This window comes from Phacochoerus africanus, chromosome 7 (genome assembly GCF_016906955.1).
Source record: "Phacochoerus africanus isolate WHEZ1 chromosome 7, ROS_Pafr_v1, whole genome shotgun sequence".
NCBI lineage: Eukaryota > Metazoa > Chordata > Mammalia > Artiodactyla > Suidae > Phacochoerus > Phacochoerus africanus.
The window spans coordinates 102,960,381-103,248,738 of NC_062550.1; the positions used below are offsets into that span (position 1 = coordinate 102,960,381).

The following is a 288,358-nucleotide window of genomic DNA, read 5'->3' on the forward strand; positions in this document are numbered from 1 at the left end:
CCGAAGAGACGGAAAGGTTCCCCTGAGGGGAGCCGTCAGTATCAGCCCGACCCCCACGACATCCTGAGCACCTGCTGCCGCCTCCCCAAACTTCCCCTGGCTTCTCTTCCTTGTCCCTGAGCCCTTTTGCGCTGCATGTAACCAACCAAAGGCGGAGAGACCAGTGGGGTCACGGAGGCAGTTTTCACTTTAAATCAACGTTAAACTTGATTAGAACACAATAACAGATTTTTTTAATCATTATTATTATTTCTTGCTACACCGACAGCATAGGGGAGTTCCCGGGCCAAGGACTGAATGTGAGCCACAGCTGTGACCTACGCTGAAACGGCAGTAACGCTGGATCCTTAACCCACTGTGCCACGGCAGGAACTCCTAGATGTTTCAGATTAGACATTAGGTTGCATTTGTGACTTGAAGTGCCTGTAGGACTATTAACTAAATATAAATTGTAAAGTCATAGGCTGGGCCAAGACATTATCCAAATAGGGAAAAGCCCTCTGAGCAGGACGAAAAGGAGAGAAAGAGTCAAAAATGAGGTTATTTTGTCACTAAATCTGTGGCTCCTGATTAAGATCATTTAGGTAAAGAAGCTTGGATATAGTGTATTCATCAAGCTCTTAGTATTCTTTTTGCTTTGCTCTGAAAGCCTATTATCTGAAAAGTAAAAAAAAAAACTGAATGCAAGAGAATATTACGAAGTTTAAATATTTAAAATCTCTCACCCAACAGCATAATCAGAGAGCTATCACTAGGTCCAGTCGTCAGGCGGTCACTCCCTCATTAAAGGGACCATTAGGAACCTACAGGGGGGAGAAGCCTTGCTCTTCTCTCAGAGTCCACACACACTCATGTGATTTCTGCCCAGTTGTTTGTGTTTTACCCTCTAGAGGAACACAGACCATGTCCAGCTGAAATTCTGGCTTTCAGGCATTTCTTTCTCCCTCCCACATAATGTGAGAAGACACATCTTCCCGTCCTCTTTATTTTCGGCCCGGATGTTGCTGTCTCCTTGGGCTCTGTCTCATGCGAGGTTTCGCCCTTCTCATCTTGCTCTCCCTCCTCCACAACGGAACACAAGGCTCCAAGGTCACCTGAGGGCTCCGCTCCTCTAGCCGCTATATAACATGCATAGCAGGTTTATGGCCCTCTGAAACCTCTCGAATTAAGAGGAAATATTGCCACAAGTCAGGTCCTCCTTATCCTGTCCTCATGCAGTTGGTTATTAAAGAGTGAAGAAAACGATCCATCTTTGTCCCCCTCCATTCTGTGGGTTCCACCCTAGTGACCCATGCGTCTGCAGATCTTTGGACTCTCTTTTCTGATTCAGACTGCTTTTTTTCTCTTCCTCAGCTTTGGCCATTTGATAGTTTATAAGCATTCTTTTATGCACACTTAAGGCACTGACCAAAAAAAAAAAAAAACCTCAAGAGGATGCTTATTTGCCAATGGACAGCCTTGGTTGTGTAGGTCCTTGTGTGCCAAGTGTATTTCACGAGGGCATATGCTCTAAGGTGAAATTACGGGGTGGTCAAATATAAGCATTTTAATTTTTATTAGATGTTAAAAGTTATGCATTTTAAAGATAACTTAAATACAATTTGGTTATGATTAGCTTTCTTGATAGGAGGGTGTTGCTGCTTATGAAGTCACGGTTTACACATGGTTTACAGAGAGCAGGGCTGGGGGAGCCGAGGGCAGGGTCCAGACTCCCGTGGCGGCAGCAGTGGTGCTCTCCTTACTCTGGCTTGTGGCCTGATGCTCGCTCTGCTCTGACCTTGTTTTTGCCCACCTATTCTAAGCCCCGTTGTCTGACTTTCTGGTGCTTTGAGTGTAGCTAAACTTTGCTCATTTAACAAACTATTTCTGTACAGATCTAAGGCCAGAATTACGTCCCATTGTTTCTGGCTGAGAGGATACAGCAACTCTTTTCCTATTGCTACTTAAACACTCATTTCCGTTTCTGTCCCCAACCGTTTCAGAGAAAGATTTCACTCCTCTGTTAATATGCATATTTGTTCACATTTAGGCCCTTCTGCAAACTGAACAACTGCTATTCCAAGCGAAAGTCACTCAGGTTTTTTCCTTAGGAAGTCCAGGCTGCCTCCCCAGCTAGGAAATTAGCAGAATGGGGTTTCACAGCCTTCCCACGCCCTGTATTCCTTCTGCTCTTCTTTCTTTCTCTGCCTTTTGTTTCCTTTAGATTTTGTTTTCATGTTCATTTCTCACACAGGCAATAAAACAAAACCAAACCCAGAAAGGCAGAGGATATCAGTGGTAGCTAAAATTAGCAAATTTAGCAGCTATCAATACTTAGAGGAGAAAGCTGGATGAAAAGTACACTGTCGTTCTTTTTCTTTCTCAAGCAAACATCTTCAGCACCACGAATAAATAAGGCACAAAAGGAAAATAATAAGAGTTACTCCAGAAGAAAAAGAGGCCACATCAACAGGATCTTAGAGACCTCAGCGGAAAGGACCATGTTTCATATTTGTCCTGCATCCCCAACAAAGGGCTACTCCGAGAAATTCACAGTAGTAAAGCATGTGGTACCTTTAAGATGATACCCTATTCTTCCTAATTGATTCAAAGCATCATAGAAGTCTCGAGAACTGCAATGCCCCCAAATTGGTTTGTCATAAATCCAATTACAGTTTTGATACTATTTTTGCTGATTCTGTAAATTTGTCTGCTTGCTAAAATACATTTGTAAACCCAAAGTTAAAAAAAAATAAAATAATAAGAATTAATTGTATGCTTTTCTGCTGGCCTTAAGGTCCATTCTAGCTTTTAGTGTGCTTTGCGGATTTATACTCTGATTTACCCACTGATTGTATATCTTATAATTTGTTCCTCAAAGGACAATTTTTATTTCTTTTACTTGCTAGTTTTTAGGAAAAGGAATGTCATTTTTGGTACAAAGCCACATTTTAGGAGGACTATTTTACGTACAACATAAAAAAAAAACCAAAAACTGGTTGAATTGAAAGTCTCTCTAAAAATTCCGGTTACCAATTCTAGTGTGTGTGTGTGTGTGTGTGTGTGTGTGTGTGTGTGTGTGTGTGTGTGTGTGTGTGTGTGTGTGTGTGTGTGTGTGTGTGTGTGTGTGTGTGTGTGTGTGTGTGTGTGTGTGTGTGTGTGTGTGTGTGTGTGTGTGTGTGTGGAGGGTGAGGTTCCACACCAACAAGCAGTTCTCTGATAGCAGCTGTAAGTTCTCCGATAGCAGCTGTAAGCCCTACAGTTGGACTCACTTCTGACACTACCTAGAGGAGCGCTCGACACCCGCACGTGAAGGGCTCAGGCCCGGAAGAGCCCCTCCCCTACTTCAGAGGCCAATCGCAAGCCCAGGCTGTTACCTGTTCTTCTGACCAACCGCCTATCAACTGGAGGTTCCAAGGACCATGTCACAGAACTCAGAAAGACAATTTATTCACTAGGTTATTGGTTTGTCATAAAAAGGCATAACTCAGGACCAGCCAGGGAGAAGAGAGTGTAGGGCAAGATACAGAGAAATGGCGTGGCGCTCCCATGCCCTCTCAAGTGTGCCATTCTCTCCAAACCTCAAAGAGTTCACCAACGCAAAAGCTCTTCAAACCCCCATCCTTTTCAGTTTTTATGAAGGCTTTCTTACATATGCATGAATGATTAAATCATTGACCACTGGTGACTGATTCCAACTTCAGCCCCTCTCTTCTTCTCTGGGGGGTGGGTGGGATTGAAATTTCCAGCCCTCTAATCACTGGGTTGGTTCCCCTGGCAACCAGCACCATCCTTAAGGGCTTACCAAAGTCACCTTATTAACATCAACTCAGCTGTGGTTGAAAGGGGGTGGTTAGGAATATTGAGACGCCCTTATCACTCTTATCACTTAGGAAATTCAAAGGTTTTCGCAGCTGTGCCAGAAGCAGGGACAAAGACCAAACACAGATTTAATCACAATATCACATTCTCGTTATTTTCCAATAACATATACCTGAAAAGACTGCATATTACTGTTGTTAAATTGCAAAATGAAAAAAAAGAAAAAAAGATTATCTGCGATTAGAACCCCTGGTCCCTGCATCCTTGAAAGGCTTCTGAAAAAAGCATCTATCAGAATCACTGAGGGAGAGCCTCTGGCATCTAGTTCTCACAAACTCCCGAGTCACTTCAATGCACAGCCTCTGCTGAGAATTGGTGACCTGGAGAAGGTTAATCACATGGTGGTGGACTTACGAGCACTGCTGGCCTGGCATCCACGTTCTCCTCCTGGTGCAGCCATCCTGACTTCCTTCTGGGGAGCCACGCCCGCCACGCACAGCCAATAGTTCCAAAGGGGCCGACCCCTGGCTGCCTGCTCCAGGTGGAGACAAGTAACTCAGGCTCAGCCAATCCCCAGTGATGGGTTCAGTGATCGGCATCCGCCCCAAGCTAGTCCAGTGAGGCTCAACTGCAGCCCTTTGGTTAGAAGTGTGGTGTTCCACTCACATCATGCGTCAGAATCATGAGGATCAGCTAGGGATCTAGAATCACTAAGTTAGCCTGGCGGGGGGGCTGGGGGGTGTGAGGGGCAGGAGCACACACAACACACAGGCTGCTGCGCTGAGAATGACGTCAGCTGAGAGGAGAGCACAACAAGAGTGGGTGAGAGGAACCGAGAGAGGGTGAGAGAAGGATAGAGCAAGAGAGACTTACTTGAGCCCCTGAATCCATCTGGGTCTGAATTAGATCAACCCTAGGACTTCTCAGAGCCATGATGTGTCTCAGTCTGCTCACGCTGGCATAACGAAATACCATTCACTGTGTGACTGAAACAAGGGCAATTTGTTTCTGACTGTTGGGGCGGCTGGGGAGTCCAAAGTCAAGGTGCCCGCAAAGTAGGTTTCGCTAGGATTCCTGGTTTATACGCAGCCTCTGTGCTGTTGTATGTGTGCTGGGAGGGGGAGAATAAGAACAAGAGGGGGAGGGGGCGGGAGGGAGAAATGTCTCTGTGTCTCCTACTGGAAGGACCCTACTCCTACCCTTTGTGAGCTTAACTTTAATTACCTCCTCACAGGGCGTTTCTCCAAATACATGCACATTAGATATTAGGGCTTCCACCTATGAGCTTTGGGGGACAAAATTCAGTCCCCAGCATGATACAGTAAGTTCTTTCTCCATTTTTTCGGAAGAATTGGGTTGGAATTTTCAGTCACTTAACACAACTCTGTTATGCTATGTAGCCACTGCTGTGGACGGCAGCACATAACCCCCTCCCTCTCTGTCCCTAGGAGTCTGTCTGCCTTCCTAAGCAGACCAGGGCAGCAGGCAACAAAGCCTTTAGGGCTGAGACGTCCCTCCAGCGAGGTGGTTCAGAGCGTGGCCCCTGGAGCCTGACTGCCTGCGTCTGAATTCCAGCCCTGTCGTTCACTTAACCTCCTTCGGGGTGAACTCACCTGTAAATGGTAAGGACAAAGGCCCGTACCTCTGGAATTACCTTGAGCATGTGCTGCATTCATATTCGCAAAGTACCTAGAACAGAGCCTGGCACTGTGCGACAATAACAACTGTTAAATGCACGCGTAGATCTGAGCTTATTCTCTGCCTGGGCATTTTTTAGTGCCTGACTGCCGGTTACCTCAGTTTTCTGAGCTTCTTTTTTCTAGTGCAGAAAAAAGACGAACCGCTCCCCTCTGGGTGGTAACGCAACACAGCCATTTACCAGCACAGGTCCTGACCTGATAAACGGTAAGCGGTGTGGAAACCAACAGATAAACTGCAATGAGAAAAAGATGCCCTTTTTGTCTTGAAATCTGCACTTTGAACCTGAGTATATTTAATTCAGACCTCCTTCATAGACTTACTACACTCATCTCTTTTTCTCTCTTGATTTCAGAAAGCATCAGTTATCTAATGCTCACATGTAATCATATGGAAATGACAGATGTGCACAAATGAGACAGAATAATTTAGATGAGCATTTGGTAACAGTGCTGTCCACAATTCTTACAAAATCTGTCGCTGGAAAAATACCAGGACAAAGTGGAAGTCTTAACAGGAGCTATGTAACAAGCAATTATTTAGATAGGTCATCTTTCTAAGAAATTTTCTGTAATGGAACAAACCATAGGTTGCCTGTTAAAGTTATACTCTTTATATTAAAAATAAAGACCAGAAAAGAAGAAGAGGTTGGTTCTTTCTGACTTGTTTAGTCAAAGAAGCTATTTGTTTAAAGTCAGGGTTCTACCTGATTTTAGATGAGATTCATATCATGGAATTCCACGTCCAAAACTCTCCTGAACTGCTGATTTGAGTGAGGAAAAGAAGATGATAATTGTGTAATTGTGCAGCCTGAGTCACATTTTTTTTTTCCCAAAGTGGTTTCTCAAATCGTTTTCCGATTCACATTATAAATCAAATTCTTCCACTTTGTCCAAGTGGGTGAGTCTCAGAAGCAGGTCTCGCTTTCTTATCAGGGAAATGGATTTCCTGTCCCAAGCAGACGATGAAGGTTATTAGAGGTTTTGCTTTCAATTTGCACTTAAAAATGTTTCTGTTTTAAAATTTTTCCCATAAAAAGTCAAACAATAAAGATATGCTTAAAGAAAAGGTTAAATAATCTTTCCCCCTCCACGGCTCCCTCCACTCTTATCTGCCTAAAGTAACCAGTGTCATCAGCGTGTTTCCTTTTCAATGGAAGTGGAATCATACTGTACACGTTACAGTCTCTTCCTGTTATTTTTGGTATGTAATTAACCTCCCTCCTGCAGGGCAGTACATGTAGCTCAAACACATTCTTTACATAGTGGCATAAAATTTCAAGTAAGCATCACCAGATTTCACTCATCAAACCACCTAAGTTATTTTCAGGTTTTTTTTTTTTTTTTTTTTGGTCACTACAAAGAAGGGGTCAATAAACAGGCACATGTTCCTGCATTGACAAAAACAGGAGATGAGACTTCTCTAAGGGGAAGTTATTTTAGGGTAGTTTCAAGTTGATATTGCAACCCTCCAACCCAGGGGAAGAAATAATGACCTCTGTGGAGAGGGGACTTTGAAAATAAAAATAAAAGAATGTAAGGAATAATTTAAATAATTTAGGCCACAAGTTATCCCACTCGCTTTTGCAAATGTGGTGCTTGTCGTACCCAACCTTTGTAAGTCAGCTTTAGGTCTGAGGAGAGGCCCGTGACATCTCCGTGCTCACTGGGAGGCCTTGGGTAGTTTCTGAAGTGTGGTTCCTAAAGCCACCCTGCTAGGCAACACACCCATGTTGCCAGGAAAGATTCCGCTGCCCACCACCGGGAGGGTTTTCTTCAGTGAGTTTGGAGTGGGGGCCCCATAGCTTCACATTTCAACCCCAAATTCCCAGGTGGAATTCCTGGGTGAAATCACTGGAGTTTGTAAGCTTGGGACAAGGGTGGCTTTCCACTTGCTTTTTACGGCCCGTCAGCCAAGAATGGTTTTCACATTTTTAAACAGTTGAAAAACAGTCAAAAGAAGAATAGTTCATGATATGTGAAGATTACATGCCATTCAACTTTCAGTGTCCATAGAGAAAATGGTACTGGAACACAGCCACACCCATGCGTTCCCTACTGACGGCAGCTTCTGGGCTCCAACAGCAGAGTTGAGGAGTTGTCACAGAAACCATATGGCCACAAAGCCAACATGTTTACCATCCGGCCTTCTGTAGGAAACGTTTGCCAGCTCTACATGCTAGGGTCCCTGTCCCTTCTAAACGCATTTTCTTCACTGTATTGTTTGCCTCCTTCGATATGCAAATACACCACCAACCCCTAGAGCTGGTGCAGACCCAGGGAGGACAGAGCGGGGGGCAAAGGCCAGGGACCAGGATGAGCTGTACATCAGGAGGCAGCATGAGCCACAGATAATACATTACCTGTTGGCACGACCAGAAAGTGAAAACACCTGCAACGGCGAAGCCTCCCGTGGCTCCGTCTGCAGGGCTTCACCCACGCTGACCAGAAGGAACCCCGCAGCGACTCTAGGCCGGAGGCGTGATCCTCCTCCTCTCACCGCGGAGGACACTGCGCACGAAGAGGCTGGGCGACTCGCCTAAGCACACGTTATTGTAAGCAGCAGAGTGGGAGTCTGAACAGAGGCAGTCTAGCTGCAGGGTCCCGGCGAAAGCAAGAAGCCGTTAGGGCAAGCGACGTGGTAAAGGACACGTCAGGCCAAAAAACACTCTGCCTGGACTCACACCTCAATTCCAACTTGAGAGTCACGGTCTCGGGCCATTTACCCTCTGGTGAAGTTTCTTTCTTTTTTTTATTTTATTTATTTTTTTGGCTTTTTAGGTCACACCCACTGGCATATGGAGGCTCCCAGGCTAGGAGTCGAATCGGAGCTGTAGCCACCGGGCTACACCACAGCCACAGCAACGCCGGATCCTTAACCCACGGGGCGAGGCCAGGGATCGAACCGCATCCTCATGGATACTAGTTGGGTTTGTCAACCACTGAGCCATGATGGGAGCTCCTCCTCTGTGAAGATGGATCTCAGCTTTTTATCCAGAGTCGCAGGCTCCAACATCCTCAGGGCCACTTGGCACCAGCACCGAACCAGGAACGCGGCTCCTTTTCCTGCTGTGAAAAGCATGGTGGCAGCAGCGAGCAAGGCGTGATGGTAACTGGTAGTTACCAGGCAAGGAACTAATCCCGGGTGGTAGGGAGTGTGGACAGCTGGAGAGGACGTGCCCCGTGGAACAGGGGCCCGCGAGTCAGCTCCAGCTTATTACGGACATGTGGAAAGGAGGGCAATTCAGATTTCAGTCGTGTGAGCGTCCAATGCTTAAGAGTTCAGCAGTTAATTCAAATACTAAAAGCAAACAGAGAAAACACTGTCTGGGCCAAACACAATAAGACTTCAAGCCACCAGTGTGGGACCCATGCTTTAGTAATTTGCTCTTTGGGCTGAATCATCTTAATTCCACAACTTTCCAAACGGATCTCTAGGCCCAGAACTTTAATCAGATCACGGCTGCGCCTTGAACGGATGGCAAGCTTTGCCATCTCTGTAGCTGATGAGAACTACAAAGTGACTTCTGGGAGTCAGAGTCCCACCTGGCAGACAGTTGTGCCATGATCAGCCTAATGCCCTCCTCATGTACGTTACAGAAATGTCTGCTTTATATTAGACAGTTTTTACTGGGACTGGCAGCGCTGAAGAGTGCTGTTCCTTAATGGAAAAGCATATTTTCATAGCTTTTCCAGGAATATCTTGGTGCTTTTAATGGAACCATGATCCATTCCCTTGGTTAATCTTCAATCACACAATACTCATTTCATTGAATATAATGGCTCATGCAATTCACTAATGGTCTACAAATAAAAGACCATTTTAAAAATTTTGAAAGTGCTCTAGCGTAGAGCACACAACAAGGAAAAGAACAAAACAGAGAAATGACGGTTGTTCAGCTGAAGTGACAAAAATAATGCTCGGGGTTCTGTAAATGTGAGTGATAAATCACTGCAATAAAATAATTAAAAAACATTCGTCATTCTGACAATCTGAAATGGTATTTAAATTGTTCAGAAATCTTACTAAAAATCTACTTAAAGAACTTTCGGATCCCATAGGAAACAATTTTTAAAAATATTTTCCATGGGACTCTATACAGAAAAAATACTGCCTTACATGGAATTTCAAAAATCAATCAAAATTTATTGCTCAAATTTGACGTTTATATGTTCCGGTTGGAGTTCATGGACTCTGAACAAAGTAAGCATTATTTTGAATATTTTCACTTACTTTAAAATATAGTGTCATAAATAAAGCCAAGTTGTCTTCAGAGGCCTGCTGAGGAGTTTGGAGTGTGAAAAATATGGCACTTTTGGCACTCAAAAATGATTCGCAATTGAAAACTAAATGATTATACAGAAGCACAAACAGGACACTGAATTAAGAAATGTGAAATTACAAAACATCCATTAAAAAACTATCACAAAACACTTAGTACGATGTGGCACCCTGGATTAGATCATGAGACAAAAAGACATTAGTGGAAAACTACTGAAGTCTGCATAAAGTCTGGAGTTAATAGTGATGTACCAGTGTTGGCGTCTTGGTGCTGACAAATGCATGGGGTGCATGCGGGACGGGTCAGTGCGGAGGCAACTGGGTGAGGGGTATGTGGGAACTCTATTTTTGCAACTGTTATGTGAACCTGAAATTCCTCCAAAATAAAAAGCTTATTTGGAAGACCACAAAACAACGAGTAAGAGTACGAATCGCTGTCCTTGGAGCATAGAACAGAAGAGGAGAGGCGGATCAAATTTGCACGGCATCAGGGCCGTTTGCACCTGCCTGGGTGGGTGGTGTGTGTGCACATCAAGTGGCCAGGTGGGGACGTGACGACACCGGTAACCGACCTCCGTCTTTTCCGCAGGTGACAGCCTGCTGCTCCGAGTGTGAAAGGACAGAAATGAGGGTGGGCGGTGAGTTCCCAAACATTCGATTCATAAAACATGTGAATTATATTTCTATAAGCTTCAGCAAGTCCTATGTCAAAAAAGACAGGTCATCATAACTGGACAGCTTTCAACTTGGGCTATACTGTGTGTTTCTGACTTCTTAAAAACGGTTTTCTATCTCTTTGTGGTATCTTGAAATATACACCAATGAAAAGGATTCTAGTTTGTTTCCAGACTCTGTAAAACACACGTTCATACTCATTTCTCTCTCTTCACCAAAGAGGCTACCCTGCTATAGGTTTCCCTTTCACTGGACAGAGCAGAGGCATTAATGAGGTCGAGTCGATGTATATCAGCCTGTTAAAACAGCTTTCCTAGGTCTGCTTTGGGGCAGGTCTGCTTTGGGGCAGGCTGTGGTAGGTCATGGCAAGCCAACACTTTGAGTGCAACCACCGAAAAGGGGGATAAATAAAATGTTTTAAAAAAGTACACATTTTTAAAGATATCATAAGTAAGGAAAGAGCATAGATGAAAATTCCAGAGGAAGACAAACCACTTCCTGAAAGAGGCTGGCAGTTGTTGGCCATCCTTTCCCTGAGGGTTTGAGGATTGATCGTGGCTGAGGCAGAGGACTTCTGGGGAAAAGAGATCCCAGCAGATCTTTTAGCTTTCTTCCAGGGCTGGAGGAATCAAAAGAAAACACGAAGGGTCTCAGTGACAGACGGTAACAGTGAAACATTTGAAAAGCACAGTGAGCCTGGACTGTGCCAAATGGTGTTTTAATATGGTTGAGAGCTGAGGAATCAGGATGAGGACATATGGATCCAGCTGACTCAGATTCTAACAGAATCTGCTCCTGCCTCATCACCTCCTTTGACTCCAGCAGCCACTCATGGCCCCCTTCCACCTCTCCACCAGCACCAATTTCTGTGTCAAAGATTCCAGCAAATGGAAACCATCAAAAGATCACTGGGTTCAGCAGTGAGGGTATTGTGTGAACGAGGCAGAGCAAAGCTCCTTCCTGGAGACCAAAGGGATCTCGGAAGGAAGCCCAGGGTGAGCTCATCTACAGATTTACCTTTGGGTGCTTAGAAGTTCCATGGTCCGGGGGGCAGATGTGTGCCAGCTGTTGACTGTGACTCCCTCCCCCATGACATTAAGACCTGCTGACTGTGCTGGCTTCCAACCCTCTGAGATAAATAGGTATGACTTTTGTTCTCTTTCCGTAAAGATGAGTGGAGAACCCTGGCCCTGAGGGAGCCAGAATCTTTTCACTTTTATATAAAGCGCATCACAGAGTAACAGTAGCAGCTCTGTGCTGCAAATTGTGCATAGGTGATACAAAAGCAGTGCAGCAGTTAATGAGTTACACATGCAATCTTTTCTTGATGGATTGTCACAATTTTAAATTGTTTTTCAGCCCCACGATTCTTGGCATTATGCCAACGTGCATTGTACTAAGAAGCCGTGAAGGGAATGTCAAATTCTGGTTTCTCAGTGCACGTCATTTGTCACCATAAAAGAACAGCTTAAACCTGAGTCAGCAGAAGGATTTGTTTCTGGGCCTGTTAATTTTAGTGAAACTGAAGAATGAAAACTCCATGTCACGACCTTAGGAAATATTTTATCCCCTTTATTTCATCCTCACCTGGATGCACAAAATCAGCTGTATTTAACATTTGCGGTTTATTTATTGAAACAAAGCAGATACATGGTGCATGATTTAATCTCTAAACAACTTTAGTTTGGCCTACTTGTCATTCAAGGTGTGTGCTCAATTTAGAATGGCTTCCGCTCCGTTAATCCTCTTTCACGTGCTCAGTGATGAGATATTTAGACTGACATCAAGTTCTTGACACCGCCATAAAAAAAAGGAAACATTTACAGGAAATGCAAAGTGCAAAGAAGGCCTCAAAAAATCAGAAATGATCTTGAGAAACATTGCCCATATATGGGAAGGCAGGAGAGTAAATTATTTTTATTTCATTTTGTTGTGCTGGTTATGTATATGGAGTTCTCAGACATGAAAAGAAGCCATCTATTTTGAAAACAATCTGTCACAGTAGCCTAGTGGCATGTGCATCACACTGTTTCGTTTAATAACAGCCTCAGTTTGAATTTTGATACCCAGGAACTAACAGAAAATGGGGGCCATTTCAGGAGTGAATCCGTGGCAACTTTTTCTGGTTTCAAGGAAACATTTACTTTATATACTTTTCTTCTTATAAGAGACTCTAGTAGAGGAAAATGAAATACCAAACATCAATAAATGTTGTACTAGCAAGCACAATTTTTATCATTGGATGTACTACTATTTCGTATATATAAAACAGATGGTATGTAAGAATGTAATATACTTGAACATAAGCCCACTTAGATATTACTAGATTTATTAATTTTTACAGTGCCTTTTTTACATGGGTCAGCTGGAAAATCTAAACAGTGGTATATATTAAAAGTATAATATTAGCTGCAGATAATTCTTAGAATCAACTCCATCTTTTATGCCGGTTTACATTTCCCTGTTACTTCCTTTCGTAACACCCTGCTTATCTCCTTCATTTGATTTGTTAAATTATAATAACTAATTATGTGATGTCAGAGCGCCTTTCCTGCTGCATTCCTGGACTCCATGAGTGCTGGGACTGTATTTTCTTGTTCACGGAGCTATACTGAGTATTTAGTTCAGCCCTTACAACACAGGCCTGATCGAGAAAGACCTCTTTAATGAACAGAGGACAGGAGGAGCCTCGCCAGCAGTGGGCAAACTACGGCTTAACTCCAGCCTCCTGCCTGTTTTTCACAGCCTGCACGTTAAGCATGTTTTTTCCATTTTGAAAGAGATCCACTTTTCCAATAGTTAAATAAGTACCTGAATAGGAACCTCAGTTTTGCCTGCTGGCTCACAAAACTCTAAACTACTTACGATCCAGCCCTGTAAGAAAACAGCTTTCTGACCCTGGCCTGGACCAGCACCGCCCAACAGAATGGCTGTGATGAGAGGATGCCGCCTCTCTGCATGTCCAATGGGACAGCCGTGGACACCCGTGGCTGGTGAGCACAGGAACTATGTCTGGGATGAGCGAGGAAGTGAACTTTTACTTCATTTGAAATACTGAAGATAATCGCTCGTGGCCAGCAGCTAGTGTGTTTGATGGCAGCCGACCTAGAGATGCAACAGAATAAACCTCACGTAAACACGGCAAACAATGACTTGGAGATCAAGCATCTCTGTGGGGAAGTGGGGGGGGGGATATGTGCAAATTTAACAGTTTAGTTGGTCTTTCCGGCAAAAAAAAAAAAAAAAAGAATATAAAAATAACCTAAATTATCTACCACTAGTTCATTCAAACAACCAATGTTATGACCATACTTTGAAAAGGCATGAAGGTAAAAATGAAGTCATTTAAGTTGATAGTTACACAGAAACTCATTTAAAACACGTGGCAGTTCTTCATTCTGTGAACCGCGGATGAGAAAAGAACTCTTTCAGATACGGTAGACAATGTACTATTAAAAAACAAATGAGGGATATTGCTCTTATGAAGACTGTAAAGCTTTCCTTTGCCTTATTGAAGGACACACGACTTATTGGCAAAGAAGTTCTTTGAAATCATAGTCTTATCACAGCAAACTGTTCTATAGCACAGTAGGAAAACAGCAGCACCCGTAAACAAGTAAAAAACAGCGATATAGTCTGATGGGATCCTCAAACAGTTAGCCTTAAAGCAGGTATTCAAGCGGATTGAAAAGGAAAGGTTCGCATTGCAACACGAAGTCTCCGACACCCACGCTCACAAATTATTTCAAGTCTGTAAGCTGGGAAGCTCTTAGAAGGAAATCTGAATGATGTGCTCTTTAGAACTGAAATCGTTTGTTGCTATTTACAACGCTTCGGTTAGGTTTAAAAAATTAAAAACTGGAGTCATCTCCTTTCTCGCTTCTGTTGTTTCTGACATGTCTGTGTATGAAATAATATCTTCCTGAGTAAAACTACTTTGGCTGCCTCTCTTATTTCAAATGACTTGATCATTAGGGAAAAATCTGAAATCACAGTGGACAAATAATCCCTTCATGCTTTTCCTGGCTGGCAAGTAATTTGTCAAAACAATCCAATTTCCAAATAGCATACAAACTCAATAAGACACTGAGCCAATACATCTGTTCCCCTCTGCATTTAGAGTATGGACAAATGCCTTTCATTTTCGGTGGAGAAACTCTGAGATTGACTGCTTTAACATGACAATTTAGCTCGAGAATCAAAATATCGTTTATAATTTCTCTCTGATAAAATTTCAGAATTTTTTAAGTCAGGTTTTACTGAGGTACAATTCACAGGCCACAATATTCACCCCTCCCCTTATTTTTCGTTTAGGGCCGCAGCCGCAGCACATGGGAGTTGCAAGGCTAGGGTCAACTTGGAGCTACAGCTGCCAGCCTGTGCCGCAGCCACAACAACCCCGAATCTGAGCCGCGTATGCGACCCCACAGCACAGTTCCGGCAACTCAAGATCCTTAATCCACAAAGTGAGGCCAGAGAGCAAACCCACATCCTCCTGGATACTAGTCAGATTCACTTCCGCTGTGCCACAACGGGAACCCCTATTCACCCCTTTTAAATGTAGATTTTAATGCATTTTTACAAACACCCACTTCATCACCCCAGAAAGTTCCTTACGCCCCTTTGTAGGCAATCATCCCTTCACCCACAGCTCACTGGCTCACTGATCTGTTTTCTGTTTCTAGTTTTGACTTTTCTGGGATGTCATGTGAACGTCATATAAATACAGCACACAGTCTACTGTGTCTACCTTATTTCTCTTAGCCATTTACCGTAATGCTTTTGAAACTCGTTCTCATTGCTGCTGGCATCAGTAGTTCATTGCTGATTATTGCTGAGCAATATTCCACTGTGTGAATTATACCACAATGTTTTTATCTGTGACGCTGTTGATGGACTTTTGGCTACTATGAATAAAGCAACTGTTAACATTTGCTGTTATGGACCTACGATTTCATTCTTCTCGGGTAAACATCTAATGGGATTGTTGGGTCATATAACAAATATGTTTAACTTTATAAAAACCTGCCCAATTGTTCTCCGAAACAACTGTATCATTAGCACTTGCCAGCAGTCTTCGGAGTTGTGGTGGCTGTATATTATCTCCAACACTCAGTAGGATCAATCCTTTTAATTTCAGCCATTCTGATGGACGTGGGAAGGTCTCACTCCTCCAAATATGGAAGAACTGCTGTTCATAGTTGTTCCTGTAGGTGGTCTGTTTTCATGTGTCCACAGGGAGAGGAAACGTTTGCTGAACCCAGGGGATCCACAGATAGAATTCAGGGCATCCGTCATCTTGGACCTTGGAGAAAACGTCCGTCTTTATTTTCACTAACCTCTTAAAGAAATTCAGTGTTTCCTTCAGTTATGAATGCGGACAACAAACCTCAGTAGGCCTGGCAGTACCCGAACCTCTCGCCAGTAGAAGGTACGGATATTTTTATACCACATTACAGTTGTGGCTGATACTTTCAAATACTGCTCACAGTTACTGTGACTGCAAACTCACAGTCGTTTTCAGAACTGCTAACTGATCTCGTTATTCCAGGAGTAATAAAGAACATACATATTATTAAATTATCTGTTTTAAAAGCTCTGTTGTTAACTATCTCTATATGATTGGCTTCCTATGTCAAAATATGTACTTCTACTATCTATTAAAAAATAGCCTGAGAAGAGGGCCCACAGGCTTTTCCAGACTGGCAAAGGAGTACCTGGCACAAAAATGGGTAAGCTCTGTCCTCTAAATTACCATTTCACAGACCTACTGCTTAGGCTGCCCTTCAGCCTGGGAGGTCCTGTCGGTGTCTTTAATACTTCGGTTTAGAATATTGCAGTATTACCGGCTTTGGGTTATTTCATCTTATGCCACATATATGTTATATAATTACATTATGAATAAAAGTTCAATAAACCTTTATTAAAAACGTGAGATGGAACAGTGCTCCATATCAGAACCTAGAGATTCAAAGGTGTTTTTCATAGTTCCTGCTCTGAGACCCTTAGCCCCAGGAGTGCAGGCAGGGAAGGAAGCAGGCTTGGCAATGTCCTGCTCGCGTGCTCTCAGAAACACACAGGAAGTGACCCAGATGTCGTTCTTATTCCTCACTTGGGTGGTGGTGGGGGTGAGGGCAGAATACCAGCCAGTGCTTGTCCTAGGAACTGACAACATGAGGAAGCCTAGAGAAGACAGCATCAACCAGAATGGGAAGAGCCTTCACACACAGGACACCCGTACAAGCATGAAACTTACCTCTGCCTGGAGGCTTGGAGCTGAGGAACGGCCAAGGGAAGGCATATGCACTGCCTGCCTCCCAGTGCCCCCTGGACGTGTCCAGGAAGACAATCTTTCTCACAACACAGAAGTCAAGCGGTTTCCCACCCTTCATGGGAATATTCAGCTTGCAGTTACCGTTCCATTCTGGCAGGTGAAAGGTCCTTCTTTCAGGCCCTCTTCTGTCCCCCAGCAGATCTTAGGTGCAAGGCCCTTGGTTGACAGAGCCTTTCTGGAAGGGCCTCCCCACTTCCTGTGCCTTCCTGAGGGCCTCCCCCATCCAGGAGCTCTCTCAGGGAGCCTCCTTGGCTTCAGCCAGTGTCTTCACTCCTGGACTACTGCGTGGACATGACAACATGCTTAGACAGCATCTGCAAATGGGAGGGACACCTGGGGACAGATGCAGTCCCAATTTCTCCTTCAGCATTTCGGCTCAGGAGACCCAATCTAGAGGGCATGGGGTCTTCTCCCCTGAACAGAAAGGATTACGAAGAGACTTTCTGGTTAAACAGTCCCCGAGCACTTTCACAAGCCCGGCAGCAGCAGGGCTGCTCAGCCAAGTGGGGACTAACTGGCTCTCTGGCTCTGTTGGCAGTTGGGACAGAGCCCTTCCTGCCTGCATCTGCCAGGGCCCAGGGACTATGCCTTTTTATGGGCTCCAGTTTCACTTTGTTAACCAGGCTGTAAATGGAGCAAATTCCACCTACACCTCTCACCAAGACAGGGGTGCAGATGAAAATCTTCATGTTTTTGAGGGTTTCTATCTAGTTCAGGAAATTGCTCCATCTTGCTCAGTTATCCTCATGGGAAACAGGCTGCCTATCTTTGAAGGGGTCTCACTTCCAGCTGCAGAGGTGATATTATACTTTCTGAGGAAGAAGATGGTGCCCAGTCTTGGCCTCTGTGGGAGCTTTTTGCTTTTTTTGGGGGAGGGGGATATTTTAAATTAGGACCATGAAATTTCATGACTTCATTTACTGGGCATTATTCTTTGCTCTCAGAGGATAGGCTAGTTTATCGCCCCCTGGAGAAATCCTGTATTCATTTCCCTCCTTCCCTTTCCAGCATGTTCTGAATGCTTTGACTGCTAGGCACTGGACAGATAGTAAAAATGATGGATTTCCTGCCCTTCTAGGTCGAATAGAGGAATAGAAACATTTCAAAGCGAAGTGCAATAAAGTGGTATTGATGCTGTCGCAGTCATCTGTGCGGAGTATGGCTGGGACATAATAAAAGGATGGTGATTTAAATGAGGGGGCAGGCTCATAAATCCTGAAAGAAAACAGCAAAGTGTCGACAAGAAGAGAAAGGGATGTCAGCCTTCTCTGGGTGAGAGCAAAGTCCAGATGGAGGCAGCACCTGAGATGCTGTGAGAGTCACAGAAAGTCTGGGGTTGGATGGCGTGCAGAGAAAGCTCACGGGGATGAAACAGGCCGGGGAAGCACCATAGCGGATTTGGCTGCCATGCTAAACAGTTTGGATTTTCCTGTAAGAAAATGGGGAAACCACGCAAGAGTCCGTAGGGGTAGGAGACATGCCGAAGAAGCAAAAGCTTGAGTTTTGAGCAGTTATGAGGCTCTGATCTTACACTGTAGCAGCACGACTGGAGAGGAGGGGCAAAGAAGAGAAACGACGTAAGAGTCTGAATGAATATGACTTAAGGTTCAAGTGGATCAGAGCAGAGTGAAGTCTTGGGTGATTTTCGTCTTCAGCTGAAAGTTCCCTTCACTGAAAAGGAGCAATAGAGGAAGAGCAGGCTTGACAGCAAGTGTAATTTTGGGTATGCTGATTTTGAAGTGCTGGCCAAATGCCCATGGGGAGTGGCAGCGTCCACCAGGCAGATGAATGAACAGGTCTAGAACTCAGGAGAGAGATTCAGGAGAGCGAGCGAGCCTAGAAATTCAGATTGGGGCACTGGCAGATACAGACTTTTAGAGGCCATGGCCATGTCCCTTGGAAAGTGTGTAGGGTGAAAAAGTCCCAAGGACAGAGCCTTCAGTGGAAGAGGCTCATCACTGAAGGACAAATAGAGAAGAGTCCATTTGTGACAGTGGAAGAAGGAAAGTGCAGAAGGGGCTCTTTTGGCTTCTGGGAAGCGCGTCTTGGGAGGAGGGTGAGGGGTTCCCTCTCTCTCCCTGAGTCTCACGGCCTGTTTCTCGCTCTGTATTGGCTCTACCTCTTCGAACAACCTTTTTCTCTACTCCTTCAGTTTCGACTTGTGACGTGCTGGCTTCACGTGGCCAGACACCGTCTCTGTGGTCTCCTCACATACCATGACCTGCCAACTCCCACCCTGTACCGCGGCCTCCCTCAAAGTCTCAAGAAAGGGGGCATCCGGTAGGTCTAACTCCTCCTGCCGAACACGTCGCATCAAGGCTCTAGGCTGCCTTCTCGGGTGTGCACTCCCACCCCAGCACCCGTGGTCCTAAAACGCGGCCGCCTGCCTTCACGCCTTCGACAGGGGACGCGCACGAGGAGAAACCGCGTGGGCAGTTGGGTTGAATGCCATCCGTGGCTTAAAGAGAGTCGAGGGAAGGGGCTCCTCCACAACGGCAGACACCCTGGTATCGTCAAGTGTCCCGTGGATCTGGTGATTTGGATGCCAGCTGCTGGGGTGGTGGGAGGGATCTGGTTGCTGTGAGTTGCCAGTGAATGAGGGAAGGAATCGGAGACAGAGAGCTGTGGATTCCCTTAGTCGGGATTGTTACCTCAAACTTTTTAAGATTAAAAAAAGAAAAAGGAAGGGGTAACGTTGAGAGAGAACATGGAGTCTAGTTCCCCTTCTCAAACATATACGTTATCATTTTAGGTATCTGTCCTTGTTCTGTCCTAGAGCAGTGGGTTTGGACCTACGAGCACAGACAACAGAACTACCCTTAGAGAAAGGAGAAGGGGTGCCTTTCAGTGAGACTGGGGGAGTGAGGCAAAGAGGGCGAAGTGATGCGGGTAACTTGGAGGAAGGGGGAGAGGCTGGCAAAGGGCACCGAGGTCGGCTCTGCAGTCTTTCTTCCTCACTCCCTTCATCCCTGAGCGTGACCTGGTAGCCGAAAGCTCCTGTGGGCTGAGATCTCGCAAAGGGATCCCATGGAAAACCCCAGGCAGGGTAACTGTTCCGGTCCTTTAGGACGGAGCAGGCTCTGCTGTCGAGGGCAGCTCATGGGGAAGGCCAGGGTGCTGGGAGGCTTGCTTTATGGTATCGCTTCCTTGGGAGCGACCTCTGGGGCTGATCCCTTGGCAGTGGTTTCTGCCAGCCGCACCAGCATTCTGGGGCAGCCCACCTGGTTTGCACTCTGCCACTCAACCTAGCCATGGCCATGGTGTCATGGGCTACTTATAAAATATCACAAAACTCACTGACTCTCATTATATAAATTCTTTCAATGCCTTTCATTCTATAAGCACTCTCATTACATAAATAAGGGAACTGAGGCGTGGAGAGAGAAAGTGACTTGCACAGGGTCACACTGTGGCAAAACCAGGAAGAGAACCTCGGTTTCCCAACTAAGGCTCGATGTTCTTATTTCAGTGCCTCTAAAGGGTAGGTCGCATAATCTACCAATCAGATAGCACTGTCTTTTGCAAATGGCTAGAATAATAGATTGCATTTTCTCTCTCAGTTACAATACATGATCAGTAACCAAGTCATGATAGTTTTCCTGCCTTCAGTTTTTTCTTTTCCATTTCTACTTCCTCTGCCTTAATCAAGGCATCATCTCTTTTCACTTAGGCTTTTGGAGCAGGCTCCTAACTGTCCAGGCCTTCAGCTTGGTTCTCCTCCAATCCATCACGGAGCCCAGAGTCAGTGACTTTTCTAAAGTAAAAGTCAAGTCACACCACCCTCTCACTGCGCTCCCTCAGGGAACCTTTACGCCTCCAGAGGAAACAGGTCTCTTAAGCACGACATTCGAGGCTTCCACGTCCGGGACTCTGTCAACCTGTCTGGTCTTACCTCCACGCTGACCGTTCACATGAATCAGCCTTCAAGGCCCTAATGGCGTCGTGTTGGCTCAAATTTTGAAACCACTACTGCCAGTCCTTATTGAAAGGCTACTAGATACAAGGATCTCTATTACTCAATCTACTCCTTTCGCAGCTGCACGTGGTCAGTTACTGTCTCCCCCAGTTACAGGTGGGAACACTGAAGCACAGGTAAGGAACCTAACTAAGGTCACGTGGCTACTGAGGGACACAACTGGGACGTGAACTCCAACGGTCTTTCTCTAGAGTTTATTCTTCCACTTAAGTTTTTTAAAAAATATTTATTTGTTTATGACCTTTTTTGTCTTTTTAGGGCCACACCCACAGCACACGGAGGTGCCCAGGCTACGGGTCTAATCGGAGATGTAGCCACCAGCCGACAGCACAGCCACAGCCACGTGGGATCTGAGCTGCGTCTGCGACCTACACCACAGCTCAAGGCCATGCTGGATTCCTGACCCACTGGGCAAGGCCAGGGGCTGAACCCACATCCTCATGGATGCTAGCTGGGATAGTTAACCGCTGAACCACGACAGGGACTCCTTATATTTATTTTTTAAGATTTTTTTCTATTATAGTTGATTTACAACGTTCGGTCAATTTCTGCTGTACAGCGAAGTGACCCAAAATACATATACACATTCTTTTTCTCACATTAAAGAATTCATTCTTTTAACCACTTTTTGTAACACTACCATACAGCCCTTCTTTGAAAGACCCTTCTTTCTTCACTCAGCTTACCTCACACTTACTCCTCAAGCACTTACTCTGGCTTCTGCTTCCATCGGAATTCTGACAAATCTCTCACAAAAAATGCCAATGATGGACTCCTGCGGGAATTTTTCCATTCTCTTCTTACTTGATATTTTAAATGCCTTCCACCATTGGTTATTCCATAGGCCTTGAAATATCCTCTTCCTCGATAATCTTCCTGTTTTCTCTCTGGATGTGCTCTGTTGTTCATTCTTCTCCATAGAAACTTCATATTGGAGATTAAAGATTCAGTCCTAGCTTCCCCATTCTTTTCTCTTTTCCCCATTCTTTTCTCGTCCATGTTGTTTTGCACTGAATGATCTCATCCATGTTCAAGCTTCAGTTTCCATCGATATGTTGATAACCTGTCAGTTTGTATCCAAGCTTCCCTTTTGCTCTACAGACCCTTTTATACCAGGGCTTTTAGCACCACCTTTCACCTAGCCAAAGAACCTAGAAACCTTTACAGCCCATCAACCAAAGGGCACTGGGAACGAAACTGTAGTCCGGGTTACATTTCGTCTGTTTACTGCAGCCTGGGGAGTGCACTTGAGAACTGTGGGTTGTCTCGGTAAGAAAGGGCTTCTTAGAGGATTTAGGCTTGGAGTGCATGGTTGCAGAGAGAATTTAAAAGCATGAGGTCTAGTTTAGAATTGGAGGTTGTCAAAAAACTAGGAAAATTCAATAACTTGTCTTTTTTTTTTTGTTTAATAGAAGGCAGGAGAATTAAAGTGGGCTGAGAGCCGTCACTACTACAAAGTAGCAATTACAAGTTAGAAGAGAGATTTTCAGAATGGCCTTGGCTGTCTTATTCGAGACATGTCACTGAATGGCCTTCTCTGAATATTGTCATTTATTTTGATTGATTGTCATTTATTTTGAGTTTTAGCACCTCCAAATTTTAGATAATTTTGGGAACAGTGACTTGAACTCTTAGCTTTAATTTTCTAATATAAAAAATAAAGTAATTATTATTATTATTTTGGTCTTTTTGTCTTTTTAGGGCCGCACCCGTGGCATATGGAGGTTCCCAGGCTTGGGGTCCAATCAGAGCTGTAGCTGCTGGCCTTCAACGCAGCCACAGCAACTCAGGATCCAAGCCATGTCTGCGACTACACCACAGCTCACAGCTACGCAGGATCCTTAACCCACTGAGCGAGGCCAGGGATGGAACCCGCATCCTCATGGGTGCTCGTTGGGTTCGTTAACCACTGAGCCACGACAGGAACGCCTCTATTATTATTTTGAACAGAAAACTAAATATCATTTTACTTAAGGTTTTAGTTGTAAACATATTTTCCTTCATTTTAATAATGACATATTTTCTAAGAAAAAAACCAAATTACTATTCTAGCCATTTGCAAAAGACAGTTCTATCTGATTGGTAGATTATGAGACCTACCCTTTAGAGGCAGAACAACCAATAAATCATCAACTGCTTGAGGTCTGTAGGGTTACGCATCCACCAATCTCTTTTTATTTTATTTTTATTTTTTGCTTTTTAGGGCTGCACTCACGGCATATGGAAGTTCCCAGGTTAGGGGTGGAATTGGAGTTGCAGCTGCCAGCCTATGCCACAGCCACAGCCACGCAGGAGCCGAGCTACATGTGACCTACACCACAGCTCTTGGCAATGCCGGATACTCAATCCACTGAGTGAGGCCAGGGATCGAACCCACATCACCATGGCCACTAGTCGGATTTGTTGGTGCTGAGCCACAATGGGAACTCCTATTTACCAATAATTATCCTGACTTTCTCAAGAGGAAACTGAAAAAAACTGAAGACCAATGCAGAAGACCCTCAAATAATCAAGAGGGAAGGCAGTATCTGCAGTAAGAAGTTAGTCTTGAAGCAGATGCTCGCACTTGAATCTTGACTTTACCCTTCTGTAGCTCTTCCCTGTCTCCTCGGGCTTGGAGCGAGTTGCTTGGCCTCGCTGCACTTCAATTTTCCCTTTAAAAGTAGCAGAAATAACACAGTCCCTTCTTTCTAGGACTGTTGTAAGAATTAGATACACTAATAAATATAAAGTGCTCAGAACAGTACCTAGCACAGAGTAGGCACTCAATAAATGTTTAGTTGGCATTATTATTATAATCCATCATGTCATGTGGAGTTTAAAAAACCTTTTAACATTTGAGCAATTGCCAAGGACACTCTGTATAAATGCTATGTATATGTATAAGAGAAATATAAAGTTGGAGTCACCTCTAAAATTTTTTAAACAGATCTGGCCATTCAAGAATTCTTCTTCAGAGAGCGCTCTCAGATGCCAGCACACTTGAGAATAGTGAGTCTGGAATTATGTTAACATATTGGAACCTCCATGGAGACTGGGATGGTGAAAGAGCAATTTGAAGAGTAGACTTTCGAAATTGTCAAAGAAATTGATGAGGTACCCCTGCTTGCCAAGAAGGGGCTTATGCAATACCTCTGACTGCACGTAAGAGGAACTGTAGGAGGGGGCTTCGTGAAATCTATAACTGAAGTGGCTCCTTCTTCTCTTCCTGTCAAGCTGGCCATTCTGACATCTATTAACTAATACATGCCAGTGGGGTAAAGTTTTTTTTTGATTATGACATCTGGTTAAATTGGCCTCTGTGTCTGTCCATGATTTCAGTTAAACTACATGCTTTCAGCATTTACTAGACTGGAGGTGGTTTCTTTGGGACAGAGAAAAACAGAATTTGCAACAAAGATTAAACTGTAGGCTTTTAGGTTTTCTTAAAAAAATAATCATATGAGGCACACAGAAAAGCTCTTTGTATTTATTCTAGTCATTTGTGCATTTCTGGTGGGTACATTTGAATTTAATTTATTGGCACATTCATTTAGAAGACTTCAGTTACCTGAATTGATTTCTGTCTGGTCACCAGTAAATACCCTGCTTATGTTTCCTTGTATTTTAGGTACAAATATCTAGGCAGGAGACTGTTCATGGTTCATAGTTTACTGTTATGTAGCTGTCTGTGCTTATGTTTATCCACCAATGATTTCCCAAGCTGACATCTTTTATAAGAAGAACCAAATCCAAATATCCCATATATTTTGTTTTAAAATGGGAGATTTGGCCCTGGATTGAAAAAAGCAGAGTTCCTAAACAGTTAAGAGTATTATCAGCCTTTAACTACCAATTCTACTTCTGGGAATATATCCATAGAGAGCAAATGACTGAAGAAAAGAACAATGCCATATAGTCAGACTTTCACAGCAGTCTTCGGCATAACTGCAAGAGGTTAGAAAGAACCTAAAAGTTTAACAATAAAATCATGGGTAAATAGAGTGTATCTGTCATTAGAATGGACTTTTTTTTTTCCCCCCCTGCATCTGTAGCATGTGGAAATTTCCAGGCTGGGGACTGAACCCATGCCACAGCACTTACCTGAGCCACAGCAATGACAATGCTGGATCCTTAACCTGTTGAGCCACCAGGGAACTCCAGGATGAACTCTTAAGTCATTAAAAATGATCATGATGAAGGCAGTACAGAATCATGGGAAAATGTTCCTTATATAATGTTAAGTAAAAGAGGCAGAAAATAAAATAGTATGTTCATTTTTCACAGAACTAGAACAAATAATCCTAAAATCTTTATGGAATCATAAAAGACCCAGAATTGCAAAAGCAATCTGGAAGAAAGAGAACAAAGAAGGAGGCATAACTCTCCCAGGCTTCAGACAACACTACAAAGCTAGAGTAGTCAAAACTGTGTGTCACTGGCACAAAAATAGATACATGCATCAATGAAACAGAACAGAGAGCCCAGAAATAAGCCCATACACCTGCAGTCAACTAATCTTCAACAAAGGATACATACAACAGGAAAGAGTCTTTTCAGCAAGTGGTGGTGGGAAAATTGGACGGCTACATGTAAATCAGTGAAGTTAGAACACATCCTCTCACCATACACAAAAATTAACTCAGGATGGCTTAAAGACTTAAATATAAGACATGACACCATAAAACTCCTAGAAGAGATCATAGCCAAAACATTCTAATATAAATCGCACCAATGATTTCTTAGGTCAGTCTCCCAAGGTAATAGAAATAAAAACAAAAATAAACAAATGGGGCCTAACCAAACTTACAACTTCCTTTTGTACAGCAAAGGAAACCATAAACAAAACAAAAAGACAACCCACAGAATGGGAGAAAATGTTTGCAAATAATGCAACTGACTAGGGCTTAATTTCCAAAATATACAAATAGCTCATATGATTCAAAAACCAAACACCTCAATCAAAAAATGGGCAGAATACATAAATAGACATTTATCCAAAGAAATACAAATGGTCAATATGCACATGAAAAAATGCTCAACACCACTAATTATTGCAGAAATGCAAATCAAAACTACAGTGAAGCACCACCTCACACTGGTCAGAATGGCCACCTTCAAAAAGTCTAATAATAGAGTTCCCTTGTAGTTCAGGGGGCTAAGCATCTGGTGTTGTCTCTACTGTTGTGTAGGTTTGACCCCTGGCCTGGGAACTTCTGCATGCTGTGGGCATGGCCAAAACAAAAACAAACAACAAATAACAAAAAACCCAGCTTCCCCAAAGAGCCCCAAAATCTACAAATAACAAATGCTGGAGAGGATGTGGAGAAAGGGGACCCTCCCACATTGTTGGTGGGAACGCAAGTTGGTATAGCCACTATGGAAAACAGTATGGAGGTTCCTCAGAAAATTAAGGATAGAGTAACCATATGACCCTGTAATCTCGCTCCTGGGCATATATCCAGATAAAACGGTAATTCAAAAGACACATGCACCCCAATGCTTATTGCAGAACTATTTACAATAGCCAAGATATGGAAGCAGCCCAAAGGTCCATTGACAGAGGAATGGATAAGAAAGATGTGGATACACACACACACGCAATGGAATATTACTCGGTCACAAAAATGAAATAATGCCATTTGCAGCAAGATAGATGGACCTAGAGGTTATCATACTAAGTGAAGTTAAGTCAGACAAAGGCAAATATCATATGATATCACTTATATGTGGAATCTAAAATATGACACCTAAAATAAGTGAACCTATGTAAAAATAGAAACAGTTGCACAGAACAGACTTTTGGCTGCCAAGGGGGAGGGGGTTGGAGGGATGGAGTGGGAGGTCAGGGTTAGCAGATATAAGACATTATACACGGAGGGGATAAACAACAAGACCCCACTGCATAGCACGGAGAACTCTATTCAATGTCCTATGATAAACCCTAATGGAAAAGAATATTAAAAAAACAAATAAAATGGTATATTGACTATTACGGGAAATATAAACAGTGCATATGCATTTGGACCAACTGAAAATAACTACTTCATGGCAGGTACAGGAGTAATGTAAATATAGTTTCTTCATTTTAAAAGTAAAAACAGAGAAAGTAAAGAGGTTTAAATGGCATGATCATATTATTCAAGAGCTAAATTCCTCATTCATTTTTCATGGATTTATAAAAATGACAGCTTGTATGTTAAGGCAATTTGAGTTTTAGCCCAGGAAACTGACTTGTTTGCTTCAATAGATTCACTATATCTTGATTTTCTTAATAAATTCTGTGCAAATTCCAATGCCAACTGGTTTGCTATCTTTATTAATATTAAAAATCTCATGGGTGAAAGATACCGTACTCGGAGATTACCAGGAAAAGTACAACTTTCCTGGAGAGTCCATCAAAAGATATGAAGGCCTATTGGAGAGTCGTTCCTAATTTCTCTGTTTTTAAAAGTCAAACTTTTATGGTAGATATATAGATAATATAGAACACTTTCACATTCTTAAATTTTACTTCCAAATTAAATCTTTTACATTATAATGAAAAGACACAGCCACAGTCGCTTGTGAGAAATGGCTGCAAAAAACCCCACAACACAATCCCATTATTTATTAACAAGTCCTGTTGGAGGAACGCCTGTTAAAAAAAAATGTCAGCTGAAGGCAGAAGGGGATTTGTGAAATTCTGGTCTCCTCTGTATTTACTTTTTGGCAGTGACTGAGGACAAGGAGATCTAATCTTCTTAGATTAGACCTCTTGAATATGAACCAAGATGTGGTCCATTTAGGGGAAGGCTGTGAGTGAGAACCCTTGGGATTTGCATGCCTGCTCCCCGGCCTCAGAATGCAGCAGACACTATGGGGCCTGGCTGGGTCTTCTGTGTTCTTGGCCATAAAACTATCCCAGAGGAGCCTTAAAGAGGCTGTCTCCTCAAATGTTGAGCACTCGGGGATCTTCTTAAAACACCCATTCTGATTGAGTAGGTTTAGGGTAGGGACTGAGATCCTACATTTTTAAAAAGAGCTCAGGTGATGCTGATACTGTTGGTCCATGGAGTGCATTTTTCAGGAATGAGACTCTAAGCTCAGCTTACTTGAGGAAACGCAGGGAATTTCCTGCTTAATTTTTGCTTCCCATATTATTTCTATGCCTGAAAACTAATCTTTGGACAAGAAAGCATGCCACTGGCATGGACTTCAATGTAAGAAGGAGTGTTATTATATATTGGAATAATCTTTCAATTTTTATTTATCACTCTGGTGTCCAGAAAGATCAGGATTGGTAACTAAGAAATATACTCTGTAACTCATATGTTGAAGTTTTAAGTATTGCTGTATGTCTGTTTTGGAATACTGTTGCCCAAAGATTATGCTGTGTGGTGATCTGTTTGGTTAGCTATTTTTGAATTTTTTCTTTGCAATTTTCAAATTTCATTCACAGATCTCCTTATAAAACCCCCTCTCTGATTCTTCTGGTGGCCCTTGTATATATGATATGCAAAATATTAAATTATTTGGTATTAATAATTAGCAATTATCTTTAGGTTTATTTTTAGTAATTACCTTAAGATTTATTTTAAAATTAAAATTAAAGTTAATTTCATGGGCAGGAAGCCTCTTGGTTTTCACTGATCTTCTTAAGTTATAATTAACGACTATCATTACTGTTCAATTCTTTCAAAAGTGACCTCAGGCTGCAACTTTTAACTTTATTTTATTTTTTCCTTTTTTAGCCTCCCTGTGGCATATGGAGCTCCCAGGCCAAGGATGAGATCCAAGCCAAAGCTGCAATCTATGCAGCAGAGGTGGCAAGGCTGGATCCTCAACCCACTGTGCACAGCTGGGGATTGAACCTGCATCCCAGAGCTGCAGAGACACTGTTGCACCACAGTGGAAACTCCAACTTTTAACTTTAAATCGCAAATTTCTGATAACTTGGTATATGTTTACAAGACCATAAAAGCTAAGTATGAACCTATTACCAAAATTGTAAGAACAAAATACATTATTTGGAATGTCAATGGGATTCTTATCATCGAATCTTTTTTCTTAAGTCTATGAACAGTGAGCTGAAAGTTAAATGTGTACTTATGGAAAATACATTTACATGGTTTTTTGTTTAGTTCTGAGTATAGTTCTCCATCCCCAATTCTTTGGTCCACCCAAGTGTGGAGACCACAGAGCTAGACAAAAGGAGAGAACAAAAGGAAGTTTGTAAGCAGATATTGGGCACTGGAATCATTACGCTTTCCAGATAATAATTAAATCCCTAGAGCAAATGAAGAAGGGGTGAACTATTCTAAAGTATTACTGCTTGCTCCTTGAGTGTATACTACTGTTTTGATACTAATGATCTATATCCTTAATACATGTTATTGAATTAAGTTGTTCTGAGGACTGAGGTAAGTGTGAAAACACCCAGTTCATAGATGTTCAGTAAAGTTTCATTGGACTTTATATGTCTTACCTAATCAGAAACACATACCCCGTTGTCTTAAATGTTAGAAAGATTTGATCTTCTGTTTCTTATCTCTCCAAGACGGCATTTCTGTTTTGGCTATCCTGTCTTCCTTATGTTTTTGCATCTTGCAGATGAGTTAGAATCTAAAAATCAGGACATAAATTAACTGTGTATCTAAGGTAACTCCACTAGGCTATCATGACCTTCAAAAGCTCTGAAACATTGCTTTATTTACTTAACTAAACAAAACTCCAAGAGATAGAGAGTTTTAATTTTCAAAATAATAGAACAATAAGATCTTGGTTGAATTTACTATTGTTTCATTAATCTTAAAAGTAGGAGGTATGCTATTAACAAACAGCAGCAATTTTAAGGAAATCCTTTTTTCTCTAAGCATCTGCAACCAATTTGTTAGAATGAAAGCACATTACCAATAATCTCATTAACAAAAGTGGGTATTAAAATTGTGCTAGAGGTCTAAAATATGAAGCATATTTTAAGAGAATATGATTAGTTTATTTTCAAGATAAGTAACAGTATTTGCTATTAATAAAAGAAAGTTATCCAAAAAAATCGTTTACCATGCAAAAGCTTTCGGTTCTTACTGTAAATGCTAAACCTCAGAACTGCTAAATGCCATTCTTCAGTACAGTATAACCCGCTGTTATGGGACGGCTTCCTAACCATCGTGTAAGCTGGTAACATGAATGTAAATGCGGGCTCTTTAAAGGCATTGTTTAATACATTAAAAAAATGGTCAACATCCTGTACGTTAAAAGTGAACCCTCCTTTGCTTTCGATTTTTAGTTTCTGCCCTTTTGAGTTAAAGTGGAAATAGACCACTAACATTTTTTCTTTATGATTTAAAATCTGTCCCTTATGCCTTTATTCACAGGTTTACCTGCACAGTTATACTGTCTACTAAAACTAGAAATAGTCTGAAGTCACCAGAGCACCAGAAATGTCTGCTGTTATAATCAAATGGATCTGGAATTGTTTTACATTTCCCTTGAAACCCATTATTTGAGTACACTTTGCTTGATGGAAAACCACCATCAACTCTCTTCCTTAAAAGAGCTGTGGCAGTGTAGGAAGACTGGATTCTTTCCTGAGAGGGCAGCTAACACACAAGGCATGTGCATTTAGTTCAACACGATTAGCTGATGCACACCAAATCCCATGATGACTAAATGGAAAGCAACATGGTGAATTTTAGATTGGGGTTTGCATACTTTCTCTATTTTTCTAAAATTCAATATGTGCAATCGTAACTGAGTGCAAGGTAAAGATTTTTCCTCCTATGAGATTAAGTACATGCTACTTTGTTCTGCGCTGAAACGTGGTAACTCTTTTATTCTGGATTGTGCATTGGAAAATTCTAATGAAAACAGTACAATATTTAAAAAAGTCTTCCATTGATAGAACATCTGCAAACTTAATAAGGCCATCCATTGAGATAAATACATCAACTAATAACGCCCATACATGCAGCCGGTAGCCTCACTGGCCAAGTACAGACCATCTGGGGAGGTCTGGAGACTTTCAGTTCCTCTGGCCACATGTTCACCAGAGCACATTATTTCATATAGCAGATTACTTCTTAAACAGTGCTCCTCGATGAAAACAAGCCATTCTACCAGCCACATTTAAAAACAGTATCAAGGAAACTATAATTACGGGGAAGAACGGGACAAAAGTGAGTAGCCCAGCACACAGGTCACGGTAGGCACTGTGCGTTTATGTAGAGACTTTCTAGCTCTCCTCCAAATGTCACTGTCTAAATCTTAACTCTTCATAGCTTCTCGTATGTGCTTCAATGACTTGGTTATGAAGTCCTGAAGATTAGGAACTACCAATGCCTTTTAAATCCTTCTCCCAACCTTTGGTGTCTGGCATAGTCGTATCACATAGTTGTGAGCTAACAAGCATGGTAGACCGAATCATATGGAGCCTCCACAAAGCACTTTGAGACATTAGAAATTACTGTAAACAAGCTATAATGGAAAAAAATAGAAATCATTATAAAAAAATAAAAAAGAAATTAATAAAGGATTAACTGTAGATTCATTTTAACTGTTATATGATTATTCATGTTTTATTTTTCTTGAGGCAGTTTGGGCATATTGCATTTCCTTCAGAAAAATTTCCATTTTATACAAATGTTCAACTATATTGGCATAAAGTTGTTCATAATTCTTATTACTTTTCTAATTTTTGTGGGAATCTATAGTAATGTTTGCTTTTATATTCCTAACAGTGGTTATTTCAATGTCTTAATTTTTTAAATTGATTACTCTTGCCAGAGTTGTGTCAATTTTATTAGTTATCTAAGAATCAAATTTTAGAGGTGTTAATTGTCTCCCTGTGTGCTTTTCTTCCACTAACCACTCATCCTCAGATTTTTAGAATTTTTCTTTTCTAATATGTGGTCACAGCTATTTTTTTTATCATGGTTTAGCTCATCTCATAAGTTCTGATGTGCAACTTGTAATGAAAATTATAATTATGTATAAATTGAAAATTATAAATTTTCATTATAATTCCATTGTTTTCATTATTATTCAAAATATTTTCTCATTTTCACTGTGATTTCTTCTTTGACTTCAAAGTTATTTAGATGTATAATTCTTACAATGAAAGCATATGAGACCTTATCAAAATACCAATGGCATTTTTCACAGAACTAGAAAAAATTCTAAAATTTGTATGAAAATACAAGCTCCTAAATGGCCAAAACAATCTTGAGAAAGAACAAAACTGGAGGGATCATGCACCTTGATTTCAAATACTACAAAGCTACAGTAAGCAGAAGAGTTCTGCCATAAAAACAGATACACAAATCAATGGAACAGAACAGAAAAGCCCAGAAATGCCTACACTTACATAGGCAATTAATCTATGACAAAGGAGGTAAGAATATACAATGGGGAAGAGACTGTCTCTTCAAAAACCAGTGTTGGAACAGCAATATGCAAAAGAATCAAACTGGTCTACTCTCCCACACCATGCACAAAAAATTTGAAATGGATTAACAATGTAAAAAATACCTCGAGACAAATGATAATGAAGACACAACCACTCAGAATCTATGGGATGCCACAAACGCAGTGCTCAGAGGGAAATTCATAGCAATACAGGCCTTCCTCAAAAAAGAAGAAAAATCTCAGATCAACAACTTAACTCACCACCTAAATGAATTAGAAAAAGAACAACAAACAAAACCTAAAGTCAGCAGAAGGAAGGAAATCATAAAGATCACAGAAGAAATCAATAAAATAGAGATTAAAAAATAGAAAAAAATCAATAAAACCAAGAGCTGGTTCTTTGAAAAGGTAAACAAAATTGACAAACCTCTGGCTAGACTCACCAAGAAGAGGAGAGAAAAAACCCAAATAAACAAAATAAGAAAAGGGAGAAGTCACAACTGATACAACAGAAACACAAAAAACCATGAGAGAATACTATGAACAATTGTATGCTAACAAATTTGACAACCTAGAAGAAACAGACAACCTTCTAGAGACTTACAGCTTGCCAAAACTGAATCAAGAAGAAAGAGATCAACTGAACAGACTGATCATTAGAAATGAAATGGAATATGTTATAAAAACACTCCTTACAAATAAAAGTCCAGGACCAAATGGCTTCACAGGTGAATTCTACCAAACATACAAAGAGGAACTTATACCTATCCTCTTTAAATTTTTCAAAAGGTTGAAGAAGGAACATTCCCAAAGACATTCTAAGATGCCACCACCACCCTAATTCCAAAACTAAAGATACCACCAAAAAAGAAAACTATAGGTCAATATCTTTGATGAATATAGACGCAAAAATTCTCAACGAAATTTTAGCCAACCGAATCCAACAACATATAAAAAAGATCATAAACCATGACCAGGTGGGATTCATCCCAGGTTCACAAGGATGGGTCAACATGCAAATCAATCAACATCATAAACCACATTAACAAAAGAAAAGTCAAAAACCACATGATCATCTCAATAGATGCAGAAAAAGCACTTGACAAAGTCCAACATCCATTCATGATAAAAACTCTTACCAAAGTGGGTATAGAAGAAACATACCATAACATAATAAAAGCCATTTATGACACACCCACAGCAAATATAATACTCAATGGAGAAAAGTTGAAAGCCTTCCCGCTAAAATCTGGAATAAGACAAGGATGTCCACTCTCACCACTGTTATTGAACATAGTACTGGAAGTCCTAGACACAGCAATCAGACAAACAAAAGAAATAAAAGGCATCCAAATAGGAAGAGAAGAGGTAAAACTGTCACTGTACACAGATGACATACTATATATAGAAAGCCCTAAGGACTCAACCTAAAAAATACTCGAACTGATCAACAAATTCAACAAAGTAGCAGGATATAAGATTAACATTCAGAAATCAGTAACATTTCTGTATACTAACAATGAAATATTAGAAAAAAATACAAAAATACAATACCTTTTAAAATTGCACAACAAAAAATTAAATACCTGGGAATACACTTGACCAAGGAGGTGAAAGACCTATATGCCGAGAACTATAAGACATGCATCAAGGAAATTAAAGAAGATGTAAAGAAATGGAAAGATACTCCATGCTTCTGGACTGGAAAACTTAATATTGTAAAAATGGCCATACTACTCAAAGCAATCTACAGATTCAATGCAATCCCTATCAAATTACCCACGACATTTTTCACAGCACTAGAACAAACAATCCAAAAATTTATATGGAACCACAAAAGACCCAGAACTGCCAAAGCAATCCTGAGGGGCAAAAACTAAGCAGGAGGCATAACTCTCCCAGACTTCAGGCAATATTACAAAGCCACAGTCATCAAGACAGTGTGGTACTGGTACCAAAACAGACAGACAGACCAATGGAACAGAACAGAGAACCCAGAAATAAACCCAGACGCCTGTGGTCAATTAATCTTTGACAAAGGAGGCAAGAACATAAGATGGGAAAAAGACAGTCTTTTCAGCAAGGATTGCTGGGAAACCTGGACAGCTGCATGTAAATCAATGAAGCTAGAACACACCCTCACACCATGCACCAAAATAAACTCAAAATGGCTTAAAGACTTAAATACAAGACAAGACACCATCGAACTCCTGGAAGAGAACATAGGCAAACGATTCTCTGACATCAACCTTACAAATGTTTTCTCAGGTCAGTCTCCCAAAGCAACAGAAATAAGAGCAAAAATAAACCAATGGGATCTAATCTAACTGACAAGCTTCTGCATGGCAAAGGAAACCAAAAAGAAAACAAAAAAACAACTTACAGAATGGGAGAAAATAGTTTCAAATGATGCAACCAACAAGGGCTTAATCTCTAAAATATACGAGCAACTTATACATCTCAACAGCAAAAAAATCAACAACACAATGGAAAGACCTGAATAGACATTTCTCCAAGGAAGATATACAGATGGCCAACAAGCACATGAAAAAATACTCAACATCCCTGATTATCAGAGAAATACAAATCAATACTACCATGAGAACCACCTCACACCAGTCAGAATGGCCATCATTAATAAGTCTACAAATAACAAATGCTAGAGTGGGTGTGGAGAAAAGGGAACCCTCCTGCACTGTTGATGGGAATATAAGCTGGTACAACCACCATGGAGAACAGTATGGAGGTACATTAGAAAACTATACCTAGAACTACCATATGACCCATCAACCCCACTCTTGGGCATATACCCATGCAAAACCTTCCTTGAAAAAGACACTTGCACCCACATGTTCATTGCACAATAGCCAAGACATGGAAACAACCCAAATGTCCATCAATAGATGATTGGATTAGGAAGATGTGGTATATATGCACACTGGAATATACTCAGCCATAAAAAAGAACAAAATAATGCCATTTCCAGCAACATGAATGGAACTAGACTCTCATCCTGAGTGAAGTAACTCAGAAAGAGAAAGACAAATACCACATGATATCACTTATATCTGTAATCTAATATATGGCCCAAATGAACCTTTCCACAGAAAAGAAACTCATGGACTTGGAGACAGACTTGTGGTTGCCAAGGGGGAGGGGGAGGGAATGGAGTGGATTGGGAGCTTGGGGTTAACAGACGCAAACTATTGCCTTTGGAATGGATGAGCAATGAGATCCTGCTGTGTAGCACTGGGAACTATGTCTAGCCACTTATGATGGAGCATGATAATGGGGGAAAAAAGAATGTGTACATGTATGTGTAACTGGGTCTCCATGCTGTACAGTGGAAGAAAAATTGTACTGGGGAAATAACAATAAAAAAATAAATAAAATGTGAGAACTGAAGCCATAAAACTTCTAGGAGAAAATATAGGAAGTAAAAACTCTTTGGTACTGATTTTAGTAATACTTTTTGGGATATGTCTCCTCAGGCAAAGGAAATAAAAGCAAAAATGAACAAATGGGACTATATCAAATGAAAAGGCAGAGAAGGAAACTAACAACAAAATGAAAAAGTAACCTACTGAATGGGAGAAGATAACTGCAAGTGACAAATCCAATAAGGGGTTAATATCCAATATCCAATATCCAAAATGTACAAACAACTCATACATTTCAACATCAAAAAACCCAATCAAAAATGGGCAAAGGAACCGAATAGACATTTTTCCAAAGAAGACATGGTCAAAAGGCAGAGGAAAAGATGCTCAACATCACCCATCATAAGTGAGATGCAAATCAAACCCACAACGAGATATCACCTCCTCACAACCTGTCAGAATGGCTATCATCGAAAATAACACAAATAACAAATGCTGGTGAGGATGTGGCAAAAAGGGAACTCTTGTGCACTGTTGGTGGGAATGCAAATTGATCCATCCACTGTGGAAAACAGATGGAGGTTCCCTAAAAAATTAAAAGTAGTAGTAGGAACTACCATACGATCCAGCAATTCCACTCCTGAGTATTTATCTGAAGAAAACTAAAACACTAATTTGAAAAGACGTAGGCACCCTGTGTTAACTGCAGCATTATTTACAATAGCTAAGATATGGAAGTTAACCCAAGTGACCGTCAACAGATGAATGAATAGAGAAGATGTGACACATGGAGTTCCCACTGTGGCACAGCAGGATCAGTGGCATCGCTGCAGTTCTGGCAAGCAGGTTAGATCCCTGACCTGGCACAGTGGGTGAAAGGATCCAGTGTTCCCGGGCTCAGATCTGATCCCTGGCCTAGGAACTCCATATGCTGTGTGGCAGCCAAAAAAAAAAAAAAAAAAAGAGAGAGAGAGTGAAGATGTTTCTCTCTCTCTTTCTCAAACTCAAACACACACACACACACACACACACACACACACACACACTCTAGAATGTAACTTAGCCAGAAGAAAAGAATGAAATTTTCTTTAAGTGACAACATGGATGGATTTGGAGTATATTATGCTAAGTGCAGTTAGGTCAAAGATATATACTACATAATTTTACTTATATGTGTAATCTAAAATGCAAAACAAATGAAAAAATTAATCAGAAACAGATTTGTAGATACAGAGAACAAACAGGTGGATGCCAGAGAGGAGGGGCTTAGGGAAAGAAGAAGAGAGAAATAGGTGATGGATATTAAGAGGTACAAAATTCCAGATGCAAAGTAAAAGATGGTACGGGCATGAAATGCACGGTGTGGGGAATAAGTCAAGAATCACACGGTACCTTCCTATGGTGACAGACTGTAACTGGAGTTGTCACGGTGATCATCTTGAAATATATGGAAATATCTAATCAGCATGGTGTGTAATAGGAACTTCAACAGTACTGTAGGTAAACTATATTTTTTTATAATTTTATGATTTTAATTTTTTCCATTATAGTTGATTTACAGTGTTCTGTCAATTTCTACTGCATAGCAAAGTGACCCAGGCACGCACGCGCGCATGCGCGCGCGCACACACTCCCTCTCTTTTTCTCACATTATTTTCCATCATGTTCCATCACAAGTGACTGGATATAGTTCCCTGTGCTAGACAGAAGGATCTCGTTACTCATCCACTGCGAATGCAAGAGTTTCTATTTACTAATCCCAGATTCCAGTTCAGTTCCACTACCTCTCTCTCCCCCTTGGCAACCACAAGTCTGTTCTCCAAGGCTTTGAGTTTCTTTTAGGTAAACTATACTTTAAAAACAACAAACAAACTCATAGAAAAAGCGATCAGATTTGTGGTTACCAGAAGAGTGGGGTGGGGTGGGGGGAACTGGATGTCAAAAGGTACAAACTCCCAGTTATAAGTACTAAGGAATATTGTGTACAACATAAATATAACCAATACCGCTATTACGTTATATACAGAAGTTTTAAAGATAAAAGTTCTTATCACAAAGAAAATTTTTTTCTATTTAATTTTGTTATCTATATGAAATGCTATATATTCACTAAACTTACTGTGATAAACATTTCAGGATATAAGTCAAATCACTATGCTGTACCCCTTAAATAGTGCTGTATGCCAATTATATCTCATAAAAGTCAATAAAAAAACTATATGCATTATTTATATACATACATATGTAGACACCCCCCACAAATGGAATACTACTCAGCCATAAAAATGATTAAAATTTTGCCATTTGCAACAACATGGATAGACCTGGAGAGCACTATGCAACGTAAATAAGTAAGAGAGAAAAGACAAATACTGTATGTCATCACTTATATGTGGAATCTAAAAAATACAACAAACTAGTGAATATAGCAAAGAAGAAACATACACTTAGATACAGAGAACAAGCCAGTGGTTACCAGTGGGGGAGTGAAGAAAGAGGGAGCAGGATAGGGGTAGGGGATTAAGAGGTATAAACTACTATGTATAAAATAGGTAAGCTACAATGATATACAACACAGGAAACAAAGCCAATATTTTATAATAACCATACGTGGAGTCTAACCTCTAAAAATTGTGAATCACCATACTGTACACCTGAACCTTGTATAATATGTAAATCAACTATACCGCAATAAAAAATAATAAAAATGTGTATTAAAAAGAGCAGAAAATTAATCTCAGACATCTAGGGGAAAGTAAAACCTCATGCTTCATAAGAAAAAATAACTATGCATGATAAAGGAGGTGATGATAATAAATACATTATTAATAAATAATAATTGTTATGTACAGTAGCTAGAAACACAAATTAAAGAGCCAGTGAAGAAATTAATCTCCAGATGCATAGTCTGCATTTACACCTATAGATAACAGCCATCTCTGTTAGGATTAATCTAGAAATGAACATTAATCTTGAAATGACAGATGAATGTCAGCAAGCAAAATCACTGTGAAACAAACTGAGCATAATGTTCTTCATCCAAGAGTCAAATCCACTTTTAAATGTAGACAATTCCTCAGATACTGAGTGGGGAAAAATCCATTTGTAAGTTGTTTGATTAGAACTTAGAACACATTTTCTCCCCCTGTAAAATCCATGTTATAAACTTGGTTAAGTTCCAAGACACTTAAAAAACACAACTAGTGCTTTTATGCTGTGCACTATGTGCCAGGAATTAAATACTTTCCATTGAGAACTGCAACCCTCTGCATCAACGTGACAGAGCTACGGGGTCTAGAGCTGAGTCCACCTGCGTCAACACGACTTGTTTGTTTGTTACAAGAAAACCTTGCCCGGGAAAGATAAGATTGTGAAGCAATAGGTAACCTCATTGTTTGTTCCAGGAAAATCCCATATATTAATTTATCTCAGACAATCAATCTGCCCACCCTGGCAAAGAGTTCACATCAAGCAGCAGTTCACTTATCCCAACTTGCTTTGAGACCATACTGACGTCATGAACTTTCTCAAAAACCCAGCCTGTTCACCTTAAAACTGCTTGAGCCCAGACTCTCAAATCCTACAAATATGCTCACTTGACTTGCCCCTTTCCCCTCCAGAGACTTCAAGACTGACAAGGGGGCGTCCTCTATTACTGCAGAGAATTCTGACAAACTAAGTTGTGCTTTATTAGCAGAGTGTCTGGAGATATTCTGAGGGAGTTCAATAACATATTTATTCTTTTAATCCTCATGACAAACTTATCAGTAATTTTTTTTTTTTTGTATTTTCAGGGCCACACCTGTGGCATATGGATATTCCCAGACTAGGGGTCTAACTGGAGCTACAGCTGCCGGCCCACACCACGGCCAAGCAATGTGGGATCTGAGCTGCGTCTGAGACCTCTACCACAGCTCATGGGAACACTGGATCCTTAACCTACTGAGCAGGGCCAGGGAATGAACCTGCGTCCTCATGAATGCTAGTCAGATTCGTTTCCGCTGAGCCACAACAGGAACTCCGAGTGAATTCTATTCTTAACGCTATTTTCACAGATGAGAAAACCGAGACACACCGAATAAGTGACTTAGGCAAGGACACAAAACAACTTAACTCACACGCATCTAAACTAAAGTACTAATATCAACGAGTCCTCCTTCCCCCGAGTCTATAGATTTAAAGATACCTTAAAGAGTCCTATGCTTGACCCTCTCAGCCCTGTTTAATTAATAATTTTGTCTTCTTCACTGAACTGTGAACTCTTCGAGGACAGGGGTCTATCTTGTTTGTCTCCAGATCGCCAGTCCCCACCAAGCATAATCTCTGACTGATAGGCACGCAACAAATGTCTATCTAATAAATATTAAATAAAACCCTACTTTACAAATGAGGCTCTGAGATATTGACGCTTGCTTTAATTCGTCCAGAAAGTAACTGTCAGCAGTGGCATACCCGCCAAGGTGAAAGTCCCTGAGTTCTCAAAGAGAGTTTTTATGAGATGAAAGTCTATAAACACTGCAGTGGGGATACATGTGTATAAAGTGCTATCACAATATTATATTTCTTTGTTTTTTTGCTGAATGTTATTGTCTCAGTCTGATCACACAGGTCATCTCATGTTCATGGGACATGCTGGACTCTCACGTTTGTCTCCGAGTAATACAAAGTGGAAAGCCTTCAGTGGCAAATGCGATTTCTGACAATGTTTTAAAACACTGGGAAGTTACTATAAAGTTTCCTTGGGACTAAAACAGTTATAATTTACTTCTCTGTGCTAAACACAGCTTTACGCATATAAGGTTCTTTTTTGTCCCTTTATTGTAAGGAGAAATGAATGTTATATAAATATTTAAGCATCAGAAAAAAAAGTTTAAAATTTTACATAGAAGTTAAAATTAGGAGAGGAAAGAAAGTAGGCTGGAAAGGTTTGCTACTCATATAGCAAACAATATGAGGAAATGAAGCAGGATAAAATAAGCTACCTAAAGAGACACATCAAACAGATGCATATGTATGAATCCTATTTTGATCCTGAATTGAACCAATGGATACAAAAGACATTTTGAGCCAACCATGGAAATCTGAATGAGGACAAGTAATAGATTATTATGAAAAAAATTCTTTTTGTTTTTCCTTTTTGCTTTTTTGTGCTGCACTTGTGGCATATGGAATTTCCCAGGCTAGGGGTCAAATTGGAGCCACAGGTGCAGGCCACAGCCACAGCAGCATGAGATCTGAGCTGCGACTGAGACCTACACCACAGCTCAAGGCAACACTGGATCCTTAACACACTGAGCAAGGGCAGGGATTGAACCTGTGTCCTCATGGATACTAGTTGGGTTCATTACCACTGAGCCACGATGGGAATTCCTGGAAAAAATTCTTTAAAATATAGGGATACACACATATACACACACTAAAGTATTTATATGAAATAGCAAATTGCCTGAGATTTATTTTAAAATTCTCTAGGAAGGTGGGTATGGGTGGCAAGTGTGGGTGTGTGTGTGTGTGTGTGTGTGTGTGTGTGTACTGATGAAACGCAACTGGTAAAATGCTTATAATTACTGAGTTTGTGATGAGTTCTACGGGGATTTATTATACTCTTCTCTCCGCTTCCGGACACGTTTAAAAATTCCAGCATAAAAAAGCTTAAAAAATGGCGAACTTCCCCAGCACTGGACTAGCTGCACAAAGCACCCGAGCATCACATATGTCACCACCTATATCATCACTGGCTGCAAACTCAGTACCAAGACCCACAGCAAGAAATTATTCTCATCTGTGGATAGACTCTGACATGTAAGAAAGCAGTTGCTTTTTCTTCTGGGAGAGTTTTATGCAGTCTCAAGCTGAGAATCAAGGAAGCTATTTCCCAGCTGTCCATCTCTTCTGTGTGTATCAGAAACCTCAAGATTTCTGCTAATGAAAAGGAATCCGTGCCACACTGGGCAGAGTGCTGGCCTTCTCTTATTCACTCTTGCTTTGCTTAGATTGGCTTTTTACAGAGCACCAGATGATTCATTAAGTGCCAAACCATCTTTTATTTTAATGAGGTAAACAGCCTCAAGAATCCTCAAATGAATATCTCACTTCTAAGAGGCATATTCGTTTAAGGGTATAGACTATTTTCTCATGTAATTTAGGTTAAAGCACAGGATAAAATACGCTTTATATTAGACATAATGTTTTTTTCTGTCTGGCCTGCTTCCTGGGTATTTATTTAATAAAAATTTCCTGTGAAATGCAGAAGAAAATGCAAATGATCTATAGAACCAACTAATTTTACTATACCTATACCTCTATCTTTCATCTGCTTTTCAGTCAATAAAAAGTAAAAATATGATATGTAGCAAATATCAAGGGTCTCAGATACTGAACAGGAAACAAGGCTCAAATCACAATGTCCTATGAACGTACCAACTAAAAAGTGTAGGTCAATTCTTCTACAATATTTTCATGAGTTTTTATTTTATTAAACGTATCTTTGACAATGGAAAAACAAATTAAGGCATTCTGTTGTTGGCTATTATTTTGTTGTCTACTTAAAATAGATAGCAATGTTTTAAAAATATTTATATAACATGGCATTCATGTTTAGAAAAGCAAAATTAGCAATAGGCTCCCAAAAGAGATACATCTAATACCTTGCTTCATTTGAAGTCACTGTGGCTTCTTTAGTGCAATAAGAGCATAACATCTGGGAGACTTCACAGGATCAAACAACTTCACAAGTGCAGACCAGGCAATATCCTCCTGCAAAGTGGTAAGTGACTTAGACAGCTATTTGTTGAAGATATAAAAGAAAATTATTCTTTGTTGAATAACATTAACATACAGAATTTCACCTTCAGGAATTTATGTTGAGGAAATAATTAAAGCAGTACATAAGACAAACTACAAGGGTTCTCTTTTTGCTGCAACTGTGGAAAACTGGAAGTGGGCGGTAAAAACTGGGTATTACTTAAAATATTATATGATGAAACAATATTCAGTTTCTACAGAACATTTAATGAGAAGGAAAAATTCTAAATAAAACTGAAAACAATTAGATGCGAAACTGCATTTATAATTTGATTCCAGTTTTAATTAAAGTAGAAATAATGTGCTCATACATGTCCATGTAACATACATATATTAGAAGCTCTAGAACACATATCAATTAAGTAGCCATGATAGATAGACTATTGTTACTTTTAATTTTCTTTTTTATGTTCTTAAAAATTTTTAATATGTTTTATAATAGTAAAACATTATTTAAAATATTAACCAAATTAAAAATTTCTATCATTTCATTACCAATCTATTCATCTTGGTACATACTGTTTTGCCTACTTTAGGTCACTGGAAATTGTTTTGAAAAGGTAAATAATGAGTACAAATAGGCCTGATTCTGTCACTTACCAAGTAGAGAACCAAAAACTTTCTAATGATTTTGAGTTAGTTAGTAGCGTAGGAAAGTACATTATTATCTAAATATTCAAAAATTTTCTTTCTCCATAAAATGCCATTTATTAAAACCCATTTGTTGCCAAGTATTCTGCTGAGAAGAAGTAAAGCACTCAATATGATAAAACAAAATTATTAAAGTAAAGAGTTTATAGTGGAAACATACAGCTGAATCCACAAATGAGCTTAATTTAAATAGTTCAAAAATTTCATTTTTCACAGCTTAGAGCAGAATCTGAAAAACACACCTTCCCCAAAGATAACCAAAAGAAATCAATTTTTTTGATCATGTAACATAGATAAAAAAATAAAACTGTGAAAAAAACAGAAGAAATTATCACTGATCAGAAAAAAATTCAAGTACATACGTCCAAAACTTCAAAAGTGAATTAAAAGGTAATTCTTATAAAATGAAACATAAATGGTTCTTTTATGTCTGGCATTTATTAATTTTAGCTATACGGCATGTCATATATGATGGCTTGTGGTCACTGTCTACTGTATAGTAATTACCATATGATTAAAAGAATGTAGACTTTATTATAGCAGCTTTGCTGAAAACATCTGTTGTACATATGTTTTTGTTTCAAAAGAGATGGAAAGACCATTTACGCTTAGAAAATATAATGAGAAAAATTATCTTACTAGTTTTACGTGAAAGAAAGTTATCCTAGTTATAAGTAGGTCCATATTACTGGATTTAGTAAAGTCCTTTGTTATGTATTTAAAATGAACATAATTTACCTGTTCTTTCAGGTAGCAAAGTCGATCCAGAAGAATCAGTGTCTCTATACAAGGAGCCAGAACAACTTTCAACTAAGAAAAAGAATGAGATAGGGTGGTCGTACTTTAAAATAAACAAAAATACTAGCTTAACACTTAAGAAAATGTACCTACAGAAACTTGTATGAGGTCAAACCTCCTATCCCCATTGTACATCTTCAGAAAATGAATACTTCCGAGTTTAAGTTTTTCTTTAGTAGTAATTGGAAAAGAATGTCCTCTGAGTGACTTTGGGGTAGACTCCAAAAGCAATCATGCACATGCGACAGAAAGCTTTTAAAGGGATACTAAGAATGAAATCCATTAAAAGGAATGCCTCTGAAACAACTGCATTGAGACCAACACGTGTTCGAAGACCCCTAAAACTTTTCCCTGCATTTATAACACATTTTCAGAGAAATCTACCATGTGTTCTCTTTACTACATTACTAACACCTAATATGGTTCCGAAATAGGACGTGATCCAGAACGGTTCTTCTACATTAAGAGAAAAACAGCATAGATTGGTTGGCCCCACAATACAATTTAATAGGATCCTACTCAAGTCTAGCAACACACTCAATTTAATATGTTTAATTCTGAGATTTACCATATTAAAAGCCTCCAGCTCATTCATTCGAGGCTTATACTTCTCGTAGTAGTCCATTATAACTTTTTCTGGCAGCTTCAAGATAAAACAAGAACAGAACTAAATTTAACAACAGATTAAAAAGTATTTTTTTTCCTTAACAAACATAAAGTAAAACAACTGTAACACCTTAAAAGAACCTTAGGTATCTGAAGAGCTCTAAGGATATTCATGAAGCAAGTCAATATAACTAATTCTTTCATTTAAATCTTCTGTTACAACATAGGTTATTCAGCATATCATAAGTAAAATCACCAATAACATCCTTTTCATTTTGTTTGATTTCAACAAGTAGTGATGAAATATTGACCTTCACTGGTTTCAATGCTTGGGGTACATAGCAGGTAGGAGTTCAATAAGCATGCTTTGAATAAAATTAAAATATATCAAAAACCATATACCTTAGAGAAAAATTCAAAGGCAACAGGAACACAGTAAGGACATATATCCATATTTCAGGAAATTTCCTTTAACATTCATTAATAAAGCCATCCACAAGCATTAGTTTCTGCTTTTTTCTCTAAAACATGATACCCATTGGACGCTGAATCCTTGTGATCAGGAGGCCACTTTCTAGATCACTTATATGTTTCTGTTCCCAACAGCTGAGTTTCTGCTTTTACTGAGTTAACGCACTTGTTCCTCACCTTGCCATTCCAATTATGTTATTGTAATACGATACAAATAAATATTACATAACCAGTGAAATACAAATACAAAAGGGAAAGTTGTATCTCTATAAGTTCAATGCTTTTGTAAGAGGCTTGGTAAAGGAAAGTCACTAAAAGAAACTGCTGTCAAATGATATGTGGTCAAAACAAATGAAAGACTGAATAAAAACAGCCAAAAAACTGAAAAAAGTTGTATTCGGATTTCTTGGCAAGTGACTAAATATTTTTTCAAAGCTCCTATTTTTTATTAGCTGAAATTTCTTTTGAATTTAGAAAATTAAAAAAAGGGTAACAGTAAAAAAAAAGTAAGGCTTTGTCTCAATTTCTAGTATAGCCTAGAATACTATAAAAGTATTCTATTTTCTATAGGAAAAGATAGAAAGTATTCTACCAGAAAAGATTTCCCCATTGGTATAGAACCCAAGCAGATTATGGCCTTCTCTTCAACACTTTTTAATTTTGCCCAACTTTGAAATGAATGAGTACCTCCTGGACCAAATTTCTGCAGTAGAGTACACTGCACTAGATCTGGGCCTGCACTTCAGGCCAGCAAAAGACTCTCATCTCAAAAAATGTGTTGGGAGTTTCCGTCATGGCGCAGTGGAAACGAATCCGACTAGGAACCATGAGGGGGCAGGTTCAATCCCTGGCCTCACTCAGTGGGTTAGGGATCTGGCGTTGTCGTGAGCTGTGCTGTAGGTCGCAGACGTGGTTCGAATCTGGCGTGGCTGTGGCATAGGCTGGCGGCTACAGCTCCAATTGGACCCCTAGCCTGGGAACCTCCAAGTGCCATGGGTGTGGCCCTAAAAAGACAAAAAGACAAAAAAAAAGTGTTTGAATTATATTCTTTCATCTTTACTTCTGTTCTGTCACATGAGATCAGCAGTTACAGGACAACTGAGAACTCACAAACTTTTTCAAATCTGGCCTCATCAGCATATTGCTTCCTACAAACATGGATTTTCAATGTGATTCCTTGGGTTCTTCAATATCCTCCGTCTCTCCTTTATGCCACACCGAGAAGCATCACCCTTGTCATCAGCTGCATTTGTTCCAAACTAGGAACTGTGGACTCTGACCCTCAGGATATGGTATTTTAGAGAACTTTATTGTTGGTTTTGCTGATGATCTGAAACCCTGGGAAATTTCTTTTGGCATCTTCCTGCATGCTTCTTTACCTTCACTGTGTTTCATAATACACATGGTTTAAGATTTAATATGCTTTCTGATTTTGTCAAAAAAGAATTTGTATTTCTCCTTAATTTGCTGCTTTGGTGTGATTTTGAAGAGAAAAGGTGAGCACATCATTTTCAATTTCCTATTTAAAAAAAATAATGGAAGTTTTTTTCCTTTATTTTGAGTGAACCAAAGCTAGATACTATAGACTACGCATTATAGGTAGGTTTGATGCACAGACGTTAAGGTAGAACTACAAACGGTAAAACAAAGCTGTGTGTAAAAAACAAAGTAAAACAAATGGCCTTGTTCTTACACCAAAAGTTTGATGATTAAAATTATATTAGTAAGTTTCTAAGTGAAAAATTCAGGGTTGAAGATATGATTTCATGACTCAATCAACTTTTTCAATCAAACACTCAACTACCAGTCTCATGAGATTAGCTCAGAGATTCTATGGAAATCTTATGAAGACACTATCTTACTTAATTTTAATATCAACCTGTAACATATACACACTTACAGTCTCATTTTAGAGAGACATTATTGAGTGCGAGACCCAGTAAAATGCGAGACAGGACAAACATCCTAGAGATAAAGAAGGCATCAGAATCGAGGAAGTGCCTGGTGTGGGTCAAGCTCAGGCACAGACATACGTTGAAACTTACAAGCTGAAGTGCATATGGAATGGCATTGGGAGTTCTCGTCATGAATTCCCTTGCTCCCTCTTGCCCACCTTTTAGACTCTAGAAAAAGGGATTAATATTAGCTAAGCTGTGTAACAGGGTCCTAGCTTGGTGGACTGTGGTTTAGATATCCAGTCCTAAAGAGACACTGGCCACACATACCTGAAGTGAATTTCTTGTTCCCTCCCTTCCCATTTCGTTTGCTTAATGAACTTTTACGCATCCTTCAAGACCAAGCTAAGTTCTCAATGTCCTTTGTGAAATGTTCACAGGCAGAGTGAGTCAGTCACGCCCTTCCCTATGCCTCTACCATACTATCTATGTGTCTATAGCTGTAAGTTCATGCTATATTTACTTGGTTTTTCTTTCTCATGGGTTCATCTTAATTATCTTCGTAGCTCCAGAGTTTCTGCTGTTCTTGGCACATGGAAGATTTCTTCGAAATAAATGTCTGCTGATGAATATTTTTTTTGGTCTCCAAAGTTTTGCTTTTTGGCTGGCCTGTTTTGGAGCAAACCTAAGGATGTTTTTCTGAATTATCCTCTATCAACTTCCACAAAGGTTCTAGCTTAGTGATTTTCAACTTTGTCCATTCAACAGCACGTACTCCGCTCCCATCAAATCACCAGTTTTACTGTCTATTTCATTCTCACTAACCAAGATTAACACCTTCATTTACCTGAATATTCGTTATGTGTACATCACACACACACACACACACACGTGTGCACACAAGCTCTTGAATGTACGCTCCTTATATTTTCCTGTATCTTATGAACAAATACTCCAGTTCATTTTCTGTCTAGCAAATGACAGTTGTGCTGTTTTTAAAATCTGAACTTTAAAGATTTATGGATGTATGTACATGTATGTGCATGGATTCTTGTGTATATTGTAAATGCATGTGGAAGGAGAAAGAAAAGTAATACAAAAGGAAAAAAAAATGCTGTGGACCATGAAGAAAATGTGGAACCGTAAGGACAATTTTGGAGGTTTTCTAAAATTTGGTGAGGTACCAAAGTTTGGGACAGAAGATAAAACTGGAAAATAACTGTCTAAAGGCCTACACAAAGCTAATCACTAGGATTTTGTTATTTTAGACAAATGTAAAGTTCTATTAAAATATTTTACAAATATGTAACTGAGCTTTGTAAGAATTTTACTATAAAATTTCATTCTAAGAAGTCTATCTATCATAAATAGTGCACTTGCTGATTTAAGGCAGCTGATGTCCTGCCACAAGTTATTGTGTTCAGTGGCTTGGCTTTCCTGTGAAATCTAAACACTCTTCTTAAACAGAACTATGCTTTACGCAGGTGAAACACTATCACCCTGAAGTGGTTAAGGTCAGAGGTACATGAGATTAAAATTCAAGGAGGGGATCCTTGTCATAAAAAGTCTTCAAAACATAAGAACAAAATCACTGCTTCTCCTGCCTTTCCCGCTCTATGCCTCTTGGTGCAACAGGGCATTTTGAAATAACACGGATACGTATAACGAAATCACTTTGTTGCACGGCAGAAAGGATCACAACATTGCAAATCACCCACCCGTCAGTGAAAATTTTAAAGACGGAAACACCTACCATGGAGTTTATGATGGGAATGTCAATGGAATCCCTACAGTGACACATGCTTGAAGCTCTAGAGTGGGTCTTAGCCGGGGGTGATTTTGTCCCCCAGGGTATCTGGGGCAATGTCCAGAGATTTTCTTTTTCCATTTATTTACTTATTTTTGATTGTTACCACTCGGGTGCTCCTGCTGACACCTAGTGGGTAGAGGCCGAGGATGCTGCTAAATATCCTACAACACACAGGCTAGCCCTGCACAACAAAGAATTATCCAAATGTAAATTGGGCTGAGTTGGAGAAATCCTGTTCTAGGAGAAAATGCCCAAAGCTGTCATTCACAACTGACTACAGGACTGATGGATTAATATTTTAAGCTGTGTAGGAGCCACTTAAATATACAGCAGACGCAGTTCTGCTCTCCTTTGGAATGACCATGTCTGGCAACGATTTTTGTTTTTCCACATGTTTAACATGATTTCTTGTGACTAAAAAAGTATCAGAGCACGTTACGAGATTTTCTAGGCACTTCACTTGCTTACACAATTTTGAATAGGAAGAGATGTGCTTTGAGAAATCAGAAACACACTGTTGCATTCACGGAACTTTCAATTATATATAAAAGTTTCTTAATAAATAATTATAAATCTTTTTAAACCTTTTGGTACATATAATATTTTAAATTTAAGTAATTAGGATCTCATGTGAAAATTAATTTCATTTTTTAAATAAATCTAACCATAAATATCTTGCTACGGTGCTTGCGGTCAAAATCTTCACTTCAGCATGGATACTTCATGATGTGGGAGAATAACAGTAAGATTTTGTATTAGATCAGAAATGCAAATTCGGTTTTAATAGCTTATCCTGTTCCAAACACTCTGGCCTGACAGACACAACTCTCTCAGTTCCTCTCACTCAGCATTAAACAAACCAAAAAACCCCCTCAAAACACATACCTATCCGCTTCCTCTCACCAGAACCACCTTCCAAACGTCCTACTATGTTCTATACCTTCCAGCTTGGGCTTCTTGCTCCTTTTCTTTTCCTCATCCATTTTAACTGCTATGTTTGTTTTAATGAGTTTAAATGGTCTTAAAAGAAAAATCAGCAGGGCACTATTATTGCCTTTACTAATAAAGGATAATCATTCAGGACTGATTTTACATGGTGATACCTCTCTCTTTTAGTTTCTTCCTTTTGTGTTTAATTTCACTTCTCAGTACAGTGGAGGCTGACAGTGGAGGGTTTTTTTTTTTTTTTTTTTGACCATGTGGAAGCTCCGGGGCCAGTGATTGAACCTGTGCCACAGCAGTGGCTCAAGTCACAGAAGTGACAATTCCTGATCCTTCGTCGCTTCAAGATTCAGCTCTGTGGAAGCTCCCTTGTGGTCTAGTGGTTAGGATTCTGTACTTTCACCACTTTGGCCTGGGTTCATCAAGCCACTGCACACCATGGCCAAAATAAATAAAAAAGTAAATTTAAAAAAAAGTTCTAGCTCTGCCACTTGCTTGCTCTTTGACTCTGGGAAAATGACTTGTCGTTTTCTAGCCACTCTTCCTAGACCATTACATTGCGAATAATATTAGCATTTGTCACACGTGTTTAGCAAGGAGTAAATGAGATAATGCTATGATGTTCTTAGCATAACTATCCCATAGTAAGTGCTCAGCAAATGTTAGCTTTATTAATATCCTATAAGTAATATAACAAGTGTATTTAGAAACATTTGCTATAGTTATTATTAAAGACAAACCTGGGAAGAGAAGGCCATCAGGAAAAAATAAGTAATACTCTTTCTGGATTTTTACTGTTTGGCTTTTGGCAAAAGATAATATACTTTTAGTTTAAGTAAAAACTTAGCTCCATATTTGTAAAAAATTATGCTTAGGCTTGTGTTCTTGATATTAAATATGAGACGTGGAATTGGAACATGAAATAAATATATGCACAAATTAAAACTAACTGGAAGGAAGACCAGTCTGACTAAAATATTTTTTAAAAAAAACAAAAATAAAAATTAGGATAAATATCTATCTTTTTTTTTTTTTTTTAAACAGTGTCTAGCAGTTCCCGTCGTGGCGCAGTGGTTAACGAATCCGACTAGGAACCATGAGGTTGTGGGTTCGATCCCTGGCCTTGTTCAGTGGGTTAAGGATCTGGTGTTGCCGTGAGCTGTGGTGTATGTTGCAGACACAGCTCGGATCCTGTGTTGCTGTGCCTCTGACGTAGGCTAGTGACTACAGCTCCGATTAGACCTCCAGCCTGGGAACCTCCATGTGCCGCCGGAGCGGACCTAGAAAAGGCAAAAAAGACAAAACAAAACAAGTCACAGTGTCTATTCTTATATATGCAAGATTATGATTTTTATTTTGGTGACTAAATAAAAATATTTATAGGAGTCGTATCAATTGCATTATTATAAGTAGTACATATACTAAGATTAAAATAATAAAAACTAATATTATTTTGGGAGTTCCCTCCATGGTGCAGTGGGCTAGGAATCTGGAGGCATGGGTTTGCTCCCTGGCCTGGTGCAGTGGGTTAAAAGATCTGCTGTTGCCACAGTTGTGGCATAGGTTGCAGCTATGGCTTGGATTCAATCCCTTGCCCAGGAATTTCCATATGCTATGGGTGCAATCATAACCCCCCCCCCCAAGAAAAGAGCTAATATTAGTTAACACTGTGTACTAGCATTGTATTCATTGTTTTATGTATATTATCACATTTAATCTTTCTTAAATCCTATGAATTAGAAATGCTTGCTAAGAGCCATTTCATAGGGGAGGAAACTGATTAGTACCAGTCTAGTTGTTTTAAGTAATAAAGCAACTGAGGAGTAAGTTGATAATTGTTACAATAAATACCCTTTAGCTTTGATATAACTTAACCATATCTGTAATTCTTCTCTTTCAAGAAATACATTTAATTCTTAACCACCTATTTTTTTCTTTATTTCAATTTATAATTGATTCAAAATACCAAAGTGGTCTAGGTTCAACTTAATATGTCAGTTAACTCATTCGAATCATGTTGAGAGTTATTTTTTTCCTCAATGTTAAATATTTACTACCACCAGTCCATCAACTTATTACCTTGCACCTCCCATGACGTTACCACTTTTCAGGATTCTCCAATGGAAAGGCTTTTTGAATTTAAGATTTTTTAATTTTACTTAGTTATAAATAACTACACAATGTTCAAATAAACATAGTTTAAAATTAAAACCACTGTCTCCTGCTTCCCTTACAATCCCCATTTGTTTCGCCATCTTTCTTTTTAAGTCAATTGTGATTGGAGTATTGGCACATTTTTACCTGAGTACCCCTAAAAGGGAATGACTCTGGAGATGTGCGGCAGCCAAACGACCCACAGTGACGGGAAGGGTATGTTTGGTTCCAATCCAACTTGGGTGTTTTTCACAAATAAGAGAAAAGCAGACGGCAATAATCTTGTATTATTTCAGTTCATAACCCCACAGAAGTTCTGTTTCTTTTAAACAATGCATAATCACATACCTACCTTGGACTCATCTAATCCAAGCTTCTTTAGAGACTTTCTGACATAATCCAGAAAAGAAGAGGATTTGGAATAAAGTTTACCAACGTGCCGATCACTGCGAAACAAAATTGAATCACTTTTTAGTTTTTCCAATTTAAATTAGATGATTTTAAACTCTATCATGAGATATTTTCAAATACCTTCTGTGAATACAGCACAAGCTCCTCATTTGATATAAAATGTGGTAATATTTTTGTGAACATTTAAAATTTACATATTATAAAAACACTCAGGATCTGCTTTAGAGAATTCCTTCAACATACAACAGTGGGAGACAATACTGAGAGAAAGAAGTTGTAAACTTACAGTATTAAAAGAGCCTCATTTTTAAAGGGAGCCATAGGTCTTTCAAAAGTGTCCACTGTGCTACAAAACATGTTTTAATTTTACTGGCTCAATATAACAGTGCACATTTCATGGCAACTCCTGCTAATAGTGCCAATATTCAACAGCTATACAAAAAGAACTCCCTTAATGCCAGACAGTGAGCAAAAAAAAAAAAAAGCACCATATGTTGCTGCGTTGGGTCTGAGTCAATCTCATTTATGCCCTGCAAATTTTCATTACAGTTTAAACAAAACATGAGATGGCTTCAAATTTAAATAATGCAATGCTGATCTACCACCTCTCGCGATTTTGGGTGTAATTTAGGTATATATGTAAAAATCAAGAGAATAAAACATTGACCACCTCGAAGTACCAAAACCAAAGAAGAAAAGCTCATTTATTTTTGGCAGTATAAGTATTAATCTCTATGTTTAATTAGACATGAAGCTCTATCGATTCTTCCATTGAAATATACCTCAAATATATAATTCAGCCCCATTTCTAAACGGCCACTTCAATGACATTATTATTACTTCATGATCTCATCATCACAGTTACTTCCTATTGAAAGCTGACGTTTGTCCCTTCATTCCCGCCTACATTGTCATTCTATTTTCTCAGAGGAGCGTTTTTACTTGCCACCCCCTGATCAAAAAACTGCTTTGAAATAATAGGTGTTTGAACAGGTATAGGTTCCAGGAAGGAGAAATGGTACCATTTATAAGTTTTTGAGTAATTCTCAGATCCTACACATACTTAGATAGAACAGATATCATAACAGATACGCACATCTTATTATCACAGTATATAGAATTGATAAACTGCGTAGTGAGAAAAAGATGTTACTTAATATTAACTTCCTGCTCCTCATCTTAAAAATGTTTTCGAACTTTGATTTTTCAAAAAAATGTTTCTTTTCTTTTCTTGTTTTTTTTTTTTTTTTGTCTTTTTAGGGCTGCACCCACGGCATATGGAGCTTCCCAAGCTAGTGGTCAAACTGGAGCTGTCACCGCTGGTCTACACCACAGCCAGGGCAATGCCAGATCCGAGCTGCACCTGTGACCTACACCATGGCTCACAGCAACACCAGATCCTAACTCACTGAGCGGGGCCAGGGATTGAACCTGTGTCCTTATGGTTACTAGCCAGATTCATTTCCACTGAGCCACGATGGGGAACTCATGATTTTTTTTTTTTTAAATCCAAAGGGACAAGCAATTCTTACCCATGAGATAGTGATTTTGGTTCTTATTTTATACTATCCATCACTGCTTAACGGATTAACTTGAGAGAAAACAGCACAGTAGGAAAGAGTGTAGATTCTAGATGATTCTATCACCTGCTAGCTCCTTGTTTATGAAAGTGGGATATTAATAGCACCTATGTCACACAGGCACTGTGAGGATGTAACTAGGTTATGCATGTAAGGTGCTCAGAACTGTGCCATAATGTGAGCAGTTTTGGTTACTATCACAATTTTTTTTTTTTAAAGTCATAACTAACTAGAATTAGTCTGGATTCTCCTCCAATTACAAAGTTAAGAGAACCAGAGTAAGATGCTCACAGGTAAGTGCTAACCATGGCAAACTGAAGAGATGATATAATGCAAATGTACGTCATATCCATCTGTTTCCTGGGTTTTCTATTTCGGATTGCTTGAAAATGAGAGAAACGTGTTAAATATTAATTTACCCTCCTCTTACTTTTCCTTTTCAGAATATAATACCCTTACACTGCTAGGAAATCTCACAACATGACCATAGGTTATAAGATTACTTTTAGTGTATTAAGCAATAATTTGCTGCATAAGCCTTTTCCCTTTAAATCCTTTGTTGATGCGTACTATTTCTGACCTGCTCTTAGCAGTCGCAGGTAAGGGATAAAAATATGATCCAAATGGAACTAGAAACAGGAGTACTTAACCACGTTATTTCTCTTTAAATTCCTCCAGTGCTTCCCGTGACTCTTAGAATTAAGATCTAAACATACAAGATGCTAGAAAATAAATCTTGTACTTGGTCCTTTCTGACAACCTCTCTTGGGACCCTGCTCTCCAGTCACAGGGTTAGTCTGTCCACTTTCTTGAACACATCATGCTTTTGCCCCCAAACACTAGGTGTGCTACACGTCGCTCTTGATTTTTCTGCCTAAGGAATCCCAAATTCATTCTTTCAGATCCTATCCTAAATGTTATTCCTTTAAGAAAGTCGTCTCTGGATTTCTAGATGAAGTTATTAGGCTCTTGACATGAGAACTTCTCCTTCATGTGTTTACTCTTTTCTCGTTTATCTGAGTGTCCGTCTCTATTTCAAGTCAGTGGACTCCAAAGAGGAGTGAACATACCTGAAGGGAAAGAGAGCATCAGACTTTTTATTTATATTTACATCTTTACCTTTTTAATTTCAATTTTTCAACTTATTTACAAATCTACACAAAAGGAGTTCCTTTCGTGGCTCAGAAGTTAATGATCCTGACTAAGATCCATGAGGCTTCGGGTTCGATCCCTGGCCTCGCTCAGTGGGTTAAGGATTCGACATTGCTGTGAGCTGTGGTGTAGGTCATAGATGCAGCTCAGATCCTGAGTTGCTGTGGCTGTGGTGTAGGCTGGCAGCTGCAGCTCTGATTTGACCCCTAGCCTGAGAACTTCCATATGCTATAGGTGTGGCCCCAAAAGAAAAACAAATATATGTATATATAGAGAGAGACAGGAGAGAGAGAGAGAGACAGAGAACTACTGAACAAATATATAAGGAAACAAAACATAGTAACAGTTAATATGTCATGTTTACGACGTGCCAGAGACTCTGAAATCCTTTGCTGTATTCACTTACTCATTTAATCCTTACAACAACTTGGTGTAGCAGGTCCCATTATCATCCCTGTTTTAAGGATGGTGAAACTTAAGAACAGAGAGGTTAAATAAACTGCTCAAAGTTTGAATCTAAGAAGTCTCCCTTCAGAGTACGGGGTATTAACTGACATTAAAGATTAGCTCCAGCATAGTACTTGAATAGGAATCATACTCAGTTCCGTTAAACTGCAGGTGAAGAATGTCTATCTGCTTTTATAGGCAGACAGAAGCAGGCAGATTCCACGACATCCTATTAAGAGTGTGTGTGTTCATATTCTCACAGAAAATCTATGCAGGCCCTCCTACTGCATCCAAAAAGAAGGGAGTTTTAGTGCTTTGGTGCAACTACGTGATACAAAATAATTATAAAAATTAAAAAACTACACTCAAAATGGTATCACATGGTAGGGGATTTTTTTTCTTTCCAAATAATTTACTGCTAGACATACTACTTAAACTTACCAGCAGTTAGGGCTGGTCAGAAGTATTTGGCACTCATGCTAATTAGATAATTCATCCATTCATTCTGCAAACATTTCTTGAAATGGTGTATATGCATGTTAGTACAGTGGCTAGCACAGATTCTGAACTCAAGATGGAAATGAGTTTGAATCCTTACTCTACCACTTATTTATCACTTAAAACCTCCCTTTGCCTCTCGTTGTTCAATGGTAAAAGGCTGAACATAAAATAAGAGAGACTATGTGTAAAAGAATGAAATTAGAACATCCTTTAATACCATCCCCCAAAATAAACTCAAAATGGATAAGAAACCTAAATGTAAGACCGGATACTATAAAACTCGTAGAGGAAAACACAGGCAGAGCACCCTTGGACATATACTGCAGCAATACTTCCTTGGATCCACCTCCCAGAGTGATGAAAATAAAAATAAACATAAACAAATGGGACCTAATCAAACTTACAAGCTTTTCCACAGCAAAGGAAACCGTAAACCAAACAAAAAGACACCTGCAGAATGGAAGAAAATATTTGCAAACAAAGCAACTAACAAGAGATTAACCTTCAAAATACACAAACAGCTCATGCAGCTCAAGATAAAAAAAAAACCAAACAATCCAATCAAAACATGGGTAGAATATCTAAACAGACATTCCTCCAAAGAAGACATACGATTGGCCAAAAAGCATATGAAAACTTACTCAACATCACGAATTATTAAACAAATGCAAATCAAACTACAATGATGTATCACCTCACACTGGTCAGGACGGCCACGACCAGAAAGTCTACCCACAGTAAATGCGGGCGAGGGTGTGGAGAAGAGGAACCCTCCTACAATGCTGGCATGATGTGCGTTGGTACAACTATGGAGAACAGTACTGAGCTGCCTTAAGAAACGAAATGCAGAGCTACCATATGATCCAGCAATCCCACTCCTGGGCTATATCCAGACAAAACTGTACTTTGAAAAGATACATGCACCTCAATGTTCACTGCAGCACTATTTAAAACAGCCAAGACTTGGAAGCAACCTAAGTGTCCAGTGACAAGAGGAATGGATAAGGAAGATGTGGTACATATATACAATGGGCTACTGCTCAGCCATAAAAAAGAATGAAACAATACCATTTGCAGCAACACTGATGGACCTAGAGATAATCACACTAAGTGAAGTAAATCAGACAGGGAAAGACAAACATCGTTATGATATTCCCATATGTGGAATTCACTCATATGTGGAGTATAAATTAACTTACTAACAAAACAGAAACAGACGTTGAAAACAGACTTACGGCTACCAAAGGGGAAAGGTGGGACTGACATATACACACTGCTATATATAAAACAGTTAAATCAGCAAGGACCTAATACACAGTACAGGGAATTCTACTGAGTATTCTGTAATAACCTACATGGGAAAAGAATCTGAAGAGTTTAGATATATACACACATATCTGAATCGTTCTGCTGTACACCTGAGACTAAGGCAGCACTGTAAATCAACTATACTCTAAAATAAAAATTAAATCTAAAAAAAGAGTCCATGTACTGTGCCTGGCTCAATGTCTGACAAACAGTGAAGAGGGGTTATTCTCCTATTATTGTGTTGGGTTCTAGGGATAGAATCACCCCCAGTTTATAAAAAATATTTCATAGTTTATAAAAGACGATAGGTGAACAAAGCTTATAGTCCAATGTCACAAGCACAAAACGGTGAGCAGAGCGCAGCATAGAGAAGGGAGGGCTTTAGCTACTGCGAATGACTAGGGAAGCATTTCTAAAGGAGCAATTAAGTTTCAAAATGTTCCATTTTCCAACCGTACTGTGCACAGCAATATTGATAAAATAAAGGAGTATATATTAACATACTAAAATGGTGCTAACAAGTAAAATTTAGAAATAGGTTACAGCAATTCCCCTGCCCCCTTTAGGGATTCCAAAGAGGTATTTGAAAGTTTACAATAGTCCATACGATATGAAAGGATAATTGTGTAAGAAATGTAAGGAATAAGGCCTTTCCTAAAATTTAGTAAATTTATTTGGTTCTATGTAAGACTGTATTTGAAGTGAGTGCTATTGTTAAAAAAGTCTGAATAAAACTAGTTTTTTTGTTTTTTTGTTTTGTTTTGTTTTGTCTTTCTGCCTTTTCTAGGGCTGCTCGGCATATGGAGGTTCCCAGGTTAGGGATCTAATCAGAGATGTAGCCGCCGGCTGACGCCAGAGCCACAGCAACACAAGATCCGAGCCGCATCTGCGACCTACACCACAGCTCACAGCAATGCTGGCTCCTTAACCCACTGAGCAAGGCCAGGGATCAAACCCGCAACCTCATGGTTCCTAGTCGGATTCGTTAACCACTGAGCCATGACGGGAACTCCACAACTAGTTTTATACTTTCATAGGGATGGGAGGGAAGGGAAGAACCATTAATTCCATTTACATCTAAGAAAAAAAGTATATTTTACAGAAAACAGAATGTGAATTTAAATGTTACAGCCAAAGCAACAGAAGATTCAGTATTCAGGCTTTTAGGACTTTTGGAGGTAAAGGTTACTTTTGCAGGACACAGCACTCATCTCTCAAGTCTGGGGGTCTTACACATCAACCTTCTTAAAAATAACATCTGCAAAGAGAGTTTATGATGCAGAATGCAATCTGCTCTTTTGCAGCTGCAAGAAAAAGACAGTATTTTGTTGATCAGCCTTTAGAGGGGTCTATTGTTTTAAGGATAAGTACTGCAATTCTAGCAACTAAGAAACAAGAGAAAAAAGAGGGAGGCACAAGAAAAATCTCAAAACTTACCATACAGAAAGTAACAGGGCAGAAGTGGATGGCCACCATGTGGAATACAGGGCAATCTCATTTTTAATTTTAATTTTTAGTAAGTGTCAATTGCCTTTTTCTCATTATTTAACACTAGAGATTTGGAGTCCGCCTTTTATAATTATATATTATAACATCATAGAATCACTTAAGTCTTAATCTTTGTTGAAGTGTGTGAAGATAGAACTCCTTCTGTTAATTAGTTACTGTAATTAATATAGTTAATATAACTGTTTTCTGTAAGGAAACACCTGAGATCAGGGATCTGGATGCCGTCTCTTCCCACCTCCTCTTATGTATCTTCACCTTCTCTTTCCTCACTGAGTCTTTAATTTTATCACAGGAAAATGCTCAAATTTCTCTGTCTGAATAAAGGAAGCTAGCAAACCGAGACTCCCCCAGCCCCACCCCAAGCAAAACCTTCCTCTCATCCTACATATGAAGACTATCTCCTACATGATGGGTGTCACAGGACCAAATGATGAATTCTGTAAGCATTTAATTTATGTGAATTCAATAATATATCTTGGTATGTCATTAAAATACGTAGAATAGCTTATATTTGTACTTCATACTATAGAGGCAAACAATATGCACTTACACATTTTATACATTTAATTACTGTCCTGGGTTATATATCAAAATCCATAATACAGTACTTTATATAGGATTTTCAAGGGTAAACTGAACTGTACATGACTTGTTATGTTCCACTGTATGTGACGCATTTTCTATGCAAATTTCCTTACTCATTAGGCCGTGAGTCCCTTCTTTACGTGGCCCAGAAAGCATGAGAAGCCATGTCAAACTCTGGGTAGCTGGGCTGTGACAAGGCTCCTGGACTAGTTCCCAACACCGCTGACCACCCTCCTGAGAAAGAGCAGTGGTATTATCCTTCGGCTCCTCCAGGAAATGTCCAGTAGTTACCTGTTTAATATGTCTCTGCCACTCCACTGCGACCGAGGTCCTTGACGGCAGGATCCATGGATTATTTGACAAACTAATCTGCAAGGCCTAGAAGAGTGCCTCAGATCACAGACAGCACTGCTTAACATGAGGCAGACTGTTCAGTGAACATGACTGACAGCAGGAAAAGAGCAAGAGTCTGGCTACAATCTAGTTTTGCCTCCTTGGCAATAAGAATTCTTTCCTTCTTTTTTTTTTTTTAAGGGCTGTACCTGAGGCATATGGAAGTTCCTGGGCTAGGGATTGATTCAGAGCTGCAGCTCACGGCAACGCCGGATCCTTAACCCACCGAGCAAGTCCCGGGATCGAACCTGCATCCTCATGGATGCTAGCTGGGTTCTTAACCCACTGGTCCATGATCGGAACTCTAGAACTCTTTCTCATACAGATCTCAAGAATACTCAAGAATACTCTCTGAAATGGTATTGTACTAGGAAAAGAACAATTGGACTAGGAGTCAGAAGATCTAAATTCCAGCTTCCATAAACAAATCACCTCTCAGGGCTCCAAGAGAAAACTGAAGTGCAATGGAGGCGACACACACTCTGTGGCGCAACAGAGAGACGTAAATGAGGTAACACGCATGGACGATGACGGTCAACTGCAGAGTCCACAGAAATGTTAGGTCCACGGATATTTATTCTACTTTATAAAATTACAATTATAATTTTGGTAACATAACTGTGTTGGTACTTACTTTTTATTTTTTTTCTTATTAGCGCTGCACACATGGCATATGGAAGTTTCCAGGCTAGGGGTCAAACTGGAGCTGCAGCTGCCGGCCTACACCACAGCCACAGCAATGCCAGATCCAAGCCACATGTGCAGCCTACACCGCAGCTTGTGATAAAGCCAGATCCTTAACCCACTGAGCAAGGGCAGGGATCAAACCCACATCCTCACGTGCTGGGTTCTTAACCCACTGAGCCACAACGGGAACTCCAGTATTTACTTGTTAAATAAGTACTTTGAGTTGTTAAAAGTTCTGGTTTTACTTGCTGCTCATACAAGAGGTTTCATTCACTGCTTGACCACTTGCCATGGAATGTGATAAGTTAACTGGAGTAACTTAAAACAGTGGTCTTCACGTGGTGGTAGATGAGGAATTGACAAAGACTTTCAAAGGGGTATACAGTTGGGGATGATTTTTAAGCAATCAGTTACCACCTATACTTTCTTACACCTACTTCTCTTAAATTCACCTATTTGGGAAAACATCTACGGTCTGTTCTCCTACATTCCCTTTCACCAACAGCCCTCCTCTGGCTTTAGCTTGGCAAAGCAAAGGCACACCTCTTGCCCATATTACTATGTTGCACTGCCATGAAATGAAAGATCCTCCGAAGCATCAAAGACAGAGACAAATAATTCCCTTACTAGAGGCATTATAAAGGCCACCCCCATTGTCTCAACGGGAGATGCATTTCAATAAAGTTTTACTCTTCGTGTTTAATAATTTAAAATAAAAACTTGAAATGTATATTGTTTACACATACAAGTATTCCTGTAATAATAACATGATGCAGAATCATCTCTTTTTTTAACATTTAGAGCTTTACTGCTATAGGAAATTCTGTCATCAAGTGGCCATGATATAAGAGTGAAAAGAGAGCAAAGGCCAGTCACCAGAAGGAAAAGGATATTGCACCACGTTCTCATTTTGGATTTAAAGCATGACTAGACTTACTATATATAACAGAAAATATTACTAGTCCAGAAAATACTTCATAGTATTTTATACTTGACTGTCAACAATATATGTGATATTAAACAAAATAATCACAAGAATCTTATTTTGCTATTGTCATTTTTTTTTGGAGTAAGACAAATAATCATATTAATCACAATGAGATCACAGGACGAGTTAGAATAATTATTTCCATGATTTTTCTGTGTTTTTAAGAGTGTGCCTCCATAAAACACTTGGTGCTACAAATATCAATTATGTGTATATACAGTTTTGAGAGAAAAAAGGTTGTATTAACAAATAAACACTGATTTCAACAAAGTTGAACAGATTTTTTTTTTAATCTTTTTGCCTTTTTCTAGGGCTGCTCCCACGGCATATGGAGTTCCCAGGCTAGGGGTCTAATCAGAGCCGTAACCACCAGCCTACGCCAGAGCCACAGCAACACAGGATCTGAGCTGCATCTGGAACCTACCACAGCTCATGACAACGCCGGATCCTTAACCCACTGAGCAAGGCCAGGGATCGAACCTGCAACCTCATGGTTCCTAGTCGTATTCCTTAACCTCTGAGCCACGACGGGAACTCCAGACTTCTTTTAACAGTAATAGCAATCACTTACTATGTTCCAGGCATTCTTTCAGGCACTTTATATATATGTTAACTTACTCTTCCCAACATCCCTTTGAGGTAGGTACTAGTATCTACCTCAATTTACAGATGGGAAAACTGAAGCAAAAAATAGGTTAAGGAATGTGCCCAAGATCACTGTTACTGTCCAGTGAGGACTGGACTTAAAACCAGACAGCAGAGATGCTGTGCTTATGCACTTAACCATTACACTCCGCCAACTCTCACCAAACTACTGGTGCTCTTTAAAATAGGAATGTGGGAGTTCCCGTCGTGGCGCAGTGGTTAACGAATCCGACTAGGAACCATGAGGTTGCGGGTTCGGTCCCTGCCCTTGCTCAGTGGGTTAACGATCCGGCGTTGCCCTGAGCTGTGGTGTAGGTTGCAGACGCGGCTCGGATCCCGCGTTGCTGTGGCTCTGGCGTAGGCCGGTGGCTACAGCTCCCATTCAACCCCTAGCCTGGGAACCTCCATATGCTGCGGGAGCGGCCCAAGAAATAGCAGCAACAACAACAACAAAAAAGACAAAAGACAAAAAAAATTTAAAAATAAAAATAAAAAATAAAATAGGAATGTGCACTGGGAATCTTACAGAGGGGGACAGTGCATGAAGCATTTTCTTGATTAAGAAATTCTTTTTTCTCAAAGTTGTGTTAGAGAGTCTTTGCTCTTCAGCACAACAATCTGGACAGCACTTCTGTAGAATAATCAGACTGATTTATCTTTCTTCAAAGGCATTTCTAAAATACTCTGGAGCCGGCTTACTTGGTTTGTGGCTTGTAGTGAATGAAACTAACCAAACAAACCCGATTAGAACTAGAGAATGGCTACAAACAGGTAAGTAAAACAGGTAGAGTATTAAGCACAGCAACAAGAGCTGATAGCAAGCTGACGAGAGAGAAGAGCAAGCAGACAAGAATGTCAGAGGAGAGTGGGGGAGGCCAGCCCAGAGATGATGATTCTGCGTAAAGAGCCAAAGAGAATGAGCCACGGCCACGGGGACATCCGGGGAGGTGCACTCCAGGCAGAGGAGACACTATGTACAAAGGCCCTGAGGCAGAAAGAAGGGTTCCTGGCATTTCTAAGAAATAGCAAGGAAAGATGAGCAGACACAAATAATTGAGAAAATAGCAGAAATAAGATCAGAGAGATAATGAGTAGCTACAGCATAAAAGGCTTTGTAGGTCACAGTGAAAATATCAGCTTTACCTTTAAGTGAATAAGAAACCATGGCAAGACTGGAAGCAAAATCTCACATAAAAATATTAATAGGATCGCTCTGGTTATCGTGCAGAGAAGAGACTCTAGGGGGCAAAAGCAGAAGCAGCAGGGAGGTTACCACCTGCTCTAATCCAGATGAGAGATGATGGCCTGGATCATCATCGACGACGGTCATCCAGCCACAATGGTGGACCAGGGTGGTGGCCCTAGGGATGCTAAGAAGGGGCAGCACTTCAGATATCTTTAATGAGAGAGACCACAAAACTGCTGAAGGATGGGATCCAGGCAGTGTGAGAAAGAGAGGCATCAAGGTTGCCTCCCGGATTCCTGGCCTGAGCAACTGGAAGAATAAGGCTGTCATTAGCAGGACTACAGACGTGAGATTCGTCAGCATGGAGACGGCACTGAAAGCCATGAGACATGAAGACATCACCTACGTGGTAGGAATAGATAGAAAAAAGCACGTCAACAATGAGAGGTCTGAAACAGGAAGAGGAATCAGCAAAATAATCTGAAAAAAAAAAAAGAATGAAAAGGGTATCTTAAGAGGGAGTTGCCCTACATATGGGAGAAAAAAGTGGTTTCAGTAAAAAAATGGGAAATTGTGTGGAAATACTGATGGCAGGCTAAGTAAGATGAGGACTGAGAACTGACCAGGGAATTTAGCCACATGGAGACATGACTGCCCCTGAAAAGGCAGTGTGACAGTGACGGAAGTAAAGCCTGATTGGAATTCAAGTGACAATGGGAAAGCAACTGGCAGCGCTTTCAACAAGTTTTTCCAATAAAGGAAAGAACAGATAGAGGATGGTAGTTGGAGGGGAAAGTCCGTCTATTTTCAGAATCTGTGCTCTTAACCACTAATGATATGTGACTTCATTTAATAACGCTAAAAACTGGCCGTCGGGGCTCACTAGGTGGCAGAGGAGCAGACACAAAGAATTAACTGTATATTTAGATCCAAAAAGAGCAGCGAATCACAGATTAAGCACTCCGGGAGAAGAGAGTGAGGAGAAGAAAAAGATACCAGAGATGTCCTCGAAGCTGGGTTTTAAAGGAAACCTACAATTTCACTTGCCAGAGCGCAGGGGGCAAAGGATGGCAGACATAAGGAGGCCAGTGTTTCAGGTAGGCAGAGGAGCTCCAAGGAAGCAAACAAGGTGCAAAATTAATTGCATGGGAAATGGGCCATCTAGTGCACCAAGGAGTGTGCATGGGCCGCTGTCCGGGGTCCGAGAAGGAAGAACGGAGAGATGAATTAGGTTGGAAAGGGCATTCCTGACACCTTAGGGATGGCCTTGTGCACCATAATAACGATATTTTAGTTTCTGAGTACAAAGTAGAGGAATTATCAAACATTTTGAAGTTAGAAAAGTGACATGACTTTTTCTGAAAGATAACGGTGGACTTAAAGAACAGATTAAAAGGGGGCCCTCTGTCAGAATAAAGCATGGTTAGCATGCTAAAAAGGCATCAGTATTCTTCCTTTTAATAAAAGTGAATGCACTGGATCTACTTAAAATTCTACTCGAGTGAACACACCACCACCCACATGCTTTCCGCAAAATCAATTGTAAGAACATGGTTTACTTGTAGCATTTTCCAAAGAAGCAACATGAGTGTAGGAAATTTGGGGAAAAAGTGAAGTAGACATATACTAAATAAGAATAAGCATAAGAAGGACAGAAAGTATCAAAATTCAGTTTCTCCATGACCACAAAATATTTGTGAAATTACTTATCTGTGCCTTTTATATGTTAATACATATTGAAAGACTTAAAGGGTCTTTTAAATCTTTCTTTAAGACAACATAAAATTTTGCTGAAAATGGCAACCACTTAAGGAAGTTCCAAAAATGTTCAGAATGCTCGTCAATTTAAAAAGATACAGACTTGTTCATTTTAATTTGACCACACACTGTGGACTAAATAATTAGCTTAAATTTTGTGAGCCAGTTTGCATGAGCTGTCCTTTCCGGTACCTATTTACTGCAAAATCAAAATGAAAATTAAACTAATTCATAATTACATCATCAAAAATTATGTGTTTTCTTAGAGAACAGACTTGTGGTTACCGAGGGGGTGTGGAAAAGGAGTGGGAGGGCCTGGGAATTTGGAGTTAGGAGATGCAAGCTAATACATGTAGAATGGAAAAACAATAAGGTCCTATTGTACAGCACAAGGAACTATATCCAATCTCCCGGGACAGACCATGATAGAAAATAATATAAAGGAAGAAAGTGTGTGTGTGTGTGTGTGTGTGTGTGTGTGTGTGTGTGTATGACTGAGTCACTTTGTTGTACAGGAGAAATTGGCAAAACATTGTAAATCAAATGTAATTTAAAAAAAAAGAGTTCCCGTCATGACTCAGTGGCTAATCAATCTGACTAGCATCCATGAGGATGCAGGTTGGATCCCTGGACTCGCTCAGTGGGTTAAGGATCTGGCGTTGCCATGAGCTGTGGTGTAGGTCGCAGAGGTGGCTCGGATCCAGTGTTGCTGAGGCTGTGGCGTAGGTTGGAAGGTGCAGCTCTGATTGGATCCCTAGCCTGGGAACTTCCATATGCCACGAGTGTGGCCCTAAAAAGCCAAAAAAATAGATAGAAAAAACCAAGAAGAAACAGAAGACTGACAGAAAAGACTATATATCTTTTGTATGCTGTTTCCAGTACTCACTGTGAAAGGCAATACTAAAGGAAGTAAATATACACATCAATCTCTCTGCTCCATCCCAAAATGTTTCAAAGGATTTTCATCCCATGAAATGTTTTCTTTGGCATTTTACTCCATTAGGATGTTTCCAGATAAGGACTAATTACAATATTTTAAAAATTACATAAATTATTGAATTCTAACATAAATGTTAAATGCTAAACCACGGTTATAATTAATAGAATAAAAATGCTATAATATTTAAGTCCACGAAAAAAGAAATCACAACATAACCACCGAGTAATACAGGCAAGCAGGAATACGGAGGGCTGGAGAGATTTGATTTTTTTTTTTTTTTGCTTTTTAGGGCGGCCCCTGTGGCATATGGAAGTTCCCAGGCTAGGGGTTGAATTGGAGCTGCAGCTGCCAGCCTACACCACAGCCACAGCAACTCAGGATCCGAGCTGTGTCTGCAACCTACACCACAGCTCACGGCAACACTAGATCCTTAACCCACTGAGCAAGGCCAGAGATTGAACTCACATCCCCAAGGATACCAGCTGTATTCGTTTCTGCTGAGCCAGTTTCTGCTGGGCCAGGACAGGAACTCCTCGGTTTGAATTTTTAAGTGAGAAGAAAGGTTCAAAAGAGAGATGATTTTAAGTGGTCATTAAGAGAAGAACAAACATATTAACAGATAGGTTTGAGGTCCTAAAGGCAGGCAGACAGTCAATATTTGTGGACATGAATGTGGATATTTTGCAACTTTTTCAACAAGGTTAGCGTCTTGGGGTGAGCTCAGGAAAAGGAGCTAGTTTTCAGGAAACCATGAGAAATGTGCTTTTCGACATTTTAGAGATTAACATATGGGAAAGAGAATGGAGACTGGGATACAGATTTGGGAATTGTCTATATAGAAATGACACTTGAAACCAATGCTATGTGTAGATATTTGTACGTCGTAATTTCTTTCTCTGAAAAAATGGATTATTTTTTCTTACAGAGAAATTATACTTAACCTGAACACTGCTTCTATCTCTGTCAGTAAGTGTGGATTCACCTTTTTTTTTTTTTTTTTGGTTTTTTAGGGCCACACCTGAGGCATATGGAGGTTTCCAGGCTAGGGGTCGAATCAGAGCTATAGCTGCCGGCCTATACCACAACCACAGCAACATCAGATCAGAGCCATGTCTGCAACCTACACCACAGGTCACGACAACGCCAGATTCTTAACCCACTGTGTGAGGTCAGGGATCAAACTCACAACCTCATGGTTCCTAGTCGGATTCGTTTCTGCTGTGCCATGACGGGAACTCCAGGATTCACTCTTGAGAACCTGAAAATTGCCTATTTTAATTTGAAGAATAATCCTATTATAACCACATGGCATCAGAAGATTAAAATTATAATTAGTAAGCAGACATTAATGAAAGCTGAAGGGATTTCAAATGTATGCCTGAGTAAAGGGGTTGTTGAACTAATATGACGAAAAATTCTCCTACTCCTTGCCTCTCTGTATAAGCAGCCATTATTTGGGAAAAAAGGAAACAAAATAAAACAAATGCAGGACTACATTCTACCAGCAGAGACATGAGTGGCCACAATGGCTGTTTTTAATTGATAGTACTGAGTTCAGTGGTTATGCTGCAGTGGTTGTGAAATATTTTAAATATAACTCCTGCTCATATTATAATCTTACATTCTCTGAATGTAAGATTTTAATACTCCTCAAATTCTAAAGTACATTTTATATGCATTGCTTTATTATCACAACAATCTTTTAGGACAAAAGGGAATCATTAGAACCACAGTTTAATAATGATCAACCTAAGATATAGTTGTTGCAAATTTCTGTGTTACTAACTCAAACTCAAAGCTTTTTTTTTACCAATAACAGTGATCCTGAAAAAATTCATCTGAAAACTAAACATCACTTAACTTATAATACAGGGTAAGTTACTCTTATTGAAATAAAATCCCCATACCATTTGGTGATGCCATAACAATCTTTAATAATATCCTGAAGAACGGCACGATAGAAGAGTGATTCAGTAGGCAGCTGAAAAAAAAAAAGTAGATATATATGAGCAAAGGAAACAAATAAAAAACAGAACTCAAAGCAATACCTGAGAGTCAGGATCATAAGTGCGTATCAGAAAACTGACTTTGCTGCTAAACACAGGGGATAACTTTATAACTTTTCTATTCTAAGTTAAAATGTACCCTGAGGCTACTTCTCAGTGAGAAAGTAATTCTGCAAGAAAACAGAAGAAACTATAAAAGAAGTCGTAGTGAAAGAGAAAGAAAAGGCATAATCAAAGAAAAATTAGCTAATGCCCCAAATGGACTGCTTATCAGTTAAAAATGTAGAAATAAAATTTCACAACCAATCAAGTCAGCTCTGTATAAGACAGCAGACAGGAAGGCTACATGCCGAGAGAAGAGAATGTGGGTCTGTCCTAACGGTGGTAGATTAGAGATAATATTAGGATTCACAGCCAGAGAGAGAAGGTACTAAGTAAGAACATACCAGAAATACGTCTGATGCCTAAAACATCTCAGCATTGGCTACTACAGATTTGAGAAAAAGAGTTTTGGAAAGGACATGAGATCAGAAACTAACATTTTGGTAAGGCATCATTTCGTGGGGAAAAAAGGGTAGGAAGTGTCTATGAAGTTGCAAAAGCTTTGGAAAGGAAAGGAAGAAGGGCCCTAAGGAAGTAGGATTGTTTCAAAGAGGTGGAAGTTTAAAGAGTACTTTACATAAAAGGAAGACTGCTTTACTGGGGCAATCTAAGAGAGAGCCTTACACTGAGAAATTATTTGAGAAGTGGCCAAACTCTGTCCACAGCCCTACAGACCTCTTCATATTGATAGTTTGGAAAAGTCCAACACAAAATACTCAGAAACAACAAAGGTGTTTCCATCACAGTTACTACTGGGGAAAAAAAAAAAAGAAGAAGAAGAAGAAGAATGAGCGAGTATGGAGGAGGTCAACAATAGGGAAAGCTGTCGAGAAATCAAATACGGTAAAAACCAAGAACGGTTCGATGACTGGTATTGTTTCAGAGACAGAGTTCAGTGGAAGGTGTGTATCCACTGATTTCTCCTGTTGTACCTTCTATTCTCTTTTGAGCCCCAAATCGTTATTTTCACATGTTTTCAACTAGAACATGTGTGGCTTCAGATGGAATTTAACAAAAAAATAAAATGAAATTATGCCTGCTGCTCAGGCAAAACATCTAGTACACCGCCCACTTCTAACATCAAGTGCCCACACTGTGAGCCCCAAGTGCTGAGACTACAAAAAGCCGGAACTGAGAGGTGAGGGTCAAGCACGATTTCTTGCCCCACGGCACTGTCTCCTTAAGTCCCTGGAGAATGTCTGCCTCAGAGGATCCTGCCAGTGTCTCTGAACACCACCACTACATCCTCTCCGGACGGTGGCAAGAGTGGGGCGGGGGCGTCCCGTAGGAAATGGTGTTAGGAATATCACAGTCCCCAACTCGACTCCTAAATAATTCACTGAAAGCAAACACATATGTATAGTTGAGTGCCTACACTAAAATTTATAACCTTCAAAAAGCATACTCTTCATCTATCTCTTTTCAAATAAAACTCATAGATTTGAGACAAAAAAATCTCTGATATCTAAATTTTCCTTTCCTGAAGATTTCTCCAAAACTTGTCGTGAACTGTTTCCCATCCCTGGATATATTTTCGATGTGACATTTTTTCATCTTGAGTAAGCCTTTCCTACAGAAGCCCAACTTTCTACTTTACCACCCATTCCCTGTTTTCTCCAAATCCTTTCAGTTCCCTCACAAAAATGGTGAGATACCTTTTCATATGTTAACACTTAGTCTTATATTGTTTTTTTTTTGAAATTCAAGGCATTTGTGGAAATAAATTATTACATGAAGTGAAATATTAGTATTATAAATGGCTTACGAAGTCCTTAACTTTTCATTTGATTAGCCGTAATAGAGACTTGAATTTTACAGAGATTTTATATGACACTCGTAAAAAATATTTTAGCTGTTATTTGAACTAAGAAAGTCTAGCTCTGAAGTCCCAGTACTAAGCCATGATGCTATCTTTTCTCTCTGACACTTAGGCAGGGACACGGTGTCATTAATGTTTTTTTTACTATATGCTTTCATTTAGGAAAGAAGAGAAGAGGCTTCTAAAAATAAAGCTCTCCTTCTCATGCCTTTGATAAAAAAACACATAAAATGGTATATAGATAATTTAGAAATAAATGTATATTTATACAGTTATTAAAAACTGGTGGTAGAAAGGCCCCCTCCAAAAGACCAAGAAATGTATTTTAAGTAAGAGAACATTCAAAAATGGAATGCACAGAGGAATACAAACAGGATAGAATAAATCATCATTCCCAAGTTACTGCGAGGAAATCAAGAGCTGCAGAGCTGCTTCCTAAGAGAAAGGAAGAGTTATGAAGTGCCGCTGAAAGTGCATTCCTAGAATAACCAGGAGTATCCATCCTGGCAAATACAGATGGGGCTAAGTGGGTAGGAAGTCAGCCTGTGCCCGACTACTCCAGGAATAAACTAGATGTGGCTCAGCGTTTACGTTCTTTCCTTCACAAGTGATAAGTTAACTTAACACTTGAAAGCATTTTAAAATGGGAGGGAGCAGAAAGAGGACACCCTTACAGCAAACATACCTGACATGCATTTTACAGGTCTAGTGGAAAGAGCACTAAATCAGAACTCTGCAATTAATTAAGTGAGCCAGAATATACCCTTAATCTGCTGCGGGTATCATGTTCCCATGTTAAGTTTGGGGAATACCCAACTCCTAAGATTGACTATAAACAAGAGCAAGCACTTGGGAAACTGAAAGACAAATGCCCTGGGGCATTATTATGATTAAGGCTCCTTCCTCTGCCAGCGGATGTGCACTGTGGTAGTTAAGCGCCTGGGCTCCAGAATCAGAGATTCAAATCTCAGAGTTCCCTACGTAACAGTGTCCTTGTGCGCATCGTGGGATGCTAGCGCCGACCTCACAGTCCGTGTAGACATGGCTTTGACGGATGAAGAGCATTCTGACCAGTACATTGGCAAGCAATGCGTTAAGCCTGGATATTATTTTTCATGATCATAATTATTAACCACCTACAATAGCCACAACAGGTGACATTTTATTTTTGAGCACTTACTATATGATAGAAGTGGTTTTAAGCATTTCACATCTTTCACTCATTTAATCCTCAAAAAACTCTATGAGCAAGGTATTACTGTTACTCTCATTATTACTGCTGTTGTTTTACTATTTGCATTTTACAGATAAGAAATTAAGATATGGAGAAATCATGACATATGTCCCAGGTCACTAAACCAGTAACTGACGAAGACAGGAGGCAAACAAGCAGCATGAGACTAAAGTCTACACACTTAAACATATACTCTAATGCCTTTAAAAAAATCACTTTTCATCAATTTTTAGATAGGCACAATGAATACTTACAAAAACCCACACAAAGTTCTTAGCATTGTGTCTGGCCCAGAGTAAGCATTCAGTAAACGATACTTGTTGCTACTATTATTTTTAAAAATTCAAATTGACATATTAATGTTCCCTGAAAAGAAGCAAAAGAGAGATTTCTAAAATTTAGGTCCAATAAGAAACTCTTGTGAAAAATTTTAAAAGAACTCTTAAAAAAACTTTAAAATTCCTAAATGTTTCATGAATCATAGCGGACAAGGAAACTACACAAATTTTTTTTTTTTTGTGCAAACCCATCTGTCTGTTGCAACTAATGACTAATGAAGTTAAAAAAAAAAAGAGTGAAAAAAAACTAACCCCCCCAAAAACCTAAATGTGTTTCAGACTACAATTAAAAAATAAATTGAATGCTATACCTCATTTACCTTTGCTTGAACTAAATCCATAAAAGCCTGACAGTCAGCAACAGCACTGTTTAGAAATATTTCTAAAGTGTTTAATATAATATGAAGAAATGAGACAGTAGTACAAGAGTATAATGTGGCGGTTTTCCTAAATGGTCAATTTACTTTTCCTGAAAGCTCCTATCTTTTTTCAAGTAAATGTACAGAAAATGTATAAATTTGAATATAAGTAGGTGACAAGAAGAGGTGATATTTACTAAAGTCCATCAGGTTTTAAGCTCATCGGCAGGTCAAGCATGACGAGCACTTAGAGAAAAACTATCGCGTTCATCAGCTGGATTAGAGCAAACGCTCTTACTTACCCCTTGGCCAACTGCAACCCGTTCCAGTGCCTTGAAGGAGAGGAAAAAAAAAAAAACAAAACAAACCACAGACAGCTGATATATTTAGTCTTATCTTATAAGACTTATAAACACACTTGTATGAGGGTTTGTAAAAGTGACATTTAAAAAGATTAACTGAGGGAGAACATATAAATTTATACACTTAAAAGTGTTAATCTCATTAAGGAATGTTAGCCGTACGCCAGATAACTTAGAGCTGATTTATGGATGTGCGTCATGTACCCAAACACACACACCCAACTGTATACACTCCTTGAATTTCAGAAGGGATTAGAAAACAGAAACAAAATAAAATGACATATTCTTGGCTCACTTTTATTGTAGCTAAGACAAATCAATTAAATCCAAAACTACTATATGTAAATATTTATATACTACTTTTAAATTTATTTTCTTCCATTTTTATAAACACATAATTTCATCTTTTATTAAACAAGATTATACTGAACAGATTACAGTTGAAATCTTAGTTTATAAAGTACACATATTTTTGGTCTGCATGGTCTGAAAATTCAAATCAAAATCACATATGATCAAGATGCCACAAGTGAAACACATATTTTTGCAATTTTATGTGTCGCTGGTTTTACACTTATATTTATTTAAAATTCAAAATACTTTAATAAAATATCTCCTAATATTTCTAATAAGCACTCATAACACAACATACATGAAAGATTTCTTATAACTTAAAAATGGAATAAAGCCTTCTGAAACTTCTGGATTTTTTAGAGACATATATTTCCATACTTACGCTGTTTTATAACTGAATTAGATTTTAATATTTTCACCAAAGTTTTATTTTAAAATTTTAATTAGAAAATATTTCAACAGTAGTCAGGACATGGCAACAACCAAATGTCCACCGATAGATGAATGGATTAAGATGATGTACAAATATACAATGGAATACTACTCAACCATAAAAAGGAATGAAATAATGCCATTTGCAGCAACATGGATACAACTAAAGATTATCATACTAAATCAAGTCAGTCAGAAAGAGAAGAACAAATACCATATGATATCACTAATACGTAGAATCTAAAATATGGCACAAATGAACCTATCTACAAAGCAGAAACAGACTTTGAGCCAGAGAGAGCACAACTGTGGTTTTCAAGGGGGAGGTGAGAGGGAGTGGGATGGACTGGAGTTAGGCTCAGTAGATGCAAACTATTACATTCAGGATGGATAAACAACGAGGTCCTATTGTATAGCACAGGAGACTATATTCAGTCTCTTGGGATAGACAGTGATGGAAGATAATATAAGAAAAGAAATGTACATATATGTATGACTGGGTCACTTTGTATACAGTGGAAATTGGCACAACATTGTAAATCAACTATACTTTAATTAAAAAGAAAAGAAAAGAAAATATATCCAAGTTCCTATCGTGGCTCAGCAGGTTAAGGACCCAACATAGTGTCTGTGAAATGGGGTTTGATCTCTGGCCTTGCTCAGTGAGTTAAGGATCTGGAGTTGCCACAAGCTGCAGTACAGGTCACAGATGTGGCTCAGATCCCAGCACAGCTGTGGCTGTGGCGTAGGCCAGCAGCTGCAGCTCCAATTCAATACCTAGGCTGGGAACTTCCATATGCCACTGGTGTGGCTTTAAAAAGAAATGAAAAAGAAAAAAAAAGAAAAAAAAAGAAAGAAAATATTTCAAACAAAGAAATTCGTAAAATATAACAGATCTGCATATACTTTCTACTCAAATTTAAAATACTTATACTTGTTTCAGATGGCTAGGTCTTCATAAACAGCATTTTTTAGGGGAGTTCCTATTTGTGGCTCAGTGGGTTACAAACCCAACTAGTATCCATGAGGCTGCAGGTGTGATCCCTGGCCTCACTCAGTGAGTTAAGGATCCAGCACTGCTGTGAGCTGTGGTGTAGGTCTCAGATGGGGCTTAGATTTGGTGTTGCTGTGGTTGTGCTGTCGGCCAGCAGCTGTGGCTCCGACTTGACCCCTAGCTTGGGAACTTCCATATGCCACAGGTGCAGCCCTAAAAAAATTTACCTTGGGAGTTCCCGTTGTGGCGCAGTGGTTAACGAATCCGACTGGGAACCATGAGGTTGCGGGTTCGGTCCCTGCCCTTGCTCAGTGGGTTAACGATCCGGTGTTGCCATTGCCGTGAGCTGTGGTGTAGGTTGCAGACGCGGCTCGGATCCTGCGTTGCTGTGGCTCTGGCGTAGGCCAGTGGCTACAGCTCCGATTCGACCCCTAGCCTGGGAACCTCCATATGCCGAGGGAGCGGCCCAAAGAAATAGCAAAAAGACAAAAAAAAAAAAAAGTACTTTGTTTTTAAGGTTTTACTGAAATACAGTTGATTTATGATGCTGTGTAAGTTTCAAGTGTACAGCAAAGTGACTGTGTTATACATACATACATATGTATATATATATATATATATATATATAGACATATTTTTTTTAGATTCCTTTCCATTATAGGTTATTACAGAATATTGAGTATCGTTCCCTATGCTGTATAGTGGGTCCTTGTAGACTATTTTGTAGGGTGTACATTTTAATTCCAAGCTCCTAATTTATTCCTCTCCCACCCTTTCTCCTTTGGCAACCCTAAGTTTCTTTCCTATGTCTGAGTCTATTTCTGTTTTGTAACATTTCTGTTTTCATTTGCATCATTTTTAGATCCCAAATAACTCTTTTTAGATACAGCTGCATCAAGTCACTTTAACACTGACAGATTACTTACAGACCGCCCTACGCGCAAACTTTGCAGATGCACAAGATCAGGACACTGTCATTCCCCCAACGTTACAAGCTGCTAGTCAGCAGGTGAGCAGGAACTAAAAACTTGTTTTTTGGTTCCCAATTTACTTTTCAGTCCCCCACATTGTGAAGATTTAGTGAGACAATGAGTCCCTGGTATAAAAGTCTGCTTCACAGAATTGTTTAAAGAAAAATATATAATTTTCCCATTGACTTCAAGGACGCCTTCAGGGAATATGCAGAGCCAGAGTGTTAGGGACAGAGACGACAGCAATTATATAATTTGCATATGAAATTAAATGGAAACAGGCCCCAAACAAGTATATTATTGAAGAAGACACTGAGTGTTCATTTACAGTACTTGTTGTACTCATTTCAGATTAAATTTTTGTGTTACCTGCTTTGCTAAAAAGTTGAATTCATAAAGAAACAACGGGGTCCAAATAAATTATTTGGTATCAATAAAAATATTAAGTACAAAGGACTACCTTAGGTATGTGCTGCTGCTGCTGAGTTTATTTTAGAAGTACAAATGATAAATGTTGCTGTCAAAATAGATGAGAAGTAGGTATAAGCAGTTTTTTTGCATATTTAATCGAAATATTTTGCAACTTTTTCAGGCTAAAAGTATGCCGACAAGATTGCACCAATGTAACTGTAAGTTATTTTTGCCTCCCAGGTAATACCCTTAACAATTTACCTGAAGTATCATCAGAAAGGTCTTTCTCTTTCTCAACCTCTTCAGCTTCAAATATTTGTGAAAAAGGTCAATTATGGAGCAAAAGGCAACAAAACAAGATGCAGTAAAAGAAATGTTCCTTAGATGCACTAAAATACTTGTTCCTTAGACTTTTCAAAATTATTCTAACAGCAAAAAAAGAAGCCATGAGCAAAGTCATGGAGAGAGCTAAGAAGAAAGGCAATCTGACATTGGTCAGGTAAAGTTAAATGCAGCATGACTAACAAATTCCCTATTTTGGAATTTATTTTTCAAAAAGTCTTCTTTTTGGTTTGTTGAATGTTTATTTTTTTAAATTGTTATTTCCCCAATATAATTTTTTTTCTACTGTACAGCATGGTGACCCAGTAACACAAAATGTACACATTCTATTTTCTCACATTCTCATGCGCCATCATAAGTGACTAGACATAGTTCCCAGTGCTACACAGCAGGATCTCATTGCTCATCCATTCCAAAGGCAATAGTCTACATTTATTAACCTCAAGCTCCCCATCCATCCCACTCCCTCCCCTTCCCTCTTGGCAACCACAAGTCTAATCTCCAAGTCCATGAGTTTCTTTTCTGTGGAAAAGCTCATTTGTACCGTATATTAGACTCCAGATATAAGTGATATCATATGGTATTTTTCTCTGACTTACTTCACTCAGTATGAGTCTCTAGTTTCATCCATGTTACTGCAAATGACATTATTTCATTCTTTTTTATGGCTGAGTAGTATTCCATTGTGTATATACACCACATCTTCCTAATCCAATCATCTGTTAATGGACATATGTTTCCATATCTTGGCTATTGTGAATAGTGCTGCAATGAACAGGCAGGTGCATGTGTCTTTTTTTTTTAAGGAAAGTTTTGTCCAGATATAGGCCCAGGAGTGGGATTGCTGAGTCATATGGTAGTTCTATGTATAGATTTCTAAGGTACCTCCATACTGTTCTCCATAGTGGTTGTATCAACTTTCATTCCCAACAACAGTGCAGGAGGGTTCCCTTTTCTCCACACCCCCTCCAGCATTTGTTATTTGTGGACTTATATGATGGCTGTTCTGACTGCTGTGAGGTGGTATCTCATGGTAGTTTTTTGTTTTTTTGTTTTTTTGTCTTTCTGCCTTTTTTTTTTTTTTTTTTTTTGCCATTTCTTGGGCCGCTCCCGTGGCATGTGGAGGTTCCCAGGCTAGGGGTCTAATTGGAGCTGTAGCCGCTGGCCTACACCACAGCAGCATGGGATCCAAGCCACATCAGCGACCTACACCACAGCTCTCGGCAACGCCGGATCGTTAACCCAGTGAGGAAGGCCAGGGATCAAATCTGCAATCTCATGGCTCCTAGTCGGATTCGTTAACCAATGAGCCACGACAAGAACTCCTCATAGTAGTTTTGATTTGCGTTTCTCTCATAATCACTGATGTTTAGCATTTTTTCATGTGATTTTGGCCATCTGTACATCTTCCTTGGAGAAACGTCTACTCAGATCTTTCACCCATTTTTCCACTGGGTTGTTGGCTTTTTTGCTGTTGAGTTGTAGAAGTTGTTTGTATAGTCTAGAGATTAGGCCCTTGTCAGTTGCATCATTTGAAACTATTTTCTCCCATTCTGTAAGTTGTTTTTTCGTTTTCTTTTTGGTTTCCTTTGCCATGCAGAAGCTTGTCAGTTAGATTAGATCCCACTGGTTTATTTTTGCTCTTATTTCTGTTGCTTTGGGAGACTGACCTGAGAAAACATTTGTAAGGTTGATGTCAGAGAATCGTTTGCCTATGTTCTCTTCCAGGAGTTCGATGGTGTCTTGTCTTATGTTTAAGTCTTTAAGCCATTTTGAGTTTATTTTGGTGCATGGTATGAGGGTGTGTTCTAGCTTCATTGATTTACACGTAGCTGTGCAGGTTTCCCAGCAATTCTTGCTGAAAAGACTGTCTTTTTCTCATCTTATGTTCTTGCCTCCTTTGTCAAAGATTAACTAACCACAGGCATCTGGGTTTATTTCTGGGTTCTCTGCTCTGTTCCATTGGTCTGTCTGTCTGTTTTGGTACCAGTACCACACTGTTTTGATGACTGTGGCTTCGTAATATTGCCTGAAGTCTGGGAGAGTTATGCCTCCTGCTTGGTTTTTGTTCCTCAGGATTGCTTTGGCAGTTCTGGGTCTTTTGTGGTTCCATATAAACTTTTGCATTGTTTGTTCTAGTCTGTGAAAATAGGGATTGCATTGAATCTGTAGATTGCTTTGGGTAGTATGGCCATTTTTACAATACTAATTTTTCCCAACCAGGAGCATGGAATATCTTTTAATTTCCTTGATTATTTTTAGAGAAAACATTTTTCTCTTGTGGATATAATATACTTTTATATTTATAAGAGATATTAATAGTTTATTTTATTTTGGATAGTATCCATTTCCTCCATGTTGCTTCTTTTCTATTTATCTGATCTCTATTCTTTCATGTTAGACTGTCTTAGACAACTAGTGATTCTTGGCTATCTGTTGATAATTAAAATGTGGGTATGATAAACCTGATTTAAGCCTGTGCTTGAGGACTACTAATTAAGTGCCTCATCAAAAAGATCCTGTTTCACTGGGAAACTCCTAACGCCATCATCTTCAGTTTTTTCTTTTAGACTACTCCGATTCCCTAGAAAAGACTATTTCAATTTCTTGCCTAGGGGTATAAGCTAACAGCATTCTGGAAAACAAATCCTTCCAAGAATGACCTGCCATTCTAATAAGACTCTAAACAAGTATCATTTACAGATACAGTGAAAGAACAAGACACATTTCCAGAAAGGTATTTTAAAAGGACTTAAAAGAAGGAAATCATTATTGGAGCACAAACAGATTTCTAAGTTAATTCTTAGATATACTGTTGTGCTATTTTTATATTGCTGTGTTAGTGGCATAGAGATGACCACATGATGATTTATCTTGGGGTTAGATAAATTTTAAAAACTATTTTAAATTTATGATGACAAAAATCCATTTACACTGTTTTAACTTGCATCTGCTCCTTTTTATTTATTTATTTATTTATTTATTTATTTATTTATTTTTGGTGACTTATTCATCTTTTTTTTATAACGATTTTTATTTTTTCCATTATAGCTGGTTTACAGTGTCCTGTCAGTTTTCTACTGTACAGCGAGGTGATCCAGTTACACATACATGTATACATTCTTTTTTCTCACATTCTCATGCTCCATCATAAGTGACTAGACATAGTCCCAGTGCTACACAGCAGGATCTCATTGCTTATCCATTCCAATGGCAATAGTTTGTATCTATTAACCCCAAATTCCCGATCCATCCCACCCCCCCCCCCCCTTGGCAGCCACACGTCTGTTGTCCAAGTTCATTTGTGCCGTATATTAGATTCCAGATATAAGCCCTTTTTAAATAAACATAACACCATGTTCTAGGTCTAAGGACACTAGCCCAGTCAGGCACTTTAATAAAGGTTTCACTTACCTACATAGTTACTTCATATCCCAGGTAGCTTAATAATATTTTTCCCATTTTACAAAACATTAGGAGACCAAATGATCTGCTACAAACACACACAAATATGCCACGGGCTGTGAATAAAGCACTGAAGTAATTCTGTGTCTAAGACTTGGTTGTTGGTAGATTTTATATGATAATTAAAGTAATTATATATATGAAATTAAGTACTATAATAGAGAATTATGGTTTAACTATAAATCATTACCACACTCCATGTAGAATGAATAATGTTGGAAGGGCAAGCCATTTTTCCTCATAATTTGCAATACACAAAGCATTAATAATGACACTCTGCAAAATAAGGCATTTAATGCAGCCAAAAAAAAATAAATAAATTCTGTGACATCTGGATAAAGCTCTTAGTTCAGGAAAAAAAAAAAAAATCATACCAAACATGCTGACATTCTGGCATTACGGCCACAGCACCATCTCCCTTCCTTCAAATAGTGGCACATTGGAAATCCCCACTTTTCTTGGGTACATTCTGTAGATGGGAAAAAATATGGATTATTTAAATAATATTCTTCCTCTTTTAGTTAAAGTAAATAAGCTATTAGAGAAGCAAATCAGTCACTGAGAAAGTCAAACAGTAGTTAAACATGGAAGTGGTAATGTTTAACAGTTCATTCCAGGATGTTAATTGAAAGCATATTAATGTTATGAAAATGGTATTTTCTCAACAACAGCTGTTTTGTATTTAAGCTACAGGTCTAATATCAACCAATTTGCAAAAACTATTTCACAAAGATTTAGCAAAAGCAATTTAATATGGAAATACTTTTCATGTTCAGTGTAACTATAACAGATAAGTAATGAGATACTGGGCATTTATTGCTGACCTGACTTTCTAATAAAAGGATTCATTGAATGTGACATCTGGCAATTTATTAAGAACAAAATTAATTCACTCCTAAAAATGTTGAAGCATCAAATTTTTTTTTTTTCTAGCCACAATGCTCACTTTTCAGAAAAAGAACAGCTGTATGGGTTCTTCTTTTTTCACTATATTAACAGGCTATAATATTTTCAACTGTGATTCAGTATGGTTCAATTGCATTTATGGTTCAAGTAACAACAACAGCAAAATCAACATTCACTACTTAATCACACATATCTTCTGCCAACTCATTTACAGAGTTACATATGCAACTTGCTGATGTTTAAGCCCCTTGTGTACAATGATTAGTTACACAATGTTTTCGAAAAGGAAAGAAAAAAAACCAATTTCTAATTTAAATTAAGCCTAGAAAATAAGAGCTTAAGTTTTATCAAAACTATGACAATTAAAAGAAAACTGAGATAAATATAAATTTCCTATTAGGTTAAAAAGTAAAACAGAAGGTAGAAAACAAGAAAATGCTTTAAAAGAAAATACTGTTGAGGTAGATTCTACCAAGTCAACTTGTGCTATGAAAGGTCAGATGGTTTTTGATTAAAAGAGAGAAAATTTAAATTTCACGTAGATCATAAACGTGTGATAGTGATTTTTTCCAGGTATTAAGATTTATCATATTCCCCTCCTGATAATCAGATGGAAGATATGGACCATGCCCCAAGAATATAAATAATAATAATATTGGTATTTATAAAATAGTTAATATTGTTAGGCACTATTATAAGAGCTTTGAATGTATTAATTAGCTTTAAACGCTAATAAGAGCTTCAAATGTGTTAACTAGTCCCCACAGCAATTCTATGAAATAAGTATACTATTATTCTCATGTTTCAGAGAGAAAAACTGAGCACAGGGAGGTGAAGAAAACTGCCTAAGTTGCAAATCTAACACATGGCAGAGTTGGAATTTACGCCCAGGAAGACTGACTCCAGAGGCCATGCTCTCAGGCTATATAAACAATTTCACTTACAAGTGCACAGGACTCATGGAGCCCTTGAAGCCTGTTCAGGTCCTAGGGACCCTGGACTACTTCCTCTGTCAACTTCCAAGATGCCCTGAAACAGTGGTTTGAGTTTTACTGAAGGCTTTACGATTTAACTGAAACATGATTATTGCTAAATGAAAGGGTTACTCTAAGTAGTTTAATTTTTTTTCTTATAACTGAAGAGAAACACCTAAACTTTACTATAAGAGGTAAGGGGCTTGAGAGATGGGCTGTGCTATTTTATTGAGAGCGTTTAGGAAAAGCGCTAACCAATAAAACAACTAGTTCTTTTCCTTCCCCCATCCGGTCTCTCCTTCTTCCTTGTAGTAACAGAGAACTCAATTTTTAGCTGGCTATTCAACTGCTCAGATTAAAGACTGCAATCCCCAGACTCCCATACAGCCACCAGGACAGCCAGGAATTAAGTTTTGGCTAACTGGATGTAGGCAGAAATCGATGTGTACAAATACTCAAAGGGGTGGGTGGGTGGGATGCTCTTTCCCCAACACATTCCACCCCACTTCATCTCTCCCCTGTCTGGAATGTGGTCGTGTTGGCAAACCAACGAGTATTATATAAACAAGAGCAGCAGACAGAGGAGCAACAAAATAGAGGCATCTGGATTCTGGGAAGGCATTTTTGTGCAGAGTTCCCTTACTAGCTCTGCCTACCTCTGGACTGAAATAGAAATATCCATCTGTCTTGTTGAAGTCACTGTTACTTTGGGTTTGAATCTATTTTCTACCTAAATCTTTATCTTAATTGAATGCTTCCCAAACTGTTTCTGTAGCTTAGGATTCTGGAAATATGGCAAATTTTGTACATCACACTGGAATAAACAGATGATAACTGTGTTGAGTAACATAAAGGAAGCAGTATCCCAAGAACTTTCCATCAGGGCACACTAGTGGAATAATAGTTCTGTACTAATTAATACAGATGTCTTCTTTGAGGACATGGTATTTGAGCAGACTTAAAAGGGGAAGCAAGCCATGAAAGTATTGGGGGAAGACTTAATAAACAAGCAAACAAACAAAAGAACTTCCAATAGGATATAGTTAATCTCCAAAAACATAATACCAGAATATTTTACAACTTAAAATAATTAACTAGCAATTTGTCAGCTTCTAATATCTCAATCAAATACCTACAAAACAATCTTCTAACAGTGGAAAGAGGAGACGAAAGTCAACCTACTCCAGAACATGAAAGGAATCCTATTTAAGAAACAAGCAATGAGTTTGTAATGAAAAGTGTAATTAGTGCACCATCACTGCTCTGTAATTCACCTTATGCTGCCAGGAAAAAAGCAGGTTGACTTGCCTGAAAATAGATATTTCCTCCACTAACAATAATTTAAGAAAACTGATGCATAAAAATTGCTATTTAATATTAGATTGAAATGGGAAGAGTATTTCTGGAAAATATATTATAATGGAAGGGGTATATTATTTCCAGGAAAAAATCTAATAATATGAAATCCATGCCCCAGTCACTCTCAAATTCTTGACCCACAGAAACTATCAGATCATAAAAATTTCTTCTGTCTCTAAGCCATTCAGTTTTGTGGTGATTTCTCAAATAGCATTAGACGATAAATACAATCTTGAAACAGCAATGAGGAGGCTAATTACCTCATACGAAAGATGTGAGAGAGAAAAATACAGGCCTTGATGAGCATGGGAAGTGTGCTTTCTTAGGAAAGAGCTAAGTTTTGACTAGACAACACAGTAGAGGCATTTTCAGAGAACAGACTACAGATAGCGGCACTCAGAGCAATGCATGACTAATGACTGAATTCCAGACAAACTTGGAATTGCGGGAAGGTGGAAGACTAGGCAGAATAAAGGCCCTGTAGACATGCGACGAGAGTCGCGGAGGTCAGGACCGCTGTGGGAGGCCTGGGGCTCTGGTGAGGGCGGACGTGAACGGGGTCGAAGGCTTGAGGGGCTTGGTCTTTGCGGAGACGAGCGACGGAGATGAAGCTCTGGCTGTCCCGCTTGGAGGGGAGGGAATTGTTCAGGGGAACAGAGTTCTCGGCCTGTCGATTGGTTCCTGGCGATGAAAGGAAGATGCAGACAGGGACACACAGAGTTCCTGGGCTCCCTCTTGATTCCAAATGATAGCGTGTGTGGGAGCAGGAAAGGGGGCAGTCACCTACTCAGCACCCGGGGCTGTCGCTGGAGAAACGGAGGCGCGAGGAAGATGGTGCTGATGAGGGTGAAACTTGTGCTGATGAAGCTGATGGTGGTGGAGGCGGTTACTGCTTTTCTTAAGGCTCCTAAAGCTACTCCCTGCCCCAGAGTGAAGGCCCGCAGCAGGTGCTTGTAATCCGTGTGTAGGAAAGCCGCCTCTCCAGCGCTACACGACAGGGTGAAGGACAGCAGAAGGGCAGTCCTGTCCTATTCAAGGCACAAGGCTCCCCAAATCTCCGTCCAAAACATCTAAGAACTGTAACATATTAGGGCAGCTTACACAAACTGCCAGCCTCGGCTCAGGGCTGTGAAATCCCGTTAGAGACTTACTCCTCTGGACACCCACTGGTTGTGGAATCACCTTGAAGTTTTCTGAAGCTGCAGCAGTCTCCTCTTAACTGTTCTTAAGGCGTAATCTTCCCACTCCTCATGCCCCTTTTTTATACTTTCTTTGAATAAAGGAACATAAATGCCTTCAGGTGGTACCCAAGTAAGTGGCTAGGCAGAATACAATAGGAAGTAAAAATCTGTATGGTAATCAAGCATCACATTTACCTGATCTTGCTGCTTTCGCAAGTACCATGTGGGTAATAAGACTGCTTAAAATTAGTGTTAGACACTCCCTGCCAGTGAGTGCCAGTCTGCAACCCTTGCTCTGTCTACTCTACCCAAACTCTTGCCCTAGGCAATCTTAGCCATACCGCAAAAGATACTGATGATTCCTGTATTACTCTCCTAGGACTACCATGACGAATGGCCACACGATGGGTGGCTGAAATCAACCGAAATGTATTCTCTCACAGTTCCGGAGGTTGAAAGTCTGAGATCAAGGTCTCAGCTGTGTCAGGCTCACTCTGAACGCTCTAAGAAAGAATCTCTCCTTGCCTCCTCCTAGCTTCTGGCAGTTGCTAGCAACTTTTGCCTTACAGCTGCATCACTCCAGTTTCTGGGCCATTGTGTCTACTCCTTCAAATTTAATTCCCATGTTGTCTCCAGTCTCAGCTTCTTTCTGGATTTTGAGGTAAGAATTTTAAGCTATCTTCTGAACATTTCTAAAATTAAAATACGCAAAACTAAACCTCATTTCCCTAGCCCACAAATTTGACCTTCCCAGGTAGCGATATATCATTATGCAATCAGCCGTCCTAAAACCTCGCCACAGTCTTTGGCCTTCACCACCACCCTCAACCCCACCCAACTCACATTTCCCTACCACCGGTCATCATGTCAGTTGGTTTTTATCTCTGACAAGTCCTGGTAAATTGTTACCTCCTCCTATTGCTCTTTTCTAAAGTATCTTTACTTTGGACCTTTACAACCGTTTCCTAAATAGTCTCCCTGCCTCTGATCTAGCTCCATGCCAACCTACTTTCTATTATGCCAAATATTACTACTTCTCAGAAATGTAAATGAATAAATGCATCTCTTTTACATTAGACATTCAGAAATATTTTTATGGAAAAAAGTGTACTTTGCTTTCTATTGAATAATATTTAGAGACCTTAGTACAGCACTCATATCTCTCATAATCTGGCCTGAATTTGTTTTTTCAGCCATTTTTATTTTTAAAGAAAATTTATTATTTATTCTTACGATTCATTTTCCATATTTTCACCCTCTCCCCCAACTTACTGGCTGCCACATACTCACGGGAACTTGCCTTACTTAGAACACAGGTTCTGGCTCTGTGCCTCTTCTCCACAGACTTCTCAAGATGTCCTTCCCTGTCTCATTCCTCTTTCTAAATGAAGACCAAGTGTCACCTCTTTTAGAGGGTTTTCCTTTCTCCCTTCGTCCTGAAAAAGTACTCTCTCTCGTAGTTTGAATGGCATTTGGTTTATACATTCATCACTCAATACTTCTTTCATTCATTTTTCAGTAATTCACATTCATCGCTGATTAAGATCTATGGGCCATGAATATATTACTCTCAGACATGCATGAAAGTTCTATGTAATTGCTTCTCAATTCCTCACCAGATCATGAGCTCCCTATGGGGAAAGAGAGCAGCTCACTCATCCTACATCCTCTAGTTCCCACTACAGAACTTTGCTGAAATGAATCAAGAGAATTACAGTGGCGGATCAAGATTATCTACATGTCCTCATTCTGTGTTGAAAATACATGCTTTTAAAATTTCTTTAGACCTAAATGAAAAAATGACACAATTTTATTTAGGAAAAATAAGCAGGTATTATGCCATCACAGACATAAAATTTTATCAGCTAAGTTAACAATCTTGATGTATACTATCATACATAGAAGGTTTTAAAATATCTTACTTAAAACCACAACAACCATTACTGAAAGACAAAAAAAAAAAATGAAGTGATTTTTGAAAGATTTTGCTTTGATCTTCACATACATTACCTTCCTCTCCCTGTTTAATTTTTTTCCTGTTTATAGCCTGTTATAAGTGGACATCACATATCTACTTATTTATTTTTCCATTTTTTAATTTTTCTATTTTTCTCCTGTTACAAGTAGACATGGCATATCTACTTGTTTTTCTTTTCTTTATATTCTTATTAGAATATAAACTAATGAGGACAAAGGCTCTGTTTTATTCAATTTTGTAGCCCTGGTCCCTAGAATAGCAACTAGCATGTGTCAGGTACCAAAGAAATATTCCTTACACAAGAAAGGAAAAAAAAAAAAAAAACCAACAGCGAAATCTTTGAAATAAACCTAACTAAAACTAGGCAAGATTAACATAAATATCTGAAACAATCACCAAATAAAGAGATAAGTTATGTTACAAAGAGGAAAGACAGAAAGATATGATTTCTTTCCAAATGGTTTTTTTTTTTTTTTTAAGGCTAGGGGTTAAATCAGAGCTATAGATCACAGCCACAGCCACAGCCACAGCAATGTGAAATCAGAGCCTCATCTGCAACCTACACCACAGCTCATGGCAATGCCAGATCCCTGACCCACTGAGCTAGGCCAGGGATTGAACCTCATCTTCATGCATACTAGTAGGATTAGTTTCTGCTGCGCCACAACGGGAACTCCTCCATAATGCTCTTTAAGTTCAATGCATGTCAATTAAAATCCCAAAAGAGGAGTTCCCATCGTGGCTCAGCAGGTTATGAACCCGACTAGTATCCATGAGGATGCAGGTTGTATCCCTGGCCTCAAACAGTGGGTTAAGGACCCAGCATTGCCATGAGCTGTGGTGTAGGTTGGTCACAGACATGGCTCGGACCCTGTGTTGCTGTGGCTGTGGCATAGGCCAGCAGCTGTAGTTCTGATTCAACCCCTAGCTGGGAACTTCCATATGCCACAGGTGCAGCCCTAAAAAAAAAAAAAAAAATCCTGACAGTTTTTTTATGGATATTAACAATCTGACTCTAAAGCCCATTTGACACACAAATCATTGAAATCAGCTTTTACTATGAATCTGGACAGCAATGTTACTAAGATCCAAACATTATAAAGAAACAGATAATTTAAAAATTATTCTTTTTAAGCATAAAACATCTTGCAACTTTTCATATGAATTTACATTTTAAACCACATATACTTTAATTCCAAATAAAACATCTCATTTTCAAATTTTAAAATGGTTTCACGTTGTTAACATTAAGTAAGAATTTTTAATATTAATTATCTCCTTCCCTGAAAGATGGTCTATGCTTTTTACGTCCACACCAGAATTATTATAAAGAGCTCTAGCAAAATATGAAATAAAAGCCTTATTCCTATCTGGCATTGAAACAAGAGGGAAGGGGGCAGGAACAGCCTTTAAAAAAATGACATAGTCCTTGAGGATATGACAAAAACTGGTTAGAACCAACTAGGTCCAAGATGGCAGGCGATTCCGACTTCCAATGGACCTTGAACTTTGTTACACACTCACTGTCACACATTAGCTAAATGACACACCCGCTGACACCACGGCAGTTCCAAGACAAAGCATGACGGTCCTAAAAGTGGAGGGCGGCCCAATTCCTGGAAATCCCCACCCCTTCCCCCAAAAGAGAATAATTCTCCCAGTAATTACCCTATGAAATTACCTAGACCATAAAAAATCACCACCCTGTATGTCAGGGCCTCTCACCTTCTGGGATGTGGCCCACACTCTGTCAATAAATCTGCGTCTTGCTTCTTACTTTACCTCTCGCTGAATTCCTTCAGGGCTGAGACACAAAGAACTTCAACTTCAGTAAGTCCTCACACCAAGTCTGTGATTTTAATTGAAAGACAGCCCCAATCCGAGTTGAGCAGTTACAGCATTATTCACCATATTATACAGTTAATACTGAATGTCCTGGCTTCCACTGCTGAGCCCAGTCAGTAAGTGTGCTGCAGTCAGCAAGCCCTCCCTGAATGAAATCTCTCCTTTTAAAAATAAGTAAATAGATAAGTAAAACTTTTTTTTTTTTTTTTTGCTTTTTAGGGCTGCACCTGCAGCATATGCAGGTTCCTAGGCTAGGGGCTGAATCAGAGCTGCAGCTGCTGGTCTATGCCACAGCAATGTGGGATCAAGCCACATCTGTGACCTACACCATAGCTCACAGTAACACCGGATCCTTAACCCACTGAGAGAGGCCAAGGATCAAAAATTAGTCGAGTTCATTACTGCTGAGCCACAGCAGGCACTCCATGTAATACTCTTGTGAAAGAGAAAAATGCATGAGGTTAGCTAAGAAAATTTGGAAACACAAGAACTTTGGGGGACTTGTTCTACTGATTTCAAAAGTTCCAATAAACTATAGCAATTAAAACAGTATAGTATTATCACAGGAACCAACTGATTAAAGGAACAGAAGAGAATCTGAAAATATACTATCTGAGAAAGGAGTCATTTCTCATTGGTATGGGAAAAAAAAATTATAAATCAAATGTCAACCGATACAGGAGAAGCTAAGTAGAATATGACACAGCCATTCCAAGGACTATTTCGTTGTGTAGAAAGCATATCTAGCAAATCTACATATGCTAACTGTGAACTGAAGCTTGGCACTTGCCATCAGCCTCTACATGGAATAAAACATGAGCCACTGCAGCTGCTGACCTGCAGCGCCTGTGAGCAGAGCTCAGGCTGTAGACCAGGAGTGAGGCACTCTGTGCTCTGGGAAAACTGCAAGAGCAGGTCTTCAGATGGTTAGATATTTTTTTAGGAGATTTTCTGAGCCCAGTTCTTACATCTTCTCATATTTAGAAAAATACTAAAATCCTTGATGATGACGGATGTCTGTGACTAGTAGTAACCTTCACGGCAGCAAACTTGCGTAAAATCTGTGCATGGCCACAAGCACACCTCCCCCTTCACCTTCATGACTTATATCTAGATATACCCCCCCCCCCTTTCCTCTTTGGGGCAGTATTTCATAAAGCTCTGAAATACTGCTTCCTGGGCTGTAGTTAAGTGGACAAGGATGGTTCAACATATGCAAATCGACCAATGTGATATACCATATCAACAAAAACCAAAACCACATGATCATCTTAATAGATGCAGAAAAAAGCATGAGAAAATTCAATATCCATTCATGCTAAATACCCTCACCAAAGTGGGTACAGAGGGAATATAACTCAACATAATAAAAACTACTTATGACAAACCCACAACCAACATAATATTCAACAATGAAAAGCTGAAAGCGTTCCTGCTGAAATACAGAATAAGACAAGGATGTCCACTCTCACCAATTTTACTCAAGATAGTATTGGAAGTCCCAGACACAGAAATCAGACTAGAAAAAGAAATACAAAGTATTCAGATTGGAAGGAAAGAGGTAAAACTGTCATTATATGCAGATGACATGATACTCTACATAGAAAACCCTAAAGACTCCATATAAAAACTACTAAAACTGATAAGTGAATTCAGCAAGGTAGCAGGTTACAAGATTTATATTTCTTTTCTGTCATATTTCTTTACACTAACAATGAAATATCGAAAAATGAAAGTAAAAAACCAAGCCCTTTTAAAATCACACCACAAAAACAAAACAAAACTTAGGAATAAACTTGACCAAGGAGGTAAAATACTTACATGCTGAGAACTATAAATCATTGATAAAGAAAACTGAAGATGATTTAAAGAAACAAAAAGCTATCCCATGCTCTGAGACTGAAGAACTAATATTGTCAAAAAGACCACACTATCTGAAGTAATCTATGGCTTTAATGTGATCTCTATCAAATTACCCATGATAACTTTCAAAGAACTAGAACAAACAATCCTAAAATTTACATGGACGCACAGAAGACTCAGATTGCCAAAGCAATCCTGAGGAAAAAGGACAAAGCTGGAGGAATAACCCACCTAGATGTCAGATAATATAAAAAGGTACAGTAATCAAGTAATCAAAATAGCATAGCACTGGCACAAAAAGAGACTTACAGATCACTGAAACAGAACAGAGAGCCCAGAAATAAACCCATGATCAAATAAACACCTATAATCAATTAATCTTCAACAAGGGAGGCAAGAACATAAATGGACACAGGATGGTTTCTTTAGGAACCGGTGTTCAGAAAGCTGGACGGCCACATGTAGATCAATGAGTTAGAACACTACCCCACACCCTACACAAAAATAAACTTATATTTAAAGACAAATATAAGACATGACACCATAAAACTCCGCATTCTCTGACATAAATTGTAGTTTTCCTAGGTAAGCCTCCTAAGGCAAAAGAAATAAAAGGAAAAATAAACAATGGGCTCTAATGAAACTTATAAACTTTTGCATAGCAAATGAAATCATAAACAAAATGAGAAGATAATCTACAGACAGGGAGAAAATATTTGCAAATAATGCCACTAACAAGGGATTTTCAAAATATACCAAGAGCTCATACAGCTCAATTAAAAAAAAAACCCTCAATCAAAAAATAAACAGGAGAACTAAAAAGACATTTCTCCAAAGAAGACATCCAGATGGTCAAAAGGCACATGAAAAGATGCTCAACATGGCTAATTATTAGAGAAATATAAATCAAAACTACAATAAGGTATCACCTCATACCAGTCAGAATGGTCATCATCAAAAAGTCTACAAATAATAAACGCTGGAGAGAGTGTGGAGAAAAGGGAACCCCCCTCCACTGGTGATGAAATGTAAATTGGTGCAGCCACTATGAGACTTCACTGTGTAGGTTCCTTAAAAAGTTAAGACTAGAGCTACCATATAATCCAGAAATCCCACTCCTGGGCATATATCCAGAGAAAACAGTAATTTGAAAAGATTCATGAACTCCAAGGTTCATTGCAGAACTATTTACAACAGCCAAAACATGGAAGCAACCTAAGTGTCCATCCACAGACTAATGGATAAAGATGTAATACACACACACAGAGAAATATTACTCAGCCACAAAAAAAGAATGAAATAATGTAGCAACATGGATGGACCCAGAGAGTATTATTCTAAGTGAAGTAAATCAAAGACAAATATGGGAGTATTACATATATGGAGTCTAAAAAATGATACAAATTAACTTATTTACAAAATAGAAACAGACATACAGACATAGAAAACAAATTTATGGTTACCAAAGGGTAAAGGCAAGGGAGGGGGAGGGAGACATTAGGAGTTTAAGGACTGGCAGATACAGATTACTATACATAAAATAAATAAACAACAAGGTCCTACTGTATAGCACAGGGAACTATATTCAGTATTTTGCAATAACCTATAATGGAAAAGAATCTGAATACATATGTAACTGAATCACTTTGGTGTACAACACTGTAAGTCAAATATACTTCAATTAAAAACAAAACAAAACATGGAAACAACCCAAATGTCCATCAACAGATGATTGGATTAGGAAGAGGTGGTATATATACACAATGGAATACTACTCAGCCATAAAAAGAATGACATAACGCCATTTGCAGCAACATGGATGGAACTAGAGAATCTCATACTGAGTGAAATGAGTCAGAAAGACAAAGACAAATACCATATGATATCACTTATAACTGAAATCTAATATCCAGCACAAATGAACGTGTCCACAGAAAAGAAAATCATGGACTTGGAAAATAGACTTGGGGCTGCCTGATGGGAGAGGGAGGGAGTGGGAGGGATCGGGAGCTTGGGGTTATCAGATACAACTTAGAATAGATTTACAAGGAGATCCCGCCGAGTAGCAGTGAAAACTATGTCTAGATACTCAAGTTGCAACATGTAAGGATAACTTGATCCCCTTGCTGTACGGGGCGGGGAACAAAACCAAACAACAAAACCAATGTCCCTTCTGTCTCACTTATTTTTCCCAAAGTATCTACCAACATCTGATGGGCGCTCTCTCTCTCCACACACACACACAGATACACACACATATTATTTGCTATTATGCTGCTGTCTCTATCCACTAGGATTAAATGACAAGAGAGCAGTAACTTTTTCTTCCTTCCACCTCTCTACCTCCTAGAAAAGTAACTGGCACACTGTAAACATGTACTGAATATTTGCTATTAGAAGAGAAAAACAAATTAATGAATCATTACATTCAGAGTCATTTTAGAAAAAATTCTAAATATGAATACATAAATGTGTCTGTATATGTCCACGCATGGAAACATGGGATGGGAGTGCCCTTGCGGGTTGTGATGTTACACACTGCACATGCCCGTAGACTGTCAGAATTTTTTATTAATAAGTATACAGTTGTATATCACTTATTTTAAAAGCTAAATAAATAAATAAATGTTGCTTAACATTTTTAGTTTATTCACAGCTTAAAGTAACTTCTTAAAGTTTTTGTAAAAAAATAAAAATAAAAAATTTGTCAAGCCTGCAGCATGTGGAAGTTCCCAGGCTATGGATCCAAGGCGCACCACAGCAGCCGTTGCAGGACCTGAGCTGTCGCAAGGACTTTATTAAAGTTTATTTGTGTGTGTGACATACATCTGTGTTATTATTTCATAATGCTTTGTAGCAATAAAAATGAAATTTAGATTGATAGGTACCTTACAGTTTTTCACAAAATACTGGGCTTTTAAGGTTCAATTATACATCATTTACCAAGCCTTTTGTTTTTAAAGTTTAGTCTCTGTTCCATGTTATGCATTTCAAGGACTGACTGAGACTGCCTAAGCTTCCTTAACCTTGATCTTGATCGTGTGAACTGCCAAGGATATGTCACTTAATAGACACCCTCTGTCTCAAAAGACTTTATAAATGTTATATAACTGTGTCTTGATTTCTAATGGATTGAACAGTTTTTGGAGCTTTCTAAGATGCTCATCCCAACTTATAATCCTCAGTGTGGCTCAAGTATAATTTTCTGTTTCTTTCTTAGACTGACTAATTTTCGTTGACACTCTTCAGCATTAATGATGAATATAATAAAGAATAAATTCAAAGCAGTACAAATCAAAAGAGGAATAGCCAGATTTAATATGGGTATAAAATGATTTAATATGGGTATAAAAGTTTGCTAACTTAAAAATATAAAATTTATGTGTGGCTCTCAATAATGATACGAGTTATAAAGGAGGTACAAAGAAAGGTCCTAGAGTTTAAGAAAGGTTTAAAAAAATCACAGCAGAATAATAATATGTTCACATTAATTCATTCATCCCATAATATAAAGTGAGGCCCTTCCGGGTCCTTTGCCTTCATCAGAAAGTATCTCCAGTTTAAGTCACTGAGATATATACCCCATCACATGGTCTTCGGTGTCACAGAAGACTGTGAAGAGGACAGCTGGTTAGTCAATGATGAAAGAGTAACTGATAATTTCTCATTTGTTTCTCTCTAGATAATGCCAGGTTTAGCCCTATTTGCATCATCCTTTTTTCTGCCTCTCATTCCACTCATAGCTCCACCATATAATCAGTGTATTAATGCTTTACTTATCCGTTGGTTAAAGTGCAGCCGGAAATGTAATCTCAAAGGAACATGTCCATTACAGTATACACAGAAAACAAACACCCAGTTAAAAATGTATATAGTGCTTTAATGGTCATACCTACATTCAGACACTGTTTCTTAATGAATCAGTCTAGATACCACTGTCTTGGTATTTTTATGCATGGCTAGAAGAATGGCAAAGTTCAAGAACTGACTGTAGGAGTTCCCTTCTTGGCTCAGCGGTTAATGAACCTGACTAGGATCCATGAGGATGTGGGTTCAATCCCTGGTCTTGCTCAGTGGGTTAAGGATCTGGCATTGCTGTGAGCTGTGGTGTAGGTCGCAGATGCAGCTTGGATCCTGCATTGCTGTGGCTGTGGCCGGCAGCTGCAGCTCTGAATCGACTCCTAGCCTGAGAACCTCCATATGCCACAGGCATGGCCCTAAAAAGCAAAAAAAAAAAAAAAGAATTGACTGTAAACACTGTACTGGCCTGGCAAACACTGTGACAGCAGCTTCTCGCTGTGCATGACAGGTTTCCTCTGCTGCTCTTGACACACTACCTATATTTAAGATTTGACTTGGGTCTTTTTTTCCTTTTAAGGCCACACCTGCAGCATATGGAAATTCCTGGGTGAGGGTTGAGTCAGAGGTGCAGCTGCAGGACTGCACCACAGCCACAGCCACACCGAATCAGAGCAGCACCTGTGACCCATGTTGCGGCTTGAGGCAATGCCAGATCCTTAACCCACTGAGCAAGGCCAGGGATCGAACTTGCTTCCTCACAAAGTGTTCATGTCCGGTTCTTAACTCCCTGAGCCACAGTGGGAGCTCCTCAGCTTGGGTCTTGATAGAGGAGGTTTACACGAGACACATGGAATATGTGAAACACTGTCAATGAGGCCATCTTTACACTTACATTACCAGTCATGCTGTAACTTCATTCCTAGGGAAATTTTGCTCATTGTGCCAGACTAATGCTGACAGAAATTTAGACAATTTGCTTATAATTTACCATGTGAAAAAAGAAATGTGAGAACATGATATTTATAGCACAATATTTTTCAACACAATTTCCCATACAGTTTGCAAATTGAAGTTTGTATATAAAACTAGTAAAATGTAAACTAGTTTTTTAAACACTGCTTTATATTAGTTTGCTTGAAACGTTGATTTCTTATTTTTTTTTTTGCAACATGTACTATTTCTCTTTACTGCTTCTTTTAAGTGGACATGCTACTTTTCTGTTTTCATTTACCTGCATTCTTGACTTTTGTATTTACCACAGGCACAGGGATAATTTGTTTTTTTCTGAATAAATACAATCTGTATGAGCTTCTAAAACCACTTCCTATAAGTCATGCGAACTAACAAGGTGCAAATTAAAGAAAGGGGGAAAATGCATTAAAACTCCACATCTAACTATGTGCAGGCAGCAAGATGCCCCACGGCAAAAGCAAAATCGGTGTCAATACTGTAGAAAATGTACAACCGACTGGAGATCAGACACAGCTGTCCGTGTGAGGTAATCGTGCGTGTTCTGCCAAGTATGTCCAGAAATCTCTACAGTCACCCCACATTAACTGGCAATGATTTTCCTGAGGCGTGAGCCCAGCTCAACAGTGAGAAGTAATGTGATACAACAAAGGCTTTATAAACAGTTGAATCAACAAGGCTGACAGCAGAGTTTGCTTATCTGCTCTAAGATTGCAAGAGCAATACCTTCTCCAGGCAGAGATGATGCCTCATAATTACTGGTGGTAACTTCGTGAGTTTCTGAACAAGTTAATAAGGATAGTGAAGAAAATGAAAATTTAATATGCATCCAACTGGGAATTATTGAGAGATAATTTTACTTCCTAACATTTAACTTATTTCCGATAAACTTTGGGAATAATTATGATCATTGTTATGTTGACACAGATTTAAAAGTAAAACTGCACACTATCAGTCAAATGCAGAATCATAGCAGGAAAGCAATGTATCTGTTTATGCAAGCTCAATATAACTAAGAAGAAAAGATACTAAAACTGTAAATCTAAATGTTGTGATAAATATAGTGAGGTTCAGTTTAAATAAAAGATATGTTTTGGAAAGCTATATTCAAGTTACAAAATCATATCGTTACAGTCATAAGAGGCCTTCGAGGTGATCTAATTTAACGCCTCTCTTTTTACTAACTTACAAATGATCCACAAAAGCAAACTGATTTATCCATGTAGTAACCAGCATGGGTGGTTCTACATTTGATCATAAATTCCTGCGGCATGTGCTCAAATTTCCCAGTAAGACCCTCTGATAACAGATGCCACCTCATCTGACTGAACTTTGCCTCTTGAATACCCATGTGAGCAGCGAGCTGCCTCATTTGAGGTGAATGCTTCTATTGCATTCGTTTCCCAGCCTTGGGACCTTGATTGCTGGCTCCTCACTGTCCACAGTCCTGGTCCCAGAGAATCCCATGGTTGAAAATCCTAGGTCCTGACGTCTTACGCTGTTGCTCACGTGACTTCGCGTTTCCAAAATGGACTTCCCAGACGAGGCCCTTGCGGACGGACTCCTGCCTTTCTTTTCTGCCTTACATCACACTTCTCTACTTCTTACGAATCAGATCACCACCAGAGTATTCATCCATCTCCGGTGAGTGGCCTGCCATGCCTTAAGTTGACCCCCCTTGTTCCTTACCCTTGGAATGCTCCCTCCATAATTCTGTCTACCTAAATCCTTCCCCACAAAGCTCAATTCAAGTTACTGTATTTGGAAAGCCTTTCCTGGTCTCCTAACAGGAAATGACTTTTACCTTCTAGCTGGAATATTTCTTTTACCACTTAGGATCCTCTTCTTTACCTCTAAGAAATCACTTATAAATAATAATTTATAAGTCATATATATGTGTTATTCTTTTGTTTTGCTATTATTGTTGGCTTGTGGTAGATTTACAGTTGCATAAATGCAGTTATAGTCTCAAGGTAAAAGTTTCACACAAAGGAGAAGCATTCAGAACAAGAGCGTAGATTCACTTGCACTAGACAGGATACCACAAAAGATCTCAAAGCACAGTCCTGTAATAAGACAGAAGTCTTCCTCGTCATAGTTCGGAGAGCAGCAGGCAGTATAAAGTGTTATCCAGAGACCCACGTGGGTCAGGCTGCCTGCCAACCTTAAAGAGGTAGCTACCAGCTTTGGCATCCAGGTCATTACTATTCCGTAGCCAGCGGAAGGGTGAAAGCAAAGGGCGGGGGGTAGAGGGGCAAGCAGCTTACTTTCAAATAAGTTGACGATTAACTAACATACTCTACTGGCTTAAATTTTGTCACATGGGAGACAGGTACTCTTGCTGAGTGGCAGGATGATGTTTGATCTACTAAAACTAAGAGGAGTTAGATTACTGAAAGAAAGGACACTGGATATGACTGTATCCTGTTACATGTACATACTGTTAAATTACCCACACTCTTCATCACTCTTCCCCTGCTAGTGCCCTATTAATGCATTAATATTACACACGTGTGTACACCACACATACAGTGGTAGAGAATGCTAAATGCCTCCCTCATATCCAGTACTCTTCGTTATTCCTAGAATCTTGATTTCATTTGGAGCTGCAATGTGCCCATCTGGAAGGTTATATTTCCCAGCCTTCTAGAGATGGCCTATGAAGGAGAGAACGTTGTTAGGTAGAATTTCCAGGAAAGTTCTTTAAAGGATGCTGTCTCAGATCTTAAAAGTTCTACCATCTTCGTATTTCTTGACATTTGGACTAAAATGGCTAGAGCAGCAGCAGCCATTATGTAACCATAAGTGAAAGGTCAATAAAACTGCAGAGATTTGGCCCCCACACCCCTGAACTATATGAACCGATGTCAGCTAATACCTTACAGATTTTCTGGAAAATAAGGGAAAAGTAAATCCCATGTGATTATGCTACAGACAATTCCATTTCCATGCATTTAGATGTCTGTATTTATAAAACATTTCCAAAATATGATTATTCATACATGAAGGAATTTCAAATTGTTAAAACATGTTTAAAACCTGAACTGAAGCTTGGTTCTTCCTTAGTTTTTCCCATCATGTAAGCTGTACTATTACCTCCCTAGTGGCCCCAGTCAGAAACCTGCTAACAGTCCTTGACAATTCCTTCTCCTTTATCTCCCACTCCTCTAAAAAATCTTAAATGCTTCAATCTACTCTATTTCCACTACCGCTGCTCTAACTTTAGTCCTTAAGCTTGCGGTCTCAACTTAGGAAAAGCATGTCATGGGATTCACTCCTTCCTCTGTGTGTGCCTAAGAATAAGTTTTATCACTGAACCCCACTCCTTGCAGGGCTTTGAAACCAAAGCTCAAGCGTGTCATTGTACGTACTCTGAGTGGCTCCAGCATCTCCATCATCTCCGTGAACTCCTACCTTCTTCTGTATACTGACCTGACAAATACTATGTATCCTTCCAGTATTTCAATACTTTTAAGAAAAAGAAAATGAATTGTATTCAGTATTTTTACTTGAAAGGGGTAGTGGGGAGATGGATACCTAGCCAGACAGATTTTGTGACTGGGCTTTTGTGTTTTGTTTTTGTTTTCAAGTTTTGAAAAATTTGAAAATCAAATTCAGTAGATTTTATCAATAGAAATTCCAGAGTTCCTGTTGTGGCTCAGTGATAATGAATCCAACTAGTATCCATGAGGACGCGGGTTCGATCCCTGGCCTCACTCAGTGGGTTAAGGATCCAGGGCTGCCATGAGCTGTGGTGTAGGGTGCAGACGCAGCTTGGATCCCACGTTGCTGGGGCTGTGACACAGGCCAGCAACTATACCTCTAATTCAAACCCTAGCCTGGGAACTTCCAAATGCCATGGGTGCAGCCCTTAAAAAAGAAAAAAGGAAATTCCAAGGGCCTGAATTTGGGAAGAATTCCCCCCCACAAAGATTGGGATTTGCTTCTGCATGGAACTGGCTGAAGACTGCTTTGTCTCATTCAAGGTCATGGCTTAGTATGAACTCTTCAGGTCCAGCTCCTTCACCCTGTGCAGAAAGGGCCCAGTGTTAATCTCTGGATCCCAATGTGACTGGAATCTGCCTCAAGACAACACTGTCTACTGCCTTACAGTTCACAATTACCTGCTCTAGTTTCAACTCTTCTTCCTCTCTCTTCTCCCTCTCTCCTTTCAAATTTTTGGTTTTGATTTTTCTTGATCTATGGGCATTCCCCTTACTTTTGTAGACTCAGTAATGCTTAAAAAAACACATGTTCTGGAGTTCCTGTTGTGGCTCAGAGGGTTAAGAACCACAGTGTTGTCTGTGAGGGGTGGGTTCGATCCCTGATCTCACTCAGTGGGTTAAGGATGTGGCATTGCCATAAGCTCTGGCATAGACTGCAGATGCATCTTGGATCTGGTATTGCCATGACTGTGGCATAGGCCGCAGCTGCAGTTTTGATTCATCCACTGGCCCAGGAACTTCCATATGATGCGGGTGTGACTATAAAAAAAGAAGTTCTAATTTAGGTAGGATTTAGCTGATTATAGCAGAAGAGTTCCTCAGAAAAATCACACATGGCTAGAAAGAGAAGTCAAACACATGCTCTTTTGAAAAAAAGAAGCCACACTTTATTCCTCCACAGCTTCCAAACTTCTAGCATTAAGAGCTCAAAGCAAATAAACAGGTGTATTTAATAAAGTACCTATTATATGAGATGGAAAACATTATTAAATTTTTACTGAAAAGATAGCAATTGTATGCACTGCTGCAATGATGAGATTAATTCACTATTTATTAGACTAAAAAATTAGTTATACCTTTCTGTAAATAAAATATACTGGGTTTTTTTAAATTTTTTTTTCCGATATTAACTAGCCGATACTGTCTTAGAAGTTTTTAACCACATACTGAATAACCAAAAGATTCCAAAATAAAAGATATGCTTACTTTTAAAAATTAAAATTATGTTTTACATTTTTTTTTTTTTTTTGCTATTTCTTGGGCCACTCCCGTGGCATATGGAGGTTCCCAGGCTAGGGGTTGAATCGGAGCTGCAGCCACCGGCCTACAGCCTAGGTCAGAGCCACAGCAACGCGGGATCCGAGCCGCGTCTGCAACCTACACCACAGCTCACGGCAATGCCGGATCATTAACCCACTGAGCAAGGGCAGGGACCAAACCCGCAACCTCATGGTTCCTAGTCGGATTCGTTAACCACTGCGCCACGGCGGGAACTCCTATGTTTTACATTTTCAAACAATATGTTCAACATATTTTCTTTCAAGATAAGGTACCTTTATAATTAAAGCCATGAACTCATTGTTAACTGTCTAAGACAGTAAAGGTGACTCTATAAGAATCTAGCCTCCATCCTTAAAATTCCTACTGGTGACATAAATTGAGAAACACTTTACAGTAGAATAGGTATTATAGGCCCTTGACAAATTTCTATTTGAGACAGAAATGGCAGACCAGATTATCAGATGCCACTAAAAGATCTCCTTTGGTTAAAAAAAAAAAAGGAAATTGTGGGCTCAAGGGAGGATCACCTGACGCCCTGCACCACATTGAGGCCAGGGGTGAGTACGAAGGTAGGCCATCCATAGGCTTTCAGGGTTACACCGTTTATGTTTAACTCCTCAGACGTGTACTATTTGGAGGGTGCTATATGAGTCGACTTCCTGGCACTGGGTGGAAAGAGGTGGAGAGAGACCAAGCCCAAAGCCGTGCCTTCTAAGGGTTGCTCCTAGAAGGGGCTCCTACCAAGGCCAGGGAAGAAGCTCTATGAAACCACTGATGGGATTCTCTAGGGTCCCAGCTTATCTGCTCTTCCTGCACGCCTAGGCCTCAGATGTGACCACATAAACTTACAGGAAAAGTAAGTTACTTTCCACTCCTCGGCCGGGCCTGAACGACTCAGATATGGCACCAACATCAACTTCTGACAGAATACTCAGCAGGCAGATATGTTAGGGTGAACAAACACAAACAGAGGACCAGGTCCAGAGGCGGAGAAAATAGTGACATTTCTGTCTTGTGTTCAGTTTTAAGAGAAAAAAACAATTTCCTAGAAAACTCCCTAATATGCTCATCCTGCCTCATTGGTTAGAACTGGGTCTCATATCCATTCCTAAATAAATGGAATTACTGTAACTAATTTAGATTGAAGGTCATATTGTCCTTTTTTTTTTTTGTCTTTTTGTCTTTTGAGGGCCGCACTCAGGGCACATGGAGGGTCCCAGGCTAGGGGTCTCATCAGAGCTGTAGTGCTGGCCTCCGCCACAGCCACCGCAATGTGAGATCCAAGCCGTGTCCGCGACCTACACCGCAGCCCATGGCAACGCCAGATCCCCAACCCACTGGGTGTGGCCTGGGATCGAACCTGTATCCTCACGGATGCTAGTCAGATTCATTTCTGCTGAGCCACAGTGGAAACTCTGAAATTCACATATTTCTGAGGCCACAGAAGGGCTTAAACAAAACCATAGTTCAGTTAGAAAGGAAGAGAGGGATGTGGGCAGCAACCAGTCGTGTTCCCGCGGCAGGTTTCTACCTCTGCAGGAGAAACAACCACAAGAGACCAAAAGGAGGTCTCTCTTTAGGGGAAGAAACAGTATCAGTATTGCAGGTTAATTATGATAATAATCCTCAGTACTGAGACAAAACACTGGAACAAGCCAACCTTGGGAAAACACGTATTTACTCGATACAGCGCTGCCATAAAACTGTTTCTGGTACTTGATGCTCTCCCAGGAAGGACTGGCTCATAATGTACACATCTTTAAAAGCAGTCTGTAAAACATGCGGTAGAACGTGGGTATCCACCGTTGCCCAGAGAGTTTTAGCTGTTTTTCTAAAACTGACATTGATGGCAGACCACCTCTACGGGCCACCACAGCGTCCTGGGCAAACACGCTCACGTGAAACACATATTGTTTACACAGGACACATCACCGTGAAAAGTTGCAGTGTACATACCGGATTTTTCTACTGTACAATGTGGACTATTAATAACTCAAATTTACATCCCAGAGGCAACACTGCCCCACTTTAAAAACAGCTGCGCCAACAATCTGAGGGTTCTTGGCAGGTGTGTAAGATATGAAGGGAGAGACACATGACATCCTTGATCATTCAGAGATATAACCCATGGAACCTAGTGCTACATATACGACAGGAAGTACCCTAACCTTATGCGTGCAAACCCCGTGCCCTACAGGTTAGTTACTTGAATATGCTGACCACACTGGAGAGTGGTGGATTTCTATTTTAGTAAGGAATACAAGGACTATACAGTATACGCTGTATATGAAAACCAGGACTAAGTCTGTATTCCATCTTTCCCAATAGGCGCTGCTAAACAGTCAAGAACTGTCTGCTGTCGTCTGCCTCCCCCACCCTCTCTCTCACCACCCCAACCCTGGCTCATCAGCAAAGTTAAGCTATCAAAATTCTAGGGATGCTTATAATAATTATCTTGGACATTCCTTCTTGTTCTAGAGTTCTTCCCCTGGATTTTGTCTTGTTTCTAAACCTCAATTTTTTTGTGTATTTATGACCCAGTTTCCCGACCTGTTTGGTTTCCCCAGATTTTCACTCTGAGCTCTGTGCTTCAAGGACTTTTGGGGGAATTCATTACTCTGCACGCCAGACGTTGATATACCCTTCCGGACCCTTCGGGTTCAGCCTTTGGTTTGGATCTACAAACCGGCGCATGAGCAGAGTCCACCTACGTCTCTGCATGGGAGAGGTTAAAATGACTACAAATAATCCTGAATACATTTCTAACAGAACATCTTCTAAAATTCCGTATGTCTTCCTAGGAACCAGAGTAAACACTTGTTTTCAATGATGCTGTTTATCCGAATTGCCTATAGCACGTCTCAGAAATATTTATATTCAAGCAGTATTCTTAGAGACTCTAAGTGAGAAGGTCAGAAGCAGGCCTCAGACATCTAGTTACTGACAGCTGGTCAGCCAGACTTGAGAAAGGCTGTTATAACAATTGCAGGAGATGGTTCGTATCTTAGCTCTTTTACTACAGGCAAGATAAGGCAAGAAAAATGGAGATGAGGGTGTGGGAAAGAGACAAAGGAGTAAGTGACCTTTGCCATCTGGTTTTTGAGATGAGAAAATGTGCCAGTCCAAAGCTAATAATCGCAATGGCAACCTCAACCAAGGATGCTTTTATTATTCCTATCACTTATTTTTCTACATTTCCCCCTATTTTTTGGCCTCCCAACTCTTTCCATAACCTCCAAGGTATCTGACGGTACTCGTGTTGCTAACATCTCTACCTATTTCATCATACCACTCGTTTCTGTTTCTTCCTGTTTATTCTCTGCTTTCCTAACAAGCAAGACTCCCCAACCTCTGTTCTTTTCGGGTATTTATGAGGAAGTCAAGTAACACTAAGACAGTGGCATCTGCCACTTAAGCCTAGTATTGTTTACCTGATAATCCCTGATAATCTTAACTGACCCTCAATCATTAAGATACTTTGACAGCAAGGCCTTTCCAAGAATTAACTTTGCCTATAAGGAGAGAAAATGAGAGTTTATAGCTGCTAGTCACTTTTGTAACAAATCTTTCCAGCACTTTCTCTTGACTAAGTCCTGGGGCCAAAAACATCCTATAAAGGCAGGGAAAAAAGGCAACTGACACACACCATGTATTCAACACACACTGCACAAACACTGAGCTTCACGAACCATGCTTGAACAATGGGCTTAATTCTAAAGAAAAAAGAGTGAATAAAAACTAGTGAAGATACAAAAGTGAATAAAAATCTGAAGGTGTAAAAGTGAATATAAAAATACTCATAAATTTAAATACTCATCAATCTATGTAATCTTTCCATGGCAGAAGCAAAGAGGAAGAGGCTGAAGATGTGGATGCACTCATCTTCTTCTTCCTTCAGATTCTGCAGAGGCCTCTCTTTCGCACATGCCTTATTCAAAGATATTTCTCATTTCAGTTGGAACACATGGTCAATAAAAACTTGTAAAGAGTTTAATGAAATCATCTGTTACAAAAGGTACCTAAAGACTGATAGAAAATGGACTGATGGAAAATGGATCCGCAAGGAGAAACTGGTCACTCTCTTAATTTTTTTTCCTGCCCGTGCAAGCATCTTCTGCCAACTCCTTGCGGAAACTGAAGAACATCCATGAAGACATCTTTGGATGAAAAATGTACCAAGGTCATTTCCTGGTTGCCACAAAATAAGGACAGCCACTTACATGTGAGTTTCCTTTCACATTCAACAAAAGCCAGAGAATACATAAAATGATTCATAAGCCACAGGTACAATACAAGTTTTGATTTAAACGTAGTTGGAAAATAAACATCCAAACCAGCAGAATCAGCTCTGGGGAATCACTCCGGAGGGAGTCAGGTGTGCATGAGTGTGTGTGACAGAGAGTAAAGTGCACTGCCAAAAGAGAGGATCCCATCCCTGACGCGACACACAGAGATTAGGTCTAGGACCTGATAAGACAGCGCAGTGGCTGCAAGGGCCCAGCAGGGCCAGAGATGGCCGTCGTGAGAAGGCACCGCTTCAAGAGAAGGAAGAGGCCCTCTGGGGGCGGAAGGCATTTGAGGGGCAAGACGACAGAGTGAGAGAAGGAAACAGGCAGCTGAAATCAAAGATCTTACACTGTAAGAGAGGACCTTTGAACTGGAAGACACACCAAATCACTACCTGTTCCCAATGGAGCCAATTATTAAAAAAAAAAAAAAAATCCACGTCATTGTATCTACAAAACAAGCTCTTGAACTAAGAACGAAAACTTCCTTACGCAGAATTTTATGCTATTGCTCATCCAGGAAAACACTGTTAAACTATGATTTTAAAAGCTGTTAAACTATGATTACATTCAAGTTTTTTTATTCCTCCATTTTAGGAAAGATGCACAAAAAGGCTATAAAATAATATAAACACTTTAGAATAATTTTTGAGGTTCACTTTTGCCCATAAATTTTTACCTAGAAAATTTTGTACTCAGAGGAAAGTTGGAAATAATGGCACGACAAACATATATTCCCCATTTAAATTAACTTATTGTTACCTTTTTGCCAGTTTGCTTTCTTTCTCTCACTCTGTGTATCTCTACATACTCACAATTTTACTTCTGCATACCTTTTCTAAGAGTTTTTAAAATAAAAAAATTCAAATGCAATTAACTCTTTTTCCACAAAAGCCTTTGTCAGTTTTGAGGGTGACCTCTGTTTTATACCCAGCCAAATTTCAGTTTACAATCATAATTTTTTATCTCCCGGATGTGACTAAATAATTTAAATTTCACATCCATCTGGGTTTTAAAACTGAGAAAAAGAGCAAACAATGCTATCCATATTCATACACCTTCCACGGCATGGGGCACAGGATGTTGATACAGACTTTATAAAACGAATGGAAAAAAGAACCAAAAGACTAAATAACCATCTAATCTGAGCCAGTGGTTTTGAAACTATGTGTAACAGAGATATAGCATATAAAATGGATCAAAGAGGGGACTTTCAGGGCTGCTCTGGATGAAGGGTTGCAGGGGCTTAAGTCCCGGCAATGTACTCTGTACTCTGCTCCTTGGGAACCTTCTCCGTCCAGGAAGCACAGTTTGAATACTATTATTTTAATCCAATTGCAGAGTTTCCTGGCTTTTTAAAATCATAGTATTTTTGACCCTTTATAATACATTAAGAAACTGCTGTGGGGGAGAAATACCAATATTCCTTACAAAATGGAGAAGGCTTTGGAAATGAACGCAAACTGTGCCAACTTTAAATGACGAAATAATTAAGCTTTATTATCGCAGTAAATGCAGATCTTACAAATATTTTTAAACAGAATTTCTCTAAAACATATACCAGGAGTTCCTGTCATGGCTCAGTGGAAACCAATCTGCCCAGCATCCATGAGTACACAGGTTTGATCCTTGACCTTGCTAGGTGGGTCAGGGATCCAGCGTTGCAGTGAGCTATGGTGCAGGTCGCAGATGCAGCTCAGATCTGGCATTGCTGTGGCTGTGGTGTAGACCTGTGGCTACAGCTCCAATTGGACCCCTAGCCTGGGAACCTCCATATGCCGTGGGTGCGGCCCTAAAAAGCAAAATAAATAAATATATAAATAAAACATACACCACACAAAATTTTCACATACTTGCATTTTCAGCATTCAGTAAGACCATATTATAACCAAAAAGCTATAATAAAATACAAGTGATAGTGCATCAAATTTCATTTGATGTAACATTTCTAAAATTACAAGAATATCTGATATTATCTCACATGTTAATTCAAAATGACAATAATATCAACAACAAAAACACAGGAGAGCTATAAACCAGCCATTATGTTCAAATAAATCAAATTATGAGAGAGAAAGAACTTTGTACCTTTATGTGGGTTTTCAAACTCTTCAGATAAAAGGTGGTAGCAACAACCCACACTGCAAACTCCCTTGATTTCAGACTTGGCAGCAAATATTCGAAGAGTATTTGGAGCAAGATCACCACACGTATGGAGACCGACCATCAAACAATCCTGAGAAAAAACACATTTTGGAAATTAAGAGGAGAGTTAGAAAGCATTTCGGGTGAAGATTTAAAATGTTCATTTGAATACGTAGAGCTTTTTAAAATGATGAAATTCTACCGAGAAAACATTCTATCTTTTCTTGGCATAACAAATAATTATTTCCTTTATAGGCAAAATGTCTGTGATCTTTTATCAAAACTGACATACTTTTAAGTTGATTTTCTAGTGGTTTTGGTTACTTATCCACTTGAATTCTCTCTGGTCTCTTTTACAACCAATGTTTGTTTAAAAATTAGTCAAAATAAATGCTGGACCAATCAAATGTAGCATGCATTTCTAGGACAGACCTGTGATTTGAGACACATTCATATCCTACTAGTTAATTTTAAAAATTCATTTCTTCACAAATTACCCATCAAAACTTATTAAAAGAACATTGTCATAAAAAACAAGTTTTGCTAAGTTAGCATTTCTACTCCAACACCGAAAAGTTTACTTTATTCATTCATTCAATTAAACATGACAATAGTAAAGTCAATGTAAAAAGGTTTGCTCTAAATCTTGTAACGTGAATTTTATGTAAAATGTCTATGTTTCCCCTACTTATCCAAAGCCTAATTCAAGTGCACACACCTACGGGACGGGTACACGCACACACCCACAGAGTCTTGATCAAGGTGCCATTGAACCCTTCACTTTCTTAGTTTCCTCATCGGTAAAATGAGGCTAGTAATGCTATCTCACGTCAGTGGGTTGCTGCAAGACTCTAACAAGTTAGTAGTGGTAAATGACTTACTACCATCTCTGACACAGAATATAGTTCAGTAAATGTTTATTATTCCTATCATCATCATGTTATTATAAATTCAAGATAACAGACATCAAGTATATTTTTATAACTATCTTCAGAGCAAATACAATTGTTTCATTTATTTTGCCAAAAATGTTACTCAAGCCCAAATAATCTAAACATAGGTAGGGCTGAGGTGCAACCTTCCTAAGGAAAAAACCAGTGTCTTTAAGTTGCTTTGACCTGATAGACCACTCACTTGCTTCAATTACCGTTCTCTTCAAAACACAATTTCTGGAGCATGGTGCAACAACTATTTTGCTCTTCTCAATGATTAGATGGTTTGGATAGGTTTTATTTAAATGTTAGAAATAAAAAAGAACTCAGAGAGGAAAGGCTTATTGCTAATTAAGGGTGGATAACAGAGATATAAATCTCTTTCTTTAAGCTTAGCTTAGTTCTCCCTAAAGATAACACAAAAAACATTTTATCTCATTCTTCATTGTACTCCTTATACAAAATTAGTTAATAATATCAGCAGGTGACAAACAAAAACACACAATCAACATATTATCTTAACAGTAAACTATTTAAGTATGTTTGTGTTGTAGGGGAGGGGATGGGGGCATCAGTTAATTCCGGCTATTAGGTTGTTAATTCACTCAGGACCCAGGAAACAATCTTTTGGCATGTCTTTTATTAATCAAATTCTTGCAAGTTTGCTTACAGTTTTGATCATATACTTTCCAGAAGACTATGAAAAACATAAATATATGATAACATGCACTAAAAATGTATATATTTTGAAGTTGGGTTAAAGTAATTGGAATTACCTTAACAGAAGATTAAGGCATAACTTAATTACTGATTTCATATATAGGAAAAACAATTAATGAGGATTAACCAATTTCTCATAATTAGTAAAATCCAAAAATATTTGGGAAAAACAAAAATTCCCCATTCTAAATGACAAAATAACAAGTGCTGCTTAGCTACCAAACAAGGATTTAAATTTATAAAGAATTCTGGTATCTTTTTTATTCATTATTTAGGGAAGAATTTTCAAAAATTTAATAAGAGCAGAATATTCTAACTTCAAAGGCTGCCTTGTATTTTTAAAACAATGAGTTAGGCCAAATGATTTCTAGAAATTCCTCTACAATATTATTTAACATACAATGTTGCATTTGTTTAAGATACATTGTTTTTGTATTACATAATTTGACATGCTTGTAGTTCAAAAAAAGTTCAAAATTTTTATTCTTTTAATATTTTTGGCTGTGCCCATGGCATGTAAAAGTTCCCAGCCCAGAGATCGAACCTGTGCCAAAGCAGCAACCTCAGTTAACTACAGTGACAATAATAGATCTTGAACCCACAGCACCACAAGAGAACTCCAAGTTCAAAATTTTTAGAACACTCAGAAGCTACTCTTGCTGAAGAAGACTGCATATTTGGTTACCAGGCCTAATAGTACATATAATATTTCCCTATATATTTCAAACTTAAATAAAATGTAAGAGGTTTCTGGGACTGGAATTTTAATAATCCATAAATTGCGTGAGAATTTAGCTGACTAGCTTTTATTACTACTTCCGTCTGATTTAGAGTTAAAATTAGTAGAGGGCACGCCATTCTGGAAAACCATAATTGTTAGATTATCAGACTCTGTACCTTTGTCAGATTTTGATAGCTATGGAAATCACAAAAGCCTGAATATAATTTTATTTTCTAGGTCCTTTTGATAAGTATAACCAAATAAGATATACAAGTGAAGGAAGCTATTGTTAAAAACTCAATTCTGTCTTAGAGCCTTTATATAAATCAAATTAAGGAATTTAAAAATGAAATCACCTCCAGATCTTTAATAATATCATGTAGTTCTGAATCAGCAGTGATAAAAGATGTTAAAGGTGAATATACATTTGATTCATTTGACTTTGATGTCACTTTTCTTCTCTCTTTATTTGTTTCCAACATTTTCCTCTTGGGTGTTTGGGACGAAGTAGATTCTATGGCATTAATAGGTAAAAGATCTCTAACAGAAAAGGCATTCTCAAAATACAAGTTTTCTTCTCGATGTGAATGTACATGGAGGTTTTCCATTTGTTTTCTGATGCTGGAAATTACAGAGCCTGAAAAATCTGGCAAAAAATCTGAGGTTGACATTTTTTCTTGATTTGCAGTACTGCTGTTACCCACTCCCTCGGCATATGCATTACATTCAATTTCATCCTGCAGCTTCCTTTCTTTTGCTGTTTGCCATGCCAGGGCACTGACATCTAATTTTGACCGTCTATGATAGACTCTCCAATGTTTCTTCAGTTTCCTGTTTCTCTCCTCAGCTCCATGAGTATTGGTATTTGAGGAATCGATTCCATAAACTTTTAAGCCATACTTCAAAGACAAAAAGGAGCTTAGGTAGCCTTTTCCAGAGCCTAGGTCAATTATCTAAAGAAAAACAGAATGCATTAAAAGGATTTTAGCCAGTAATAGAAAGCATTCTCAATATTTTTTTTAAAACCCAGTAAATATATGGTTGTATAGTTTATATAACTTGCTATGCTTTTTTATTTTGTGATTACTATTAAAAACCAATAACTCTTACTGTTGATAGTCAACAGTTTAAGAGAAGTTCTACGCAGTGCAATTACAAACCAAGGAAAAGACGTAACAGACATAAATACTGGAAATGAAACATCTTTCTTCACAGATGACATGACTGCATTTGTAGAAAATTCTGAGGAATATATAAGAAAAGTTAACAGAACTAGTAAACAAATTTAGCAATGTTTCAAGATACAAGATCAACAGAAATTAATAACAAACTATCAGAACACACACAATATAACAGCAATTAGAAATAAAAATTATAAGTAATTGAATTAAAAAACATAAAAACAGAAATCTAGGAATAAAGTTAACAAAGGTTATACAAGACATATACCCTGAAAACTATAAAACATTGCATAGAAAAAATTTAAGAGCTAAATAAAGAGATACTATGTTCATAAAACAGCAGATTCAACATTAAGATGGCAGTTCTCCCAAATTAACGTATACATTCAATGTAATTCCCAATCAAAATTTTTAAAGAAATTGACATGAAGAGAATACAATTTATAAGAGAAGGAAAAATACCTTCAATTACCAAAACAATTTTTTTAAATTTTTATTTACATTTTTGCTTTTCAGGGCCATACCCATGGCATATGGAGGTTCCTAGGCTGGGGGTTGAATCAGAGCTGCAGCCACCAGCCTATGCCACAGCCACAGCAATGTGGGATCCAAGCTGCATCTGCAACCTACACCACAGCTCATAGCAACACCAGATCCTTAACCCACTAAGTGAGGCCAGGGACCAAAGCTGAGTCCTCATGGATACTACTCAGATTTGTTTCTGCTGAGCCACAACAGGAACTCCCCAAAACGATTCTGAAAAGAAAAAGTCTGAGAATTTTCACTGATTTAGGAATCAGTATAAAACTATAGTAATCGAAAGAGATATAAAAATCAATGGAAGAAACAGAGTTCAGAAATAGACCCATACTTATGTGGTCAACTAATTTTTGACAAAACAGTAAGGTAATGCAAAGGAGATAGTCTTTTCAACAAAACTGCAACTCCAGCAGTTCAGAGCTAAGACTCCAATAAATGATGTCTCCTAAGTAAGTGTCTAGCTTACAAGTAATCCCCTATGCCCCCTTTTTAGTGTTAATCTCTAGGCTAGATATTATGAGAAGCACAGAACTATCGTCTAACTAAAGATGCCACACCCGTATGCATGGATATAAGTGCTCTGTTCAGGAACTCTATGAATCAACGTCCTCATATTGAATCACCAGAGAAAGCAAAGCTCTCCATTCCTTTCCTTCTACAAAACACACTCCCTAATGCCAATTAAAGGCTCCCTGCTGGCAACCAATGAGCTGTTTGTAAGCACCAGCATATGTGTTCCCACCAATACAGATGTTTTCTTACCAGGAAGTAATGGAGTTTGTTCCGTAATCTGCTTGTAACTATTCCCCTTGTGAATGAGAAAAATTCTGGTTGCAAGTAACACAACATCGAGTTTTGAACAGTGAAGAAAATTCATCTGCTTAAAAAATCTGGCATAGAGTGGCTGAATCATTCAGAGGCTTACCCTTTGGGGCAACTTAATTGTAATCCCTCTGGTTGCAAGAAACTCTAAGATTTATGCCCTCATGATACCATATCTAAAAACCTTTCAATAATGGGCAAATTTTCCTAGAAAATCTATCAGCCAATTTGTAGCTTCTTGACCCAAATTGATTTTTATTCCTCCCCAAAGGGGCCTTTTAGTAACATACACAGTATTTGCAACAGAATGAAAAAACTCCGCAATTAAAGGTTACATAAATCAGGAGTTCCCCTAGTAGCTCAGTAGAAACAAATCTGACTAGCATCCGTAAGGACACAGGTTGGATCCCCGGCCTTGCTCAGTGGGTTAAGGATCCAGCATTGCTGTAAGCTGTGGTAAAGGTCGGAGATGCGGCTCGGATCCTGCATTGCTGCGGCTGTGGTGTAGGCCAACAGCTAGAGCTCCAATTCGACCCCTGGCCTGGGAACCTCCATATGCTGTTGCTGCGGCCCTAAAAATGACAAAACAAAAAAACAAAGAAAAACAAACAAACAAAACCGAAGGTTACATTAATCATACACATTTCTGCTCTCAAACTATCTGATCGAATAGCGAAATCTCTAACATTTTCATCTCCTACCCCTGCCAACATTCTTTCCCTTCAGTGGACTATTTTACAGGTTTGAAGATAGAGGAGTCTCCAGCGGGAGGTATCTTCCTCATCTCCTAATTCTGCTTTGGAGACTTTCTCACAGAAACACTGTTACACAGAGTGGTTACATTTCTTAACAGCAGGAGTAGGTACTAATACCTCAGACAGAAGGGTTACATTTTGTTGACTGACTTGGAGATTTAACTAACATTCTAGGCTAATGCTTTCAAATTTATAACTCCACTATGGAATTCTACCATGAATTTCACACACACATATCCAACAGTGTACCTAACATTTCCCCTTGAATGTCTTAAAAGCATCTCAAATTGAACATGTTCCGAACTAAGCTCCTGCTATTCTCTATGAAACTCACATCCTGGTGAGGGGAACAGGACTCCTTTCTCTCTCCCACAGCCTCCATCTGAACTGTGAGCAAATCCGCAGTCTTACCAACGGTGTTCATACTAACTGCGCCCTAAGTCTCCCCAATTATCTCACTGCTCCCACTTTCACCTCTGAGTCTGCTCTCAAGCAAGCAAAACAACGGCTTATCATGCCACCCCTCTTAATAAACTCTCATCACTTCCCTAACTTTATCTCCTACTACTAACCTCTGGTACTAAGTTTTTCACCTCAACTCTGGAAGCTCATGCTCAGGTACGAGGTAATTTCTAAGAAGAACCAGACCGAATGTCTACAAAGAATACAGTGAAGAGTGCAAAGATAATGGAAATATTTGTTTCATAACACTCAGCAGAGGAGAGTGATCCAGCGGCTCTGAAGGCTTCGCTTCTCATTCAGGACATAAGCCCAAATCGTTACGATGGCCTCGAAGACTCTACGACTTCATGACCTGCTTCTATCACCTACATCTCAGCTCCCACTACTCTGCCCTTGCTCTCTCCACTGGAGTTAATCTGGCTTCTTGGGTGTTTTACGAATACGCCAAGTAGATTCCCAACTTTAGGGCCAATGAAAATGATCTTCCCTCTAACAAGTTTTTCATCCAGATATTCTAATGGATTACTCTCAAGTCTGGAAGGAGGTCTTAATTCAAACGCTATCTTTACAGCGAGGTCTTAACTTACACCTCCTTTCCCAATAAGCTTTAATCTCTCATCTCTAAATCAGCTACTTCCTTGTTGTTTATTTTTTCTCTTTAAAGTATATTGACGTACATAATAAACTATACTTTTGATGATCTTATTATCTATCTTTCCTCATTAGGATAGAAACGCCATAAGGGCAAAGCAGTGTTTTGTTCACTCCTGTAGCTTCAGCATCTATAATGATACCTCATACATGGTAAGAGCTAAAGAAATATTGGATAAATGCATGCAAGTATGAATGGATGAGCATATTTTAGACATAAAAATCAAGAGGGTGTTCCCGTCGTAGCTCAGTGGGTAATGAACCCAACTAAGATCCATGAGGATATAGATTTGATCCCTGGCCTCACTCGGTGTGTTAAGGATCCGGCATTGCCGGGACTGTGGTGCAGCTCACAGACGCGGCTCTGATCTTGCCTTGCTGTGGCGTGGGCTAAGGCTGTAGCTCTTATTCGACCCCTAGCCTGGGAACTTCCATATGCCACAAGTGTGGCCCTAAAAAGCAAAAAAAAAAAAAAAAAAAAAATTAAGTAAGAAGGTAATGGGAATGAGAAGGGCAAAGGTTTTTGGTACATAAGGAGCAGCATGGTTGAAACAAAAATGAATTTTTTTTCTTCTCTTGTTCTCTATGGTCACTAGCAAAGTTAAGATTTCAGTATGAGTTTCCAACTATCCCCATGAAATCTTCATCTATTAAATCTGCATTTAAAAAATAAAAATAGGACATACATAGATTTTAAATTTAGCTACTGAGAATTGGATATTGCTATCAAGAAATTTCAAGAAAGACCCTATAAGCCTTTAATTCAGGGTATTTCATTCACTAGGAGCAATCTTCATTACTATGAAAAAAGTTCCTTTAGAACAGGTCTAACATGATTATCTTATGCTATTTCAAAATTTTTTTCTCTGCCCTTTAGAAATAAATCTTCTTGATTAATTTAGTTGTTTATTGTGTAATATTTCATATAAATAAAAAATAATATATGCAGTCAAAACATAAACTTAGGAGGCATGACAATAAACGGCCCTTAAAGATTTAAGTATAGGTGACTTATGTGGAAGGTTAAGAAAACAGTGACAGGGTAAAAACAAAGAGAAAAAAGAGAAGGAAGGCAGTCCAATAAAAGGTGCCTTCTTAAGCAAAACACTACTTTAAGACAATCTGGGTTTAACTGCACGGAAAACTGAGAGCCAGTGTAGAACACATACCTCAGAACCATCCTACTTGGAAGGTTTGGAAATTGATGTTATTTGTTTATGAACTTGTATTACTCGTTGATGCAAGGAGGAATTAGTCTTCAGACCTAGTATGAAGGCTTCGCTTTAACAGCCAGAGAAAACCCACAGAACTTAACAGGAAGAAAGAAGGCTGGCACACCACGAGATGGTAGAGCCCAAGGTACTTGCGTAAGGCATCCAGTAGCACTGCTACATCCGGGAACCCACCAGCCATCCTAAGAACTAGAATATTAGTATTTCCGCTGCTTATAACTGCATATCACATCTCCCTACTTCACCTGTCAAAGGTAGTAACTATTCTCAAATTATTGTTTATGATTCCCCTGCTTCTTTTTTTTTGTCTTTTTTTTTGCTATTTCTTGGGCCACTCCCGCGGCATATGGAGGTTCCCAGGCGAGGGGTCGAATCGGAGCTGTAGCCGCTGGCCTACACCAGGGCCACAGCAACGCAGGATCCGAGCCGCATCTGCGATCCACACCACAGCTCACGGCAACGCCGGATCCTTAACCCACTGAGCAAGGGCAGGGATCCTAGTCAGATTCGTTAACCACTGCGCCACGACGGGAACTCCCCCTGCTTCTTTAATATTTTTTGCATAGATTTTTTTGCTTAAAGAATATACTGTTATTTTGCTTAAGAGCTTTTTTAAAATGATACCATAAAACACGTTATCTTCTGTAAGTTACTTATTTTTCCCATTCGATTCTATGTTTCTAATGTTCACGCATGTGCTATGTAGGTTTTACTGCGTACTTGCCCTCTGCTCCAGCTGAGTAGTGCTGCCATGGTGAGCCTGTTACCGATCCTGATAGGGCCTGCTCAGGTATAACATACTGGAGAAAAAACTCAAACTACTGCCTTAGCGCTTACCTTTAGCCCCTGCCCTAGAGCTCTACGTTGCCGGAAGTGGTTCTGCCTGCCTGGCCCAAGTTCTGATAGTTTTCTAATCGCCCTCAAACTCTCCACAAGTCTGGGAGAACACAAGGAAAAGATTCTAACACCGAATAAAAACTGAAGCAGGGAAAATCCTCCATTACCTCCATAGATGTTCTTACAGGGATCAGAAAAATAACTTACTATTTTTGTAGGCCAGGAATAAGAAAAATAACTTCCTATTTTTATAGGCCAAGGCAGGCAATCACTGATTTTATTTTAACATCTGTTTTCAGAGATCACTGCCTTTCATGAAGGCTCTGTTTCACAACAGGAGTTCATTGTAATTCTGACACCGAAAGAATCCCAGCTCCAAACACAGTGTCGCTGTGTTACGAGCATTAGGCAGGTGCCAGCCCACAGCTTGGTAACCCAGGCCCTTGAGAAGACCTAGTGGCCAACAATTCTGCACAATGTCATCGTCCTAATGCCACCTCAAACTGGAGTCACCACGTAAGAAAAAGAGAATTCCCCTTAGCTTTCAACCACTCTGAAGAGAGTGAAATTTGTGGCAAACATTAACTGTCATAGTTCATCTTTAGTATAAATTTGTTAAAACTGCAGCATATTGGGAAATCAGAGTGCATATTTAAAGGATCAGATATGATGTGTCATCTCTCACATAAGCCATTACTTAATGACATTTTAAAGGCGAGGCAGTAATAGCAGAAAAGGAAATCTGAAGGATACAAAAAACAGCAATAATTTTAACACCTAAATATATAGGGAAATACTCTTACCTGCTTTACTCCATAGTAATCAGCAACACTGCTGATAAGCTCCGACATTGCCTGAACTTCATGAGACTTTTTCAAATTCATAAACTCATCTGGCTTCACATTTTTATCTTAACAAAAATAAAACAAAAATAAAATACGGCTATTAGAGAAACATAATTTAGTAAGAATCATCAGTTGACACTTACGTTTTCTGTAATTACCTATGAAAATAATATAGAGATCCTATTGTGGTATCTGTACGATAAATCTGTTAGTTTAGCTGCCATGAATCAAATTTGAAATAATAAAATGAAAAGACCCACAGAACACTATTAAAAATGTTTCCTGAAACCAATCAATTAACTACACAGGAAAAGACGGATAACTAGACTATGAGGAAGGAAGAAAACACAGAGATCTATAGCTAAGTTGTTCTGTCCGATACGGCACATGAGAAAACCCGCTCATTTAGAGTGAGTCTATCAGGGCTCATGATACAAGATCTAACAATAAATGAAGAACATGTTGCTTAAGGAAGTTCCCTTGTGGCTCTGCGGTAATGAACCCAACTAGTGTTCATGAGGACACAGGTTCGATCCCTGACCTCGCTCAGTGGGTTAAGGATCTGGAGTTGCTGTGAGGTATGACGTAGGTTTGTGTTGCTGTGGCTATGATGTAGGCTTGCAGCTGCAGTTCCAATTGGATGCTTAACCTGGGAACTTCCAGATGCTGCGAGTGCAGCCCTAATAAGCACAAAAAAAAAAAAAGGAAAAAAGAAGAAAAACATGTTGCTTAAAAAACAATATATTGCTTCTAAATGCCTAAAAAACATACACACACACACAAACACACTTACCAGTTCTCTGTTTTTGATTTCCTCGGAGGGCTATAAGCAACTGTTCTAAAGGAGTACATATTCCCAAGTTTTGTACAGAATAACATTTTGCAGCCAGAGCAAAGGCTTCCACACTAACCAGCTTCTGGGAAGTTTCACAAAATACTTTTGGAAAATCAGTACTATCTAAAAACATCAGGATTAAAAAGAGAAATGTTAGGAACAAAATAAATAATTTGTCTGATAAATGAAAAACACTGATCTTACAATAAATTACATTTTCATTTTGGTGTGAATTTTGACAATATTACTAATGGTTCCATTAAAGTTATTATTTAAACTATTAGGCATTTGTAACACCCACTATTCTCTTAATACATTATACAATTATATACTTAGATCCCAAATTAAAATTTGGCCTTTTTGTTGTTTCCAGAGCCAAAAAAGAAAGAAGTTTAAAACCCTGCTAAACTGTAATGTGGTCTTTAAATTTATGAATGGTCCTGGCTGAGGCACAGCTGTGAGTTTAAGGGAGGTCAGTTTATGCGATACGTTACCCCCTGTCCACACTGCATGCAGAACAAGAGCAATATCCCCAGTGGTATGTTATTATAAAACAGTTCTTGCATCATTTGGACCATGTAGAATTGTGTGGGGGTATGTATATGTGCTTCATGCACCATCAATATGAGTTCTAAAACTAATCAGGTTATGATTAGGTGAAAACGGTTCATTTTCCTCCAATGATCAGTTTTAAACCGGTGTCTAAGATTCACCCGGAAACTACTGGTAGTTGCAGAAGGCTCCCTCACTCAGGAGAGCACGCATGGTAAAGCTGCCACACCGTTCGCAACATCCAGCGGCCTCTGCACGAGGACCACCCCCCCTGCTGAACCCAGATGCGGCTACACCTCGCCAAGGTGAACTATGCCGGTTTCAGGCAGAAGTTTGAAGAATATCAAAAGATTCACAACATTTTCTTTCTCCGGAACTATAATCCCTGAAGCATGTGTCAGGTAGAGAACCTGCCTCAGCCTGAGTCCTCAAGGGATGACAGCAAAGATATCACTGCTGTCAAACTACAAGGAACATGCAGCACACATGAAGAGGACACACGGCTGCATAATCCTGCCTGTTCTAACAGATACACAGCAGTATACATTTACTTTTTTATTTTTTCAGTTTCATTTTCCTATAATCATTTTTTTTGTTTGTCTTTTTGCCTTTTTCTAGGGTCGCTCCTGCAGCATATGGAAGTTCCCAGGCTAGGGGTCTAATCAGAGCTGTAGCCACCGGCCTACACCACAGCCCCAGCAACGCGGGATCTGAGCTGCATCTGTGACCTACACCACAGCTCACAGCAACGCTGGATCCTTAACCCACTGAGCAAGGCCAGGGATCGAACCCGCAACCTCATGGTTCCTAGTAGGATTCGTTAACCACTGAGCTACGATGGGAACTCCCCCCTACAATCATTTTTGATGCATGTTTGTGAAAGTTAGAGGCATTCTAATTTGTATGTAGTGGATCAAAGAAACTCTTTGGATGGACTAGTCCGACTGAGTCCATTTACTTAAAGTTATTTTTAATAACTAAAAAAATACATCCAGTGGTTAAATAAAGTATTTAAAATGTTCACCTGACAAACGCATGGTGCAATTCAGGGAACAACTTTGATTCTACCAGAAAAAACATACCATATGTTATGAAGTCCATTCTAGCATAGCTGACCCTCCTAAGTTACCTATGACATAAAAAACCTTCCTAAACACAAAGAGTAATGATACTCCCTGGCAAAAATTATAAGCAAGAAAACTGATGAAGGCTTGTAGGATGCTAAATAAAAACTGCATGTTTAGGGAGTTTCCGTTGTAGCTCAGCAGAAACAAATTCAACTAGTGACCATGAGGTTGCGGGTTTGATCCCTGGCCTCACTCAGTGGGTTAAGGATCTGGTGTTGCCCTGAACTGTGGTGTAGGTTGCAAACATGGCTCAGATCCTGTGTTGCTGTGGCTGTGGAGAAGGCTGGCAGCTGTAGCTCTGATTCAACCCCTAGCCTGGAATATCCATATGCAGCGCATGCCTAAAAAAACAAAAACAAAAACAAAACAAAACAAACGTACATGTTTAGGATAGAATCTTTTGAAACCCAAAGCTATTAAGTTGATGGTAGTAATGTTTATCAAATCAATAAGAATAAAATCAGTAGATGCATCACCTCCATTTCTAAATCAACTAAATAGAAATGTAAACTATAAGATCACCACAGTGAATTTATTTCAGGTACATTTTATGTATTATATAAAGTTCTTTGGACCATTTACAAACTGAATTTACTAACACAGCCAAAGGTAATAAAATCCACATCAAAATATTTAGGCACGATACAGAGGGGGAAATTCAGTCAACTATTAAGTGAGACTCTCAGGTTTAAGTGCAGTCTCAACATCCCCAGCTTCCAAGGCAGTAATTTCTTAGAGTGTGATAGAATAAGAGTATTGCATCTCAGTGCAGAGGGACTATTATAGTAGTCGGTTATTGGACAATGTTGCCAACAGAAAGAAATGTGATGTTTCTGTTGGAGAAGTAAAGGTTCAAATCAATTTAACTATCCTATTGAAAATACTTGAAAAAAGTCCAACCTAAGCTGAATGAATGTTGTTAATTTGGTTTTAATTATAAGCCTCCTAGTAATTTCAGAAATTTGGAGATCTAAATTGCAAAGATATTATCTTTTTAACAATGCTTACTTTTACAAAAAGGATGGTGTTTTGATTCAGTCCATTAGTTTATGTCATTTAGGCCTACAGCAGTTTATTCAGAGAGTCTATAAAGGTGTAAAAAAATCTTTTTGAATTACAAAAATACAGTTTTGTACTTTGCGTTCAAATGATCCAGTTGGTACCTTGCATTACTTGTGATTTTTAGGGATTCAGAGACAGAGGGGTCAACAATCTTGCCTTTACTTTTCACTTGGAAACGTTACAGGGCAGGGCAATGGCATTTGCAGTCTTCACAGCGCGTCCCTAGGTCCTTGTATACTGAGTCTGGGTTTGGCAACCGGCAAAACAGAAACCACAGTGCTACTCAACTTATTTAGTTAATTCTTAGTTAGATTTTTTTACACAGGGAAAGCTTTAAGGTTGATGCCCATTGCACCTGCACATTATGTGGCTTGATTATTTTGTCAATATCTCCCTCTACTGGAAGTACCAGTTCTGCTTTATCACACACTTTTCTTTCTTTCTCTTATTTTTTGTACACCCTACACTACTTCAAGGAAGTTTCTTACAAGACAGGTTATGTGGGCATGAGGGAGCAAAGATAGCAAAGAAGCAAGGAAGACATTAATTCTACAAGTATGAGACCAGGATATCCCTAAGTATCTTTTTTTTTTTTTTAAACAGCAGAGGTCACTGTACAAGGACAGATAGAAAAGATACACATACACATATTGGCTTATGAAAATCTCAAGGGAGAGAAATGAATAATAACGTTTCAAAGCTAAAAACAGAACAGAATAAATGAATATATAAGATTTATATTTAATATAAACAAAGTTTCAAAACTAAATACTTGATATCTTACTTGAATATCTATCACTGTAAGGAAAACAGAGTCCTGTCGGGATTCACAATTATCTCATCACTATTGCTTCTAACATTTATTGCACATATACTATGTGTCAGGCACTGTGCCAAACAGCTTCCATTTAATGGACCAGTCGTATAAGCTAGTTGCATAGGGCTCCTATCCCCATTTAGAGAGAAACAAATCAAGAACTTAGAAAGGCTGCGATTCAGCCAAGTTCACACAAAGTATCGAGGCATGTGAACCAAGACTGTGTTCAGACCTTGCTTTTAATTCCCACATTTGATCAACATGCCACAGCAGTGAGTTCAGTGAGCAACAAATGAAATCAAGAAAGGCAGCAATTTTTAAAAAGTTCTAGGCAGATCTGACTGTCAGAATCAGGAGTAGCGAGAATTTCCTCTGGCAAAAATCAATATATGGTAATATCTTAACATAGTTCAAACTCACTTTATCTTCTTTCACTTGCCTCCCCTCAAAATCTCTCTCTTTATCAGAGTGAGTTTTGATAGTCTGAGAGAGAGGATGAGAAAAAGAATGTACATATTCCTATAACTGGGTCGCTATGGTGTCCAGCAGAAATTGACACAACACTGCAAATCAACCATACTCTAATACAAATAATTTTGTTTAAAAAAATCAAGAAATTAAAAGAGTAATTTCTACATATAAAACAACTGACTAGTCTGAAAAAGAAATTAAAAGTTTTTATAAGATAATACCTATTTCTAGGAACAAAGCAACCCTGCTGCCTCAGGCCCAGTTGAAAAGCAATAATGCCTTGCATATAGCCGGTATTCAGTAAGTAGGGAATAAACGAAGAAAGGAATGAATGGAAAGCAATTCCTCAATACGTTTACTAGGGTAGTGCGACCGGCTACACTGAGAGAAAAACTCTGTGGTTCTGGGACAGCAGTGATCACTGGGGCCGCGAGGACTTCGGCAGGACTGCCGAGCCAGTTACAAGAGCATAAACCTCAGCTCAGGCCTAGAGTTTACAATCATAATGTGAGGCAAAAGTAATTTAAAACATCTGGAATGCAATGCAAGATAAAAGGCAATTATGTGCTCAATTTTGACCTTCAGACTGTTATAGGGTTAGGGCAAAGGTCACAAGTGTTATTATCACACAGCCTAGAAATATTCTGTGGTGCAGAAGTTCAGGAAGAAATCAAAAGGGCCCTCTTTTGTTGGGGGGGCTGGTATGCAGCTGCAACATGCAGAAGTTCCTGAGCCAGAGACTGAACCTGCATCGCAGCAATGACAATGCCAGGTCCTTAACCTGCTGAGCCACCGGGGAACTCCAGCAGCACCCTTTTAACAACCATCTTCACGAGGCCACAGAAATGTTGTGGACTCACGTCTGCACGAAGGTCCTACAGGTGTCTCCAATTCAAAAGGCCCCAAACTGAACGGAACGTTCTCTTGCTCACCAAACCTTGCCCTTCTCCTACTTCCCATCCTGTTTAATGGAGTCATCAGTCACCCAGTGCTGAAGTTAAAAGACTCTACATTATCTTGAATACCACCTCAATCCACATATCCAGTCGCCCGTTAATCCCAGTGTAAAAATGTCTTTCACTTGGGAGCCGCCTCCTCGCCCCCATCACTGCCATGGTTCAAACTCTATTAAATAAAGTACCACCAGGGTTACCGCAATAGTTTCCACAGATGATTCGCATTCCTTATCAATACAACTCCCATAGCACAAAGCTCGATAAGTCTGGTTGAACTGAACTGAACATGTTTTCCATGTTTTCTTTTTTTTAATCATTTATTTTTACATATATATTTTTTCTACTGCACAGCATGGTGACCCAGTTACACATACATGCGTACATTCTTTTTTCTCACATTAAGTGTGCCATCATAAATGACTAGACAGGGTTCCCAGTGCTACACAGCGGGATCATGTTTTCTGAAACGGAAATTTATTTATATCCCATCCAAGTTTAATTATACAGCTGAAGGTTCTGGCTTCCACAACAGTTGTCTTTAGGCTTCAATCAAAAATTAAAGCCGTCCCAGAGTTCCCTGGTGGCTCAGTGGGTTAAGGATCCACAGTGGGTTAAAGATCCAGTGTTGTCACTGCTGTGGCTCAAACTGGATCCCTGACCTAGGAATTTCTACATGCCGTTGGAAACAGGCAAAATTTAAAAAAAAAATTAAAGCTGTCTTGTTGAACTATGAAAATTATAGATAGGATGTATTAAATTTTATGAATGTTTGAGATATATCCATAACCCTACACTCTATGTAAGGAAGAAAACAGAATATACACTAGTGCTTTTTTGAATAAAGCAATGTATATCACTCAATCATGTGCTAGGAAACTTTTGCATAAGCTCCAGCATAAGTTATGGTTGCATACGAAATGAAAGCAATATGTTATTTCAACACGTAAACCATGCTCTTAGAAAGGATGAGATACAGTTAGCAAAAACCTGATACGCCGATTCTTACTGTGCCAAAATTAACATCACACTGAATGTATACTGTACATGTAACCATTTCAAAAGCATGTTCACATTTAACCAAATTATTTACAAAAATGAAATTAAACATAAAAATAGGAGGATCTAACCACAGTATTACTACCCTAACAGATCCTTTCCATAGTTTAAGTTGAAGGAAAATAAAAATATCATAGAAAGAAGCAGCAGTTTAGAAAATTGATTTGGTATGTAAAAAAATAAACACCTTTGGGATACCTACTATGTGAAAGGTAATAACCGAACCTGAAAAAGCTAATTTGATCCATCTAGGAGACACGGTGTCGTGTCATTTACACAGCCTGTGGACAAATACTCAATGTGGATTCGAGAGGGCTCAAAACTCCCAGTTAGAATTCTTTTGGGATGCCACACGGGACACCTTACTTCGGCACTTGAACTTGTTTTTTCCTCTGATACCGTCTTCTCTCAGACATTTTCATGGTTCTCATTCTCATTTCCTTCAGGTCTTTACTCAAACATCATCATTTCAGTGCAAATCTCCCTGACAGTCCTATCTGAAACTACAACCCCACTCAGCTCTGATTCCTCACTGATTCGCTGTCAATTTTTTATAGCACTTATCACCATCTGGCATAGTAAGTACGATGCAAGAGGACACAGATTTTTACTCACTGCCACATCTCAAGAACCTAGAAAAATGGCTGTCATAGCAGGTACTCAATGAATGAACCAGTAAATGAATAAAGACTAGGTCTGAATTCTGGTTCTCAGGGTCTATGAGCAATCCATTTTTTTTCTCTCAGGGTTTAGGAGCAGTCCATTTTTCTGCTCTAGGACTTGATTTCTTTATAAAGAGGGGAAATAACAATTTTACAAAGTCTCAAGGAATATAAATACAGGAATACACCCACAGCATGCTAAAACAGAGCCTAGCACACAGTAGGCAACTCCCAAACCACAAAGTCCAAACTAAGTAACCCAGTGTCCTAGCAAACATGTGTGACTTTGTTAGAAAATGGGTAGAAAATATCCAAATATTTAGGCCTTGAAAACCACATAGGCTAAGAGAGAAGCAAGCAATGATGAGGACAAATCCTCAGTTTCTAAAGGCGGGGCTGCAGAAGAAAGGCAGTGTGAGGTCTGGAAACTGGCTGGATCTCCGGCACGAGAACGAAAGCATGACCGGGGACAGGGGAGCTGCAGCGGGAGACGAGACGTCGAAGTACGATGGCCAGCGCTGGTCCCACAGGGTAAGGAGGTCAGAGCAAGAGCTTTCTCCATGTTTCCGAGCCCGGGGGTGAGCACGTCCTAGAATCAGTGTGAAGGCTCAAGAGAGAATTTTACTACTGAGGCTATTTCTCACCGAATGTGATGTGAAATTTGGGAGACAAATGATAATCCTGACTATGCCTTAAAGACCTAAGATACAGAGTTTCAAATCGGCTTTATTACAGTGCTTTAATTTTCTGCCTGTCTCTATCTTCAGAAAATAAACAAAACCAAGAGATAGATTACTAGAAAGTCCATAACTTTAAATTCCACTTAAAACTAGAAGAATTAGTTAAATATTTGTAAACACTTTCTGAAAAATAAATTCAACTTCATAATCAGTATTGATTTTGTTAGCAAAATAGAAAATAAATTCTAGATTGTAAAGCTTTAAAAACTGATTTACAATTGTAAAGAGTACTTTTAAAAATGAACCTATTTGAGTGCAGTAAGAATCTATTTGCTCTTCTTCTGTTCCCACTACAGACATCTCGTTTCCCACTTCTGCTGTATTTTCTGTGGGCTGCACCAGAGTGCCTCGTGGCGGCAGTGATCTCTCACTGAGAAGACCACTATTTCCTTTCCTTACATGGACTGACTTGAGCCTAGGCTTCCGGGATTTCGAGAAGAAAAAGAATGTCCAGTTTGCTGTTTATTATTACTATTATTATTGGCCAAGCCTAGCACACGCAGAAGTGTCCAGGCCAGGGATCAAATCCACACCACAGCAGTGACAACGCCAGACCCTTGTCCCCTAGGCCATCAGGACTTCCAGTGTGTTTATTATTGAGGCAGGAAAAATAAGCGCTTCTTTGTCCCAGGTAAACAGTAATTGTAAGTATAATTAAATTACTAGCAAGGGACTTTGAGAGAGTAAAATTAAGTCATACTTCTCTTTTAAAACTGTATTTTCCCATTGTGTACTCATTAACTTGAGTTTAATTTCACCTGCTAGTCTATTCCAAACTCCATTACTTTTATTTCAACATCAACACAAAAGAGATGTGTCTATTCTACAGTCTCTTAACTGTAGTCAGTTATAATCATCTGCCGAGTAAAAGGAATGTGCAAAAGGAATCTGCATTAAATATACACTTTCTTGGGAGTCCCTGGTGTGGTGCAGAAGAAACGAATCCAACTAGGATTCCTGAGGATGCGGATTCAATCCTTGGCCTCACTCAGTGGGTTGGGGATCCCGTGTTGCCATGAGCTGTAGTGTGGGCTGCAGATGCAGCTCGGATCCCATGTTGCTGTATATATGAATATATATACTTTCTCTATCTAGTTTCTACTGTAGCTCCAGCAAATCTTGCTTAATTTTTGCAACTGATGTGTAGAATTCATAAAAGCCAGATCAATTTTATTCTCTGGGAGCCATTATTCAAGGTGGCTACTGTACAGAGAATAAACTAGGAAAATGCCCACGCACACTTCACATTTGCAATCATCACTGTTGTTTTAATGATCCCGTAAGAGGGAACAATTCAGTTTCAGCCACTGCCACTGGTGTGGCCTGAAGATACTGGCCTGAGACACTCTGCAGGCCAGTGTCTCAGACACTCCGACAAGGAGAGGAACTGTTCTGCAGCACTTCATAAAGGTTAATTAATGTTTGAAAATATATAAATGTATCATAATAAAGAACAACAAGTGAAAAGGGAAAAAAAAAGAATACGCACAAGTGTTGGTCTAAATCAAGATAAAGCTAAAGAGTTTTGTAATGCTAACAATGCTTTCAACCAGCGTTCTTGCTGTCTATGGCGTTTCATGCCTTTTTTAAAAAGAGTTACTACAGCAATCATTTGAATTAGCCTTTAAGGGGATTTGTGACCTAAGAGATTAAGAATCACTGTCTTTTACTGTTTCCTCACCTTTTACTTTGCCCAGTGTTAATATTATAACAGACAATCCAACTAAGTATTTTTCTTTTGGCTTCTAGAGATAATTTTAAATATTTAAAACAAATAATCTTCTTCATTGGTAGATAGCTATTAATTCTTAATATAAATTTCATATTTTTAAAATTAACCTAACTTTGAAAAGATAGTCCTTTTCTTTCTAGTTTTTACTATTAAACAGATCCTCTCTTACCTCTAGTGCTTTATGTTACTATTCTGAGTTTTTTAGATAATACCCATCTAACAATACAATCTAAACAATTTAAGGTACGAAAACATACAGATCAGTCTGTCCCATTTGACAAAATACACGTTAATAAAAATGAATGGTTTTAATAAATTTGCATGATCTAAATTTCAGCCTCTAATGAAGGCAAGATGATCACCTTTTTGCATAATTCCAGAAATATCCTAAGTGACACATACAACCACCTAATCCAAAAGAATGAACCACATAAGGTACTTTCTGACTAAAAATATACATTTAAAAGAAATTCACACCAGGTGAACAGGGAGATAAAAGGAAGATTGAAAAGAACAAACAGGGAGTTCCCGTCGTGGCCCAGTGGTTAACGAATCTGACTAGGAACCATGAGGTTGCAGGTTCAGTCCCTGCCCTTGCTCAGTGGGTTAACGATCCGGCGTTGCCGTGAGCTGTGGTGTAGGTTGCAGATGCGGCTCGGATCCTGCGTTGCTGTGGCTCTGGCGTAGGCCGGTGGCTACAGCTCCAATTCAACCCCTAGCCTGGGAACCTCCATATGCTGCGGGAGCGGCCCAAGAAATAGCAACAACAACAAAAGACAAAAGACAAAAAAAAAAAAAAAGAAAAAAAACCAAACAAACAGAAGTAGAAATAAATTACCCTGTTAAAGTCTGTGAGATTAAAAATGACCCTCCTGCTCCAAACAGAGAATTATGTTACAATAATTTAATAACAAAACTATACTTCCAAATCGGTCTTTGATAGAAAATTTTATAGTATATTAAGCAGTATTAAACATTTATAAATGGAGCTGTTGCAGACAAAAGATTCACTGTGCTTAAATAATGCTTTCATAATTAACAGATGCAAAAAGCAGTCAATTACAGATAATAATCTCTGACAAATAACTGTCGACAAAGATGGAGCCATCTGTGGTGGAAATCTGAATAAACTGTAAAAATGCTGTCACTTTTTAAATTAAAAAAATAGTTGTCATGGATTACTTCAATTCTAACTAAAATGACATAAAAATTCTTAGGAAACACATAGAGAAAAATAAAACAATAAATAAGAAACAGCTTGATGAGCAGGGGCAAGGAGAGGAACTGGTAGAATTAGAACTTGATTGTGAGAATTATAAAAATTAACCCAGGAAACAACAGAACAACTGAAATACATACTGCTGGACTTTTACATTTCAAATATAAACAATGTTGAAAATTTTATCTGAAAAATGAAATCACCTAGTTTTGGATAAATGCAGTGTCATATAGTTGGGAATCCAACATTTTTTTAAATATAAGAAAACCCAGGAGTTCCCGTCGTGGCACAGTGGTTAACGAATCTGACTAGGAACCATGAGGTGGCGGGTTCGGTCCCTGCCCTTGCTCAGTGGGTTAAGGATCTGGTGTTGCCATGAGCTGTGGTGTAGGTTGCAGACATGGCTCGGATCCCAGCATTGCTGTGGCTATGGTGTACAGCTACAGCTCCTATTCAACCCCTAGTCTGGGAACCTCCATATGCCAGCTGGTGCACCCCCTCCACCCCCCAAAAAAACAAAAGACAAAAAAAAAGAAAAAAGGAAAACCCATAAAGACTGAAAAGCATTTTCTTGGGAAATGTTCAGAATTACAGCACTTTTGTGTATCGCTTAATCTAAAACGGGTATTATAATTCTCAGACCACATCAAATGGCTAGAATTCTGCAAAAGCAAGAAATATTCCATCTTCCCATTCTGTTGTGTACTACATTTACTTTCTCTTTTATCTCCCTTACTGGAATGTGATTTTTTTGAAGACAGAGATTATGCCTCGTTCACCTCTGTATTCATCTACAACATCTAGCACAGTGTTATTCTAAGAAGATGCTAAGTGATTTTTGTAAAAATAAATCAGGGTACAAAAACAATCAGGCACCCAGAGGTCATGTAAGGTTTAGAGACTACTGACCTATTCTTAAGTCTGTCAATGACCACAGCAAATTCTGAGGAATACTGATCTTACAGAGGTCATGGAAGAGATGCTCAAGGATTACCTACGCCTTCCTCTCAACATCAGAAGGATGAAATTCATTTCAATCTCTTCTGGTCCTTGTAGAGCAGTGATAATCTATACTACTCAAAAAAAAAAAAAAGTGAGCTAATTCTAAAATTTTAAGGTGGAAAATGAGTGGCTGGGGGGCAATAAATATCCACCCTTAAGCGTCTTTACTTGGGCAAGCTCAAGCACGGTTTATCTAGAACTGAATGCTTTACTTCCCCAACCAGCTCCTCTGCGGATTTTCCTAATTTTGCTAATGATAGCACTCATTATTATTAAGATATTACCAAAATCAATCTCTTAGAATTATCTTTGATTCCTCCATTTCTCTAAACCCTATATTGCTAGCAGTGAATCTGTTAAAGCTATCACCTCCTTTGCATTTTCACTACCACCAGCTTGCCCCAGGCACATCCTTCGTCCTCAGGCTACCACTAAGGGATCCAGAACCAGTGTCCCGTGGACAGATAATTCCAAAGAGCTTAAGAGACTGGTCTTCCAGATATTGGCTGCAGTGTGTTTTCCTGACTTCATTTTTAGCTGTTGAGCTATGCCTACAACACTTTCTTTAATGCTCCTCACTGCCCGTGGTGTACAGGGTCCCACCTTCCCGCTCTCGCTTAGTCTGCTCCGTCTACCTGGAGCGCCACATCCTCCTTATCTAACTACATTAAATCCAACCCACGTTCAATAAGAGCCCACTACACATGGCATTCACTACATACCGGCCCCAGAATTCACAGGAGGAGAGTCAAAGGAAACTGTCGTTAGGACACAATATGCTAAGTGTTCTAATAAAGGAAGAAATAAAAGAATATACTAATAACTAGTTCTGCTATTTACTTAAGTTGACCTGGGCTTTGAAAGATGAGAAATAAATGAATGTCAACTACGTAGATAATGTGGAGGAGTTCCAGGCAAAGAACTTCATTAAAAACTAGGAGGGAAAATGCACGGCACATTCAAGCCGTAAGGCAGCCAAGGCACTGGGCGAGTGGGTGGAGGGAGAGTGGCAGCAGCGGGGCTGGTGAAAGCACGTCCTCAGGCTCCCTGCTTTCACCTCTGGTTCAGGATGTATCTTAAAAATCGAGAACAGACATCAAGTTATTCTTCACCATCAAAGGTGATCTGGAGTCGGATCGTGGAGGAAGTTCAATCATTTATTGACTTGGCTGACCCACTGATGAGTGGTTAGAGGGTTTTTCCCTTCAAGATGCAGGTTAACCCAGGCCTTCAGCACGATCCTGGCTTTAACAGTAGGGAAGCATAAACACTGGAGATAAAACCTCTAAATCATCCTATTTTGAGCACTAGAAGCAACTCGAGATACCTCTTAGGCAGATGACCCATAAATATTTTTGGTCCTCAGTCTCCTTTGAGAATGTGAAGCAAACTCTTAAAATCATTTTTAGGAGGTACAAGGAAACTGACTGAAGCCCACAAACCGAGAGCCATCATCTCCAGTGCTTTGGGGGCGTATTTTTCAGTTTGCGAGAAGGGAACTATGTACCTACAGAGATATGCAACCAAATTAGGCAAATTCCTGATTTGTTTCAAGAGAAGCTGCAAGTACAGATTAGTATGTGTTGGCTAATACATATGCAAATACTTACTGGCAATTCAAAAGGTGTTCATAAGCCACGTGAGAAGGGCTGGCTATTTTTCTGCCTCATTTATTGATGCGCACGCTAAGCATCTTCTTAGATGAGGAAACTGAGACACACAAATAAACGTCCTGTGCAAGATACACAGCTAATCAGAGTCAAAGATGAATTAGAACCAGGTCTTCCAACTCCTGGCCTACCCGAGGGTAGCAGAATATGGAAAGAAGGGCTAATGCTAACATTGTTTAAATGTCTACTCATTTATGTGCTAGGTTTTAACAGACACCTGACTTCAACCCTTTCAGACAGTAGTTATGGTTTCCATTGTTCAAGTGGAAACTGAGGCTCCAGAGCTTAACTAATCGACATGAGATTATTCAGCACAGAAGTATCTGAGCCAGGATTCAAAGCTACACACGACAATCACAAAGCCCACGACTTTACGCGCTGTCTCCTATTTCCCGACATTAATAGCCAAGGTTCCAGCTGGAGAGAAGACAGCAGATAACATCAGGAGGTGAAGAAATTTATTTTGTACGAAATGAAGACCTACTGATGGCTTATGAGCGAAGGAATGACAACACAGGAATGGAGAAGCAACTGAAGTACAGAGTCTGAAAGCAAGAACAACTTTAAGTTACTGCTAAAATTCTGACCCGAGATTTAAAAAGGAGGGAGCTGAACTATTATTATCCATGGAAATGGGAAGCCCTGATGCAAGAGGAATGAAGAAGAGATGGTAGATGATGACTCTAACATGAAGAAAATGAATATTTATAGGCGACCTTTTAAAACACTAAAGTGTGAGATGAGAAAGCAAAAATACACATAGACCCCAGCAGCCATGAGGTCATGTAGGCAAGTTTTTTGTTTTGTTTTTATTTCAGGGAAAGAATTGGACATTATGACAAAACCATGAAGACAGGTTCCCATAACAGCAAATTCACAGCAACATAATTTAAACAAACAGCATGAGTGTCTAAACAAACAGAAGACACTCAAATTTATTCTGATTGGCTAAATATAAATACAATTTCAGTATTATAAGGGAAAAGAGCCACAGATAAGAGGAATCTCCATGAACTCTGGTTTACTCGACTTCTTAATAATTGAATGACATGGGGTTGAAAAGAAGTTGGGAGGGGGTTAACCGCTAAAAACTAGAATATAAATTCAAGTTCTAAATGCCCTCATCTAGGAGTTCCTGTTGGGGCTCAGAAGAAATGAATCTGACTAGTATCCATGAGGAAGCAGGTTTGACCCCTGGCCCTGATCAGTGGGTTAAGCATCCGGCATTGCAATGAGCTGGGGTGCAGGTCGAAGATGCAGCTCGGATCTGGCATTGCTGTGGCTGTGGTGGAGGCCGGCAGCTAGAGCTCCGATTGGACCCCTAGCCTGGGATCCTCCATATGCTGAGGGTGCAGCCCTAAAAAGACTAGATAAATAATAAATAAATAAACGTCCTCATCTAAAAGGAACAATCAGAACGCACTTTCTACAAATCAAGTAAAAAAATGATGAAAAATTATCCTGGGTTCCCACAGATTTGTTCACCCCTACCTATAATTATAGGTATAGCATAGCAGCAACCTAGGAACTCAGCTGACACTTAATCTTTCTGTATTGTGAAATTACTTTCACACTTGCAGTCTCCTCAAAAGACCCGGAAAAATTTTAAGAGAGAAAACAGAGTTTAGGAAAAGACATGCGGAAAGCAAAAGAATAAAAGTTAAATACAACAGTAAAGCAGACGGCACTGACTGTTTCTCGGCTGTTCTCTTTCTATTTCCAACATGCTTTCTGGCTTCACGTGTTTCAAATTATATATGAGCTCAATTTCAATGCACTATAATCACCGCCATCATCACCTCCGGCGAAAAACAATAAGGATAATTTAAGACAAACAGCCATGAAATAATCTATTGCATCTTACTGTGTTGTACAATTAAAATGACAGCAAATTAATTATGCAGATAGATGCTCACCAAAAGGAACCAGTTCTAAACATTTACTCAGCACCCAATCCTGAGAAGGATCTTGGGAGCAACCATAACAGGAAACAGGAGAAGCAGCATATGACCTCAAGAGGCTGCAAGAAGAAAGTCAAGAGCGGCCCTGGAGGCTCAGGCAGAGTCTTAGGGCAGCCCTGGGCTTGGCAAAGTCACGGAGGATGGCTTTGCAGGCAAAGAAACAGGATTTCCTGGGAGCCAAAAAGGTTTTGCACAACAGATTCTAAGCAAAGTTATAAGAAATTGACTTTAAAATATGAATTTATTAATTTACACTGAGAAATATATTTATAACCATAACTGATATCATTCATTTGATAAGACATAGCCTCCTAATTTTAGAATTACAGCTAGAACAAATAAAGCCAGATATTCTCAAAGAAAGTTTTAATAAAGCTGAGTAGCTGGTTGAGGTGCCTGTTTAGTCTTGTTCTATTTCTGTGTCATAAAATATTTTGGCTAGCCTAACTCAAAATATCTTTTCTGTTTTGCCTTTTGGGAGATTCTTCTAGATCATGAAGGCTAATTAACTGCGGAGAACCAAAAGATGACTCACTTCAGAATGTTACAGATTCGTGTATGTAGTCATTACATCCTAAGGACACAGCCTGGGTCCCTTGAAGCGGGTGTAACAAAGTCTTCATCTCTGAGACTCAATATAGGAGACTTGTTTGGTTATCAGCAAGGTATTTAGAAGCTTTTACTACTTTTTTTTTCCCTGCAGATGGTTAATTTCACCTAAATATGTAATAAACTTTTAGAAATTTTTATTTGAAATGATGCCTGCCTTGATTTTTTCTCCAGATTCTTAGGGTATCTTGTAATAGCCAATGCACTGAATTTTCACATAGGGAAAGAATAGTTACTGGTTTCTGTCTCATTGAATTAAGTTAAATAACCCATTAGTTAGATTAAGTCATACAAGAACAACATTGATAAACCTGACACAGACAGAGATCACACCAGAAATGAGATGTCTAGTTCAGCACATTTCAATGGGCACCTTAAATAACACTCTTTAGCCGTCCACGGTTCCCTTTGCTCTTTAAGAACAAGTTACTCATCTAGATGCCAGAAACTGTTCAACATGCTAAAAACACCCAATGAAAAAGGTACACACTGTGCTTTTGTTTTTATAGTTTACGATCTAGTTGAAGATAGAGACAAGCCAGTGGACAGTGACAACAGTACGACAGGTGATAATACGGAGAGAAAGCAGGTTGTTACAGGAGCACACACGTTCCCAGAAGTCCTCGACAATTTATTTCTTCAGAGGGAAGACCTGATTAGTATCATCGCCACGACCACTCTCATCATGTAACAGCCACAATTTACACATCGCCCGTTCTAAAGGAGGAGCCACATCACATCACCTTTCAGCTTTACTACAACTTTGGAAGACAGGCCAGATGCTTTTGAAAAAGGAAAACAGCAGCAGCGGCAATCAGCTGTGATGGACAGCCAGCAGCTCACAGCTTCGAAGCTGGCGGCACTGGCACAGAGACCACACTCTCCTCCAGGAAACATGACAGCTCGTACAGTCCGCCACTATCTGACTGAAGTCTATGGCCATGTCAACTTCATAATCATGGAGCTCCCGTGGTGGCTCAGTGGTTAACGAATCCAACTAGGAACCACGAGGTTGTGGGTTCGATCCCTGGCCTCGCTCAGTGGGTTAAGGATCTGGCGTTGCCATGAGCTGGGGTGTAGGTCACAGATGCAGCTTGGATCCCACGTTGCTGTGGCTGTGGTGGAGGCCAGCGGCTTCAGCTCCGATTCGACCCCTAGCCTGGGAACCTCCATGTGCCGCAGGAGCGGCTCAAGAAATGGCAAAAAGACAAAAAAAGCAAAAGAAAAGAAAAGAAAGTTCATAATCATGACTGAGCACAGATAAAAACAAGAACACTGTACAAGACAGCAGCTTCCAAGGAAGCAGCCCCGTGGAGTTGCTCAAGCGGTGAGAACTGAGGCCCAGTGCCAACAGGTAGGACCAACTAGCCACCTAAGTGAGGGAGACGTGGTTCTCCGACCTCAATCGAGCCTTCAGCGATGGCAGCCCCAGCCAGCACCCCGCCTGCGAAACCAGGAGACCTCAAGCCAGACCCCTCAATTAATCTGCTCTGAATTCCTAACCCACAGAAACTGTTATATTCTGTTATTCAGCAACAATGTGTAACATAAAGTGTGATATTAATACAATTGTGTATCAATGAGTGTGTACCTTTCCAGTTAAAAGAAGTATGAGATTGTATAACTATCCATGAATACTGTTTCCCTTTAATTCTTAGACTATTTTCTTCTCTTTCTTTGAATATATTTATAACAGAGACTTAAATCCAACATCGGAGCCTAATTAGAATCAGCTATCAACTCATCCCCCCCACCCCAGGTCACTCTGTCTTTTAATTCTCTGAACACAGCTACATAAACGCAGCATCAGGGCTCCCTTGGAATCAGCTTCTCCAGCATGAGTCACATTTTCCTGTTTCTTTGTGCATTTAGTAGTCTTCAGGTGAAAAGCAGAACTGTGGATAATTTATTGTAGTGGATTTATTTCGTTTTTCTAAGGATTCTGTTGTTGTTCTACCAGGAAGTTAACTTGCTTGGGCTCAGACTGTGAATCTGTCTCCTCTTCAGCACACAGCAGCTGGTGTCTGCTCAGTGCGTGACTCTCTAGCCTGCCCCTGATGGGGTCCCGGAGCAGAGCGCAGTGGAGCAGGCAGATGAAGATCTGGGTAGATTTAATGGTCACCCTCTCTGGGATTACCTTTGTTTCCAAGGCTCCCCAGCCTAAAATTCCAGCTGCTCTGCCAGCCCTGAATTCTGCCCTTTGACACAGGAATTCAGTCAGGCTTCTGATTTTTCCCACCCAAGCTGGCACATTTTGGGGAGCACAGCGTGTCAAAGGTACAGCAAGTGTGCCTAACTCACCAAGAGGGCTTTCGAGGCTTCACCCTCCCCTAGTTTTGCCAGAGTTTTTGCTGGATTCTCTGGGTCTTGCGTGTGCATGTGCGTGTGGGTGGGTGTGGGTGTGGGTGGGCTTGTTTTCCTTAAGTTTCCACCTGCTCTCGTCCCTGACGACTGTCACGGACACCGGGAGCTGGGAAGAATGCTGTTCGCCAAGGCCTATGCGAGGGGGTCTGGAGCACCCCCAGGAAGAATATCCGTAACCTCCGGCTCTTACCGGATCAGTAGCAGTCTTTCAATAGCTTAACTCTTCTCATGTTTCTGCCTACCCTTGGCCATCTTCCGGAACCTTCCAAAAGTTGTTGCTAATCATCTGGCCAGTGCTTGTCACTGACATCTGCCGGAGGAACTGCCTGGCCTCTTCGAGCTACGATTCCCTGAAGTCTCCTCTGGACTGTTCTAAGAGCCTTCTGCGTTGTCTTCCTGCTGCCACCTTCAGCTCCTCCACCCTCCCCTTTTTCACTCCGAAACATAGCAATCACACCCCCTTACAAAGTCCGTGAAGAGCATCCGCTTCACTCAGGGCAAAGCCAAGTCCTCAGGATGACCTAGGAGTCCCACAGGAAGCTGTCCCAGGCCAGCTCTCAAGCCTCACTCGGATCGGACTCACCTGGACCCTCTGCGGGGCTCCCAACACACCCAGCTTGGTCCCGCTTGGTGCCTGCTGTCCACTCAGCCTGACACACTCTTCCCTCAAGTCATTTTTCACTTTCCATGCCCAGAACGTGTGTGTGTGTGTGTGTGTGTGTGTGTGTGTGTCTATACAGGCTTCCATGTGCCTATCTGCACTAAAATACAGGCTCCAGGGAGGCAGGGACTTTATTGTGTTCAGTACCGTAACTACAGGTAGAAGGCACTCCATAAACATTAGTTGAATGAGTGCGTGGGTTGAGTCTGTCTGCAAAGCCCACGGCATTAGTCTGCTTGAGAGGCCATCACACTGACTGGATGGCTTAAACAACAGAAATTTATCACAGTTCTGGAAGCTGGAAACCCAAGTTCAAAGTGCTGGCAGAACTGGTTCCTGCTGAAGCCTCTTTCCTTGGCTTGCAGACGGCTGCCTTCCCACTGTGTCCTCACGGTTTTTGTCGGTGGCCCCCTTCTGGTGTCTCTTCCCCTTCCTGCTGGATAAGGCTTTTACCCTTATGGCCCCATTTAAACTCAGTCACCTTCTTAAAAACTCTTCAAATACAGTCATTGCGGGTTAGGCTTCAAAATGATAAATTTGGGGGGGGGGGGACACAATTCAATCCACAACACCCAAAATTTATGCCCTTAAAATAGTTATTTTCAACATCTTTTCTTTTTATTTTGTAGAATTATGATTTTTCTCTTTAGTTCTTTTTAGATGAACAGAGGGAAAAAATCTTTCAGGACTCTGATGAGCCCAGAAATCACCTGGCAAGAGAAATTTACTGAAATGGCCCCACGGAGGATTGTCAGAAATAACATGGTCTCATAAAACACCCCATGACCATGCCAACCACCTGCTGGTGGACTTCCGCACACTGTGCGTTAACTCAGGGTAGCTCTGGGGACAGTTTACCGTGACTCCCCAGACACAGCCCGCAGAAAAGCATGCTTCCTGGGAGACCCAAACGGAGCTCCCTCTCCTCACTGCTCCTTGAACGCATGATGCCTGCTCCCACCGCAGGGCCTCTGTGCTCCCTGTTCCCACTATCTGGAGTGCGCTCCCTCCAGAGAGCTTTATGACCCAAGTCTCTTGTTATTTAATTTTTTTTTTGTCCAAAATTATCTCCATCAAAATTATCTCCATGCACAACTGCAAATATATCTCCCTATGTGTCCCTTATCCACACCTCCCTCTGCTACTCGATTTTACCCCACGCCACTTTTTAAAAACTATCTATCCCTTCCATCTAGAATGCAAGCAAGATGAAGGTAGGGGTTTTTATTTACTTTATTTACTATTTCCCTAGCTCCGAGGAAAGTGCTGGCACACAGCAGACAGACAGTGCTGGCAGACAGTAAGTGAATATTTGCTGAGTAAATGAATGAATGAATGAATTTCCCCAAGGTTACAGAGCTGGTAGAATTGGAACTTGTACCTTATTGAACTAAACGGTCTAAAAAATAGCTGCTAAAAATTATTGTACAGAGCAGCTAGCAATTCTTTCATAAGATAAACCTGGTCAAAAAGCAAAAAAATGCTCTTCTGTGACACAAACAACAGACCTCAGACAGTGATGGAAAAAATGCCCATCTTCACTTAAACAAAAGTTAATATTCCTTACAAGTATAAATTATAAAAATTTATTGTTTGATATTAGAGGGAGCTGACCATTTCTACAATTGAATATTTTGCATAAGAAAAATTAGCAGGGGAGTTCCTGTCGTGGCACAGTGGTTAACGAATCCGACTAGGAACCATGAGGTTGTGGGTTCGATCCCTGGCCTTGCTCAGTGGGTTAAGGAACTGGCGTTGTCGTGAACTGTGGTGTAGGTTGCAGATGCGGCTTGGATCCTGCGTTGCTGTGTCTCTGGTGTAGGCTGGTGGCTACAACTCCGATTAGACCCCTAGCCTGGGAACCTCCACATGCCGTGAGTGAGGCCCAATAAATGGCAAAAAGACAAAAAAAAAAGAAAAGAAAAATTAGCAGGTTGAGACATTTTAAGGAGAATAATTTGCACTAGATTCCATTACTGTTGAATAGACACAAAGTATGTTATAAGCGTTTCCCCAAAAGATGTATTTCATTTCTAGCCATGAGAACATATAAGTGGCATTCATTCATTTATTTTTTCGTCATAAACCTATCAACTACCTACTCTGACCAAACACTGTTCCCGGCACTAAAGATAGAGCAGGGAAAAGAACAATCTTATATTCTTGAAAGGGAAACAAAAGCAAACCAAAAACGAGGAATGTATTCAGATCGTGAAAATATTAGTTTGGGTAATAACCGTAGTTCATTCTTTGAAATTCAATCTTAAATAACTCAGAAGAATCTCTGTCACAGTGGTAAAGACCTTAGACTCTGTGGAGTCAGACGACCCAGGTTTGCATCTTCATTACAAGCTGTGCCCCTCAACTGGTGATTTCACAAATGGGGAAATGGAAACCCATTATGCAAGACTAATGTAAAGATTAAAAGAGAAAAAATGGAAACAACACACTGCAGGGAAAATAACAGATACCAATTAGCCGTATAATCATTATTACCATCAGGATAATGAAACAATCTAATTCTTCCACTGTATGAAGATTAGGCTAAACCCATAGGAAAATCTTGGGCTTCATCTTTAATTACCTTTTCTTTTTTTGGAAGCCAAGATGAGTCATTCAATAATTCATTCAACAGATATTCATGGACCATTTAATCATGCACACTAGGTATTTTATGAGGTGCTGAGGATACATCACTACAGGCATGATCTCTGCTCTTTTGGAGTTTAAGTTACCTCATTATCATAGATATTAGATTTTATGAGAGTAAACTGAAGAAACGCCTAACTTTTTAACAATAAACAGTGACATTCAAGAAACCAGTATTTACCAAGACCTATTATAAGACGCCCCTCCAGAAGTGCTTTGCATTTACAGAATGCTCAGTGAATAAAGTTCACCAGCAAGGGAAAAGTTGGGGCCACCTGCAGGCAAAATAGGTGAAATCCCAGGGATGTGTTGGGGTCCTCTCATCATGCTACTTTCAAAATGGAGTTGCCTTAATAAAATCTAAGTTTCTTAAGAACGGGAAATTCCAAAACCTACAAACATTCATGGTAAATAGTAGTAGGTATTTTATAAACAGTTTTCAAATGAGACAGTAAAGTCTAGGTCTTCACCACCATTCTGGCCCACGATCCTCTCATCTCTTTCTTGTACTTACTGAAAGAAAGAACCAGCCTCTCAGATACGCCGCGCTAGTCTGTTCTTCAAACTACTACCAGAGTGATCTTCTCAAATGTAAGTTAAATTAAGCCACTACATATATACATACATACATATATATACACATACATACATATATATATATATATATATATATTGCTTTTGCTTTTTAGGGCTGCACGTGTGGCACACGGAGGTTCCCAGGCTAGGTGTGAAATCGGAGCCACAGCTGCCGGCCTACATCACAGCCACAGCAACGCCCGATCCGAGCCAGGTCTGCGACCTACCCACAGCTCAGGGGAACACCGGATCCTTGACCCACCGAGCTAAGTCACTATATTGGCTGGACTGCTCAAAACGTTTCTCAGCACCCTTCAAACTCAGCATTCTTCCCAAGCCCGGAGAGGCCTGCGCGACCCGGGCCCCGCCTGCATCCCGGGCCCTGCCTGCATCCCCGACCGCGCCTCCCGCGGGGGCCCCTGGCTCCGGCCACGCGGGCTTCGGCAGCTCAGCCAGCCCGCTCTCTCCGGGGCCTGACGGCCCTTGCTGCTGCGCAGGGCAGGTCGAGGCTTTGCCCTCAGTTCACGACGAGCGACGTCACACACCTGCTCTCACAACTGACCGGTTTTATTTCTTCTTGGCCGTGATCACTGTTCGAAGTGATCCTCCTCACTGCATGTTTACCTTCCGCTCCGTTTTCACATGGAATTGCTAAGCATTATGCAACCTCTGCTCCCCTTGCTTCCCTCGGGTCAAAAAGCTATTGCTGAATTACTTAATGAAGACAGGTCCTTGCCCTCTTTTTTCTTTTTGAATTGGGGAAACGCACGAGCCTCCAAGAACGAGAGAGAGGTGCTGGAGGCGCCTCTCCTCCCCCGACGCCGCCGCCACGAAGCCGAGACGTCCCGCGCCTCCCCGCCCCGCCGCGCACCCGTTTCCGCTCGGCTTCCGCTAGGGGGCACGCTTCCCCGGGCGGGCGGGGGGGGACCTTCTCAGTGCCTCCCTGCCCGCCCCGCCCGCCCCCGCCCCCCACCCACCTGATCCTCCCTGGGCTTCCACCAGGAGGCGCGCCGCCGAGGGCTGGGCCTCCGCCTCCGCCGCCGACCTCTTCAGCACCGCCAGCACGGTCTCCGGAGGCAGGTCGACCAGTTGCTCCCACACCGACTCCGTGTAGAAGTCCACCGTATGTGCATTGGAAATGGACAGCGCTTCCCTCAGGAACCGCAGCAGCCCGTGCAACTTGGCACGCAGCGTGGGCAGGTCGGGGGTTACCGGGAGTGGGCAAGAAGCCGCCATGACGCACAGCCTCCCGGGCTATAGGTGGCGCAAACGTGGCCGCCAAGCGAGGGCTCAGGGGAAAGTAGCACAGGCCAGACAAGCTGAACTCCGATCTGGACGCTGCGTGGGCGATCGATTGCTTTTGCCTGATGACGTGTTTTGACTGCGTCCGCTGTGGTTTTCCGGCGCCGCAGTTGAAGTACAATGGCGCCGGTGAGGCCAACCCCGAGGTGGCGGACGGGGAGTTTTGGGACGCGTGGGGAAGGCTTTTCACGGGTCGGATTCACAAACAAGAATGTGAAACAGAAGAGATGGCGACCTAATCATCCTCAGGCCTTCGCAGGGAGCGTTCGCGAGGGTATGTATGTAAGAAAGCAGCTTTTTACAAATCCTCAGGCCTGCGAAATCTTAGGATACACGATCCCCCGAAGCTGGGACGTATGTAGGAATCAGACCCGGCCCTGCTCCGAGGAATCTGTTCTTAAACCCGCTCAAGGCATGGGTGTCTCAGAACTCTGAATAGGAAGCCTAGGCAGTATCGCTTATTCCAAGTTTTTAAATATCTCTCTCAGCTTAATGTCATTTTTGATAAGAGCTCTTCCTCTACATTTTCCCCGTGACACCAAAAGCAGAGCGCGTCTAGGGTGTTAGAGCGGAGGATTGTGTACGACAGCCGGAAATGTCCTGCGCCACACCCTTGCTGATTACAAATACCCCAGAGCTCTTCAGTCTTGTCTTTTTCTTACTCATTTTAGTTTGTACTTCTCATTTTGTCTCGCCGTCATTAAGTGGCCTTAAATCCCGTTGAGAACCTATAGGCCTTAAATAAGTCCAGTTTTCTGATAACTGCTAGCTGTTGAGAAAGTAAAAAACCGTCTTCCCTCATTTGTGTTGAATTACACAATGAAAATCAGTCGTATGGTAGTTTTTCTAAGATAAAATAATAGATGTAAGACTTTTTCCCCCTAGGTATTTATTGAAGACCTAGATTGTTTCAGATGAAATAAGGAATCTGATTTGTGAGTACAGTAAGTTGGAATTGTGCAACACTCTAGTTTTTCCTTCAGATGCTTACTTGAGTTCAGCACAACTACTGTCAGCCTCATCTTTTTGCGAAGGACCAGCATACTCTTCATTCCATTAGCTTAAACTTGTTTTCTTAAAATAACATTTTAAAGCAAAACATAATGTAAGTGTAGCATCTGAACATGATGATGTGAAAAGTTTTCATTGTAAATTAACAACGATATTTTTCATGTACCATATTTTCTGGTAAAGTAATTCATGACTGATCTTCTTCAACAGGACAAGGCTTTGCATTTCGAAGAAAACTAAAGATTCAGCAGAATTACAAGAAGTTGCTTTGGAGGAAAAAGGCAACTCAGACCTCACAAGACTCCCAGTTCACAGATAAATACCCTGATCATCTGAAACATCTCTATTTAGCTGAAGAGGAAAGACTCAGGAAGCAACTTAAAAAAGTTCACCCGTCTTTGTTAGAACGAGCTGACCAGCCTCCGTCGGAAGAACAGGTTGATCAGCCTTTGCCAGAAGAGCCGTGTAGCACTGACCAGGCCTTGTCTGAAGAACAGTGTAGCGTTGAGCAGCCTCAGCCAGAAGAACAGAGTAGCCTGAGAGTAAAGTATGTGTTAACCGTCTTTTGAAATTCTTCACTGTAGATGGAAGTAGCGTTTGACCAAAGAGGTCATGGGACAGTTTCTGCAGTAATTGGAATTTTTCTTCGGCATTTTAGAAATAATAGGGGATTATGTGAAAATATTTTCATGGAGGCTTTCTTGTTAGCTTAAATGACTGAATTAGGCCAGTTTAACCTAATAGAAGAAGTGACGGAATGGGACTTAAGAGTCCTGGGTTTTAGATTTTTCATGTACATTTAACTTCTTTTAACCATTGTTAACTCCTGTTACTAATTTATGTTTTTAAAAAATCTAGTTCTTGAGAGGTATGATAGTGTAGCACCTAACATAATGGACTCTGGACCTGGAGTTAATATGCTGGTGCCCAGTAGCTTCTTCTCTAAAACGGAAATACTAAGTGTGTAATTTAGAGCTGCCATGTTGGACAACCCCAGGACGGATGGTTTGCACAGACCGTGGTATTCCTGACCTGTGTCTCACGACACGGGGAAGACTAAATGGGTTCATTTATATATAGTACTTAAAGCTGGGTGATACGTAGGAAGTGCCATATGAGTGTTAACTGATACTACTGTTACTATTATTAATCTGTCCCCCCTCCTCCTGCCCCGAGAACATAGACTCGGTTGCAATTTAAAAACAAATGAAACAGGGGCTCCTGCTGTGGTGCAGTGGGTTAAGAATCTGACTGCAGCAGCTCAGGTCGCTATGGAGGCATGGGTTGGATCCCCAGCCTGGCACAGTGGCTTAAAGGATCTGGCATTGCCACCAGCTACAGTGTGGATTCAGTCCCTGGCCTTGGGAATGTCTGTATGCCATGAGTATGGCTATAAAAATATTATTTTAAAAATAAAAACACAATGAAATGGAATAGAGACAAATTGATCAAAGAACTTCTGAGGTTAAAGTTCATGCACACCTACAATATCCTTCATAATGTCCTTCAATTTAATGCCTTTTTTGGTCTGTCATTTCTGCCATTCATATGCTGGTCTCCTGTTTTTAAACATTTTAAGATCTCTCAGAGCTTTCTGTATTTTGCTAGGTTGAAGTATTTCTCCAAGACTCTCCATTTACCACTTTCTATATCTTGAAAGCTGTAACTGAATTTTTAATATCTTATTTGGCTATTTTGCTAATGAAATTAATGTCTTGTTTCTTTCAACTTTTCTTCCCCCTCTTCAATTGCATTAATGAGATTTGACTTTGTATAAGTACTATATTTGACATAATTGTGTCGTAATTTTGGTTGTATTATTTTTTAATACTGTTATTTGTCTTCCTTTATCTTACAAAGCTCCATTACTATTTCAAAGAAAAATAAAAAGAAAACATCAAATCAAAAAGCACAGGAAGAATATGAGCGGATACAAGCTAAGCGTGCTGCCAAGAAACAAGTAAGATCGATTTTTTAAATACCTAGAGTCATTTTTCTTTATCCTAAGTGTACATATGTGCTTTTCTTAATATGGGGCACATGATATGCTCTCTCTAAATATTTGTTAAGTAAATAAATGATCTGAGAAGAATTGGAGAATTTCAGCCTGAATGCTGAATATACCTGTTTATATTACCCTTGAGAGGTGACAGTAATAGTTTAAGAATAAGATTTTCAGGGTACTATATGTAGGTAAATAATATGAGCATATAGGACAATGTTTCTGAAGACTGGTCAAATAGTTGCACTTTTTAACAAGTGTCTCGAGATTCTGTATAATAAAATTTGAGAACTACTTATTTAAGAAAAACATAGAGGATTTTCATAAATTTACATCAAAGCAAGTAAAAGTCAGAGGGAGGTTTTAGAATATTTACTCTCAAGCATTGGTCTTGCCTATTAAAAAATTACTGCTCTTTGCTGTCATTCAGAAATCCAAAATTAGAAAGCGTTTTTCAAATTAGAACAAAATTTTTCGCAGCTTTAACAAAATTATTTTATCTGTGGTTAAGTCTTATTTCTTATATTGAAGATATATTAATCTATCACTTTGAAAAGGATAGCATGTCCATCAAATTACCCCAAAGATCGTGCTGACATATAATTTCTTTTGGGTCTTAGCTTTGTGATTTGTGTAATTAAGAAATCTGGAAGTTTAACATTTTAAAATTTGTATGATTAGGAAGGAGTTCTTTGGTGGCTTAGTGGTTAAATATTCAGTGTTGTCACTGCTGTGGTGCAGATTTGATCCCTGGCCCAGAAATTTCCACATGCCAGAGGTGCTGCCAAAATAAAATAATAAAATTTGAGTGATTATTCTTAAACTGATGGCAGACTAGGATGAAGCAAGAACATTTGTCCATGGAAAAACTTGACCTTTGTTTCACAGCTTTTTACAGTATGCTTTTTTTTTTTATATCCAAGCTCCTAATAGCTGCCACCTTACCATGTGAAGTAAGGACCATTATACTGTAAGATATCTAATATTTAAAAATTTTTCTTTTTAATTTTTAAAAAAAACATGCTATGGCTTTGTAATTACGAAAACTGGGTATCAGCCCTTCCTCTGTAAGACGAAGAGAAATCCCTGGCATGATGTTCTTAAGGGAGCTCCTGCGGTGGCTCAGCAGTAATGAACCTGACCAGGACCCATGAGGACATGGGCTGATCCTTGGCCCTGCTCAGTGGGTCGAGGATCCGGAGTTGCTGTGAGTTGCAGTGTAGGTCGCAGAGGCGTCTTGGGTCTGGCGTTTGCCGTGACTGTGGTGTAGGCTGGCAGCTGCAGCTCCAATTTGAACCCTAGCCTGGAAACATATGCAGAGCATGCAACCCTAAAAAGACCAAAAACAGAAAAAAAGTTCTTTAAAAATGGAGTATGCTGTTTGTGAAAGCATTTTGTTCATTATGTCACCACACGGATGTCAGGCTTTGTCATTAGCAGCTGTACGTGTTATAGGGAATGTTGAATAGCAGTGCACTTACTGCATTATTTAAGAACGTTTAACCTTTATATTTAAGAATATTGCATTTCAGATAGTGTTTTTGAATTATTTTTTCTTAAACTCAAATGAATTCGAGTCTTTGTCTTAGCAGATGAAATGAGCATAATAATTTTTAAATGATCCACATCACAGCACCTCATACAATGTGTTACATATACACTGTATGTAGTCAGTAAATGCTTCTTGAGTTAAATCTGTCGGATGGCAAACTTAAGAGAGTACCAGATACTCTGGGAATGATGTTAGTGTTACGTGGACTAGTTAACCTCTAAAGACACTTCTGACTTTCCAGTGGACCTCATTAAACGGTGAAATGATTAAATGTGTGTGCCTTCTCCCGTGCTCTTAATTTTATTTGTATGCAAATAATTAAAATTGTTTCCTAAGTTGACATTATTCTGTGTTATAGAATGCATCATAGTGCAAAGGCAAAGAGGCACTACTGCACTTAGGAGTAACACTTCCCATTGTGCAGCATGTAAGACAAACCAAGTGTTTGCATGGTGATAGCTATTTTAGCAGAATCATTGAATAATACCTACTGTTTGTTACTAATGAAAATTACATATGTTGATAATTTCAGGAATTTGAGAGGAGAAAACAAGAGAGAGAAGAAGCTCAAAGGCTCTATAAAAAGAAGAAAATGGAAGTGTTCAAAATATTGAGCAAAAAGACTAAGAAGGGCCAACCAAACTTGAATTTACAAATGGAGTATCTTCTTAAAAAAATACAGGAAAAACATTAAGTCAGACTTGTTGTCTGATTAGTCAAGGGTTAAAATATCTGCTGGCTATTGAGTTCTTTTGTATATGTCCTGTTCCTCCTAACAACTAAATTTGTCAACAGAAACTGGATTGCTAAGCTATACTAAATATAAAGTCTAAATATTTTTTGATTTTGTAAAAAAAAATTTTCTGTATATGCGCTATTTGATATGATTTGTTGATCCCTCCCTTCCTTTCTTCTTCCCTCCTTCCCTTCCTTGCACCCACAGCATATGAAGTTCCCAGGCTAGCGGTCAAATTGGAGCTACAGCTGCTGGCCTACACCACTGCCACAGCAGCGCCTGATCCAAGCCACGTCTGCGACCTGCACCACATCTCGCAGCAATGCCAGATCCTTAACCCACTGAACAGGGCAAGGACTCGAACCCACATCCTCATGAATACTAGTCAACTTCATTACTTCTGAGTCACAATGGGATCGCCTGATTTGTTTCTTATTTATTTGCCACTGAGGGAAGATTGTCCCGAAGAAGAGAAAGAACCTTTCATTTGAGCAACAGGTTCAAGTGTATTATACTTTTATATTATATGAAATTCAAATGAAACGAATTCTGACAATGAGGAAACTGAGCTTTCAACAAATCAGAGATATGTTTATATTTCAACTACTGTAACACACAGCAGTCAACTACAGAAAGATATAGTAATCAACTAAATGGTTTTGAAATTCACTTTAATGGTGAAGGATGCAGATACTTCCCTTTGGACTACATTATTTAAGTACATATTACAAGGGGATGGTCTTTCCAGAAACCAGAGAGCAGGCTACATGGGTGCAGAAACTGTCTTCTGCCCCCACCGTATTATAGTATGGTCTTTATAATGCAGAGTTTGATGTAGGAATTTAGAGAGTCATATTTGTAAACATTCCCTTAAGTAGAAGTACATAGTTTGCTAGTGTAATACTTTTTGAATGATGATGGCAGCTCAGCAGTGTCGTATCAGGAATTAAGATTTCCAGATCTGGTGGGACACTATCTTGTAAGGACACTCACTGGACCTATTACTGACCTGTTGGTACCTTTGTGAGCCAAGGGGAAGTACTGGGATTCTGCTTCTCCTGCCTCCTTGCAATCACTGCAAAATAATAAGAAAGGCTTGATTATCATTTTAAACGAGGACTGTATAATAATATTTGTAAAACATTGCATAGTAAAAGTTTTATAAATGGTAATAGGTGCTGCCCAATAATGTATTGTTTCAGGAAGCCCTCCCACTCTGCTGTTTACATTTAAAAGTGCAGCAGGATCAACAAATTCAGCAAAGTAGCAGGATATAAAATTAACATTCAGAAATCAGTCACATTTCTGTATACTAATAATGAAATATTAGAAAAGGAATACAGGAATTCCCGTCACGGCATAGCAGAAACGAATCCAACTAGGAACCAAGAGGTTGCAGGTTCGATCCCTGGCCTTGCTCAGTGGGTTAAGGATCCGCTGTTGCTGTGAGCTGTGGTGTAGGTCACAGATGCGGCTCAGATCTGGCATTGCTGCGGTTCTGGTGTAGGCCGGCAGCAGCCCTGATTAGACCCCTGACCTGGGAACCTCCATATGCCGCAGGTACAGGCAGCCCTTTTTTAAAAACACCAAAAAAAAAAAAAAAAAAAACCAAAAATACAGTACCTTTTAAAATTGCACCCAAAAAAATCAAATGTCTGGGAATAAACCTGACCAAGGAGGTGACAGACTTATATGATGAAAACTATGAAACATTAATCAAGGAAATTAAAGAGGATTCAAAGAATTGGAAAAATATTCCACATTCATGGGTTGGAAAAACTAATATTGTAAAAATGGCCATACTACCCAAAGCAATCTACACTCAATGCAGAAACCAAGCAGGAGGCATAACTCCCAGACTTCAGGCAATATTACAAAGCCACAGTAATCAAAACAGTGTGACATACAGACCAATGGAAAAGAATAGAGAACCCAGAAATAAACCCAGACACCTACAGTCAATTTATCTTCAACAAAGGAGTCAAGAACATAAAATGGGAAAAAGAGTCTATTCAGCAAGTGTTGGTGGGAAAACTGGAGAGTCGCGTGTAAAATAATGAAATGAACACACCCTCACACCGTGTGCAAAAATAAACTCAAAATGGCTTAATGACTTGAACATAAGACACCATCAAACTCCTAGAAGAGAACATGGGCAAAATATTCTCCGACATCAACCTTACAAATGTTTTCTCAGGCCAGTCTCCTGAGGCAACAGAAATAAAAATGAAAATAAACCAATGGGACTTAAACTGACAAGCTTTTGCACAGCAAAGGAAACCATAAAAAAAAAAAGGAAAAAAAAGAAAAAAAAAAGATGACCCATGGGATGCCAGAAAATAGTTTCAAATGATGCAGTGGACAAGGGCTTAATCTCCATAATATACAAACAACTTATACAACTTAACAGCAAAAAAGACAACAACCCAATTGAAAAATGTACAAAAGACCTGAATAGACATTTCTCTAAGGAAGATATACAGATGGCCAAAAGCACATGAAAAAATGCTCAACATCCCTTATTATTAGAGAAATGCACATCAAAACTACTTTGAGGTACCACTCACACCATTCAGAATGGCCATCTTAGCAAGTCCACAAATAACAAACGCTGATGAGGGTGTGGAGGAAAGGGAACCCTCCTACACTGTTGGTGGGAATGTAAACTGGTACAACCACTACGGAGTACAATATGTCGATACCTTATAAAACTATACATAGAACTACCATATGACCCAGCAATCCCACTCCTGGGCATATAGCTGGACAAAACTTTCCTTGAAAAACACACTTGCACTATTCACAACAGCCAAGACATGGAAACTACCTAAAGGTCCATCAACAGATGATTGGATTAGGAAGATGTGGTATATAGACACAATGGAATACTATTCAGCCATTAAAAAAAGAATGAAATAATGCCATTTGCAGCAACATGGATGGAACTAGAGACTCATACTGAGTGAAGTAAGTCAGAAAGAGAAAGACAAATACCATATGATATCGCTTATACCTGGAATCTAATATACTTCATAAATGAACCTTTCCATAGAAAAGAAAATCAGGGACTGGGAGAATAGACTTGTGGTTGCCAAGGGGGGAGGGGGGAGGGAGTGGGATGGTTGGGGAGCTTGGGGTTAACAGATGCAAACTATTGCCTCTGGAATGGAAAAGCAAGGAGATCCTGCTGTGTAGCATTGGGAACTCTATCTAGTCACTTATGATGGAGCATGATAATATGAAAAAAAGAACATATATATGTATGTGTGACCGGGTCATCTTGCTGTACAATAGAAAATTGACAGAACACTGTAAACCAGATATAATGGAAAAAAATAAAAATCATTTAAAGAAAAATAAAAGTGCAATAGGAGATGCTGAGGAAACATGACTATAAGAAGAGAGATTCTTTACTGCATAGAAAAACAATGCTTAGTAAATTGCAGTACATTATATTGATTTAAAATGAGCAACTTGTCCTAAATTTGGCTACATTGATGAAGATAGTATATTGTCAAACAATAGATATTTTAATACCTTATAATGATTTCACATGTGTTTTACTGCTACTTTATTCCTGTAAAACAAAACACACGAAGAGATCTGGTCTTTTTTAGAGATAAATAAAAATAAGTTAATTTTAACAACTTTCTGTTGAGCAGCTGTTCTATATCCAAGGTCCATGTTGAGCTGTTCTTTAAAAAAAAAAAAATTACTTCCTCCAGAGAACATATATGGCAGTAAATGCCAAATAACATCATAGAACAAAAAGTAAGCAGTAGACATCAGGTACAAAAGTTTCAGGAGTTCCTGTTGTAGCTCAGCAGGTTAAGGACCCAACATTGTCTCTGTGAGGGTGTGGATTCAATTCCTGACTTTGCTCAGTTGATTAAGGATGCGGCATTGTTGCAAGCTGTGGCAGAGATCACAGATGCAGCTCGGATCCTGTGTTGCCATGGCTGTGGCAGAGGCTGCAGCTGCAGCTCCAATTCAGCGCCTGGCCCAGGAACTTCCATGTGCCACAGGTGCAGCCATAAAAAGAAACAAGAAAACTTTCTTGGAGTTCCGGTCATGGCTCAATGGTTAACAAACCTGACTAGTATCCATGAGGACATGGGTTCCATCCCTGGCCTTGCTCAGTGGGTTAAGGATCTGGTGGTGTCATGAGCTGTGAAGAAGGTCACAGACATGGCTCGGATCCAGCATTGCTGTGGCTGTGGGGTAGGCCGGCAGCTGCAGCTCTAATTTGACCGCTAGCCTGGGAACCTCCATATGCCACAGGTGTGGCCCTAAAGAGACAAAACCAAAAACCAAAAACAAAAATAAAACTTTCAGATGTTACTATACCAGAGAAGTACCCACAGAGCCTCTAAGATACACCATCAAGGCCCCACCCTAAGATTTGTGTAATAGTGGTGGGCTCAGCAACAGATGTTTTAACAAGCAACTCATGATTCTGTTGTGGTTGGTCCTCAGACCACATTTTGCAAAACACTGGGCCAGGACCCTCAGTCTTCTGAGAGTTTCAATCTAATTGAAGACATCAGGGGAAGTTTCATGGATGAGGTGACACGAGGAAAAAACCTTCAAGGTTGAGAGGCGAATTAGAAGTAAATTGCAAAGGGAAGAAAACTTGGGATGTATTTAAACGTTTATCTAATGAAGTCTGAAAAATAGTTATAAGGTGTATGCACATTATCACCTCTATTACTGACCTTTCCTTCCGTGTGGAAGGGGGGCCCTCGGTCTCACATGCACGGTCTCCTTATTCTTACTTGTTCTGCCCAGAGAGGCAGTGACTTATGTCAATGACAGGCCCTGGCCTGCCTGCACAATGCATGTACCTAATTATTATTCTGATCCTGAAAATTGTAAAGAGGCTGTCCTGATAAAGACTAGAAGGGGGATGGAGGCGGCACAGGAGAGAGGCCTGTGTTTGGGGGAAAGTAATATCTCAGGCTCCAATCTGTGCTGCATGGATCAGTACCTTGAATAAAACAGGAATGAAGTTTGAGGGAGCATGGCACCCCAGTGGAGGAGCATTGGGGAGCCAGATCCTGTGGCTTCAGACTTCAGACGTGAAGTGTACACAGAGAGTTTTGATTTTGGCCGTTTGTAGAGGCTTCTACTGTACCATTAATTCGACTTGTATAAATGTTCAGTAGGCTTTTTATTGCTGTGGTTTTGGCAAAAGTCTTTAGGCCTTGAGGCACACGGCATTTTTGAGCTGAAGTTTAAAGCAGCTTTGTCCGTTTAAAATTGGTTATTTTTACAGAGGCCTGGTGTGATTCAGGGCCTTAAGGAGACGGGTACACGCCTCAACAAAGAAGCAGGGAGGGGAGCTGGACGGATAGAGATACAAGGTTTCAGCAAAGGCGCAGAACGTTACCGTGGGGCTCACCCGAACGTGGCCTCCTGGACAGCCTCAGCTGAGGCTGGCAAAGATGATGTTTACCGAGCTGCTCTGGCTGTGCTGCCTTGATAAAGGCACTGCTGTGTGCAGGTAGCCTCGGGGTGCAGGCTGTGGTAGTTTGACCTTGAACTACATTTAAATTCATACATGAGCATCGAAGCCTCATCAGAGGCTGCAGAGAGACCAGAAGGCGACTTCGTGTGAGGCAAGAGTTTGATGATAGGAAAAATATTTATAGGCAAGCGCTAAACATTATTGGCTCTATCAGTATTTGCTTTTTTAAACTTTAAGGAAGAGGTCTCCCATGCAATACAGAGCTCTGGAGAAGTCCATGGTTTAAATTGTTCATGCTAGTCATAAAATGCAGTGCAAAAGAGCAAGTTTTGAATAGAAGGCGGTTTGGATTGTACAGCTGGGAAAGACTAGGACCACAATGAGACCTGGTGGGGACCGCCCCACAGCAAATCTGTACTTTACAAGACAGCATGAGTATCTCAAATGCCACTCTCAAAGAGAAGATAGAGTATGCCATGCTAAATGCATGATGATAAACCCAGCTTCTTGCTGAACCGTTTCTTCCAAGTAAGTTTAAGTGTGCAGGGCATGGACCCCTGACAATGGGCATCAACTGGTTGGCGTTCTGATGAGGCTAAAGCCATCCCCAGGTATCCTCCTTTCTACAGACCTGTGAGTTTCTAGAGTCTCTGCTGTGTACTATCTTTGACAATAACAACTGTGGGTTCTGGGAACATAATTTTGTCCAGGATAAATGTTTGGTAAATGTGGTGGGTGTGAGGTAAATGTTATGATAACCTTGGATGTTCTATTAACTTCTGCACCTTTTAAAAACTGAGACACAACGTAGACTCGATATTGAATTAATTTAACTTCTGAAGAGCTGAATGAGCTACATCCTTTTCCAAGAAAAACACACAGGCTGCAGCTGCCGTCTGAATCCATCTAGGCATTAACATTTCTGGCTGTGAGTGAGCAAAGTAAGAAACTGGGAGGGACTTAAATTGTGTTGGATTTTTACGTTATAAGGGGAAGAGAATTAAATTCTGGGTTTTGAATTTTTTGCCTTGGACATTAAACTCAAAGCTAATTTAATATACAGACTTTCTTTTCCCCCTAGGAGTCTAAAGGGGAAATATTTACACTAAAATGTGGGACACCACCATTTTGCTGGCAGTTTAGCACTGGGCTCTCTTTAAGTATTTGGATAACCGCCATTGAGAACACCTTAGCTGAGTGGCCCACGGAACTGAGAGGGCACCTTACATCAGAGAAGCACATGACAGGGGCCTCTAGTGACCCTGGGTTTCACAAATAGATACTCTGAGGTATGATCGATTAAACACATTTAAAATGTATACATTGGTGAGTTTGGACACACGTATACACTCATGAAATCATTGTTACAATCACAAATCCATCACCGCTACCTCCAAAGTTTCCTCGTGGCCTTTGGTCATCAGTCCTTCCAGAGGCTCCCCAAACTGGTCCCTGCCAATAACTGACCTGCTTTCTGTTACTATAGATAGTTTCCATTTTCTTTTTTTTTCTTTCAAGATAGTTTGCATTATCAAAAATTGTATAAAACTGGAATCATATACTGTGTAGCTCTTCCATCTGGCTTCTTTCGATCAGACAAATTTGAGATTCATCAAGTTGTTGCATTTAGCAATAGTTCTTTTTTATTGCTAAGTGTTCTACTGTATGGACATATTGGCCTTAGTTTGTCTGTTTACCTGATTGACATTTGGTTTGCTTCCAGGTTGGAGCTCCCACAGATAAAGCTACCATGAGCATTCGTGGATAGGTCTTTGTGTGGGTGCCTGTTTTCAGAGTTCAATCACGTGGTAGGGATAGATTTAATGTTTGAGGAAATGTGACATTTGTAAAGAGATGGGGCACCTGCTAAAACTGAGGAAGGAGCTTATGAAGTCAAATTAGGGGTCCAACCATTTCACCATCTGTATTACACCTATTTGAACACAGGCCTTTCAGAGAATGCAAATGCTGCATTCTCTATTGTAAATCTCATCACATTTTCTCAACCTGTTCCTTGGAGTGCTAATGAAATAACTGAGGAGACTGATTCCAAAAGACATCGAAATCTATGCTCTCAATAGTCTTGCAAGTTTTACTCATTTCCATTGTGTGCCTCTGCTCCAGCAAGCTTTCTTGAGCCTTGCTCTGTAAGAGCAGCGTGAAGGTAAATGTTTGCCAGGCAGCACCTCATCAGAGCAACTCAAATAACAGCCATTCCTTCAGAGGTGGTGTCTGCTCTGGGTGTCCTGTTACATCAGATTCCTTCTTCTCTTTAGGCTAAAGACCCTAATGACATAAATTGAATATGAGAAATGGAACTTCTAAGATTGAAACGAACCTTTATAAACACCCCCCCAACACACACACATACTGAAATCATCCCAAGATCCATTTAAACTTGAAGAAATCTCAGGAATAAAACTCACTATTGAGTCTAAGGATGACCCCATCTCAATCCTTGCAGTACGCCTGCACAGCTAGGTAAGAAGCCAATCAGAAAAGGCCACCCTTATTTGTTAGGAAAAATCACAAGGTGAGAAACAGAACTATGATCTCTAGATTCCCAGTAGTTCCCAACACAAACATATCCTGTTCTCCATCCCCTAAAAAGTAAGTGTTTCACAGTGCTTAATGTATACGCATCTTTCCTTAGTAGACAAATAGATAAAGATAGTTAATATTTGCTAGTATGGTAGAAAAATTAACAGTATATCTAGAAGATTATTCTTCAGGGATCTACAGAATTTTCATATTCCTTCAACCTAAACAGGTCAACCTAAACAAAAGGATTTAGTTTTTCTTGGAGAGTCCATCCTTGCATAACAGATAGATTACTAAGCTCTCTTGATCTACGCAGTTTACAGGAAGATTGCCTAGAGCTCTTTCCAAGTTTAGATGAAGAGCTTTACAAACCCTGTAGAGAAACGATATACTTTTGTTAAGAAACTGTGCCAATGATTTGGGTCACAATCTGCCAACCATGGATGTTTACTGCCCCTGTCAGAACAGAGATGATTCCATTTCACCAAGGTTCTAAACTAAAAAACGAAAATATGTTTAGGATTGACTGGTTATTGTAAGCAATGAATACCCAACTGAAAAAAAAAAAGCTCTGTTCTCTCATGAGCTTATTTTAAAGGGAACAATTCCTGAGCCTCTTCCGTTAGAAGGAGAAGTGAAAGTGGCTTTCATCTCTTTAACTGCTTCTCCTCAACAATCTCCCACTCTGGGTACCCCTAACTGTGTCAATCCCTTCTCTTTTTTTGTCAACAAAGATCATACCTTAGACGTCTTAACTCACTGGAGCCTGCAGGTTGCCTCTCTTAGCCTATGCCTCAGTTGAGAAACTGAGGCATACTCTCTACGCCTGCATGAGGCAGCAGCAGCTGCCAAACTAGTTGAATTTTCTGCTAGTATGTTCTTTGCACCTTCCTGATTCTACGGTGTGCCCCTGCTGAACAATTCTCATTACTTTCAGCCAATAGTCAAGACTTCTCTATCAGAAACTTTTCCATTTATGAAGCCCTTTTATTATGTCTTTTACATACCACTATTTACATAACTCCAACCTTATTCTTGCAACTTGATGTCTTTTCAGGATGAAGGGAAACATGTGTCTTCAGCAAGTACTAAGGAAAGTATGCCCAGGACTGATCTTCTAAACTCCTTTTAGTTAATCTTAATATGTCCTATAGATGGATTTTAGTTTAGAAATTATAAAGGCACCCTCTTTTGTTGTGTCTACTGAAAGTGAAGCCATTAAGAGGCCCCATTACATAATATTCGATCTCCCCAGGTAGAAGAATTAATAGCTCTGACTGAAGCCTTTATCGTGGCAGAAGACAAAAGACATGCTTTTAAGATCATCCATTATTTTGAAATGTCATGAAACCTGAAGGATCTGCGACTTCAGGTATTTTGACTAATTGTGGGAACGACATCAATGATTCAGTGGAAGGGAAACTCACAAAGAAAAGCTGGTTATTAAAATAAAAGCACATCTTAGAGGCAGACCAAAAGCCAACAGCAGTGCCCTTGCAGGGCTACATGCGGAATTACCATCCTAGCTGTATAAGATGCTTCTCTTCCCACCAAGCTGATGTTCTTCCCCACCAATCTTTGGATGGGTAACTGTCTCCATTTCAGCCAGCTACAGGTGACTCGCAGCAATCAGATCAACCTTCTGAAGGACAGAGCTGACCATCATGGGGATGGCGGCTACATGTCTGAAGCCGAGGTGCTGGAAGGCCCATATTCCCTGGGAAGGCAAAGGCGAGATCTGCTCCAGGTCTCTCTTCTAACTCTAGTATTCCTTTGGCACGTGGCACCGTAACTCCAGTCTTCCCAGGCTGTCCTGTCCGTATGCTTGCCTTTGTTTCCAAATTCCTCTTATGACAAAAACAGCCGTTATATTGCATTCGGACTCACCCTAATTACTTTATTTTTCATGTGATTACCTTTCTGAAGCCCTCGCCTCCAAATAAAGTCACATTCTAATGTCCTGGTGTTTAGGGCACCAACTTCTTTTTTAGGGGACACAATTTAACTCATTACACACATTGACATGAAAATGCTTTTTGCATTACCTAACACAATCCACTTCTATTCCTACTATGGGTTCATGTGTCACAGTGCAAACAAACTACCAACCTAAATCAGTGGGTTTCCACTCATATAATACCTCAAACTGATGCTGAGTCAAAAAGTCTCTAGAAGCAATTCCAAGAAGCAGTCACTTTGCCCAAGAACTTTGAACCAAGGAGATGACAGTGGATATTCAGCCCATGCCTGAGATTGACAAAATAAGACACAGCTGAGTGAATTTCTCTAAAACAATCATTCCAGTTTTCAAATTATTGTTCTGGTATTCTTGATCAGCTAACGTACATACTGTGAGATCATCACTAGCATAATTGAGTTTAACCATATTCAGATCTTGGTATATTCCAAACCTATGGTTACAGTTAGCCTGTGCATTTGTAATAGCATTTAGGGCCAAAACGGTTGCGTATATGGGAACATCTTTTTTTTATACACAGGATATCTCCATTCTACCAGTATCTTGTAATTCCCGTTATTACGCGAGGCATCGGTGATTGTTCTTGTCCCCAGTGACCATGATCATGAGGGCTTGGGAAACCTTTCCTGTGCTTCTCTGTAAAGGCCCAGTTTACAGGATCAAACACTACACAGGTTATGAGGTCTAAGGGGGGCCAACTTTTGCTACAAATCAATTTCAGAGGCCAAAAACAATAATAGATAATGATCAACACAAGCGTGTTTCACTTTCAACGATGTTCAAGAAATTAAAAAAATAATATGAACACGATGGGAGGATACGCCACCAAGGGTCTTCTGGGTAGGTTTCCTAAGGTTTGATTTTGAGTAACTCCTTCTTCTCTATATTGGATTGGAGAAAATGTGGATTACTGCATGTTACCTGTTAACTGATTAGGCTTAGAAATTTAGCCTACCTTATGCTAACCTTACAGATTTTATGAAATGGATTAGTGAAGGCAAAGCAATAATCAGTTCATCATTGGCTGGAAGCGTTAGTTGATTCAAGGAGAATTTCTGCTTGTGGTTGTGTTTACTGTAATACAGCGCAGTTGTATAGGTTTCAGAAAGTTGTTATCTTAATGAACTCGTTCTATTTCTGAACCTCTCCTATACAGTGACCCTCAAAGAATGATTCTGTGCTAGAGTAGATGGAATTCCTTATGGTCAAACTTTCTCCTATAGGATAGAGGATAACCTCAAGAAGGGACTGATGAACTTTGACCTCTTGGGCACACTCCATGCCAAGCAGAGGCAGCCAAATTCCATAATCACAAATTGGGGAAACTCCATATAAAGCAAAGGTGCTTTGATAGTATAATCCTAAAACGGGCACCATACAACCCGTCTAACCAGCCCAGAGCTTACTCAACCCACAAATCCAGGTATAGCCATCCAATGGACATGAGTGAGGGACGTGTTCTCCCAGTGTGGAACAAAGATGGTTCACGATCCAGAGTTAGAGCAGACCAAACTCCATCTCTTCTCTCCCTAAACTTCCTTTTTTTTTTTTGTCTTTTTTGCTACTTCTTTGGGCTGCTCCCACGGCATATGGACGTTCCCAGCCTAGGGGTCGAATCGGAGCTGGAGCCACCAGCCTATGCCAGAGCCACAGCAACACGGGATCCGAGCCACGTCTGCAACCTACACCACAGCTCACGGCAACGTCGGATCGTTAACCCACAGAGCAAGGGCAGGAACCGAACCTGCAACCTCATGGTTCCTAGTCGGATTCGTTAACCACTGCGCCACGACGGGAACTCCCCTAAACTTCTTTTATAAGAGCCAACTACATTTGGTCTTTTTATTATTATGTATATCCACACTAAAATGATTTTATTATCATCTACTATTTTATTAGTATATATAGTACATGTAATATTAATACAACAGAATTAGAGAAACTAGTGGAAGAAGCTGGCTTGGGTTAAAACCTGTTGACCTTGTTTGATTTACATCTAAGTAGGCCACAAACTATTCACAGAAGAGGAAAAAGGTGAGTCTTTATACCATCCACTCTCTCTTGCCATCCTTAGGAGAAAGTCTTTTAGAAATTCTATGTGAGTTAGTTACCGTGGCAGTAGGTTCTGAAGATGGCTTTTTGAGCTTTTAAATGTAGATTAAGGCATTCCCATTGTGGTGCAGCAGAAACGAATCTGACTAGGAACCACGAGGTTGCAGGTTCGACCCCTGCCCTCGCTCAGTGGGTTAAGGATCCGGCGTCGCCGTGAGCTGTGGTGGAGGTTGGAGATGCGGCTCGGATCTGGCGCTGCTGTGGCTGTGACATAGATCAGCAGCTACATTTCCGATTGGACCCCTAGCCTGGGAGCTTCCACATGCCGCGGGTGCGGCCTTAAAAGACAAAAATAAATAAATGGAGATTAAAATCTGAATTTATTTTAAAAAGTAACATATTTTTGTGACCTGCATTTTATGCTTGTTTATTGAGAAGAGTACTTTGGATTTCTTTTTACCTAACCTGCATATAATTTGGTGTAATATCAATGTATCATCTTCAATTATAAACTTCACAATAACTTTCCTTTATTAACAAGTGATAAATTACTGCTAAATTCATCTATGACATCTTACCCTCAAACTGCTTTTCCAAGCAGATTTATTTATTACTTTATTAACAAATTAATAAAAAAATGAATCTAAATTTTGAATCAGAGAGGCTTACAATTTGAAGCAACCCATGCCTAGCCCTTTAGCCCTTTAAATTATTTTTTGAGATATATTCTGCAATATGAGTGAACACAATTTATAATTCTGGACATTTCTATACGCTTCTCAAGGTGTACACTCCATCATCAACCCTAAAGGCGTTCCCACATTCTTTAATAGGAATGTTTTTACACTAGCGGCCTGAGAAGTTAGCCACCCGCAGGAGGCATATAACAACCAACTTTTTTGTGTACATAAAGGTTTTAGCAATATTGGATTACGCATCATTCTCGAAATCAGAAACCACTAATCTGGTGGGAAAGAAGAGGATAACTTTTCGTTCTTGATTGAAATAATTGAAGCATTTACAGCATTGTCCTGTCCCGATAATGACTAAAGCTGGGAAACATTCATAATTTATGCAAAGTGTGATAGGAACAAATATGTTTGAATTATCAACTTATATATTTACAGTTTGACTAAGGATGAAATCTATACTTAGAGTTCTGATGACCAAATCTATATTTAGAGTTGTGTGCCACTTTTAAAAGAGCTATTAAAAAATGGAGAACCAGCTTAAATGTTCAATCTTGTGACACACCGCAGATGACAATTTTGAGTTTAGTTTCTGATGCTGTGAAAAGCGGACCAACTGCTTCAGGATTACAAATTGAAATAGGAATAAATAGTACTTTTAGGCCTTACTAAAAATGGCTCAGTTAACTGTGCTCATGTACATTTATTTCATTTAGATTTCATAGAAACAGAATTCTAAATAGAGTTTAGAATTAGGAACGGGAATGTATAAAGTAAAATACTGCTTAATTATTTATTCAAGGTCACACCACCATTTGGTTTCTAAGCTAGAAACAGAAACTCAATTTCCTAACACCACTCCAAGCTGCTATATGGATAACTCTAGAAATTCCATCTGTGAAATTTCAATCAAGACAGATATTTAAGCCCTTTTGAAAACTTTGCTTGCGCTGTAATTCCACATTTCAGACTGATTATTACATAGTAATCCATGCTGGGGTTTGGTGTTTTTATTTTTTTGGACAGTACATGCTGACACAGCTTTTTACTTCCCTCCGGAGTCACCACAACACACACATTCAAATAAAGTAATGCCGCAGCCTCCACTGAGTCTTCTGGGTTGACCAGTATAATCTCCTCTCTGCAAAATGATTTTTTTCTTTCTAACATTCCATATCTCTAACTTTGGATTTAGTAGAAAAGGACTGAATGATGAAAAAAGCATTTAAAACAATATGAAATGTTTATGTGGAATTTAATCACATTTATGCTACTTACACCTCTGTGACATTGCAAAATAACTTACTGCCTATGGCTCCGAGTTGACCTATCTGTAAAATGAGCATGATAATATATGTTCATAACTTATTTTCTAAAATCTTTGGGTCCAGTGTATTTCAAATTCAGAATGTTTTGGATTTTAGATGGTAACTCAATACAAACACTGTACATTTATGTAAAAGTCACAGCAGGGTCTCAAGCAGTACATTAAAATATGAAAATTGCCACAGCAAAATGAATATTCAAACTAAGAGATAATTCAAGAATATAAATAGCCTCATGTAAATTCAGGTCAGATTTCTGCCTGTGTGGGGGAAAAAGAAAAGCTTTTCTGAGACGTTAGCTTTTTAAAATTGTAGGTAAAATATCATGGACTTGAAATAATATGCAAATCATAAGGTAATTTAAATGGATGAATACGTTATTTCATGCAGAGCAATTAGACTGGTAACTAACATACAGTAAGTTACCTAATTATTTTATATATATATATATATATATATAATATATATGTATGCCATGCCCATGGCATGTGGAGGTTCCCTGGCCAGGGGTTGAACCCACACCAGCAGTGGCAATGCCAGATTCATAACCACTATGCCACCAGGGAACTCCTAATTATTGTTTAAATTTTTTGTATTTCTTTTTTTCTTTGAGATGTTACACACTGATGAAATCAACTTGTTCGAAATAAAATATGGTCAGTTGCCCAACACTATTCCAAGATCTTTACATACATAATCTCATTTAATCCCCTTAACAATCCTCTGATAAATACTATTATTGTTGCCATTTTCTACTGAGGAAATTATCATTCTTTGTAATATAATCCCCTAATTAAATTTAATGAATTAATTGATGTGCAAGCCCAGCTTTATATATGTCATGCAAAGAATTGCATTCACCCATATTAAATTCATCAAATTTTGCTCTATGTGAAAAAAAAAATTCAAAATTGCATTTCAGTTGATTCAAGCATGTTGTTTCCAAATAGTGATGATATCCATTACTTATTCGATGAAAGTTTCTTTTAATTCAATGACACATTTTACAATTACAAAGATGAAGAAAAGATATTCAAAAGTGATCAAACTCACATATAATGTATTTCCTCAAAAATTAGAGTTAAAGAATAACTATATTTATCTTTTCTTATTTTTCAATATGAAATTTATACATAAAAGATTTCCTTCAGCTATCTGGTAGCCAACAAATTTTTGTACAGGAGTAATTCTGCTAAATAATAACCCAAGTAGCAGTATATTTTAAAAATCTGTATGTAAATAAATATTTTCTCCTAAATATTAGAATCAGATGAAAATGCAGCTTTTTTATAAAGGAAAATTGTGTAAAGTCATGAACTACTAAGGCATGGGTATACATCTTCCAAGCACAAACTTTTATTTTCCAGTTACCATACCACCAACATATTTTTACATCATTATTTGATAAATCAATATATTAATGATTTAGAGTTGAATAATATTTAATATGATGTTGAGCCATAATCTGCTAGTTGCAAATGATTGACTTTTAGATTATGATTATCCTAAAAATAAACATATAATGAAATTTGTGTATATAAATCTTTAAACTTTTGAATAAGATTTCCTCTACAGATTTCTGTCTTATACAAAACATCTCTACAAATATTTGTTTCTATCATATTTCATATTAAACTAAGTATTTTGGAAACTTTAGCATTTAACTATCAACATAAATATGTATCAGGTGGATGGTGCAAAATATTCTCTTTCATGCTTTTAAAAAATCTCTTTTAGATGACATATTCTATTTCAGTAGAAATAAAATGTAGGAAAATAGTACTGAATATCTTCCAGATCTGAGAAAGAAACTATGTTTATTTTTTCCAACACCTTCTTACACACAGGTTTACTGAAAGATAAAAGTTCGTAATTATGTTACCATAAAGCTATAACAATTATCATCATTTTTAAAGAAAGGGTATTTTATTTTAATTAATTTGAAATGGTAGTTGGCACAAATGGGAGATAGAAAAAAAATCAATTCATGCAACTGACTCCAAAAATCATGAAAAAATAGGCTCCGAAAAATATGAAGCTCCAAATCTGTGCTCAGATGACATACTATACGTAGAAAATACTAAAGATGCCACCAGAAAACTACTAAAGCTCATCAATGAATTTGGTAAGTTGACACATACAAAATTAACATACAGAAATCTGTTGCATTTGTATACACTACCAACAAAATATCAAAAAGAGAAATTAAGGAAACAATCCCATTTACCATATCAAAAAGAGTAAAATACCTAGGAATAAAACTATCTGAGGCTGCAAAAGACATGTATTCCAAAAATCATTAACACACTGATAAAAAAAAATTGAAGACGACAAACAAACAGATGGAAAGATATACCACGTTCTCGACTGGAAGACTCACTATGGCTAAAACGACCATAATATCCAAGGCAACCTGCAGATTCAGTGCAATCCCTATCAAATTACCAATGGCGTTTCTCACAGAAATAGAAAATTTTTTTAAATTTTATGGAAAGATGAAAGGCCCCAAATAGCCAAAACAATCTTCAGAAAGAACAATGGAGCTGGAAAAATTAGGCTCCCTAACTTCAGAATATACTACAAAAGCAACAGTAATCCTAAGTAGACATTTCTCCAAAGAAGACATATGGATGGCCAACGGGCACATGAAAAATGCTCAACATCACTAATATCAGAGAAATGCAAATCAGAACTACAATGAGGTACTACCTCACACTGCTCAGAACGGCCATCATTAACAGGTCAACAAATGCTGGAGAGGGTGTGGACAAAAGGGTACCCTCCTTCACTGTTGGTGGGAATGTAAATTGGTACAACAACTATGGAAAGCAATGTGGTGGTACCTCAGACAACTAAATATAGAACTACCATATGATTCAGCAGTCCCACTCCTGGGCATATATCTGGACAAAATATTCATTCAAAAAGATACATGCACCCTTATGTTCACCATAGCGCTATTCACTATAGCTAAGACCTGGAAACAACCTAAATGTCCACTGACAGATGATGGTAAGATGTGGTACATATGGATGTATTCCTACTACTCAGCCATAAAAAAGACAAATTAATGCCATTTGCAGCAACATGCATGGAACCAGAGATTCTCATACTAAGTGAAGTAAGCCAGAAAGAGAAAGACAGATATCATATCATTTATTTGTGGCATCTAAAATACAATACTGATGATCCTATCTATAAAACAGAAATAAATCACAGCCAAGGAGAGCAGACTTGTGGTTCTGGGGGGAGGGGGGGAGCGGGAGTGGGATGGACGTGGAGTTTGGGGGTTTTGGATGCAAACTGTTACATTTGGAATGGTTGTGCAGTGGGGCCCTCCTGTACAGCACAGGGAGCTGTGTGTGATTGGGTCATTTTGCTGTACAACAGCAACTGAAGAACTTTTTAAATCAACTATACTTCAATAAAATAAAAAGAGGGTGGCACTACTATAAAAACAGAAATACAGACCAATGGAACAAGATAGAAAGCCCACAAATAAACCCACACACCTATAGTCAATTAATATAGAACAAAGGAGGCAAGAACATACAATTAGGAAAAGAAAATCTCTTAAATAAATTGTTCTGGGACAACTGAACAGCTACAGGTAAAAAAGTGAAATTAGAACATTCTCTGATACCATACACAAAAATAAACTCAAAACAGATTAAAGCTCTAAATGTAAGACTGCATACCATAAAGCTTCTAGAGGAAAACATAGGCAGAACACTCTTTGACAAAAATTGCAGCAATATTTTTGGATGCATTCCTTAGGGTAATGGAAAAAAAAAAGAAAAACTTTAAAAATGTGACCCAGTTGGACTTAAAAACTTTTGCACAGCAAAGGAAACCATCAACAAAAAGAAAAGACAACTTAAAAATCAGAGAAAATATTTGCAAACAATGTGACCAATAAGGGATTAATTTCTAAAATATACAAAGAGTTCATAGAGCTCAATATTAAAAAAAAAAACAATTAAAAAAAGTGGGTAAAGACCTAGAGAGACATTCCTCCGGAAAAGACATACAGATGGCCAAAGGCATATGAAGAGATACTCAGTATTACAAATCAGAGAAATGCAAATCAAAACTACATTGAGGTATTACCTTTCTTGGGTCAGAATGGCCATCATCAAAATGTCCACACACAATAAGTATTGGAAAGGATGTAGAGAAAAGGAAACTCTCCTACACCATTGACTGAAATATAAACTGATGCAGCCACTATGGAGAACAGCATGGAGTTTCATTAAAAAAACTGAAAATAGAGTTACCACATGATCCAGCAATTCCACTCCTGTGCATATATCTAAAGAAAATATACATGTACGCCAATATTCATGGCAGCATTATCTACAATAGCCAAGACATAGAAGCAACCGAAATGTCCATTGACAGGAATGGACAAACAAGTTTTAGTGTATACATAATTCAATGGAATATTACTCAGCCATAAAAATAATGAAATAATGCCATTTATAGCAACATGGATGGACCTAGAGATTATCACATTAAGTGAAATAAGTCAGACAGAGAAAGGCAAATATAATGATATCACTTACATGTGGAAACTAAAAAAAAAATACAAATAAAATTATTTACAAAATAGAAACAGATTCAATAAAAACAAACTTATGGTTACCAAAGGGGAAAGGGAGGAGGGATAAATTAGGAGCTGGAATTAACGTTACATAAAATGTATAATCAATAAGGACCTACTTAAGCCTACTTTCTTAAGCCTGATTTGTTTTTCCTCCTGTGCATATGATCAACGCAATGATTAATTTCAGAATAACAGAAAATCCAACTATCATCCCGAGATTCAGTGAATCCTTTTCTTGGAACACTTAACATTTGTTCTTTATTTCTAATAGATATGTCCTCTTTGAGCCAAAGCTAAAGAATTACTAAAGGCTACCTGGCCTGAAGAATCTGTTATGGACTAAGTAAGATCCATGACTTCAGCTTACATTTAATTTGCAAGCAATGTAGGAATCCACGCTTTATATCATAAATGTTACTACAACACAGGGAGGTGGCCAATGGTTATGTTTACCTCATATTTTGTAGTTAATATGGTTATATATCATTCCATATTATATTATAGTCAATATGAAATAAATAGGCAATAGAGCATAGGTAGGGAGAACTGTGGACATGTTTCACCCTGATAATTTAGAGCTAATGAATGGTGCAATAGTTGAGACAGGGAGACCTTTAGATACGTGGGCCCTCTTCATCGCATGTAATGCAGTTGAACATGCCTCCAGTAGTGCTGATCAAAATAAAGAACCAAGTCTAAGCATTCTCTGAATTGTGCCAAAATTTATAGTTCCCAGGTGGTAATACAGATTAGATTGGTCCTTTTTTTTTTTTTTTTGGTCTTTTTGTCTTTTCTAGGGCCACTCCCGCAGCATATGGGGATTCCCAGGCTAGAGGTCTATGCCAGAGCCACAGCAACACATGATTCAAGTTTTGTCTTCGATCTACACCACAGCACATGGCAGCACCCACTGGGAAAGGCCAGGGATCGAACCTTAAACCTCATAGTTCCTATTTGTTAACCACTGAGGCACGACTGGAACTCCTAGATTGGCCTTTAATATAAGGCATTTTGTCTTCTGAGATGAGAACATAAAATTTGCATTATCTAAAGTCACAGCATGAGACTGCTTAAACTCTGCAGCTGGATGTTTATAGCTGCTTCTCCCCTAAGTCTCTTTGTAGTGCTGTAATTGGATGTACTACATACTAAAATTCACATCTTTTTTGCTGATATGACATTAACGCATGTTCTCAGGTTAAGTGTTAACACTGTGATAATACAAATAATACAAAAATATAAAGGGCTCTGCTATTTCCATGTTTTCCTTTTGCTTTGAATGAAAGCAAATGTACTTCTCATTATGACAATGGATTTCTCCATGACCTACTTCCTTATTTCTTTCATGTCCTCTCCTGCTGCTCCTGTACATGCAATTAATGTTGTACTAAACTTCTGGTTCTGTAAGAAATGAACCATGAAGCCACACTAGGTAGGAACAATGTTGTGGGGAAGCAAAAATATTTTAGATGTAATTTTAGGAGGACTTGGCATTTAATTAATTCAAAGTGGGATCTAATAGAAAGTAGCCAATTTGGATGACTTACAAATTGGTATTTTGCGTGACATGGTAAAATGAAGTCCTAAGGGTGGGGGCCGGGGGGGGGGGAAGAACTTGAAAATGACATCATATCATATCCTGTGGTTTCCCTCCACCCTGCCTGTACTTGTGTAATAGTTTCATTTATGAACCTCTTCTGCAGTTTATGTCATCTGTTTCCCATCAGGGCCTTGACTGGTACAATAACTGGTACCTAAGGTGGCCTCAGGAAGCAGACCTTCACATTTGGGAAATGGGTTGCTCACATATTTTAGGAGAGCTGTGGAGAAGTGGACATGGGTAATCCAGGCACTGACATTATGAGCACTCAATTGATCACCGATGTTAGCATGTGATGACGTATGTTGCATTGGGAATGCAAGTGAGTGTAGAATTCAGCTGCTATGGCAAAAACAGTGACCATAAAATTTGTGGTGTCCCCTGGCTCCTTCTGATGACCCTAGAGAGTGTATATGTGGAAAATGAGCAATTGAAAACCAAAAATCTGGCATGGATCATTAGAAAGCTTACAAAGAAGTCTTGAAAGTGTCTCTTATTTCCTGCGGCCAGAGGGAAGACATGGATGAGAACCAAATCTCGAGTTACTTGTGAAGATTTCAGAGTTCTTACTCAAATTCTCAAGCCCACCAGGTCTCTTACACTGAGAGAGGACTACTGGTGGCAGAAAGGGTAGAGTTTTAAACTATAAGAAAGGGACATTTGAGCAATATGGGTGAAGCTGGGAACTTTGATGCTCTCCCCAGTTCACACAAATATAGTCAATTCACTCAAATATAAAATGCAGAGAAGAAAAAAAAAAAAAAACGCTTTTCTTTATAAAGGCTTTTTAAAGACTGCACTTGCCTCACAGACTAATTCCCCTCACAACACACCCACGCTGGCTTCTGGACCTAGCACAGATGAAAAGGACAAAGACTGCTCTAAGGGGAGACAGCCCACACACCTGAAGGATTTTAGGACCTCTCCAATCTCAATTAGCAAGAAATTAGAGAATGTGCGGGGAAGTGGGTTTTAAGGGATAAGACCAAGGAAGATAAAAGATAAGGCTTAATAGGGCTGAATTCATTGTCATGGATGCATTCACCCAGACTATGAAATTTAATATATTAGCTTAGGCATGTGAAAAGTCATTAAAAACCTGATGAGTTGGCTAACTGAAGCCTAGACTCATCAAAAAACCACATTTTATAATGTGGAAATGCCTGACATTCCCTGGTATATTCTTTTTTAAAAATTACTCAATGAATTTGTTACATTTATAGTTGTACAATGATCATCACAACCCAATTTTATAGCATTTCTATCCCAAACCCCCAGTGCATCCCCCACCCCCCAAACTGTCTCCTTTGGAAACCATACGTTTTTCAAAGTCTGAGTCAACATCTGTTCCGCAAAGAAGTTCACTGTGTCCTTTTTTTCAGATTCCACATGTCAGCGATAGCAATGTCCATGGACAGAGGGGTGGATGAAGATGTGGTCCATATACACAACGGAATATTACGCAGCCATTAAAAGGAATGAAATAATGGTATTTTTAGCAACATGGATGCACCGAGAAATTATCATGCTAAGTGAAGTCAGTCAGCCAATGAAACACCAATATCCCCACCTTCCCTAAAGGAAGACATTCAAAGGCTCAAAAAGGTAGCAACATTGGAATGAAACTGTTCAGTCCCTTCCTACCATATTTCAAGAGAGATGCTTAAGAATGCTTCCTTCATCAAAGCTCTAAGAAACATATTATTGAGGACGACTCCTGCCTGATAGGTGTGTTAATTTTGTTAACTGGTTGCTCAACACAACTACCTTAAAAATTAATTATCTCAAATTGCGACTAAAATAATTCCTCTTTCCTCAACTTCCTATCTATGTGAAGCAGGAATTCCTTTATACACTTCACATTGCAAAAAATTGGATGCAGAAGCGTATATGAGATCCCAACTGTCTTCTATTAAGTTTGAAAACAATAAAGATATTTGCAAAAAATATAAAGAAATGCCATTTTCTTACTATGTATTTATTTTAGAGAAGTTATTTTCACAAATTGCATTACTGAAGTTAATGTGTAAGTCTCTCTGATTTAATTTTAAATACACACATATTTTGAAATTGTGTGGTTTTAATTTAACAATAAAACTGTGATGTATATGTCTCTATATAGTAAAAGAGTTCTTTGCTTAATCAATTATAAGAGTTTAAAGGAAAGGGACTATGAGTCTTAAAAAAAGTTTGAGAACCAGTGCTTCAGATCATTCTTCTCCCAGAGAGTCAAATAGCTTCCTCTCTCAATCTTCCTTAGGTCTTTATTAAAAATCACCTACAATGATTATCAGATGTAAAATTGCTATCTTTTTCCTCCAAACATATATTCCCTCTCCTCCTTCTTTGCTTTAAAAAAATTATCATTAACTTACAAGTATCTTCTATTTTATTTCCTATGTGTCTCTTCAGGGGACTATGTTTCCTCAAGGCAGGGAACCTCTTACCACTGTATCTCTAATGTCTAGAAGAGAGCCTCGTGCATGGTCAACGTTTAGTAAGTATTTCAAATGCGTACTATCTTTTGAATAAATACTTTGCTGAATGAATCAGTGAATTTCAGTTATTATTTCCATAGATAGACCTCTCTGACTGCCCTCGTTAGCTACAGCACGGTTTCCAGGTTTGTGCCACAAACATATCAGAGCATATTTTTTTAAAGGCTGAGAATATTGTCATAAAATATCAAGCAAACGCCTGTAAAAATATATTCAATTAATTAATGAGGTGACTGGCAGGAAGGCTAAGCTTGTTCACAGGAACAGATGTTGTATTGTCATTGGAAAATACTGAATAAGCTTTCTGGTTAGATACAAAACTAGTTAATACTCTATATAGCAATAAACCCGTAATTGGAGGAATCGTATTTTCTACTGAAAGAAAACAGCAGACAGACGTACACAAGTTAACTTGTAATATCTGGTCTTTAGTTGATAGGAGATAATGACTTAAACAAACAGTAGAATTATTTATTACCCTGAATAAAGAATAAGCTATTCTTTGGATTTCTCTGTCAAACATTCCCATATGACATTGAAAGGATATATTGCTCTCTCATCATCTTACCTCCAAATTTTAGATAGTTTTTCTCAAACATCATCCTTTTATGATCCTAAGTACTCTCTTAAAGACTATGACTAACCACAACAATGGTTGGTGTCATTTTATTTTGATGTGATTACTTATAGAGGCTCACTGAGAAGTGCTAATAATGCAAGGCTCATAGAAAATTTAGGCTCGAAAATTAGCTTTTGTCTAGAAATCTCATAAAGAATATAGGATTCAACTGTTAAAATCTTCTTTATTTGCTCTTTTACTTCAAATCTAGAAAACCAAGCACAAAAATCTCTTTATAGGAGGTTTGAATAGATACGTCATCAGAAAAGACACAGAGACAGCAATAGGTACCTGAAAAGACGCCCAGTTTAATTAGTCATTAGGCAAATTAAAATCACACCTATTAGAATGGCTAAAATCCAAAAGGGAAAATGCCAAGGGCTGATGAAGAAAGATGTGGAGAAATTGGAACACACTGTCAAAAAACTTGAAAGGAGAGTTCCCATGGGGGCTCAGTGGAAACCAATCTGACTAGTATCCATGAGGATGCAGGTTCCTCCCTGGTCTGGCTCAGTGGGTTAAGGATATGGTGTTGCCTTGAGCTGTGATGTAGGTGGAAGATGCGGCTCGGATCCCGCGTTGCTGTGGCTCTGGCCTTGGCTGGCGGATACACCTCCGATTTGACCCCTAGCCTGGGAACCTTCATATGCCGCCAGGGCAGCTCTTAAAAAAAAAACAAAAACAAAACCAAAAATAAACCAAAACATGAAACACCTGAGATCTTTACCCTTCTTGAAAGCTAACAAATTAGCTTTCCACATTTTGTAGCTGCTGGGAGAAGACACAAGGCCCCTGACTCTGAGATAAAGGACAGTTTTAATACTTAAAACAGTAGCAGCAGCCAGAGAATTATTTTCATGCACGAGGTCTCCATGTCCTAAATGTCTAATGCCAGGTATATGCTGTGGGTGCAGTGGTTTGTTGTTTGTTTGTTTTTGCTGTTTACGGCTGCAACCGGGGCAATTGGAAGTTCCCGGGCTAGGAGTCGAATCAGAGCTACAACTGCCAGCCTACACCACAGCCACAGCAATGCAGGATCTGAGGCGCATTTGCAACCTACACCACCACTCACCACCAGATCCCAGATCCACTCATTGAGGCCGGGGATCGAACCCACATCCTCATGGATAATAGCTGGATTCATTTCCACTGCACCACAATGAGAGCTGCAGCAGTGGGTTTTTATCGCAGCTGAAGAGCCCTAGGCTTAGGGAATCTCAGTCTTCTGAATCTGTCCTGCTGACCTTGGCCCCAGGGGGAGATACTTATCTCTATTGCACTGGGTCCTAAGCAAATGTGTTCTTGGCTTTTTCAGGGCTTTTCTCCCTAAAAAGATACTTAAAAAGAGGTAGGTGGAGACAAATAATCAGTTAAATCCCTGCTCAAAAAACGTCTAGGAGCATGAAAGGCACGTGAACACTGTCTCCTAGTCCCGTCAAACATTGCTGATGAGGATGCGAAGTTGTACAGATATTTTGGAAACATTTGGCAGCTTTTTAAAAAGTTAAACATACACTTACCATACAATGTGGTGAGTCTATTCCAAGGTATCCACTTAAAAACAAACAAACAAAACTCCCCGCAAGCACACCATTGTGTCTACAGTTGCAGGTTTTAAACTTTCTTCTGCGCTGCCCCTTTGCCGTCTTACCTCGTTCAGGCTCGTCTGGCTGCGGCGCGCAGAAGATTCCAGCTACTGCCTCAGCACCAGGTTTAAGGCACTTATCCTGTTGATGGGTCTCAATCCGCCTCTGCTTCAGAATCATCTGAAGAGTTTTTAACACACACGAGCAGAGGAGAAGCACCCCTGGATGCTAAGATTTCGATTCACCCAGCGGAGCACACTACTCTTTTGTTTGTGTCTTCCCCAGTCGATTCTAACGCACAGCCAAAGTTGAGGAGAAAAGTACCGCACTACTTTTCTAGAAACATTTTGAAGCTATTTGGGAAGTCATTACTGCTGGCACCTGTGGTCACAGCGAGCTTCCAGTGCAATTCGTGGAAAGCAATTGAGGAGGTTTTCTCTCCCTAATCAGCAGAGTTGTTCTCAGCATGGAGCCGGGAGGTGGTGGTTCAACACCCCTTAGGGAGTTTTCTCAAATAGGCGTGCTTGGCTTGTCATCCTCATCCTTGCTCTACTTCATCTTGAAAATTCCCCTGCCCTTCTCACCTCTGCCTCCCAGACATCATGGACACACAGTGCTGGGTGGTTAGAATTCCTTTTACTTTTTTTCTGGGGGCGGGGGAAGGGGGAGAAAAACATAGAGGAATTAAGACAGAGCCGATAATTTAAATATGTAAAAAGTATAACTTTCGTCCTGCAAGATAAACATGAATACTTCATATTAATTCTTTCTTAAATTTTATCTTCTTTAACTTTTCAAGTTATGAGTGTATTGATAATTTTTTTTTTTTTTTAAGGACTGCACATGCAGCATATGGAAGGTCCTAGGCTAAGAGGTGAATTGGAGCCCAGCTGCAGTTGCCACAGCAAGGCAGGATCCAAGCCACATCTGCGACCTGCACCACGGCTCACAGCAACACCAGATCCATAACCCACTGAGTGAGGCCAAGGATTGAACCCGCAACCTCATGGATACTAATTGGATTTGTTTCCACTGAGCCTCAATGGGAACTCCCTGATAATCATTTTTAAATAATAAAAAATTTAGAGATGTATAAAGGAAAGGTTAATATTTGCCACCACCCTCTTTATTCCTAGCACTATGTAGCTGCTATAAAGGGGCTAGTTCTTTCTCTTCCACATGTCTTTTATGCTCACACAAACATTAAAAAAAAGTCATAGAGACTTTTGTTGTTACTGCTTTTCTTAAATTCATCTTAATGATTCACTATGATCAATACATATTTCTTTCATGTATATATATTCTTTTAAATAATTGCATAATAGAGTGACTGTACAAAATGTATTAATATACTTTATCTTTGATAGAAATTTGAATGGTCCCTGGTTTTTATCATTACAAATATATTACATTAAATGTCACTATCTCCATGGTCTTAGATGTTGGTACCTTGGTACTTTTATTTTTATTGGATAGACTCCCCCAAATGGGATTATTTCATCAAAAGGGGTGTGTGTGTGTGTGTGTTTGCGTATGTATGTGTATTTGATTTATAGATATTGCCAAATATTTTTAAAAGATTGCAGCAGCTTGTGCTGTAGATTACTGTATGTTAAAATTGTGCTAATTAGCACAAAACTCAAGATAAGTATCTTGGTAATGACCTGTAGCCCGCTCTGTGTATCTCCTTTTTCTCTTTATTATGTACGTCTCAGGTGTACAGCATCATAGATCAGCATATGCATACCTTACAGAGAGACCACCGCCACCAAGTCTCGTTACCATCCATCACCACGTGCTGACATCCTTTGCTCATCTCCAGTTCTCACCAGCCCCCTTTCCCTATGGTAACCATTAGCCTTTTCTCTGTATCTGTGAGTTTCTGTTTTAATTTTTTTTTAAAGATTCTGCATATGAATAATATTCCACATCAATTGTATTTGTCTTTCTCCGACTTATTTCCTTTAGCAAAATGCCCTCTAGATCCATCCCTGGGGTTGAAAATGGCAGAATTTCTTTCTTTCTTATGACTAAGGCGTATTAGATTGTATATATATGACATCTTCTTTATTCATTCGTCCGTGGACACTTGAGTTGTTTTCTTATTTTGGCTATTGTAAATGATGCTGCAATGAACATAAGGGGTTTGTATCTATTGACATGAATGGTTTTGCGTTCTTTGAATAAATAGCCAGAAGCAAAAGAGCTGGGTTGTAGGGTAGTTCTGTTCTTAGTTTTCGAGGAATCTCCACATTGTTTTCCACTGTGGCTGCAACAACTTACATTCCCACCAAAGATGTACGAGGGTTCCCTTTTCTCCGCATCCTCTCTTCACATTTATTATTCCTCATCTTTTCAACAAGTTATTCTAACAGGTATGAAGTTGCATTTCCATTTCCTTTTTTATTTTCCTTGGCTAATAAGTAGGATGAGCAGCTTTTTGTATGCTTATTGACTACTGGGTTTATTCTTTTATGAATTTCCTTAGTATAAAACTTTGCTTATTTTTGTATTAGGTTCTTTCTCTTTTTCGTACCAGTTTATAAATTAGGGAATGTGTTTTAGGGAATGTGTGTGTTTACCTACCATATCTGTTGCCGTATTTGCCTCCAATCACTTGGATTTTATTTATGTTTTCCTCTTTTGGCAATGTATGTGTACTTAACTATGACTACTTTTTCTCGAATGGCTTTCAAATCTCCTGTCTTGTTGAGGAAGATTTTTCCCATCTAGAGATAAGAAATTCTCAAAAATGTTATTCTAGTGTTTATATGGCCTTAGAATTTATATTTAAAGTTTCAAAATTTCATCTGGAATTTACCTTTTATAGAGTATGAGGAGAGATTTGTTTTCTTCCAGAAATGTGACTAATTATGTCAGCATACATGTTATCAAATTCCTCATGACCGCTTGATTAGATTATCATGTCTACCATTTATTAAATTCCTAATATACTTTTTTAGACTCTCTACTCTCTGCATTTTTTGTTTTTTCTTGGGCCCGCCTGTTTTGATTGCTGTGATCTCTGTATTCTTTCAATATTCACTTCTTATGACACTGAACTGTAATTTAAGTCTGAAAGGGGACAAATATGCTTATTTTTATTTGATTTATTATAGTTGAAATCATTATTTAACATTTAAATTGTTTCTATTTTTTTCTATGCTAGATTCCGTATAAAAATATGAATACTTTTTTTACTTTTTTTATTACTCAAATGAATTTATCACATCTGTAGTCATATAATGACCATAACAATCCAATTTAACGGATTTCCAAAAATATGAAAACCTTTTTAAACTACGTCTTAGAGCCAGCAGAGGGAGTACAGGAACTGTTTTGCTAGTGAGGAATTAAAAATCATTGAAACTTGTATTCTTTTACTGATTTAGGGGATAAGTTTAAGAATTGAAAATATTGAATCAAATATCTTTATTAGTAGAAGTTTATGCCTACATAATCAAAACTGGCCTAAATATTTATAGGCCCTCCATAAATCACATCATTTAGAAAATAAATTCTCTTTCGAACAGGGATAATTTTCAGCATAAATTTATATATACAATGCAGATAACATATAGCTGAAATAATGTATAGAGTATGGTAAATGTAATGCCAACTTATTTTTGAAAGTCAAACTCAGCAAACATTCAGAGAAAATGACTATAGAATAGTTAATACATTTTATTGTTTTGTCATTTATTTTGAATTACCTGAACACACTTCTCTAATTCTAGAATGTACACATGAAAGTTGAATGAATACGGCTTCTAAACATTTTTGATGTGTTTATTTCTTTAAAGTGTAAGAAATTAGAAAACACTACAAACACATAAGATGAAAGAGGGTTGCTAAGAAGGAAATTATAAATGGGCTAATTTATCTTGGACATTTTGAAAAAGCTGTGTTATTCCAATGGAAGTTTCTGTCTGCAGGCTGCTGCTCTTTGATATTTATAAATATCAGGATGATAGAGATGGCTATGAAGTAGAAAATGCTTCACTGAACCTCTCAGTAGCAGTAATTCAATCAAACAAAGGTTACAAAAGCCCCGTGGGCCACTTGTTATGTGAATAGCAGAGGGAGACCTGATTTTGTTTGTATCAAATATTTTTTAAGCCAGGAAGCTGGGTGTTACATTTAACGCTCTATCAGGGTAACTCTGTTACTCTGACTTTGATATACCCACTTCATTTTTGCTCCACATTTTCGTCTGTTTGTTGTCAGTATATATTATGTGCCTGTGTAATATATATATTTTATATTATATAAAACACATGCACAAAATGTATACACAGTATATATATTACATATGTACACATATTACATATATATTACACATATACCTGTACACACATATCCACATAAACATGTTTTACACAAGATATTAAAGTAAAAATAAAATTAAATATTTAAAAGTACAATGTTATAATAATTTTAAGATTTATTCTAAAACCGATATTTCTTGGAGTTCCTGTCATGGCGCAGCAGAAATGAATCCGACTAGGACCATGCGGTTATGGGTTCGATCCCTGGCCTCACTCAGTGGGTTAAATCCGGCGTTGCCTTGAGCTGTGGTCTAAGTCACAGACACGGCTCGGATCTGGTGTTGCTGTGGCTCTGGCGTAGGCCAGTGGCGACAGTTCTGACTGGACCCCAGCCTGAAGCTCCATATGCCACAGGTGCGGCCCTAAAAAGACAAAAAAAAAAAAAAAAAGAAAAGAAAAAAAATTGGGGGAATTCATTGCTTGTCTGTATTCCCAGTGGTGTCTAATCCGATGTAATTTTCAGACAAATGATATTTATCAAGAGGTTTAAAAAAAAATCCATGCACATTACTGGGTAATTGCTTGGTAATTCCATTGCTAGAAATTTATACTAAGGGCATATTCAGAAATTGACCTTCTACAATGATTTTTCCCTTTGCCTGGAACTCTTTCTGGGATAATTGTGTGGATCATCCTTTACTGCCTTCTCATCCATCATAACTAGTCAATAAGGGCTTCCCTAACCAATCTACTTAAATCATAAACCGTAAATCCTATCTTTCCATCCCCAATTCTCCACAGTCTGCTCTTTTTCTTTATTCCATTGCAAATAACATCTTCCAATACACGCTACAACTTATGTGATGATCATGTTTGCTCATGAGAAACTCAACAAGGAAAGAAATCTTTGTCATATTCCCTGATGACTTGGTCCTCCATTATCTGGAAGACTATCTGGCATATAGCAAGTGTTTAATAAATATCTGTTGAATGAATAAGTGAATGTCAAGGATGTTCATTCTAGTGTTATTTATAATAGCCAAAGTAAAAAAGGGGAAATTTTCCTCTGTATTTGGGAATAGTTAAATAAATCACCGTCTATCTATATGTGTATTAGTTTGCTAGGGCTGTTGAAACAGATTATTGCCAACTGGGTAGTTTAAAACAACAGAAATTTAGGAGTTCCCTAGTAGCTCACCAGGCTAGAGATCTGGTGTTGCCACTGCTCTGGCCTAGGTTACTGCTACAGTGAGGGTTCAGTCCCTGGTCTGGGAATTTTCTCAGGTTGTGGGCCTGGCCAAATTTTTCTTTTAAACCAACAGAAACTCATTCTCTCACAGTCCTAGAGGCCAGGGGTCTGAAATCAAGGTGTTGGCAGGATTCGTTCTTCTGGACACTCTGAAGGAAGCTCTGGTCCATGCCTCCTAACGTGTATCTGCTGGCAGTCCTTGGTCCATCCCTATGCCTCAATTTCACATTACCTCTCTGTGGCTCCTCTCCTGCTCTCTCATAAAGACACTCCTCATTGGATTTAGGGCTCACCATAATCGATGATGATTTCATCTCAAAATCCTTACATGCCTCTTCAAGAAATCTTTGCCCAAATAAGTTCACATTCATAGAGCTGAGAGGATATAGCTTTTCCTTGGGGGTGTGCGTACCATTCAACCCACTCTAATACACTACATTGCTAGAACGCTGTTAAGAATCTTAGTTTGGTTAATATTCAAAATCTTGAGATTGTTTATATGTAATGTATACTTAATAAATGATGCAAATTGTCTAAATATATGTTATCTATTTGTGCATAGGTATATGGCTACAGACACACACACTAAGTAAATAATCCTAATTTTATTTGTATTTGTGAATTAAAAATGTCCAGGAGGAAATATACCAAAAATGCTAAAGAGAGTTTAATGTTGGGATGCTGACTAATAGGAATACAAGTGGTTTATCTTTCTCGTCCTGATTTCCAGAGTTTTCCCAAGTTTTTACAAAGAAAATAGAATTTTAGGTTTTATATTTACAACTCTTTTATTAAGAGAAAAATGAAGAAACATTAAATAGGAACAGCCCTTATAAAGGATTTATTGGGAAAGTAAGAACAGTTAAGTTTTAAAACGACAGGGTGATTAATGACCAATTTTATATCAACACCATTAGCTTTGCTCTCATGAAATTTTTATGTCAATCTGCTCAGGAGGATGTGTAGTCATTTGTCCCTGGAGATTTTCTAGGAAATATGAGAGAGCAATTCTGCTGGGAAGTTTAGAAATTCACTTTTCTGAGAACAAGGGAGTGGGGCTTGTGTACTTCGGACTCTGCTTAGTCAGTCTCCACTGGCGTGATTGTCGGTTTCAGCATATTGCACTTTTGTATGATTCATCAAAGGCATGTTCATTAAGTAGGAAATTCTCCTCATCTTGACTCTTTTTGTTCTGCTTGTTTTAAAAATTTGACACTAGTATGTTCCCTTTTTGGATTCTGCCGTTTCCCCTTACCCTTAGTTAATTAATTAAGCAGGTGTTCATCAAGTGCTCCTTCAGTGCCAAGCTCTGCTGTGGGGAGTTGGCATTTGGGAGGCCATCGGTCCCGAGGTTGGGAGCAGGTGCTCACGCAGGACGTCTGTGACTGGGCTGTCTGAAGAACCACACCCCTGCGGACCCGCCTCCGACACCCATGTGGCCGTGGTCCCTGAGCACAATAGGCTCCACAGGGTCAGGCCTGTGTCAGGATTGCACGGGAGCCTTGGAAGGAATTTTCGAGAACACAGTTGTTAAAGAGATGCCTGGGGTCCTTTCCTCATTTACTTGCACCTGGAGGGACTAGTCTTGGTTTGCAACCTTGGAAATTTCCCAGGTGAAATCCGATTACCTTCTGGCCCAACGCACATGCAAAGAGTCAGCTCTTTGTTTTATTAAAAATGGTTTTTTAGTGAAGTAACCTTGGTGTATAACATTATCCGTGTCCACAACATCGTACTGCTATTTCTGTATACATCACCGTATATTCATCACCAAAATTTAGCTTCTACTCATCACCATACAATTGATCCCGTTTCGCCTCCAGCCTCCTTCCCGTCTGGGAACCACTACTCTGTAGTCTAGATCCACGTGTTTGTTTTTGTTTGGTTTGGTTTGTTCATTTATTTTGTGTTTCATATTCGACATGTGAGTGAGATCCTTTGACTTTCCCCATCTGACTTATTTCACTTTGTAGGCCCTCCAGGTCCACCCATATTGTTGGAAGTGGCAAGAGTTCCCCTTTTTTTCTGGCTGATTAGTATTCCATTGTGCCGGTATATAAATGTATGGGTGTGTGGGTGTAGATATGTGTATATATCTCCGTTCATCTGTCGATAAGGATTTGAATTGATAGGCGGCAGTTTGATAAGAAAGCAATGTCCTAAGAGGAGCAGTTCACCACAGCCACACGTCAGAATCTTAGAAGTTTCTACAGAGGCCTTAGCTGGATTCAGGCAGATACTTGGTTCCGATGGTCTAAACAACACATCGCTCTCTCAAGACCTGGCTCTTTAAAACTGCTCCCACTGTGGGGATGGTGTGCGGAATACACATTCCGAAAACAGGGGGGCGGTGGCCCAGTCCCTAGCGCCTGCTTGGGACTGGTCAGTGGTCACATCTGCTTAATGACCTTCTCCAACAACCAGGGCCCTAGTGTGACACAAAAGAAGACAAAACTGTGTAGAAGCGTGTTCTCCACAGTAATTGGCCGTATCTGCAGATAATGCTGAGAGGAGGTACAGAGAGAGAATTACACTAACAAACAGGAAACTATTCTGCATGTGATATTTTAATTCTCATTATGCTGTTTTATGAAATAGGTAATGTTTTGACAAGTGATATGTATATGAGAGATTTCTCTGAGAGATTTCCCTGACAATGAAGTCAAATATACTTTAAAAAAGATACTTTCATGTTCATTAATGACATTAATTAATTGAAGCAAGGAAGACTTTTTTTTTGGGGGCTTTTTAGGGCTACACCCATGGCATATGGAGGTTCCCAGGCTAGGGGTCAAATTGGAACTACAGCTGCTGGCCTACACCACCGCCACAGCAATGCCAGATCTGAGCCAGGTCTGCGACCTACACCACAGCCCATGGCAATGCCAGATCCTTAACCCACTGAGTGAGGCCAGGGATCGAACCTGCAACCTCATGGTTCCTAACCGGATTCGTTTCCACTGCGCCATGATGGGAACTCCCTGAAAGGAAGACTTGATTTACAAACCTTACTGATATTGTCAGAGGCAAAAATGAAAACATTTAAAAAAAATTTGCTAACTGTTCTGAGCGCTGTGGATATTAGCCAATATTAGGCCTTTTAGCACCAAGGTGAACACTTCCCTTCTGACTTTCATTCAAAAGATATACCTCCAGGATTTAGCAACTCTTTTTGTCACTCTGAAAATCTACTGCTGGAACTCTAGGGAAATCTATTGGATTGCCTCTCAGTTAGCTTTCTAAGTCCACTTCTCCAAAAGCCACTTAGCACATCAATGATCCTGAGAAGCGATTCGTATCAAATCACATTTAGGCTGGTAAGAAGAGCCATTTCCCTCATCCTGCACAGGATGCTGAGGACAGCTCCGCTGAGGACCACTGGGGCTGTGGGGACCCGTGCCTTGGTCTTCCAGTGCGATCACGTCCTTCACAGGGGGAGAACAAGGCAGGCTCTGCTAGCACGCTCTCTCCAGCTAGCTCTCTGGTGCTCCCATTTATCTTAGGTAATATTTGTAAATTTTAAAAGGGAAGGTCAAATTTTAAGGTAGAAAAACTGGATTCTCTGCATGTACTCTCTTATGTCTTCTAGAGGTGAGACATGCATCCACCAGAGGAAAGAATGGCTGAGACCAAGGCTCTGACTTATTTTCAGGGTCATGTTTTTCCCATGGGTTTGATTTTTTTCTAGGTTCATTTTAGAGGAAGCCTGACTGCTTCTATCCAGGGATTAAGAACCTTACCTATCCTAGAAAAAACACTCAAGTCGGGGCTATGTCATATTTGTTGTTGCAGTATCCATCCTGTGCCTGACACATTGAAGAATTTCAATAAAATTGTCTTCAGTTCACTTTGATTCAAGTCCCAGCTGTATTACATAGACGTGTACCAGCCATTTAAGGTTTTTCCATTTAAAAATAGATATAAAAAGCTACTCACTCTCCACATTGAGGAAAAGCCAAGGTAGGATTAATAAATGTATTTTAAAGCTATGGTTTTGCATGGCTATATTATGCATAGGCTTTGCATGGCTATGTTTGTTATTACTATGTACACATGCCAAGAGTGTTTATAAATAAACCAGTACTGTAATGTTGAGGTTATGAGGTGAGGTTAAAAGAGATTGTTGGAATATCCAACTTGAATTCTGATCAGGGATGTTGGTGCATTATACACACTCTCTTATTTTACCCTATTTAACTTCTCCTCCTCATAGCACTTATATCACATATTTTTGTTTTAAAATATCTTTCTAAGTAGTTATAAACATTTACTAAGCAGAGGCCTTGCATGTCATCCTCCTAGCTAAAATCCCAAGCATTTAAAACAATGTCTGGCACTCGGCATCCTCTCAACTATTTTTATATTAAATCAATACCACAATTTTGCAGAGAGCTACTCACCACTGGGTCTGAACCTACTTGAGACTAGAGATTATGAATGATAAGAAAATCACAGTTGTTATAACCTATGCAAATAGAAAAAAAAATATTGTAAAATATTGTGGATAGACAACTTTGTTTTGTTGCTGAAAATGAGGGGGGTTATGCAACTGAATCACAGTCTTGTAGGCAATATATATTTTACTTCAAATCATCAAGCTTAACCTTTGTGTAATTCATGTCATGCACTTATGCCACATTCTCTAAGAAATAGGTTCTAGTATTTATTTGATATATAAAAGCATTGTTGGTTATCCTACTAAAACATTTTTGAATGAAAATTTTCAAATATATAAAATTTTATCTTGAAACATTATATCCAAATATTGTCTCATGTTTATTCAAGTGTGCACTACAGTAGCTGGCATATTTTTGGCATTCCTGGTCAAATTACTTCATCTTTGCAGAACTATTTAAACCGAAACGACAGTTTGGACAATCTGACAGCTTTACTCGTGATTGTTTAATTTTTTCACAATATGAACCAAATGATTTCCTTGAATATAAAGTTAACAAAAGAGGGTTATGACCCGTAATTGTTACTTTGCAACTTGAGAATATATGGAAAATCATAGTTGCCCTCAAAGACATACGTAGCTGATATGCCACATTCCTGGATGTAGCCCGTGAAGAACTTCAGAAATTTTTTCTTTTGCATTCTACTTTCTCTGGTAGAAGTAATTGATGTTTCATTCTGAATTTGAGTATTTTCTTTCTGTTTCCTTGACTTGAGCAATTTTCTAATCAATGTCTTAAATTTCACTATCTGAATATCATATATTCTAATAATTTGTGCTCTGCTGATACAAATTTTGTTTTAATGTTTCAAATTTTAGATGAGGAGTTCTCTTTGTGGCTCAGTGGAAATGAAACCGACTAGGAACCATGAGGTTGTGGGTTCGATCCCCAGCCTCGTTCAGTAGGTTAAGGATCCAGCATTGCCGTGAATCGTGGTGTAGGTTGTCAGTGTGGCTCGGATCTGGCATTGCTATGGCTGTGACATAGGCAGGCAGCTACAGCTCGGATAGACCCCTAGCCTGGGAACCTCCATCTGCCATGGGTGTGGCCCTAAAAAGACAAAGGACAAAAATAAATAAATAAATAAATTTTAGATGAGAGTTGGAAATGATCATTTAGCACTTTCGCAGTTCTTAAAAAAAAGTCATAGTTTTTTGTTTGTTTCTATTTTGGCATAAAACTATTTCAAATTTATAATTTATTTTCATTGGAGTCCACTTAGATTAACGGGATTCCATTTTTTTTTCTTTTTACGGCCTCACCCACAGCAGTTGGAAGTTCTCAGCCGGGATTGAATCTGATATGCAGTGGAAGCAACACTGGCTCTTTTAACCTACTGTGCTGCTGGGCCTGTAAATGGACTTGCATCTCCATAGCAACCCAAGCCGCTGCGGTCAGACTCTTAACCCACTGTGCCTTGGTGAGAACCCCTTAATTTTTTAATTTCAAGAAGAATATATAAATTCTTTAATACAGTTATCATCCTTTCTTGTGATAGCAATTCCAAATCAAAATAATTTCCCATCTCAGTATGTTGTATGCAAGGAAAATAAAGTAAGGCCACTAATGTGAGAAACTACCTGAGGATATCGTGTGAGATACTCTATTTTGCGTGATAGAGAAATATGGAAGAATTAATTAGTATTTGTTGTGTTAATATTCTGTTGATTGTAAACAGAAACCACTTTGAGTTAATTTAGGAAAAACAGCAACTTTCATGATAGATACTGGTATCTGGTGGAATTCAAAGGAAACGAGGCTCTCAAATCACTCGTCAAGATCAAGAAACGGATCAAGACTCGGATCTATAAAGTGTCATCTTCCTCTGTTTCGCTCTAAACATCTGCCTCACTTTTTTTTCCCTTTGTCAACTGGCTTCTACTTCCACAGGAGCGTAGTGAATAAATGGTTACTCACGGATATGAAGTTTATCTTAACATTGGTTCATCTACCCTATTTGGCCATCTCTGACCTTCGATTCCAAGTTCTTCATAAAAACCTCCTTTATTAATTTGGCTTTGACATTGTGGTGGACATTCATGCTGTTTCCCGAGTTTTTATAGCTTTCTTTCCACCTTGCAAGCATGTAATAGGATGGTACTTCCTGGCTTCACTGCAGTTGGATGAGACCACGTGAGGTATCCTGGTCAATGGGGTGTGAGCAGTAGTGATGTGTGTCCTTTAAACACCAGGAAGAGGCCCTCTGGACTCTTTCTCCTCGGCCTTAATGATCTGCAGTGCTGCAGTTAATGACGACTTCATCAGCTTGAGTTCCTGAATGAGATATGCCAGATTAAGTTTCCCACGCCTCCTCTCTCCATGGAGGACAATAAATAAACAAGCCTTTATTGTTTCAAAACAGTGAGATGTAGAGATTATCTCATCCTAGCTAAGCCTATTTTGACAAATATATGAATATACAAGGGATTGTATTAGATTTGCAATATTTTCATTTGAATTTGATCTGTGAGTGTATTTAAGATGCCTCCCTACACCTCTGCTTTGTTTCTCTTTGCCCTGCACTCCCCCTGTCTTCCTGTCTCTGGTTCAGGACCCATTTTCTTCTTTCATGCTTTGTGTTGTCAGAATTCTCAGAATCTCTGAGAATACAGAGAGGGCATTAAAATTTGTTGGAATAGACACTGGCCTAGGAGTAAAAAGACATAAAGCCTTTTACTTATTATTCATTTATTCCCATGTGGCAATTAAAAACTTTGAGATATAATTTCTTCATATGAAAATGCATATATTATATATCTACCTCAATAAAAGAGTAAAATACTGTATTACACAAATGTAAGTTACTTCTCTCTATTAATTGACCATCTGTCTGTCATCTTAGTGTAAATTCCTTAGGTATCCTTTCCCAAGCTAAAGTTGGGCATGATTGCACTTGTTCAATTTAGCCAATGAATATGCAAGTGTATAAATTCATAAAGGAGGATAATAACATGTAAGAAATTAGTTGTGGTTCCTTTTTAATATTCTAATTGTTTCTAAACCTTTGTTTCCTCGATATGTCTTAAATAATGCTTTAAGACAAGGATTAAAACCAAGTGATGATGCCAGCTACATTCTTCAAAACAGCATGGATCACATCCAGGTAGTGTTTGAACTATGTTGCCCATTGCATGCCAATGTTGGCACTAAGTTATTCCCATGTAGCCATGTTTCTGGTTGCACAGGGGACCTCTCAGTCACGTGCCCTTGTGTGAGATTTGAGAGACAGAGGAAACCTCCCTGTCCTCTTTGACTATTATTCTGTGAGAAATAAAGCCATGGAGATCCTTCTGCTGTTGCCTCTTAGGCTCTATGCTCCAGCTTCTGGTTTTGAGAGGCATATTCAGTAACTGTGGTTTCTGAATTTCAGCATCCTTATATCCCTTGCAATTTCAGCACATGTTCTTAAAATAAGTTGTTTTGGTAGTGAACCCAGAGGCAATAATTCCCTTGTGGGTCAGTTGTATTTTCTTTATTTCTGGAGACCCTGTCCAGAGCTTGCTCCTGCAGCCTTCTCAGTGATTCCATAAGCACCTAACCTGTATTTAACTTACTCTTACATAAAATATCTCAAGCAGTGGTTCTTAAACTTTAGTGCCCCAGAGTGACCTGGTGGACTTGCTAAAACATAGATTATCTGACTGCACTCCCAGAATTTATGATTTACTAGGCATGGGGGGTAGGATCCAAGAATGTACGTAAGAGTTTCCAAGTATGTAAGATCCAAGCGTGTAAGAGTTTCTGGATTCCTGAACCAGAGACCACACTTTGAAATCTAGAGTGTTTTCTGTTTCCTATCCAGACTATGTAATGAAACAGGCCCTGTCCCAAGACTATCAAATAATCCAGGCCAGTCACAAGTGTTTCTGAAAAATTCAATAGTTAGACCCATTAAGTGCTGTATCACAAAGGGAAAATATTAATTGGATTTACGACAAAATGTTTATTAAGCCATGTTAATACAGACCTGATAATTAGTAAGGTATGCTAGAGTGGCTGTGTAATATTGAGTATGTATTTTTATGTTTATGCCTTGCAATAAAGTTTATCTGTGTGATGTTATATAGTTGCATTATCATACAGTAACATATATTTTTTCCTCTGTCTGAATATAAGTTCAGCACAGACATGAATATTTTTGTCATTATGGAGCTTATCTATCAGTTCTGTTTTGAAAATAGAAACGTACACAGAGCTACCATTTACATTTAGTTTTATCTTTTTTTTTTGTCTTTTGTCTTTTTTGTTGTTGTTGTTGTTGCTATTTCTAGGGCCACTCCCGTGTGGCATATGGAGGTTCCCAGGCTAGGGGTCGAATCGGAGCTGTAGCCACTGGCCTACGCCAGAGCCACAGCAACGCGGGATCTGAGCCGCGTCTGCAACCTACACCACAGCTCACGGCAACGCCGGATCCTTAACCCACTGAGCAAGGGCAGGGACCGAACCCGCAACCTCATGGTTCCTAGTCGGATTCGTTAACCACTGCGCCACGACGGGAACTCCTAGTTTTATCTTTTTATATTGCATATGTTAGAGAATCTTATTTTACATTTTAGATTAACCATCAATTTAACTTTAGTTTAGCTCAATACTGTCTACATAAAAGATTTTGAGGCCCCAAGATACCAGCATTTAGAGAAAGAGTTGAAGCTAGGTTCTAAATCTTTTGATACCGAGTCTGGTTTTCTGTACACCACTCTCATCAACTTTCTGGAGTATGGACGTCATTGCTACTTCTTTCATGTGTGTTCAGATCAACAACGGAAAAGTTTTGCCATATTTTAAACAAAAGTTTAAAAAATACATTAGTGTGAATTACATTCCCAAACTCATGCTAATATCTACTGTTTAAACACCAACCAGAGATCAGCAGTGGCTGACAATTTTTAAGTTGTTGTCTTAATGCTGTTTAAATTGTTTTATGCTATTTCAAGTTGTGTTTTGATTCTTGGAAATAAGTAATATATTTGGATGTCATCCAGTATCTCCCTGTGAATTAAGCTCCCTCACTCTATAATCATGTTATTTAATCAAAAATTAACTTCCTGCCAGAGTGGCTTGTTAAGGATTTGCTAATTCTGACTTTCTTCTCTGAAACTTAATTGAACTCAGCGGTCAATATCTCCTCTCCCCAGGTCTCCGATAACAAAATGCATTTTGTTTTTTTCCTTTTTTTCCTCCAGATTTATCATTTCTTAAACTTCTAATTTTATTCTTTAAAAATTACTTTTCTTTTTTACAATGACTGAAGCAATCAAAAAAGATAAGTCACCATTAATTGATTATTCTTGAGGCTTTGCTATTTTTCAATTTGGGGTGATTATCATTCTCTTTAAATATGCTTTTGTGGAGTCCCCATCGTGGCTCTCGGTGGGTTAAGGACTCAACCTTGTCTCTGTGAGGGTGCAGGTTTGATCCCTGACCTTGCTCATTAGGTTAAGGATCCAGTGTAGCTGCAAGCTGCTGCATAGGTCACAGATGCAGCTCAGGTCCAATGTTGCTGTGGCTGTTGTGTGGCCCTCAGCAACAGCCTCAATTCGACCCCGAGGCTGGGAACTTCCATATGCCACAGTGTGGCCATAAAAAGAAAAAAGACTGCTTTGCATCTTTAAGATATATATTATAGTCTGGAATTTTCTAATACAGTCCAGCCTCTTGGGTAACTCAAAGATGTTGGGTTCATTCTTGTCTCTGCGGTCAGTTCAGTCTGTGGAAAGTATCCTTCCAAGGTGATGTAGGTTATTTCATATGTTCCAGGAAAACAGCGACAGTCTCTCATGGAGCTGTGAAACACTTTAAATTAAGGTGCAAGTTAAAGATCTAATCTAATTAGTAAGATGAAGAGAGAAACGACATCTTCTCTGCAAAAATAATTTCTGATTCAGAATTGACGAGGGGATTGATGATTGAGAAAGCCGGGTGGTGGTGCAAAGGGTGTACTATACCAGTCTCTCTACATCTGCGTATGATTGAAATTTCCTAAAATAAAAAGCTTTTAAAAACAAGATGTGACATGATACTTGTAAGGGTTGTGTGGAAATAGTGCACTGAGAGGTGTTTAGTGCACAATACACAGATAATATTTAGGATATAAGTGAGAAACAAAACAGGTATATCTATACTGGGATTTTGTGGGTGCAACTAGACCACAACTAGGAGAAAACGAGTTAAAAAAAACAAGTTTATATGTTAGAGTAGGGGTAAATTATTTTTTTATTTATGCTGTTGTTTTCATCATACATACCAATTTTAAGTTCACTTAAAATTTTTGTTATGTAGACCTCTTTTTCATAAAGTTCAATGTAGTAAAGTTGAATTCAAGAAATGGAATTTAGTTTTCATCCATACTCTCTGTGGAACCACAACTAGTAAGGAAGGTCACATTCTTGCAGAGAAAAATGACAGAGTTTCATAGGACAAATGGGAGCAAACCCTGCAAAGTCTGAAAAAATGATGCTGTAATTCATGACGAAGAAGCAAGTTTAACTTTTTTTTGTCTTTTGTTGTTGTTGTTGTTGTTGTTGCTATTTCTTGGGCCGCTCCCGCGGCATATGGAGGTTCCCAGGCTAGGGGTCGAATCGGAGCTGTAGCCACCGGCCTACGCCAGAGCCACAGCAACGCGGGATCTGAGCCGCGTCTGCAACCTACACCACAGCTCACGGCAACGCCGGATCCTTAACCCACTGAGCAAGGGCAGGGACCGAACCTGCAACCTCATGGTTCCTAGTCGGATTCGTTAACCACTGCGCCACAACGGGAACTCCAAGTTTAACTTTTTTAAGGTTAAGATCATAAATAGCTACCCTAGGAAAATTGACATAAATGTAAGTCAAGCATCACAACATTGGAGCATGGATGGAGCAAGCCCAGGGAGCTCCAGTTAAGATCGCTTTTCACAAAGCATTTCCGTTCCAGGCCTCTAGGACAGATTGCAGAAACATGGCTTGTGCTAGAGGCCAAAAAAAACTATTATTTACCACTAACAATTATGACAAATATGTAGGTAGGCTTCATATCTTTGAAATATAAAGAGAAACAAATTTATGAGATAAACACTCCACCAGAAAAGCGTATGATGACTCTGACCTTGGATTTGTCGGTGGAGGTCATGGAGAGGACATGACCCAAGCTTGACCTGCAGGCTGGACCAGGGCAAGTGGAGGCTCCTCCCCCTCCTCTCTCCTTGGAACACCTCCTCTCCCCACCCTTCCCACGGCGGGACCATTTTCAAGAACACAGCCTTGGGAGAGCCGTGTCTTGTTGATACCCTGTGGGCTGTGTACCTGACTGAACGGCAGTAAGGCCTGTGCGTAAACTTTTAAGACCCTGGCAGGTGGAGTGGAGAGCTACTTGCCTTGTGGCAGCCAGCACAAGCTTTGTGTTCCTTTGCTTCTGAGGTGGTTGTCGTCCACCCACCTGAAGTGGCCGTCTCCTTCTGTCTCTCCTTGCCCTCACTGTGGGACAGGCCATTTTGGATTTCACCTGGGAAGCTCTTGAAAGTGCAATCCAAGAGTAGCAGATATTTAGGAAAAGAGTAAGTTAAAACATGGAATGGTGTTTAGCCTTTGTGCTAAAGCTAGTCCTATGATGAAGCGAGAAAGATGCCTAGGGAGCAAAATACCTAGAAGTACTTTTTATCTGGGTCCCCTAAGTACAAGGTAGGGCCCTGAGAATGGTGCCTACTGACATTTTGCCCCGTAGATGCCTCAACTGCTTTTTTTTTTTTTTTTTTAAATCCCAGCCCTGCTATACATTAATCAAAGAGATTCAAATTACAGCTAGGATTGGTAGTTGGTTCGTTGTGACACCTTGCTCCTGATATTCACATCTCTGGGTATAGCTTTCATACCCACGGCATCCTCTGTGACCAAGACACAGAGGTGAAGCGATGGTCTGTGACAATTTGGCAACTGCTTTGCTCTCTCTTCTGGGGAAAACTCTTACCCTGGGAAAAGCCACCAAACTGCTGGATGCAGAAGTCTAAATGATTAGGAACTGAGACCGCCTTTCAACAGCCGTAAGGAGTCATTGTGGAAGCAAATTTCTTAGGCCCAGCCAACCCTTCAAGTGGCTTGAGTCTCTTTACAATTTTAATTGGGACCTCCTAAGAAACCCTGAGCCAGAACCATTCTGCTGAACTCCGGAATCTCTAACGCACAGAAACTTTGAGATAATAAATACTTACTGTTTTAGACCATGTGTTTTGCAATATTAGGTAAGTAACACAACAGCAAACTTGAGGCATTTTACCTTTTGCAGCTAAAGAGAAAGGAATTCTGTGTGGTAACGCAGACTTTTCCCAGTGATTAAGAATACAGACTCTGGAGGCAAACTGTCTCCGTTTGAATGGTGGACTGGTCATTTATTAGCTGTGTGGCCTTGAAAAAAAATTACTTGAACTATCTGTGTTTTCGTTCTTCATTGATAAAGAGGGAAAATAATTCAGCACCTGTACAACAGGACTGAAGAAACAATTAAGAAAGCGTATATATGTAAGGTGTCTATTAAATAAAAAGCATTATATTTACCAAAGGGGAAAGAGGGGGAAGGATAAATTAGGAGTTTGGGATTAATGTTTACATACTACCGTATATAAAATAGATAACCAACAAGGACCTACAGTATAGCACAGGGAACTACACTCAATATTCTGTAATAAACTATATGGGAAAATCATCTGAAAAAGAATAGCTATGTCTATAACTAAATCACTGTGCTGTACACCTGAAACTAACACAACAGTGTAAATCTATACTCCAATATAAAATAGAAATAAAATTAAACAATACACAATGAGGATTACAAAAGTGACACTTCTTTTTTGTCTGTGCTTATTTCTCAAATAGATATATTATTATTGATAACAATGAGTGAAGTGCAGCTTTCCTTATGTGAAAATATATTTCGCTAATGCCAAATACACTAATACCTGGGAATACATGTGCATGGCTTCCAAAAAAGGTATTTTTATATCTCCCGAGGAGGAGAAATGAGATGTCTCCCACCTTTGGTTTTAGATGGGGGAAATAATTTTCCAGACTATGTATCCAAAAATATCCCCGTTACTCATATTTTATTTTATGGGTATTTTCTTTTTGTCACATCAGGTGCTCCTAGCTTAAAGTAGCTGGGGGTTAAATTTTTTCTTGTCTTCTATAATAATAGACTCAGAAAGGTTTTAGCGTCCAAATATTGCATGCTTACAACATGCAGCTTGCACTTCCTCATAGATGAATCTGACTCTCTTGCATATTTGTGTGTGACCCACATGCATTCTTCTCTCTCTTTAAAGGAATGTTCTTTCTGCTCTGCAGACATCAGCCAGACTGAGCTGGAGGTTACCATGGTGATATGGCCATCCAGGATGACGCCAAGACTACGTCTTGCTGAGTTGTTTGCAGGGCGAATCGAGGACTGCTGTGTTTTACTGAGAGATTCGGCTTAAACTTGACCCTCCTTGCCATTTCTTCCACAGAAGAATGAGAGAACGTTGATGTTGGTGGATGTCCAGTCTGGCTGTTTTCAAAACTGTAAAGTGCGTAACATTCATTTTCACATTTTACTTTTCTGTGACCTTTTCCCCACTGACAGCATCCTTCCTTGTCTTTAGGCATTTGATGATCTTACATTATCTCAGATCTTAGAATAAACTTATCTAAGCTTATCTACATTATGATGTTTCCGAAAAATCATATCACTTTTAAAATTTGCATTATTTAGACACATCGAAAGTCATGACTGTAGAGACACTCTAAAGAAAAATAGCTATTGTTTTGGAAACACACATATGTGGCAACCTCTGCAGTTAGAAATATGCAATTACTCCTTATTTTAAAATTATAACTATGAAACACATAGTTAGCTTTCAAATAATTCCCACAAAGACAAAACAAGCAATATGTCAATTTCTCCCCCCCCCCCCTGCAAAACACAGGTTTTTTTGCCCCTCTGTAAACACTTAATCCTCCTGAAAATAATTTCAATATAGTTATTTTTCTTAGTGAGCATCATTAATGTATTTGTTATTTTTCCAGAATTGTCTGAAATAGTTTTTTAAGAGTTTCTCAAAATTTTGTTACCAGATTACATATTCAGTTGGGCATTAAAATCTTTAAAAAAATGCAATTACATTTCAGCAATGAAGAAAACAAAATAACTATTCCTTATTATTATCCTGTGAAGTAAATTCATTTGAATCTTAAACTCTATCTCCTTATTCATAGTTGTAACATTCTTTAGCATTTAATTTTTGCTATCCGGCATTTAACTTTTTATGTGGACGGCTGTCCTCATCTAAATTAAAAATATCTTGATATTAGGGATCATGCCATAGTTTTGTTGTTTATTTCCAGACAGCACTTAATTAGCAATTGAATAAATATTAAAGGATCGACAAATATACTTAAAAGTATTTCAAAATATATGCAAAGTTTCAAGGAAAGTGATTACTCTCATTTTGTTTCCCCAGAAATATTTTGCACTAGCTTTTTCCAGTTAGTTTTTCTGTCATAAAGAGATAAAATGTTTGTGTACATATTTAACAAATTTTTTTTTTCCCCTTTTTAAAGCTGCACTTGCAGCATCTGTTAAGTTCCAGGGCTAGGGGTGGAATTGGAGATGTTGCTGCAGTCCTACCCTGCAGCCACAGCAAGCATGGATATGAGCTGCATCTGTGACCCACACCACAGATTGCAGCAACTCCAGATCCTTAACCCACTGAGCAAGGAGAGGAATCAAAGCCACAGCCTCACAGAGACAATGTCAGGTCCTTAACCTGCTGAAGTGCGATGCTAACTCCAGCGTTTAACAAATTCTTGTTCAATACTAGACTCTGTTCTTTGAGGTGTGAACAAGGATTAGAAGATCCCTACTTTCGTAGCCCTTACACTAGTTGGAGGATATAAACAAACAAGCAAGTAAGAAAACAATGTGTAATGCCAATGTACGAAAACAGACTCCTACTATAGAGACTGTGTGACTGCTGTAGAATCAGCCTCTCTGAGCAGGTGACAACCTGAGAAAATTTAGGGGCATGTTGGATTTGAAGATTAAAAAGAAAGCCAGTGTAGCTGAAGTGTTTAGGACCAGAGAAGGGGATTATAAATAATGTCAAAGACCACTGTGTCTTCTTTCTAAACCACAGGAAAGCATTCGGATTTTTTTTAAGTACACAGGGAAAGATGAAAGAATAACTGACCCACATTTAAAACATTTGTACTATTAGGTTATGAAATGGAGAGGATAGATCAAGGTTCTGATTTTTCCTGGCTAACTCTGAAATATTTGTTTGACATCTATGTAGAAATATCAGGAACAAAGCTGATTTGCAGCTACCCTGAGGTTTTGATATAGGAGTCTATATATACATGAGATTGTTTTAAGTTGTTGGTCTCTTAATTGCAAGTGCATCTCCAGTGTCCTGCATTTGTACTCCCGTCTGCTCGTGATTTTGGGTTTTGGTAGCATATTTGAGTGTGGGTGATTTCCTGCCTTTACTGGTGAGCCTTACATTTGTGGTACTTTTGTTTCTAGTTGTGGCCTTTTCCTTTCTGCCTAGAGAAGTTCCTTTAGTATTTGCTGTAAAACTGCTTTAGTGGTGCTGAATTCCATTAGCTTTTGCTTGTCTGTAAAGCCTTTGATTTATCCTTCAAATCTGAATGAAAGCCTTGCTGGGTAGAGTAATCCTGGTTGGAGGTTTTTCCTCTCATCACATTACGTATATCACATATATCGTGCCACTCCCTTCTGGCCTGCAGAGTTTCTGCTGAAAATATGCTGATAACCTTATTGGGGTTCCCTTGTATGTTATTTGTTTCTTTTCCCTAGCTGCTTTCAATATTTTCTATTTGTCTTTATTTTTGGTCAGTTTGATTAATATGTGTCTCAGGGTGTTCCTCCTTAGATTTATTTTATATGGTACTCATTGTCCTTAATGGATTTGAGTGAGTGGTTCCTTTCTCATGTTAGGGAAGTTTTTGGCTGTTGTCTCTTTGAGTATTTTTTCTGTCCCTTTCTCTCTCTCTTTTCCTTCTGGCGCCCCTATACTATGGATGTTGGTATGTATAACATTGTCCCAGAGTTCTCTGAGACTCTCTTCACTTGTTTTCAACCTTTTTTTCTCTTTTCTGTTCCACATCAGTGATTTCCCCTAGTCTGTCCTCCACCACGCTTATTCATTCTTCTGCCTCCTGTATTCTGCTGTTGGCTGCTTCTAATGAATTTTTTATTTCAGTTATTTTATTTTGCATTTCTGCTTGCTTAACTTTTAAATCTTGTATTTCTTTGCTCAGTGTCTGCTGTAAATTATCAGTCTTTTCCTCCAGTTTATTTCCAATGTCTTGCATCATCCTCAGCATCATTGATCTAAAGTCTTTTTCCTGGAGGCTGTTTATCTCCAGATCACTTAGCTGTTTTTCTGGAGTTTTTTCTTGCTGGCTTATCCGAGTTATAGTTTTCTGCCTTTTCATTTTGTATAGGTTTTTGGTATGACCTCCTTTTTGCAGACAATAGAGTCGTAGCCTCTCTTGCTTCTGGTGTCTGCCCCCCCACCCCCTTGCGGCTGAAGTTGGTACAGGAACTTGCTGCAGGCTTCCTGATAGGAGGGACTGGTGCCTGCCACCAGTAGGTGGGGATGATTCTTCTTCCTTTTGTGGGTGGGACTTTGTCTCTGGGTGAAATTAGAGGTATCTGTGTGCCTGGCGAGTCTGGGGTTGGGGAGAACTTTAGGCAGCCTGTTTCCTGATGGGTGGGGCTGTGATCCCACCTGCATTTTTGCTTGGCCTGGGGCTTCCCAGCACTGATGGGTGGGGCCAGATTTTCCCCAAATGGCCACCTCTAGAGGAAAACACACTGATGAATATTCCTGAGACCTTGTCTGCAATGTCCTTCCCCCACAGTGAGCCACAGTCAGCCTGTTTTCCCAGGAGATCCTCCAAGAACTGCAGTCAGGTCTGACCCAGATTCCTATGGAATCTCTGCTTTGCCCTGGGACCCAGTGCACATGAAAGCCTATGTGTACCTTTTGAGGATGGAGTCTCTGTTTTGCCCCGTCCTGTGGAGCTCCTATACACAATCCCAACTAGCCTTCACTGCCAGATGCTCTGGGGGCTCCTTCTCCCGCTGCCGGATCCCCCAGGCATGGGGACCTGATGCAGGGCTCAGAACTCTTACTTGTGTAGGTGATTCTCTGTGATACAATTACTTTCCAGTGTGTGGGATGCCCACCTAGCAGGTATGGGGTTGCTTATATCATGTAATCACCACTCTTCCTGTTTTTATGTGGCCTCCTCTTTGTCTGGAGTAGGATATCTTTTTTGAAAGTTTGCAGTCCATTTGGGTGAAGGTTGTTCAGCAGTTGGTTGTAATTTTTTTTTTTTTTTTAATGAGAGAAGGTAAACTTCAGTCCTTCTACTTCACCATCTTAATCCTCTTAGGGACAAAGTTGAACACTGGGGCTCTGGACAGGGTTGAAAGCAGCGTTTTTGAAGCCATGGGCATTTAGTTGGTACGAGATCAGCTACACATATTACTTTACGATAATATTAGAAGGTGACTTGGAACACAGCCCTAAAGCATCCTAACATGTAGAGGTTCGACAGAGGGGAGAGGATCTTGGGAGAGAAAGAGTCACAGGATAGTCACAGAGATTGCAGTGAGAGCACAGAGGATAGAATAAAGTAAGAGGTGCAAGAAGACCAAAGAGTAATGTGGATGTGGAAAGAGGACAGAAACAGGGATAAAATCAGAAAAGAGCACATAAGACCTGGCTTCATGGAAGGCATCAGTGGCTTTGACATAAAAGACATCAATGGAATACTGGAGATAAAGCCTGACCAGGCTGTTGGCTTTATGTATAGCACGTTGCTAAGCAATTTTCCTATATTATTTCACTAAATGCTTGTAATAACAGTTCGAAATCTGTATTATTACCTTTATATTAGGGGTAGGGAATTTGAGACAGAGAATTTAAGTGACTTGCTAAGGTCATGTTGCTTTATTATAAGTGAGAGATTTGTAGCATCTGTCTTAACCTAAAGAAGAAAAGAAGCAAAATAATTACTGAGTGTATTTATTTTTATACATCTTTGCAGATTGAAATAATCTTTAAGTGGTTGTCTCTACTTAACAAGAGGTAGCAAAAAATACTAATAATATCTAATGTTGGCAAAGATGTGAGGAAACAGACAATTTAAAACACTGTGGGTAGCAGTTACAAATATTTGTTATGGGGGAATTTTCAGAAGAATCTCTAATTAATGTCCATTATGTAAATATTTTTTTCATGTAATGGGGTTGGAGAAAAGACGATACATAGAAATTGTTTATGAGTTTTCTAGTTGTTACCAAAATCTTTTGTCTAAGGTAGAAATTCTCACTCAGGTTACATAAGGAAAACTCTGGGTAACTTATACAAAATAGCCCCAAACAATCAAGTAAAAATCTCTGGGAGTGGGGCATTGACATTGTTAATTTTGAAAAATTCTACTGGTGGAATCTAGAGTGTACTAGGTTGAGATCTCTTTTATAATAAAGTATGCGGGAGTTCCCGTTGTGACGCAACAGAAATGAATCTGACTAGGAACCTATATGTTGCTTTCATGATGGGATTACATTTAATATAATAATTTCAATTGTACTTCAAGTTAAGCCTAAAGTTCTTATGCAGTTTTGTTGCAAATAAGTCAAGGAACTCATTGCAGCACTAGAACAAGAGAGCATTTAAGAGTTTCTGTGAAACAGTATTTAGTAATTTCAGTAACTGATCTTAAAGTCTATGGCAGATATTTAAGGATCCTACGTGACCTTACTCTATCACCCATATGTCAAGAAGCTTCTACTTGTATGTATCAGGGAGTAGGAAGTACCATTGGATTATACATTTTCAAATTGTACTTTACTCAGAGTATGACCAAAATGTGATAAAATGTAAACATTTTGGGGGGCACACCCATGTCATATGAAGTTCTCAAGCCAAGTACTGAATCCAAGCCACAGCTGTGACAAGCCCAGATCCTTTACCCACTGCACCAGGCTGCAGAAGAAACAGGTGCTTCAGCAGTGACCTGAGCCACTTCAGACACTGCCACAGCAGGAACTTCTAAAATATAATTTTTTTACATTGTCAGTTTCCTAAGACCATTATTAGATGATTAGACTAAGAAAAAGTCTCTTGCTATTAAAATTAAGTAATGTGCTTTAATGACTAGGCATGTCGAGCTGCCTTGGTATGAACCTGTACCATCTATTTAACATACTTTATTAGTAGCTGTAGCATGTATGCACAGAGCTTGAGAACATAATTCTAAGTCTGCATGTCTAGTTAGAAAACAATTCTAGAGGTCACACAAAGACCATTACAGAGGTCATACAGCTCTTTTTCTGGCGTTCCCTTTGTGGCTCACTGGTTAATGAATCTGATTACGATCCATGAAGATGCAGGTTCGATCCCTGGCCTTGCTCAGTGGATTAAGGATCTGGCATTGCTGGGAGCTGTGGTGTAGGTCGGTGGCTACAGCTCTGATTCGACTCCTAGCCTGGGAACCTACATATGCCACAAGTGTGGCTCTAAAACAGGAAAGAAAAAAAAAAGGAAAAAAAAAAAAAGAGAAAACAATTCTAGAGGTCATACAAAGACAATTCTCGAGGTCACACAGCTCTTTTTTCTCCCTTCAATTTATGTTATTTCTGCTGAGCCCATCCAAAATAAGAAAGTCTTTTCTAATATCTATTGCATTGTTTTTGGTGAAGGGCAAAAAACTGAGGTCACATAATCAAAAAAATTATTCCTCACTCCCAACCTAATATTCCTGATATGATACCAAATCTAGCTCTGTTCAGACTAAAATATTCACATACTCAAAGGAAATGACTCTGCTGTTACTTCTAATACTGAAAAATTTGATTAAAAAATCTCAACAATTTAATAAATTATTTCATATATCTCTAATGAAACATAAACAACACTAGAAATGTATACTCTGAATACTCCATAATAACCTAGAAAAATTTCATGTTCAGTTAAAGTTAGCCAATAGAATAAAAATTGTATTTGTGATCCTGGGATAAAAGAGTTATAACCAAATAATTCTATAAGAGTATAGATAAAGAAAAAGGAACATAATTTAAAGACGATTTATTGGGATGGCAAAATGATGTTTGACCTTCTTCATTTTTTATTTATAGTTTATTAGTGGTGCCATATTAAGGGAATTTACTTATTTGAAGTCATTCTCAGTTTAGTCAAAATTAATTGTTGAGTACCTATCTTATCCTAGATTCTATTTTGAGCATTGGAAATACACAGGTTGAAAAGACAAACTCACTGCTTTTATAGAGCTTATATTCTATTGAAAGAAAGAAATAATAAACAAATATGGGATATAATTTGCTGTGTCTCTTGGGTACTCTAGAAAGAAAGTGAAAGTACATAGAAGTGAAAAGGTTTACTAGGGACTAACATTAGGGAAAAGAAGAGAAAGAAACTGGGGTTGGGCAGAGGTCAGCTAGGGTGCTGCCCCTGACAATATCTTACCAGTCCACTGAAGCACTCCAGATCAATAATTCTCATCAGAAATGGCCAGAGCCTCATACTGACAAGTTGGCTGAGGTCACCTGGGGAATCTCATCACCTGGACTCAAAGCTGAGGCAGGTTCTGAAGGATTTAATAGTGGGGCTGTTGGTTAACCCCACTCACGTTTGGCCACCAGATCCTTCCTGGAAGGGAGGTCTGAGAGGAGCATCCCTTTGTTCACATTTTTGGTAGATAAAAATAGAATAAGAAGAAAAAGTGGGAACTTTATTTTACATAGGAGAGTGAGGAAGCATTGATGAGACACTAATGGAGCAGAGATTTGCAAGTTCTCTTCAACCCTGCTGGGGATGTAGGAAGAGGATTGTCCAAGAGAAGGGGTGTCAGGGAGGAGGTCCTGACGGGGGACAAGCCAGTGGGGCTGAGGTGAGGAGCATTAGCAGAAAAAGTTAGGAGGTGGGATTGTGAGGATAGGCTACGAGCACAAAAACCGCGGTTAGGATGTGTTCTGAGTATCAGGGAACATTCTGAACAGGAGGATACCATGGTCTTTATAAAAGCCACGATGGAGAACCGTGCTTTGTGAGAGGGCACTAGCGCTGGTGTGGTGAGAAGAGGTAGAATTCAGGTATGTTTTCAAACCCTGGGTTTTGGATGAGTTGAATGTAAGTGACGAAAAAAAGCAAGAAGTCACCGATGTCTTCTAGGCTTGTGCCTGAGGAAGTATATGCATGGAGGGAAGATTTGGGGAGGAACAGGTTTGAGGTCAAAGTGGGGAAATAAAGAGTTTTTTGGATAAATTTAATGTAAGTGTATATGAGAGTCTTAGCCGAGGTGTAAATAATTAGTTTAAGAAGATTGTCACGATCTCGGAAGGGAAGTGGAGTAGAGATTAAATTTGGGAGTCATTAGCGTATAGGTGAAATGTATAGCAGTGAGACTGGACGAGGTCACCTTTGGAAGTGAGTACAACTGGAGAAGTATCCTTTTGGCACTGCACACTTCAAAAGTAGAGATAAACAGGAAAAGGCAGCAAAGGAGACAGATGCGGAGTCGAATTTAAGGAAGAAAACTACGACATGAGGTATACTGGGAAGCCAATTTTTATTTTTTTATTTTTATTTTTTTTAAGGGGGAGATGAGATGGTCAACTACATCAAAGGCTGTTGTGAAGCCAAATAAGATGAGAAGAGGGTGTTGACCTTGGGGAATGGTAACATGGAAACCAGTGGTGACCCTGATAGGAGCAGTTTCATTGCACTCTAAGCCTTGTTTGACAGCAAGCTTAAGAAAAGGGGAATTGGAACTTGACAAAACAGAAGCAATGTAAAGGGGCGTGTGCGTGTGTTTACAATTTACCCCTAGAAGAGACTGCTCTTTATTTTTTTTTTATTTTTGTCTTTTTTTTTTGGTCTTTTTTTTTTAAGGGCCACACCTGTGGCAAATGGAGGTTCCCAGGCTAGAGGTCTAATCAGAGCTGTTGCCGCCAGCCTACGCCAAAGCCACAGCAATGCCAGATCCGAGCCTCATCTGCCACCTACACCACAGCTCATGGCAATGCCGGATCCTTAACCCATTGAGCGAGGCCAGGGACCGAACCCGCAACCTCATGGCTCCTAGTCAGCTTTGTTTCTGCTGTGCCACTACAGGAACTCCGAGACTGTTCTTTATAAGGCAGAATAAAATGTACTACATTTTTTTTCTCTTACAGATGGAAGATCTGAAGTACAGTAGAGTGAATTGATGAAGGCAGTCAATTTCCACTGTTACAGTTTTAGAGTGTAGGTATTGCTCTAACTCTATAATATATACTGTTTAGTAAAAAGAGTTGGATGAAAAATTTCATTAATGCAAAAATTTCTACCTTGGATGCCAAGAGCTAAATAAATCAATACTAATTATATAAACTTTTTTTGTTATTGTTCGGAGCAACATGCAATCTATATTTCTGTATCTGTAATTAACCAAGTAGAGGAAAAACTAATTGGTAAAGTTATAGTAACTGCTGTGGCCTCACACATGCCATTGTTATTAGATTGTTTTGAAATATATTATCTCATTTAATATTGAAAGTGATCCTGAAACTTTTCTTTATAGATGAGATAATGAGGCTCTGAGTTTCAGATAACTTGCTCAAAATCACATAGCTAGTTTCAGACATGGTATTTGATTACAAGTCTGACATTAGGCTCTGGCTTACTCTGGTATTCAATGCTACTTATTGACTTAAAATTACTAAACAGCTTTAAAGCGGCAATTATTAATGCCTGGTGTGACACCGATCAAAACTTTTAAGGACTTCCGAATGAATTATAACCCAGTAGTTAAAGACCTAGGAATTACACATATAAATTAAGGTCAATTTTTAAAATTTTCCTAGGTAGAGAAAGGTTGCTTAAGCAATTACAGCAGTTGACCTAACTAGTAGAAACGAAATTTGTGCTAAAACTATTTTGACAGTTCTATGTTCTGTATATATTCTTAGCATAGAAATGCACTTACTTCTTTTTTTATAGAAATTCAATTATATGGTTGTTAGCACCTTTAAGATCAGTATGTAGACATATACACTATTAAGCTACATGGACGGGCCTAAGGAGCACCATGCTAAGTTAAGCCAGAGAAAGACAAGTATCATATATTACTAATACATGGAATCTAAAGACAGGGATACAAATGGACTTATTTAGAGAACAGAAATAGACTCACAGACATGGTTACCAAAGGGGAGATGGTAACTAGGATAAATCAGGAGTTTGGGATTAACAGATATACACTACTGTATAAAAAATAGATAAATAACAAAAACCTATTGTATAGCAAAGGGAGCCACACTCGAGATCTTCCAATAATCTATAATGGAAGAGAATGCAAAAAAAAGATATATATATATATATATATATGAATCCCTTTAATGTACACCTGAAATTAATACATTATAAATCAACTATATTTCAATCAACATTTTCTAAATGTTTTTATAAATAAATAAATTTCTAAAATAATTTTTATAAAATTAATTTAAAAAATAATTTTTATAAAATTATTGATCTTGAGGGAAATAGGCAGGGAAGAACAGACTTTAAATTGGCCCTTGAAATATTGACAGTGGGGGAATATAGGCACATTTGGTATGGATAGATAACACAAAGATTAATACACTTGTTTATGATTATATTTAAAATAATGATCTGAAGCTGGAGTGTAGCACCAATTATGAATATAATGTTAAACTCTTATGCATTCCAGAGCTATGGCAACTATTACCAAGGTAACCACAAAAACATAATCTTGAACTGAATTTATTAAATGAAAAGTTTTCTTTTGGATTCCTGCTATTGCAATGTGAAAAATGAGAACAGGATTTAAAGTGATTTGGAATTGCGTAAAACAGATTTTGAGTTACGTTTTTATGTGATTGGAAAAAATAATTACAAAGTTTCAATTAAATATCCCAATTAAAAACATGTCGTGATATTTTACAATTTATTACACATTCCCCCCTAAAGAATTTGAATATGCTCTATATTGTTTTCAGAGAATCATGAGACTCTCTCTATGAATTATCTATTCATTTTTATGTTATATCTACCTTTACTCAGTGAAGGGGGAAAAAAATACTGTCAATGCAAAAAAATCCAAGACAGACAGATACACATCTTTAATTCCGCTTTAACTTTTCTTTTTAGTTGTTTAGCATGATTTTATTGTCTTGATATTGAGGCAGACTCTATGCTCCACCCTCTGAGACCCTCCAACTGGTTCTACTTCCAAGTTAGGCATGGCCATGTGACTAAATTTTCTCTAAAGATATGTCAACAGAGGTAATATGTGCCACCTCCTAGTCTAGGATATATGTTCTGTCCTAGTCTAGGGTATATCCCACCACAATCTCCTCTTCCCCTTGGGCAGATGCAATCTTAATGTGATAGTGACTGACTGCGATAAAGACCAGGCAGTGGGAAGGGTGGAGGAACATGAAGAAAGGAGCCTCGGTTTCCGAACGACCCTATGGAGCCAAAGCAACATTTGGACCCGGAGGGCTCCCTTAGGATAATCAGACAAGAGAGAAAGACATTGTTGTCCTCTTAAAACTACTCTGTTATTATTAATTCGCTGCATGTCAGCAGCGTAGCCTAATTAACAGTGAGAGAAGGAACAGGTCCAGATATTTTCTCAGGTTCATGGGTTCAAGTTAGTCCACTCATACATGGGTCCTATTTTCCCCCATAATCACATCAGTCCCACACTCCTCCACGGTTCTTTCATCAACCTCTTATGGGTCCAGTTCTAGTTAACACTCGCTCTATTTATTTACACCTTTTCTCATTTTAATGCTATTGTGAAAAGTGGGAATAATGTTGCTATCTACTGCCAGGACAAACAGGAGAGATTTTTACGCAATTTTGTTTTGCAAGAGACATTAACTCATCTTGATTGGTTTTCTTGTGTGTTCTTGGCTACCCTTACTGTTGCAAGTGAAAGAATCCAAAGTATTCTATGGTCTATCCATTTTTTTTTCTCTTTCTTTGTTCTATCTCTGATGATTTACATCGATTATAATGACAATATGAAATTAATGACTTGATGCCTTTTTAATGTAATATGTATATATTTACACTATATATCACATTTACATTTTTGTGTACAATTATTTAATATATATTTTTCTATACAATCCTTACTATTTTTATATTTTTTCCGTACAATATATTTCTGTCCTGAATTTATTTCCTGGCCAACACTTCCTGATTTTACAGAGGAATAAGTCGAGAAATAGAAGGAATATTTAGCTTAGGTGATTTCATGCAGCTGCCATTTCTCAAACTTAGTTCCTCCGACTCCAAGTTTTTTTTTTTCCCCAAATAGTAATGGAACGAGGTGCTAGAATGTATGGCAGAAATAATAGAATCAACAGCTTGAGGGAAGAAGGTACAGCAGATTAGTAAAGAAAAGCAAGATATAACGAGAGATCAGCAGACATGTGGAGAAACTGGCCTTATTTTAGGCTAGGACTGCATGGTTAAGAGGCTACACTGAAAGTAACTGTTTTCAGATATGCCAATATGAGAAGAATATTTTTGCTGCTAGAACTGGCTGAGCATTTCTGACATCTGCCTGGACTAGCTTTCTATTTCCAGAGTAGAGAGAAGGTTTTCTGCTGGAGAGTGTCTGAAGGTACATGGCTGTGGGTAGTTAGAAGCCCTACTCTGCACAGGCTCTCTTGACACTAACAAGAATCTCTTCACTAGATCTTGCTAATTTGCAAAATAAAAGCACTAACAGAAGGAATCTTTTCCTGCTGACTGGCCCTGATCTGGCTCTCATTTATAGCTTATAGCTTAGTTACAGACTTATTTACGGCTTTATCATCTTTCCATTCCTCTTTGACTGATCTCCTTATATCCTCACTATGTGGATTTTATCACATACGAGTTAAAATAGAAGATGCAATAAAGGTATATTTTGTATATAGTGATATAAAGGTGGTGTCAGAGTGAGGACAAAAAGAAAGATCTTTTGAGAAGGTTAAAAAATCAACAGTTAAAAAATCTAAGAGAAGATACCAACTGTTTTAAAAAGTGGAACAAGTAATTTTGTGTTCTCTGTCAGTATTTCATCAATATCTTTATGCACAAATTTTAAGAGCTGGCAACCAAAATTTGTTGGGATTGCTCAACTGCTAGTAATAGCTAATATTTGCAAATGCATCTGCATTTGTTTGCTAGGGCTGCCGTAACAAAATGCCACAGACTGGGTAGCTTAAACAATGGAAATTTATTTTCTCTAGTTCTGGAGGCCGGGAGCCCAAGGTCAAGGTGTCAGCAGGTTTGGTTTCTTCTGAGACCTTGCTCCTTGCCTTGCAGATGGCCATCTTCTGGAGTTAGCCTCACATAGTATTTTCTCTGGGCACATGCAGTCCTGATTTTTCTCTGTGAGTCCAAATTTCCTGTTCTTATAAGGGCGCCATTCAGATTGGACTAGGATTCACCCTAATGACCTCATAATGGCCAAATCTCCAATACAGTCACATTCTGAGGTACTAGGACCATAGCTAATGTTTAAGAAATGCCAGTGATGAGTCTGTATCGATCTGAACTCTTTTCATGTATTGACCTAACTCCTGAAACAAACCTATGAACTAGATACAAGGGAAAATTTCCCTTTTATCATAGCTAGATCATACTATGTGAAAAATGAGGTACAGAAAAGTGAAACAACTTTCTCCAGGTCACAAATGTAGTATTTGGCAGAACAGGGAACATATGGAAGTGGCCTGGTCTCAGAGCTACTCTCTCAACCATGATGCTGTTTAATGTTACTTTGTGTAAATTGAAGAGTGAACACACTAAGAATGGATTTTCAGTTCAGAAGATGACTTCACGTTTTGGCCCCAGTAATCTGTGCCGTTTAGAAAGCCTTCTGCTCTCTTTAGATCATCCATAGTATTCTTTTTTTGAAAAATAATGGACAGCATGATATCAGGTTCTTCTATAAGTAAGGACTACAAAAATGTCAACTGTTGTAGTCACGTAATCAGTGGGAGTGTATATTTGCCACCTAGATTTAAAGGCAGCCTAGTTACTGAGGAATCATGTTGATTTCCAGAGAAAAGACATCCATGATAATGGGAATGAGAGAAGATCATATAATGCGTGGTGGTAAATCTTTCGCTTCGTGTAGTTAAATCCAACATGGTACCCAAAGATCTCAGGCCTAGTTCATGTATACATTCTAATTTCACATTTAAGTAAAAGCTTTATTATTCCAAAGGCATTCAGAGGTGAAAAATTAAAGGAGCTCTTGACATTGGGAAACTGTTGTGACACAGCTCTAGGCTTCAAACTTTTTGGTGCTGGACTGGTTCTTCCATTGGACACAAACAATTAAGCACAAACTCATCAAATAACAATATCAGACAAGGCCTCTTTGATTCCACGACAGACTGAGGCAAAACAAGGCCACCTCATAACTTGTCAAGCACACACAAAGTCACTGGGCCATCCACAAACAGGAAGCATCCCCCTCTCCTGGCTAACATGAGGGTCTGCTACTTCATTATCAGTTATCGCTTTAGCCTAACTTTGGTGGGCAGTCCATATAGATGAGCTTTACTGAGACACCCAACCACAGAATTGTCCCTGCTTTCTGAGAGTATCTAGATGGACCTCTGCTTTCTTAAACTCTCCTCGAGTCCATCTTACCAAAGCCCAAATCCTCTAATAGATTCTTTCTAACACCCTCTTACAGAAATGACCCATAATTCCCCAGGCATCTTCCCTCTTTGGTTCCGTGAATAATTAACCCAACTTGTTCAATTATAAATGTGTTTCTGGTGGTCTTTTGCTGAAGGGCAATGATAAAGGCGGTGCGATTGCCCAACCAGATTTTAGGAAACAATTTCATTTATACTACTTTCCCAAGTGAGAAAAACTTTAAAATATCTTTATTAGTGCATAAAGCTTTGGGGTATTTTCAGGAGCTAAATTAAGGTATGAGAGAAAAACTTCCATTTGAATACATCTGTTTTGTTTTGCCTTTACAGATCACGTAGGCTATGTTCACATATTTCTAAGCACAGCCTTAAATTTTGCTTGCCTGAAAGTGTGAGATTATGAATACCATGAATTCCGTTTTGTTACAATGACTATCATACTTGGTCTAGTACAAAATTTTGGTTCTATATATTCTTATACCCTTCCTACCCACAATTTAAGAGAGAAAGGAGAGTTATACCGGAGTGTGCTGCCTGCCCAATTTAGTTGCTAACTGTCCACCCACTGTTCTTTTCTTTTCGACTTACGCCTATGCTGCAGTTTGAGTGATCAAATTAAAAGATAGGCCTAATTAACTGTGAGAACTTTGTAAGCTTCTAACTAGAAAATCTGCTTCCTCTGGCTCATTTTTCCCCCCCTCACAGAAAAATTGCTTTATACTTATAGCTTAAAACTCTTTGATAATGTATACAGTATTTGCCTACACACATATACACATTCAACTAATTTTATTCTAACACCCCAATTCATGTATCTATATTCTATGGCTTGAAATCACTCTTTTTCCTGATATGGTTGCACAGCAGCCTTTGCAAGGCGTGAATCACAAAATGCCTTGTTATTGGGTTCTACGAGAGAGAAATAATGCACATTTTTTCAAGTACCATTGAGCCAGGAGTTCCAGAAATAAATTTTTTTTTTGTTCTACTTTGGTGGAAGTATATTTAAAAGGGGGAAGAGAATCTGTGATCAATCAGAGGAAATAGGATTTCTCCAAAGAGAAATGTTGAGACAGGACAATAAACCAACTGACTTCATGTGTTCAAAAATTTTTGTTCTTTGTTAAATGTGAGTTTCAACATTTGACTTGAGTCTCACATGGTTTGAATATAGATGTTTATTTTTAACATCATTAGACTAATTCCTGAATATACTGAAGCAAAAATCCTACTGCATATGAGGTCAGGTGCTGGCAGTAAAATGTATCGGACACAAATACTAGTACAAAGAAATTTCATAAAGTAGATTAAGTTCTGTTTTTCATGACAGTTGATGCTCTTCCCCAGATTTTGGTTTACTCCTTGGATCTGAAGGCAAAGGGTCTGAGGACCCTCTTCTTTCATTAAAGGATAGTTTATTCTTTCAGAACAAAATCTGTGAATATGTAGTCTTGTTGTGGGAAGTCCAACCTACAGGAATCCAGTTTGAAATAATGCACATTTTTTACTTCCTTAAGAAGCTTCTCTCAGCCTTCCTTCCTCACAACATGCATTTCCATTACATGATCCTATGTACCTCTTAGTTCCTCTATTATGTCACTAAAATAACATTTATTTATGGCATCCTGTACTTCTTTATTCCTCCTTATGTTGCTAAAATAACCCTTATTTATACTTGAAAGTTTATTGGTCATTTTTGCTCATTTCTAAATTCCATGACAATAGACACCCAAATTATTTCCTCATTATTGACTATATTTTAGCATGATATATTGTAGTAAATATTTTCTGAGTATTTCAAATTATAACTGCTATGTTTATTATTATTTTCAATAGCTATTATTTATGTGTCTAGTACTGGGTAGAAATTATAGGCACTACAATGTTATAAGGAGGCTTTAATTTGGGGTTACTTATGAGAGCCTTTCAGTGATAGAAAATGATAATGTCCTGTAATCATAAGTGTTTACTCTGTGAAGCTGTATATTCAGACCTATCATACCAAGTAGAGAGAGCACTTGGACTATGGTGACTGCTTTCAAGCAGGGTATCAAATGGGTCATTTTTTGGAAAGAGTCTTTGATAGTGGTTCTGATGATGACATGCACAAAGTGATCAAGTTCACTAACATATGCCCCTGTGGTTGTACCATGTACGTTGGCATGAAGAATAGGAAAAGCTTTGGAATTTTCAAGGTAGTCTTTTCTCCATCACTTATTGAATTACCAGATGGCAAATATGTGTGAAGAAAAGATCAGACAGGTATTGCGGAGTGTGTTATGGCTCTAGGTAAGGCTGTCATATCACCAGAATAGGTGTCCATGGGCCTTCATGGAATGGACACATGGAAAGAAATGCACATACTGAAGGCCACCATCACCTTGATACCAAAACCAGACCAAGATGCCACAAAAAAAAACAAAATTACAGGCCAATACCACTGATAAACATAGATGCAAAAATCATCAACAAAACATTAGCAAACTGAGTCCAACAATACATTAAAAGGATCACATACCACGATCAAGTGGGATTTATCCCAGGGATGCAAGCATTTTCAATATCTGTAAATCAATCAGTGCGCTATACCACATTAACAAATTGAAGAATAAAAACCACATGATCACCTCAATAGGTGCAGAAAACGCTTACAACAAAATCCAACACTAATTATGATAAACCCCCCCAGAAAGTGGGCATAGAGGGAAGCTACCTTAACATGATAAAAGTCATACATGACAAACTCACAGCTGACATCATTCGCCATGGTGAAAAGCGAAAAGAATTTTCACTAAGATGAAGAATAAGACAAAGATGCCCACACTCATCATTTTGTTTTTTTGTTTTTTGTTTTTTAGGCCACATCCACGGCATATGGAGTTTCCCAGGCTAGGGGTCAAATTGGAGCTACAGATATGGGCCTACACCATAGCCACAGCAACACAGGCTCCAAGCCACATGTGTGACCTACACCACAGCTCAGGGCAACACCAGATCCTTAACCCACTGAGCAAGGCCAGGGATCAAACCCTCGACCTCATGGTTACTAGTCGGATTCATTTCCACTGCACCACAACAGGAACTCACACTCATTTTTCTTCAACATAATTTTGGAAGTCCTAGTCATGGGATTCAGGAAAGAAAAAGAAAAGGGACTCAGATTGGAGAAGAAGAAGTAAAACTAATTTTCTGCAGATGACATGATACTATACATAGAAAATCCCAAAGATGTTATCAGAAAACTACTAGAGTTCATCAGTGAATTTGGTCAAGTTGCAAGAAACAAAATTAATACACAGAAATCTCTTTCATTTCTATACATTAGGAGTGAAAGATCAGAAAGAGAAATTAAGGAAATAATCCTGCTTACTGTCACATCAAAAAGAATAAAATATCTAGGAATAAACCAACCTAAGGAGGAAAAAGACTTGTACTCTGAAAACTATAGGATGCTGATGAAAGAAATCAAAGATGACATAAACAGATGGAAAAATATACCACGTTCTTGGATTGGAAGAATCAATACTGTCAAAATGACTATACTACTCAAGGCAATCTATAGATTCAGTGCAATCCCTATCAAAAAAACCAATGGCATTGTTCACAGAACTAGAACAAAAAAAATTAAATTTGTACTGAAACACAAAAGACTCCAGATAGCCAAAGCCATCCTGAGAAAGAAAAATACAGCTGGAGGAGTCAGTGTCCCTCACTTCAGGCTATGCAACAAAGCTACAGTCATCAAAACAGTAAAACAGTACATACAGTGCTGAAACAAAAACAGAAATAGAGATCAATAGAAGAGGATCAAAAATTCAGAAATAAAGCCACACGTCTATGGTCAACTAATCTACACAAAGGGGGCATGAATATACAATAGAGAAAATATGGTATCTTCAATAAGTGGTGCTGGGAAAACTAGACAGCTACATTTAAAAGAATGAAACGCCATGCACAAAAACAAACTCAAAATGGATTAAAGACCTAAGTGTAAGACCATATACTATAAATCTCTTAGAAGAAAGCATAGGCAGAACACTCTCCGACATACACCACAGCAATATCTTTTTGGATCCACCCCCTAGAGTGATGAAAATGAAAATAAAAATAAAAATAAAAATAAACAAAGAGGACCCAATTAAACATAAAATCTTTTGCACAGCAAAGGAAACCATACAATATCTAAAGACAACCTACCAAATGAGAGAAAGCATTTATAAATGAAGCAACTGACAAGAGATTAATCTCCAAAATATACAAACAACTCATTCAGCTTAATATCAAAACAAACCATCTAATTAAAAAATGGGCAGAAGATCTAAAGAGATATCCCTCAAAAAAAGACATACAGATGGCTAAGAAGCACATGAAAATATGTCAACATTGCGAATTATTAGAGAAATGCAAATCAAAACTATGAGTTATCACTTCACACTGGTCAAAATGGCCATCGTCAAAAAGTTTACAAATAACAAATGCTGGAGAGTGTGTGGAAAAAAGGGAAACCTCTAACAGTATTGGTGGGAATGTAATTGGTATAACCATTTTGAAAAACAATATGGAGCTTCCTCAAAAAACTAAAAGTAGAACTACCATATGATCTAGCAATACCACTCCTGGGCATATATCCAGAGAAAACCATAATTTAAAAAAATACATTGCAACCCAGTGTTCACTGCAGCACTATTTAAAATAGCCAAGGCATGGAAGCAACATAAATGTCCACTGACAGAAGAATGGATAAAGAACATATGGTGCATACATACAATGGAATATTACTCAGTCATAAAAAGGATTGAAACAATGCCATTTGCAGCAACATGGATGGACATAGAGATTATCATCTAAGTAAAGTCGGTCAAACAGAGAAAGGCAAATATCATGTGGTATCACATGTGGAATCTAATTTTAAAATGATACAAACTTATTTACAAAATATAAAGACTCACAGAGTTTGAAAATAAACTTATGGTTACCAAAGGGCAAAGGTGGGGGAAGGGACAGAATGAGAGTTTAAGATGGGCATTTGCACACTGTGTATGGAAAGGATGGTCAGCAGGGGCCTGATGTATAGCACAGGGAATTCTACTCAATATCGCCTACATGGGAATACATGGGAAAGGAATCTGAAAGGAAAGGATATGTATGTATAATGGAATCATTTTGCTGTAGAGCAGAAATTAACACATTGTAAATCAACTATTGTTAAAAACTTTTTAAAAGTGAAAAAAAAAATCATACCCAGAGGAACAAGAGTAAAAATTTAGAGTTCTCTTGGGCTTCCTCAGCAGCTATTGTCATTTGGGTCCATCAATCTAAATCACAAGCAGCTGAGAACATTTTTAAAGTGAAATGTGTACTGCAGACTCTGGAGAATATATTTTGCAACCAGGAATCACTGAAATGAAGACTTTTTCAGGAATGTGTAAAAATGACTGGGTGATGTAAAAAACGGGAAACAAGGACCGAGAAGAAGCGGAGATTTTTGGAATCACTGGATGTTCTTATTGGTAATTGCATCACTAGAAGACTAATCTTTTTTCAGAAATATTTGGACTCACTTTAGGAAGTAGATAAACCCTCAACACTAGCAGAATCAAATACATGTTCTTAGATCTTACTTGCAAATGATACTACACAAACAGCCCAGGATAAAGTCTGAAATGATATCTTGAGTTGAAAGTATATGAGTATATTCAGTTGAAGTTAAATTGTTATTGAGAGACCAGATAATTCCTTTGCCTAGAAGGCTCTGGTGTGTGGTGTGTGTGTGTGTGTGTGTGTGTGTGTGTATACCTCTGACGATGATGGTGTGAGACAATAGAACTGGACCAGTTGCAGCAGATGTCTGTGCAGAAGAGTAGACTCATTAAATTGATGTAAGCCCTTTTACAAATGAGATTCTCACAAGCAGATGCTAAGACAGAGTTTTTGGTGCAAGATGTGCATGACAGGTTTAGCATCATTGGAAGGTATGGAAGGAAGAAACAGGATAGGACACAAGAAGTCTGTGATACAGCCTTTGCCAACTTCATGGGATGCTTTGGAACAAGAGTTGCCAGTCAGTTTCCTATGTTGGCTGAAATAGCTGGGTGTCTATCTCCCCACCTTGCTCCTGCACTGAGTATAGGCCACTCAGCAAGGTGTGTGGCCTCAGGTAAGGCAGCTCGCCCTGTCCGAGGCTGACTAAGAAGGCGTTACAAGCTAGAGATGGTGTGCTGACCATATTCTCTACATCTGGGCCCCAAACCTCCTCTGAAGAGATATTTGGGGATCCATCTTTTATCTACCTATGCTCTCAAGGGATAGGGGAAGCAGCCATTATTTTCCTTTGGGGCTGAGAATGAGGGCCTAAAGGATCTTGTGATGACAGCAATGCAGAGCAGGAAACAAACGTGGTTGTTGACTTGGTGAGAAGGCAGAATCCCTCAGCAGTTGCCAGTGCAACAAAAGGAACACCTCAAAAGACCCAGCAGGATTTTTAGGTTTAACAGATGAGTAAATAAACAGATGTCTACTTCCTACCTCTCTCTCCAACCTCCTACCTCTACGTCACGGTGTTGTGCAAGACTTCTTGAATTTGTGTCATTCAGAGAGAAGGTCTGAAATAACTGACTTGGAATTGAATGAGATGATGTTTTTCCATCAGGGAAAATGTTGATTACAGATAGAGAAGAAGATGAGTTATAGAAAAGCAAAACATTGTATTCGTTTACCCAGGGAAATGGCCTTGAAAATTCATAACCATCTCAAAGTAATTAAAATGAAGCCAAACCCTTACTATTTAATGAAGAGACCGTGGATGGTTCTCAAAGGGCTTGGTTAAATTGGATCTATGTTTTATAAGAAATCAGTGATTGCCTTCAAAATATTTTCTGTTTTCCAGTCTGTTATGCTGTTTTGACAAACGTGCGACTTACTGTCGTGATGTTACTTGAGGATATGCCAACCTGACTACTCTCACCGCGTTCCCTCTTTCTGGAATGATCCTCAGCAACACCTTATTCCATTGTGTCATTCTGTTCCTTGCTCAAATGTCACTTCCTCAGACAGAAATTCCCTGGCTAACTTGTTTATGATATTCAAGTAACATGCTTTAATGTTCTTCAAATCTTCATCGCTACCTGACAATATAGTCTGTGTTTATGTGTATGCTGTCTCCTCACAATAAAGCAAATTCTGAGAAGGAAGCACATTTTTTTCATCATTTTTTTTAATCCCAAGTTCCTACCACTTGGTAGATGTTCAATAAGTATTTATGGAATAAATGAATCAATGGTATTTACAGATGTGCCACCTCTGAAAGTTCACCTAAATTGCATCTAATGGGGAGGATTACACAAATTATTTTTCTTTACATATATTCCTATATAAAACACTTTTGTATCCATTTAAAAAATGCCTCTGAAAAATTTTAAAATATGAGTGCCCTAAAATGGCCTCAGTCTGAACATTGTTTCAAGATTGGAGCTTCACATACACGTCTTTCTAGATTTGCTGTGTTAGAATGAAACATTGTCAAATGCAAGCTTAGACGACCACTGTTAATTAGACATTTGCACTACTAGGCTTCATGCCCATTGCAAGACCACAGTTTGTTAAACAGAGGTGGGATACTTTCGAGTATAGATCAGCAGAGGATGCCCTTGGGGAAATGGCCTTGGGATCAAAGGGAAAGTTAGACACTTGGGTTCTCCAATTAGGAGATTTGAAAAGAAAAGAGTTCATTTTCTTTTTCCTTGCCTTGCTCCTCTTCATTCTCTGTTCTCCTCACCCTCTTATTATTCTTTCCCCTTCCTTCTCTTTCTCCTCTTCCTTTTTTAATCCTTCTGTGAAGAAACCATACTGGGTGGAAGCATGGAGCTAGTTTTACCAGCAAAGAGCAACAGAAAACAACACTTAAAAAGGCATGGCTGTTTCAAGATATTGGTACTATGATTCTTAGAAGATCTTTTTGTACTTTTAGAACTTCTACAAATTGAGAGGAGAAATGACAAATGGCATCAGGGGATTAGATATAGGACAGATTGGCAAGACTTGTCCAGACAGGATAGATGGTATTTTATTTTACTTTAACGGACTTCAGCTCTTAGGAAGAGGACCAGTGAAAAAAGTGTGCTAGAATTAACTGTGTTTTGATGGCATGTTTCCTTAGCTTATTTATTAATTTCCTAGTCACATAAATTATACAATTTCAACTTTTCCTTCATTGAGATTTGTGAAAAGTGATAATGAATTACTGAAATAAAATAGCTCAAAGGAGTTAGAAACTAGATAATGCTCCTATTAAATGGATACGTTGCTTTGAATTGATGCCTTAAGCAGACCATCATATTTATTTCAGATAAAATCTTCTGTTGGTGAGCATGGGAAAAGATTCAGTTGTTTCCTATTCCCATGTATTAAGATATATCTCAAAAAACAGTGCAAATGTCTTAGCAATAGAATTTAAAATTATTACGTATATAAATGTATGTCTGTGGACTGGGACTCTCGCATATAATTAAATGCAATAATCAGGGAGGTGTCAGTTTGTGTTTTTTTAAGAAAGGGAAATGTAGATTTCATTTACTACATTCCAGAGCCAGGTACCACCAAGAGAAGCTTGCCACTTAAGATTAGTTGCTGTGATGGGATGACTGTAGACAAATCATCTCCATGGTAATTTAAACAGCTTTAGGCATGAAAGGTGGGATAAATACCTTATATTGAATATAGATGTGAAAAACAAGTCACGATGTAGTCTGATATATTCAGTGTGATGGAAGAGTCATTTGCTTTAATCCTGTGCAGCAGCAACTCTGGGCTCCAAAAAGGGCAGACAGTTGAGAAGCAGCAGACGAGAGCTCCAAACTGCAACCAGCGTGATCTTTCTAAACATCAATCTCTTGATGTCACCACTCTGTTTCTTTATAGAGGCACAAACCTTTATCTCTTTGTTTCAAGACCAAAATCTTTATCCTGGATCTATAAGGCTCTTTCTGGTCTCATTCCCCCTTCTTTTCAAGGTTCTATTTCAATCAGCCTCTCTTTTTCTCTGTTCCAGTAACAGTGAACTTCTTTCATTTGCTCCAGTGAGTCATAGCTCCTCCAGCTATGAGCGCTTCCTGCTGTTTGGCAGCCCAGGAAGTCCTGGTTTCCCTTGCCCACTTAATGCCCATTCATCGCCAGATTTCCAGTAGCGCTTTCTCAGGAAAGCTGTCTGCGGCCTCTGAGGCCGGTTCAGTCCCCCAGTTGCAAACTCTCAAAGCATCGTGTACATTTGATTACTGTGTTTTACCCAACCTGACTGTAAGTCCAGGTGGGCAGGGTGAGATTTTGGTCATCGTTACAGTCGCAGCTCAAGCATTTTGTTTGGGACCCTGTTCCCTCTCTCACTCCTTTGCTATTCCTGCCTAATTCTGAACACCGACTTTGAGATTCCTGTAACACTCTATGCCATACCAGGTCCTCCCTTTCAACATGCAGCCAGAGACGGGGGCTATACAGCCAACTCTGAGAGAGATTCTACCACTAGGAAAGAGAGACAGCATTTGAAAGGAACTTGGGAGCTGTAAGGGCAAAAGGCTGCAGGTTTGCAAGAACCTATCAGAGGACAAGAAAACAAATGTAGGAGGAAATCCCACTCCAAACCAAGAAAAAAACAGCAATTGAAACCTTGCAAGCCACGTTTTGGACTTTGCATGTGATATGGACGTCTACACTGAATTTGCTGTAGTTGTCTATTTTAAAATAAATGCAAATGGAATAAAGTGTTTAAGATTGGTTACACAAAAAGTGAAAAATATTCTTCATAATTAATATTTAGCACTTTTTTCTTGGTTAGTAATATGCACACCACCTGAGACAAAATGACACCTATAAGACGGTCATTTTGTCTTAATTGGGAGGAAACCAAGAGAAAAGGAAAACAAAATCTTATGGTTTAATTACCAGTGGTGTCAACTGTTATCCCCTCAAATGTAAATACTCCTTTCATCAATTTCCTGATTAAAGAGATGATTACATTGCTTTGTACCTCCAAGCGTAGGAAATTCATGAAAAGAGGTGTTTCTTTTTTCTCTTCATAGCTTGCCAGACTAAAAGTCATTTAATCCAAATTCTAATTAGCAGGTGAAAAAATATACTTGTATTGTGAATTCATAATATCAAGATAACTAGGTGACATATTACATTTAGGTTTCCTCCGTGTGTGTGTGTGTATGTATGTGTGTGTGTGTGTACATGTGGCATTTTTTTAGTGAGTTGGTACACAGTTTTAATAATTTCTCGAAGATGTCTATGCATCAAACATTCATTTTCAGAACTAGGCATAGCCTTATCTAAATAGTCAGGGTCAGAAATCCAAGGAAATCCAGTTAAGGGGTGGGGGGTGGGGGGCGGATAAAGAGGAATGCCATTTGGAAAGACAGAAAACTAGAGAGTGTTATGTGTTTATTATGTTACTCATTGCCTTCTAAGCTCAGTCTGAATTTGCTAACATTGCTATATATGAATATTGATACAGTATATTTTATTATGATGAACTGAGTTATAATTATATCCAGAGAAGGCGGGGAGGAAGTATAACTGTGTACTGACATCTGGGTGGGAATAGAAAAATGCTCTGGACTTAGAGAAAGCTACAGATAGAATACAAATGATGTCTTGGGCATGTGATGCAGCTCACTGACTTCCATTTTATGATGAAAACCACAGCTGTACTAAAAATTGACTGCAATGATACAATACATTATATATGGAGAATGTTTTAAATTTTAGGAAACAGAGATGCAATCATTTTAATACGTCTAGAGCTATATTTGTAATTCCTACAAAAGTATTTTAAGTTCACAAAATGTGTGTGAATTTAACGGAGAAATTTGTTGATATTAAATTTTTCCATGTAAAGCCAGCTAATATCCAGACATGACTTCGGATGAGGTGATAAAATGTTGCTTGTTTTACATACAGACATGTTCTAAACACAAGGCTGAAGATGCTCATTTTGGTCACTACATCACTTAGTTATAGTACAGTTACTGTGAGTCTTCAGACATGCTTTGTTGACATTGGTCAGTTTTTCGGATGTTAAGATTTTATACATTTTTTTTTTTTCCAAAAGTAAGGTCTAATAAACAGGTTTAGGATTAGGAAGTTTTGGGGGAAGTATAAATGATAGCGCTAAGGTGATCTCAAACATGAAATTATGGCTTCAATAGAAGCAAACTAGATTAATAAAGGAGTGACTAAAAATTCATTTACCAATCCAAGTAAGATTGAAATACTAGGCAGGCTAAAACAAAGTAATCAACTTAATATGGTGGAAACCTAATGGGATCTTGGTAAAAATTCAGATTACAACGACTATATTTGGAATTACTCCTGATAGGGCTAGGGTATAACCAAAGGGACTGCCTGCTCTATTACTGCATAGCGGCCAAGAGTATGGGCTCCAGATCCAAGATGCTTTTATTTGGGGCAAGTAACTTGTCTTCACTCTGCCTCAATATCAAACTTACAGGGTTGCTCTGAGATGACTTTAATATATGTAAAGATCCTAGCACAAGTTTATCACATAGCAAGTTGCTCCAAAATGTTATCTTGCACTGTTACAACTGCCACTTCTATTAATATTTACAATTTGTGAGCAATAGTGGAGAGGATATATAAGGCTGAAAAAATTATAACAATATTTGAAGAGACTATGGCTTGATATTGATTCTTGACAAAAAAAAAAAAAGAAAGAAAAAAAAGAAAAAGTGGCAGCCATCATAAGCCAAGATGGAGTCATTTCAAAAGAATCATATAAGCCCGAGTAAATTTCTTTTGGACAGAAATACTACACTGGAAATCAACATCACTACCTGCCCCCTGCAACACACACATGCACCAATATAATTAGGCATAGTGTTTCTTAACTTTAGTAAGTCAATAGACAAGACCTTTTATTTTATACTTGTGTACAAGATAATGAAAAATAAAAAAGACAGATGCTTGAGGAGTAGATTAGAAAAATAATTGATCTAGGAACAGTATTCAAAGGGTCCAGATTAATGAATTAGTGTAAACATATAAGAGATTTTCTAGCAGTGTGTTTCAGGGTTCGGCTTTGGCTGTCCCCTGTGGAATACATTTTTATCAATTAATATATTGAATAATAACAATAGTCATAATAATGAAAGGTAAGAAAAACTTAAGACTATTTATTTCTACCCACAGCCAACTCCCTCCTTCTCCTTTTAATAAAAACCGCTGTTTTCTTAGGTATTAACTGTCTTTAGAGCAGCTACGTGCTCAAGGGTAAAAACATCACAGCCCCAGAATCATGATTGATTTAAGACAATCATTGTGCCTCCCTGCCATTCTGCCAATGACTGGTTTGAAATGGACCTGAGAGAACGTTTTGGGACCTGCAAAGAGAAGTGGCTGGGAACAGTTCTGAGACATGAAAAACAGAATGTTTCTTAAAGTGCTTGGAACTTACTGTGGGGAAAAGATGGGTGGAACTGCCAGTGTGCTCTAGAGATCATGAAGGGAAGAAGCCAACATGCTAGAGTATAGCAGGGGAGAAAGACAGAAAGACCCCCATTGATAATGTCCCTGAGCCACCGAAGAGTCTAATCTTCAGACATATGTGTGAAGTAAAAGTTCCCTACTGTGAGAGTTGAGACTAGGTTTCTGTACCTTGCATCCTTAAGCATTTGAGCCAATGCATCCTGAGTGCCAAGTACTGCCCATGATCCCATGTGATCACTTTAATAACACTATGATTCCACATTTTTCAGAGAAGAAACTTGAGGCTCAGGAAGAAGAAGTGCTGTGACCCAATCTCATCCCTAGAAAACTGCAGAGTTGAGACAGAGGCACAGGTCTCCTCCACTTTAGCATTTACACTCTTAGCTGTCATAATATGCACTCTATTTGGTTAAGATATTGAAAGAACAAAGTTTTTAGAGGTATAGCAAACGTGTTGAGTAGCCAACTAAGATCCCAAGAACTTTGAAAGATAGGCTGTATCAGAAGTCCTTTTGTCCTGAGGGCTTTTGCTGGACTAGTTTATCTTGGATTTCAGAGCTGATAACCTTGTGAGGAACAGTGTGTAGAGTCAAAGCTGAGGATACAATAAAAAGCAGGAAGTGGTGGTGGGGGTAGGGTGGGGGGGGATTAATGCAGGAATTCTGAAGCCCCAAAGGACTACAAACCCAGGACAAGTGTGAACCAGAAGCTAAGCCTGTCTCTACCCAGCATCCCCAGGATCTTACAAGAGAAGTTTCTCTTCTACTTAGCATAGCAGGAGAAAAGAAAAAAAGTCCTTTAGAAATTATTGTCATATGTGGAATTTTGAGTTGAGTTGTAAAAATTCTCATCACTTGGGAGGTAAAGGCAACACCAATAAAATAATCCTCCTACCATGAATAGTTTACCATGCAAATACTAGCCAGAAGCAAACAGGTGCAGCTCTATCAGACGAAACTGACTTTGTGTATAAAAGGATTGCTACAGATAGAGCCAGCTACTTCATAGAGGTAAAAACTTCAATTCTCAAGGAAGATATAAAAATTATATATATATGGGTACCAAGTATCCTTATATGGATATATATAAAATATAAGGAAGAATAATTTTTAGAACTACCATAATAAATACATAAATCTCCACTCATGATGGTATATTTTAGTAAATATCTCTCAGTAGTTGATATAACATACAGATGAAACAATAATTATGATATGAATAATATGACTAGCATATGGTTGATTGAGTAGACTCTGAAACTCAAGGATATATTTTTAAAGCATATGTGGGGAAGTTTTAAAAATTGACTTAAAAATTAAGTTTCAAAAAAATTAAAAGGACTGAAATGATGTGTAATGTGTCCTTACATCAAAGTGCATTTAGGAGTTCCTGTTGTGGCTCAGTGGTTAACGAATCCAACTAGGAACGATGAGGTTGCAGGTTCAGTCCCTGCCCTTGCTCAGTGGGTTAACGATCCGGCATTGCCGTGAGCTGTGGTGTAGGTCGCAGACACGGCTCGGATCCTGCGTTGCTGTGGCTCTGGTGTAGGCTGGTGGCTACAGCTCCGATTCGACTCCTAGCCTGAACCTCCATATTCCATGGGAGCGGCCCTAGAAGTGGCAAAAAGGCCAAAAAAAAAAAAAGTGCATTTAAGTATTGAAAGCAACTTTAAAATGTTAACAAGAAAACCTCTATAGAAATTAGGAAATATGGTTTCATCTAACCCATGGTTCAAAAAAATCATATATGAGAATTATCAACTAGAAATTGGCAGAAAATTAGAGCCTATTCTAAGCTTAGTGATAATCAATACTAAATAGAAAATCTAAGAGGATATTACTAATGCAATAATTATAAATTTGGAGACCTAAATACTTACCTAGAAAATAAGGCTGACAATGTAAATGCATGTCTCCAAAAGTTAGAAAAGTATAGTAGAATAAACCCCAAAATTACATGACAGAATATAATAAATGCAAGAGCGGAGATTAATGATCGAGAAAACATATAAGAGAAAATATCAACCAAGCCAAAAGACGGCTCTTTTGAAGAGAAAAATCAATAAAATTGACAAACTTCTGGCAAGTTTTTCATGAAGAAAGGAGAGGAGGCATAAATAATCGATATAAAGAATGCAAAAAGGAACATAAGTATAGGTACTGCAGACAGGAAACAGATGGTATTATGATCAGCTTATGCCAATAAATTTGGAAGTATGGGAAAAATGTTCAACTTCCTAGGAAGATATAGCTTTATCAAAGTGAGTCAAGGTAAGAGAAAATAGGAATTGTTTTATAAACATAAAATGAGTTAATTTACCAATAATATTTTAACAAAGAAAACCTCAGACCCAAAGGGCTTTTATCAGATAAATGATAAGCAATTCCTCTTATGCAAACCCATGGAGAGGCTAGAACTGGAGGAAATATTCTAATTCTCTTCATAAGGCTCATGAAATTTTTTTATTAAATACCAATTTTTCATGAAATATTGAAAGCTTTCTCCTGGTATCTGCAATCCAGATGCCAAATAATACTAATTATATTTGACATTATACATGTAAGTTATGCAAATAAATGAAAAAATTCAACAAAGTTTCTGAACACAAAATTAACACCCAACAATAAGTCAATATACAATACTATATAAGCCACAAACAGAAAATATAATTTTAGAATATAACATTCACAACAGCAAAACAAAAGTATCAAGCACTTAGGAATAAGTTTAACAGGAGTATGTAAGATCTCTATAGATAAAATTATGACTTTTTCTGAAGGTCACTAGATATGTAAATAAACAGACATATTATGATCACAGATTTGAAAACAACCTTGTAAAGATGTCAGTTCTCCTCAAACTAATCTGTGGATTTGTTGTTGCTGTTGTTGAATTTGAGAAATTAATTCTAAAGTTTTCATGGAAATGCAAAGAACCAAGACTTTCTCGAAAAGAACTCTAGATGGATTGTAGGAATGGCGGCCCAACTCCGTAAATCTCCTTTAGAGGATTACATTGCACACTTTAAATGGGTGGATCATATGGGATGCGAAGCTCAATATAACTGCTAGAAAAAAAAAGGCCCCGACTTAGGATGACAAGGTAGAAGGTATAGGAAAATAAATTTGGGCTCAATGTACGAGAAACGCTTGTGTAAATAAATTCGTAGCTGAAGGGAAGAGCTGCCTCTGTGCATATGCTGAGTTTCTCCTCATCCAGATGTTTGAACCCAGGTAGGATAAAATGCAGGACAGAAGTAATTTATGTGTAGTTGACACAGAGGGCCTTTCAGGTTTCCTTCGTCTTAAAGGTCTGTGGTTATATGAGGAGGGACCTAGTTGGATTTCATAGTTAATATTGTACGAACAGCTCACTTCCTTTGTGGGATGAAATAAGGTCTAAATATATGAATAAAATAGTTAACATGGAATGACTATATAGTCTTTATTAAATTGCACTGTGACTCAATTGTCTTTTTAAAAAATTGAGATATAAATGACATACATTATTACATTACATACCCTTGGCTTATCTATTTTATGTTTATAATTTTTCACTCCTTTGCCCATTTCACCCATCCTACCCCATCTCCTCTGTTCTCTGTATATAAGCTTAGTTCTGGCTGTGTTTTTCTTTTTTTTAATACTTTCGTTTGTCTTGTTTTTTAGATTTGTCATCTAAGTGAGACTATACGGTATTTGTCTTCGACTTATTTCACTTAGCATAATGACCTCAAGGTCCATCCATGCTGTTCTAAATTTCATTATTTTTTAAATGGCTGAATAGTATTCCTTTGTGTGTGTGTGTGTCTGTCTGTCACATGCTATTTATCCATTCATTCATCCATGGACACTTATTTCCATATCTCGACTACTGTAAATAATACTGCAATGAACATGTGGGTGCATTTATGTTTTTTAATTAGTATGATATAATCAATCTAAACCATTTAGCAGAGTACTAAACATATGGCATGGGCTCTGTAACACTTATTTTAAAAGCCCAAATAAAACATATGGCATCTATCCTCAAAATGGGTAGTAGCATTTATGCATTTTCAGAAATGCATTTGAGAGTTTGGAAGAAAACTGGATTTTATCAGAAGGACTCCTGTGGGATTTATTTATATTTATTTTGATCTCAGCACAGCCTTCCTCCCTCCAGTTGCCCAACTTGTCCTCAGGCTAGGAGGTATAGAGGATGGATTGGCAAACAGGGATTTCTAGGCATAGGTAAATGTGGCAGCTGACATATGTCCCTCAAGGCCAAGGATGCATCTACCGCGTGGACCAGGGAAGACAAAGGGGAACAATCTATTACATATATTTATCAGAACACATATCTGTATTCCTGTGGACATAGGTGGAACCTCACAGGGCATTTGATAGATTAAAGTTTTGAAACAACGGATGGGATCTGCCATTTAATTCTTGATGCTTAAACTACATCCAAGATAAATCCAACAAAATGGTGAAAAGTTCAGCTTCAGTGCCAATAAAAAAAATATAAAAGCGTAAATAAGTCATCTCTTGGATGCCTGTCTGCCTTAAATTTTATTTTCAGACTCTTACAACAACCTTTGGCTGTGGGCTGATAGGGCAGTCATAATCCGAGTGCTGAATTTATAGCTTGAGTGAAGGTACAACGTTTCATATTTAGATGCTAGATCAATATTGGTTTCATTGATCTTCAATGGAAACAAACATGAGTTTTAGAGACTAAGGTAAGGCTTGCGTTAATAAATAGTTGCGATACCTAATGATATTTTTTTCCATCTTCTGAAAATTTTAATACATTCTAAAATATATGCAGGAACAAAATAATTTTAGAATAGCAATAGGTGTATATCATTTAATTGTTTTGTGCTGACATTGAAATACATTACATAATTTAAGTATAGAGGCAGCTACCAATATTTATAAGTATGTCAAGGGTTTTCTTTGTCATTATGTCTTGGTATAAAGACAGACATTTATTTAATCACTAAAACTGAGTTGTTCGAAAGAGATAAATACCTATATATAGAATCTCTGTCTTCTTCTAAATCTCCATATTCAATACCCAAGTTCAGGTGCTCAGAATTGCTCACCTGCTTCCTGATTAGTTATTTGGCTTCTTATTTTTTTCTTCTTTCTAATAGCCTTTGTATTAATATTACTTCCCCCTAAATCTTCACCAGCACATATATACCCATTATCAGAGTGTATTTGGTAAAATCCTACCAATCCTGTAAGAAAAAGATGAGATGTTTTTCTCCTAGTTTCTATTACTACCAAAACCAGAATTAATTTGTCTTTTTGTTTGTTTGTTTTGTCTTTTTGCTATTTCTTTGGGCCGCTCCCGCGGCATATGGAGGTTCCCAGGCTAGGGGTCGAATCGGAGCTGTAGCCACTGGCCTACACCACAGCCACAGCAACGCAGGATCCGAGCCACGTCTGCGACCTACACCACAGCTCAGGGCAACGCCGGATCGTTAACCCACTGAGCAAGGTCAGGGATCAAACCCGCAACCTCATGGTTCCTAGTTGAGTTCGTTAACCACTGCACCACGACGGGAACTCCAGAATTAATTTGTCTTATATGTTCTCCTTAAGTCTAAATACTCTCCTTACATTTAGCATGTACTATGTGATTTTCACAATTTAAAAAATGCATATGCTGTTCCATGTTGTTAAAATGAGATCTCTTTGCGAAATGTTTCATCTGTTTTTTAAAAAAATATAGCCCCCAAACCTACCATGATTCTGGTTTCTTGGAGATGAAATGAAACAGGGGTAGTACAGATGATGAGAAGTAAACAATTGCAAATATATATTAAAGGCAAAACTGTTGGAAATTACTGATGGATTAGATGTAACAGATGAGAGAAGGAGATCAAGATAAACCCTTTGCTTTTATCCTGGACAACTGGAACTATTGGTGAGATATGGAAGTATATGGGGTACTGTATTTGTGTGTATTCCTGTGTGTGTGTGCCTGTATGTGAATCAAAATCCCTATGCTAAGGGAACAACTGGTCAGGGGTGAAGTGGACATCTGGGAGTCATTAAATCACAGTGAATACTTCAATGCCACTGGAATTGTAAAGATAAAGAGAACATACATATGGAAAATTTTCCAAGAAATAATTTTAGCACTTCTTCAACATTAAAAAAGAAGAAGAGGAAGTGAACAAGGAGAGAAAGAATAAAGAGTCAATGAAATGGGAGCAAAATCTGAAGAGGGTGGTATCTCAGAAACTGATAGATGGTTTCTACAGCTAGGCACCCTCTGTCATATGAGAGGATTCGTCATCCTGGCCCGTTGCCGTGCAAGTCCTAGAGAAGGATAATTTCATACTGCACTACTTTGGACTCAGGCATTGACTTGCATTGGAAATGGAACGTGAGCAGTCGTGACGTGTACCGTATCCGAAGAGAAGGTTTAGAAACACTACAAATTTCTGCTAGGTCTATTGTTCTTGAGGTCTCTGCCCAGAGAAGGGTATGTCCCAGAGAGAGGCTGCTCCTTTGACCTGGATCCCAAAATGAGAAGATGTATATATAGCAAGTATGAACTCAAAGTATAACATGGAGCAGAGCTATGGCAGGCAAAGCACAGAAGCTCACATCTAACCAGAATCAGAAAGAGTCATTAGTTTTCTTCAGTCAATACAGGTTTGCAGCATAATTTACATAGTGTCATGTAGCCAAATAAGACTAATGCAGAAACAAAGAAAGACAAGTTTCAAGGAGGACCAGTGGTCAATGAAGTTGAAGAGTATGAAACTGTATAAGATTGGCATGTATTGAAGGGTGTCCATTGGATGTACAACGTGGAGGTTTGCTGTGACCTTGCAGTTTAAAGCTTGACTGAAAGGAGGTTAAGAGTGAACCGAAAGTAAGGAAGTGGGAACACTGCAGGAAACATATTTTCAGGCTTTTTTCTTTTTTTTTTATGGCAATGGGTCTAAAAAGTGAGGCGGTAGCTGTAGGTGGCTCTGTGTCTAGGGATGTTTGTTTGAAGACAGGAGATGGTACAGCATGTGTGTTGAAGGCAGTGATGAGTGTAGAGAACAAATTGGCACCAAGAGGAGGGAGAGAAATCTTGAGATGTTGAGAGTATGTGAAGAATTGGCCCTTTAAAAGGATGGACCTTTGGAACAACAGCGGTGTCAGTACTGCGTACATGCTAAGAGCTGCTGAGCTAGGCTCCCAGATTGGAGAGTGGGCAGATGGGGGAGTTCTCCTGGGAAGGCCGTCAAAGAGGCATCACGTGAGTTTGCTGTTTGCAAGTGAGGCCATAAAGGAAGGTAGGAGAGCGGAAGAGAGAAGGTAAAGGACACGACCGGCCTTTCCAGAGTGCGGAAGCAAGCTCACCGAGAAAAAAAGAGTTGAATGTTCATTTGAAGGTTTAGATCATGCATTTAAAGCGCAGGTCATCAGCCCAGGTATTGCCTTACTCAGCAACATTCAGCATCTTGACTGTAGGTTTGGAGAAGGCAGAGAGCGGGGCTCAGGCAAACATGGGGTTCTGCCAATGCATATGGCAGCGGGGGGAAGAATGAGGAGGGGAGGACGTCTTCAGGAAGAGACGATAATCATGGTCCCAGGATATAAGCTGAGTAAGGAATGAAAGGAAGAGAATGAGGTAACAGACGATGGAATTGAAGAGCAGTGAATTGCAGGTCCTGATAAATCATTGGTGCCTCCTAGTCCCTATGCTGTTGGACGTTAAATGAGTAATTAGTAATGAGAATAAACTGCTACCGCTGGAGTTTAATGGTGTTAGATAGGCAGGGTCATGGGTCCAGATAAATGTTTTCTTGGACACCGAGTAGGATGGGACTCATGTGGTGAAAACATTAAAGAACACAAACATCAAAACTCTCTCCCATTCCTTAAAGGCTGCAGACTGCTAGTAATGGCCAGGGAAATTCAGCTTCCAGAAAGAACGTACAGCCACAGAGTATTTCAGATTAAAGAATAAGACGGCTGCAGCTTTACAAAAGAAGCCGCATGTGGTTTTGGAGACTATGATGATGGGGAAAAGGTCTTTCTTTGAAAGAAACTGAAAAAAGATTTAGTACAAAAAGTTTGTATCTTGAGCATGTGTGTCATCATATTCTAAAGGTAAACTGACAGCAGAGACATTTATTCTGCTACGACTTTATAAAGAGGATAAAGAGAACTTCAGAAAAGATGCTTAGCTCAAATTTTATGTTTTCTCAAAAAATAAAGCGATCTGAGTAAAAGAGTGGAATGTAGGAATATGTTTTCTGAATAACTTGAAACACTGCATATTAACTTAAGAAAAGCCATCAGGTAGAAGCCTGTTAAAGGCACAAATGGACTTTTGGAAATCCAGTTAATATGTTTTCGTCTTTCATAAACGCTATATAATAGCATCACCTTTCATAAAAATCTCAAGATCAAAGATGAGTGGAAAGCAACTTTCTTTTTGGGGGGGGTTCTTTTTATTGGGATACAGTTGATCTCTAATGTTGCATTAGCTTTAGGTTTATAGCAAATCAAATCAGATATATATATACATATAGTATATATAATTATTTATACATATGAATACGTATGTATATTTTTTCCATATAGATTATGACAGAACATTGAGTAGATCTGCCTGTGCTAGACAGTAGGTCTCGGTTAGTTATTTCCCTTTATATGGGAGGATCTACATGCCAATCCCCCTTCCCAACTTATCCCACCTCTCTTCAGTTTCCCCTTTGATAAGCCTAACTTGGATTTGTTTCTGTGCTATAAACAAGTTTTGTATCACATTTTAATTAGATTCCACATACAAGTGATATCATGGGAAAGCAACCTTCTAATATGCATTGTTACAAAGTTATTTAACATCCTATTGCTATTTTTTTAGTTTATTTGTTACACTTTTTAACATTTTTTTTTTGTATTTTAGTACATTTAGTCTTTTATAAATTTACTCACAATCTTTTTCCACTTAACACTATTTTTCTGCATAGGTCTTGGGTTCCTCAGCCCTGATAGCTCCTATTACACTTTTAAAAAATTGATGGTAATGTATTTTCAAAAGTCTCATTTGGAATTTGAGCTATAGTTACTTTCACAGCTGTGTATGGGGTAAATGGGAATAGGTTGCCAGGTCAAACACAGGACACCAATTTAATTTGAATTTCAGATAAAATTTGAATATAAAATATTGCCTGGAACATACTGAGACTGAAAAGCTATTTGTTGTTCATTTGAAATTCACATTTAACTGGGTGTCCTGTACTTTTTTTTTTTTTGTCTGTCTTTTTGCCATTTCTTGGGCCACTCATGCGGCATATGGAGCTTCCCAGGCTAGGGGTCCAATCAGAGCTGTAGCCACTGGCCTACACCAGAGCCACAGCAACACAGGATCCGAGCCATGTCTGCAACCTACACTGCAGCTCACAGCAACGCCGGACCTTAACCCACTGAGCAAGGCCATGGATCGAACCCACAACCTCATGGTTCCTAGTTGGATTTGTTAACCACTGAGCCACGACGGGAACTCCTGGGTGTCCTGTATTCTTATTTGCTAAATCTGACAACCCTAAATGGGAAGGGGTGTCAACAGCCTTTCCCCCTCTAGCCACTCTCCCACCACTGCCTCAGATCTTGTCACTAGGGTATCTTTCTTTCTTTTTTTTTTTTTTTAAGGGCTGCACCTGTGTCACATGCAAGTTCCCAGGCTAGGGGATCAAAGCAGAACTGCAGCTGCAGCCTACACCACAGCCACAGCAACACCAGATGGAGCTGCATTTGCAAGCTCTGCCACAGCTTGTGGCAATACTGGATCCTTAACCTACCGAGTAAGGCCAGGGATGGAACCCAAATCCCCATGGAGACTACATCAGGTCTTTCACCCACTGATGCCAGGCTCTGCGCACAGTAGCCATTTTAGGACTAGACTGACGTACAATTAAAATGCCAACCAAAGACGAAGGTAGAGAGGAAACTAAAGCAATAGTTGTAATACTGTGGCTCAGAGGCCAGGCTCTGGGGTCATAATCACTACTCAGAATTCCAATCTCTGTGCCCTTAGTCACGTCCCCGTCTCGCCAAGATTTGGTTTCATTGCCATGTAAAAAGGGGTGATATGATTTGGAGTGTTTTTGTGAGTATATACTCCTCAGTGCCTGGCACACAGTGTATCACTGACATAACACCATCACTCCTTTCTAGTAACGGCTTTGTGAGAAACTTGGAACAAATGTGCTCTGCTCAGAGTACAAAGGTTAGTTTTGATGCTGCTTATACATCGTATATTTCTGCTTAGCCATCGGATTTTAAATCACGTCTATGTGTAATAGTTACTGATTTAACTCTTAGTAATTAATAGTTATGTAGCTATATGAAGTCCCATATTTATAAGCAAATGAAATTTAGTAAATTTGTAGAATTGTCTATATTAATTCCTTATTTATATCCTAATAGGTTCTCTCTTAGACTGATAGCTGTAATTGTGATAAGAAACTCTTAGTGTGTCTTAGTGATGCTAATTCGGTGTGGAAAGGTAGCAAATTGAACGCAACTTATTTTTTCTTACCTACTGGGGTTCCTTATTGTTGATGGTTTACACTGCATTGGATATATATAACCTCAAAAACGATTATGAAGGGAATCAATTACAAAAATCCTGGGCATAGGATGAGTTTATGCAGCTAGAAACCAGTGTATTTAACCAAATATGAGTTCCACAAACATCTAAAATATTTTTCTTGATATTCTTTTTCAACTGTCATGATTGAATGATCTTCATATTCTCTTTTGTTGAGAATGCAAATGAGTGGGCTGAAATATATTTTCAACTATTTAAATGTAATTTTGGCACTGTGGGATTTTGGAATGATTACTCCCTTAAAGCAATATTGGTGTGGAAACTCTTTGGAAACCAGAATCTTGCTTTAACATCTTTAATAAAGTAATTATTCAAGTTTTTAAAATAATATGCAGTATCAACATTACCTAATTTTTAAGGAAAGAATGTTACTTTCCTACTCTACAATCTTGTGGCCAAATCCCAACCAAGGTTGAGCTTGTACATGGTCATTCAAAATGCTAATTCATAGTTAATTATCACCAGTTTACCCTTACTTCTATGTAGCATTGTCAGAAAATTGCTTAGAAGTATTGAAATTCAAGATGCCTGGGGATGAAGTAGAGAAAAAAAATAATTTCAAGAGTCCACAGGATTCTTATATTTCTGGCAGATGTTATTTCTAAGAAATTCATTGTTTTAATTGGACATGTTTATTTTAGCTAATTTTATAGCTCATTTTGTCCAGTACATTGTAAATTCTTAAAGGAGAACAAATTTTGTTTTGTTGAGGAAAAAAAAAAACTGATGGAAATAATGAGCTACTGGATTCATCATGTTACTTTGTTGTTATGGTAACTTCAGCTTTTTAAAAGAGAGAAAATAAGATATGTTGTAAGCCTTGAGTACACTTTTATTATGAACGTTTTATCTCCCACAGTTCTTGGGATGCAATATACTTGTCTTTAATATAATACACTTAATTCCATGGGGCAGACACTCTCATGAGATGTCTATTTGCAGACAAGAAGCTAGAAAAAAAAAAGAAAGAATATTTGCCTGGATTTAACTAAAAATCTCTGAGCATATGAGACAAAATCTTTCTCTCTCCTTATATTTCCCAGAAAATATAAGACTGTGCTAGAGTGTTGGCTTCATAAGAGCTCATTCTTCAATTTGAAAATAATCACAAAATTTTGTCTAGTGTTGAAAGGTACAGTTTTCTGCAGATCAGAGTCTGGTTGTCAAAGATTTCCAGATAACTGAAGGAGCATCTGGACAGACTATTACATTTCTTAAGCTAACTCAAATAGTTAATTTTAGGAACATCAAGTTTTTATCAGCTTTCTTTAATTCTTTTAAATTGAAAACTTCCTTTTTTCTGAATTAACTCATCATCTCTTCATGAAGATGCATCTCAGGAAATATTCTGCACAATGTCTCACATTAATAAAGAGTTCAAAAATTCTGTAGTTTATAAAAATCTCTTAATTATCCTAAACTTTCAAGATCTAATATTTGGTTAAGTATTAGCCATGGGTCAAATCTTGTTCTAAATTTCTAGGAGCACAATGATTAATAAATCACAGCTTTTACCCTCAAGAAGCATATGGCTTGAATGTATAAAGTACAATTAAAATACAGAGGGAGATGTGATCTGAAATTAGGGGATATTCAGAAGTCTGTGGGAAGAAACGGTACCTATTTCAACCTCAAGAGACCCGGAAAGGCTCCCCAGAGGAGGTACTTTGTAATCTGATTTTTAAAATGTAATTAGGAGACAAGTAAATGGTGGTGATGGAAGTGTGTCGGGAAGCGGAAGGACTTGGGTGAAGAGGGCGCAAGGTGCATGAACAGCTTGATGGAGTTCATGTCAAATCGTGCCTGAAGAAAGACGGTTCTCCATGGGTCTTTCGCATTTCTGGACATCTTGTGAGCAGACACATGGACTGCTGATTTTCCAGACTGTTTTTCCAAGAATGTATGAACAGTGAACAGTTTGGCAAGAGGGAGGTAGTGTCTTCTTCTTGGAGCAAAGGACAGATTTGTTCATTTTCCAGTATAGTACCGTCTCCCTCTGGACAGAATTCAGGCTCCGTTACCGCCCAGTGTCAAGGATGAGGGTTTCTCTCCTGTACTGTGATTCACTGGATGAGCAGGCACCATGTGGCCTCCTCCCCATTCCGCTTTGTAAAGGCAGGCTCGGAAGACTGGCTCACATGCTGTTACTTTTCTTATGGCCATTCCTGTGAGTAATAAAGCTCTTTGTCTCGGACTGGAAATCTTGGGTCTTAGGTCAACATATATGAAACTGGCAGGCAAACTTGTTAGCGAAAAAGTTGGGTAAATTTCAGGCCAGTAAAATTCATATCTCAGACTCTTTAAAATAATTAGAAAATAATTTATCTCATTTTCCCACTCAGAGATAGGTGAAAAAGAGAATCTGTAACTCTGTTAGTAAATGAATGGTTGCCAATTCATTACATGAAGATTATATTGGCTAGAATGTAATGATTTTATTTAGGTAAACAAACATAATTACTCAGGGTGAAAAACACTCCTGTTTGTTCCAAGTTTAATAAACATAGTCTTTGTTATAAGGTATTTTTTCACAGAATGGAGTGTCTATGGAGGAATTAATGGGAATCTTTATGAAGTAAATGGGGACAAGTATTATTTTAATAGTAACAAATGTCTTCTGTTCTTATACTTTTCAAATGAATTGTCAGAAGTACAGTTTCTAAAAATACATAGCAGAAATGTGAACTATCCTGGAAAATATGGCTTAATGGCATTATTCATCTACTCATGTTTACTGTCCACCTGTTATGCGCCAAGCACATTTCTAGACACAGGGGATGTAGAAATGTCTAACAGACAAATACTTTGCTCTCACAGAGCTGTATTCTCATAGAGGGAGAAAGATAATAAGTAGACAGAGAGTTGTATAATACATCCAGTGATAATTGATGCTATGGAAAAAAATAAGACATTTAGTATATAGAGAGTGTCAGTAGGAAAAGGTCATTTTTTAAAAATAAAATGGTCAGAGAGAGCCTCTGTGGTAAGATAACATCTGAGCAGAGACGTTAAGAGTAGGAGGGAGCAGACTCTGCAGGAATCTGAGCAAGAAGTGTCTAGGCTGAGGCACGGCAAGTGTAAAATCCCAAGGCGGGAGCTTGCTTGGTGTTTGAGGAGCACCTAGGCGAGTAAAACTGCAAGGCAGTGAGAGAGTCTTCAGACAATATGGACAGAGACGACTAGAGTCTGAAATCACAGAACGCCTCTGGACTCTGAATCTCACCTTGAGCTAAAATGCAGGCACTGCCATTTACCAGCTAAATGACCCTTTCAAAAATTCATCAGAGATACCCTAGACCAGTGAGAAGACCAGGCAGAGAGAAAAAAATGTTTCCATTCCGCCTACAGGTGTAGTTAACCAAGTTGCTCTAAGTCATAACTAACTCAAGGGGAAGGGCTTCCCTTTATCTGGAAAACACAGATCAAACCCAATAATATTCCAGAAAAAAAAAAACATACAAATTATAACCATATTCATCAGTTCACTCAGTAACCAAGCCTTTTGTTAACGTCTTATGAGCCATCAGCTTTTCTATCAGGATACTTTAATTTCTAACAAATTTCAGTGGTATGATCTGAAATACATCGGAGAACTGTAATTGTCAAAAGGTCCTTCCTACGAATCTTCTTGATGAAGAACTTTTACAAAAGCCTTGGAGTACAACAACAACTGTCTAGAAAAGACAAAAGACTTTATCAATTTTTTTTGCTGTTGAAGTATAGTTGATTTGCAATGTCGTGTTAGTTTCTGGTGTATAACAAGGTGATTCAGTTTTATATTAAATATATTATTTTTCATATTCTTTTCCATTACAGGTGGTTTATTATAGGATATCAAATATAGCTTCCTGTGCTTGTTGTTTATTTCTTTTATATATAGCTGTTTATATCTGTTAATTCCAAACTCCTAATTTATCCCTCTCCCTCCCTTTCCCCTTTGCTAACTAATACAGGATTGCATTAAATCTGTAGATTGCCTTGGGTAGTATGGCCATCCTAGCAATATTCATTCTTCAAATCCAAAGGCATGGGATATCTTTCCATTTCTTTAAAGCATCTTCAGTTTTTTTTTTTTTTTTTTTGTCTTTTTGCATTTTCTAGGGCCGCTCCCACAGCATATGGAGATTCCCAGGCTAGGGGTCGAATAGGAGCTACAGCCTCCAGCCTACGCCACAGCCACAGCTGTGCAGGACTCGAGCCGTGTCTGCGACCTATGCCACAGCTCACGGATACGCTGGATCCTTAACCCACTGAGCAAGGCCAGAGATCGAACCCACAACCTCATGGTTCCTAGTCGGATTCATTAACGACTGAGCCACGACGGGAACTCCTGAATGACAAGTCTTTAAAAGGCATGGTTAAATACCTGATTGCAATGTATTCGTTAAAGAAACTTGGTTACAATAACTAGAATTATGATTCTTAGAGAACCTTAATTTCTGGCAAAACCCAAAAAGCAAGTAATTGTGAACTCTCTGTCATTTCCTGATTGGAAAACTTATGCTTTAGTCTTCCTCTCCTAAGAAGGCAAATGTAGGTAAACTTAGACCTGCCAAGCAATTAGTATTCCAATATTTTATCCTTATTTGAAATGACCCAGGTATTCGATGAGTTCTCTTCTTTTAATGGTTTAGTTTCAAGTTATCAAATCTGGAGAGACTATTTTAGATAGACATTCCCAAACAGAATTATTTCTATAGAGATTACCTACCAGCTCTCATTTATATTCACTTAAAATTCCATCATAGCAAGTCATTTTCCCTGCTGACAAATTTATAACAGATATAGTAAGATCGTTTTTGCCCTTAATAAACCAAGGTACAAGAGAATTATTATACTTATCAATGTTAACTCTAAAGAGCTCATCCATACACCAATCTTGGCAATGCCAATTGGAGGCAGAGACGCATATTTATAAGGTACCCATAAAACACATACAGACACAGACATTTGCTCAGTTTTCCCCCTAGAGTTTAAAAAGACCCCTCTCTCTCTCTCTCTTTTTTTTTAACCCCCTTCACTCTCGGGGCTTAGATTAAAGTTCCTGAGATCCCAGGTAGATCATGTACACCTTAAAGTCACAGTTAAAGAAATACCAATTCCTTCTAACTTCTTCTAAGAGCATCTTGCAAAACTCGGTTTTAGAAAGTCAGAGTCCCATCTTGGACATCTTCAGGGATTTTTTTTTCCCATTTCTAAACAGCCAATTCAGTTTAAATAAATAGCAGTAATAGACAATAATACATATTGTTCATTCACATTCATATGCCTGGCTTTCAGAGGAATATGAATCAGCATTCAAGTTACTAGACCCCCTAAAGACGGCCAAAACTTGGGAGAGCAAAAAGGATTTGCACTCAACGCCCTGTTGCACATACACAAGATAAAAGCCAAACCAATGACCAAAGGCCCACTTTACTACAACAGCAGAGACTTTAGAGGCTTTGTTCTTCAGATTTCAAGGAATACTGAGGCCAAATAGTGTCGCAATAAAAATACCATTTTCTTTCACATATGGGAGCGGAGCTAAAGACCTCCCGGTTTAGGAAATATTCCTTAGGGGGACTCCAGTGTGGAACAGAGCTCTGGTCCCCTCTTCCATGTTTCCCAAGTCTGTTCTGACCTGCAACACCGGATTAGGTGGATATCCTACTAGGGGGCTCAGGATGGAAACTAAAGCCTCATAGCATCATCCCGGAGTGGACTACAGTATGGAGTCCTTGATTCCCGCCATGACTCACTGTCTGGGCCCTGACAGGGTGGGCATGAAAAGTGTGTTTCATGGCTAGTTCTCTTCAATCATCCTGAAGCTCTCCCATGGTTTACCAGCGAAGAGGAGCAGCAGGTATCTTCCCTGTCTCCCTGGGCTGTGTGACATGGCAAGCAGCAGGGAAGTCACTTCACCCTCTTTGATGGCCCCATGTGAGTACTGCACAGGGCTGGGTGGCTAGTCACAGAGGCCTTCTTTAACACATCCTGGCCAATTGTGACGGTGTCATCCCTAGGCTAGGACCACCTAGCTTTTGCCTTGGCTCTTAGCTCAGCATCTATGGCCTTTCCTAACATAGAAAGCAACAGCCAGCCCACAGCCACGCCACGGCCTTAGTGTCTAACTTCTTTTTTCCCACTGGAATGGTGGCCGACATCGCCACAACAGCCTTAAGGGTGTCTGTGAGTTCTCCATTCTTTCTTGGCAGCTCCCGTTCATCAAGGACAGCCACCACAGGTTCCCACCTACTAGTGGTATGCCCCTGCAACTCTCCCTGTCCTTCTTTTTCCCATATCTTAGTGCTCACAGGAGTTTTCTCAGTCTCCTGCATGCTCTGCCAATTGCTGGGTCGCACCCAGCAGGTTACAAGCCCTGTGCTTGCCCAGATTCAAGACTGAAAAAAGCCCAGTCTCCGAGACAGAGTCATCACTGATTTAGTGGAAGGGGGAGCTTACTTGTCCGAAGCAAGGTCCTGGAGTGACTCCGCGATGAGTGTGGTGGAGAGTGGGCAGGACTCGGCAGCAGCCTTCCAAGACTTCACTTGGAGCGGAGGGAGGTTACTGGTTACAGGGAATTGACTTCAGGTTGGCTCATCAGTTACCAGGGAAACCAGCAGAAGGACACGCCCCTCACCTCTTCTTTGTAAGCTGTCGTAGTGGAGATGTTCTGATGTAAAGCTAGAACAGTCCTGAGCCGGGGCCTGGGTTAAGTCTGTAGGAAGGAAGCAGGGAAGTTACTTGTTGGTTTTCAGCTTTATTGTTTTCTCAGCAAAATTCCTTGGAACTAACAACTAAGGTTGACAGGTGCTCTCTAGCCTCTTCCCAGTCACAGTGACACAGATGCCTCAATTCTCAGCTCCTACTTGTCATTCTTCAGCCCAGGCTGGAGGACAGATCATTGCTCTCTGGAGAAACATCGGTCCAGGTCTATATCGTTTTTTGGAACGTCATGATTGCACAGCAAGTTGCTGGTGGCAGTCACTTCAACTACTGCGTGTATCAGGTTTTGTTCTTTTGGTAAGATGATCTTCTGGGGGGGGTCACTTTGACAGGCCAGTGGCTGTGCAACAGCATATACGATGTTGGAGACCACACTTTTGTACTGTGCCACTCGGACAAACACTAGAGGATAATTACAATCAGAATTTGTAGACAGACTTTTAGGTCTAATTCTAAGATAGCCTAAATTAAACCAGAGAACATTCTGAAGGGCCTGCAGAACCAGATATGGAAATATTAGCCAAATCAATTAATTTCATGATTTTTTTTCATTGGTTGTTCAGATCTTCTTAGTAATTTTATTTTCATTTTATTTTTTCCGAGGCAGAATCCAGCTCTATTTTGAAACAATAGGTGGCAGGAACTTTTGTCTGTGGGGGGTGGGGTGGGGAGCCCAGTGTCTGACTGTCTGACCCCACTGCACCTGTAAGAGCTCAGATGCTTAGGATGTGCTTCCAGAAGTCTTCACAGATGATGCAGTCTTTGCTGTCCTCATGACCTGCCAGACCTGCCACCACCTCCTGCTCGGGTATCTTCTCCCCTATGGTGGTGAGGATACGTCTGAGCTCTGCTCCCATGGCTTTGCTGTTCCTCTCTTTGTCAAACACCAGAAGCCCCTCCAGGTAGTCCTGGTATGTGCCTTGGTCCTGGTTCTTGGTCACTGCCTGGAGGATGGGTAGGAAAATCTCGAAGTCCATATGCTGGGACTTCATCTCATCACTTTTGAGGTTCACCAGGACCTTAAGCATTTTGGCATTTGAGAGGTTTTGGCCCAGGGCCCTCACCATGTCTGCACACTGGCTGTACAGGGTCTTGCCATCGCCTACTCAGTCAAGCAGCTGGAAGGCATCTTTCAACTCCTCCAGCTGGTCCTTGTTAAACTCGATTACCACTTTGGGAGAGACTGATCAGAGGCTCCTGGGTTTTCTCATGGGATGGAGGGACAGCTGGTGCTGGAGCTGGCTCAGCCTTGGTCTTGACTGGAGGCACCCCTGCTCCTGGGTTGCCAGCAGGATTAGAGATAGAGGGCTTTGCTGGTTTCTTCACAGGAACATTCTTCTTGGGAGGCATGATGTCCAGTGGCCAAAGGACAGTGTGCTGATGGGGGTACCCCTCCAGTGCTGGGGCAGGATCAAAGTAGGGGGTGTACTGAAGAAGGGAGGGGTCACTGGCTACTTTTGTTTCTGTGGAGTCCAGGTAGGGGGGAAGGCAGGCCCGGAATCTCTTCTTGGTAATTCTAAAGTTCTCATAAAAGTCTATAGAGAGGAAGGTAGCATTTTTTTCTGCCTCAAATGGCATATTGACAACCTCAAGAAACCAATATTCTGCCTAAGGCTGCTCTGTTTTGAATCACTGTATTTCCAGTCTCATGATATTCTTCGTGAGGCTGCCTACCTCCTCTGTCAGTCACTGGACCATGGCAGGTGGGGACATCCTCACATTCTGTGTCTCCTTTAAAACATGACACGAAAAGTCCCAAGGACAGAAGAAACTATCCAGAATTTCCATTCAGTGATTGAGGTTTTGAACCTCAACTTGAGGCCTAGTTTTTCTCCTTCTCGTATCAAATTCTAAAATGAGCTCTTTTTCAAAGGAGGAGAAATCGGGGCCCAAATGGACCCTGCATGGCATCGGAAATCATCCTGAAGACAGACATGACTTTACAAAGAAAAACTAGACCCTGTCCAGTTTGCTGATAGTCTTCAAGAGGTTATTTAATTTTTTGCCATAAATCCAATACCAGGCTTTGGAGTCTATCCAATATTGTGGTCTAGGTTAAAATATCCCTGTGGGGTAATTTGGTTTCACTGCATGGTTTCAACTCCATTCAGAAGTAGTTAGGTGCCAGGCAGGAGACTCTAAAGTGAAAAAAAAAAGAAAAAAGACACATGCACCTCTTATGTTCATCACAGTGCTATTCGCAATAGCCAAGACATGGAAACAACCTAAATGTCCATCGACGGATGAATGGATTAAGAAGATGTGGTACATATACACAATGGAATACTACTCAACCATAAAAAAGATAAACTAATGCCATTTGCAGCAACATGGATGGAACTAGAGATTCTCATACTAAGTGAAGTCAGAAAGACAAATACCATATGATATCACTTATTTGTGGAATCTAAAATATGGCATAGATGATCCTACCTACAAAACACCATCCCAGCCAAGGAGAGCAGACTTGTGGTTCCCAGGGGGAAGTGGGGAGGGAGTAGGATGAACAGGCAGTTCAGGGTTTTTGGATGAAAATTTTTATATTTGGAATGGAGGGGCAACGGGGCCCTACTGTATAGCACAGGGAACTGTGCGTGATTGGGTCCCTTTGCTGTACAATAGAAATTGAAGAAACATTGTAAATCAACTCTGCTTAAAAAAAAAAAAGGAATTTTTGTATAATTCTCCTACCTCCCAGTATTAGCTAAGTAAAAAGGCTATTTTGTCTTTAGCACTGTGGGTTAAGTTTGTGTAAAACATTTGCAAATTTTCACTGAAAAGACCTCTGCAATCACCAAGGGATCGTCTTGGAAGCACTAGGGATTATCTTCCTGTAAGTGGCATCCAGATTTCCCTCAATAACCCTATTGGTATTTGGCATATGGCATATATCTCTAAGCACTTATTTTATTGCCTGGTAAGTAGTTTTCATTTTTGGAATAAATCAAATCAAGTAGCAAAGAGCTAAAAAAAACCCTACGTGAATAATAAAAATTTACAATCTTATTGTCTCTTACTCAAAAAAGTTGACGAGGTACATGTAAACCATGCAAAATGTGGGTCGGTGTTTATTATCCACCGTGGAGGCCACAATGATATATTTGACCAGAACCTAGAAACCTAAATCTGCTAAAAATGTAAATCATTATCTGCTTCAAAGCTTATCAGATACGAGAGGCTGGAGAAGGCACATTAAGATTAAATGATGGTTATTTCAAGATAATATTGATCATTATTAATCCCTCATTTTCTTTCTCATGTACCAAAAAAATGGTATGTTAGATGTCAACAAATGGGATCAATTAGCAGAAGAGTTCAGCAAATAGTTAAATCATGCCAGTTTCACAAAAAAATCAGCTAAATTAATTTATATAATGGTTTGCTTTTAAACAAACCATGGATTCATTCCATGGAAGCTAATACTGGAAAAGGGGATACATTTAGTATTATTAAATTGCTATTGTAAATTTAGTTTAAAAGTTAAAAACTAAATTTAAATTTTGGGGGTCAATAAAGCAACTGAAAGTTTTGGGGTAGAATAGAGTGTTGTTATAAGAGGATGGCTGTTAACTTGATTAAGAATCGGGCAATACGGAAATATACTTGGGATATGTTGTGGTGCATACAAGCATCAAGATTTATGATTTTTAAACATATGCTTACCGAATGACCAATGTCTGTGACAAAACTGATGTTGAGAGCAATTAAATACTTCATCATGGCAATGAGTTCTTTTATTTATTGCCCAGTATCATTCAGAGTTTAGAAGTGCTTGGGTCTTTAAAGAACTATCTTAATTAATGTAAGCATCTTACCATGATATTGAAATTTATTTATTTATTTTTTCTTTTTTAGGGCCACACCCGGGAACATGGAGGTTCCTCAGCTAGGGGTCTAATAGGATCTGTAGATGGCGGCCTACGCCACAGCAACGCAGGATCCGAGCTGCATTTGTGACCTGCACCACAGCTCATGGCAATGCTGGATCCTTAACCCACTGAGCAAGGCCAGGGATCGAACCCTCAACCTCATTGTGTCTAGTCAGATTCGTTAACCACTGAGCCATGACGGGAACTCCAATATTGAACTTTTAAGTAAGTGACTTCTCTAAATCTTGGTTGCACTTCACTGAAAATCAATGAGAAATCTTTTAATATTCAACAATTGAAATGCCAAGAGTCTCAATCTTTTGAAGCTTTTGGAGAATTGCAGTTACTGAAAACGAAGTTTACAAATGGAAAGACTTGGAAATTTAGCTATAAAAAGAAAATGAGGAGAACAAGTTAAATGATGGGAGTTCAAACACTATATAAGATTTAGCTTGAGATTCTAACTAATTGCATTTGGAATAAGTTAATTTTGATAGAGATCTCATTTTTCATTGGCTCATTTAGATTTTGGGGAAGAATGGAATGATATTAACAAGGCCTATAATTTGACAAGATCTAAATTTGGCAAAATATCTAAAACAATTATAAATAGAGATTTCTACTTGACAAGTTTTTCATGTAAAAATCTTTGTCAGAGATAAATTTTCTGCCTGCAGGTAAAAATGATGTGCATATGCAAATATTTACTGTGAAATATTTACTCATTTAAATAAAATACATATAAGAATTGAGAATATGCTCTAGCTAAATTTGCTTTGAGTTTTACCGGTTATCCCAGTTATTTTCTGTAGAGAAGATGTTTTCTTAGTGGAAAGTATTGTGATTACAGAAAAGATTCTATTGAAAATATCAACAATATCAAATTTATCAACCCTCTATTTGGTTTTGAAGATTTCTTAGAATTTTATAAAAATATTAAATAATATAATTAAAAATACATTCTTTAGAAAATTATCAGTGTTAGGGTGTTGGGACAGATACAACTAAGAAACTAATTGACAGTATTTGCCTGTGTTGGAGTTCCTGTCATGGCTCGTGATAACGAAACCAACTAGTATCCATGAGGACGTGGGTTCAATCCCTAGCCTTGCTCAGTGGGTTAAGGATGCAGAGTTGCCACAAGCAGTGGTATATGTGGGTGGCAGATGCAACTCTGATCTGAATTTGCTGTGGCGTAGGCTGGCAGCTATGGCTTCAATTCAACCCTAGCCTGGGAACTTCCATGTGCTGCAGGTGTGACCCTTAAAGACAAAAAAAAAAAAGAAAAAAATCCATCACCATAAAAAATAAAACTTTCAGTAAGAAAATAATATTTCAAATATGTATATTAGTATAAATATTTTAGAGACCTATAGTCGTAAAATTGTTTCAGTTTGGCCAGTAGATGGTATGGTTTCTCCAGCTAATGGGGTACATAAAAGAGAAACGGTAGGGAATTTAGAAAGGTAGAAATGGTAGGAAATTTAGAAAGGGAGTCAGGGGTCAAATTATGAAGGATATTAAGGGTGAGGGTAAGGGGTTTGCATTCCACGGGGAAGTAGACTAGGAAAGGGTTATTGTCTTCCACACATTTCAGGTGCGGGGAATTGAGCTAAAATTTACACTATGCCTTGAAGAGTCTAGAAACACCATAACGTTCTATTTCGAACATGAAAATAAAGTGATAATCATGTTGATCCTTTAACTTTTAATGATTGTATAACCACATACATTTAAGAATAATAAGCTTTTCCCGAAAGCTTATTGTATTTTACAAGTTTGTTGAACTCCCAATACCTTTTCGGTGAAGATTAATTATAATCTTATCATGGCTTTGGAGTCTGGTAAAGAACTTCCACGTACTTAGTCAAATTGTGGTATCAGACGTGAATTCCACTCACCATTTTTCCTCCTTTCCCTATGTGGTTTATTAGATTTAAGATGTTTGAAAAAAAATATTTTCTTTTTTCTTTGTCTGAATAATCCTCCCCTGTTTTCTTCTTTATCTCACTCAGGTGTGTGGCCTCAACGTAAATGGGGTATTAGTTATTATCCAGCTCGTCTTTTGTTTAATGTTTCCTTCTATGTGGTTGATCCCCAAGAAACTGACAGTAGCGTGGTATAGACAATTTCAGCTTTCAACAAACTGCGTCTCCTCCTTGTCACAGATACTTAGATCACTAAGCTCTTTTCTCTTCCTGCTTCTTCTCCAGCTAGTTCCATGGCATCCTTTTGTTCAAATCACTTTTACGATTTTCACATCCTGGAGGCTTCATACTATATCAGATTGGCTTCATAAAAGTAACATTATATAGGACTTTCTACATGCCAGATATTTTCTCTGAGCTTTACAAGTATCAACTCATTTACTCTTTCAGAAAACCCTGTGAAGTAGATGCTTATTATTATCCTCATTTTAAAGATAAGGAACCATTTAGTGATGGTTTAGGAAATGTTGACATGGTCAGATGGCTAATAAATAACCGAGTCAAAATTTGAATCCAGGCACTCCTCACTCCTATGCCATCCTGTTTTTTGGTATGTAAGTGGAGAAGGCTATAGGGAATGAACACAATATAGAATAAAATAGGGCAAGAGCAGTAATTCCGGCGAAAGGAATAAAAATAAGCTATTTGGTTTAAACAGGGACATGCCCAATTTAGACCATTTCTGGCAAACATAATGACCATCGAGATTTAAAACGCTGGAGAACTTTGGGGAGCCAGCTTCTACAGTATACTATGGAGGTTGTTGAAGCTTTCTTTGGGAAAGTGTTCCATCCAGAGATAACTGATTTTGAAAACCATGTGGGAAAGAGTGGGGACAAGTCCAATTCCCAAGTTAAAGGACTAAGAGGAAAAAGGAAAGGAAATATGCACCATTCGGGAATCCGAGGTATCTCCCAGGGACATCTCTGCTCAAGGGACCAATAATTTAGGGGAAAAGAATCGAGGGACGTTCTGAAATAACAAAAGCCCACGAAGGAGGGGCTCAGATAGGTGGCCTGAGTTCCTCACAGAAACACTCCGGAGGAAATGCAACTTGTTATCCAGGCTCAGTATCTGCTGGTGCAGCAGGCAGTTTCTGCATTGTTGTTGCTGATTGCATGCTCGTCACAATCAGTTGGGATGAAGTTCTGATTGTGATAATCACGACATTGCTGAGAAAATTTTAGCACACTTTCAAAATAGTCATATTCCAAACATCTCAAATTTATGCATTATGTTGTTAACATGAGATAATGTAAAATTCCAAGAAAACAATGCTGCTTCTAATAGATAATTGCATGTATTTGTAGGGTATATTAGAAAACAGATTTGCCATGAATGCTGAGTCTTTGAGTATGGGTAAATTGAATATGTATGATAACTAATTGGGTAAAAGTGTAACTTCTGGTCTAATAGCATATACATCAATTGCTTTTTTGAATATATTTTCAGCTCATATATAACTTAGCAAATGAAAGAAAAGTGAGATAAAATTTCTTAAAACAAAAAAGATGTTTTCTCATGGTATTTTTTAATTAGATAAAAAGAAGTTACTTTACAATCAAAAAATGTTCCATTTTTAGCCTGTAGGAGCTTAACATCTTGGCAATGGTAACATGGTGCACCAAACAATACTAACTTAGGAGATTTTCCTATTGGAGCAAAGTCAAGAGAAGTTAAATTCTCAAGGTATGTAGAGTCCTAAATTCCTTGAAAATTTAAAGGACTTTTACAAAGTTTGCTCATTGAATTTAAAGCACAAATTTTTCCACCATCTAAGACAAGTCATATATACAATATTTTTGTTAAAATGGGCTGCTTTGATGTATGTCTATTATATAAAATATTAATTGGATGATTGCACAGCGTTAGGTTATAAATATTATTATTATATTACAGCTTATAAATTCACATAATTTAAGGTAGTTCAAAAAAATTTTTTTTGACTAATGACACATCCTGGCAGGGGTTGACAGCTTTAGGACACACTCTGTAGACAGCATGTGTAGCTACTTGCAGTGATCAGGGTCAATTCAAATGAGAGGAAACTGCATGCTTGCTGAGCTGCAGAAAATTGTAGGCTCCTCCTAGTTCTTAAAGAAGAAAATTGAGGGAGTTAGTAACTCCAGACTTGTGGTGTTTGGAGTTAAGAGTAGTGGTGAAAGGTACATTATCGTAGGAACCACGGTTTCCTTTGAGCCTAGAGAATTCTGAAAGTTTGAAATTATCTGACGGAAGAGAAGACTTACCATCCTTTCTAGTTATGATTACTGTGCAAAGTGTTAAGCTAGACTTGCACTGTTCAATACGATAGGCTTTTTTCACACATTTTTACTGAGCATTTGAAATGTGGCTGCTTCTAATTCAAATGTGCTCCAAGTGGTAAATACACGTAGGATTTTGAAGACAGTATTTTTTTTTTAAGTGTTATACATCCATTTAGAATGTAAAAAAAGAATAAATAAATATAGATGTGAATAACTGAATCACTTTACACCTGAAACTAACACATTATGAATCAACGAATTTCAATAATTTTTTAAAAAGAAAAAAATAAAATACTGACTACATGGTAAATTAGTAATATTTTGGAATACTAGATCAAATAAAATATATTACTAAAATTAAAATTGCACTGTTAAAATTTTTTCTTTTTAATCTTATTACTGAATAATTTAAAATTGTAGATATGACTAGCATTTGTGTTTCCTATTATATTTTCATTGCAGAGCATTGATCGAGCCTAGAGTCTTACTTCTCTTTTTGTTATGCACTCATGTCTGTATTTGGAAGGAGGACAATTTGTCTGATAACTTTGGGAAAAAGAACTGACTACCCTGGCTCAGTCTTTCCCTTTCTCCATTCTTTCGGAGGCAGCATGTCCACCAGAAAGAAGCGTGACTTATCATCTGCTTTTCTGCCAAGGACTAAGGAGCTTTCTCAGGGGGAAGGAGTACTGCAATTTTCCAGCCCTGTCTGCAAGTGGGCAGGTAATTCCACCCCATTTGGAATGAGGTACTAACCAGCATTGCTGGCACAGTTCTAAACCATTTCCTGTTAACAAGCTTTTAAAAATAATAACACTAATATCTGATCTCTATCTCTGATTTTCTGACTCCTGTATCTATCATGTAGTTAGATTTTATCTTAGAAGGAGGAAGAATTACTTTATATTAGGACCGCTCAAACTCTTAACAGTTGGAAAGGAGAAGGGATAACAGAGGAGATGAAATCCCATAACACACATGCGTGAGTTTACTGTGTATTAACTGATTGATTTGGAATGTAACCAGGTTTGAGTGATCCCAACCTTCTATCAATCCAGAGGGTGGATTTTGGGGGCAAGAGGATTCTAGCAAAAAACAAAAAAAGAAAAAAAAAGGGCTATTCAGTAGACTGACAAGGGCAGGGGCTGGGCAGGCAGAAGACGGCCTCCGTAGAGTGGGGAGCCGCAGAGGTCAACCCGAGAGTGCACGACCCGTCCAGCTCTGCGATGGAACTGTGCCAGTGAGAGAGGCCTGGGGAGGTCTTCCGCAGAATCCGCATTCAAGTGCCTGCCTCATCAAGGTCCTGATGGCTGCACTGCCACACTCGTCGTTTAAGAAATGTGCTTTTCCTCTCCCCCAGCTCTCTCCAGGTCTTAGGATTTGAGAGAAGAGAGCTCCGAAAGGAGTAGAGTGACATGGGATGAGAAACAAACAAAGTTTAAGGAGAGACAGTTTCCTCCTTCCTCGGATGCTAAGTCACGGTTCAGGCCCTGAATTGATAATGAAATTAAATGTTCTGTTTAAACTCTATGAGATATTTAAATGCCTAAAAATACATAGGGAAATGCAATGACATGGAAAAGCTAAGAGATCTGCCTGAGGTGCCCTCAAGGAATAGGAATGGAAGAGATATCATGGCAGTGATTTTAAACTTTACTATGCATCAGAAGCACTCGGGGGCTTATTAAAAGACCCATTGTAGGTGCATTCCCAGAGTTTTTAATTCAGTACATCTGGGAATGTCTCTGGTCCTGAGAATCTGCATTTCTAAATTTCCAGGTGAAATTGATATTAATGTTTGTAATTCACAGAACGTACTTTGAGAACCATTGTTAAAGGCAGTAGTAAAACATAACAATAACAAAACAATCTTTTTATTTGCATCAAATTCTGTCTTTTTAAAAAGACAGTTTATAGACCAATATGGGTGTGTAAGACATATTCATTTCAGTTTTATTGGAGAAGCAAAACATACCCATAAACATGTATAGACCTAAAATGGGATATTATATAGTTACTATAACTACATAAACGTATATCTAGTAAATACTTCCAAATGATAAAAATCAGGTAGCCCAGACATGTGCGTTTTTATAAATAAAAATGTGCTCTCACATGAGTCAAAATCATACAAAAAATATAAGAATATGTTGACAGTGGTTATATCCTTGTCTGAAGAGAGATGGTAGAGTCTGTGGAGGAAATTTGACTTTGAAATTGATATTCTTTCAATACTCTTTGATCAAATCTTTGTATCAAAGAAAAAAGAAGTGCCTTTCTTACGACAGGCCATCCAAGCTAGAGGTCTTCTATTTCTTTGCCTAAAAAATAGCAGCCTTTTCAAGTATCTAATCTTTATGAAATTTTTCTCCAAATTATTCCTCACTGAGCGAATCCCACTGTGGTGGGCTGGATTGTGTCCCTTTTGAACTGAAATGTTCAAGTCTTGATCCTTAGGCTGGGACTGTATTTGGAGATGGGACCTTTGAAGAGGTAACAAGATTAAATGAGGTTTTAGGCTGGACCATAATCTTCCTTAAAAGAAGAGATTAGGACGCAGACTTGTGTGCACACAGAGGAAAAACCTGTGAGGACACAGTGAGAAGGGAGCTACCTACCAGCCATCAAGAGCGGCCTTAGATGAAACCAAATATGCCGACACCTTGATTTTGGACTTCTAGCCTCCAGAACTGTAAGAAAATGTTTCCGTTGTTCAGGTCACCCGGTCTGCAGTACTTTGTTACGGCGCTCCAAGAAATGATATACCCACCGTGCTTTGTGCTTTGTTCGTACCCCTCCTGAAGCGTTTGACACAGTCCCATTTTAATCTGTTCGTGTTTGTTGTTATCCAGTAGATTATTGATGCCTTTGTGTTTGTTTTCTATTGCTGTCATAACAAAGTGCCGCAAAGCTAGTGGCTTAAAACAACTCCAATTTGTTATCCTATCATCCTCACCGTGCTAAAGTCAAGGGGCTGACAGATTTCTGAAGGCTCTAGGGGGTAATCCATTTCCTTGCTCATTCAGGCACTGGCAGAATTCCTATCCATGACTGAGGTCTCTTTTCTTCACTGGCTGTCAGAGACTGGAGACTGCCTGTAGTTTCTAAACACCCTCTAGACTCCAGAACCAGCAACAGAGAGGTGGATCATTCTCGCTGTGTTTCTCTATCATCACTTTTCTCAGTAACTGTAGCCAAAAGGTTCTCTGCCTTTGAAAATTCCACCCTGATAATCCAGGCTAATCTCCTCATCTCAAGGCTTGGAACGCTAATCACATTTGCAAAGCTATTTATTTTTTTATTTATTTGCTGTGTTAGGTACCATAGTCACAGGTCGTAGGGACTGAGCCATGAACACCCCAAAATGTAAGGGCAGATTTCACTCATGTTTTACATTCTTAACCTTTGCCAGACCTTGGAAAATAAATAGCTTTGCAAATGTGATTAGCGTTCCAAGCCTTGAGATGAGGAGATTAGCCTGGATTATCAGCGTGGATCCTAACAAATTTCTTACCTTGAACATGTGGATGAAAACCAAAAACAGAGGATGGGAGTGAGGGAGGAAGGGAAAAAGAAGAAAAGAGGAAAAAGCAGAAGAAAGGACATAATATATCCCCAACAGAACTTCATCATATCGGGTAGAAGACCTAGCATAATGCTCAGTACATAAGAGCAGTCTATTATATTAGGGCAGACTTATAAAAGGCATTTAATAAATGTTTTGAACAGATCTGAATGATAATGGTTACAAATTTAGCTATTAATCAACTCACCAATGACTAAACTTCAGAGGTAATTATAATAAATTTCAGTAAATTGTGTTATCTATCTTGGTTGGAAATGAAATGCATTGGCTAGTCAATTATTCTGGCTGTGTTATAAACCATATGACCCTATGTAATTTTATTTTGTTTTATTTTTTAATTTTTCTTTTGGCCACACCTGGGGCATGCAGAAGTTCCCGGGCCAGGAATCAAACTGGCACCACAGCCATAACCAGAGCTGCAACAGACAACACCAATCCTTAACCCATTGAGCCATCAGGGAACTCCATTATTATTATTGTTTTTATTTATTTATTTATTTTTGGCCACACTTGAGGCATGTGGAAATTCCTGGGCCAGGGATTGAATCTGAGCCACAGCAATGACAACACTGAATCCTTAACAGCTAGGCCCTCAGGGAACTCCCAAACCTCTGTAATTTTAAAGTAATAAAATAAAACAAAATACACGTTAAAATCACTTAGCATATTTTACAATAAAGAAAACTCTGAGATTCTTGAAGTAAGTCACAAATATCTTTCAGATCCATGTCAGCAACTAGAGAGACTCTAACAAACTGCTAGAGAAACCAAAATCTACTATATCCTTTTCTGGAAAAACTGAGTAATTCTACAAATGCTATTTGACCTTGGGGATGCCACAGTAATTTCTAGATTTAGGTATAATCTCTCTAGCAAAAAACTTAGGGAGTAAGTGGAATTTGTTACGTATTAATTTCATAGCATACCAATGAGAAGATAATGTATTTTAGGCATCTTGGTTGGGTTTTAAGGGGACATCCTTTCATAACTTGCAAAGGACTACACAGCAGCAGATAATTGCAAGAGTGGGGTGGTTCACAGAACATCTGAGAAAACATGATGTCCTTGATAAAAGCATCACATGATAGGTTTACATTTTCTTCAACTAACCAAGTGCTCTTAGATCTCTTAGTAGGGGTGTTGTAAGTTTTTCTGTCAATTGTTTTCATGGCAGACAATCTAAACACTCACTTTAATCTAAGCCCTGCAGTTCTATCAACTGGCAAGCCCCCCCGCCCCCCCGCCCTTTTTTTTAAATCTGAGAAACAGCATCCAGTTTCTTAGGTTAATATTCCAATTCCAAACACATTACATCAGGGCACCTGAGGTGCTCTGCTACTATGGTAACCCACAATTCTGAAGTGCACAGATGATTTTTATCATGTTCTGTTTCTTGCTTTGTGTACAGAAGGAAGCCCTGTGCAGCCGCCTAAAGAGTAAAGGTGGTGGGGCTGGGCCAAGGAAGGGAGTGGGAGAACTGGAAATAGATTGCCTGACTTCGAATTTCCTCAGTTTTCTCCCCGTCTCCTAATTGACTCTCCGATGAGAAGAATTTTTTCTTAATGTCATAAAGATGGATCTCAATTTTCCATGATAATTGAGTTCAGAGTCAGAAAAAATGAAATCCACTGGTAATCAAAACACTAATTTAATTATGAGTTTCAATTTCCCTTCCTAACAATATTTAACAAATTCGATGCAAAGAAACTAAGTGGAATTATTTCTTTTCCCACTGTCACTCCTTCCATTTTTGGGTTTCTGCTAGAAGCGCTGAAGCAAATAAGGGCGGCGTTTTTTGGATAATTCCCAAAATGGATAGTCTACTCTGAAAGGCCTAGATTGAGAATAAGTTAAATAAATTTTCTACACCAAAAGATATGTGTGCCACACAGTATTTTATTGTAATGATATATTTTCTTGTCATGAACTTTGCTTTTTATGTCACATATTTTGTGCTCATTAATTTGGTGTGCGTTTGTGTATGTAAGTGAGGAGCTGATGGTGATGAGTATGACATAATAATGCTACGATTGTTATTTATTTATTTATTTTTGTCTTTTTGCCTTTTCTAGGGCCACACCCACAGCATATGGAGGTTCCCAGGTTAGAGGTCTAATCGGAGCTGTAGCTGCCAGTCTACACCACAGCCACAGCAAAGCAGGATCTGAGCCACGCTGCGACTTATATCACAGCTCATGGCAATGCCGGATCCTTAACCCACTGAATGAAGCCAGGGATCGAACCCGCAACCTCATGGTTCCTAGTTGGATTTGTTAACCATTGAGTCACGACGGGAATTCCAATAATGCTACAATTCTTAATGACCGAATACTCATAGCATTTCTTTGCTCTTAAATTTTTATCTGGATGAAACCTCCTTGATGTGCTTAAAGAACAAATATAATCATGACTTTCTATTGCAGTTTTGTTAATGAGTTCATGTGTTATGTTTTGTTATGGTTCCAGTAGTTAAAATCTGGGTTCTTGGTGAGTTGGGGTGTAACATGGAGTTATTTCTTCCTGAATCTTTCAGATTGTGTATCTAATGCTGGACATAGCAAATAAGTACAGTCTCATACACATGCTGGTGGAGGAAAATTGTTATTTAATCTTTGTACAGTTCTTTTGAAATCTGTTATATATTATCATTCACAAAGGTGTCATTTCTATAATTGCAAAGTAAAAGCAAACATAGATTCCACAGTTTTTAGAAAAGTCTTGATAACCAGTTAATCCAAACATTGCTGGGGAGTTAACTTGCTACTTTATAACATTTATCTTTAGGAAGAATTTTATTTTTAAAACTCCCTTTTGTAATAGGAATCTGTCTGTAATCTGAAGAGCGATACATAGGTGGAAAATTCTCCTTATTACCATGTTTCCATTATGCATCAGTATTTTTTTTATTATTCAGTGAATTTTATTACATTTATAGTTGTACAACGATCGTTACAACCTAATTTTGTAGCATTTCTATCCCAAACCCTCAGTGCATTCCCTCACTCCCCAACCTGTCTCATTTGGAAACCGTAAGTTTTTCAAAGTCTGTGAGTCAGCATCTGTTCTGCAAAGAAGTTCATTGTGCCCTTTTTTTAGATTCCACATGTAGGTGATAGCATATGATTTTGATGTCTCACTGTCTGACTGACTTCACTTAGCATGATATCTAGGTCCATCCATATTGTTGCAAATGAAATTCTTTCTTTCTTTTTAATGGCCGAGTAATATTCCATCATGTATATGTTCCACATCTTCTTTATCCACTCTGTCCATGGAGAATTAGGTTGTTTCCATGTCTTGGCTATTGCATATAGTGATGAAATGAACACTGGAGTACATGTATCTTTTTGAGTCATGGTTCTCTGTGGATAGATGCCCAGGAGTGGGATTGCTGGATCAAATGGTAGTTCTATTTTTAGTTTTCTGAGGAATCTCCATACTGTTTTCCATAGTGGTTGCATAAATTTACATTCCCACCAACAGTGTAATAGGGGTCCCTTTTCTCCACACCCTCTCCAGCACTTATTGTTTTTAGACTTTTTGATGATGGCCATTCTGGCAAGTGTAAGGTGGTACCTCAGATTGGTTTTGATTTGCATTTCTCTAATACTGAGGGATGTTGAACATCTTTTCATGTGTTTTTTGTCTTCTTTGGAGAAATGTCTGTTTAGATCTTCTGCCCATTTTTTGATTTTTTTTGGTATTGAGTGGTAGGAGGTGTTTATAAATTTTGGAGATTAATTCCTTGTCAGTTGCTTCATTTGTAAAGATTTTCTCCCATTCTTTGGGTTGTCTTTTTGTTTTGTTTAGGGTTTCCTTTGCTGCGCAGAAACTTTTAAGTTTAATTAAGTCCCATTGTTTGTTTTTGTTTTTATTGTCATTTCTCTAGGAGATGGATCTGAGAAGATGTTGCTATGGTTTATTTTGGAGAGTGTTTGGCCTATGTTTTCCTCTAAGAGTTTTATAGTGTCTGGTCTTATATTCAGGTCTTTAACCATTTGAGTTTGTTTTTGTGTATGGTATTAGGAAGTGTTCTAATTTCATTCTTTTACATGTAGCTGTCCAGTTTTCCCAGCACCAGTTATTGAAGGGGTTTTCTTTTCTCCATTGTATATTCTTGCCTCCTTTGTCATAGATTAGTTGACTGTAGGTGTGTGGGTTTAATTCTGGGCTTTCTATGCAGTTCCACTGATCTATATTTCTGTCTTTGTTGTGGTACCATATGGTTTTGATGACTGTAGCTTTATAGTATAGTCTGACATTAGGGAGCCTGATTCCTCCAGCTCAATTTTTCCTTCTCAGGAAGGCTTTGGCTATTCTGGGTCTTTTGTGCTTCCAAACAAACTTTAAGATATTTTGTTCGAGTTGTGTGGAAAATGTCCTTGGTAATGTGAAAGGGATTGCATTGAATCTGTAGATTGCCTTGGCTAGTATAGTCATTCTGAAAATATTGAATCTTCCAATCCAGGAGCATGATATGTCTTTCCATCTGTTTGTGTCATCTTTGATTTCTTTCATCAGCATCTTATAGTTTTCAGAGTACAGGTCTTTTGTCTCTTTAGGTCGGTTTATTCCTAAGTATTTTATTCTTTTTGATGCAATGGTAAATGGGGTTGTTTCCCTAATTTACCTTTCTGATCTTTTATTTTTAGTATAGAGAAATGCAGTCAATTTCTGTGTATTAATTTTGGATCCTGAGACTTTACCAAATTCATTGATGAGCTCTAACCATTTTCTGGTAGCATCTTTAGGATTTTCTAGGAGTAGTATCATGTCATCTGCAAATAGTGATAGTTTTACTTCTTCCTTTCCAATTTGGATTCCTTTTATTTCTTTTATTTCTCTGATTGCCATGGCTAGGACTTCCAAAGCTATGTTGAATAGTAGTGGTGAGAGTGGACATCCTTTTCTTGTTCCTGATCTCAGCGGGAATGCTTTCAGCTTTTCACCATTGAGAGTGATGTTAGCTCTGGGTTTGTCATATATGGCCTTTATTATGTTGAGGTAGGTTGTCTCTATGCCCACTTTCTGAAGGGTTTTTATCAGACGTGGGTGTTGGATTTTGTCAAAGGATTTTTCCTATTGAGAGGATCATTGGGTTTTTATTCTTCATTTGTTAATGTGGTGTATCACACTGATTGATTTGCAGATATTGAAGAATCCTTGCATCTCTGGGATAAATCCCACTTGCTCATGATGTACAATACTTTTAATATATTTCTGGATTCAGTTTGCTGGTATTGTGTTCAGGATTTTTGCACCTATGTTCGTCAGTGATATTGGCCTGCAATTTTCTTTTTTGTGGTATCTTTGTGTTGTTTTGGTATTAGGGTGATGGCACACTTATAGAATGAGTTTGGGAATTTTCCTTCCTCTGCAGTTTTTTGGAATAGTTTCAGAAGGATAGGTGTTAGCTCTTCTCTAAATGTTTGATAGAATTCTCCTGTGAAGCCATCTGGTCCTGGGCTTTTGTTTGTCACAAGTTTTTTAATCACAGTTTCAACTTCAGTACTTGTGATTGGTCCATTCATCTTTTCTATTTCGTCTTGATTTAGTCTTGGAAGATTGCATCTTCCTAAGAATTTGTCCATTTCTTCTAGGTTTTCCACTTTATTAGCCTGAAGTTGCCTGTAGTAGTCTCTTATGATCCTTGGTATTTCTCCTTTTTCATTTCTAATTTTATTGATTTGAGTCCTCTCTCTTTTTTTCTAGATAAGTCTGGCTAAAAGTTTATCAATTTTGTTCATCTTTTCAAAGAACCAGGTTTTAGTTTCATTGGTCTTTTCTATGGTTTTCTTCATTTCTCTTTCATTGATTTCTGTTCTGATCTTTATGATTTCTTTCCTTCTGCTAACTTTAGGTCTTGTCTGCTCTTCTCTCCCTAGCTGCTTTAGATGTAAAGTTAGGTTGTTTCTTTCAGCTTTGTCTTGTTTCCTGAGGTAGGCTTGTATTGCTAAAAAAACTTCCCTCTTAGAACTGGTTTTGCTGCATCCCATAGGTTTTGGAGTGTTGTATCATTGTTGCCATTTGCTTCTAGGTATTTTTAACTTTCCTCTTTGATTTCTTCAGTGATCCATTGATTGTTTAGTATCATGTTGTTTAGTCTCCATGTGTATGTGTTTTTCACAGTTTTTTTCTTGCTGTTGATTTCCAGCATAGAGTGTTGTGGTCAGAAAACATGCTTGATATGATTTCAATTTTCTTAAAGTTACCAAGGCTTGATTTGTGGCCCAGAATGTGTTCAATCTTAGAGAATGTTCTGTGTGCACTTGAGAAGAATGTGTATTCTGCTGCTTTTGAATGGACTGTCCTATAAACATCTATTAAGTCTATCTGATCTAAGGCTTTATTCAGGGCCTGTGTTTCCTTATTGATTTTCTGTGTGGACGATCTGTTCATTGCTGTAAGCACTATTATTGTGTTATTGTCAATTTCTCCTTTTAATATTTTTAGCAGTTGCCTTATATATTGAGGTGATCCTATGTTGGGTGCATATATATTTACAATTGTTATATCTTCTTCTTGGATTGATCCTTGATCATTATGTAATGTCCTTCCTTGTCTCTTAAAATATTCTGTATTTTAAGGTCTATTTTGTCTGATATGAGTATTTCTACTCCAGCTTTCTTTTGATTTCCAATTGCATGGAATATTTTCTTCCACCCTCTCACTTTCAATTTGTATGTGTCCCTAGAATGGAAGTGGGTCCCTTGAAGACAGCATATATATGGATCTTATTTTTGTATCCGTTCAGCCAGTCTATGTCTTGGTTGGGGCATTTAGTCCATTTAAGGTGATTATTGATATTCATGTTCTTTTCTTTCTTTTTTTTGTCTTTTTGCCTTTTCTAGGGATGCTTCTGTGGCATATGGAGGTTCTCAGGCTAGGGGTCTAATCAGAGCTGTAGCCGCTGGCCAACACCACAGCCACAGCAATGTGGGATCTGAGCCGCATCTGCAAACTACGTGACAGCTCACAGCAACACCAGTTCCTTAACCCACTTAGCAAGGCCAGGGATCAAACCCACAACCTCATGGTTAACCACTGAGCCATGACGGGAACTCTGATATGCATGTTCTTATTACCATTTTATTAACTGTTTTGGATTTGTTTTTGTCATTCTTTTTCCTTCCCTTCTTCTCTTGTTCTCTCCTCTTGTGGTTTGATGATTATCTTTAGTGTTGTATTTGAGCTGATTTTTCTTGTTTGTATGTGCATCAATTGTAGATTTTTGGTTTGCAGTTACCCTGAAATTTTGATATAGGAGAATACATACATACATACATATGCATATATATGTGTGTGTGTGTGTGTGTATATATACACACATATACATATATATGGGATTGTTTTAGGTTGTTGGTCTCTTAACTACAAGTGCATCTCCAGTGTCCTGCAGTTATACCCTCCTCTTCTCATGATTTCTGATTTTGGTAGCATAATTTTGTGTGGATGATTTCTTATCTTTATTGAATATATGCCTTTACTTGTGAGCCTTGTCACTGTGGTATTTTTATTTCTAGTTGTGGCCTTTTCTTTTCTGCCAAGAGAAGTTCCTTTAGTATTTGTTGTAAAGCTGGTTTACTGTTGCTGAATTCTTTTAGCTTCTGCTTATCTGTAAAGCTTTTGATTTCTCCTTCAAATCTGAATGAGAGCCTTGCTGGGTAGGGAAATCTTGGTTGGAGATTTTTTCCTTTAATCACTTTGAGTATATCATGCCACTCTCTTCTGGCCTACAGAGTTTCTGTTGAAAATCTGCCAACAACCTTATTGGGGTTCCCTTGTATGTTATTTGTTTCTTTTCCCTAGCTGCTTTCAATATTTTCTCTGTCTTTAATTTTGGTCAGTTTTATTAATATGGCTCTCAGGGTGTTCCTCCTTGGGTTTATTTTACGTGGTACTTGTTGTGCTTTCTGGATTTGAGTGAGTGGTTCATTTCCCATGTTAGGGAAGTGTTTGGCTATTATCTCTTTGAATATGTTTTCTGTCCCTTTCTCTCTCTCTTTTCCTTCTGGTGCCCCTATACTATGGATGTTGGTATGTTTAATGTCCCAGAGTTCTCTTGGACTGTCTTCATTTCTTTTCAATCTTTTTTCTCTTTTCTGTTCCACATCAGTGATTTCCCCTAGTCTGTCCTCCACCTCGCTTGTTCATCCTTCTGCCTCCTGTATTCTGCTGTTGGCTGCTTCTAATGAATTTTTTTTAAATTTCAGTTATTGTATTTTGCATCTCTCCTTACTTAAGTTTTAAATCTTGTATTTCTTTGCTCAATGACTGCTATAAATTATCAGTCTTTGCCTCCAGTTTATTTCCAATGTCTTGCATCATCCTCAGCATCATTGATCTAAAGTCTTTTTCCTGGAGGCTGATAATCTCCAGATCACTTAGCTGTTTTTCTGTTTTTTTTCTTGTTCCCTTATCTGAATTATAGTTTTCTGCCTTTTCATTTTGTATAGGTTTTTGGTGTGGTCTTCTTTTTGCAGGCAATAGTGCTGGAACCTCTCTTACTTCTGATGTCTGCCCCCCTTATGACTGAAGTTGGTTTGTGGGTTGGCTGTAGGCTTCCTGAAGGGAAGGACTAGTGCCTGCCCACTGGTAAGTTGGGCTGATTGCTCTCCCTCTGGTGGGTGGGGCTTTGCCTCTTGGTGTGATTAGAGATGGCTGTGTGCCTGGGGTGTCTTTAGGCAGCCAGTTTCCTGACGGGTGGGGCTGTGATGCCACTTGTACTATTGTTTGGCCTGGGGCTTCCCAGCACTGATGGGTGGGGCCAGGTTTTCCCAAAATGGCCACCTCCAGAGAAACACATGCTGATGAATATTCCAGAGAGCTTTTCCTCCAATCCTTCCCCCACAGTGAGCCACAGTCACCCCCTGTTTTCCCAGGAGATCCTCCACAAACTGCAGTCAGGTCCAACTCAGATTCCTATGGAGATTTTGCTTTGCCCTGGGACCCAGTGCATGTGAAAGTCTGTGTGCACCTTTTAAGAATGGGGTCTCTGTTTTCTCCCAGTCCCATGGAGCTCCTGCACACCAGCCCCACTGGCCTTCAATGCCAGGTATTCCGGGGGCTCTTTCTCCCAATGCCAGATCCCCAGGCATGGGTACTTGATGTGGGGCTCAGAACTCTCACTTCTCTAGGTGAGTCTTTGTGATATAGTTACTTTCCCATCTGTGGGCTTCCCACCCAGCAGGTATGGGGTTGCTTATATCATATAATTCCCCATCCTACCTCTTGATGTGGCCTTGTCTTTATCTTCTTGAGTAGGATATTTTTTTGAAAGTCTCCAGTCCATTTGGTTGAAGGTTGTTCAGCATTTGGTTGTAATTTTGTTGTTTTTATGAGAGAAGTTGAGCTCCAGTCCTTTGCTTCCACCATTTTAATCCCTTCTCCGCATACATTCTTTATTCATCAGTATTTAAAAACTAGACAAAACTTGATTTACTTTTATTTTCCAAATATTTATTGATTAGTGTATGTGAAAACTGATCATACAAAAACCCTCTTCTAAGGAAATTATATGTGAGGTACCTAGGGCATACACAGAAATAACTAACATAAAACACAGGAAGTGAAAACAATCAGAAGGTATAGATAAACTGCTATGAATCTAAATTTCCACATTATTCCTAGATGCTATTAGAGATGAGAAGAGGGTTTTTTTGAGATTAATTAATTCATTAAATATTTACTATGCACCTATTATATGCCATGAAAGGCAGATATAATTCTTTCCCCCTACATTTAGATGGGAGCTAAGGAGTTGAGTCTGGCTTTAAAAATCAAATAGGACTTAGAAATATAAAAACAGATGATAAGATTGTTATTGGACCTATGGTTTTCTTTTTCCATATCTATCTACCTATCATTTCCAAAAGATGGTTACTTGACCTGTGGTTTGCTTTTTATCTATCTATCTATCTATCTACTATTTCCAAAGTTGGACTGCTGGCTTTGTAACTTCAATTTGATTTTATGAATATTAAAAAATACCAGCTTGAAATGACAAGTAGACAAACCTCTCATATCTCTCCTCAAGTGTATAGATGTGTGACCCATTTTTAGTAGAATCACATTGGTACCAGTAAAGCCTTTTGACTCCAAGATCTTGTTTCTTAATCTACAAATCTGGTGGGGTGTGTGGTTGGGAATAGCTGATCTATAAAGCTCCTTCTGTCCTACGTATCCTGAGAGGTCAGATGTTGTGGAGTCCAGGACCACCAGCTTGCTCCCTTGTCTTCCCTGATATTAACCACCACCAGTATTTTAATAGGGGGAGATATATTTCTGTCACCTGAATCTTAACCTGACATATATGCCGCCAAGGAGAAAAATATAAACGGGGGCTTCATGGAGGTGAATCAATGCCATCAGTGTTGGTTTTAGCCACATTGTGCTGAAATTGACTTTCCTCAAGGGGAAACAAATATTAGTTCTCTGGGAAAATTAAGTTCCAAATAAGCATGTTATAAGCAAACTTTTGGAAAACACTTATACTCAAAAATGGTGGGCTGCACGTATTTGTCAAGAAACTACTAAGTTTTGATAAACTTATGTGTCTTATATTTTGCTGAGAATAAAGAATATATCTTGAACAGCAGTGAAATGTCTAAATATAAACCATCAACATCTTCTTTCAGACTTGCCAGAGACTTTGTATTCAGTAGGTGAAGAAGACAATGCCATTTATATATTGTGATGGCTGTTTTAGCAGCCTCAAGGTTGACAGAGCCCTGGTGTTTTTGTTTTGTTTTTTTCCTTTTCTCTATGTATGACTCAATATATTTTTCTTTTCTTGAGGCTCAAACAGAATTATAAAGGATGAATAATGCATGTAGGAGGTGTTTATAATTTCTTCCTTTAGGACAATTACTTTCATCAATTATTAAGGGCTGATAATCAGTGTCGATTATCTGAAAATGGGCTAAGAAAATTAGACACTTGGTAGATACACATGCAATTTATGTACTGCAGGAGATTAGTATAAATTAAAGAGGAAGTTAAAAGATTTAAGAGGGCTCTGAGGCTTTTTTATAATTTCAGTAAGCCTTTGATGTTTGAGATGGGGATGCTGTCAGAGAAGAGGCTGTGGGACAGATAAGCACGGAGTGAGCTGGGCAATCAGTGAGCAGTAAGTTAAGCTAGTGCACTAGAGTTGTTAGCAAGACAAGAAAGGATGAGATGATCAAAAACATCATGAACCATGTGGGGATGTGGCAAGCCTGAGTTTTCTAAAGGACTCAGAGAATTTATACCAGTTTTCTTGGACAGATGGCCCAAAGAGAAAGCATTTAGCCTTGAGTCTGCTTCCAGAACAAAACAGAAAGATGGAAGTTTGAGGGGAAATATATCCAACATAAGGTAGCGTTAGGTACCTTATGTGTTGCGAGAGCAACACAGAAGCAGCAGAAATAATATCAATAAAAAGACCTGGAATGTCCAAAAATTACTAGTAAGCACTAGGCATAAAAATTAGCCCCTTAAAGATATATGGTAAGCATTTGACAAATGATATTTGAAGATGGACCTGAAATTCAGAAGGATTCCATCCGTCTATAGCAGCCGAGTTGTAAGGACTACTGTCATTTTAAATACGAGGAAGGGAGTTCCTTGGTGGCCTAGCACTTGGAGGTTTGGGATTTTCACTGCTGTGGTTCAGGTTCGATCCCTGGCCCAGTAACTTTTGCATGCCATGGGTGAGGCTAAAAACGAATAAATAAATAGATACATAAACAAATATATGAGAGAATGGTGAGAAAATAAGTGATAATTCTAAAGCATCAGGAAAGAGACTTTGTTTTCAGTCACAACTGCCTGGACAAGTACCTAGAATATTCTGAGAATGATTTGATATTAAATGGCATTTGGGGAATCTGCTTAAGAAATTAAGTTTATTTGTGACAAATTATGACATGATATTGTGTATGTAAATATTTCCCCATATCTCTGTTGTTTTTTCCTCTCAAACTAATCCATTTTACAATTTCCATAGTGTACTTTATAGAACTCTATATGTGTTGAAAATCACATCATCCTAAAATAGATAACACTGAACCATTCACTCATTTATCCATTTACTCAGCAATTATTTATTGTGTTTTTTAAGTGTCAGATATTATAAACTTGTTGGCAAAGAAGGGAGACTAAAGCTTAGAAACATATGACAATGTACCCTAAGATCCCTAGAGCATCAAAGAAGCAACTAACCTTCCCTGGAGACACTTCGCTTAAGAGTGGTAACCGGCAAGGTAAAGGTAGTGGGGGAAGGACCTTCTGAGGCAGGGGGATGCATCTGCAAGGGACAAGGAGATATAAAAGAGTCTGATGTGTTTGAGGAAAAGGTAAGAAAAAATGTCCTATGGCTAGAGCCTAGCATCACCAAATTGAGATTCATTGGCTTGGACCGTGAAGCCCCTGAGATGTTAAGCTAAGAGGTATGGGTCTCATTCTTTATTCTGTCAAACCAACAGATGTTTTGAACTGCAGAAGGTACTTGATCTGAATTATGTTTTAGAGTACTAACTCTAGCAGCATTTGAAAGATAGATTGGCGGGAAGAAAAACCATGTCTAGGAGGGAGAAACAGAGACAGTTTATGGTGATTTTTCAAGAAAGAGATACCCACTTAAATGTAAAATAGCAAGGATAGAAAATAGAAACCAGATTCAAAAGTATTTCTCAAATAAAATTCAGGGAAGGTGTTTCTAGTTGCATATGGGAGATTTGGGAGAGGACATAATTGAGGCTGGTTTAGAAGTATTTATCCTGAGAAATGGATTCAATGGTGATATAAATGAAGATTAATAATAGAAGAGGCTGTTCAAAGTAGGAGACAGAGAACATTCTGGATTAACTGTGCTAGATCATTGCTTCTACAGAAAAACATTTTTATCCAACTGGTATCCAAACAGGGATTAACACTGGCAGGGTATTGCTTGGTAAGACAGATTTAAACATAAAATAGAAATCGCACATAAGAGATATGTTCAACTACTTATGCATTGGCACAAGTGACAAGCAACTTTCTTATGCAGTGGTATGAGCAATGGCAGCATCTCTTGTTTCCATATTTTTCCTTTAATGTTTTCCCATGAATGGCAAGTTTTCCATATGCTCTGCTCGGTAGCTTCTTGTTGCCATATGGCAGCATGTAATATGAGAGAAAAAATCATAAAGAAGATGCTTCTAATTGTCTAAAGGGATTGCTCCCGGAAAATCACAATTCCATGCTGGGTTGCAGAACTATATTAGGAAAAATGTCTAGTTTAAGAAATTGGCCAAAGCAGGAGCCATTTAAGGTATGGATGCTGAAGATCTGGTAAGATTCCCATATATCTTACAAAGACAAGTAGACAAATTGAACACAAAACTGGTAATGGCTTGATGCTCTTGGAATAATTTTATTCTTGTCATAGGGGAACGTTAGACAAAGAGGTACAGTGGCTGCCTTTGCTGAGTTATCCCTTATAGAATTGAATATCTATTCCTTCTCAATTCAACTTAGCCAACATTTTTATGAACGTTTAGGTATTTGGAGCGTTAAAAGATGAATGGCCTTAAGACACTGTGTGAGTAGCACTGCCGTTATGGTCGCAGACGCATCATTTTTGTCTGAAGCCTGGCTTAGTGGCTGTGTGTTCTCAGACAGAACTTCCTTGAGCTTCAGTAGCCTAATCTCAAAGATGGAGATAATAGTGCCTACCTTGCTGAAGTATCAAGGACAGTAGCAATAATATCTGTAAATGTTTTATGATCCGATCAGTCACGGTAAGTGGAAGTCACTTTTATTTTGGCTCTCACCTCTGTACTTACACGAAACTTTGTAATTTCCTTCAATGATAAGCAATTTCCAACCATATTTGGACCTTATTCTTTTATTTGTATATTAGGAAAAATATATTTAATATGAATTTAGAAAGTTCCAAACTGCTGTGTTCACGCAATTTGAGATCTATGTGATATTTTACTCATTAGCGCTTGTGAAAAACTAAGCAGTTTAAAACTTGAACCCTGTGAATATGAACACTATACTTCTTTTTCTTCAAAGTGATATGGTACAGCAGTGAGGAAGTTTTATTAACAGGGAGAGAGTGACCTGCTTAAGACACAAGCTCAGCTACTTAACATTTCTTGTAGCAATGGAAAGATGCATGGATGTTTTACTTATTTTTAATAATTTTGGCATTACTCAGTTTTGTTTTGTTTTGCTTTGTGTTCACTTAGAGAATGCTGGTTGGGATAACCAGCAACCACAAAGTTCTCCACAGGGTCAAATAATAAGCCTTTGTTTTTCTCTCTTAGGGGTCTCCAGGTCTGCTGCCTTTTGACTGATCTTGGGTACGCGCCTCTACTTGAGCTAATAATGTCAGCTAAACTCTTAGTTTTTGTTTGGGTTCAAGTTTACTCTACGTGCTCTCTTCCAGGATTCAGGCTGAAGGGCAAAGGGCTACATGGGGCACCTTTTTCTGTCAGAGGCTGAAAATCCTAGGAGAACACGTCAAATGACACCATCACCTTAACAGCCTTCCTTAGCGTATAGTATTTCAATCTCTACTTCTATCCTACCTGCCAAGGCAAGTTAAACACCTAAGCCAAATGTTATTGGGGTGGCGTCATAACATACCCCGTCAAAGGAAGTTACCACAGGATCGCATGCCAAGGGGTATGGATACAATTCTATTAGAGGGTACTAATGAAGAATTGGGAACAATGACCCAATATACCACAATATTATACCGACAATAAAAATCATGTTGATTCAACTACACAATGAATCAAATAAACTTTGTTATTCTCTTTAAAAAAAAAAGGCGAACGTTAATACATTGAATAATTTTTGCCCTTTGGTACAATGACTATATAGTTTTTATTTCACATAATATTTACTGAAGACCTACTTCCAAGAGTGCTTCATAAGGTATTGACAGCTGTGCTCTAGGCTGTTGTGTGAACAGATCCCCCTGAGGCTATGCCTCACGATTGATATCTGAGGGCAAAGAACTAGGAAAGACACACCTAGGATTCAACAGATGCAATTCCTGGTCCGTACTGCGCTAGTGTTAGCTTCCAAGGGTCACAGGTCATACTCTCTGAGGGACCGCCTGATGGTAATATAAGTGGGAGAGCAGACGGATTATTATGCAGCAGGTGTAACAAACTGCTCCTCTTACGATTTCTTGTGATTACGAACAACATTTACATTTGCTGGCTACATGCCTTTTAAAACATTGCCTTGAACCAAATGTGACCATCCAAGACCAGTTTGTCAAAATAAGAGAATAGGCAGACGACGGACATAAAACTAAATAACTATGCCAATTAATAATTATTAACTCTAATATCTACTACCAAAAGAAAAATTGTGAAAAATGAAAGTGAATAATGGAAGCTTCTCTAGCCAGAAGAATCTTATCCAGGTGGGGCAAAGCATAGCAAACTCCCTGGGCCAGAGAGAAAATTGGAGCTGAAATAAGATGAAGCTGAAGTAAGAACAGTGGCAAGGGGCATTTTGGTTCCTTTTTGCTTTTTTGGGCCACACCTGTGGCACATGGAAGTTTCCATGCCAAGGATTAAACCCATGCCACAGCAGTGACAATGCCAGGTCCTTAACCCACTAGGCTACCCAGGAACTCCTTGGTTTCCTTAGAGTGAAACATGTTTTCACTTTAAAAACTTATAGATGGTAGCTAATTGTATTTACATATTTTAATGTGTACAGTGTGTGAAGAGTGTATAAAACAGTCTGTGCATGCATTGCCTGTAGGGAAAGGAATTGGGTGGCAGGGGCATAAAAATGAGAGGGAAAATTGTTAGACTTTATTTTTTAGAACAGTTTTGGTTTCACAGAAAGATTGAGCAGAAAGTGTACAGCGTCCCTCCGTGGCACATCCCCCTGGTTCTCCCGTCACCATTTCCCTTATCATTGACGTCTGGCATTAGTGTGGTTCAGTTGTTAAAAGGGATGAGCCAGTGTTGATACATCATTATTAATGGAAGTCTATAGTTTACATGAATATTGTACCTTCTATGTGTTTTGACAAATGCATGACATGTACCCACCACTGTAGTACCCTGGAGAGCAGTTTCACTGGCGTAGGAATCCTCTCTGCCCTACCTGTTTATCCCTCCTTCCCTCCAAAGGCAATGTTACTTTTTACGATATATCTTCTTGGCCCCTTTTACGTTTGGGGGTCTGGGTATACATATCGTAATTAACAATAATAATTAAAAAGTTTAACTCGGAAGGCTTATAGCAATAATTGTACGAATCCTTCATCAATTGGTACCAGAGGATTGTACCAAGATTCAAGACTGGTGTTGGCGAAGGCAACCATGGCATCAGGCAACACGCCCAAGGTCAGACTCAGAGAGAGTAGTGAGCATGCACAGGCAGTGAGTCAATTTTAGACAAGGGTGGGGGATGGAGGGCTAACAACATGCCCCAGAGTGCACACGTATGAATCATGTAGTACAAGAATTAAGGCTGGTGAACCCGTGAGTGTTGGAGAAGCTGTGTCTTATCTGATAGGATCCAGGATTCCTGCACTGGAGGAAGACAGAGTTGCCCCAACCCCGTTGTGGCCTATGCAAGTGTGTGTTAGAGTTTTGCCTGGGGTGCTGTGGGAACACAGAGGAGGACACAGAGTTAAATTAAAAAAAAAATAGGCCCTAGTTATAGAACATTATGAAACACTGGGCTCCATTACCAGTCACTAATACCCATTGAATAGAGATGCTGAGTTCTGCAGCATTATCATTAGAAGACAATAAAGGAACCTTCAACTATTGGAATATTTTGCTTGTCTTTACTTGAGAGTATGAGTAAGTAATTTCTGTCTTCTTTTATTACTAATAATTGGATTTTATTGTTTAGCGACACATCAAGTATCAACCAAGCTAATTCTTAACACTTCTATTTATCTAGGTTCTGAATTTCTTTTGTACATTTTAAGAACAAATTTATGCTTTCATTTCCTTTCAAAATGCTGAAAAAAGATTAAGTTGATATTGAAGAGATGACATAATGTTATAAACTCCTGAGGAACATGAAAGGCAAAGAAGCTGAATATAATCACTTTAGGTTACGAAAATGGGGAAGGAAATATCAGCTGTATGTGTTAACTATGTGCTTCTATTCACTATATTTGGTTTAGTAGAACATATGCAGATCAGACTAGCCAGAGAATGCATGTATATTGGAATCCCTCCATCTGTTATCTGCTTTTGTTGGACAAGTAACAGGTCGTTGTGCAAGGGAAATGTTCTACTCTTACACCTCCGACCTCTTGCCAAAATCTATTTATTTTACTTCATGGCATTTCAAAAACCCAGCCTTTTTGTCTGCATTTTCACACTCATATTCTTTATCTAGCTACAGTAATTTCTGGCATAAAGTCTCCAATTACTTAGTGACCTTTAAAAATGCAAATTCTATCAAGTTTCCTGCCTGCTTGAAACTCTGTCGCTGATTCTCACTGCTCTTACAATAAAGTAAAGAATTCCTCTCATGGCCTCCGTGCCCTGCCCCCGGGGTTGCTGTCCACCGCACTAGCCTCTTCTGTCACATCCCCTCCCAGCCACTCAGGATGCCCACGTTCTCTCTCCTCTCCACCAGGGAGCTCTTGTTCCCTGTCTCCCTCTCCTTTGCTTGGTAACAAACCCAGCTCTGACTAATTTAAGGTGGGAAAAAAATATTAAAAGCTGTTTGGAGTGTCACAGAATTATCAGGAGGGCTCTAGAGAACAAAGCTTGTGACCACGCAGCCAGAACCACATTCCAGATCACTGCAGACTCAGGGCAGAGCAGACATCCTGATCCTCAATGCCAAGCCCCATATGTGACTATCTACCCTGCCAAGTCTGTTGCCCAAGCAACTCATTATTGCTGCATCAGCTGATACCTACATAAAACATCCCTTCCATTTCCCATTCATTTTGTGTAATTCGTTCTCAATTGTCTTTCCTATATATCTATAGGAAAGACATATATATATATATGTATACACACACACATAAGTATATATGTATATATATTTAAGGCACAGCTTTGCAAATGTAGCTGCACTTTAACTGCAAAAGATGTGGCTAAAATGAGTATCTGGCATTTTTAACTTCTTTTCACCGGGGTGGACTCTGCCCTTACAAAAACTCATTAAATGGTAAATGTTTAAATCAAGAGGTGTAGATGCTGTGTGGCCAGATAACAGTATTACTTCCTACTCATTCTTCAGCACTCAGCTCACTCCCTCTTCCCATTCCAGGTCAGGTCTCTGAGTAGTTCCAGTTTCACAGTATCTCTACTTCTCTTCCACAGCATTAACATTATTGCTATTAAATGATCAAATGCGTAATTATTTGCTTAATTCCTGTCTCTCTGCTAAAGCATAAGATCTCTGAAGATAATCACCGTGTCTCTCTTAGTCAAATTTCTATCCATACATTAGCTATACAGTGGGTGCCTCATAAATAACGTTTCCAGTGAATACGCATGATGCACTGACTGACACCCCCCGCTTTAGAGTGCTTCCCAAACAATCTTGCCTGCAATTTCAGGGATCCCCTACTGGATGGCAGTTTAAAAAGCATCCATTTCTTTTTGAAAAAAACTGTAGATGGGAGATGTAAGGTAGGGAAAAAAATACTTATTCTCTACCCTCTTAGGTTCAGTAGCTGGAGTCTGCAAATTAAAATGGAGAAAGATTAACAAGAAAAGTTTAATATGAATGTACATGCGGCTTCAGGAAAAAAAAGTGAAAATCCAAAGATGTGGTTGGGCTTGAGAACTTATATATGATTTTAAAGAGGGCAATGAGTTGTGGAGAGGTGACAAGATAAATAAAAAGGGGTTTGGGCTTCTAAGGGTAATAAACTGAGGGAGAGTAAATGTATGAGGAAAGTTAATGGAAGATAAGAGTTGTTTAGTAGGGTGTGTTATGCAGACTAGTCCTGGTGCCATCTTCGGTGATAAAAATTTGGGTTGTCTTCAGCATGTAAGGGTCACTGTCCTCTTCTTGGTATGGGGGGGCACCTTTACTAAGATAAATTTATGTCCTACATTTAGGCAGAAAGGCAGAGTGCAGCGATTTCCTTTTGTATATCCTGTTTCTTAATTGCCTTCAGCTCGAAATAATTCTTATGATGAAGTTACATATTTTGAGGTATTCTGATCCAATTAAGCGGAAAAATCCTACATATAATGAAAAAATTTGCACTAACAATTTAGGTTAGGAAGATTCCAATTGAGCATGCATGTAAAAGAATTTAATACTTCCTTTGGATTTGTTTCTTACACTTTTACAACAATTACTTGAACAACAAGATTCTAAACTGTTGTATTTAAACTCATTGGCAGAACCGTCTCAACTCATGTTTTGAGCTATGTTACCAAGTCTCATACTTCTCTCTTAATTTCCTCAATGACCTGCTCTACCTGTCTTTTCTCTAGTTGTCCTTTTGTTTAGGCTTCTGCAGGACCTGGCACTGCATTATGATTGGTAACTGGCATTCTTACCTATAGGCAAGTTTTTGCTATTGTTTTTTTAAGAGCTGCCCACAGCATGTGGATGTTCCTGGGTCAGGGATCAAAGTGGTGCCACAGCAGCAACCCAAGTCACTGCAGTGATAACACTAGTTCCCTTAACTTGCTGCTCCATGAGGGAACTCCATCCACGTTCTCGCTATTTTTTGTGGAGAGTACATGGGTACCACTTTTTCATATAGATCATAGTTAGTTAGGAAAATCACAGACCATGTTTTTGAGAGATGCAATTGTGATAATTTTGTTTTTCATTTTGAACCAAGGGCTAAACAACATATATAACAAGGAAACTCATTAACATATGGCAACTATAAACTTTTGTCATCATGCAAAGTAGCCCTATTAATAAACTTATTTAAATAAATAAATACATAAAGAGGCTCACTCTTAAAATTTGCTAGATTTTTTTTTTTTTTGGTATTCTTGTCTCTTTTGGGGCCATACCTGTGCCATATGGAGGTTCCCAGGCTAGGGGTCCAACTGGAGCTGTAGCTGCCGGCCTACACCAGAGCCATAGCAATGTGGGATCCAAGTTGCGTCTGCAACCTACACCACAGCTCATGGCAATGCTGGATCCTTAGCCCACCGAGCGAGGCCAGGGATTGAACCTGCGTCCTCATGGATGCTAGTTGGGTTCACTAACCACTACGCCACATTGGGAACTCCAAAATTTGCTAGATTTAAAGCCAGTATACTTGCTGTTGAATGGAGAGTGTTACACGTATGAACGGGTGAATAAATCTGATTTTCTTGTTCATTCAGTTTTAAATTGCTCTTATCCTTCTCCACACTTCCACTCCTCTTTTTATTTGAAAATTATTCTTGGAAAGGGCTCAATTATTCAACAAGGATTTATTGATCCAATTCACGCAAGGTGCTGGACTACAGTGTTGAGCAAAACATACCCTTCGTTATCCCTCATGGAACTTGCAATCTATGAAAACTCAGGAATCTCATTGAATTATTGGCAGATATGTTTTAAAGAATCACCTTGTCATATAATTACTATCTACAATTGAACAATGAAATAATGACTACCTGCTGTGAAAGACAAATATGGGATGATGAAAACGTTTAGCAGGGGGTTGTCCTCTGGTCTGGAAGGATCAGGGAAAGATCTCTTGAACGATGTTAAAATAGGTCAAGTGCATACAGGTCTGGGGGAGCAGGGAATAGTGAATATGACAAGACAGAGGCATTGGCACTTGACATTGGAAGGTATCTGTGGTCTGAATGAATACAGAAGTGTGTGTGTGTGTGTGTGTGTGGGTGTGGGTGTGGGTGTGGGTGTGGGTGCATGCACGCTTGCATGCGTGTATGTGTGTTGTCAAAGACTCTCTTCTTGACCAAACCCTAGTCCGCCTCCTTAGAACTCTCTTCTCAGCTATGCCCTGACTTTTGAGCTCCTGTGTTCATTTCTGCATTGTTCAGTTTTGGCAAGAATCTCCCACCCTCACTATCTAATCCAGTTCATCATCCTCCACCATTTCCCAGGTGATGTCTGAGAACCCTCTCTTGCATTCAGTGAGTCTGGTTAGGTTGTTATAGCCAGAATCATTTTCTTTTTTTTTTTAGGGTCACACCTATGGCATATGGAGGTTCCCAGGCTAGGAGTCTAACTGGAGCTGTAGCCACTGGCCTACAACACAACCACAGCAATGCCAGATCCCAGCTGCTTTTACAACCTACACCACAGCTCATGGCAACACCTGATCCTTGACCCACTGAGCAAGGCCAGGGATTGAACCTGCAACCTCATGGTACCTAGTTGGATTCATGTCTGCTGCATCACGATGGGACCTCCAGAATCATTTTCAACTCCTGCTATTTACTTCGAGTAATTTTCCATCCATTGTTACTCCCCTTCCCAGTTTTTGACTATAAATTCCTATTTTTCCTTGTTCTATTCAGAGTGGAACTCAATATCTCTCCCCTACTGCAAAACCCTATTGTGATCTATTTGCCTGTCATGATAGCTCCCCTGAATCTGCCTTACTATCTTTAATAAGTGTTGTGAATCACTTTTCTCTAGCAGTTTAAATATTTTTTGTGCTCTTTCCTCAGCTGTCTACCTCATGCATGGCTCATCACAATAACTTAGAACCATAAGAGAGAAATTGCCAAATATGTGGGTAAAGCTGGCCTGGAGTAGAGGGTAGGTACGGCACAGACCAACGAATGAAGGAACCAGTGGAATGCAAAGTGTCTCCCTGTACGCCGGAGCTGTACATCAGGGAATAACTGTTTCTGCTCTTTGCCAGCCTGTTACCTATGTTTCTTTTACTAAGAGGGGTGCAGCTTTGGCATACACCGCATTCCTTGATCCAGGAATCCCACATCTGCCTCTCTTTGGTCTCCCACACTGTGCTCCTGCCTGGAAAGCCCTTCTGGTCTGATTGTCGATCTTTTACCCTGATATTAAATTTAAAATCTTTCAAATTCAAGTGGTTCTTTTTTTCTTACTTCAAAACTCATGATTTTTCAGCTCTGGCAAGAGGTTGACTCTCCTGGTTAACTGTCCTTTGTACCATATGCGCTAATCTTCTTGGCCCCTTCTATAAATAAATAAATAAACACTTACATTTCTATTTCAATGGTTTGGGGTCCACAATCCCTTTGTTACTCATACTGTAAGCACTTAGAGATAAATTACTGTGAGAATTTAATTTGCTTGTTGTGGATTTGCTTGCCTCAGGCTGCTGCCAAATGTATCCAGGAACATTAGCAATTTGCAGCAGTTCCAAACCACCATTATTTTTAAGACAAAAACCAAACTGCACTATGATCACATAGAAATTAGAGCAATCAATACACATTGTGCTTTCCTTCACAATACATAGGACCCAGTAGATTATAAAATAGAGCATTAGTGCACAACTATGCACTTGTATTATTCTTTATTTTTGTGCACTTATATATGAGCTATAGCAGGGTGTAATGAAAAATGACCTAAGAAGTGAATCCAGTCTGGTTCTATAGAAGGGCAGCCTTATGACCTTGTCCAAGACACACACCTCCTTGAAATAGCAGCTTTTCTGTGTGTAAGACAGGGATGACCAAGCCTGCCCTTGACAGAGTTGTTAAGCAGACGTGAAAATTCTTTGGAAATGTAAAATTTAAGGTGTGACAATGGTGATTGAACCCAATAAAATAATCATAGTCTTGCAAAGTAAAGTATGTTTAAAACAGTGTTGATGTTACATGCATTTCCTGCAGTTGGATGAAATCATCCTTACAAGAGAGAAAAACTGAAGCTGGCTGTGTAGTTTTCTCCTTGGCAGATGTTGCCGTGTGATACACATTGTTCCTTTGGGAAAGCCTCAGAAAATTGCACATTTGTTTTAGCTCTAGCTGTATGCCTGTGTGAGATACCAGGAAAAAGATTAGCTTTTGCAAGAAATAAGCGGAACAATGCATCAAACCCATTAATGTACTGAATCTATCAGACCTAATTTCCAGACTGCTTGATTTGTAGTTGCTAAAATTTACACGATATTGTAATAAAAATAAAAATAGGCACTTAAATAAATTTGTAGAAATTAGCATTGATTTCATCAAGCCGTATTCAAGATCTTCCTACGGAAGTTTTGTTAGCAATTAAAAAATAAAACAAACTTTAAGTATTGTACAACCATTTGAAAAACAACAACTGATTATCAAAGATGAGAAGGCTAGTTCTTGGCAGAATTTCAAAGGGCATTTACAAAATGTATTTAATATGTATGGATTAATGAATTAATCCTCTCACCATTCTAGTGATGAACTCAGAGTAATAAAATATATGATCCCAATTTTCTGCATAAGGATACTAAAGTAGAAAGGTTATTACATGCTGTAGGCTATTCTGAGAATCAATGTCTGAGCAGGAAAAAAAATAAAAACTTTAGCATTCTGGCTCCTAAGAAGGAAGTATTGTCACCTGGACTTAGTTTTTCTATTTGGCACTTCTAGTGGTCTATTTCAGATTTATTTCACTGCACATGTTATTTGCTTTGTTTTGCCTTTTTTTTTTTTTTTAAATGGCCACACCCGCGGCATATGGAAGTTCCTGGGCCGGGGATTGAATCCAAGTGCCAGATCCTTTAACCCACGACTCTGGGCTGGGGATCCAACCTGTGCCTCCTCAGTGACCCGAGCAGCTGCAGCAGATTCTTAACCTACCATGCTACAGTGGGAACTGTCATTTTGTTTTGATTTTTTTGTGCACTTTTTTATTTTAATTTTTAATTAAATTATTAATTATATTTTATTCAAATATAGTTGATTTACAATATTACATTAGTTTCAGGTGTACAACATAGTGATTCAATAACTTTAGGGATTATACTTCATTTAAAATTATTACAAAATAATGGCTATATTTCCATTGCACCTTACAATATATTCTTATGGCTTATTTTAGCCACAGTATCTTGCATTTCTTTTCTTTTTGTCTTTTTTTTTCCGTTTTTTTAAGGGCCACACCCATGGCATATGGAGGTTCCCAGGAGTAGAACTGGAGCTGTTGACGCCAGGCCGGCCTACACCAGGGCCAAGATCCGAGCCGCATCTGTGACCTATACCACAGCTCAGGGCAATGCCAGCTCCTTAACCCACTGAGCGAGGCTAGGGATCGAACCCACAACCTCACGGTTCCTACTTGGATTCGTTTCCACTGCACCACAACAGGAACTCCGGTATCTTACATTTCTTAATGCACATATTATTTGTATTCTCCTCTCCTCACACTGCTTAATTTCCTTTCAAATAGTATTTAACAGGGAAAGCAAATCTCATCCACATGTGGCATCGTGTATATGGATTGCTTAATACCTAGTGTTTGATCGAGTTGCTCATAGCATAATTAGGAGAGGCAGCTACTTCAATGAAACCCAAAAGAGGAAAATATTCGGATTACTGTTTCTCTCTACCTGCTAGGCCCCTGGAAGACCGACTTCCTAAAAGGCACTTCTTGGGCATTTCTATTTTGCTTGTATAACAGTATTCTCCTCACACAGGCTGCTATTTCATGTGGTTTTAGGTGGTGTGTCTCAGCACAATGAGTAGGAGGGAGTCTTGATGCATCTGTTAGATTATCACCTGGTGTGCCTGGTCCCAGACTGGGCTTTATTCCCAAAGGGCAGGCAGGGAATTGATCACACAGCTGCTCTAGGCAGATAACAACAGAGGCTGCTACATTCTTTCTATGCTATCTTACCCGGCTTTTTCAGGAATATTACATTTTTGTATGATGTGATGTATCTATCAGAAAACAGGCTTCAGGGAGTTGTAAAAATACATTTGTTACATTTTTAAAGGTCACTTGGTTCTTAATAGAACATAGTTCATGGTAGTTCCCTTCCCTACTTGAGTTATTTACATATTCCTATCATCCAAACACTTATTTTTTTAATTAAGCAATAATACGTAACATTAGGGACATGTTTCCTACTGGTTTAATTATCTAAAAACACGTTAAGAGATGGAATAGTTTAACAGGATGTGACACACCAGCTACTCATAACCAGATATGTATTATTCCAAGCAAGAAAAAAAAAAGCAATACAAATAAGTGAAAGCTGAAAATGAAAGCTTTCTTGTAGATCAAATGAGGTGAGAAGAGATTTTTTTATTATGTTTCAGTCCATTAGGTAAACAATTTCTCTATTAGTGTATGGTAAACTGAAACTAGGCCAGCACAAATAGCTTTAGAGAGAAACGGATTGATTTACACAGCGAGGATATAAGGGAATTTTCATGACCGCAACAACCAGTTCATTTACGTCTCAAGAGATGGCATTTCATATATGAGAGGAGATGTGGAGAGAGAAAGGAAGGACAGGAAAAAGAAATCAAACTACTAAAAAGACTGAAATGAAACAAAAAAAGAAAGCTTAGAGCAAATGGATTTAGACTTGAAAGAGAAAATGGAATATGGACAAGAAACGCCTGTGGGTATTTCAAGGTCTTTTGGGAGAGACGATGCCCATTGTTTTTTTTTTGGTGACTTCTGAGTCTAAATAATACATATGACTCTAAACTTCATAGGTGATTCTGACCATATAAGAATTAAATTCAACATTGGGCACCCAAGCATTTTCTAAGAAGAATCATTAAAAACAGCTTAGTCCTTGGACTTAGTTGGGTACGTTATTTGAGCTGCTTAATCGATGGTGCTGTAATAAAGACACCATGGAGCTAAAGTTTGCCCTCAGGTGGACTGTGTATCTTGTCAGGTGTGATCTTTTAAAACATTTTACCATAGTACGTCTAATGTAACAAATTAGAACAAGCAGAGAAGAGAAAAAATTTAACCTTCATTGTGAGGTATATGGAATGTTACTATTTTATATTATATGCCCCCCAAATTTCATCTTTCATATACATGTCCACACACACACACACACATGATAATATTTTATATGATTTAACAGCAATTTTGGGGATTTTCTTAAATATTTTTCCATATATGAACATATTCCATTTTAAATATTCATCTTGAGAACATATTTAACCTTTCTCCAGACTGATTTTTGTGGGCCTTACTTCATTTTTGTTTGTGCAAAATTTACTTAGTACTTAATATGTTTCAGGTAATGAATAACACAAAGTCTCTATTCTCATGAAGCTGACATTGCAGACAATAAACAAGTAAAAGACATTCAAGAAAAAGATTATATCAAGTCAGAGAGTTGTAACTGCTGCAAAGACAATAAAAGGAGATCATATGCTAGAGAGTCTCTAGTGGGAGAGGTGAGCTGTAAGGTATCTCGGGTTATCGTGGGAATTACATGTGAAAAGGGTTTTGTATGATGCCTGGTATGTGATAAGCGCTCAAATAAAAATATATGATAGTGATGGTGAGAGATGCATTATGGTAGTGCCTACTATCAAAAGATAAAGTGAGGCATATTAAAAATTCTGAGTGTATTTGAACAAAAATCGATTTGAATCAGTCAGTGCCAAACTGGAAGTGGTTAGGAAGGAGCACTCTACGCACAAGGGGGAGGGATTTTATGGAGAAGCAGCTAAGAAATGACTTGGTTGGCTACAGCTTCGGTGGTTGCATTGACTGGGACAGTCTAATCTGCTATTTGTGATTGGTTGTCCTTAGGTTTCAATTTCTTAAGTGTGAGGCATTTCAGGCTTAGATTTTGGTTTTCTTACATAGACTACTAAGGCATTAAGTATATCAGTCTAATGGGCTCTTTGTTTAATTAACATTACATTTGAATATCATGCAGCTGTTATATTCATTCTCTTGCGTTTTGCTATCCCCATCCCCAATTAGCCATCTTCCAACTGATGCTTTCCAATTCCTGATACACTCTTATTTTAAAAGTATTATCAGTTTTCCTTTTTTTTAATCTTTTGTATTTTTAGGGCTGCACCCGCGGCATATGGACTTTCCCAGGCTAGGGGTCGAATTGGAGCTACAGCTGCGGGCCTACACCACAGCCACAGCAACGTCAGATCCGAGCTGCATCTGCAACCTACACCACAGCTTAGGGCAATGCCAGATCCTTAAGCCACTAAGCGAGGCCAGCAATCAAACCCAAAACCTCATGGTACCTAATTGGATTCGTTTCTGCTGTACCACGATGGGACCTCCAAGAGTATTATCAGTTTTAGTAACATTTATTTATAATTTTACTCCCTGGAGGATCAAAAATAATCTTGGAAGAAAAGAGAAAATTAAGGCAAGATTAAATATATCACTCACTATAAATGTCATAACCATTATTGTTTTTCCAAGTGAATTAACAAAATTGGACTTGTCTGATATAAATAGTAAAATTAGTCTTCGTAGAAGCCAATAGATTGTAAAAACTTTTTTTTTTTTTTCAGATAAAGGAGGCGCATAGTTGAATTAAGCAATTCTCAGAGGTTTCCAGGAAAAAATCCTGTCCTGTATCATCTCTTGTCACCCTCCAACTTTGCATCCCAGAGAGAGACATTTACAACTATTTTGTCTGTTTTTATTTCCCTAGGTATTCATCTTGTTGGTCCCTCCAAAGATTCTTATACTGCTTTTAATCAGTTTTGCATACTTATCGACACCCTCTGGTCGCACAGTTAAAAAGCTTGGTTCTCTGGTGCATAACTCTTCTCCGTACACTGAATTTCTTCCTCACCTTCTTCTTAACATGGTCATATCACAGGTTTGGTTACATCATTCACTACTGTTAACATTTAAATACAAAGTAGGGGGAGTTCCTGCTGTGGCTCTGCAGGTTATGAACCCGACTAGTATCCATGAGGGTTCCATTGTGGCCTGCTCAGTGGGTTAAGGATCCAGCGTTGCCGTGAGCTGTGGTGGTGTAGGTCACAGATGTGGCTTGGATCTGGCCTTGCTGTGGCTGTGGTGTAGACCTGCAGTGGCAGCTCCGATTGGAATCCTAGCCTGGGAACTCTCATATGCTGCAGGTGCAGCCCTTTCAAAAACAAAAATAAAATAAAAAATGAACATGAAATAAAAAATAAAAAAAAAATAAGGACTTTCACTGCAGAGTCAAGAGATGGTCATTCATTCTTTCTTGTGCAATTTTTGATTTCCTCAGAATGACTACTTTCTGGTTTGCCTGCTTGTCTATGTCCTTTTTCTTCGGTTTTTGTCCCTACGTTTCCCTGGAGCCCTTACAAACTCATTGAGAGTGTTTTCCGAACGTCAGCATATGAGATCACTATCAGCTGGCTGCTCTCGTGGAGACCGTCTTCCCAGGGAATGCAGTTCTCCTCTCTCAGCCGGAACGGTTAGTCTCCAGGCTGGACACGGAGCTGCATTTGGGGAGCTCTTTGCCTCTTGGTGGGAATTCTCTTTTCCTCTCTCCTTTGTTAGTTTCTCTCTTTCCCAGAGGGCACATGTTCTAGAAAGTTCCAAAGAAAGGGTAATGATGGAGACATTTGTTTTTAGCCTTTTACCCCTGATTGATATGTAGACGCATCTAGATTTCTAGATTAAAAAAATATATTCCTTCAGCTGCTGAAACGATTGCTGTATTTTCTTTCCAGTGTCATTGAAATCCAGTGAAAAATATACTTATTTTTATGTCTTCTCGAGTCCCTTGTTTTCGCTTTCTTTCTTTCTTTCTTTTTTTTTTTGTCTGTCTGTGGCATGTGGAAGTTCCCAGGCCTGGAATTGAACCCGTGCCACAGCAGTAGCCAGAGCCACAGCAGGGACAATGTTGCTGAGCCACCAGGGAACTCATGTTTTAACTGTTAAAGAGTTTTTAGAATCTTTTTTTTTTTTTTAAATTCTTGATGTTCTGAAATGTTATATGATGCATTTTGTCATAAATTATTTTTATTATTTCTCTCTCTGAGGGTATTCTATAAATTCATCTAATTAGGAGACTCAGGTACTTCAGTTCTGGATAAATTTATAAGATTATATATATATATATATATTTTTTTTTTTTAAGCTACTCAAAATTTTTTTCCTATTCTCTGTTTCTGGTGTTGCTTTTATCTGATGTTGAACCACTAAGAATTTTAAAAATTTCTCATCTTTTCCTCTTCTATTTTCCTTCACTTTGCTTTTTGGGAAGTATTCTTAGCACAATTTTCAAGCCATTATTTTGAAATTTCAGATAAACATATATAAAATACATATACATATATATATAACTGGAGTTTTTCCTGTACTTTATTTCTTCATCTTCCATCCTGTTCTTTCCTTAAAGATGTTCTATTTTCTATTCTCTCTCTGATTTTGTTTGGTAAATCATCTTCTGTTTTTTATATTATCTCTACTCTCTCATGTTTTTCTTTATATTTATTTTGGTCTTTTTCTTCCAGACCATCGCTGTTGAGACCCATATAAAAACTCATTTTCTATTAGACAAGGAGGAGCACCTATCTTGAGCAATGGGACATCACCTTTCGTTGCATATCCAGCAGCTTTCTCCAGAAGTCCCTTGTCTTCTAGGCTCACTGACACTTTCTTCCTATCCTGTACCCACGAACTGGCCCTTAGTATTGAAGGCAAGCCGTAATGGCAAGGGGTCGCTAACTTATAGAAGCATTATGATCAGACACATTACATGTGCCCTGGAGAGTAAAAGGGTCAAAGGAGAGAGGACTGAAATTTGCCTCCCATTTCCGGGACATGCGGGATGCACTGATTCTTTTTTTCTGCAAAGACAGACCTCATCTTCATCCAGGGGAGAGGGAATGATTCCAAAGAGAGACCTTATCACTTAACTTGTACTTCAGTTCAGCTGAAAGGACAAAGGCTTCAGGTCAAGGAAATGGTGCTTGGAGGTCATGAAGCTATAGAAGACTGACCTAAGGTTTTCCTCAGTGATTAGCACTTCTTTGGATGAGACAAGGTTTAGAGTTATTAGTTCTGTAGACACTGGGCGTTGATAGCCACTGCCGAGGCATCCGCAGGCAGCAGCAGTGGAGATTTCTGCAGTGTTGACAGAGACAGGATATGTCACCACAGTGTTTGAGAGCAGAAATGGAGAAAAATGTAAAATGCTTCAGGCTTGCTAAGAGAACTGGTCTATGGAGGATAGAAGAGCTATCCTTTGGGGATTTCAAGGTCTCCATGGAAGGCAGGTTAATACTAGTGGTAGTGGTTGTGGGGCTGGTGCTGGTGGGGTGTCACTAGCAGTCCAGAAGGATAGCTCTGGGTGCAGGCAGGAAAACACTGTGTTTCTTCCTGACTGCCATTGTGATCCTGTATTTTTTTTCACGCCCACAATGAGGTGCTTTGGTTTATGAGGATCATAATTAAAACAGGTTGTTGTTACTACCTGAAGTCAGTTTGGAGGAACTCTAATTTCTTTGTTTCTTTCAAGTACTCCACAATCTCTGTGAGGCATTTTTGAAGTCCTCCTTGTCTCTTTTGTGCGAACTGCCTATTTTCGAGGAGCTCAGATCTCCACGTTTTCTTGCATTATTTCCATAGTCCTTTGCAACTTATGAGGTCAGTATGGAGATTTGAAGGTCAAATGTTATGCATGTTTCACCCAGGATTTGAAGAATAAGTTTTCCTTTTGATGTTCAGCAATGTCAAGGGTTACACTGACTTTTGGAAGCCTAACCACCAGGAGAGATCTTACAATTTAATGGGCATTGCACTTGCATCATCTGTTTAAAGCACTGCTAATATTTGAAGCCTCTTGGGGTGGGATTTCTTTGCCTCGTGTGCTTGATTATGATTTGACAATAACTCCATGGTTCAGAAAGTATAACTTATGCTAATTTAACTAAGGGGTCCAGGACCTTGTTTTCTGGTCCAGTGGTTTGATATGCTAAGCTTGAACTTACAGGTAGCCTGCCTTCCTAGAATTTTGCTCACTTGGACCTTCTTACTCATTAAGAAATAGTTGTATTTTTAACAACCGTTTTATTTTCTTTTTAGTGAAATCAAAAATACCTATTTCATAAGAGAATTTTGATAATATCTCGATGTCAGAAAACTCTAAGAATCATCTTAAAATTTCATTTTTAATTGTTATTTTTAAATTGAAGTATAGCTGACTTAAAACGTTGTGTTAGTTTCTGTTGTCACTTTTATATTTCCTTCCTAACCAGTTGTTACCACTCACTACCAATGAGTTGTCTATTACTGCCTCTTCCAATTCTGCAATAAAGTTCTCCTTTTTTCCTGCTAACAATCTTTGCTGTAGCTCAGACTTTCTTTACCTCTTGTTTGCATTATTGCAGCAAGTTCCCCAGGTGCTTCCCTGCTCCACAGATCTCCCCTCTCTACTCTCTAATACACAATCATCAAATGGTATTCCTGTTAAAGGAAATCAGTGGGGTTTTTTTTTTCCCATTTTATTTATTTATTTATTTTTTAGTTCTATTTTTTTCCCCCACTGTACAGCAAGGGGGTCAGGTTATCCTTACATGTATACATTACTATTATATTTTTTCCCCCACCCTTTCTTCTGTTGCAGGAAATCAGTGTTTAATGCTTATAATTTCATACAGAATAGAGTCTAAATCCTCAGTGTATCATTTCAAACACTTAACAACTTGAGCTCGATTGGACTCTTTAATATTGCTTCTCATTCTCACTTGTCCCTCTCTTCTCCCCACAATGACTAACAGCTTTTCTGGTTACCAAGGAAATAATTTACCATCTTGGACTATAGGATCTTTGGCACAATGTTAATAATCTATGTATCATTTAAGAATGAGCTCAAATTATTTGCCTCATGAGGATTGCTCTCTCTCGTAGCTATGCTTTCTTTGTGATACCACAGGATGCCATGTTTTAGATGTTAAAGGTTAGAGTTGTGCAGGCTGGTTCTCCTGTCTCACAAGATTCTGAATCTCTTGAGTGCAGGGACAATATTTTTCATCTGGTATGTCCCACTGCACTTAGAAGAATACTTTAAATGGTTTCTCAACAAATGTTTATTGAGTTACATTAATTGTCACTTTTCCATTTTAAGTTTCCCAAAAGGCATGGCCATTATTGTAAGTTCATAAGTAGTGCAATTTATAAAGGCATGTCTCATCACCCTTGCTTCAATTTCCACAGATGAAACTCTGCAAGGCATGCTACAATTCAAAGAACATGGAATGGCCATTAAACAGGATTAATTCAAAAAATTTATAACCCCGAAATTGAAATAGCAATAGCCTTAATAATGCAACAAAACTGTATTGACAACCTAATATGTATCACACATTGAGACGAGTGCCAGAGATTCAATAATGAAAAATCCAGTTCCTTTGCTCAACAGCTCACAATGTAGTAGAAGATGGAGTTGAATTTAATCTAATGTAAATGTGTTGAACACTTACTGTTAGGTAACATGAAAATAAGAAGGTCTCTGTCCTTAAGAAAATTACACCCTATGAGGACAAGATGGATGCATAAAGAAAAGTTAAAGTATAGAATGTATTATTTTTTTTTTCATTTTATAATTTCCCCAATGCATTATTTTTTTCTGCTGTACAGCATGGTGACCCAGTTACACATACATGTATACATTCTTTTTTCTCACATTATCATGCTCCATCATAAGTGACTAGACATAGTTCCCAGTGCTACACAGCAGGATCTCATTGCTAATCCATTCCAAAGGCAAGAGTCTACATCTATTAACCTCAAGCTCCCAATCCACTCCCCTCCTACGCCCTCCCCCTTGGCAACCACAAGTCTATTCTCCAAATCCATGAGTTTCTTTTCTGTGGAAAGATTCATTTGTGTTGTATATTAGATTCCAGAAATAAGTGATATCATATAGTATTTGTTTTTCTCTTTCTGACTTACTTCACTCAGTATGAGAGTCTCTAGTTCCATCCATGTTGCTGCAAATGGCATTATTTTGTTCTTTTTTATGGCTGAGTAGTATTCCATTGTGTATATACCATATCTTCCTAATCCAATCATCTGTCGATGGACATTTGTGTTGTTTCCATGTCTCGGCTATTGTGACTAGTACCGCAATGAACATGCGGGTGAGTGTATCTTTTTTAAGGAAAGTTTTGTTCAGATATATGCCCAAGAGTGGGATTGCTGGGTCATATGGTAGTTCTGTGTATGCTTTTCTAAGGTGCTGAGAACTATAAAATGTTATCAAGGAAATTAAAGAAAATGTGAAGAAATGGAAAGTATTCCATGCTTCTGGGTTGGAAAAATTAATATTGTAAAAATGGCCATACTACCCAAAGGAATCTACAGATTCAATGCAATCCCTATCAAATTACCCATGACATTTTTCACAGAATTAGAACAAATAATACAAAAATTTGTATGGAACAATAAAAGACCCAGAGTTGCCAAAGCAATTCTGAGGAACAAAAACCAAGCAGGAGGCATAACTCTCCCAGACTTCAGGCAATATTACAAAGCCACAGTCATCAAGACAGTGTGGGACTGGTACCAAAACAGACAGACAGACCAATGGAACAGAACAGAGAACCCAGAAATAAACCCAGATACCTATGGTCAATTAATCTTTGACAAAGGAGGCCAGAACATGAAATGGGAAAATGACAGTCTTTTCAGCAAGTATTGCTGGGAAACCTGGACAGCTGCATGCAAATCAATGAAACTAGGACACACCCTCACACCATGCACAAAAAATAAACTCTAAATGGCTGAAAGACTTAAATACAAGACAAGACACCATCAAACTCCTGGAAGAGAACATAGGCAAACTATTCTCTGACATCAACCTTACAAATGTTTTCTCAGATCAGTCTCCCAAAGCAACAGAAATAAGAGCAAAAATAAACCAATGGGATCTAATCAGACTGACAAACTTTTGCACAGCAAAGGAAACCAAAAAGGAAACAGAAAGACAACTTACAGAATGGGAGAAAATAGTTTCAAATGATGCAACTGACAAGGGCTTAATTTCTAGAATACACAAGCAACTTCTACAACTCAACAGCAAAAAGCCAACAACCCAGAAAATGGGTGAAAGACCTGAATAGACATTTCTCCAAGGAAGATGTATGGGTGGCCAAAAAGCACATGACAACATGCTCAACATCACTCATTATTAGATAAATGCATATCAAAACTACCATGAGATATCACCTCACACCAATCAGAATTGCCATCATTAATAAGTCCACAAATAACAAATGCTGGAGGGGGTGTGGAGAAATCGGAACCCTCTTGCACTGTTGGTGGGAATGTAAGCTGGTACAACCACTACGGAGACCAGTATGGAGGTACCTTAGAAAACTATACACAGAATGTATTATAATAGAATTATCCACAAGGGGACTTCGACAGATGAAAGAGGACTGATCACCTAACTATCTTGCATGTTAATAATGCCTCCCTGTACAGATGCACAAACTCAAAAATAATTTAAATACGATGAAGTGTTATATGGTGAATTTGTGAAGATTATGCATAGAATCAGACAAGGGACAAGGAATAGATGTTAAGCTGAGTCCTAAAAATGAATAATATTCATCAAGAGGAGGGAAAAGGGCACCTAACAAGTGAACAGGAAATACATTATTTTAGGGACTGGTACCCAGTAGTCTGTGATGGTAGAGTGGGGAAAATGGCCGGCAACGAAGCTGGGAAAAGAGAATGGAGAGCGGTGAGATTGAGAATTGTCTTGTGTGCCAACCTAAACAATTTAGATTTAATGTTTGGGGGGCAGGCAATTCCTGAAGAATTTTTTTTTTTCAATTTTAATGTTTAACTAAAGTACAATATACTACAGTAAAGATCATAAATAATGAATGCTTAGCTTGATGATTTTTTATAAACTCAACACAACTGCTGAGATCAAGAGACAGAGCATTCAAGCACGCCATAAACCTTCACTTGTCCATCTTCCAATCAGAACGCCTAGGGTAGCCACTCTGATGATGTCTAACAGCATTGATTAATCTGATTATGCGTTTTAGATCCGGAATCGCTGTATGTACTTTTTGTGTGTCTGGTTTCTTTGTCTAATGTTTGAAAGGCTCACTCACATTGCTATATGTAGTTGTAGATTATTTCCATCTTCGTAGATTGTTCTATTGTATAAATATGCCATACTTCATTAACTCTACTGGTGATGGACTTCAGCTTGTTTTCAGTTTGAGGCTGTTTAGAAGTATTGCTCTGAGACTTTTAGTACTTGTCTTCTGGTAAATATGTATGCATTTCTGTTAAGTGTGTATCTATGAATGGAATGCCGGATGTTTGTATCAATTTAGACTCCATAAGTGCTGCTGTTGCTCTACACTCTCAACAGCACACAATGCAAGTGTTTAAGGAAGCGACAATGCATTAATTAAGCAATTATTATGATCTTTTGTGCTCTTCTTAGAGTAGTGGATATCTTTACGTTGCTATTCTTATGTTACTAATAAGGAAACATTAAAACTAAGACAGTAGCCCAAAGCCTCATAATATGGATAATAGCTAATGTTTCTTGGAACTAATTATAAGCTAGGGTCTATAGTTGGCTGAATAATGTCCCCCTAAAATGTACATGTCCTAATCCCTAAAACCTATGGATGTTATCTCACATGGCAAAGACTTTGTAAATGCAATTAAATTTAGGATTTTGAGGAGGGGAGATTATCTTGGATTATATGGTCCATTCAATCAGAAATTTCCTTATAATAAAGAGGCAGAAGGACATTTCAGGCTGAAGAAGAGAAGGTAATATGATTGGAATGACGCAGCCACAAGCCAAGAAATAGCAGCCAACAGAATCTGGAAGAGGGAAGGTACGTATTCTCTCCTAGAGCGTCCAGAGGGAACACAGTCCTGCTGGAACCTTGATTGGGCCCAATGAAATGGATTTTGGACTTCTGGTCTCTAGATTTGTGAAAGACTACATTTCTGTTGTTTTAAGCTACCACTTTTGTGGTAGTTTGTTATAGCAGCAGTAGGAAATGCAGGTGCTAAGCAATGAGCGAAGAAATTTTCATGCATTAGCCAAGTTGATAGTATGAAGTTGGTGAGATTAGCCCCAATTCACGGAGAAAGGATGTAAGCATTCGAGTGACTGAATAACTTCCTCAAGGGCACAGAGCTAGCAAGAATCAGAGACAGGATTTGAAAAAAAAAAAAAAAAAAAAACAGACTCTGTGAAGAGTACCTGAGGTCCCTGCTTTCAGAGGTATATTCACCTAGTGGAGGAGAAGGGAAGTCCAGATCGTTAGTCGCAGTAACTTCTAAATAGTTCTTTTTAAGAGGCACCACAGGCACTTATAAAACCATAGCTCTTGCCATCAATTCACTGGCCCTCTCTCAACTTCTTTCTTTTTATTCACAGTAAGCATCGCCTAGTTTCTCTATAGTAGACACATGGACCATAGCATGTCTCAATTTTACAAATTCACATCTGGAAACCATTTTACAGTTCTTTCTTAGAGCTCCTTTGACTTAGTGTTTTCTTTGACTTCCTGAGAAGCCATGCCACACTAATTACTTCTTTTGTTCCTTCAGATAGTGTCTTATATCTAAGTCCTGAGAGAGAGAGAGAAGGACAGGAACGTCCCTTGTTTTACCATTATTTATCATCTAGTTGCAAAAAAACCTTCACTGTACCTGGCATGTAGTTGATCTCCCACAGATGTGCCTTCAAAAGCAAACACGTACTGCATCACTGAGGTGTGCACTAATAATAGACATGATTGCATTTCATTTTCTCTGAAACTATTCATGCATAATCTTTAACACACTGGGTATCTGGATGGTTAAAGGCCAGTTACCAGGCTACTTCTATTACTTTTAATTCTTTGAGGACTCTGATTAAATGTGCACATATGTACCTATGTGCTTTGAATTGGCACATAAGTATCTATGTGCTTTGAATTAGTGTTTGTTTATGGCCCAAAGAATGTATATTCAAAAATCTGCTCCTGTATAGAAAATTAAAATGTCCAAAATAGACCTAGTTTTCCAAATTTAACTGAATGGGGGGGGGGGAAAGAAAAAAGAAAAACAAAAAAACTTTTTTTTTTTTAACTACTGAAACTTTCCACCACCACAGTCTATAATTTCCTGACATACTTTGCCATTATCTCTCAAAAAAGAGATCCAAAAAGAGGAGAGTATGACTTCTTAAATTGTCTGACTTTGGCTCTCCTGCTTGTTCCTAAATGTATAACAATTCAAAAAGGGCCTTCGTAAGAGGCTCTAGGCTTTCCTCCTGTTGCCTTGACCACGCAGCATTCTGAGGACCAGGCAGAAGATCATGTGAAGAATTTGGCCTTTTCCATCTTCTTTCTTGGGGCACTCACTTTTCCACCCCAGATTGAGACTGCCTCTCTGGGCTCTATTAGCATTATGAGAGGTTTCTCTGTTTAAGTACTTCTCATTGGTGTATAGTTTCCTAATGCTGCTACAACACACGCCCACAAATGTAGTGACTTAAGCAGCACAGATTTATTATCTTCTATTTCTGTAGACTAGATGTTCAATCCTGACCTCACTGTGCTAAAATCAAGGTGTCAGCAGAGCTATGTTCCTTTCTGAAGGCTCTGGGGAAAATTTGTTTCCTGGTCCTTTCCAGGTTCTAGATGTTGTCTCAATTTTTTGACTGTCTTTGAATATCTCCATACCTTTCTTCTGTATTCACTTGTTCTGAGTGACTCTCTTTTTTTGGCCTCCTCTCCCACTTTCAAGAGCCCTTGTGAATACATTGGGACCACCTGGGTAACATTAAATAGTTTATTAGCAATCTCAATTCATTTGCAACTTTAATTCTTCTTTGCCATGTGAACCTGTGATATTTATAAGTTGTGGAATTAGGACATGAATGTCTTTGGGGAGCTATTATTCTGTTACCACAGCTGGGTATTGTAATTATATATTTACTCATCTATGTGTTTTATGAGAACATGAAATCTTTGGAAGTGGGGTGTGAGTCCTACTCATCCCCTCATCTCAGTCTGAAGCGCAGTCCCTGGCCATAGCACTTGTCAGTAAATGCTTGCTGAGTCACAGGAAGGGTCATCTTGTGAAAAAAAATGAAAGATGTAAATAAGTCAAGGGCAGCACAAGACTCACCAATGAAAGTGTTAGATATATGTAATCTTCTAACAACTGTGACTTTATTCTAGTTTCATTTCAAATTTTTTTTTAAGTTTAGATTTCTAAAATAGATGAGTGGAAATTAAATGTTACAAACTCTGGGAAGCATTCCATAATATTTCATTTTAGAAAGAAAATCAATATATGCTTAGGTTATTATAACTACTAAATAGGTAATCCAACAAAAGCAATTTCCTAACCTTTAAAGAGGAGAAAAACTGATTAAGGAAATAGATTTTATATTTAAAAGTTATTTTCTCTGGCCTTTAAGAATCTTCTCCTTTGTCACTCTGCCAGGTTCAACACTCTTATCCTTACGGATCTCAGGGGATGGGAAACGATTTCTTCCTGTTTATATGGGCATTTCAAAATGTGTGTGCTGGAGGAAATTGCAATGGTGACTTTAGCTCTCAGACTAATTGAAGCTTGGACTTTTCAAATGTCTGATTATACTTTCAAAAATTCAAAGAGGAAAGATGAAAACGAAACAAACTAGGAATGCTTAAACACAAACCTGGCAAAGCTTACAATCATCTACAAGAAAAAGAAGGAGAGATTCAAATTTCAGTACTTGCTTTTTCCTCAATATTAACCTTATGGAATCCACACATTTCCACATTTTTGCCCATTATAAATGGAGGGGTCCCCATATTAGGACATCCCTCCAATTACTGTTCTCTGGGTTAGATCTCATTTGCTCAGTCGGAGGAGAAGAAGGACTGAGAATGTGGCTATGGAGAGATTACCTGTCATCTCTCTTTTTTTTTTTTTTTGGGCCATGGCCCATGGCATGCAGAAGTTCCCAGGCCAGGGACTGAACCTGAGCTTCAAAGTGACAACACTGAAATCTTAACCACTAGGCCACCAGGGAACTCCTGTCATCCACTTTTAATTCTGCATTTTTCTACTTGTGTGACTTCAAGCAAAACTATTTTTATTTCTTTGTCTCAATGTTCTTATCTATGAAATGAGGACAAATGCACCTTCCTGATAAGTTATTTGTGGGATTAAATGTCCTAATATGTATAAAGTGTAGCAGTGTCTCATTCAAGACATGCTATCTGTTACTATCTGAAAGAGTAGCTATATAATCAGAGTGTCAGTTCTGTACCCTGTGTGTAGACAAAGTATTACCTACCTCAATGCTATAGTTAAGCTTCTGGATAAAAGTTCATAATGTAATAATACCGCACAGTAGGATCACTCTGTCACCTACCTTCACCATATTATAATATATATTCTTTTATTACCCTGAAATATTCTTTTTTTATGATATAATAAATTGGCACCAAGTAATTCTGTGCACACACAGACTAAATTCACCAATGCCAAATATGAACCTAAATTATAATTTAATATGTTTGCCTTACTCAAAAATTTTTCTTGGATTTAAAAGAGATGAAAAAAGATTGGCTAGTTATATGACATTCGAAATGGTATCTGGCTAGAAACCCCCTGTGCACCTTCTCCCCACTTCTCTATAAAAACTTATGAAAAATGAAAATGTTCAATAATACCAAAAATGAAAATCAAAACCAAATGGCAATCTCTAGATATTCAGAAGTAGATGATGTAAACAAAGCAAACACTATTTGTTTCACTTCTTGGCACATTTAGGAAAAATGGGAAAAAGGATAAGATGTACTTTGCATAAACATGTGTGTATGTATTTCATGTAAAAATTTACTTATAAAATATACACATAGAAATATACATGCATACAACAGGTAGGTTTGTTTTGTTTTGTTTTGTTTTTAGGACCACACCCGCAGCATAGGGAAGTTCCCAGGCCTATGCTACAGCCACAGCCATGCAGGATCTGAGCCACATCTATGACCGGCACCACAGCTCTCAGCAACACCGGGTCCATAACCCACTGAGCAAGGCCAGAGATCGAACCTGCGTCCTCATGGATGCTAGTCAGATTTGTTAACTGCTGAGCCATGATGGGAACTCCCAACAGGTGGATTTTAAAGAGCATTTTGGAAAGCCAGAACAACTTGTTTTGCTTAGCCCCAAATACATTTGAAAAATCCAATAGTGCACTTGCCATCCACAGTTTTGCATCAGAGAATATTTGGTTGCAGTTTCTGAATCGTTGCTTTAAATTATTAAGCCGGGATGTCTGAATGTTTAATAGCAAGCAAGCATTTTAATCAACCAATCAAGCAATCCACTTGTGACCCTGTAACCTAGCATGGAGCTTGCCACAGTGTGGGTATTTAAGTAATGTTATTTGATATAATAGCAAAGAAAAAGTTCTTTCAATTGAAAAAAAGGTAAATATAAGGGGTTTTATAATCTTATTCAAGAATTCCAAGATAACTTGACTTTAAAATATAAAACTTACCTCAAGAATCCTTAGCTGGTGTATATAGACTAAAAGCAGAGCAGAATAAATAAATATAGAAAAGTGTTTCAGAACCAACTTTATTAATCATTACGACATTATTGTGAATTAATTACCAGAGTTCTATCATTAGATTTGTGAAAACCACGCTTTAACTTTTTGAAATGCTATCAGAACCAAATAATTTATATAAATTTGGTGAAATTTCTAAAAATTTTCCAATGTAAAATTTAGTTTTCAAGTAGTCCTACAATTTAGGATTAATTCAAGAAAGCATGAGCGCCATGACCAGCTAAGTTGAAGTCTGGCAATCTTGGGCTCCTCCTAGAGCTCCTTCTCCTTCTTTTTTTTCCTGTAGTCAATCCATTATGTGTTATTCATTTTTTGTTGTTTCCCACCTTAATCCCCCTGCCTTAGTCCAGGCTTCTCAAGCCTGAATTATACTATCATTTGATCAACACTTCAAGATCATAGCGTTCCATTTCTTCCTATTTACAGCTGACAAGTTAATCCTTGTTAAACCGTTTATTTTATTCTTGAACTTGACAATCTTCCAGGGTCTCCTTTGTTTACAGGATAAAGTCCAAGATCCTTGGTGACCTTTAAGACACTCATGATTTGGAACCAGTGGATCTTTAAGTCTCATTCGCGCTAACCTCCAGTCCACTAGGTTTGGTTTTCTCTCCCGTCGTTTCTCAAATATGTCTCACGTGTGCCATGTCTCCTGCTTTCCCCTTCTTTTGTCCATTTGAATCCTACTCATTTTGCAATGAAGGCAAGTTAAATACCATTATATGCTGCCCAGTTCTGAGTTGATTTTTTATAACCCTGATCAAAGCACTGTATGGTAGAATAAACACTAGTCCATCTGGATTCTCCCTCTCATTGAGAGTCAATGACTCATATCATGCTTTCCTCAGTTTGAGAGGCCGCTTGCCAATCCATTTGGCTTGTTTATTCTGTTTATGTCTTTCTTTTTACAACTAATATTTTATTTTTTTCAGACAAGCTTTTAATTCAAGACAGGTTAATAAGTCTAATACTCCAGGCCTAACTGGCTCTATCATTAGAACAATTTTAAAATACCCTGAAAAGATAAAGCCACAAGCCAGTAGAAGCATAATTTGTGGATTGGAGGATAAGTTACAGTGTCAGGTATACATCTCCATGGGGACTAGGTAACGACCCCATATAGAGATGACCGGATTAATGCTCTCATTTCCTGGAACAGGTTGGACCTTTGGCTGTTAGTCGTATGCCTTGGGTGTTAAAATTTTAGATTTGCCATCTCTCTGACTACATTCTTAGTTTAAGGGATTGAATAGTACGTTTATACTATATTTTCACACCACAGTATCTAGCACAATCTTCTTAAAATAGGCTTGATGTAGGTACTCATTATTTTTGAAAGAAGGGATAGGTGAATAACATTAATATAATTACCTGAGTTGTATAACTCTATTAGGAGAGGAAAAATTTAACTGATAGACACATTCCAACTGAAGTTTATGCTAATGGAAGTCAATGTCTAATACGGTTCTTTAAAATGTATAGTATTTATTTTCTTACCTCAACCTCACCTACTTACTTCAAATATTTAGACATGAAATACACAGTTTCGAATTATGTTAAATTCAATAACGGTATATAAAAAGGAGAGAGACAAGCTTAGAGAAGCATAAGGAGTTTATATCACCCGATTGCTCAGATGACCTCATTATTACTGCTGGGCACACAATTTGGCTTAGTTTCCTGGCAGCTAAGGCAAAAAAAGAAACACACCGAAATAAGTAATATTCATGTCTGATATAAAGGCATAAAAATTCCTCTGCAGGGGCAAATTCTTTCTTAGAAATAGATTCAGCGAGACATATATCCTGGAGATTTAAGCATAATGGGCAGCCTGTACAGTTGATAATGTCTTCGTTTTTGTTTGTAGCAAAGAATAAAAACACTGTTCAAATAAGGATCATTGGTTTGACCTCTTATAAAGGTTGAGGGCAGAGCATTAAATCAGAAGAAGGAACAGCAAATAACTCTAAGCTATTCTGGTTCAGGTACTTCATGTGACCCATGTCTAATTTATTACAGAGATAGAATTTACCAAATCCAGATGAATGGATACTTAGCATCTCACGAATCTGTCACTCTCATATATCTATATTTTAAGGCAGTCTTTACCAAGTACTCTTGACAACTTTCGCCATCAGATGTGAAGGCAAAGTTACCTTTCCTTCAAGATTCTAAAACCTGAATTTATATACTTACCTGAACAAAGGGCCAACTCACCTTGTCATGGACGTGGGTGAGGGGCATGTCTACAGAACACCTATTTTCTTCGGCAAAAGAACTCTGCCTATTCTCATGGATTCTCGTGTTCCTAATCTTACAACGTGAAGAAAATTTGGACTGGAAATGTCGAGGGAGCATATTATTGACTGACTTCATAGTTCCAAGAGCTTAAGCGAGGCCTCTGTAGAACACTCTGAGTTCCAAAGGTTTGCCTCTGGACTCAAACCTTCCAAACTTTTTAGCTGACATAATCTACCTTTGAGTTTCTGAATGAATTAATTTTTACTCCTATATTTCTAATTCTATACTCCTATTATCCATTTCATTTTTTTTTTGTATAGAGACATCTTACCAATAAAATAAAGTCAACCTCTTGTCAATTCAAACACTCATTCTAAGCATCCAGTGTTGAGGACATAGTGAACTAGATGGTCGTAGTTGAAAATCCAGGGAAAATACATACTAAACAGTGACTACACTTCCATTTCCAATGATAGAATAGGTCAGATGCCTAGAAAAATTCTTTTCACATGTAATCAAGATTTATACATAAAATATTTTCAAAATACAAACCAGAAGGAGATATACCATGAAGTTTATTGAAGCTTAAGTTTCAGGGCCCCTTCTAAGGCCCCAGAAAATTTGTATCTGTTCTTCGGGATTATTCTTCTTGACAAATCTCCACATTATATAATGTTCAGATCCCACCCAAGTGATTCTTCCCTGTGCCTATTCTGAGATGAGTGAATGAAAACATTAGAGAAAAATCTCAGAGGTAACATATATTGAAAAGGTGTGAATCCGGAAAGGTAAATATACAAAACCAGAATGAATCGTGGAAATATCTATTTACCCTCTATGACCTTGGAGACGAGAAACCACACATTCTGACTGGGAGTTAGATAGGAAAGTCCCTTCAAAGTCAGAGTCTCTAAAGGTAATACCTTCAATGGGCAAACCCCAAACAAACAAACCACCAAACACTAAAAACCCACTACAAAAATGTTTACTGGTGATAGCTGCCTGTTTGGAATTTGTTCTGGCAGAGTGGAAAAAAAATGCTTCTTAAGAATTCCTGACCACAAACCTGACCTCTGGAGGATTTGGAGCCAGAATTAAATGCATTCATTTATTACCATGCTTAAAATTTAGTTAAAAATGGTACATCAGATTTTGTTCACATACTAAGCAGTTTTTCCTTGGGGTCTTCTTTCTCTTCCTTTATCATATGTTGCTAAAAGGAGCTAATGGACAGTT

The 288,358-nt window shown here is 38.8% G+C and overlaps 2 protein-coding genes and 1 pseudogene across 8 annotated transcripts; 1 reads left to right on the top strand and 2 right to left on the bottom strand.

Moving 5' to 3' along the window:
• Positions 1–8,372: 8,372 nt before the first annotated feature.
• METTL25 (methyltransferase like 25) lies at positions 8,373–138,963 on the bottom strand. 7 transcript variants are annotated; one of them, XR_007135975.1, is made up of 14 exons: positions 138,629–138,963; positions 115,724–115,888; positions 114,889–114,995; positions 107,962–108,558; positions 105,176–105,323; positions 79,294–79,388; positions 71,891–71,920; positions 67,638–67,711; positions 51,993–52,086; positions 44,331–44,405; positions 43,703–43,774; positions 42,157–42,265; positions 30,883–31,199; positions 26,915–29,348 (listed from the first exon to the last, which is right to left on the bottom strand). XR_007135975.1 is itself a non-coding variant. In XM_047788348.1 (13 exons), the coding sequence occupies exons 1-12, from the start codon at positions 138,885–138,887 to the stop codon at positions 42,173–42,175; spliced, it is 1,809 nt and encodes a 602-aa protein (XP_047644304.1). In that variant the 5' UTR covers positions 138,888–138,963; the 3' UTR covers positions 8,373–11,074; positions 42,157–42,172. The 7 variants fall into 7 exon arrangements, 5 of the variants coding, with proteins under 5 accessions (XP_047644304.1, XP_047644308.1, XP_047644307.1 ...); XM_047788348.1 differs by lacking the exons at positions 26,915–29,348; positions 30,883–31,199 and adding an exon at positions 8,373–11,074; XM_047788351.1 differs by lacking the exons at positions 26,915–29,348; positions 30,883–31,199 and adding an exon at positions 12,007–13,560.
• Positions 138,698–144,393, top strand: CCDC59 (coiled-coil domain containing 59). The gene is made up of 4 exons (XM_047788354.1): positions 138,698–139,227; positions 140,175–140,511; positions 141,825–141,924; positions 144,051–144,393. Exons 1-4 carry the CDS (start codon positions 139,074–139,076, stop codon positions 144,210–144,212), a joined length of 753 nt encoding a protein of 250 aa, XP_047644310.1. The 5' UTR covers positions 138,698–139,073; the 3' UTR covers positions 144,213–144,393.
• An 89,034-nt stretch (positions 144,394–233,427) lies between these two features.
• On the bottom strand, positions 233,428–234,110 carry LOC125130313 (myosin light chain 6B-like; annotated as a pseudogene).
• Positions 234,111–288,358: the final 54,248 nt, after the last annotated feature.

Excerpts from the sequence above, each read along its gene's own strand:
- METTL25 (XM_047788348.1), bottom strand. The coding sequence starts at position 138,887 with ATGGCGGCTTCTTGCCCACTCCCGGTAACCCCCGACCTGCCCACGCTG. Across the intron at positions 79,389-105,175 it reads GTTTGAAAACCCACATAAAG|AATGTACCCAAGAAAAGTGG; the intron begins GTACAAAGTTCT and ends TCCCATCTACAG. Across the intron at positions 52,087-67,637 it reads TGTTATGGCATCACCAAATG|TGATCGGCACGTTGGTAAAC; the intron begins GTATGGGGATTT and ends TTTGTTTCGCAG.
- CCDC59 (XM_047788354.1), top strand. The coding sequence starts at position 139,074 with ATGGCGCCGGTGAGGCCAACCCCGAGGTGGCGGACGGGGAGTTTTGGG. Across the intron at positions 139,228-140,174 it reads CGCAGGGAGCGTTCGCGAGG|GACAAGGCTTTGCATTTCGA; the intron begins GTATGTATGTAA and ends CTTCTTCAACAG. Across the intron at positions 140,512-141,824 it reads CAGAGTAGCCTGAGAGTAAA|CTCCATTACTATTTCAAAGA; the intron begins GTATGTGTTAAC and ends TATCTTACAAAG.